Source organism: Dermacentor variabilis, chromosome 1 (assembly GCF_050947875.1).
Source record: "Dermacentor variabilis isolate Ectoservices chromosome 1, ASM5094787v1, whole genome shotgun sequence".
NCBI lineage: Eukaryota > Metazoa > Arthropoda > Arachnida > Ixodida > Ixodidae > Dermacentor > Dermacentor variabilis.
In genome coordinates, this window is record NC_134568.1 from 271,544,229 (window position 1) to 271,795,540 (window position 251,312).

General features: G+C 46.0%; 1 protein-coding gene across 3 annotated transcripts; it reads right to left on the reverse strand.

The window, feature by feature from the left end:
* Positions 1 to 77,914: 77,914 nt before the first annotated feature.
* Positions 77,915 to 235,943, reverse strand: Pcif1 (Phosphorylated CTD-interacting factor 1). Of its 3 annotated transcripts, none has more exons than XM_075675779.1 (15): positions 235,817 to 235,943; positions 234,430 to 234,574; positions 220,555 to 220,763; positions 217,819 to 218,012; positions 211,054 to 211,208; positions 203,325 to 203,556; positions 178,720 to 178,819; positions 167,974 to 168,136; positions 131,572 to 131,747; positions 124,477 to 124,563; positions 114,602 to 114,786; positions 108,367 to 108,460; positions 97,298 to 97,398; positions 80,931 to 81,005; positions 77,915 to 79,080 (listed from the first exon to the last, which is right to left on the reverse strand). In XM_075675779.1, the coding sequence occupies exons 2-15, from the start codon at positions 234,545 to 234,547 to the stop codon at positions 78,846 to 78,848; spliced, it is 2,124 nt and encodes a 707-aa protein (XP_075531894.1). In that variant the 5' UTR covers positions 234,548 to 234,574; positions 235,817 to 235,943; the 3' UTR covers positions 77,915 to 78,845. The 3 variants fall into 3 exon arrangements, with proteins under 3 accessions (XP_075531894.1, XP_075531886.1, XP_075531904.1); XM_075675771.1 differs by having other exon boundaries at positions 235,503 to 235,943; XM_075675789.1 differs by lacking the exons at positions 77,915 to 79,080; positions 80,931 to 81,005 and adding an exon at positions 96,034 to 96,164 and having other exon boundaries at positions 235,503 to 235,943.
* Positions 235,944 to 251,312: the final 15,369 nt, after the last annotated feature.

The window sequence follows — 251,312 nt, forward strand, 5'->3', positions numbered from 1 at the left end:
GATAGCGCCCAACTTCATTCTTTTATCAAGACTTATCGCCACGCAACGTTCATGAAGGTGCACCCCTCCATTAGAACGAGAGCGAACAATTTTCCGAATCAGTCAGTTACGCCGGATGCGCAAGGCAGCCGTCAAGAACCATGTGCGCATTTTCTCCTCGTTTGCCTAGCGTTTTCTCCGTGAGCCTGAGGAGTACTACACATACGCGTGTCGCGCGCTTTATTTTGTAGGTAATCTGCGCCGGGTTCAAGCTTGTAATCCGAGATGACCGGTCCCTTCGCGTGCACTGTCTCCCCGCGCGCCTATAGTGTTATGTTTCCGCTGGTGCTTATACGGTGGAAAACACGTTTCCATCTCAGCACCAGATGGGTTCTGGCGAAGTACCGATAAGTGACGTGCCCACTGCTGCCTTTGTCGTTGGTGCTCATGCTGTGTTTGCAGCCGGTGCAAACTGCGACGTCCGCAGCCGCGGTAGAAGCGAGCTCGACGCATGCTTTCTATTTCTCGTCGCCGCCATGATGTTCCATATAAAGTCCAAAAGCCATATGAATGAGCAACCCATACATCGTGGGCAACAAAAAAAAGCACGTAACAGTGAGCCGAAACGGATGCAGGCTTGATGGGAATTATCTTCCCACGCGCTCAATATTGGGGTTAGTCGGAGGACACACAATCAAATGCGCGCTTAGGAAGGAGAGTTCGCGGATTCTCCACTATCTCTACCGTAGCTGCGAATGACTGTGCGCCGATGACACTTACGCGGCCCGCGTGTCGTATCTAATTGTTGGTAATAATGGGTGGGTGCAATGATCCAGCGCGAGCAGGGATGGCTGCTAACTTCATGCGCGCCGTCTTCCTTCCCGCGGGCTGTCTTTCCGCGTCCCTAGTGTTGCAGATCGCTTAGTCTAAGAGACAGTGGTAATGGGAGATCGCTTACAGAGGCCATCTTGTAGTGGACATAAAGACTGGCAGATGATGATGATGAACTTAATTTGCGCAGTCGCGGTGACTCGCGCGGCTGTACGAATCATTCGTCCCCGCTGCTGGTCATATTCATAATCCCAGCGTTGTGACAGCGACGGCTCGTGGCCATCTAGTCAGATATTTATAGGTTTAAATGGCCCGTGCATTAGACTATCATTATTTCGATTAGTAAGTAAATCTTTACTACAATTTATGTGACCCATACAACTAACGTATAGACTCGTTTAAGGGCCGCACTTTTTTGTCGCGATTTTGACAAGCCTTACATGGGAGAGGGACATTTGACCTAATTTATTCAGCTACGTGTATGAAATCCGCCGTAAACCTCCGCGATCGCCTCCTCTCGCCATACAGTTTCGTGCGCGCGAAACTACGCTGCGCGCGAAATTTAGCTGTTGAGCCCGATCGGAATCAGCGCACCGAACGCGATTGCTTCTTTGTTGGATTTTTTAAATATTGGCTGTCAAGTTGGGATTGCGGCCTTTACATGGGTGCGGCCCTTACACGGATTTATACGGTAAGAATTTTCGTTCGAGTAATTATTTTATACTTCGCTGTCATATTACTTCACCTTTCCGGCGAAACTGTAGCCTTCTTTTTTTTTAAACTGCGATCGCGAGTATAAGCGCTGCTGCGCATGACTGCTATTGATTCTGGTTTCGAGTGAATCCAGCTTGGCCTCAGTTCGGTTACTGAGTGAATTATATATATATATATATATATATATATATATATATATATATATATATATATATATATATATACGCGCGCACACACACACACACAGCGTGTCCCACATAACTTGAGCCAAGAATTTAAAAATGAAAGACGCGTCGGAAGCGAATTGAACCGAACGCATACTATTCGCAATAGCCTATAGTAACTCAGACAAGTTTTTGTTTTCCCCATAACTCGCTAATTATTTAAGTTTAATTACCCACATTTGTAATTATAGGCTGAGGACCCCAATTATGATACGCAGATTTGTAGAGCACCTTCAGAAACCACCGATCGAGTTGTTTCCTTCACGATATGTCTCACGCAGTCCTTTTTCCCGGATTGCAAACGAAAGCCCGCGAAATATGAAAAAAGACACATGACGGAGCGCTTGCGCAGTGGTATCGTGCTGCTATCAAGTGTGGATACTTTCCCCATCACCATTCACCGTGGTGTGCATGTTCGCAGAATAGTCACAATGAGATCAATGAACTCTTCTCGAACATGACCTTGTGATGCTGAACAATGGCTCACCGACTTCTGTTTGTCGGAGAAGGACGCTCTCAGTGACCAACCTTTTATGTTGGCGACACAAAGCGTGCAGCGATGCGGCCATGTGAACCAGACACTTGGGGTTCTGATCACCTCCCTATATAGCTCAGTCCAGTACCGTGACAGGCTCATACGTTCATTCATAATTTATTTCATTACAAACTGTCGTAAATTTTGGTAGCTACTGTAGTCGGTACTGTAGAGTATAGCTTACTTGACCAGCTGCTTCAAGCCCGCCGCAGCTCTGAAATTTGCTCAGAAAGGGCCTATGAATCTTCTGCAACTTCGAGCAGAAACGCGGCGCGCACAACGGGGAATGCAACGTTCACAGCAGCCGTCTGATTTGACTGTTTATAACTGCCTAGGTGCTGCCACTTGTTGACGCACCAAGCAGCTCCGGAGAAATTCTTTGTCAGTGCTCTGCGGCACGATGGGAGTTCATAGCGGCTCAGCGAACAACACTGAGGACCCTCCAGCGTGCGTCGTTCTCTTGAAATATGTCGAAAGTATACAGTCTAGCTTTGCACATTGCCACAAATGTCTGCATGGCTAGCGGAGACATTTGCAGATTATTTTTCACCCATCACTATGACGCAGATGTAGCTCCATGTAGCCTTCTGGAAGAAAGCACAAGGTGCAAATAAAATGCGGATTTTTGCATGAAAGAGCTTCGGCATGCACTCCACCTGCCGAAGCGGCGCAGTGCTTTAACATAGTTGTTAAGAAATTTTTGTGAATCACTCCACCAAGAAACACTGGATAAATACAATTAGATTTTGGGCTAAGGCAAAATTCCACTGCACTGGAAGTCGTCACTTGTCATTTATGTGCTGAAACCAGGTTGTGTGGCAATCCGCCTTAAATCATCGTCCCATTTCTTTTTCATTCCATGCTGGAAAGTCGCAAGAAAGCATACATCTTACTAACCTACTTAGCAGGAATGACTTCTTTCCTGAAGTTATGAGTGGCTATCACGAAAATCGCTCCGATGCATACTCTATATACCCCGCGTCATCGCTGGAGTCTGCAAGACACAATCGTTCGTATGAGTAAATCTACCTGGACGTCCAGCAAGGTTCTTTTCCACATGTGGTCATTCTAGACGCCCTCCCACGCGATATAGAGATGAAAGTCGCACACTTCAATATGCTTTAGACTATCGCATAGAGCATTGAAGGATGACGTGTTGGCCATGCGACAGGCAGAGAAAAAGAGTTTACTTCGGAAGGTGAGATCGACCTGAAATAGCGCGTCATCTACTCTGTGCAGGAGGAGGGGAAACGGTGACTTTCAGGCGTGATACGAAATGATGATAACATAGAAGAGGGAGAGAGAAAGATAATTAGTCGTCCAATAAGCCACCGGGTTCCAGATCTTGGCTGGGGTTACTAAGTCCAATGAAAAAAGAAAAAGAAAGAAACTTAAAAAAAGCGTAAAGAGGAGTATGGTGAGTGTTCTTCTTGTGTGTGAGCAGCACAGGAGCAAAGAAAGTGCTTTTGTAGTTTGTAAAGAGCTGCGATAAGCGGATCCAGCACGGCGAGCACCTGCACGGCTCTTTTAGCAGCCGGAGTCTGCATGGAGACAACAGAGAATCGTGCTTCATTCCAGCAGATGCTTTAGCATTTCCTCAACGCTTTCGCTTTCATTATTTACATCTCGTTTCTCGCTTGTAGTGTAGCCGGCTTCATTGGCCCTATCATTCGCTTCTTGACGTATATAGAGGACGATTACAGGTCCCGGTGCCACGTACGCCCGTAGGCCTAGAGGGAAGCAAATACCATGTCATGTTTGTATCTCCTGAGGTGATGATATTTGCCCTGTGCTCTCACCGATCTCGAATTTGCAGTAGTTGCTGTAACCGTCCTCAACGCAGACGCATGGCAGATTAGTGGCGCCTGCGCCCCATATGCTGTCGTTCTGAAGCGGCTCGGTAAGCTTCTTTTGCGAGGGTCATATTGGCAAACATATTGAGTATAGCCTCTCTACGGGAAGATTTGTCTCCTTGCCAATCTTCGAATAATACTAACTTCCTCTTGCATTTTTGGGCAATTCTTCGACGTCACTCTGTGATAGCCATTATAGTAGGAATATTTAAAAGAAGATGCATGTTTCCCTCCGCGGCACTGACAGGTCACTTCGTTCCTACCCCCACAGCGCTTACGTGGCCTATCTTGAGATACGTGCGGCACTGCAGAGGTCTTGGAACGTATAGTCGGACGGGGGTCTCATGCCCCCTACTTTGCAAGCGCTTGTAAAGTCGGGGAAGCAAATGCTAAATTGTTGCACCAGGACTTTCCTAAGTGATGAATTTCAAGAGTGGGCACCGATGAACTCAAAATACTCTTGAGGTCGGCAGACTTGATTTCAAGGTCAACGGCAGAAACCACAAGAGTAGTTGACTCCTTCCCATCAGTAAAAACGAACGGGCAGGCATTGCGTTTGATGTTGGAGTGAGCTATAACGTCACTGGTATTGCCTTGCGTTTTTTTCTTTTCACTTACCGTTAGGACGTTATTTCGAGCATTGATCCTGATTTCGTTGAGTTCCTCATGGGCTATGCTTTCAAACTATTGTTTTAGAAATCGCCTGCTTAGGGAGTTAAGGTTGTGTGACGCTGCGAGCGGAACGTAAAAAAAAATATCTGCGCCCAAGCACTCCGTACAGATGGTTAACCAGCGAAGCTGAAATGTGCGGCCCCGCTGCTTATCACTGGGTTAATCCCGACGGTTCATTAATTAACGGCTTGGTAGACCTCCGGATCCTCGGTACGCAGCTACTGTCTGCGCTCGGCTGCAAGAGTCCGTTCTTGTGCCCGGACTGCACCATCGGCACGTCGTAGACGAGCTCATTACCGGTTCTGCTCGCGGCGTTGCTGATGGAAAGCTGCCTGCTCATCAGGAGTACATATAACGCGTCGCCTACCCATTTCGGAGCCGGAGAGAAACTTCTGGAGAGCACGACGTCACTACTGGCGCAAGCAATCGCGCGCTTCTCTGTGTATTTTTTTTTTCGCGCATGCGCATGGTGTTGCGCCGAAGGAGTTTTCGGCGTACAGGCGACAAACGGACGGACGAATCGGCTAGCCACATACAGCTTCGCTGTAAAACATAAAGAATTGCTATTAACACTGATTAGCTGAAGTCAGCTCCCTCAACGTCCCGCGCATATTTTTTCTTCATACGGCCGCTCATGCATGGCACGGTGCGCTCGTGCGCACGACTTCCGGAGTTAAGCTCTCCCAGGGTTCGCGCTGGTCCGAGCTTTAAAAAGTACGGCGTCCTAAAATGAGCGATGAAGTAGAACAATAGCTGCAAATGCGTGGACAGCTGGAAACTGCCCTGAATGCAGCAATGGAATGCGATGAAATTGAGGTTCAAATTTATCCATGGAAGCCGAGTGACGCCACTGCCCTGCAGATTTACATCAGCTGACAGAGTCTCTCCTAGAAGACACGTACTAGGATTTTACAAAAGTTTATGTGCAGACTTTTATGTTCACGAAGCCATGTACAACTACAACCACTGCGTTATTGGCGCGAAACGTACGTCTTTAAGATCGGTCACAGGTGGTCGCTTGCTAAAACCGCATGTAACTAAAATCTGTTATAATATTATATTTGCAACCGCAATACCCACGCGCCTTACTTTGGCATCACTGTGCATATCAAAGAAGCCATTACTCGATCATGCATGTGTTGTGTGCACAGATATGGCGCCGTTGTCGTGCCACGCATGACACAATGAGAGCTAAATTTAGTCTCTCGCTCGGCATTCAGATAACCATTGCTCGGCAACACGTTTGTCCAGCCAAGCGGGAGTGTTCGCGTTTGCGAGAGCTCGCGTCAGACATTGTAGGTATAATCCATCAAACTGAAACACGTGTTCATAAGGAGTTACAAGTCCTAGAATGTGCTATTCTTTGCAGAAATTTCACGTTTGCTCGGTTATGGCGCCCCCGAGCGTTCGACACGCAGGGTTCAGAAATGGCCTGAACAAACTCGGGCAGCAAGACAGAGATATACTCAACCTCTTTGGCCATGACGGAACGTGTCCGTCTCCATAGGGAGAGCAAGCGCAGGAGCTTGAGGCTAGCGCAGGAGCTCCAACCATCTTATGAGCACGGCGGGCTTGAGCGGTGCAGGACAGTCTCGGGCGCCACCAGTAGGGGGGTCATTCCTTTACCCCAGTGCCCCCCACTAAAAAAAAAACATCTGCAAAACAAATGGGCCCACTGTGAATAGTGAGCGAGCACGATTGCAAAATTAGACCGCAAGCTTGGCGTTGACCGGTGATGGTTCTCGAAGTGAACAGTGGTGGCAGCGGATGTTGCACAGTGAAGCGCTGGCAGACCAACTCAGGGCTGTCCAGAGGGCCCGTGTGACGGCAGAGGGGCTCGGCCTCTCTGTACCAACGTGGGAGCGGCCCGCATCAGTCCCAGACTGATCCCTCAAGACCTAAATAAAGTTCTTCATACCATACCATACCTCCACTAGCTGTGACATGAGTTAGGCATGTAAGCTTTATAATGCATGAATAAATGTAACTTCTGTATTTGGTTACGTCATTCATGTACCCTAGTGCCCATTTACCCTCTGTAGCATGCACAAGAGGCTTCCCGTACTCCACAGTGGCTGTGTCTCTAATACAACCTACCCAATATTTTTCTTCCCCCAGAGCATGCGGCACAGCATTCTCTTAGAACAAAATACACGGGGTCGTCGACATCTGGGGAACTGTTAAGCATCAGCGTGGTGCTGAAATGTATTTGCCAACTGCGATTGCCAAGGGCTGCTGTTTCGCGTTATACCCCCGAGGCTCTCAACCAGCTGTCCAATGCCGACGTCGACACCTCTTTTGCGTGAAGTATTCAAGGTAGCCCTTGAAATCGAATCTCAGGGAATAACTATTAGACTCCTTTTATCAAACCAGCCTCGACTCGAAGTTCTTCCTCGATTCCACCGAATAGCTGATGCTCATGCGACTTAGAACGCAATCCCGACTTCCCTGACGACGCCTTGTGAAAGTAAAACGACGCCCAGTTGCCTTAAACACCACCGCCTACAACGTCCAGATTTGGGTGACCGTGTCGCCAAGGGATCGTGTATCATGCACCAATATGTGGTCTGCTTTAACGCGCCCCGCAAGAGCGTTTCTGTTCAGGCTACGCCACAGGTGAGTTAACGTATTGCACATCGCCTTTCCCGGCAAGTACATGCGCCGAGTCCTTAGTGCCCAGGGTGTCGATACCGCAGCGAAACGCTTAAGCACTTGCTGCGGAGCAAGTTCGACCAGTTTGGTCTTTTACGATATTCCGTCCCTGACTTGTTATTCTCCAAAATACGAGCTTCAAGTAGAAACGAGGTCCACAAAGCTGTTCTAATACTCTTTTCAGTTGCAGTCCGCCTATCCGTCACGATGCAAACCCGGCACTTCGATGTCGCGAAATGTATTGAATGCGATTTATTTATTCAGAAATGATAGACAGAGCCGGAAACGCGAAATATGCAAAAATGAAACGTTTACAGCCATTCAAGAAATATCTGAAGCGACTTCTCCTCCCTTTAATTTCTAGATTGTTCTTAGAGCACAGTTATTAATTTCATCAGTTCTTGACTAGGGTCATCAACGGCTGACGCGGCAGGAGCGTTCGCTGGTGCATCTTATGTTCGGGCCATGAGACCGATCTCCTCAAGGTAAGCCAAGAATTTATCGAGAATCCACTTCCGTTAATGGTACTCTCTAACAGGTAGCGTCCACTCTCGGAATGTGAATGGTCTATGTTCAGCGGCAGCCTACGTTTCTGAACGGACCAAACTTTTGCAAGGGCTGGACAGAGGCACACTAGGTGTTCCATGTCGACCGGTGCCGGACAGTGGCATCTTGTGCATCGCCCAGCAGGCCGCAGTGGGTCACTCAGCAGGTCGCTTCTGCTGTCATCTGCATAGACTTTAATAACGGTGTTCACACGATAGCGTGCAGCAGTGGCGAATAGAGTCAACCATGTGGGCGTGAGGACGTTGTCGGTGCGCACAATGTAGTCGCCAAACGACTTTACCCGCACGTGTAACGGTCTGGACGCCCAGGGCCGCTTTCCAGTCACTTTAGTTAGAAACCTAGCTTTTTCGCGGTTTCTTCACTTTATGTACACTGTTTCTTTCGTACGTTCCTTCTCCGATGAACCTTGCTCCTAAACAGCATCCACGAAGAAAAAAAAAAGATATTTCTCATATGAGTGAACAGTGGTCAGCCGCTTCTACTGCAGTGCGTGTGCACGGATGTGTGTGAAACGTTATAAATGCTTCTCAGAGCTTCCGGCTAGAAGACCATCGATTGCCTCTTGAAGTTCAAAACAACGGATAATAAAAGAAGCGCGTGCCCATGCACGCCTTACAATAAGAACGACGCGGAAAACCTCAAAAAGCCTTTGAGTAATCACAAGAAATTTCTTAGAGAAGGGACTGAAACTGACTGTACAAATCTCGTGAGAACTTCACGAGCTGAAAGATTCAGGATGAAAAGTTTTCATGTCATCGAGACGAATATTGGGTGATGTGCTGTTACAATTATATCATTGCTTCAGCGCGCCACACTCCTTTAACGCAAGATAATTTTTTTTTCCTCGGAAAGCACGTGAGTGAAGATTCCTGGAACCGAGCATTTGAATCGCATTCTTGAGAGACAAACCACAGGCGCACAATCACACCCGGATGGGTGATGTGAAAATAATGACGCTTTAAACCGTGAAACTGACGATTCAGTTTCCGTTTTTCAGTGTGAAATATATGAGGCCGTGTATACATATTTCTAGGAGTTGTCTTAAAGGGAACATAACCTTCATGAATGCAAGCAAGTGTATGAAAATAACGCGGCCGATGAAAGTGTGCTCTCCTTCAATTCCACACCTTCACAGCTGTCATGTAGGAAAGTGTTCGCGGAGTGAGTTTATTGCATTAAAGTTGCAAATGTTTTGCTGTGAAATGCACACATCACTATAGATACGAGCATAACTAGTGATGTCATGATATATGTTATAATATGTAGTTAGGTGTGCAGTACTCCTTACATAATATTATATTGAGCATCTTGCTCCTACATGACTCATTAACACGGACTGAAATCGCAACATTACAGTCCCGTACCTTCGTGTGCCTTCTCCGAGCGAATAAGCATTAAATAAAATGAAAAAAAAAATTAAAGTCTACGGTGTAAATATGCTTTCTGTATGGTTTAATCAAAAGTGCAACTTGCATTTCTCATCTTTAGAATGTCTCGTTCCGAGCTTTTGCCGAAGCGATGAGTGCGTGCATGCCTGCACGCTGCTCTTGTGCAACTTTTGCTATTCAGGCACGTATTTAGGGCGCATCTTTCAACTGCCTAATCAAAGCCTGTCAGTGCTCGAGGCGTGTCCCTGCAGGGAATCCGGAGACTTTAGCCCCAGTTTCAAGACATTCGTCGTTAACTCACGGCAAGATGAATTGACTTTTCGAAAAGCTTTTCTTGAGCACTGCAGGACAAAATTATGTGAAATGTAAGTGGGTGCTCCACTGCACTTTTCAGGACTAATGTCTTGAAACTGGTGTACATTAGGATACATTATAAATGGGCCTGCCTCGAGCACTGAATGGCTCCAAGTCCGCCGATAAAGCGTGTGCCCTGTACTAATACACGTAACTGAGCATGTGTTGGTGGGCTAGTCGGTTAAGCATGATTACAAAGACGGTGCCGAATAAAACAACACACGAAGAAGGGACACGAGACAGCACGTAGGTGCACTAACGACTGATGTTTTATTTCTTGACATGGTAATATATAGCTGCTGTCAAGGATCAAAACAACAAGAATAAACAGGGCAGTCATCTGCATCGCACAAGGAAGCCAAGATACAGAATAACTTTTAAGTGTCGCTCTCAAGATACGCCAATTTCTTTGTCGAAAGAGAAACTGAGGTTTCACTGATATAAGTGCGCATTGTAAGGCTCACAAGTGCATCCCAGATTTCGATAGAACCAGTGTTCTGTACAGAGCTGATCATCAACTGACAAGGGAGATATTGGAAGCGCTTGAGACCAAAAAGCGTGGTGTTGATTGTATCAGTGAAGCCTCAGTTTCTCTTTCGACAAAGGAACTGGCGTATCTTGAGAGCGACACTTAAAAAGTTATTCTGTATCTTGGCTTCCTTGTGCGATGCAGATGACTGCCCTGTTTATTCTTGTTGTCTTGATCCTTGACAGCAGCTATATATTACTATGTCAAGAAATAAAACATTAGTTGTTAGTGCGCCTACGTGCTGTCTCGTGTCCCTTCTTCGTGTGTTGTTTTATTCGGCGCCGTCTTTGTAATAATACACGTAAGTGAAAAGTAGGGGAATTTTTACCAAGCAGCGAACTGGTACACTGGGGTTTGTCCGGCGCCTAACTTATGTCCGCCTCTTCGAGTATTATCCAGTACGAGTGGTGGCAATGCGTATACCCTGCCGTCTGCGAATGTATAAAATTCTGTAAACGCTGATAAACAAAGTTCGGGCAGAACTCGCCTACGATGACTATCCAAGTATGCGAATAGCCGGAACGCGTTCTGTATACGAGGCGTGTGCACTCCCCTCTGGACACGCTGCGCCTTCTGGCGCACCGCCGCCGTGAAGTATTCGCTCGTACCCAGTGGCGCATCAGTAACCCTTGTTGAACGTGAGGGGCCCCTATTTTTAGACCGCAGTATCTTCGGCATCGGCCCACATTTTTTGGTGTGGTAGCTAGATAGCTAGGTAACCGGAAGAAAAACTGGTCTGACCATGCCAAGAATGCTATTCGCATTAAATGTCGAACAGCATATAGGGCCGGTGTAATGCCACTATTCCTTCGCTCGATTCTATTCCTTCCGTATCATCCACCACTGATGACCAGCCAGTCCTCGTGAAAGTGTATAGGTGGGGGGCCACTCGGACCGCTGACGAAGAGCGAGAAGGAAAAGAATTGGAATAGAAGCGTTACATTATCACAGCCCTTTACATTCATTAATGTAACATCACAGAATGTTACTACGCATTCTAGAGACCTGTGGAACTGTATCATTGACTTCTTACGGTACGTTAAAACACAATTTCGAATTCCATATTAACTTTCTTGAGAATACTAAATGAGGCGGCGACGCGCGAATTTTTAATACTCATTACTGACATTGTTCGATCGGTAATATCATTACATTTTTTTCCTCATAAGAGAGGGGAAAACATGAGTAGAGAAAACGAAGTGTTATAGGTTTACCGCCTATACGGTGACGCGGCAAATCTGACCACCCGCCGCGGTGGCTTAGCGGCTATGGTGTTGCTCCGCTAAGCACGAGATCGCGAGATCGAATCCCTGCCACGGCGGCCGGATTTCGAGGGAGGCGAAATGCAAAAACGCCCGTGTTCCGTGCATTGAGGGCAAGTTAAAGATCCCCTGGTGGTCAAAATTAATCCGGAGTCCCCCGCTAAGGCGTGCCTCAAAATCAAATCGTGGTTTCGGCACCCAAAACGCCAGAATTCAATCTAGTCGACTCTTTGCAAAGCTCTTCGCACTTTCGCGCGCTTTACAGACGACCCTCCCCGCAACTGATGACAACAATAAAACCTTTCTCTTGCGCACGACACGAACCACCGATACACGAAGGAAGGCGCGGGTGTGAAATGCGCTCGCGCGGGGCCCGTACATGAGTCGTGTCACCTTTGACATTAGTCGAAGACAGGGGCGCACTTTCCCAAACTGCGGAAAGTGCACCGGGCAATCGGTGCGCGCGGCAAGAACGCGGCACTCGCTGCACTGGCAACCTGCCAGGACCGTTATTGCTCCGGCTGTGCCCGCGTCGCTCTGACAAGTGAATTCCACTCGTCAACGTGGCTGCTCAGGAGACGCCTCTTCCGACGCCGGAATTCCCTCCGCTCCAGCGACGAGCGCATTTCGGGCTCCGGGAAAAAGCACGGCAGCAGAACGGCCACAAAACAAAGCAACAGCTTCCCGCCAACCAGATTGGGGGTCAACTTCGAGAGCAGGGCGGACAAATACGAGAGAGAGAGCGAGAGAGAAAAGAATTAAAAAAAACGAGAAGCGACACCCCTCCTGACAGCCACCGTGGACTGTCAATGAATGAAACGCAGTGAAAGTGGTGGAAGAACAATAATGGTAAAAGGAGGAGAATAATAACGTAGAAACCGAAGAAAACAACAAAAACCGAGTGAATCAAAGGAACGATGTCAGCAGAAAGACATGGGGGCTGGAAGAAACACACATCCCGACATTCCACGGGTCGCTTGTATTGTCAGTGGCAACGGTGTCGCGAGGAATTCCATTTCTGGCTTATTTTTCTATCTTTTTTCCCCTCCAAGTGATCCTCTCTGTTTTCTTCTGCTGGCCTTTATTTTTGCTGAAGACGCGAGGCCAAGTTTTTGTTGGCTCTGGTTATGCCGGCCGGTTCAGTAGCGTTGCACGGCATTGATGTAATTTGACCTGATCGGGCTGTCCCGTGAGGAATGAGAGGTGCTGGCTGGGTCGGTTGTCGTTTCACTTCTCTTGTTCCGCGCGAACCGTCAGTTGTGCCATCAGAGCGAATTCCGTCTCATTTGCGCACCGCAATGCCAGTGACGCGCCTTCAATAAAAAAAATAATAAGCCACAATAAACAACCCATGCGCACAAAAAACCGAGGTGTCGGTGTCGTGACAACGTTGGACGATGCAATCTAGACACTAACCGGCCGCCCGCAACTCACCAGCGACAGCTCGTCCCGTCCCATTAAGGTGGTAGAAAAAAAGAGGCAAAGAAAAAAATAGCCCCCCCCCCCCACCTCCGCTCTTCCGAAGTTTCCCTCTTGTCCTTCAACATAGTATGCAGCCGCTTCTCGCGGCTTATTTTCTTTATTATATATCATTCGGAAATTTGGAAACCTATAACAAGGCGAAGAACAAGAAAACATCATGGCTCCCCCTCTCTGCACCGTCTGACAATGACACTGGGCATGTAAAGTGTATTAAGGTGTACCCAATAATTGTCAAGGTTCCTGCAACGTTCCAAGTCTCTCGAGTTCTTAATGTACGTATCATCATCATCATCATCAGCCTGGTTACGCCCACTGCAGGGCAAAGGCCTCTCCCATACTTCTCCAACAACCCCGGTCATGTACTAATTGTGGCCATGCCGTCCCTGCAAACTTCTTAATCTCATCCGCCCACCTAACTTTCTGCCGCCCCCTGCTGCGCTTCCCTTCCCTTGGGATCCAGTCCGTAACCCTTAATGACCATCGGTTATCTTTCCTCCTCATTACATGTCCTGCCCATGCCCATTTCTTTTTCTTGATTTCAACTAAGATGTCATTAACTCGCGTTTGTTCCCTCACCCAATCTGCTCTTTTCTTATCTCTTAACGTTACACCTATCATTCTTCTTTCCATAGCTCGTTGTGTCGTCCTCAATTTGAGTAGAACCCTTTTCGTAAGCCTCCAGGTTTCTGCCCCGTAGGTGAGTACTGGTAAGACACAGCTATTATATACTTTTCTCTTGAGGGATAACGGCAACCTGCTGTTCATGATTTGGGACTGCCTGCCAAACGCACTCCAGCCCATTCTTATTCTTCTGATTATTTCCGTCTCATGATCCGGATCCGCCGTCACTACCTGCCCTAAGTAGATGTATTCCCTTACGACTTCCAGTGCCTCGCTGCCTATTGTTGCGTATTGAGGAGTTCTATAGAGATTTATACAGTACCAGTGGCACCCACGACGACAATGGAAGAGAAAATAGTCTAGAGGAATTCGAAATCCCGAAGGTCACGCCGGAAGAAGTAAAGAAAGCCTTAGGAGATATGCAAAGGGGGAAGGCAGCTGGGGAGGATCAGGTAACAGCAGATTTGTTGAAGGATGGTGGACAGATTGTTCTAGAGAAACTGGCCACCCTGTATACGCAATGCCTCATGACCTCGAGCGTACCGGAATCTTGGAAGAACGCTAACATAATCCTAATCCATAAGAAAGGTGACGCCAAAGACTTGAAAAATTATAGACCAATCAGCTTACTGTCCGTTGCCTACAAAGTATTTACTAAGGTAATTGCAAATAGAATCAGGAACACCTTAGACTTCTGTCAACCAAAGGACCAGGCAGGATTCCGTAAAGGCTACTCAACAATAGACCATATTCACACCATCAATCAAGTGATAGAGAAATGTGCAGAATATAACCAACCCTTATATATAGCTTTCATTGATTACGAGAAAGCGTTTGATTCAGTCGAAACCTCAGCAGTCATGGAGGCATTACGGAATCAGGGTGTAGATGAGCCATATGTAAAAATACTGGAAGATATCTATAGCGGCTCCACAGCCACCGTAGTCCTCCATAAAGCAAGCAACAAAATCCCAATAAAGAAAGGCGTCAGGCAGGGAGATACGATATCTCCAATGCTATTCACAGCGTGTTTACAGGAGGTATTCAGAGACCTGGATTGGGAAGAATTGGGGATAAAAGTTAATGGAGAATACCTTAGTAACTTGCGATTCGCTGATGATATTGCCTTGCTTAGCAACTCAGGGGACCAATTGCAATGCATGCTCACTGACCTGGAGAGGCAAAGCAGAAGAGTGGGTCTAAAAATTAATATGCAGAAAACTAAAGTAATGCTTAACAGTCTCGGGAAAGAACAGCAATGTACGTATATTGAAGAATAACTAATTGTTCGGCTAGTTGGTCTTCCATTGCGGAAGACGCCGAGTGCTTTTGTAGATTTTGCGAGACTTTGGTGATTTCAAGCAAACGGTTCTGCTCTGAACGACAGAAAGCTGAGCTAGTTGGTAAGGATTCATTACGCAAATAAAAGTGAGGCGTGCAAGTGTTGTCCACTTCTCTACTCTTGTGTCCTGTCTGCACGCCTTACTTTTATTTGGTTCTGCTTTGCGTACTGGCCGACTTCAATTCTGCGATTGAATTTGATTGATTATGAGGTTTAACGTCCAGGAACTGTACAGTGGCTTATGAGCGACGCGGTATAGTAGAGACCTCCGGAATTTCGCCCGCGTGAGGTTCTTAAGCATGCACCAAAGCGCGGTATATATACACAAGCCGCCGCGGACAAGAATCCTACCCGCAACCTCGTGCTCAACATATAACATGGCGCTGAAGTTACCATGGAAACATTAATTAGTAATATTCGCATACAGCTTGTACACTTTCCCGTTAACTACTGCATAACCTCCTGGAGTAACACGTACACTACTCACCTAAAGCCGATACAAACCATCCAAAACCAGGCAATTAGAATAATCACGTCGAATACACACACCGCCAATGTTAAACAGTTACTACAAGCAAATAACATTCTAGACGTTGTAGCCCTTGTCAAGTACAACCTTGCCACTTTTCAAACTAATAAATGACAAAATATAGTTATCGCTAATTCCTATATCATCTTTAACAAACACTAACTCAACTCGTTTTACGCTGCATAATAACTTCATTCTGCCCAAAGTGCGCACTAATTATGGGGAACAGACAGTTCACTTTGCAGCCATATCATCATGGAATACATTACCATTTGTCGTAAAACTCCTGAAATCCCATCGATTTTGTGATGAACTGAAAAATTTTCTGTTATGTGATATGTAAGTGACACTATGCGCTGTATAATCCGATTTTGGTTTTAGACTTGCTGTTCTTATGTACTCGAACATGTTTTTAATTTTTTCTTTAATTTCTTTCTGTTTCTTCCTGTTTTACTTTAGTTTTATCTAGTTTCGAAATATTGCTTACTGTCGTTATATTGTCTATTAATTATTTCATCTACTTAGATTTGCATCTCATTATTTATCATTACTGCAATTGTACCTATTGAGCTGTTGTTGCTTGCCAAATGAACTTTATGTTAACCTTGAACAGGAGGTCCCAATTCAGTTTTAACTATGGGACCTCCTCCTGTATACCTCTATCTGTATATATTTTATGTAATAATAAAAATTGATTGATTGATTGATTGATTGATTGATTGATTGATTGATTGATTGATTGATTGATTGATTGATTGATTGATTGATTGATTGATTGATTGATTGATTGATTGATTGGTATTCGTATTACAGATTATCGCACAGGTCAGCGCCACTGCTGTGCATATTGGCCAGCAAACATTTTGGCTGAATTGAACACCTTTAATACGGTATGTGCGCGTGTGAGGGGAGTGCGTGTGTGCCTGTGTGCGGTTAACTCATCAATTATGTTGTTGATTAATTAAGTTGTTAACTACCGGCTATAAGGGGAAGCTTTAACTTGGGGCCAACTGCAATTTTCCTGTTCAAATACAGGCAAAATGTAGGAATGGTTTTGACACAGCCGCTCAAACGACTTGAATGAAATTTGTGAAATTTAAGGGAGAAAGTTAATTTCTAGCCACTCTAGGAAGCGAATCAGAATCTTTATATAGGACATGTTATTTCTATTTTTCTTTTGCAAGAATTACCGGAAATCGGCATGTTTCTCAAAAAGTGAAGCACGAACTCTAAAAATCCGTAACTGCACCAAAATCTTTATCTCATATGCTTTTGAATTTTCAATATGCAGTGATCTACTGAGTATACTTTTTGCGTATTATTTAGTATCTGAAATACCTCCATCTTGCATTTCGTCGGTTGCACGACCGATAAGTGAAAAACACCTGTTGAGTTAGTGTCGGCGGAATGAAATTCACAGTGCCCTAAGCATCGCGAGGCGGTTTCCAGGTGTTCCGTCGCACCAGAAGCAATATAGTGACGCGGTGCCGATTTCGCAGATCCGAGCAACGGTCAACGGCGGCAGGTGCCGTTCGGGACCCTAATTGTGGCCCAACACGTAGTTATGACGCTGCAAATATCGTTGAGGACAGAACGAAGCATTTCTCATACCGTGCTCGCGGCCGCACCGCATCTGCCATTGTACCTGAGAAGCGCACCACGCAGAGAAGCGGATGTATACTGCGCAGTGCTTGATGACGCGGCGGGCACTGCCCCGCAAACCATCAATATGACATTTTTTTTTCTTTCTCGCTTAAAAAAATGAAGTTACTCCGATTAAACTCTCAGGAATGTATCTGCTTTCTATTAGCTACCAAATGATGGCACGCCATAAATGGTATGCCACAAACAGCTAATGGTATATATATGCCATAAACAGCTGTGAACAACAAGGTTTTGCACGAGTCTCAGTCGTCCTCCATCCGCCTCCTTGCATCTTAACATCTGCTTGTGCAAGCGTACCGCCTCAGTGAGACTCGTACTAGAAGAGCTCGTCTCCAGAGGCTACGGAGGCGGAATGAATTTCGCGCCTTTGGCACTCAACACACTTGGTGTACATGGCCCTAATTTATTAAAGAACTAGAACGCCCGGAGCCACCACAGCCGTACGAGAATGTGGAATGTCAATTAATCGTTCCCGGCATTCGCACCACACTTGTGGCGGAAGCAAGCTTAGATATGTGGTACTCGAACACGTCGAAAGCATGTACGGCCGCCACCTCCAGTTATACACTGACGGCTGTGTTGGCATAGAGAATATAGAAAAAGAGAGTAGCGAATTAAGTGATCCCGGTTCTCAATGTCTTATGGGCTGCCAGTGTTCAGTGTTGCCATTGAAGCAGCCTTGTGGAAACTGAATTTCTACCAGCCGCTGCATGCAGTTCTCTTTTCAAATAGCAACGCCGCGCTGCAACAATTAAAGCGCGGGTTTTCCCTTGACGAGTACATCCATGCATCGAGTGTACGTCACATGCGGTTAAATAATTACAAAACATCGTTATTTCCATCGTTTTGCACTGGCCACCTTCACATACCCGCGTAGCAGGCAACGTGGTTGCAGAGACTCTTGCGCGAAACGTTGCAGTTCTGGTCAACGAAGGAGGCTTCTCAGGACACAAAATGTCATGAAACAGGCCATCGCCATGCACTTCCGTTCTTTGCGGTACCCACCGCACCAACCTTGTGTGTGTGACAAATACAGGAACTGACTCGCAGTGCTGCGACTTGGACTAGTTGGTTGTACATGCATGTGTCCTGTTCTGTGTTCCAAAACAGCGCAGTAAGGGCTAAGGGACTTCATACAACTGAAGGCGCTCTCCTTTATCACATCCGTACAGGGTCAGCACGAACTCCAGCTTGGCGGTTTAAGCCAGGACTTAGCACATCATTGTCGTGTGTGCACCGTCAAGCTCTTTGTGACATGGACAATTGTTTGTTAGAGTATTTGTCATGAATTTGACGCAGAACGTAAAGCATCAATAGATGTACTGAAGCGCAAGAGGGCCCTAGCTCACCCAAGCGCGAGTGATACTTTGTCCCCGCGACGACTCCTGATATTTAGGAGAGAGGTCATTCGGCTCCTCCTAAAGTTTCTGATTGATAAGGGTTTGGAGTGTGAATGGCGAGTGGTATTGGTCGACGTGGAATGAGTGACGCGCAGCCTGTTGCGCTGTCAAGTTCCCTGTCTTACTGGGTGCTGTTATGCTACCAGGTGCAATATGACGGGCTTCAGACCACATACTACGTTTGATAGGTGGCGTTCTGGCAATTGATCCGCCCGAGCGCCACCTATCAATTGAATAGCATTTAGAGATATTAAGGGAGCTTACGATAACGTGGACAGGCAATTGCTATCGGATATTCTCAAGCACGATCGAGGGCATAGATGACGATTTTGTGAAGCTGCTGAGGAATATATTGACACGTGTGCTGTTTATCTTTTTCGAGTGACCGCTTTTCACCGCCTAACAAATGTCATCGCTCAGCGCGGGACGCGCCCCCATATATCAGAAGTTTCTCGAATGTTATCGATGTTGTTTACCCGTTGTCTGTTGTCACCGAAGCTTGTGTAATCGGATTTCACGTGAGACGCGAATTGTGTACAATTTTCTGGAAGACACGCGGGCACCAGCGATTACTCTTGAACCTTCGATGACCCATGTATAAAAGCAGACGAGCTTGACCACCACATCAGATTTTCGCCGATCGCCGACTGTGTTCGTCGCTATCGTTGTGCTTTAAGTGTGGCCTGTTTTTGTGGGCACAGGTTCGCCGAGTGAAAGTTAGTTTCGTCATTCACAGTACTGCTACTGTTTTCTTTACCGTCACTACTACGTGACACTATATACAGGGACAGCCGAGTACAAATTGTATAGGAAAGCCGGAAGCGCAATGAAGTTGTGGAAATGCACGAGGACTGAAACAAGGATTCCCTATGTTTCAGTTATTGTTGGACATAGAAAGACGACTGGAAAACAGTGAATTAGGTTTTATCTTACATTTGTAATGGGCAAAGGGTGCAACAGAAGGTCCCTGGACTAGTGTATGCGAACAACATAGTGCTGCTAGAGGACAATGCAACAGATTTACAGAGACTTGCGAATATGTGTGGAATGGAGCGACAAATCTAGGTCTTAAGTTTCAACAATTCAACAGCAAGCGCCCCCCCCCCCCCTCTTCCTTACCGATAGCCAAGCAATATAAACACCTTGGTGTATACATAAACGAAAGAAAGACCTACTCAAGCATCCACCAAGATAATCTAGGAATGAAGGTGGAGCGGAATTCAGCAATGTAGTACCAGTGCTAATGTTCGCAAATGCAATTTTGGGTTTTAAATCAGAAATCTTGTCGGGGTTGGAAATTAACCAGAGGTCGGTGGGCCGACTAGCTTTGGAGGGCCACGGTAAAACGACAAACGAGGCAGTGTAGGGTGACATGGGTTAGGCTTCTTTTGAAGTCAGAGAAGCGCAGCACAAAATCAGTTTCTAAGGAAGACTAAGGAACATGGGTGAAAATAAATGGGCGGCTAAAGTGCACAAATATCTGTACCTCAAAAGCGTGGACACACAATGGAGGAAGAGGTCAAGAAAGCTGGCAACTGGGTACAGGGTAATTGAAAACGTGAAAAGACAACCTAGAGTCATCAAAAGGTCACAGTTTTGCCCGACAGGCGAAGCAGTGATTGCGATAGCAAATTTATGATTGATATGTGAAGTAAGGTTAGCTGTTTTCTCAGCTGCGTAAACTGCTGTTAAGATTCGCGAACTAAATTAACAAGCGCGTTGTCCCGCGCGCGCAGGCAAACAGGAGCACATGTCACTCGATGACCGCAGACACTCGCAGCCAGAACGAATGCGTGAAGAGCGGCCAGCAGCGGCGAACGAATTCGTGCCGATTCTCGCTTAAACGCGAACTATAGGCGCTCGAGGGCACAGCGCACACAAAGATATCTGCTATCTCAGGTCTGTTGGCCTTGGAGCCCAACGCAGATTGCATCCAAGATAGAGAGGAGTTGCGCGCTAATCTTCCCATTTACCACCCATCCCCTCCTAGCTTCTCCCTTCCCCCAGCATAGCGTAGCCAGCCAGACTCTTGACTGGTTAACATCCCTGCCTTCCTTATATCCCCCCTCTCTCTCTCCTAGCTAAAACCCCTCTATTGTGAAAAGTAGCGACACTCTTCTTCTCGCGTGCGCTTTCCTCCTCAATTCTCCTCGGATTTCACTGTCCCACAGGCCGGCGCGTTGCGCACGGCACGCTATTCGGGCCAGTGGCCGCCAGGCGACGCGGAATAGCCAATGCGCGCGCTTCTTGTTTCAATCGTTTGAAGCGTTAGTGTAGAATTCATCGCCCAATGGCACTTATACGACTGTGGTAAACTTGCGATAGGTCGTGCTGACGAATACTTTCGAAAATATACTCCGAGGTAAACTAACGGAAGCGCTCGAAAAGATGGCTAAAGTCGAGCGGCTTGCTCTCCATGACCGCACCGCCTTGGCCATCCATGGTGCAGCGGAGTGCGGTATGCGAAGAATTGAAGCAGTGCAGACAATTCATGCGTTAATTTCATATTCGTGGCATTTTTACAAGCACAAGTTTTTATTTAGGCAACGAAAAACATAGTTGTCAATGTGATTGACGAAAAGGCAACTAGTGCCTGAAAAAAAGTCAAAAGCCCTTCTTTAATATAACTTGCAATAAGCAAGAATATACATGATGGGTTTTTACTGTAAATCCACTTTTATCGAGTGCACCAAAAGCACTTGAGCCAATGCCACTACGCCAGACGCATTCTGCACTTGCGTGAAGAGTCAATAAAGAAAACAGCACACGCGCTTGAACTTCGCTTATGGTGCTTCACAATAAACAGCATGCAACATGCACATTTTACGAGAATTAAGGGGCCAAATTCAATACGCGTGGCTCGTATTCTGCGAAAAGCCGCGAATAAAGCCCGTCAGTTACGCGATTTTCTTTCGTGTTGCTGGCTGCTTACTGTACAGCGGATGCTGACATAACCTTTAGCAGCGGTTAAGCGATATTTTGTTTTTCATTTGGAACGACACAAACTGAAGGGTGAGCGCCTACAGTATGCGTTTGAAAAATCAGGCCACATTCTCCAATTCGTGTATACGAATTTGACATCATTTGGCTTAACAGGAAACCTATGCGCATTTTTTTTTTTCGTGGAGTCATTCTCCACCGGTGTTCCAGAGTTTCCGACACTTGACTCGGGACTACCGAGCTTCTAGAGATGCAAGTACTAAATGCGAGTACTAATTAAGTTTGTAGGCGTTATTAAGCTTTCGTGACTGGTATAGGCGATAAGCAAAAAAAAAGAAAAAAAAAGAAAATCCCTTGGACATTAGCCTCGGAGTAGTTATTCTTAGCTAAAATCTTTTTGTTTACTTTTATTGGCGAACATAATTTTATGAGACAAATGCAGCAGGGCACGTCAGTACGATTCTTCGGCTAGAATTGATTATCTGAAAACGGAGCTGAAACGTGATAGCAGTTTCCGTGTATATTGGAGGCGAGAAAACATACGGCGCGTATTTCTATTTAATTACACTCTTACATAAAAACGGCGCACGTATGGAGCAGTTTGTATTGTATACATGTCAAAAGACGTTAGTGATCTACTGCGTAATATCATAGTGGGATTCATGCCTTTCACCGTAAAAAAAAATGCTAGTGTGAAAAAATTATTCACCGCACATAACACACGTAAACGTACAAAGAGCAACAAGTATCACGCTTCCATGACTTCCCAACTGCTACACTCAAAAGTTATGAAGGAAAGCCAGGCAAATAATAATTTGGGCGAATTCCTAGTCACAGGCACAACACATTAAAGGATATATGGTTTAAAAGCAATACGAAAGCGAAAAAAAAAACACGATCATGACGCAAACAGATAGAAAAAAAGTTTGCGACATGTTTTGCACGCGCTAAATGTACAGTGCACTGCTGCACAGTGATGAATTTAACCATGCGTCTGGCTTGAAAATATTATTTAAAAAATTTGTGCAATTTTGCCTACAAGTATTAAGAGAAGCGCTTTCCTCGGAAAGAACGGCGTGTTTGAAGGCGTGAAGTCTTTTCTTCCGATGTTGTGCGGATATTGTTTTCGCCGCACGATGTCCTGTTTTCCTCCGGGGATTGCAAAGAACCCTAGTCCTTTCTCCCGCCTGCTGCTGCAATGAGAATCACAGCAGCCAGGCATTCATCCGGCAAGCGAAGCTCACCTAACTTGCGAAACGCACGTACGCCGTGGCCGCGCGATCAACACGTGGCCCGCGAATGGCGGCCGGAAAAAAAAGTAAAAAATAGCTCAGACAAATTTCATGACGTCTCCTCGATGTGAGGGTCAGCGCCAGCGCGGCGACAGCGAGGAGGAAAAACAAGAGCACAGCGGCGCGGGTGTGGCAGCAAAGATCTATTTTCCAGAAAAGAAGGGCTTTACACCCAGCGCGTGCACGTCTCCACGCTCCCCCGCCTCCCTCCTTGGGCGCGTGAGAAAACATCGCCGCATCAGGCTACCATCCTTCTCAGCTCACCCTCGCAAGCTTTCGCTCACATCTACAGAACACGGCGTGCGGTCGCAACGTTATCGCGCTTGGACTTTATACTGAACATCAGGATGACATCAGCGCTGTAAATTCACCAGGAGTGTTCATATAACTGCTATCGCAATAAAGTTAGAGATACAGGGACATTAAGTTAGATTCAGGGTGGTAACTATAGGGGGGAAGGGTTAGGGGGTCCTGATAAATCCACTTAAACTTCGTAAAGTAGCGACACTCTCCTCCTCCGCCTTCACCCCTCCTCGTTTCTCCTCTCTTTCACGCTCCCTCCTCGACCGTGGCGCCGCCTACACCACTCAAGCGCAGCAGACGACCTTTCGCATACTGAATAAGCTCCGAGTAACTTCGTGCACAGCGTAGAATTTCTATACGGACGGTTATACAAATTCAGTGACGGCAGCTTTTTTTCACTGTTTTGATAATTATTTTTTCAGTATCTGAACGAGCGCTAACGCTGTGCCATGATGACTCCGAATGTATCGCGTGTGCTACAATTAGGTACGCAACATTTGTCAAATCAGTGTCGCAAGATGCTGTTGTGAATGGCTGTAAATAACACATTTACGATCGGATGCCAACATCCTGACCTCCAGCAAGCCCTCAGTTGCCTAAATGATCCGCGCCGTCCTTGCCATGTGAATTCGCGGCGCGTAACAGCTATGACGTACAAAGGCCGACAGAGGGCACGAATGATCACTGCTCTCAAGTTTCGAAAGAGTATCACAAGCTACAGTGCCGCCAATGTGCGTGCTTGCCAATCTTCTAAGCACGCGCAAAGGCTAAGAGGTGGGCGATGATGCTATTATATTTCTCGTGCCTCAAAGTCGACAGAAATACGCGCGGCCGATCATCGAGTCGGGATTCTGCGTATATAAAAAATGAAATCAGCTTTTTAGTATTCGTTCGCGAACGCATAACTCATCACGAATAACATTTCATCGTGCGTTAGCTCGTTCGTTCACGAAGTGACTTACTTGTAGCGAACAGAGTTCACTAAGGAGCATGCAGTGAGGACGGTTGCGCTCACTCCGAAAAAAAAAAAACATTTGCGATATATGATTTCAGTGAAGTGATGACCGCGCAAAGAATTGCCGCGCTGTGACGTGGCCGAAATCACGGTCAGTGATATGATGCAGTCGTTCAATTTAGGCACCATTTGTTGTCTCATTACGTGTGTTTCAAACACATAGTGGTCGAACGAGCTAATAGTTGAACTAACGAGTAAGCGAACGACTAAACGAACGAGCGAACGACGACTAAACTAGGCAGTGAACGAGCGGGCGACCACACGTTTTCTTTGCGAGTGCTCCACCGCCGCATCTTAACCTACACACACTTTAAAGCTGAGCCGAAATAACACGTACGTCTCTTATATGTAGTTTGGCGACGAACGCGGTTTCGGGAGAGCACGCGCAGTTTTCCTTTGTATCGCAAGTTCACCGGGCGAGCGCCAATGACGAACACCAACAAAAGAGGCAAACAAAGCTATTCGCTCTAAAGAAAGCTAGTTAGTAACCACAAAATGCAGAGTTGCTTTCCTAAGATGAGTTGTCACGCTCGAGCCTCAAATTTTGTCAAAAGAAATGCGCTATATCCTAAAGGTTTCATGGTTACGTTTTCGCACGCAGCCTCGCGTGCCCGTGAATTCAAGCCTGTTGACGTACAATATGACTAAGTGCACCAAATACGACCGTACTGCTTATATAAATAAAGTACACGTCGCGTGGGGCTATACTATGAGAGACTCGCAACTACCTCCTATAGTCGTGTGGAGAATGTTGGTCTGAAGTTCTCCCTCCCAATTCGATGAATCCATGTCTTACTTTTCCGTAGCGCTTATCCATAGAGGTTATATACGGGACGGTATCGAGAACAGCTTCTTGTCTTTGTTGAAACTATTTTGGCATACGAAGGCACAGCAGGTTATGGTGATAGAAAATGTTGTGAATCGACGTCGCACTTGCCACAAAAGTTCAAGGCGTTCGCAAACCTAAACAACACAGAAGAGCAACGGCGCCTACATGTGCTCCTTGCCACTTCGTAGACGCTTATTAAGCGAAAATGGCGCTGAAGCGCGACTGTAAACAAGTGAAGCCGGCGCGAGGGGCCACGTATTGCCATTAGGCCAATGGCGACGCGGCGTCGGCCTCGACGAGAGCGCGTGAGGAGAGGGCGGCATACTTCAAAGCGTGGCGCTACTTTACCTGCAGCACAAAGGCGTCTGCGGCTGGAACAGCATTGCAAGCAACGCTGTCATGGACCTGTGGACTGTATGAAGCGCACTAGAGAAAAATCTGGTGCTTGTGTCTACATATGTTACCCATGCATGCGGTTCTTCAGCCTTCGTGGAAATTATGGGCAGTGCATGCTTTAAGTCCCGACTCTCCCTCCCCCCCCCCCCTAAATTTTTTCTTAGTTTAAGTTTTTGGGTGATGCTAAAATATATACATGCTTTCACAGCGACCCCCAGTTGCCAAAATTTTTCACACCAATGTAACTTTCCTGATATTACTTCCCCTTTCTTCCTTTGGTCAAGCCTTCCCTTTTAGAAGGCCACCTCAACGCTCCATTTCCCCCCCGCCCGCTTTCTCGGTCGCAAGACCTTGTTGCGAATGGTTGTACATAACAGGTTTACGATCGAACGCTAACATCCCGGCCTAAAGCAAACCGTCAGTAACCTAAACAATCCGCGCCGTCCTTACCAGGTGAATTCGCGGCGCGCGTCAGCTATGGCGCACAAAGGCTGGCAGAGGGAGGGCACGAGCGATCGCTGCTCTAAAGGTTCGACGGAGTATTACAAGCCACAGTTCCACCTACGATCTACCTTCGTGCGCGCTTGCCAATCTTCTAAGCACGCGGAAAGGCTCGCAGATGGGCGCTGGTGCTATAATGCCTCTCGTGCCTCGAAGTCGACGGAAATACGCGCGGCCGATCATGGAGTCGGGACTCGGCCTAAATAAAAGATGAAATCAGCTTTTTTTAGAATTCGTTCGCGAAGTGGGAACGCGGTAAAAGCGCTTCACTCATGCTAAAACAACAGCATAGAGTGCTTACGTTGGGTAAATTATCTTTAGTCTTTCAGGTTAGTGACTGACCACGAGTAACATTTCATCGTCCCTTAGCTCGTTCGTTCACGGTGTGACGCACTTGTAGTCGCGAACCGAGTTGCACCCATAGGCGTACTTACCGAAGGGGCAAGAGGGGCACTTGCCCCATCACTGTCAAAAGTAGAGTAGGGGGGAGGGAGCATGCCATTTGACCCGCCCTTCTTGAAAACGGGCACTTTCGGCTGCACGCTGGAAAGTCCAGCAAAACTATACAGCTGAAGCTCAATTTCCTTTCTTAATAGAGTGGCCACCAAGGTAATGCTTTACTATTTATCCCCTGCTTGGGAAGGGATGATTGTCTTTTGTGCCTCCTCGGATTGTTATTTGTGCCATACACGTTCGCGTTGCGGAGAAGGCCTGGTTCTGGGCAGTTCCCGCCCTAACAGATGTCAACTTACGCTACTTTCATCACGCCCAGTTTTTGGGGACCGCTATATCCGTATTTAAAAACACAATAAGTTTGCTATATTTAACCTGCGGGCAAGGGGAGGTCCGTATGAAGTATTATGATCAGCCGCTCCCAGCGACTGATGTGCCTTACGGCATGAAATCGTTGGATTATCAAGTGCTGGAGCTATTCAACCTCTGTCCAGAGATAGCCTACATAGCGTTGCAATCTCAGTATCTTATCACCATCAAAAACCCAATCAAACCTCTTACAAATATAACTGTCGAATTTCATTGTGTAATTACGACTTATCGTAGATAATGTTACGTTGCAGAAGCCACATATAAAGATGTATTCACAACATTACACGAGATACATAGATAGATAGAATAAACTTCACTTTCCAACGGATAAGGTGATCTACCCACCCCCCGACACGCAGGTCAGGGGCGGGTGCCGCCGCCTCAGATGCAGGTTGGGAGCTCTCGGGTCCCAGCAGCATCTTCAGCCAGTTGGACGAGCCGGAGCTGGAGCTGCAGAGTCCGAGCTGCGCAGCAGTGTCTCTCAGGTGTCTCTATCAACTATATTGTGCGTCCGCCCGGGAGAGCACGGGCATTCCCATATTATGTGGTCGAGGGTCCCTCTCGCCCCACAAAGGTTACACCTATCGCCCCTGGCCTCGGGGAACATGTGGTTCGCCATAAATGGGTGCGGATACGTATAAGTTTGCAGTGGTCTCCACGCGACTGCTTGTCTGTTGTTTAATTTCGGTTCTGGTGGGGATACCAGTCTACGAGCCAATCTATAAGGTTGCGTGATCTCCCCATATTTTAGCATGCGCTCTCCGTTCCCTCGGTCATCGAGGGGTCCCGTAGCGGCTCGGCGGTAGAGATCTCGAGCCAGCTCATGGGCCACCTCGTTGCCGGGCGCGGCTTCGTGTGCCGAAGTCCAAATTGCGGGTATTTGAATCTTTTTATTTAACTTCCTCTGGCCTAAGATTCTGGCCGCTAAGGGAGAGATCCTTCCCTTGCTAAAATTTTGTATGGCAGTTTTGCTGCCACCGATCACAAATTTCGCATTCGTTCCAGCGCAAGCTAACGGAATCGCAATTTCCTCGGCAACTTCTATGCTCCGCCCGCGCAGAGTGGCAGCTGTAAAACCGTAAAACCGGCGCCACCTCCCGCCGCGTCTACATAGGCCACCTCATGTTCCGAAATTTCGCCGAATCTAATTTGTAATGCTTCGGCTCGTTTTTCCCTCCTGTCTTTGTTATGTTCAGGGTGCATGTTTGGTGGGGATAATCAGATTTTTTTCTGACTTCCCTATCTACCTCCACCTTTTGGGTGGGGCCTCTATCCGGATTTATTCCAACTTTGGTCAATATGGCTCTTCCTGTCCTCGTGGTGCTAAGTCTCTCAATTTGTGAGGTTCGCCCCACTTCTGCCAGTTCTGCCCATGTGTTGTGCACCCCTAGAACCATATCAGTCTCTCTGTGGATGTGCGCATGCACAGTCCCGGCGCTCTTTTTACGCATTTTCTCATTCGAGAATCAATCTTTTCTCTTTCCACCGCTTTCAAATCGAGATATGGCGTTGCGTAGCCCACCCGGCTGAAGATGTACGCTTGCATTAGTTTAATCAATTTTTTTCTCTTTTAACCCTCGGCCTTTGCTGGCCACCCGCTCAATTAGGCTCAGGGTCTGTATCGCGTGATTCTGCAGCCTCTTGACGGTCTCGCCATAATGGCCGTGCAACTGGAGAATCGGGCCAAAGATTTTGATTTGCTCGACAATTGATACCTTCTTACCCGCCACTTTAATTATGATCTCCGCCGGTGTCTTGCACCTTAAGTGCTTCGGATTGTATATAAACAATTCTGATTTCTGCGGCGAGCACGCTAGGCCTCTCTCGGTCGCGTAATCGACTATGATGTCGGTGGCGGCCTGGAGCAGGCTTTCGACGGCCGAATCACTTCCCCGGTTGACCCCCAGAGGGTGATATAATCCGCATATATACCAAATTTTAACCCCTCGAACTTTGCCAGTTGCTCGGGGAGTTCCCTCATAGCCACGTTGAAGAGCTGGGGAGACAGCACTGATCCCTGGGGCATACCCTTACTCCCTAGCTCAATTGTGAAGGATTCCAGCGTTTGGAATTTCATGCGGGCAGTCCTTCCCGTCAGGAACTCCTTCCCGTCAGGAAGTCCCTGATTTACCGATATGTCCTGGTGCCTACATTAATCTTGTTCAGCGCTTCCAGGACCGCCTCATGCTTTACGTTGTCGAAAGCCTTCATGAGGTCCAGTTCCAGAATTGCTTTTGCATATTTAGACCTTGAGTCTATTATATCATGTTTGATTTGGAGCACGACGTCCTGCGTACACAAGTGAGGTCGGAACCCGACCATCTCATGTGGCCGCAGATCGCACTGCTCCATGAAGCCCATCAGTGTGGTATGGACGACGTGCTCCATCAATTTCCCCAGGCATGAAGTTAAAGAAATTGGCCGTAAGTTTGCCAATTGCGGAGGCTTCCCGGGTTTCGGTATTAAAATAATGCTTGCAGCCTTCCACTGTTGTGGCAGCTCGCCTTTATCCCAACATTCCTGCATGTACTTCGTTAGATAACTAATGGGATCATCGCAAGTTCCTGAGCATTTTGTTCGTTACCCCGTCAGGGCCCGGAGCCGATTTCGTTCTGAGTCTTACAATCTCTGTCCTCACTTCCGCTTCTGTGATAGGGGCGTCCAACGCCTCGTTAGGCGCTCCACCATAGTCGGGAAGTGGAGTTCGCGATGTTTCCCCCACGTACGTCTCAATTAATTTGTTCATGAAATAATCATCGTTCCCTTCGAACGCGTGCCTCGCTTTTGCCAATCTTATACTGGATTGAGCCTTCGAGCTTTCGGGGTCCAACAAGTGCCGGATGATACTCCACGTATTGGAGAAGTTCATGCTCCCCTCCATTTCGTCACACTTGTTGCCCCAATTTTGTTCGCATAATTTGAAAGTATAATCTTCGATTTCCTTATTATGCCTCGCAATCCTCCTTCTGAGGTTGCGGTTACATTTATGTTTTTTTGAGACGACGATGCATGCTTTGCTTAGCTTCCCACATATGCAGAAGACGGCTGCCCGCAATCTCCGGGGCGTTATCCCCTTCGAGCGTTTTTGCCGTCTCTCTAACGTCTGATTTGAGCGCCGCCGTCCATTCCTAGATGTTCCTGATGGGCCTCAGTTCCTGCGCCCTCCTGATATCTCTAAGCTTATCCCACTCAGCGACGGCCGGCGCGCGAGCCCTGCGCGTTTTGAGGCCTTCTTTCAGTATGGAAAGAATTATGTAGTGGTCGCTGCCAAAATTTTGATCCGAATTATGCCATTCTAGACCTTTTACGTTTTTCGAGAATGTCAGATCTGGAGAGACAAGAAAACACAACTGGCACTCGTCTCGTGGGCCTGTTAGGATCGGGGGCTCAATCCCATCGCTCGTAACCCGTTGTCAAGATTGGAGTCCGGCATGAATTAGAAGGTAGCTGGCCCATGCCGTCGTCCAACATATCCACGCTGAGGACGTTGATGAAGGGAAGGACTGCTTCTCATCGAGAACGAGGAATAAGGGTTTATTTACAGTATCTACATCAGTCTAGCATGACTGCGAGAGAAAGTACATCAGTCTAACACGACTGCTTGAGAAAGTACATCAGTCTAACATGACTGCTTGAGAAAGAGATTGTCCTGAGCAGCCGCACAACAGCGGTTTATAAACACTCGGTCCTCCCCCGATACCCAGGTGACGGAAACGGTCGTCCAGGCACCGTAGGCGAGTTGACGAGGCACCGTAGGCGAGTTGACGAGGCACCGTAGGGGAAATGACGAGGCACCGTAGGGGAGACGACCACGCACCGTAGGAGCATTTTATTCCCCGAGCTGACCCCCGCAGCGCGCCCGCCGGCTGGCCATTGTCTTGTGTCTTCGTCGGCGCGTGGGAAGGGGTCTCAGTAGACGTTCCCGCGGGCTCAGTAACAATAGTTGGTCCGCCGAGCCCGTTTAGTCACAATGGCGAGGGGGCTAGAGCATAACGGTGGCCTTCCGAGACAAGGTTGCCGCTGCTGTCGCAACTGGCAGGCAAAACTTCCACGTCATCGGGTCGTTCTCAACAGCGCCTCCATGGTCCGGAAAATCTTGACTGTCCAGCGTTGTCGACCGCCGGGCAGGATGAGAACGGCTGGTGGCCAGGGGGTGATGCCTTGGCTCGCAGCGACCACTTGTGTAATGTCACCGCCCCAAAACATCCAACAAGGATAGGCAACTGCAAAACGAACCCCACAACACGGCTCAGCACCGAGATGACGTACCTTGGCTCTCACTTTATACGCGCTAGGCTTCAAAGAAAACATAAGTGCAGAAACAAAAAAATGCTGCATTTCGCTATGCCTGTTTTTGAAGCAATTTCATGCTGACGAATTCAACAATCATGGAGGGAATCCTGCTAAATGAGAGGGGATCTTCTTGACTTAACAGAATTAACAATAATAACCCTAAAATTTAGGCGGGACCCTCAAACTCAGAATTCAAATTAGCCTGCTCAAACCATCCGCATTGCTATGCAACTTTCCCTTTTGATATCTAGCGTAGAAGTTGTACTCTGGGAGAGTGAGGCTCCATCGGAGCAAGCGGCCATTTTTGTGTGACATTTGATTGAGCCACGCCAGAGGACAGTGATCGGTCTCGAAGATTAACTTCGCTCCGTACAAGTAACACGACAACTCTGGGCGGCACAAACTAAACAAGCGCATTCCTTCTCTGAAGCGCTGTAGGCTTCCTCTCTTACATTTAGTTTACGGCTGGCATAGAGGATAGGATGCTCCTCGTTATCGTCGCCGACCTGACTAAGTACCACGCCCATACCTCTGTCGCTTGCGTCGCATTGAACTATGAATTCCTTTGTGTAGTCTGGCGCGTGAAGCACAGGAAGAGAAACCAATAGCGTTTTCAAACTTTGGAAATTGTTCTCTTTGTCCTTATCCCAGTGTACGCTACTCGGTGCTCCCTTTCGGAGGGCGTCCGTTAATGGACTTGCCATTTGCGAGTAATTCGGAATGTACCGTTGATAGTACCCCACAAGTCCCAAAAATGAACGAAGGTCTGTTTTCGTGCGCGGCTGAGAAAATTCTTCAATCGTAGCTATTTTCAGCTCGGCCGGCCATCTCGTGCCCTGGCCGACAACATGGCCCAGATAAGTAACCTGTGAACAACAAAATCTACACTTTTCCGCTTTCATCGTTAAGCCGGCTTCCCTCAACCGTGAGAACACCTGTTTGAGGTGCGATACGTGTTGTTCCCAGCTGTCCGAAAAAATTGCTACATCATCAAGATATGGCAAGGCGAACTCCTGCAAGTCTTTTAGGACAATATCCATTAACTTGGAGAAGCTAAACGGCGCGTTCTTCAGCCCGAAGCTGAGTGCGAGAGGGCGAAAAGTGCCTACAGGTGAGATGAATGCGGCATAGCGGCTGGCACTTTCTGAAAGGGGAACTTGCCAGTACCCCCGCACGAGATCTATAGTTGAGATGTATTTAGCAGCGCTAACTCTTTCAATTGGTTCCTCAATGTTGGGTATCGGGTACAGCTGATCCCTAGTGATGGCATTTAACTTCCTGTAGTCAACACACGGACGAGGGTCCTTGTTAGGGGTTTCGACCAGTATTAGCGGTGACGTGTAGTCACTCTCAGCGGGCTCAATAACTCCCAACTCTAGCATGCGCTGTATCTCTGCCTCCATAATTTCTCTCTGTCTTGGAGACACCCTGTAAGGCTTTGATCTTACGGGTTCGGTTGATGTTATCTCTATTTCATGCGTTATTAGTTCGGTTCTACCCGGCCGATCGCTGAATCTGTCGAGATATTCCCCTAACACCCATTTTAGCTCATCTAGCTGCTCGAATCTAAGAGCGTGCGAGCTTACCGAATATTTTACTACTTCTTCTAGGCCGATTTTAGAGTTGGGGATCGCCCTATACTCCTTAAACTTGGTACTAGTGCCATCCTGCTCTTTGATGGTATAGTTAACGACTCCGCTCCGCTCAATATACGGCTTCATCAAATTGCAGTGACATATCCTCACCTCCTTCCTGCGACCGGGCATTTTCAGAGCATAGTTAGTATCTGAAAGTTTGTGCAACACTTTAACGGGCCCGTCCCAGTGAACTTCAAGCTTGTTCTTTCTTGAAGGTTTGAGGATCATTACCTGGTCTCCGGCGTTAGACGTACGAAGCCTCGCATTCTTGTAGTAATAGAATTTGGCGTTCTTTTGAGCTACTCCCATGTTCTTTCCGACTAGTTCTTGGGTTGCGCTTAGCCGTTCCAGCAGATTTAGCACGTATTCAACCACTGTTGGACTCTCCCCTTTTTCCTCCCACATCTCTCTTAATATTCTCAGTGGAGAACGGAGTGTCCTCCCACACACTAGTTCTGCTGGCGAGAACCCTGTCGCTTCATGTGGAACCGTTCGCAAAGCAAACAAAGTTGCTGGCAGACAGTTCTCCCAGTCCTCTTTGTGCTCGTAACAGAGCGCATGCAAAACTCGCTTAAGCACTGAATGCCACCTCTCTACACTGTTTGACTGAGGGTGATAGACGGAACTGTGTACTAACTTTACCCCGCACTTTTGCAAGAATGTGGAAGTCAGTGCGCTGGTGAATACTGACCCTTGATCCGCCTGAATTTCGGCTGCAAACCCAACTCGTGCAAACACTGTCAAAAGCGCGTCTACTACTTCGGTGGAGCTGAGCTCTTTCAGAGGGATTGCTTCTGGAAACTTTGTAGCCGGACACAGTATGGTAAACAAGTACCTGAAACCCGATTTTGTTTTTGGTAGAGGCTCTACCGTGTCTATCACAAGTCGTCTGAAAGGTTCTGTTATTAAGGGCACTACCTTTAGTGGAGCTTTCCATGTCTCTCCTGGTTTACCCGAGCGCTGGCAGGCGTCGCAGGATCTTACAAAGTTTTCTACGTCTTTGAAACAGCCAGGCTAGTAGTATTCCATAAGCAATCTTTCCTTTGATTTGTTTATGCCTAGGTGACCGGACCACCCATTTCCATGACAGAGACTCAAAAGGTCCTCCCTGTACCTAGTAGGTACGACTAACTGATCTAAAATCCTACCCTTTCGATCTCTGTAGTGCCGATACAACAATCCTCCTCTCTCATGTATCGTTACGTTACGCCTAGCAATGCCTTCTTTAGATGTGTGGTGTAATTTAGCTAAGCTGTCATCATTCTTTTGCTCCGCTGCCAGCGACTCTCTGTCCACACGTAAGATCTGATCAACGTTCTTTGAGGTCGGTGATAAGAACGACCCTGTCTCGCTTGCGATTGCGTCAGCTTGCCCTTCCTACAGGCTTGAACTTTGACACTCTAGTGCTACGCTCTCATGGAGCTGGTCAGCTGGCAGGCTCTCCTCAACTGTTTTCTTGACCCTTGGGCCTAGCTCGGATTCGTGTATTGAAGTGATCCCCCTTTCTGCTTCCGCTGGAGCAGCTTTTGAATTCTCAGCCGAAAGCGACGCGATTTTACGAGCTTGGCCTCGGGTACAATGCCTGTACTACGCCCTCTCCCAATTTAAGCCCCCTTTCACGCAGTAACTGATTCGAACGATCCGAAAAAATGTAAGGGTACTGCAGTGACAAAAATTTGGAAACTGCAGCCTCGGTCGTTAGCTCCCCTATTGGTCCACTGATTTTGACTTTGGCCATGGGCAGACACACGCTATGTTCTTCTACAACCTGTTTGATCCATGCTACTTCTCCGGTGAAGTCATCTTCCGTCACGTAAGACGGATGGATAATGTCCATCGTGGCGGCACTTTCTCTTAGCACCCGGCATGGTTTGCCATTACCTTGCAGGTCGTGAAGATATGGGCTTAAAAGTTCCATATTCTCGTCTTTTTCATCTACGTAGGAAAAAACTAGGCTAGGCTTTCCGCAGTTCACAGCGATATGTCCCAGTTTGTGGCACTTATAGCAGCGGATCGGTCTAAAAGATTCGAATTTTCTTTTCTGCTCTTTTTGTATGGTTTTCCCGTTAGGTCTCTCCTCGCTCTTTTCTGCGGGCTTTTCCGCCATGTCTACAGGCTTCGATCGTCTAGTCTGCGCACCCTTTTTGAACGGAAATGGTTTCCGCGGTCTATTTCGACCATCCCAATTTCCGTACTCGGCGTTCAACTTTCTACGCGCTGCGTACTCTTCGGCTAATCCAGCCGCCCTTTCCACAGTGTTTACATTCCCTCTGTCTTGCACCCAGTTTCACAGCTTGGGGGATGGTTTTGTAAAACTGCTCTAGACACATGCATTCAATGATCATGTCTCTGCTGTCGTATGCTTTCGCGCTTCTCAGCCACTCGACTAGGTTGGCCTTTAAGCCGTATGCAAACACCGGATACCCCTCGCTATCTTTCTTGCCTGTGCTTCTAAACCTTTGCCGAAAAGCTTCAGCTGAAAGGCGGTACTTCTTCAGGAGACTAGCCTTAACTTTCGCATAATCATATGCATCCTGTGCACTCAGTCTGGCGATTACTTCCGCCGCCTCACACGGCAACATAGACAGCAACCGCTGTGGCCATGTACTCGGACCGAAGTTCATCTTCTCGCAAGTCCTTTCAAAATTGCTTAGGAACAAGCCCATGTCAGTCCCGACCTCAAATGGCTTTAATAGCCTGTCCATGCGGTATGATTCTGCCTCACTTGATCGTCCCAGAGCCCCTTCACTTCCATGAGAGAGAGAGTAAAACATCTTCATTATTAATATTTGAACGGTGAGAGCAGTGTGGGAGGAACCCTCAGTCCAGGGTCCCTAAGATGATTCCGGCGATGTCTCGAGCCCATTGTATCACAGCTCGGAGGACCTCGGTAGGTCCGTCGCGGAGGGCATCGTCCCACAGTTCTTTGTTGCGTAGGGGGTAAAGGAGAGTTGGCAAGGGAGGAAAGAGGTTTGTAGTGCAGTCAATCGTGACGTGGAAGATTGTGGGCGAGCTGCCACAGCCAGGGCAACGATCTGCATAACAGTGTGGGTAGAATTTATTGAGAGAGACAAGATATGGAAAAGTTGCGGTTTGTAACTGGCGTAATGCCACTGATTCCTCTCGCGAGAAGGACGGCGGTGGTGCGGCGTGGGTACCACGAATGCGTGTATAATGACGTAGGATGTCTTGGTAACGGAGCAAGGGATCCCCCCCACCCTGAACCAGTGGCCTCACCATGCCGAGCCGCCCGGAGGGAAATTTCTCGGGCAAACGCATGTGCGCGTTCATTACCGGGCAGCGAGTTATGACCAGGGGTCCAGAGTAAGTGGATGCGGGGAGGTGCGGTTGATGCATTTTGCGGGATCTGTTTGAGAATTTGGTGCGCCGCTCTCGGGATGCCATATCCTGATAGGAACGCCCGGCATGCCTGTTGCGAGTCCGTCAACATATACACTTCCTCAGGAACACGGATGGCGTATCGAATTGCAAGAGCAACACCGAGAATTTCTCCGTGAGCGGCATTTGTCCCGCGCATTGCTGCAGAGTCTCTCAGGGATTCGGTGCCATCCAAAACTACCGAGGTATAGCCTTCTTGAGTGCGTGATGTGTCCGTGTATAAAGTATGTTTCCGGGATGTTTGCAAGCATGCGGCCTCTTTCTCTTTCTCTTTTCGCTCTTTACGTTCGCGCTCCTGTCTTTCTCTTTTTGCCGTCTCCCTCTCCTCAATGGTCTCAAGGCATTCCGACAGCTCGTCATCCTCAGCTTCTAACTCAAGAATAGCCCTTAGCAGTTCTGGTTTTCTGAGTTTGTCTGAGACATCCAGACCCAACTCTCTTGCAAGCTCCAGCAATTTCGGTCTGCGCAACGACTTCAAATCCATGGCTGCTCTGAATGCTGCTTTCTCTACTGCCTACTATTGTCTTGCCGCAAACTAACCCGGCAGCAACGACAACCACAATTACCAGCTCTGTTTCTGACACTAACAAAAGCCTGGCAAAACGCCTCTATCGAGGCGTTCCTTCTTGCCCACGACTCCGAGAGTATAAAAGCAGCTGCCCCCGGACGCCAAGGGAGAAGCTTCGATTTATTCAATCGAGTAACGTGGTCTCCCGTTTTTCCACTTCGGTCAACCTGACCGGCCGCTCTTTTGCGATGCTAGAATAAACAAGTTGTTCTGTTAGCAGTGGACCCATCCTTTGCTAGGACCTTCGGATGCTTCCAGCTGTGCCCCAGGCCACCAGGCCAACGCTACCCTTGGGGCTTGCGACCCATTTGCAACAACTGGTTGCCAGCGGTGAGATCGCAGGCTTTGCGCCGTCCTTTGTCATGCTCGGGGTGCATATTACGTGGCAATGGATGAATACTTAGTGCTTGGCGTATCTCTGACAAGATCGTTGGACGGGTTTCAGACTCAAGGGGTGGAATAGAGTATCCTAGCCGTGTGAGAACGTGGCGGCTCTTACGTTTCGCCTCCGACGTGCGGTATAGCCGGCGCGGATGAAACGGACGCCGGGGCTTTGTTTACAGCGGCGGACATTTGGCCAGTTCAGCGCTGCCCAACGCCTCCTACCAAGCGCGTCCGGGCATGTTTCAATGCCACGTGTCTTCGTGTGTGTGCGTGTGTGTGTGTGCATGTTGGTGCCCACGCTTGTCAAAGCGCGGCAGCCGGGGAGAGGAGCTCCCCAACTGTGAAGCGAGGAGGTCTGATCGGCGCCGGCCCGGCGGATACGTCACTTCTTGTCACAACGTGTCCGTGCGCCGCCGTCACGTGCGCCTCTATCGAGGCGTTCCTTCTTGCCCACGACTCCGAGAGTATAAAAGCAGCTGCCCCCGGACGCCAAGGGAGAAGCTTCGATTTATTCAATCGAGTAACGTGGTCTCCCGTTTCTCCACTTCGGTCAACCTGACCGGCCGCTCTTTTGCGATGCTAGAATAGACAAGTTGTTCGTTAGCAGTGGACCCATCCTTTGCTAGGACCTTCGGATGCTTCCAGCTGTGCCCCAGGCCACCAGGCCAACGCTACCCTTGGGGCTTGCGACCCATTTGCAACAACTGGTTGCCAGCGGTGAGATCGCGACAACGGAGGCCAGCAGCGAAGAGATGCAGTTGACTGTATGCTGAGCAGCTCAACAACGATCCGGGAGCAGTGCAACGAGCCCTGTGTGATGACTGGTTGCCTGTAGCGGAACGACTGCGCTGAATTCTTGGCTGCGAGGTTTGGTGAGTGCGGGACTTTCTTCTTCTGAGTTTTGCCAGGCTTTTGTTAGTGTCAGAAACAGAGCTGGTAATTGTGGTTGTCGTTGCTGCCGGGTTAGTTTGCGGCAAGACAATAGTAGGCAGTAGAGAAAGCAGCATTCAGAGCAGCCATGGATTTGAAGTCGTTGCGCAAACCGAAATTGCTGGAGCTTGCAAGAGAGTTGGGTCTGGATGTCTCAGACAAACTCAGAAAACCAGAACTGCTAAGGGCTATTCTTGAGTTAGAAGCTGAGGATGACGAGCTGTCGGAATGCCTTGAGACCACTGAGGAGAGGGAGACGGCAAAAAGAGAAAGACAGGAGCGCGAACGTAAAGAGCGAAAAGAGAAAGAGAAAGAGGAGCGCGACCGTCAACACGCTTCGGAAATGAAGCGTCTCGAGATAGAGATGGAACGCGCTCGTAATGGAAATCAGGCACACGATGCAGGAGAACGAGTATCGTTCAAAATGACTGACCTAATGCGGCCGTTTAAGCTTGGAGAGGACATTGGTTTGTTCCTGGTTAACTTTGAGCGAACGTGCGAGAAGCAGGGGTTCTCTCGGGAAACGTGGCCACAGCGCTTGCTCACTTTGTTACCCGGCGAGGCGGCCGACGTAGACGCTCGCTTGAAGAAAGAGGAGGCAGAGGATTTCGACCAAGTGAAATCGAGTCTGCTAAAAAAGTACAGGTTGTCAGCGGAGGCGTTCCGTCGGAAGTTTCGGGAAAATGAGAAAGGCAGAAGTGAGTCATATACAGAGTTTGCCTACAGGCTTATGTCAAACATGCAGGAGTGGCTCAAAGAAGAGAAAGCGTTTGGTGACCACGAGAAAGTTCTGCAGTGTTTCGGGCTGGAACAGTTTTATAGTCGGTTACCTGAGAACGTGCGGTACTGGGTCTTGGATAGGCCAGACGTTAGTACGGTGGCTAAAGCCGCCGAGCTAGCCGAGGAGTTTGTGACGCGTCGGGCTCGCGGAGCTAAGGACGGTCAAAAGGGTGAATTTGGCTCCAAGTTTGAGAGGCCGAAGTTCACACCCATGAGAGCAAGGGGGGACACACGTAGTGCGGATGCGAGTGAAAGCAGTCCGACCAAACGTAAGGAGACGGCGGCAGCCGAAGCCGAACGCAGAAAGCGGTTCGAGACGAGGCAAGCGCGCGTGTGTTATATGTGCCAGAAGCCGGGTCACTTTTCGGCGCAGTGTCCAGAAACAAAAACAAAAGTCGTGTTTTTGTCATTATGCAGCACTGACGAGAACATGAAGCTTCTCGAGCCTTACATGCGAGACCTCCTCGTGAACGGGAAAGAGTGCCGAGTGCTTCGTGATTCCGCAGCTACAATGGATGTAGTTCACCCCTCTTACGTAGAAACCGATATGTTCACGGGCGAGTGCGCATGGATCAAGCAAGCCGTGGAAGCTCATAGCGTGTGTCTGCCCGTAGCAAAAGTGCTTATTGAAGGACCTTTCGGAGCACTTGAGACGGAGGCCGCAGTGTCATCTATGCTGCCCCCCCCCCAGTACCCGTACCTATTTTCGAACAGGTCCGATCACCTCCTGCGCGAGAAGGGGCTTTTGTTTGGTGAGGCTAGCGTTCAGGCCTTAACCAGATCGAGTTCGGGAGCTCGCTGCAAAGGTGGTAGTTGCGGGGCCGACGTTGTCGAACAATGAGAAAGGGTCGGAGGCGCAGCAAGCTGATATTCAGAGCACGTCCGAACTGAATAAAATTAAGCCTGTAGCGTTGAAGGCACCAGATACTGGAGAGGAAATGCCCGACACGGGAAAGTTAGAAGAGCTATCTGCAGATTTGCTCATCGCGCCTACGTCAGATGGACTTAATAGGTTGCTAAAAGTCAGCCGGTCGGCTTTGATAGCCCCGCAAAAAAAGGATGGCAGCCTAGAAAACATGCGCTGCAATGTCAAGGAAGGTATCGCATAAGAAAAATGCTCGTTTTGTGGAAAGTGGGGTCCTGTACCGGAAGTATCTAGACCGCAGGGGAGTGGAGTTCGATCAGCTGATCGTGCCTCAGTGCTACCGTCAGGATCTGCTGCGCTTGTCGCATGGGGGTATGTGGTCCGGACACCTACGAGTTAAGAAGACTAAGGACAGTTAAGAAGACTAAGGCACCTTGGTCAACAGTCTCTTGCAAGAGTACTGTTGACCAGGGTGTTTTCGTGACGCAGAACACTTTGTGAGGACATGTGACACCTGTCAGCGGGTGGGCAAACCAGGGGACAAATCGAGGGCGCCGTTGAAGTTGGTACCTATCATTACGGAGCCTTTTAGACGGCTCGTTATTGATACAGTGGGACCTCTGCCGGTAACAACCACGGGTTACAGACACATTTTGACTGTGATCTGCCCAGCGACAAAGTTCCCTGAAGCAGTGCCGCTTAAAGAACTGAGCTCAGTTGAGATAGTCAATGCACTACTGTCTATATTTGCGCGAGTTGGTTTTCCTGCGGAAATCCAGTCAGATCAGGGCACAGTGTTTACTAGCGCTTTGACGACAGCCTTTCTCGAAAGGTGTGGGGTAAAGCTGTTACACAGCTCAGTGTACCGCCCACAGTCGAATTTCGTTGAGAAGCTCCACTCCGTCATGAAGCGCGTGTTGAGAGCAGTGTTTTGAACAACAAACTGACTGGGAGCTGTGTCTGCCTGGGGTGATGTTTGCATAAAGGACCGCGCTGCATATGCGGCTACGGGGTTTTCGCCAGCTGAGCTGGTGTACGGTCGCTCGCTGCGGTCTCAGCTTTGCATGCTTCGAGACTCGTGGGAAGGCAGGGGCGACGACCCAGTCGTAGTGGAGTACGTGCTTAGGCTCCTCGAACGCTTAAGAAGGGCACAGGAGTTGTCAAGTGAAGCAATGGCAAAGGCCCAGCAGAGAGCCAAGGTTTATTATGATCGGACAGCCAGGGCCCATCGTTTTGAGGTGGGCGATGAGGTAATGATATTGCGCACATCGCTAAAAAACAAACTCGACGTGCAGTGTGAGGGCCCAGCACGGGTTGTTCAAAAACTGTCAGACGTTAACTACGTGGTGAGTCTGCCAGGAAAACGGAAATCACAGCAAGTTTACCACTGTAATCTGCTCAAACCCTATAGACAACGGGAAGCAGTGGTGTGTACGATGGTAAACGTTCCCGAAGAGCTTCCGGTCGAGCTTCCGGGACTAGGCTCAGTGACGAACAGGGAAGACACTGATCAAGTCATTAGTGACCTAATCAGTAAAGCACCGCTGTCGCCTGAGCAGAAAACCGAACTACACCAGCTCTTACAAGAGTTTCAAGGTCAGTTCTCTGAGAGGCCTGGTAGGACTTCTGTCCTTACTCATGAAATAGAACTTACCTCCCCAGAGCCAGTACGATCCAAGGCGTACCAGGTGTCAACCCGCCAGCGCGATATTATGGAGGCTGAGGTAAAGAAAATGCTACAGCTCGGTGTTATTGAGGCGGGTGAGAGTGATTATACCTCCCCTTTGATTTTAGTTGAGGTACCGGGCAAGGAACCTCGTCCTTGCGTCGACTACCGCAGGCTTAATTCCATCACTAAGGATCAAATTTATCCGATCCCTAACATCGAGGAGCGCCTTGAGAAAGTTAGTAGCGCTCAGTTTATTTCCACCCTAGATCTTGTCAGGGGTTATTGGCAGGTTCCACTTACCGAAGAGGCTAGTAGGTATGCGGCGTTCATTTCACCAATTGGAACATTCCGTCCTAAAGTTTTGAGTTTTGGTTTGAAGAACGCGCCATACTGCTTTTCAAGCCTCATGGACAAAGTGTTGCGGGGACAGGAAGAATTCGCTTTACCGTATTTAGACGACGTAGCGATATTATCCGCATCCTGGTCTAAGCATATGGCACACTTGCGGGCAGTGCTAATCCGCCTGCGCGAAGCGAGCTTGACAGTCAAGGCTCCCAAGTGCCAGTTAGGCCGAGGCTGTCTACCTCGGTCACGTGATTGGACGGGGTCGTCGCCGCCCCTCTGAAATGAAGGTGGCCGCTGTGCGAGACTTCCCGCAACCGCGCACGAAGACCGATATTGGGTCGTTCTTAGGTGTCGCCGGCTACTACCAGAGGTACATCCCCAGGTACTCTGATATCGCGGCTCCCCTGACGGATGCTCTAGGAAAAACAGAGCCCCAAACAGTCGTCTGGGACGAGACAAGGGAAAGAGCTTTTAGCGCCCTAAAGAGCTCCCTAACAAGCCAGCCTGTGCTACGATCGCCAGACTACACAAAAGGGTTCGTTGTTCAGTGCGATGCTAGTGAGCGAGGCATGGGCGTTGTACTGTGCCAACGGGAAAATGGAGAAGTGGAACACCCCGTCCTGTATGCTAGTCGTAAGCTGACCAGTCGTGAGCAGGCGTACAGCGCCACCGAGAAAGAGTGTGCGTGTCTCGTATGGGCCGTTCAGAAATTGTCATGCTACCTAGCCGGCTCGAGGTTTATCATTGAGACGGATCACTGCCCTCTCCAATGGCTGAAGACCATCTCTTCCAAAAATGGCCGCCTCCTGCGCTGGAGCCTCGCTTTGCAACAATATTCCTTTGAGGTGCGTTACAAAAAGGGGAGTCTCAACGGTAACGCCGATGGCTTAAGTCGAGGCCCCAAACGTAGGAATCAGCCTCAAAGTTGTTTGTTACTGATGTTTTCTTCCTGAGGCAGGATATTTAACATATTGCTTTTGTTTAGTGTTTCAAAGTCACGACGTGCTTTCTAGTACAATTTTCCAATTTATGGACGCGTTCTGAGTGCTGCTAGACTAACTACTGTAAGTAACTAGGCAGTAGCACAAAAGGGGAAAGAGCCTGGCGTGGCTTAGTGAGGGTTGTGTCGTGCTTGCTGACTGAGCGGTTGAGTTTCGGCGTAGTTCTAACACTTGCTGGGAACGAGAAAAAAAATGGCAACTCTCCCGAAGTCACTTTGCAGTGTCCTGTGTGAACCTGAACGTGAGAACGAGGCCTTCTCGGTGCGCTGCGCTCAAGAAACGCCGAGGGACGACCGACTTCGGTTATTACCATCATTGAGCGACATCCCTCCGGACAGCGGATGCAGTCCCCTGACCATCGGGATCTCCTTCTCCCGGCGGAGCGGTCTGTTACGTTTCGCCTCCGACGTGCGGTATAGCCGGCGCGGATGCAACGTACGCCGGGGCTTTGTTTACAGCGGCGGACATTTTGGCCAGTTCAGCGCTGCCCCAACGCCTCCTACCAAGTGCGTCTGGGCATGTTTCAATGCCACGTGTCTTCGTGTGTGTGTGTGTGCATGTTGGTGCCCACGCTTGTCAAAGCGCGGCAGCCGGGGAGAGGAGCTCCCCAACTGTGAAGCGAGGAGGTCTGACCGGCGCCGGCCCGGCGGATACGTCACTTCTTGTCACAACGTGTCCGTTCGCCGCCGTCACGTGCGCCTCTATCGAGGCGTTCCTTCTTGCCCTCGACTCCGAGAGTATAAAAGCAGCTGCCCCCGGACGCCAAGGGAGAAGCTTCGATTTATTCAGTCGAGTAACGTGGTCTCCCGTTTTTCCACTTCGGTCGACCTGACCGGCCGCTCTTTTGCGATGCTAGAATAAACAAGTTGTTCTGTTAGCAGTCGACTCATCCTTTGCCAGGACCTTCGGATGCTTCCAGCTGTGCCCCAGGCCACCAGGCCAACGCTACCCTTGGTGCTTGCGACCCATTTGCAACACGGCCAGTAGGAGTGAACAGGAGGAGCTGGCGGTGGCTGACCCAATGTGCCTCTAGCAGCTCGCCTAGTGTGTTATGTGTCCCTAAGTTAAGGAGACGGTGTGTGGAAGTATAGTTCGGGAGGCCATGGGCCAGCTTCGTCGCTTTTCGAATCATTGCGTCTATGCGAAGTTGTTGAGCTTGGGTCAACCGCTGAAATGGGAAATATGTAAGCCGGCTTATCACGCATGCCTCCACCAAGCGTAGCAGGTTCTGTTCTCAAAGGCCCGTGCGCCTGTTGGAGACCCTCCGGATCATGGCCAGAATTTGCTCAATCTATCTGGATAGAAGGGCAACAGTATAGTTAGACCAGCCATCCGCTTGGACGTGTAGGCCGAGGATGCGAGCACGATTAACCTGTGGTATGGGTATGCCATCCACGTGCACAGTGGTAGGGGAAGTAGAGGAACGGCTGCGGGGGCGAATGATTATGAGCTCCGACTTTTCCCGAGCACATCTTAAGCCGCATTTTCTCGCGTACTCGGAAACTGTGTCGACTGCTTGCTGCAGTCGGTTCTGGATGGCTCCGTCGGAACCCCGTGTCGACCAGATAGTAATGTCGTCCGCATAAATAGCGTGGGCGACATCAGGGATCTGGTCGAGCAGCCGAAGGAGCCGTGCGAGAGCGATATTGAATAGAGTAGGAGAAAGAACTGAGCCCTGGGGTGTCCCACGTCCTACAAGGCGAATCGTACCGGATCGATGCGGTCCCATTCCTACGGTGGCTGTGCGATCTCGAAGAAATGCGCGGATATAGTTGTACATACGAATTCCACACTGCGAATTTGCAACATTGCGAAGGCGAGGTCATGTTCAACATTATCGAATGCCCCTTTATGTCTAAGGCGATGAGTGCTCTCGTTTGGGCGCACGACGGAGGTCCTATGACCTCCTCCCGCAATTTCAAAAGCACATCTTTGGCAGACAGATGAGCTCGATATCCGAATTGAGAGTTAGAAAAAAATGATTTTTCTTCGAGGAAGGGCTGCAGACGCCGCAAGAGTACATGCTCCATGAGCTTACCAATGCATGATGTTAGGGAGGTGGGTCGTAAGTTTTCAACCTTAACAGGCTTGCCCGGCTTGGGGATCAGTGTGATGTCGGCGTGTCGCCATGCTTGGGGAAGCATACCCTTGCGCCAACAATCATTGAAGATATGGGTGAGGTGGTTAATATCCGCGTCACTGAGGTTACGAAGGGTGGCGAATCGGATGTGGTCGGCTCCCGGTGCCGTGTTGCGGCGTAGGTCTTGTAGGACCACCCGCACCTCGTCCGATGTGATGTCTGCATCGAGCAATTCATTCGCCTCGCCTACATAAGTATAGTCAGGGTACTGCGGCGGCGGGCCTGTGGGTTTGAAATACTTCTCCAGCTCCCTGAGGAGTGTCGAGACATCGCCCCTGTACTCGTGCAATAGGATGTGCAGCTGTTGAAATGTTTTTCCCTTTGTTCTGGTGGGGTCTGTGAACGAGCGAAGAATCGACCACGTTTTTGCTGTGCTCAATGTGCCTGAGAGGCGATCGCAAAATCCTCGCCAGTTATTCCTCGTAAGGGTCTCTGCATACTCCAGGGATTCCAGTGTAATTTGATCTATACGTTTCCCAAGTTTGCGGTTGAGGCGTTGTCGTTTCCATCGTCGTGTCAACCCTCTGCGGGCGTTCCAAAGATGAAGTAAATGCGGGTCTATGTCTGGTGTCTCGGTTGTGGTGCGCAGTGTGCACGTGGTGGCCTCTAGATCTTGTGCGAGAGTCAAGCCAGCGTTCGTACCCCTGGCCCTCAGGTGGGTCCTGGCGACGTTCCCTGAATTTTGCCCAATCCGTTATACGCACATTCCGCTCGGGCCTGCGCGCACCCCGTAATGACAAGGTGGTCGCCACAATGTAGTGGTAACTACCAAGGTGCTCCTCTAAAGGCCCGTGCGCAACGACTGGGCCAGTATTGCGCACGAAGGTGAGGTCAGGGCAGGTGTCACGAGATACGCTGTTGCCTATCCGAGTGGGGTGCTATGGGTCAGTAAGCAGTGTGTATCTTTTGTTACACATGACATTCCATAAGCGGGTCCCTTTAGCCTGCGATTTAACGTAACCCCATGCAGTATGCGGAGCGTTAAAGTCGCCGGCTAACACACAAACCCGTCCAAACCTACCAAATTCTGTTAGTAGGTGCTGAAAACAGTGCGTACGTGAACGGGGGGAACTGTATACATTGAGTATAAAGAGACTCTCGCTGCGTTTACCTTGCGTAATTATTTCCAATATTTGGTGAGGAATGTCAATGCTAGTCGTATGCATGCGACATGTAACATGTTTTGAAACTAAGGCTCCCACAAGAGGAGAGACACCCGAGAGCGTGCTGTAGCCGGTTAAAGAAGGGGTGCAATTGACTTCCTGTAAGAGGATGACATCGGGAGGGTTCGTGGATGTGGCGATATACTGCTGTAGGGAACCTCGTTTTTGGCGAAATCCCCTACAATTCCACTGCCACACCACTAGTTGCTCCGCGTTACGCGGCGCCATCATCATCGCGAGAGGAAGCAGGCGGTCGTGCATAGGGATGCGGGCGCCGGGTGCCCACATTTGAAGGTTGCGGCTGAAAGCCTTGATCGAAAAGCCCGCTTTCGTCGTAACCGCTAAGCTCAGGAGCTTGCATGCGTGCGAAAGTGCTCTATACATGATTTCACTTGCTCCGTAATCCCTATTCGAAGGTCCTCCATTTGGCGCCCTATCCTGTCCAGAGCCGCCTGCATACTAGTGCTCCTGTCTGCCACCAGCGCGTCCATTTGTTTTTGCAGGCGCTCACAGCGCGCCTTCATGTCACGACGTAGGCAGGTTATTTCTATTAGAGGATCGGGAGTTGATAACGAATTGGTAGGGGAAGGGGTAGGGAGAGATTTACGGGGCGGAGCGAGCTGTGGGGGACTCCACGTCCGACCTACCTCCCGAGGTGCCTCCATTGCTGTTTTCTTCTCATGAGACAACTCAAAACGTTTGCTTTCAAGTTCAAGTTGCATTTTTCTTAACTCGCGTTCCTCTCTCTCTCTGTCCCGTTCTTCTCTTTTTTTCAGAAGTTCCAACCCCACTTCAATTTCTTCCTCAGTGGCCTGTTCGGAAACTAGCTTCAGTAATTCCGACTTTAGCATTTCCCTGCGTACATCTAGGCCCAGTTCCTCGCCAACAATCAACAATTCGTCTCTCAGCAGTGTCCTTAGTTCCATGATTGCTGCTTTCCTGCCTTGGTCCTGCTCGCTAAATCTACCTAGGAAAACACAACCTAGCTAACACTCAACAATCTAGCTTCCCTACTGTTCTAAACAGAACAACCACAAAATGAAGCCTAGAGAGTCAAAGCAAGAACCAAGCACTCACCGCAGACACAGCACCACGTCGCAAAGTCCATCTCACCGCTGTCAGCCAGTTGTTAGGATTGGGGGCTCAATCCCATCGCTCGTAACCCGTTGTCAAGATTGGAGTCCGGCATGAATTAGAAGGTAGCTGGCCCATGCCGTCGTCCAACTTATCCACGCTGAGGACGTTGATGAAGGGAAGGACTGCTTCTCATCGATAACGAGGAATATGGGTTTATTTACAGTATCTACATCAGTCTAGCATGACTGCGAGAGAAAGTACATCAGTCTAACATGACTGCTTGAGAAAGTACATCAGTCTAACATGACTGTTTGAGAGAGAGTGTCCTGAGCAGCCGCACAACAGCGGTTTATAAACACTAGGTCCTCCCCCGATACCCAGGTGACGGAGACGGCCGTCCAGGCACCGTAGGGGCATTTTATTTCCCGAGCTGACCCCCGCAGCGCGCCCGCCGGCTGGCCATTGTCTTGTGTCTTCGTCGGCGCGTGGGAAGGGGTCTCAGCAGACGTTCCCGCGGGCTCAGTAACAATAGTTGGTCCGCCGAGCCCGTTTAGTCACAATGACGACGAGGCTAGAGCGTAACGGTGGCGTTCCCAGACAAGGTTGCCGCTGCTGTCGCAACTGGCAGGCAAAACTTGCACGTCATCGGGCCGTTCTTAACAGGCCCACGACGTCGCCCCCACCTGGAAGCCACACTAGGCCTACCTGCCCTAACTTCCAACCCTGCAGTGGCAAATAAAGTTGTTTCTCTCTCTCGCTATCCTTACTAACGCTATTGCCCAACCTCGTTGAACTTTCGGGGTCGTTGTGCAGAGTGAGCCCTTGGTTGATGCGTATTCTCTCACAGTTGTCTGCCTTTCGGGCTTTGGTGCGGGTACCCCCATTCCTCGGATGCGCATTAAAGTACCCCACTATCAACAGTGGCTGGTTGCTTGAAATTTTGATGGCCTTGCGAAGCAGAGCCCTGAACCTCACCTTCCTTTGCCTGGGTGAGCTGTATAAATTTAGAAGGAATAGACTAGGGTCCTTCTGCTTTCCGGTTAGAATTTCGACAAATACGTTCTCGATCTCTCTTGACTCTAGATCGCGTTCAATGGTCGCGATGTTTCTTTTCACAAGCGTTGTCACCGAGGATTTCTCCCCCCTGCCACTATGAAATGCCTGATAGCCTGAAAGTTTTGCGGGCCCCCCAGTTTCCTGGAGGGCAATCGCCAAAGGAGTCTCATCTAATGGCGGAAGGTACTGTTGCAGAATTGGCTGCCTGCGCCGGAAGCTGCGACAGTTCCACTGCCAGATTTGATTTTCATTTGCGCGCCTGGCCATTTTGCAGTTGCGTGACGATCTGCTCCGTATTCTGTTGCCCCCCGTTTATGGCGACCATCTCATTCCTTAGCCGTTGGCATTCCTCGGCCTGTTTCTGAACTGCCCCGAGGACAACTTGAATTTGGATGTTGATATGGTTCATAAATTCATTAATCTTGGCCTCTAACCTTTCCAAATTATCCACCATTTTCTCTATAGCGTGAAAGGGGCCGGCGTCTTGAATTTTGGTTTCGTCGGTGGCGGCAGGGACGCCTCTGTGACCATGTTAGCCTCTCCTTGCAGCTGTTGACATGCCGAGGGGAGGGGGGGTAGTCTGTCTAATGGGTTGTTGCGGAGGAGGGGTTGCCTGCCTCTGCGGTTTCTTTATTTCGGACCGTTGCGTTTCGACTATCCCCATTAATTTTTTCGACCATTTTCTTTACTTACTCAATTTCCTCGTCCCGTGTATCTCTCAGATTACTTTCCTGGGAGACCTTGCCTGCAAAATTCACAACTTTACGCTCCTTGCTCCTACCTCGTCTCCTTGGGTTGGCGGGGTCCCTTTAGCTCGAGCGCACCCTGGACTGGCTCCTGGTACGGGAACCGGAGCGTCCTCTGGGCGGCGGCGGTGGTCTGCCCTGATTCGTTTCCAGTTTTGGAAAAGAGTCCTCGCGAAACTTGGTCTTTTCCCCCTTTGGGTTCGCGTTGTCGACTCTGATGTCCCCCACGAGCCTTCACTGCTTGTTGCATATTCTCCCACTGTCGCTTGATTTCGTAGGGAATGCGGAAGAGGTCTCATTTGGTATCTCCTAGGGCGTGGCCTTTGCCGCACAGCCGGCATTTCAGCTCACATCTGTGGTCACTTGACGGGCGCTCGAGGTCGCAGCCACCACACTTGACGTTCGTCGGGTCCGGGCACACGTCAGCGCAATGCACGAGTCGGCCACAGGCGACGCACACTTCGTATTTTTTCGGTACAGCTGGCATCTGTGCGGTGCCCTGTTGAGATAAATTCATCTTGGCATTTCTTTCTCCTTGAGGAGAATGAAGATCGACTTTGAATCTTTGCCCAGTCTGCGGACGCCTCGAATCTGGGTGTTATCCTTACGGTCTAGGCGGTACAGAATTTCTTCGATAGAGCATACGAGCGGAACCCCCTGGATGACTACCTTGCCGCAGTGCTCGGGGGTGGCAACGTAGCCGTAAGTCTCCACTTGTTCACCGTCCAACATGGTGTTTCACGCTCGCGTACTTCAGCTTCCTCTCTGCACTCCTAGTGATGACGAGAACGGAATGCTGCTTCCTATTTGGAGTTCTTATATCCTCCTTCTCTTAGCGTGGGTTGATCCCCGCCGACATTTTGATGATGTCAGTCAGATATGCTGTTCCATATTTTGTAAGCTTAATAAGGCCGCCACTTAATAAGGCCAAGAACAATTTTCTCGGCGCCGTCTGGAATGCGCGTCCGCCGACGCTCGACCGACTTGGCCGTCATTTTCCTGCCTGCTTGCCTCTCCTGGGCTCGCTGTTTGGCAGTTTTCTGTCCGCTCTTCTCTGGCGGCACGTACCTTCCTCCTTCGCTCGCGTACCATTGTCCTAGTGCCGAACATTCCTCCCATGTAATCGTTCCTTCCACAATAATCATGATTCACAGCTTTCGCGCCAATACGAGCGGCAAGCGATCCTCCGGTGGGGACGCCGCGGGCCCGAGAGTATACGATGCATACACACGATCACTGTCGAGAGCGATTCCACCTCTACACGTCAAATCATCTTCTGACTAGCGCCACTCTTGGTTGCGCCGTAACATCACCCCCGCGTGTAAAAGCGCAGTTTCGGCACTAAATATAAGGGAGGTGAACTCGTGGTAAAGTAAGGCTTCAGCCGGTACACATGCACAACGTCCGTGGGGACACGGCGAATCCAGCGGAGCGATGTCGTAGTTCACATCGCCCAGCTGACGCAATATTATGTAGGGCCCTGTGTAGCGCGGCAGCAGCTTTTTCAGACAAGCCGAAGCGGCGTCATGGTGTCCATAGGAGGTCAACGGAGCCAGGAGTAAATCGAACGTCCCAATGTCTGCTGTCGTACCGGATCTTCTGCGCGGCCCGACTCTCAATGAGCCGGGAGCCAGCAATCTGGCGTGCCGTGTGAGCCCGGGCGAAGACGTCTTAAGCATATTCAGTGGGAGTGCTCGTCGAGGAAGGAAGAAGTGTCAAAGGGCAATGAAGGGCGGCGGCCGAAAAGAAGGTGAAAGAGTGAAAAGCCAGCGTTCTCGTGGCGGGAAGAATTATAGACGAAGGTCACGAAGGGTAACGTGCTGTCCGAATCACTGCGGTCGTCAGAAACGTACATAGACAGCATTTCTGTCAACGTGCGATTGAGCCGCTCCGTCAGTCCGTTTGTCTGCGGGTGGTAGGCGGTGGAAAGCTTGTGCTCGGCAGAACAGGAGCGGAGTAGGTCTTCAACTACTTGGGACAAGAAGGTGCGGCTGCGATCAGTGAGGAGCTACCAGCGTACGCCGTGATGGAGGACGACGTTATGAAAAAGGAAATCTGCTACCTCAGTTGCACAGCTTGTGTGCAAAGCTCACGTGATCGTGTAATCAGTCGCGACAACGACCCAGTTATTGCCATATTTCGACGTCGGAAAAGGCCCGAGAAGATCGAGACCAACGCGAAAGAATGGTTCTGAAGGCACATCGATGGGGTGAAGGCGCCCAGCGGGCAGCACAGCAGGTTTTTTTGTGGCCCTGACAGAGCGGTACAGGCATGACCAGCAGAAGCGGCGCCGTACGCGGTCGTAAGTACGCGAAACTCCGACGTAGCCTGCAGCAGAGGCGCCATGCAACTACTCAAGAGCGGATGTCCGGAGGTGGCGTGGTACGAGTAAAAATTCTGGTCCTTCAGGGCGTAAGCTGCGATGGTAGAGAACGTCGTCGAGTTGCACGAACAAGCGCAGCGCGGGTTCCGAATGTCCAGAATTGAGACGATCGATGAGAACACGTAAGCAGTCATCACGCCATTAGTGCGGTCGTGTTCAGTGCGGATGTGTTGCAGATCAGAAATGGCCAGGACGCAAGAGTCGGTGTCATGCACATCATATTCAGGGCGGTCGACAGGATGACGGGAGAGCCAGTCGGCGTCCTTGTGCAAACGGCCAGACTTGTATAAAACAGCAAATGAACATTCTTGGAGCCGTAGCGCCCATCTACCCAATCGTCCAGTGGGGTCTTTAAGTGAGGAGAGCCAGCACAATGCATGGTGATCGGTAACCACGGAAAATCTGCGGCCCTACAAGTAGGGGCGGAATTTGGCAACTGCCCAAACTGACGCGAGGCACTCCCGTTCGGTAAGTTAAATATTCCTATCGGTGGCTGGCGTATGCAATTACGCGCTCTGCGTAGTAAACAAGTACAGCCCCAGTTCCATGGCCACTGGCATCCGTGTGAAGTTCGGTGGCGGCAGATGGATCATGAGCCAGCAATGGGGGAGCCGTGAGCCAGCGTACGAGGGCGAAGAAGGCTTTGGTTTGAGCAAGGCCCCATGTGAAAGGAACGTCCTTCTCAAGTCGGTGAGTAGGCGAGCGGTTTCGGCGAAATTCTTGATAAAACGACGGAAACACGAGCATAGCGCAACAAAGCTTCTTACGTCTGCGGCGGAAGACAGAACAGGAAGGTTCTGGACAGCGCGAATCTTGTCAGGGTCGGGTTGAACGCCAGCGGCACTAACGAGATAGCCAAGAACAGTAATTTGACGACGTCCAAAGGGGCACTTGAATGAGTTCGATTGCAGGCCGGTGTGTTGGAAGACAGCAAGAATAGCTGACAGACGCGTTAGGTGGCTCGTGAAAATTGGTGAAAAGACTATGACATCATCTAGATAACACAGACATGTGGACCATATATAGCCGCGAAGTAAGGAGTCCATCATTCACAATCCCACATTTAAATTTTTCATTATAATTTGCTTCCCGTAGCTTTTACAACCGAGAAATGCAGCAGCTGTCGGCTGGGGGTGCCGTTTATCGCGTCTTGTTTGGGCACAAGATCAATGCCGCTATCAATTGATGAATGCAGTTTGCTAAAACATGCAGCTGTCACCGGGCGCCAGTTTCATTTATCCAAAAGCGACTCCAGGTGGAACAATACCATGCATTCCATGACTTACCTAAGCAGCTCGCCAGTGCGGCTGGCTGGCCTGTGTGCGGGAACAGTGGTGGACATCCGGAATGAAATGTACAGGAGCGATCTTATTGCTCTTGCTCGAAGATGGAGAAAAAAAGCCGAGTAGTTGATGCCATCGGGCCCAAGTGCACTTGAGTGTTTCGTGGCAGAGATCACGGCAGTAAACTTATTAAAGGTGAATGACATGTCGAGGTGGTTGTCTCCAATTGATGGCGCACACCATGCTCAGTACTGGAGCTGTAGTCACAGACGCGCATTCTGCAAGATTTCAGCAGCAGCAATAGGCATTGCTGGTGTGCTGGTGATGGACGGGTAAGAAAAAATCGCCAGACGATATTACACATAGCTCTAGTTCTCAAGAAGGAACTCTGCCGAGACATTGGAATTTCAAAATATTAGCCTACACTGGCACAGCGCATGCCAATGCGGCCTGCTCTGCCGAATTGCTGCAGGGCTTGGCCAACGTTGGAGTAATGCCCTTGGTATTCAACTCTGCATTGCCTCCGGGTTTATTGGATGGCATACAGAACAGTATATAAAACGGCTTTACGCGATGAAGCCGGGTGGTCACTTCGATGAACTAAGTGTATTTTTCAACGTCATGACTTAATAACACCAGCATCTATGTGTGCCGATTGAGGTTAGACATGTTTGATTTTTTAGCAGTCCTGGACGTTGCATCATTCGATCCACCACCATCTGGCACGCATGAGGCAAGAGAGATTGCAGCTTGATATGCACGGTCACTCTGGCAACATGACGGTGAGGTCTAACCAATCATGTTACTCATAATCACATTCTAGTGGCATCACAGTTGCAGTCTTTGGCTGATCAGTTTTGACTTTCTGAAAGAAAGCGACCAGGGTTCATTACTCTACAGAAATCAGCACCATCAGCTTCTTGCAAGTCTGTAAGCAGTTACGAACTCTTTGGACAATGGGTTTCCAAGTTTCGCATTGGGTTAAAGCAGCTGACTCGGTTATATTGTTAATTAGTAATTTTTTATAATTGTGTGATTACTACCGCGACTCCTGTTAAAATGTATGTGACTGTGGTAAGAGCAATTCCGAAGAACTCATTTAATTACCTTCCCCATGCTTAAGGATTTCTGAATGCATTTTCCGAAGCACCCTGTATATAAAAACACCACACAAATGTCTGGGCAGATTTTGGAATTTTATTTCCTCGTTGGCTTCTATGTTATAAAATGGAACACAATGTGATCACGATACACCATCACAATGTATACAGAATTGAGAAACCAGATGCTAATTGTCAACAGAACTGCGCAGCAAATACGGCACAAACATACACAAGTGAAACAAAAAAGCCGAGTCGAGGACCATTTAGTATCATGCCACAATGTATCAAAAGGGTGTCCCCACGAGTAATTCTGAAAGCCGTGCAATATTTACAGTATGTACAATTACTACACCATGTGTAAAAACATAGCAGCAGGCATGATAACATGCTGGGAGCTATGGCACAATGAATGAGGTGCCAATCTGAGGACATAAGCAGATGAGTTTTATGGTTTCTGCATTCACTTTTACTATCCTACTGTTCAAATGACCGGTTTCAACATCAATGGTACAGTTTAGTGCATACTGCAACGTGGCAGAACATTTTCACACAAAAAAAAAATGTTTAAGTATGAAATTCTTTGCTTTGCAAAGAAATGAAGTCTTAGTGTTGTACATACAAATGGTTGAAAACTCCTGCATGAATACGATGAAGTAGAATGAGCTACGTCATGAAGGTGGAGGAGGAATGAGACATGAAACTATATATATTACATAAATGTGTGCCTGTTCACAGATTTCAGCTCAGCATGCTAACACCCAACATAGGTGAAAGCAAGCACAGCCAGTCACAACACACACCATTGATTATGGGCTAGCTTCTTGAAATGAAAAGGAACTTAAAAAAAGGATCTTCAATTAAGTTTTTCTATGTACAGTGCAGTCCACTACTAAAGGAAACATTTCGGTGCACAGCACACACCTGGTGCACTCCAGGTGCTGGCACAGCCAGCGTGCATGCGCCACCAATGTGCATAGAAAGAAACCAATGCTGCCTACTGCATTTCGTCTCCTGTGAAGCCAGGTACTTTCAGACTTGGCAGAGAAAATTTAGCTTGTGTGCCATTCTTATGTGTTCACTTTAACAGTGGACCTCACTTTGCAATAAATGTTGCTTGTTGCTGCAGACAGCAAGTTGCGGGCCTCTTTCTGCAGCTGGCTCAAATGTTCAATATTCAGCTGGTCATAGTTCAATATAAATAAAAACAGAGCTCATGCAGCAGCATCAAAATCACTACATTTACAGTTGACATTGCTACTTTCAGCAGCATAACAAAAAGAGCATCTTCTTACACACCAAAAATCAACACAGCATAAATTTAAATGCACAGGGAAACATGTTAATAGATAGGTAATCTCCACATTTTTTGCATTACAAAGCACCAAGTACCACATAATTAGAGAAGCTAGATTTTGACCGAACCCGGTAAGCTGCTATGCCAGTATCAAAACAGATCAGTCCAGTTTTATGTTTCGAAGCAATGCTAATGAAGGATTCTGCAGCAAAGAAAATCTTGATATTTATTTCAAACACTGTAGCTGTTTATTACCATGGAATAAAACCTCAATACACAGGTTTCTTTGCACTTCATATCCATTAAATATGCAGCTAGTGATCCTACATTTAGCTGCATAGCCTTAGAGGCACTAGCCATGCTGGTGAAGTAGAATTACCATATAACTGCTTTAGCCTTCTAGTCAACAAGATTTTATTACATGTGTCAACCCTGATGACTTGGAAAGCATGATCATTTATATACTAAAGGTATAGAAAGCGTGCGATACAACGGTGGTGCCGACACGCTGGGCACAATGAAGGCATCTGTCCTGTATATTTTGTTGCAGCCAATGTACAGTGAAGCACTGTGCAGGCTTAAGCAACAGCTTCATAATGCCCCACATGAGCTGCTGGATTGTGGGTCGCTCCAGTTTTATTTGAATTTTCCACCAGGAACAATTTTTTTTTTTCGTCAACACAACCATTCCTCTGTAAGGAGCTAGAGCGGTAAGTATGAAGTGTGTGTTGCATTAAGAGTACGCTTGTCAACATTATCATGGATGCAAATGCCCTCTTCCAACATGATCACAACTTGTCTCATTGCATTTAATTAGCACACCATTACTTCAACTTTTTTTTTACTATGCTTCCACTGCCTTCAGGCTCACACCATATAACCGATGCTTCACTTGATCATCTTGTTCACTTCCCCATGCAACGTTTATGCTCATTATTTCTATTCTATCTCATTGTAAACAGCTCAAACTATCACTGTGAGGTGCTTGCCCGTTGTACTTTACAAGCAGAAAAGAAAGCGTCCGTAAAAAGGTTGCTGTTTGGCCAAATGCAAAGCAAACAATTCAGTAACCCTGCACATTTATTTTTTTTACGTTTCCAAGTTTTCCATGTAGCCAGCTGGTGTGGTTTATATTTTGTAATGAAATGGCATTTCTTATGCATGCTCACAAGTTTATGTGTGTAGTATAAACATTCACTGAAGCGACATAACTGCATGTAAGGTGCACTACTTGTGCGCTAGTTTTTTCTCGCATGTGTGGATCGAAATCAGTTCAGTTTCTGGGATTGTGAATCCAAATGGCTACGAGAAACATCTTCCAAGCTTCTCTTCAAGTAGACAGAACAAAGTACTTGGAAACCGATATCGTGGCAGCGCAGATTTCCATGTTGACATTCATTTGCTGCAAGCACCTTCCCTGCAGGACACACAACTGCTGGCTCTGATTTCTACTGCACATCAAGAACGTGGCTGGTTCATAGCAGTTTAACCCCTTTGTCATCATTTAACCCTGAAGAATCCTTCACTGCATGTGCACAGAAACCTGGCTTTCCTTAGTATTGCGTGAGATGACGTGGGCAAACACAGGAAATTTATGTGGTGCGCTCGGAACGGCTGCACAATGAGTAACTCTGGCACATTTGATGGCGGCGCTGTCGCCGCGGCTCTTTGAGCCACCTTTAGCCGTTGCAGGCTCCCTACACTATAAGTGCATGAGCATAACTCCTAGTTTCAAAAATTCTGATATTCTAGGTAGGCCGATTTCAGTCTACTAAAATGTGAACCAGCTTATGTATGCAACGATGTGAAAGGGTGGAGGCAACATATAAGCTGTTTGGCTTGTGCTTGTGTAAATAAAGGCATACTGCCTTTAATTATGAAATGCAAACTGGCCAATGAACAATTATCCTGTCCACGAGCATGGCCTGAGATCAAGGAATTCAACAATTAAAAAAGGGAAACAAAAAAGAAAACAGGCACAAAGTGTCACAATGCAGAGCAGTTCTGTTATACGTAAAATTTCAATGGTCTTGAAGCAGTCTAACAACACCTGCTGATTACAACAACATAACTTCTCTATTCTCTTTAGGAAGAAATTAATTCTTGGATTATTTCACAAATTTTAGTTGAATGCAGCTCTTAACATGTTCACAATGATGCTGCATGCACAAAACTTGAAATTCACTTGGGTTATACAATTGGTGGCTTTACAAAATCTCAAGAAGGCGATGTACACCGGCATAATTGTAGCACAGCAAATATTACCAGCAGCCAATGTCTGCAGAGAACTTGCCTGTAGGAACAACTGAAATAAATGTCTTGATGTGGTGAAGCTGATGGAGCAATGTGCCACATATTCAACTGCTGAGCAATAGCATAGGCATTCAGCTTTTTGTCTTCATTTAAATAATGATAAGCGCTGCCATAACATGAACAAAAGTGATACAGTGAGAAGCAAGCTAAAAAATTTGGACAAAACATCTACAGCAAAAAGTCTGAAGCCACGACAAAAGTCACAGTTTTGCCAGAAAGGCGAAGCATTGATTGCGATAGCAAATTAGTAGACAGCTATATGAAGTAAGGATAATAGTTTTATCGACCATATAAACTTGGAAACGTTCGCTTACTAAGTGAATTAACAAGCATGGCGTCAGCGTGCACAAGCAAACATGTACACATACACCCGATGAGCGCGGACACTCGCTGTCAAAACGCTGGTGTGAGCAAGTGCGGTGGCAGCAGCAGCGAGTGAACACAGCGCGCACAAAGGTATGAGCAGTCTGCAGATCTCTTTCAAGATACGGTGCGCGCGACCGTGTAAAGTACGAACTTGCTGGCGTAGTCGAAGCCCCCCCCCCCTCCCTCCCGCGCAGCCTTGCCACTTTTTTCACTGTCGCGTGCAAGATTCAGCCATGATCGTCACTTCCCCTTGCACCCGGTCACGTAATGCCCAGTTGCTGTCGAGCGCAATGCCGCACGCACCCCCCACACCCCCCGCCCCCTCCACTCCCATCTACCCACAGTCTTTCACGCTTCGGAAGACGGCGGGTTTGCTCTCCGTTTTGCTCCTTCACAAGCGCCAGATTGAGCCGCGATCATAAGCTTTCCTCACATGCTTTCACTCACATATGCAGCATACGATGCACGGTGATGGTGTTATTGTACTTGGACTTTATAAGGAACATCACGGCGACGACAATGACAAAAATGCGCCTGGAGTGTCCATATAATTGCTATCGCAATAAAAAGAAGTTTTTTTTTCTCCTTTATTTCTTAAAATTTCGGTGCTGTGCTGTTTCCGTAACTCTTTCGAGTTTCTGTGGTTTTACATCAGGCTAGGGCAATCCCTGCATGTGACAAGAAGCTAAGAGAGAGCAAATTACAAGTTTTAAAATGGAAGGAACAACTAATTGGCGGGGTTTTACGTCCAAAAGCTGCACAGTGTGCTAAGAAGGACGCAGCAGTGGAGTGCTTCAGATTCACTTTGACAGACTGTTTCCTTAAGGCTTCCTCACACTAGGCCGACCTGACATTGGTTTCGGTCTGCCGACTGTCGGCGATAATGTTTTTTCCTTCATGTTGGTGCCTCTGTCACACTGTACCAACACTGACATTCTGCCGACGGTCGGCAGTCAGCAGAAAGCTCGGTGTCGGTAGAGTGTGACAGAGGTGCCGACACGATGGTAAAAAACGCTGTCGCCGACAGTTGGCAGACCGAAATCAGTGTCTGGCCTAGTGTGGATGAGCCTTTAGCAGGTATTTAAATATACGTACAAGAGCATTTGGGAAAATCTGCTTTCATTACAGTGAGGCTGCTGTGCTTAGGAATTGAACTGCCAGCCTCATGATCAGCAGAATGCCACAGCTACTGAGAATTAGAAGTAACTTGCAAAAAACAGTGACCCTATGCAAAAAAGGGCATATTGTTCTCAGGACTAAACCTTAAATCCCATCAATTCCAACAATGTCAACAAGAAAGAATGAGGAAGCAGTCCGATGGGCTGACTGCCTATTTGAACTGGCTTAGCAAGCAAATACATACAAGCACTAAACAAAGGCCAACTAAAAATTAAAATCATATTCTGGGGTTTTAGGTGCTAAAACCACCATCTGACAATGAGGCACACTGTAGTGAGGGACTCCGGATTAATTTTGACCCCCTGGCTTGGTTTATTGTGCACCAAAATCTAAGTACACGAGTATTTTTCCGTTTTGCCTTTACTGTAATGCAGCCGCTGCAGCCAGGATTGAATCTGCAACATTGAGTTTAGCAGTGGAACACTGTAGCTGCTGGATTATTATGGCAGGTATTATGTGAACTGCTAGTACCACCAAATTCGTTCGCACAGCCAAGTTCTCTTGAACATTTTTTGCTCATAGTTATTATTTTTATTAATTCTTTTAATATAAAACCATCTTTTTGTGAGGCGAAATAATTAGTAAACACACTAAAGGATTCATATGCTGTGAATATATGTCATGAAACATTAAAGCGGAAAGAACACTGAATTTGGCACCCACCTATCCACTGTGATCCATGTTGAGAATGTACACGAAGATGGCAAACCTATACAGTCTGCCGATAGGAGTGTCGATGATACAGCTTAAGCACTTAATAAAGACACAAAAGCCACATTTAACACCTAAATAAAAACCCAATGTAATAACAGCGCATGCATAAATTAAAATGAAAATAAGCTAGACATTGCACTAACATACATACCATTGGCCACACACACACACACACACACACACACTAGAAAAATACAATGAGATGCCTTGAATGAGCCTATACACTGCTGTTTCACCAGAACGGTTTGCACAGCATAAAAAATATGAAGCAACCTATACATGTAGTCTGTACAGTTTGCATTTGACCTGATGTGTTTAAACAAAATAAAACACGTAGAAAAAATGTCACATTCACACATTTTCGCAATAATTACCCAAATGGTTAAGTTAATATAGCTGATCCAATGAAAACCATGTATTACTTAAATATAAAGAGGTTATGCTCAATGACATGCACCAAGGAAAACAGTTAAGTATTCGCAATACCTCACAGAGAAGATACCAAATGTAAACAGCTTTTAACACACTACTTGTGGTAAACAAATGGTAACGTTAACATCACCTGCTCTTAATTAAAGCTATGTCACGCAGTCTCCTAAACAAGAAAAATTTCAGCTACAAGGGCCTTGCAATGCCTGTCATAACCACGCAACATTCTACAAAAGATGAATGGCCAATAACGCGGAGCACTACGCTTAGTTCTCTGCAATGTTTGTGATAACACAGTCTGATAGCTACAGTTAGTCTCCAAATTGGCAAAAAATTCATACAGTGTTTTCACAAAACTCAAATGCAGCTTCAAGCTGCTACTTTACACAACTCTAGTACAATCTACTGGGGCCGTACCAAGCTTGCACACTGTAGGTCTGTGTTAAATCTCCATCAGCACTACAGCTTTCCCATTCATTAAATGCTAGCAAAACATGGCTTCTTGTACTTGCGGATAGTGACAAAGAAAATTTTCCTATTTGTACACAGCAGTAAGCTTTACCTTAGGCCACAGGAGCTTTTTAAACTGAACTAGGCAATTTAAAGCAGTAGTGACAAAATTTTAAGTTGTAATACCTGTAAACCTGTCATTTAACTTACCAGTACACATGGATACCTTTAACCAAGTACTATTAATTACAAACAAAAGTTAGAATATATTTTATTTTGATTTTAATATGTGCAGGTAGCTGACTTCAAACTACAGCACCTAAACACATAGACATAACAAGGCTTGAAGGCAGCCTATAAATGCAGGCTAGCTTTAATTATGTTTAGCAAGTGCTAGGAAGTGTTGGAACATGGAAACACGTGGCAGCGGATACCAGCAGGCTAGCTGATCCATCTTAGAACTGTCACAGGACCTTATATGGCTCCCTTGACGCGAGTGTATATCTAGTTTTCAGGCCATCCAGGCTTTACCTAATTTAAAACATATGAGCCTGGACTCAAGGTTGAATAGGCCTGCCCATTATGCGCTTTGCCTTCTTCCTCTGTCGTCCCTTATATGGTTCCTCTTTCTTTCCCTCTTCCCTATACCCCAGCACAGAGCAGCTGGCTGTTGAGGAATGTGCCTCAGACCGAGCCCTTCTGCCTTTCCTAACTTTTCTTTCTCTCTCTCTCTCTCTACTTACCAACTTGGACAAAAAGCCAACTTTTTGCTGAATCCGCAGTCACTTCAAATGTCTTATTGCACATGGAATGAGAAGAAACCAAATGTGAGGCAAAAGGGAATAACTGGTTTGGTGGCACAGGAGATATTCAAGCAACCTTAATAAAATTGATCTCAGCCTTATGCAGCACAATGCAAATGCACTTCGTGCGTGTCAGTGGTTTGTGGCGTAATAACACATAATTGCCACCAGAGGCCAGTGGCAGCATGGCATTCTCAGTGTTCGAAACTGAAACCTGGACTTGTAATAAGGCTGTAATTAATTAATTGTGCGCTGGAGAAAACAAGGTTCTGTACTATGATAACTTGGCCAATACCTACCCATACCAGTAGACAAAAATGAAGCTAACATTTTTTGTGAGAACAGTGCTCTTAACACAGAGTATAATATAGGGCATGGCAAATGACAATGAAAACTCAATGATAAGCTATAGTGCACAGGTGACAAGCATTTTACACAAGCAAAAACCAAAGCAGATGCAAGAAGAGAACATGCACAAGCAATGGAGAGACCTGGACCCACATTCTGATTTTTATCCCTGTGAGGAATGTTGCCCATTTTTTGTGTGCTGAATGGCTGAAGTAGATAGGATGACTTAGTTGTGGCAACGAAAAGAAAGGGGGTTAACTGAGGGGCCCGATCTTTATCAATCATATCATGAGAAGCCAACAAACAAAGACACCAAGGAAAACATAGGGGAAATCACTTGTACTTACTAATCAGCATCGCATGCATAATGCGAAGAGGTTGGATCGTTCCCCGCCTGCGGCAAGTTGTTTTTTCATCAATTTTCATTGGCATTAATTTATCATTTTTTAAATTCAATTGCTAAGTACAAGTGATTTCCCCTATGTTTTCCTCGCTGTTTCTGTTTGTTGGCTTCTCATGGTATGATTAGTTGTGGCAAGACATACCTGATTTATTGGCTGTCCACACCAGTAACCTGGTGATGTGTGCCATGATCGTTTATGGTCAGTCAATAGACAACTGCCTTGGACACTCTACTTCTGAAACTACTGCAGCTGAGCATGATAACAGAAAGAAGACAATACATTGGACATATGGCCACAGACAGGTTTTAAATCTGTTTCACCTGCTTGTATACAGCAGCTACATTTAAAACTAAATCTAATAAGACATTTCATGCATTTATTGATTAGATGGCGACTTGTACTACTTTAAACAGGATGAAAATTTTCATGGTCACATGGCAAGGTAAAAAGAATGTGCTCCGAGAGCCTGCACTTAATGCCATTATTTCATCGACCAAATCACTTCTACTACTTTAACGATAAAGGTGCGCACAGCTGGGCAAACATTCTCGCAAGGATCTTGTCAGAATACAGTCCACTAAATAAGATAGACAGGAGTGCCAACTCGCCTGGTATGACAGTGTTCTAGCATCACAGAGCAATACGTAGGTGGTGCTGAAATTCAGATACAGTTAAGGCCCAGATAAACAAGCGGTAGTGACATTCTTCTCTGTCTGCCCTTGCTACCTCCAGGTCATCTCACATTTCGCACTTTCCCTGATTTCTCACTTTCCATCTATGGTTGAGATGTGTTGTTAAATGAAAATACAGTCGAACCCACTTATAACAATACTGGTCTTAACAATGCATCGGTTATAACAATGAGAAGCTGCTGCACCGTCAATTTTTGTATGTTTTCCATGGTGAAATAACCCACTTACTACAATGACCTGATGCCGCATTATCAGCTATAAGGATGAAGGCTGGCTGCTGGGTGTCCGTGCCGAAAGGTAGTGAAATGTGAAATCTTTAAAAAGAAAACGAGAAATTCGATCCGCTGCACGATGGGCCGCTGCTGCCGCATGCTCATTTTCCAGCCTTCTCCGCGTGACTCTCTCCTGTTGCCCTTCCACCCGTCCGAACACAAATGGGCTACGCCCATAGGTTTACGTCGCCCCACCCTCTGAAACACGAATGGACCACGCCAACTGCGCTGCAAGCAGATTACTTGCATGTTGCTCGCTAGCTCCTCATTCATGCCAGTTCTGTGAACACCTTAATCGCTCACACTTGTCTTTGTTGATTGCGTCGAAATTGTTCCTGGCCACGCGGTTTCTCAGCTTCGCTTGACTCACCGCTGAAACAGAAAATGGCTGATTAGCCCGCTGATCATCGACAACGCACGATGTTGCCGGTGAAAAGAAAGCGCATGGCTATAGATTTGGAAACTAAGTGCTTCTAACCGCTGAGACGATCGTTGCAAACGTGCTTGCATCAGATAGCGACGACGACGACGGCAGCGATGACGCGGTAGGGCAGGCTGCATCAATGTTGTTTTCACAGGAGGTCCGGCAGATGATTTAGTCCCTTCCCGGGGCTTTATTTTCATGAGGAGCCTTTTGCTGCACTACGTAGATCACTTGGATGCCTTGGAGAAGGATGTCTGCAAGCTTCGCATAAAGCATGTATGGCTGACGGACATAGGCTTTTCTCGTGCAAGCCAGTGAGAAGTACGTGGCGAGATGCTTGTGGCGATCTCTCCTCAGTGTTTCTTCTGGATTTCTCAAGCTGACAGGCTGCTGCGGCAGCCTTCTCGCAATTTTTAAAAGGCCCCTTTCGAGGCCACCAAAGCGATGCCTCGGTGGTGCTCACATATCGCTTGCCACCCGTGACATCTCTTTGCAGTTGTTATAGCAGTGCCATTCTTTAACGCCGACAGCCGTGGCTTGTTACACGTGGTCAGGGCGCCCAAGAAGCAGTTAAACGAGTGAACACAATCAGCAGCCGGGCGAAGGAAGATGGTAAGGAGGGGCACTGGCCTCCCCGCCTATATGGCTTTCTCACATCAGCTCTGCCAACCCCCTACTTTGATATTTTCATGCAACCTGGTTATAACAATGATTGGTTATAACAATAGAATTTTCATGGCACTTGAGTATTGTTATAAGTGGGTTTGACTGTATGTCTTCAGCATGAAGCTGCATTCACGTTGCCTCAATCATTGATGAACTCATTATAGATGGCTGTTTTCTACAGCATTTGCTAACAAGACACTGCAGACTTCCATTAATTCAATCTTTCAATTAATTCAATCCTGAGAACCTCACCAGTGCACACCTATTTCTATGTACCAAACCTTCTGTTAGTTTGAGCCTGAAATTGGCAATTACCAGACAATTCGAACTTTACAGGTAAGCACACACACGCCTGACCTCAATGGCAGCAATGTTTGTCTAGGTGAAACTAGGGGACATCAGACACATTTATCGCCAGTCAAAAACAGTGATTTTCTGTCTGCCTTTGGTAGATATCAAAGCAAGGACAGTAACTCACGATGAATGATTGCCGTATTTACCCAATTCTAATGCAAGCTTGCTTTTTCCAAGAAAATTGGTCTGAAAATTTCCTGCGCAATACAACTGGATAAGAAACCAAAACCACACTTGCAATGTTATCAATAGCCTGCAATCAGAGCCAGCATTTTTGCTACTGTTACAAGATGGTGGCAAAAAAAGATTTCACATAAGGCAATTATGATGCACTACTTTCAGGATTTAATTACAAAAGCTCACTCAAAATATAATTTATTTTACATGCTAAGTTAGCAGCAACAGAGTTGTGTCATGTTTTTTGCACTACAGACAATTGGGCCGGTAAAATGGAATGATTCATTTCACTCGAATCCGCAATTATCATCCAACAGGTCGACTATGGTGATAAAGTAGGTGGGGAGGTGCTTAGACCACTGGCGAAGCAGGAACAGGGAAAGAATTGGAATAGAATCGTTAAATTATCCTGGCTTTGTGTGTGCCACAGGATGAATTGGTGAAGTGGTTAGTTTAGGCGAGGCCACCATCCCATTTACGATAGCAGAGGAATGGTTCGACAAATACAGGATGTTAAACACAATTGACCAAAAGGAGGACTACATGTTGTGGTCCATAAACTGCAATAAAATGGTGCCCGAGATTGACGATGATGGAAAAAATTTATAAATAAGTTCCCATTCTGTGAAGGTAAAATCTGCAGTTTTTATCATATTTTTGATTGCCAGAATTAGAGGCGTGCTGCATTCTTTTGTATTATAAAATTGTGTATTCATTACATTTGGGCACTCAATGTTTTATACTATTAAACTGTAAAAATTCGCGTCACGTTACGTTTGGGGCATGTCAGAATTGTGTAAATACTGCCAAATGAAGCTGCAACTTGCTTCAACGTCTTTTTTTATTGCCTCTTCATTTAATTTCACCCACTTTGAGTCACATCATGGTAGAATTAATGTATGTCGATTGTACAACTAAATAAAGAGGAAAGGCTACACAGTATTAATAGATTCCTTGCCTTGAGAGTGTATTCACAAAGCTGGTGTCCCCGAGATATCCAAAGGAAATAAAACCACAGCAAATTAAGATTCCACAATGTATACCATATTTACTCGAATCTAATGCACTTCTTTTCGATAAAACGGGTCCAAAAATTGCATGCATGTTAGAATCGAGTACGACCCTGAATCTGTGTTACCATATCACCATGGGCATTTCAAAATGGCCGCCTCGTACACGCTTCGAGCCTAACTGCCGTAGCTTCCTCCATCTGTTGTATAGTACGTGTGTTGAGGTTAGTCTACCGTACGTCTTCCCGATTTCTGCATTTGCTCTATAAGCATGGAAATGCCGACTGAGAAGGCACGCCAAGTGTTTAACACGATGCCATAATTAAAAGAAAGGTGATCACGTGTGCGGAGACAGGCAGAAATCGGGCCGCATCGTGGGGTTCGGAGTTCCCGAAACTTGCGTGCGGGACTGGTGCAAGCAGGAGAGGCATTCTACTCCGGTGGCGGCTGCATAGACACAGCTGCGCGGCCACTATCTTAAAAGTGACTTGTAATGGAAACGAGTCTACGCACCTAGGTGCACCGTGCTATGTTTTCGCCGCTTAGTTGATGTTGAAGCGAGAGGCCGCACAAAGGTCAATTCGCTCGCTTCTGCTAGTGCACTTTCTCACTCCAGCGTTCTGATGAAAGGTTTCCGTGGTCATTGAGTGAGACGTGTTCTTGTTTGCTTGTGCATGTGTGACACCATGCTTGTTAATCTAGTTAGTACGCGAATGTTTAAAAGCTTATACAGCCAATAAAACTATGATCCTTACTTTTCGTATAGCCGTCTACTAATTTTCTATCGCAATCGATGCTTTGCCTTTCGGGCGAAACTGCCACTTTTTTTTTTATCGCAAATTTAATGCATTGGGAGTAAATCTTTATTTTTCCAAATGAGAGAAAGTTGTATTTCTATATAAAATAATGAGGTGTGCGGTACTGTAAAGGACTTTTTTTTTTCTTTAGGTCACGGCAAATGGGTGCATGTTACAATCGACGGCATTCCCGCCCCCCCCCTTTTTTTTTTGGTTATGGAGAATGGGTGTGGGGGGCATTACAATCGAGGGCACGTTAGAATCGAGTAAATACTGTAAACAAGTCAGTTCGCCTGTGCTGCGTAACTATCATGCCTCACCAACGATTTACAAATTTCAGGTTATGCTACACAAACTCCACAAAAAGCTCAGTGCTTTAAAGGAGTAACAAACCAAAAACAAAATGACTAGTAATGATAAATTTGCCTGTAAAGTATTTCAAACTGTGCTGTGGATGTACAGCAATTTCCTTCATGCTGTGCGTATTTCATGCGTATTTGGATTTCCTAACATTGCACCACATAAGAAACTTCAGTAGCCAGAAAAGCACCCAGAGAGCTTGAGCTAAATATGCTGCTTGTATTACCATACACATGCACGGTATGGTGGCTACAAGCAATTGTCATGGCAATAAAGCAATGGAAAACAACAAGCTAAGAAAAGGCGCACATAGGCCTTTGTTTTTTTTTTTCTAGGAAAACAAAGTGAGCACAACGATGTACAAATATGGAGGTGCAAACCTCCTCTCCTGCATTCTCTCATGGACTCATGCAGCAAGATAAGAGAATGATGCTACCTGCGAGTATTTAGGTGGATCAGTCCTAGCACAAGCAGCAGCCATACGATGCATTGGCTGTGCCTTCCATAATGCCAGCAACATTGAAAGACCAAGTGCAGCAGTAGGCCTACCACACATTTTCCAAGCAGCAAATAATGGGTGAACCAAATACTTCGATGACTCATGTTTCACACGAAGGTCACCCCATATCATGATGTTGGCATGGTCCAACTGCTTAAAAGTACTGTTCTTTCTCATTCAATGGCCCTTATCAGGTACTTTACGCCCAAACTGCATGGTGGCATGCACATTTAGTGTGAACAGCTACTGAAGAAAGAAAAAGGACAGAACATGTTAGAAAGGTGTGAGGAAGAGAGGTGGCAAGGGCAGGAAGAGGGCATAGTGGAAATCTAGGTGCACCAAATCGTTGAGCCCTTAGCGGGAATAGCTAGCTGTGTAGTAAGATGGGCGAGATGGCACTTCTGTATTTTCTGTTTCATCCATGATACAGACTTTGATCAATATTACACAGAGGATAGGCAGCAAATACGGAATACGCGCTGATCAGCATGTTTAAAGTGCATCACCGGTTTTGACATTGCAAAATAAAAAAGAAAAGCATTAGTGCTTCAGGTTAGACCAATGGCTAGCACTCTGCTGCCACATGCAAGTGACTTCTGGGAGTTTAGCCTTTGTGTCAAAACAAAAGTTACAAACTTAACATTTACTTGGGTGGCATGGTATGCTGTGATAAACTCATGCAGTTTTCTGTCCTATTTGTTGTGTGCTGTATAGGTTTATCAAATTACAAAAGCCACAAAATTACTCCATAGAAGCCACGTTAGCTGCTTTACAGCTAAGCTGTTAAGGGAGCTGAACAATGATTTTCGGGCGATGGCATGGTTGGTATCAAATTTCAATCAAGGAACAGTCAGCAACGCAGCTTGCGTCCGAGCCCCAAATTAGCCGTGAAATGTAATTAGGAAGAATTATAAAATAAAAGTTACCTTGCATATACCCCACTTAAGGGGCCCCTCACCAGGACTGGCCATCTTGAGCTGACAAGTGCAGATCATACAATGCATGCTAACGATCGTGTTTGCAAAGAATTACATGGCTACGCGCCTCGGAAAGGTCTGAAATTTCAATACGAACGCCGTTTTCCCTTTCCCCCATGGCGACCGCGCTCAAAGGCGGACAGTGATGTACTCGTGTCCCGGTGCCTACGTACTTGTGTCCACAGTGTGACGTCGCTTGTGGTGACACGCGACTTCGAGAATTATTCAAGGCAACATTTGTTATTTGTGTGATCTGTTGCTTGAATTGACTAATTGAAGTTTAGAGAAATAATAAAAGACCGAAACGGAATGTCTGCGTGTTTGTTTTACTTCACAGCGAAGCAGGAGAGATGTACTTCTGCTTTGTCTGCTTGTTCCCACGGTCATGCAGTCACGTGCACAGGTGCCGAAACTATGGACATTTGCTACCGTGTTCCTGCGCGTGACCATGCTCTGCAATCCGCTTGTTCTGCGTCAGTATTTGTGTAGCACTGAATTATACTGCTAGTGATGTGTCCTTGTGCACAGCACACAAAATCGTGTGCTGCGTGAAATGAGACATCACAATAGCTCATGTGCGACGCTGTCAGCGGAAGTGCGTAGCGCCGCATAAAAAGAAAGAAAAAAAGGGTGAGGAAAAAAAAAATGAAGCCGGGGGCCCGTGACGTATGCGTCACGCAATCCTCTAGGTCTGGTATGGGAGAACGCAGGGAAGGAATTTCGTTTGTGAAGGCTAGATGGGCAAGCGGCGAGAGTGTCTTGCTATGCAGTGGAGCTCACCTTCTGAAATCAGGGGTTTACGGCACTGAAATATTTCTACCTTGGCTATTAATGAGTCAATTTCAAAAATGTTTGCGGCAGAACACTCCATAGAGGACATGTAACAACTTTCAGCTAACAACCAAAATTTGCTATGGGGCCTGGTGAGGGGCCCTTTAAACAGAAAATTTCTTTGTGCAGTTTATTCTCGCCAGTGATCCATACTTTTGTTTCTTGAGTCACGTTTCACTGGCTCCACTTGGAGGTAAGCCCTGTTGGTCTCTGGCTTTTGGCCAAGACCAATTTAGTATCCGTTTTTATAAGTATGTCAATCCTGTATGCTGTACCATTTTCTTTGTGATTTAAAAAAAAAAACGCAGGTCTGTAGAAAGCTTGTATATAGTGAAGCATATGAAAAAGCTCAGGTATGATGAAAGAATTGCACCTGATATAATGAGGTGTTTGCAAAGTCTTGGGTAGATTTTGGGCACTGGAAACACGGATCCCTAGGACGCCCAAAGTAGGCAAGAATTCCCTAATACAGCTTTACTGTCTTTGATAAATGGGTTGCTTAGATTTGCAACCTCTCCAAAGCCTGTCAAGGCTTCTTAAAAGCACTTCTAGAACACAATAAACAGATGTGGCCAGATGTCAAAGCATGTTTGACAAGTTTAGTGGCTACCACAGTGCATGCACGGAGTTGAGGCTAAGACGTCTCTCTGCCTTGATTGCGGCAACTCCCTGCCATGTTCAGAAACTACTACATTCTGAGACGGAAAGCATATGGCCATGCCTGCTGATGTTTAATGGGCCCCTCTCACCAGGCCTCATCAGAAATTTTGGTTATACACTGGGAGTTGTAAAGCGACATCAGGGGAGCATTTTACCTCATGAATTTTAGAAAGATGTTTAAAACTAGAGGAGATCAGAGAAATTAAAATTTCACATCGCCATGCTGCAAGGAGGCGAGCTTCATGGCCAACAGACACAATCTCTCTCTCTTTGCCTTGACTACCATCTGCAGGCCTCATTCCCTTACTAAAGTCAAGGGGCAATGTAACGTTTACATCACGAGCCCCCCCCTCCCCCCCCCCCTTTTCTGTTCTTCTCTTTCTACTTTGTTGCATGGCACATTTTTAGTGGCGGTTTTGTGGATTCTGCACATGATGATTTACTGAAATCCTGTGCCATAATCGGTGACCTACCTAGCAGGCACTGCATCAGACATAGATAGCAATTGATGCGAGTGACCTTCACTCTGCAGCCAGATGCGGGGATTTCTTGAGAAGGATGCACAAGCGTTTGTCTGAAATTTTAGCTGTTTTCGCACCGGGCAGCGTTTGACACTTTGCAGACATAATTCTCAGTATGTGATCTATGTGCTGGGCTTATCTGTTTTTAATTCTATAAGCAGGTGAGGAGCACATTAATTACTGTGCCATTAGCGAATGACTCAGCACAGGAATAAAATGCAGTGCTCATAACAATTTGAGAGAAATGAAGAAAATGGGGTTGAGGTAGAAACTTAATAAGGGAAGTAATAATAAATCAACAGATGGCGGTCAGTGTGTCATGTTCAGCTCCAAGTGTATACCAACGAGAAAGAGTCAGGAGGAAGGAAAAATTTGTACTATTGACACTTAGCTTAATTTTTACTTACTTATTTTATGTTGAATGAGTACACTAATAATAAAGTCACGGTTAAAGGTTTCAGAAGCAACAGGGGCTTAGGGTAAACCAGAGATAGTCTAACATTAATGAACTGCATCAGTAGTGCAAAATTTTGTGGCAGTATTTACTTGTATTGGATCCCTTTGAGCATCAAGAGCATTTTATTGTGATGAAATAGTGCTTGCATCAACTTCCAAGCAATATAGATAAATTATATGTTTCCTCAAGATAACATTCCCTGCTAAGCAAAATACCATTTCCAAGTCATTCTGAAGATTTGATGCATGTCTGTGCTTCCCTGCCAAACCATAAAAACAAGAACAAAAATGATAAATTCAGTTTTCACTGTTCTCACTGCTATTAAAGACTTGGTAAAACAAATAACGGCACCATTTTTACTGCAAACAGCAGTATATGGCTCATCCAACACTTTTCGTCTGCCTGTCCTACCTGTAGCATGGCCACTATCACCTCTCCTCTTTCATGGGCGCACACACCTTGGAACCGATGACCACTCTTCCTTCTTTTGGATCTCTGGCCTTCCACTACTGCTGTTTAAGATACCTCGTTTTGCGGCAGTCTTTGCGAACACTGTGCTTGACCACATTATGTGCAGTGAACCTTATTCTCACTGCTTGTAACTTGCCAACACACTTCATCAGTGTCGCCACCACCACATTGTCTAATTGTGATAACGAGATGTGCCAAAATGCCACCAGAAACTGTGCTTAATTGATATGATGCCATCAGCTCACTCTATCTGCACCTTGTAAAGACTGCCAATGGAAGATTTGTCTGTCAAACCAACTTAGTTGAGAAATAGACTCACATAATGAGTGAGCAGAGAGCCACATACTGCTCTAGCAGCCAGTGCCATTATGCAAGAGCATTGGAACAGGGCAGTTGCAGAGGACTGAAATTTTTCTTTGCATTGAGTAGGAAAAGATAAAAAAAGGAAAAAGGAAACTGAATAAAAATAATTTACCAGCAAAAAATTTCACACACCATTTCTACTATTTCACTGTAGCTTTTAGATACCAAGCAAAAATACACAAATATAAAAAGTTATAAAAGTGGATGAGCTAAAAGTACTGGCCACGAAATGCTGATAGACTGCGACATGGAGCAGAGCATTTGTGAGGCCTATACAACAGAAGTTTCACTATAAGACCAAAAGCTTTAATTATTAACAAAGACAGAAAAAGTAGACACACTGGACACAAGGCGTACATGGAGCCTGTGTACACTGTGTCTACTTTTTCTGCCTTTGCTTACGTTCTGTAGGGCCATTACACCAAAAATTAACCCATACTAATTAACCTAACTTTCAGTACTTCTGAAATTGATGCAATCAGAATTTACAGCACAAATGCATGAAACAGCCCTGCACTTCAGTGCTGCCTTTAGCACAGTGTTACAACACAGAGCTAAGCTGTGGGCACTCTAAAGAGAAATACGGTAAGTTCTCGTGTAAGGGCAACACTTTTCTGCCTTAAATTTGCATGAGAGTATCTTGTATAAACAAACAGTATATAAACAAATGCGCATTCAAAGAACAAATGTGAATGCGGTCAAATAGGACAACCTGAATATTCTCTTACTTTTAGCTTCAATCGCTGACTCAATTACCACCACTGGCACTGTCTTAACATTTCAGCCGGTGAATCTCTGCTCACTGAGAGCAAATTCTTCAAAAATGATTCCATCCTCAGAAGCAAGGCCAGAGTTCACATGCCATGCACAAAATAGTACAGGTCTGTGTTGGCAGCAGAATGATGAGAAACGGCCAGCTCAGCAGCACAGAAATCATGTGAGACATCACAGCAGTTACCACGCGAAACGTGAACAAAATATTACAGGAAATAGCTGCATATATTTCAAGAGGCACCGGTCCAAAGAGAGTGCACTGCACAAACACACACATTAAATGCAAATGTCTGCCCTGACTCAAGCTGTTCACACACTTCCTGGGCTGTGCAGTAGCAGCCGCTGCATGGAGAATGTGGCATGAGCTTTGGAATGTTAGTGCACAGCACAGAGGTGCATGCATATGGGGAAAGTGTGACGGAGAGCAGGTGTATAAATTAAATGATGTCAGCACTAGAAGGCAATAACTCCCCGCTAAGATGTTACAGACAGTAAAAGCAGCAAAAAGATGCCAGAAGAACCTATATCTGATATCCTCATATACGATGTGGAATCACACAGAGATGGTGCAGCATGCACCCTATCATGGGCTGTCGTACATCTCATAGTGGTGTGATGCTGGTTGGTGAGGTGTCCTTTGGAAAGGGGAGTGTGACCCTTACATGGATAATATCAAAAATATTTTCGCATATTTTGTCCCAGGCATAGGTGTGGAGCCCTTACATTGGTGCAGCCCTTACACAAGAAAATACGCTAACTTCATCTAGCGACGCAGTCTGCCACAAGTTTGGCAGTCTGACTGCCACAGAACAATAATGGATTAAAAAAGAAAGTGTTCACAATCAATACAAAGACCTTCTATCCAATATCAATGTTGAGCTTTCAGCTACGGCTTTCAGTAGATGTTCAATAACCATAAGGAATTAAAAATCAAAATTACGGAAGAAGGCTGTTACACAGTGCATAATGACTCAGGCAAAGTGGCATAGCTTGCGAAGTTTACAATATGCATTCTCTATGTCATTGTGCTCTACAGCAGAGCTTGCTTGCAGTTTTCCTTTACATTATCCAAAAGTAGAAAAGCTCAAGGTAAGTTACAGTGTTTAGGCTTATAGCCATAAATTTGTATGTAAAAAGGTCTAAAATTTCACAATAAATACATTTAAGGCAATAGCATAGCAAAAGCCATAATTAAGGTATGTTCCTGAAGTCCAATTGCTGCTTATTTCAGCACAGCTCTCATCTGAGACACTTCAATCGCTGCTCCTGCAGCAGCAAACAGTGCCATTGTCTGAAGGTATGCAATATTCTGTGGCAATGAATTCGAGAAATGTTAAAGGCAGGCAAACTCAGCCTTACAATTTAAAAGAAGTGATATGGGTATCTAGTTGCAATCTTATTCATAGTGTTTACTTGAACTCCAATTCTTCTCGGCACAGCAACAAAAATTGTAACAGCAAGATGCTCAAGAGCATAAAGTGAAATACTTAATCTTAATGAGTCACTAAAGCAGTCCAAGCAAGAAAAGTTTGCACTACATTGACCAGCAGAACTTGTTCTCACGGGTTTCAGCTACATACTAGAATTGCAAATTTAAGGGAAAAAAGGTTGCAAACATTGTTTTTCCTTTGTAGCAGCTTACCCATGCACCTCAGGCACACACTCATTCACGTAATATCTGCAGCAGAGGCACCACAGTAAAATAAGCCTACACAGGTTTTCCCCAACATTTCCTATGGAACTCCTGTAATGTGTTGCTTTGAGCAACGAAAGCAACACATAGCAAAAAAGAACAAAGAGCCCACACGAAGTCCTTCACAGCATTTAAGATCTGACAGATATTGTTCCATGACAATGTTTGATTGGAGGCATGATAACCGCAATCAACTGTGGTGCTGCATAAGTACAGTACACTGAAGCCAATTTATATAGAAGACTGCCCCCCCCCCCCCATTTCAAGTTATTCCTTTACACTAAGCACTGAAAGTTGAAAATATTCTCCTGAAAATTCCATGCATAGAGAATTCCCAGTATAGAAGCAATGCTGTGTGCCTATATTATGCGTAAGGGCCACACTTTATTATTTTTTTTTTCTTGCGAGGGGTAGGAGTGGGGGGAGGGGTGATTTGGGATGTGGCCCGTGCACAAGCAAAAATATTGCGTAGAAACCATCAATAATGATTGTCAATGTAAGCAAATAGCCGACCGCATTTAGAAAGCTATTCACTTTTATTAAAGGGGCCCTGAACCACTTTTTATCGAAGTGGAGAAAGGCATTTGAAGTGAAAATAGGCTGTTTTAGAAGTAGTTTGCTGCAAAAAAAGTACTTCAATGCGTTCAGCAGAAGTAGAATTATTAGCAATCAAACATGGCCTATATATTGTGCTCCAGTTCCTTCTTCAATGCCTTGCACTACGAAGGCTGCGGCGCAGTGGGGCCTGCCCACACTTCGCCTTCTAAATGTCACTTCAATGTCACTGCAAATTTCATTTTGCATGTTAACATAGACACCAAGACTTCCGCCTTTGGTGCCTGTGACGTGCTAAACATAAGCCAAACATGGTTGTCCTCAGCGAGCCGTAGTGCGCTTAGCCAGTGGACTCGTGGTGCCATCTCGTGGCGGATGCTGTACCTACACTATGTAGCCGACCGCAGCTTGATGTCAGCTATCGGCCAACAGCAGCCGTTTAAGGGAACGACGAAATAAAGTGTCCAGAAGAGAGTGAGGAGAGGGCCTTCTGCTGAAAAGAGGGCGTTTGAGCGAAAGGCGACTTCGTGATCTGCTTGCGATCTCCACGCACCGTGTACAACAGCAAAACTTGGCTGCGATCTTCACAGCAGCGTATGCTACCCGCAGACTATGTTATTTCACCAAGCCCGATGGGTGGTTCAGGGCCCTTTTAAAGAAATGATGTGCTTGAAGACATATATTTGTTGCAGCAAGAAGATTAAGGTAGCGTTTGTTGTTTCATTGGGAGAAATTCCGTAGCAAACAGAGCCGAATCAGCACATCTGTAGTGGTGCTAGAGCCCTTTCCTGCAGCTGCCACAGGAGGAAATGGCAGTGGGAGAAGAGCAGGGCTGTCTGTCGCGAGCGCTCCGCTGCAGCATCTAAACCTTTGGACACCCCATAACTCTCACGCGACAGTACATGCTTGCAGGCCTGGCTTCAACGAAGCAGAGTTTTCCCTTTGAATTGTCACCCATTGCCTATTTTCACAACCTCCAAAATAGCCCCGGATGTTTATTAAATTTGATTAAACATTTATTTTACAGTTGAAGATGATGTATGTAGAACTCATAAGTTTGTGAGAACTACCTTTGCACAGAAAGTTTTGTAATCTGATATATTTACTACTGGCGCTCAGCGAAAAATGCACGCACAACTCAGTTGAACAACAGCATGCGGCCTTTGTATTTGCAGAGAACGTCCGACAGCCACAGACCACCAACCATTACCAACAACTGACCATGAAAATGGACAAAAGAGCCAAAGAAAACTATTTGCTTTAAAAAATAACTAAATGTGTAAGGTTTCAAAAACAGATGTGCTTGTTGCCATATGTGACGAGCATGGGGGATCCTTTATTTTAGCCTTGATTTTTGTCTCATTCATCATTGCTAACGTTAAGTGAGAGGCTGTAGCAGCAAAGTCCGGTTCACTGCAGAAGCACACTGATTTCGGATGATGTGCTGCACATAAGCTTGCGCGGTGAAAAAAAGTTTTCGCAGGAAATGTGAACAGAATGGTACTACTAAGAAGACCATACTACCTTTCAGTTGGTATAGGCACGACAAAAGCTTCATGCAAAAAATCTTGGTGCGTGCGCACGCTCAGGAAGGTGTGCAGCAGCAGCAGGTGCTGTCTACGGAAAGTGGTACAGGCTATCATGCTGGACACATATGCGTAGGTGAATGGCCAATGGGACAAGCCATGTGGTGTCGGAATGGATATTTTGTGACGATGTCAATGCTTTATTTAGATTAAAGAGCTTACCTCTAATAACTGTAAAAGCAACAAACACACCAAAGAGGAGCGTAATATGCCACACAGTATGTCTCTGCGTACTATTAAGATAGCACAGCATGTGCTGCTTCGCAGCAGCTGATGAGGTACCGTACTTACACGATTGTAAGTCTACCTATATTTTTAAATTTGAAAATATGAAGTGGGGGGGGGGGGAGGGGAGGGGGTCGACTTACAATCGAAACCAAAACATGGCACCGCCAAAAAAGCGAGACCAACGAGATATCAGGGGAGCTACAACGTACTTACAATTTTATGTTTGCTCTATGGCCCTACCCGTAGTTTTCGCTATCCCGGGTGTTTGTTCACTTTTCGAAAGGGTTTTTCAACATTTCTTTTAGAGTTCTACAGCCCGCACAACACTCATGGGAGGTGTCGATAGTCGATGAAGTGCCGCTGTTCCATTCGCGGCGGCACCCCCAGAATGGCGGCGTTTGCAGGGAGTATCAATAGTTCATGGAAGAGCAGACGCCGCTCACGCGTTTCTATTTCGCTGTAGCTCTTAGTCTGACGCATTTGACTCAACTGCCAGATACGTGCTGCTTCCATGCTTCCTCAGTCGTCATGAGTGCTCCAGGCCCACTAAACATTCGGCCCTCGTTCACAGCAGCGCTCAAGAGGGCTGCCATCCTCTATGCCGAAGAAACAAATCACTGCACAGCGGGCAGCAAGTTCGATGTTTCTGAACGGGTGGTGCGAGAGTGGCGACTGCAGTGAGGCAAAATTTTCACCTGTGACGGCAAGCGAAGAATGTCCCACGGGCAGAAGTCGGGACGCTTTGCGGAGCTGTAGGCCAAGCTTGTGGGGTACGTCACTGAAATGCGTGATCGGTCCCTGCCAATGAAGTGCGACATGGTCATGAAAAAAGCCTGGATTTTCGCCTTTTAAGGACCTGCTCCGTTGTGAGTACGAGTGGCTGGCGGCAGAAGACCGCGAACTTACGCCAACCAGACCTGTCAAAAGAGTCTCCCTGATGGCTGCGTGTGGTTGAGTGCATTCGGCGTGGGCTGCTGTTCCACAAGATGTCGTGGTGCGGTCGCTTGCCAAATGTGGAATTTCGCTGGACAACGACGCGCTGTAGTGCCATAGCAGCGACGATGATGGCACAAGTGAACACAAGAAGTCCAGTGACCATGCCAGTTACTAATAAATTTTCGTTATGGGATGCGCCCTCGGGTATGCTCTTTTTTTTCCCCCTGTCATGCAATATGGGGGGGTCGGCTTACGTTCTAGTCGACTTACACTCGTGTAAATACGGTATGTGCTTCGGAGGGCATGTGCAGCCTATGCATGAATAATTTCTGAAATACCTTTTTCAAAAATATTTAAATCTAAATTTAAGGGCGTGGCCCTTACACAAGAACATACGGTATTCTAGTAATCAAATGAAATGCTGCACCATGGCTTTATGGCCATTTTCCCTCAATGCTTCCATCCAAAAGGTGGTGCTTGATGGAGTGAGATAAACCTTTGTGTACAAAGACTTGCTGTAGAGGCACTTTGTGGCTGATGTAAATGAGCATTTAGGCTTAGCACTGCGACAGGTTGTCAATTTTGACATACAGTGGAATCTCGATCAACGGAAATCGCTTAAATGGAACTGCCTCTTAAACGGAACACCATCCTCATGGTTGGCTGGTTTTGTATTCATGCAATTGTATTCAGCTTTGTCTCTCAGTAAATAGAACTGCAGATAAATGGAACCAATTTTCCTGGTCCTTTAAGGTTCCGTTTAAAGAGAGTCCACTGTAAATGTATTTTATGCACAAAATAAATTTCTTTCATGCCTATAACACTCTGTTTCTGCCTAGGTGCCATCATTGTTGAGCGGAAACCAGAGGGAACTGTGGAGGCACCCAGTGCCCACAATAATATGTCTCCCTGCACCATGTAAAGACAGCGTACATGGTGCACATTACGCAAAGAAAACATGCTATGCAGCCAATAGCCACCAGGCTATGATGGATTGGTACATGCCATTTCACACCATGCACCACAAATTACACTCTCTCTCATGATATCAGGAAAGTGTTGCAGACTGGCAGAGGTTTAAATTAGTGCTAAGATAAACATTATTCGGACATCTTTTATCAATATGAACTATTCATGACCCCCTTAGCATTCAATATATCTGATTTTGGCTACATTGGCCCACTTAAGAGTGCTGTTACATAAAATTTCGATCAACGCAACATAACTGGTATAGGTATAAAATCAATCTTTAAAGTATAAAACAAATTACAGGAAGAATTAACAATGCATCCACACCACTCCTTCCATAAAGTCTGGCTTTTTTGTATGTGCCATGATGCTTTATCATAAACAATAAATTTTATAGCCAGTGAATAATGTGGTAAATACTCGCCCAACAAATAATGCTCTACAAGTTCTCACTTTACATTAGCTATGTTAGGAATCGACAATAGACAGCAAGTGATGTTGCATATAGCCAAAACAGTGGCATAACAAGATACTAGCAGAGATGTAAAGTGCTTGGCAAGTTATCTGGATACTGTGGAACCAGAGCAGGGAGACAAAACTGCACTGTGCTGAGTCGTGCAAATGTAGTAGCTGCAGCTGGGTATCCTTAACTGGCTTACATTTCAAATTTTTATCAGCAAACACCTGGCTAAGTGTCTACTATTGTAATTCTCCTTTGACGAGAAGTAAGGAAAGCCACGTTTACCAGTGTTTAGAGCAACTTAGGGGCACCAAGAGGAGACTCTTTTGGAGGTGCATCTTTTGAAGGTAATGAGGGCACAGGGACTACCTCCGCAGCAACATCTCGCTCACGGTCCAGGCCTGGTCGGTAGCTTTCGCGCAGCGCATCCAGCCGCTCAGGAGTGGGACCCCACCGGGCATAGCCAGCATCATTTTGCAGAAAGATGATGTGCGTCCCATGTGCTGAGCGCACACTTACTTCATTCCTATAAGAAGAAAAAAGTTCGAAGAGCTGTATTAAGCGCGTAAACATAACTAAACAAAACACCTAGCAACAAAACAGAAGCACTTTAGGCAGGGACCCATGGGATCATCTGCAAAACAAAAGTTCAGTCAAACCTCACTATAACAAAATGGGTTTTTAACAAACTAATGAATATCATGTAGTCATTTTAATTCCCCTTGAAATTCCCATAAAAAGTGTAGTGATCTGTAATACTAAAAAGAGTAGCAACCCCCGGGGTTTGTGCTCAGCAAGCTGCAGGGCCGGATCAGCCATGATCATACATAATTCAGTATGCAGCCATGCATACATGCTAGCCTCTATGGGTCACCTAAATGTACCGTTTGTTCTGACATGGCAAGTTATATTTTGCGGGCTTCTTTACAACACTGCAAAAATTACAACACAAAGTGCACTAACCAAAATTGGACCCCTCGGTATCCTCCCACTCTTTTTTTTTTTTTATTGCATAGTGAGGGTCTCAACTGCAGCAGGTTCGATGCTTTCAGGTAGAATACGAGGGTTTATTGGCCAGCTGCCTGCTCCTAAAGTTCATGTACAATGTGACACCGTCTATCAAAAGGATGTTCCACATCCACTGCCATGGGTGGCGCCGGCTAAAGGCTAAACCCCATGAAAGCAATTTTGTGTGCGACGGTGACGAGTAACGGCTTCGAGCGATGAAACGAACCGTCGCGTGAACAGATCGCTCAGTCTTGTCGCTCGGTTGCTCGGTTATGGAAATCTAGAATTCGTCGCTTGTCGCCCAGAAGTGCTATGAGCGAATAGCCAATAGCGCAAAGGTGGAGCTGGATGCACATTACTCAACTACCACCGAGTGCTGCACGGAAAGATCAAACGACTGAATTTTTATACTTGCAAGGATAAGAACCTACTGCAAGACCTCCAGAAATATTTTATGCTGCTGTTTACAGTAAAACACAACTTAATTAATAAAGCACGCGTCACGCCAGTTACGACATGTATTTGCTTCCCTCATACAGGCCACACCAGGGAGACGTCGTTCGAAGTCATCGCTTGCACAGGCTACGAATTGTAGGTGACGAGCGAATGCGACTGCCATCTCCATTGCGTCGCTTGTTGCTGTCGCGTGACCGAACTCGGTGACCCTTGCATGGGGTTTATACTTAACATTCCCAGGGCTAGATCTGGTAACATTACATAAATAGTTAAATACCCAAGAAAGTGTATATGGGAACAGCCACCACAGTAGCACAATTTGCAGTGCAATGCATGCGTAATGCGGAGGTTGTGGGATTAGGCTTCTATTGGCCGCAAGTTGTTTTTTCGTCCAAAACTACAAATATTTTCCCCAATGCTATCCTTTGCTTCATTATCTGTTGGCTTCATATGGTTGTGACTAACAAAATTTTGCCCCTCAGTTCCTTCCTGTTGATTACATAGGAAGAGTTACAAGCTGCTCAATGATATTTCCTAGAATACTCTACAACTTTCTCATGGGAAGTGTTGTGCTAAAGTAAGTTAATTAATCTTGACTAATTATGCAATTAGACAGATTACAAAAAATAGTGACTTGCACCACACAACAGCCAACAACATGCATTTGGTCGCATCCTCCTACATTGCTTCAGCATATTTTTAACCTTGGCCAAAGTTAACTGCCAAAGTTCTATATCTGTGTCGATGCTATTACACCTACTTGTGAAAGATTTAACTTTCTTTTATTTTTGATGCCTTGCCTTTTATTTTTGATGCCTTTGAATGAAAAAAAAAAGTACCTAAGCGCCTAATACAGCTGAAGTTAATAAAGACACATAAACAGCTACAACAATTATCAGCACAAAAAGTTACCTTGGCATGATGTGCTGAAATCCATGTCTGTACTCATGATCATAGGCAGGAATTAATAGCTGCTCTCTTTTATACCTGAAAAAAGAAAAATGTTGATGTTCCTTTATGTCAGAAACCTATATCCCATGTCACTGTAACTTGGCGAAGCTGCAAAAGTTATGGAAGCAAGTGGCTAATAGGATTATAATGGTTGGCCACGAGATGCACACAAGGCACTATTCATGCGCTCTGCCAGACAAAATGAGAATTGCACAGCAACAAAAAGCCACATATTGCTGATGCCGCTAGAGTACAGCGTCAATATAACTCAGTGACCACTTAAGCACTTGAGAACGGCGCCACACGTTTTCTGTGGGGTGCTTGAAGTACTGGGTGGCAACAACATTGAAACGCCTTGATATACGCAGCAGGTGACCAACCACGCAGGGTGTACTGGATGCTATCAAGCACTGAATTTATTACAGCACAGAGACAGCATCAGAAGGGCCCAAAGCATCCCTTCACCACCAAAAGTGGCAGACAAGCTGTCAGTACCCCACAACCATGAAACAAAGGCTTCACAACATATCCATGCTATCATACACTTACAAGTACACACCGATGGCTAGCAGATAGATGATAAGTAATCCACACTAGTAGTGCTTTTGATGGCCCAGAAGGCTGCAACTCTGCCTAAAAGGCTTAGTGTTGCGATCAGTATTTCAAAGACCATTCTACAGTATGAGTGACTTGCTACATTTGTGAGTAAAAAAAAGTCACAGTTTTGCCCGAAAGGAAAAGCATCGATTGCGATAGCAAATTAGTGGACAGCTATATGAAGCAAGGATAGTAGATTTACAGGCCAAAGACATGTAAACAGACATAGCTATAGAACCTGTAAACACAGACATACTATAATCATGGACAACTAGGTGGGGTGATGAAATTTTTAAATTCGCAGGTGCAAGTTGGAATCAGCTGGCGTAGGGCAGGGGTAATTGGAGATTGCAGGGAGAGGCCTTCGTCCTGCAGTGGACATAAAATAGGCTGATGATGATGATACGAAGTAAGGATAGTAGTTTTATTGGTCGTATAAACTTGTAAACATAGGTCCACTAACTAAATGAGCAAGCATAGTGTCGAGTGCGCACAAGCAAACACGAACACATCTGAATCAACGACCGCGGATATGCTCTGTCAAAACGCTGGCATGAGGAAATGTGGCAGCAGCAGCGAACGAAGTAATATTCGTGCTGTCTATTGCTTGAATGAAAAATGAGCGCCGAGAACACACAGCAAGCATAAAGCTATGAGCCGCCAGCGTACCTAGACTGTGCCCCCAACACAGATAGCTCTGAAGATATGGCCACGCAACCACGCACAGCCACCACATGCGCAGTTGCAGGCGACTGTTAGACAATGTTAGGTGCCTCGCACACGACTGGAAACGGCACGCTTCCTCTTCACTTTCGTCTCTTTCATGTGGGCGAGATTGAGTCGTGATTGTCGGCTCCCCTCGCATGCCTTCAGTCGCACATACAGCCTAGAGCACATGGAGATGATGCTATCGCTCTTGGACTTTATACAGAAGCTCACTGCAATGGCGACGCAGACAGCAGAAATGCGCTTGGAGTGTCCATATAATTGCTATCACAATAATAAATTAACTTCTGTGTGTCCGATACGTCATCTGTGTCATGACGCTGCTCATGGCATGTGGTGCTTTGAGCATAGCCGTATGGTCGGTGCATGCTGCACTATGATGCATGAAGTGGCGAGGAAAAGAAAAAAATGTCTTATGTATTTATGTATTATCGTGACTTCCTCAGTGAAGAATGATGGCCTTAAATATTAATGACACGCCACACCATAAACATTGGAAGCCTCAAGATCATATGACGGCAGTGGTTCTTTGGTTATTCTTGTCTTATGCAGCAATCACGTTTGCAGAAATGATGCTCCAATTTCTGGTGATAGCTTATTTAAACATGTACATGCACAACATAAACAGCCAACAAGATGGTTATCAGGGCACATATAATTATTTTCACTTTTAAAGCACAGAAACCTGAATTTCAAAAATAGTTTTCAAAATAACAATGCAGGCTTGTTTTAGCCTAACTGTAAATAATTTTTGTATTCGATGTACAAGACACTTATTGTCCGATAAGAATTTACAATTATTTATTTGGTTTCTTGTCAATCTGCAAATGAATGCAAATCAAGTCCAGAAAAAATATTTCAGCAGATTAAACTAACCTAGTGTTGCTCTTTATTTTAGTAATGCCAGTGACGAAATGAGATTTGGCACAATTTTTGAAGAAGTCAAATCGAAATTTTGGAGCAGTTTGGAGCGCCTAAATACAGATTTCAGATAACTTTGGAGCAAATAAATGGAACTGCTGGACACATCCTATGCACTTTAGAACATTTAAAATTTATAAGCTGCATTCCATAAAGTATTTGCTCGCTGTAAAACAATGTTACTCTGCCTCTTAATACAAAAAAAGAGAAACATAAATTTAAATAAAGAAAACAAACCAGTTTGCACGGCCTGCTGTAATTTGTTTATTTCAAACTGGGTGAAGCTGCTCAAGCATTGCTTAGCCATGTTTTCAGCAAGGCCAGAAATAGCATCAGACAGAAACTTCTAGCCAGACTCAATGCCATCAATGCTCTACTGAGCCAGGCAGCCTTGATGAGCTCCTGATAACACTCAAGCATTGCTTGATTTAGATGAAGCCAAGTGCTTTTCTATGTTGTTCTTTTCCTGATAAAGTTGGAGCCTCTGCTTAGCAATTGGCTGGTTCACAACTGATGCTGACTGATTATTTATACATTGATGATTTGACATGCCTGATTATTTACACTGCTTCGCAGCCCTCACTGGCCCACACATAAATTTATAAGGACAACTGAAATTTCACATTTCGGGCTCAAAAATTCAGACTCCACCTGCATGACTGTGTGCTAACCTGACTGCTGAGTTAAGCAAAAACAGTGATATTTTGACTTTCATATGTCGCTGGCATTGCTGCGGCATAATCATAGGCCATGTTGCCGACACCTTCTCAAAATTGAAGCTAGTGACGCCTAGTTGATCGAGAACTAACCACGTTTGAACCGTAGGAAAAGCGAACAACTCCAGCGAGACATCCTAAAGCTGCATTCTCGTGCGATACCCGCAGCATTGGTTCCATACATCCAGCATTTGTTCAGTCACATGGTAAATAGCAACACGGTCCACGCGCGACTTCAAGTTGTTTAAACGGCACCGACTCCACCCTTGATGTCTGTGCCGGCAAGGCACATGCATAGAGACATACAGACATACTTTCACTTTCGTGACATTTGGCATGACTAGAACCGGACATGTCAACGGACGATAGCGTTCTTGGCACAGTGCCAAAAATGCAGCTGCTCCTAGATGCCGAGGCATCTGACGTTAGTTACGCGAAATCCCGCGTAAGTAAAAGAAGCCTCAAAAGTGGTCGCTCAAGAATACGACACACTTTTTTTTAGCTACTTGTGGAATAAAGTCACTTATTTTCTGGCAAATTTGGATATTTTGGACTCTCGATTATTGGGACCTTTAGGTAATCCCTGTCAAGCCTGAATTATTGGTTGGTGAAATATAGATAAAGAAAAGTTCAACTTATTAAACCGTTCAGTTATGCACGCTATGCACATCTGCGGACCCCTGCAGCCACACACGCTTTGCCAGTTGTTACTTTTGGCGCACTTCAGCGCAAGATCGTGTTTTTAATCAGGATGGTGAAGAAATCTCGTTTGGTGCAATTTGGCACATTTGGCGCAGAAGTAGGAGCACTGATTTAACATGGCTGCATAAGTCTTGGAAAATGCAAGAAAATTTGTTTGAATTAAAAGAATTGGCATATCATTATCATAAAAAAGCAGGCTCTTTCTGAATGCACAAAAAATTAAAAACTCATTAATTAAAATTACACAGTACAGTAAAAACTCATTAATTCAAAGTCATCAGGACTGCAAAAAATCTTCTAATTAAGTGGGTTTTTGAATTAACCAAACACACAAAAAAATGCAACCCAGGCAAAAAATTTTCCTGCAGGAATTCGCTACCTTTATTCGACGATCTTTGGATTGCTTAAAGTAATCAGAGATGCTGGTTTGCTGCGTCCTGTAGTTCGAGGCTCCAAGGGTCATGTTTTCTAGTTGGCCAACTACATGCAGCATTTGAAAATTTCCACCGTGGCACTCAACAAAACTGCGGGTAATGTTCAGCGATACGATAAATTCCCCGAGAGCGGGTGCTCGGGAGCGCTCGTTAGCGTCATCGTCGTCATCATCGCACATGATTGTATCAGCGGTAGCTTCACTCTCCAAGTCTGAGTTGCACATTTGTTGATCATTTTCAAAGTTCAGATACTCGGCAAAGCCGACTGCACCGGCTTCTCTATCCCCTGAGCAGAGTGCATCGACGCGGTCGCAATACTAGGCTCCTTCTTCATCAAGTGCACATGAATAGTCAGCATCATCATTCGACGGTGCTTTCCTTCGAGAAGCCAGCGCGTTTTAAACACCGCATGATCAAAGTAGGTTCCACTTGCTTCCATGCATACACAACGAGACATAGGGCCCCGAGGAGGTCGACTGAGTACTCCTTGGCGTTGTCATAGCAAAGGAGCACGCGCTTGAGCAGGTGGTGGCGGTAAATCTTCCTCGTGTGGTGAATGACACCTTGGTCCATTGGCTGTGAGATTGATATGATGTGTGGAGGAATAAATACCATCCTGATAGCTTTCAGGTGTGGGATGTCACTATGTGCCGGGCAATTATCAACAACGAAGAGTACATTCCTGCCTGTGGCCGCGAACGTGCGGTCAAGCTGCCGAACGTAATCTTCAAATATTGTGCCTGTGACCCAGGCTTTTCTTGTGCCGGTAGGTAAGCTCGTCCCTTGGTGGCAGCCGTGCATGCTTAAAACAGTGAGGCTTCCCCCTCTTTCCAACTACGAGTAGCGGCAGCTTGTGTTTACCGCACATGTTCGCGCTGAACAGAACGGTAATTCTTTCCTTGCCCTGCTTTCGACCCTCAACGGCAGTGTCCTTCACTGTGAACGTTTTTGTGGGCAGCATCTTGTAAAAAAAGGCTGCCTCATCAAGGTTGTACACATCATCTGCACCGTACTCGCTAAGCAACGGAGCCAACATGTGTTTCTTCCAGTAGTTGACTATGCTCTCGTTTGTGCTGCCACTCTCGCCACAGACGGCTATGAAGGTCAAATTACTGCGCTCTTTGAAACGGCTGAACCATCCATTACTACACTTGATCACTTCATGCCCAAGTTGTAGAGCCAAGTCGTTGGCCTTCTCCCGCAATACTGTTCTATTGACGGGAAGGTGGGCTGCGTTTACCTTCTGCAGCCAGCGAAGTAAAGCTGATTCCACATCTTGGTACGTGGGAGCCCGTACTCGAAGCGGCCGTTTCAAAGATTATTTCTTGCTAGAATACGTAGGCCTTCAGTACCTTTGGCTTGTTCTTCAATATTGCGGACAACGTCGAGAGGGGCACGCTGTGCCTTTCAGCCAACTCGGTCTTGGAACACGTGTTCTTACCCGCTTCTTGACTCAAGCAGAACTTCTGCTGCAGCGTTAAAGTCATACACTTTGGCATCTTCGCTCACTCGCACTTCTGCACAGCTCAAAAAAGAAAAAAAAAAACACTACGCTAGCTGCAACACCCCTAACCACCGCACACAAAGAAACGTCGCAGGCCGGCGTTGTACGCGCACACGTCGTCGCAGGCGCGGAGAGAGAAAGGGCAAATGGCATCCAGTGGCAGCGGCACGGAACACGCGCTGACACTGTGACCGCTGTGACTGCGAGGAGTGTGCGGAGTGGGGGACAAGAGCATGTGACAAAAACCGGTATGCCCGCTGCAGTGCAGTGAAGCAGGCGCACATTTCGGCGGTGTGCGGGGTGTATCGTGGACCGATTTTTGTGCAAGCAGTACTACGGGTCAGGCGCTTTGTCTATAAATAATCGCAATTGCTATGTGGCGTCACCTTGCGGCTCCGAATGGCCGTCGTTTCGTCGGGTTTGCAGTGAAATGGGGATCGGGAATTGCTGCATAGTACCCCAAATCTTAGAATTAACCAATTTGGCCTAGGCTGCCAGTTCAAATTATTATCCGGTCAAATTTACATTAGAAAATACAGGGCTGTAGAAAACCTTCGAATTATACGGGATTTTGAATTAACCGAGTTTGAATTAACGAGGTTTTACTGTATTGCTGAAAGTTATATTTAAACAAACTTTGAAGTAAGAAAGCAAACAGTATTTGGGTCAGAAACCAGTGAGAGAGGGAATAAACTTTATCGGAAACTGGTCTGGCAGTTTTCCTTTGGGGCGAGACACCATGAACCTTCATTTACCAAGAAAACTCCCTAATCAGCAGCTTCCTTTCTCGGAATGCAACAGTGGTGACCCACTGTTTCAGGGCACAGATACAAAACATGACTCTTTCGATGGCTGATCCAGAAATAAGTGACACAGCAATTCCAGTTCTGCAGTTGCGCTTGTGCAGTAGAGAAAAAGTGCGCTGCATACAGCGCATAAGCTGGCAGGCGAGTGAACTTAGAATGAATAGAGCCATGTCGCTATTTGTTCTGATGAAACAATTTTAACCAGAGGTTCTAGAGCCCTCCAAGTGGGCGAACAGCTGAACCCTGACGCTTGATCCCCTACCATATAATTTCCCACCAGCCAAAAATATCGGCAGTGCGACGTAATGTGCTAGACACAGAAGGGTGAGATCATGTGCAACATGGCCTCAGAGGTTATGCTCATGCTCCCAAGTTTTATGATGGCCATGTACACTGCACCTCGTTATGAGGCAATAGGTGCTTTTGATTCACTTGCAACTTTGTGCACTAGTTCTGGCAGTGCTGCACTTTACTGTTCACTTTAGTGGTGGAAGCATGGCCACCTATGCACGGTGCCATTAGTTTCAAGAAGTGCAGGAAAAGTTCAGGCTCAGTTCCTGGATTTTTTGCACCACTGCGATTGTCAGTGATGTCGTGCAGTGACAAAGCAGCAGACGATGCTACGAGAAAAATGTTTGTGGTGCTGACAGAAATTCTGCTGTTAATCGGCAATGATGGTGTCTATGTCCCCTTTGCTCTCAAGCGTGTTTCAAGACAGGTGGAAAACGCGCTTGAAATTTAATTCAAAATAGGCATACAAATTTTTTACAGAATTCTCACTAGCTTATGTTCCAGTACTGCAACTATACACTGTTATACTGCTGATTTTTGTTGTCGGAGTGCTGGCAAAGAGCCAGTGTCAATTTTCCTCACAGCATAGCAGCCGTGAATCTGACAAAGATGGGCATTCCCAATACAATCATGGCACATGCTGAAAACACCAGTAACGAAAGGTGTGCATGACCTGCACCACATCAACACTTTTGCGTTAATTTCAGGAAAGCCCTAGTGTCGCGTTGTGGCTGAATGAATGAGCTGAATGAGCTTGGAACTGCGCAGTGTGCAAGAAGTGCAGGAGATTTGAACAGACCTTATGAAAAGGGGGGTCATATGACTGTCGAGTACAGATCTGAGGACATACCCCAACACAGCCTCCTTTAGATGTCTGTCATGTGGCAGCACATGCAACGAATCATACTGAGCGTTTACCAAAATGCATTCGAAATTCCTTAATGATAGGAAAAATGAGATTAATTGCCTGTGGATTGCTTTTAACGCAGTCATGCATTTGAAAATCCCTCCATGTAGTAAATAAACAAGAAATCATTTACCATATTTACCCAAATCTAACGTACACCTTTCTGAGAAAATAGGTCCAAAAATTGCGTGTGCGTCACAATCGGATACGAAACCAAAACTGTGTTCGTGGCGTTGGTAACAGCCTACCATCAGAGCTGTTAGACGCAGCGTCATCACAATTACAAAATGGCAAAAGAGCACATTTTTGTGATGGTATGGTCATTATGGCTTAATTTTGTGCTCGACTACAATTTGGAGTGGTACTCTCGGTAAATCACTTTTGGAGATGCCAGTATCACTTTCACAAGATTTTGCGCGACGTGGCACTGGATGTGTTGGCGTATAAGGTCACCAGCATGTCTGGCCTTGTGCCAAGCTGCGCAGAGTGCCAGGAACACCGTAGGCTGCATACTTTGACAGGTCCAATACAGAGTCATGTAAAATCTCGCGAAAGAGACTGTAATAAAACTTGGTGCTGGGCTAGTTGGTGATGCATTCTTTAAAACTGATGGTAGCGCTAAAAAGGACACACGATGAAAAGACGACACGACGACGAGGAAACGTTTCCTCGTCGTCGTGTCGTCTTTTCATCGTGTGTCCGTCCTTTTTAGCGTTTCCTTGTCGTTGTGTTGTCTTTTCATCGTGTGTCCGTCGTTTTTAGCGCTACCATCAGTTTTAAAGAAGAGACTGTAGCATGGCAGTATCTCTAGAAGCGATTGCTCGTGAATACCGCCCCTTTGTGCTTGGTATCTTGGCCGATGAAGCGCAAATGGCAATGATGACGCACTGCTTTCATTATAAAAGCTACTTAAAAAAATACCCCTTCTGTGAAGGTAAATTCTGCATGTCTCCTTTTTTTTTCTGATCGCAAATTTGGGCACATGCTATATTTTTCTTTAAATCTGGGGCATGTTACATTCAGGTACACTTCTGCTTTCTTACTTTAAATCCAAAAAAAATTGGATGCGCATTAGATTCGGGGGCATGTTAGAATTGGGTAGAATGGTAAGTAAATTTGACTTTTTAACCAAAAGAGCTATACGACTGATCCTAATGGAAAATTTGAAGGACACCATTCGAGGAGCTCACGATCATTCCCGGAAATTGATGCACATAGTAGACACCCATGAGTGACGCGACTGCTTGCACCTCACCGTCAGACAACCATAAAGCGACTGAAATGATGGCTTGACAAGGATACTTGCTTGATGCTAGCCCAATGATGTCACTCATAGACGTCTACTAAGGCTGTCACAGTTGCACTCTGACTGTTCAATTTCACTTTTTTTTAAATGAAATTGGCCAGAATACATCAAGCTATAAAAATCAACGTCATTTTTTTGCATTCTGGAAACAGTTACAAGCTCCTAAGATGGCGCGCTTCAAGTCTTCTATTGGAATCAATTGAACGGCTCTTCTTGTTAAAAAGTTAGTCTAATTTGCACAATCAGTTGTCCAACTGCATTTTCACCGATTACTTAAGTAAAAAATTTGGAACAATACACCTAGTTTGATTAAATGTCTGCCAAATATTGCACTGTCGCTCAAGAAACTAATTTCTTCAGGGACCTACCAGTCACCATATTGATGTTGTATTCGCAAATTACTGCTGATATTGTATACATGCTACATTAATGCTGTAATTTTCATATTAACATTGTACTCACTAATTTATGTTGTATATACTCAACCATTTTGTAATGGCTACTCAAATAGCTATATTGGCTATGGATCCAGATGCTGTCACAGTCATCTCGTATACCATTTAGTGCAATAAACATTCTTCTAATTCTTCTTCAAATGTATAACTCTGCCGTAAAAGCAAATCAGAGGAAATCCTTTCATTATCTCATCTTTCCTGTCTTTAAAGAATTTCAAAGGCCATTTTAAAAAACACTCGGTACAGTTGGACATGTCAGGCGAAAGAAACGAGTCACATGTTCACACCACTGCAAGGCAAAGTTTGCAGAGTGATATCAATCTAGAAACACAGATTTTAATGGGGTTTTAACTGGACAGAGTTGGTTATGCCCTCTCACTCAAGGCTACAAGAGCTGATTATGGCCTCCAAGACCAGGCGACGAGGAGCTCAGTCATGCTGCTCAATTTCAGAGGGCCAACTGAAACGACTGAAACAGTTTGGCCTGGAACTGCTCTAAATGAGCTCCATGGGATTCAGTGCAAGAAGCTGTGCAGCTGCTTGCAATTGCCAGGAGTGGCGACGAGCAGTTTAATTACTTGTGGTGGAACGAATCCGAGCATGAGCTAACAAGCATGATGTTTTTTCTTAGACTATACAGTTTCTTAATAAAATGGCTATGAGCATAGTGAATGTGGAATTTTTGCAGAGGAGTTGCAAGGCAAAGTTGATATACTTTGTTGCTAATAATCTGCTTTGGAAGACTAATTAAAAAAGTTGTTAATCAACTTCTTTTATTAGAACTTTGAGAGCAATTGCTTACACTGGAAATTTGGGCAGTGAGATTTTAATGCACCTCCATTGCTTACAAATTTGGATATCACACCTACTATGAGATGTTGACAATAAATTTTTAACACTCCATACAGGCTGTTGCTCATGTACTGCAAGTCATAGGGAATGCGTTAGTAACACTGAGTACAGTATACATTCATTACAACAGACCTTTATAGTGGAGAAGATTTTGGTGTGATGTAAAAGAAGTACACTGAATCAAAATAGTGTTACAGCAGACTTCGATGTAAACACTAAATAGGTCTGCTATACCTAGAGTGAATCGTAAGCAGCGCATAAGCTCAAAGAACTGATTTATTGATATTTAAAAATTATGAAAAAAGTTTGTCAGGTTTGATTGTGCTTTACGATTAACAGCTTTTGACATTATGCGGGCCTCCATCATCACAAGGCTGTTAACATCATCTGCTGCCATATTTTGCTCACTAGCTCTTTAGGCCTTGGATGTAGTTCAAAGCTTGAGCAGTTGTCACCTTCTGGGCTGCTACAACAATCACTCTGTTGCCTTCTTCCTCTTCCTCATCTACCTCTTGGTCTGCAGTAAACCCTCCGTGGACTTGAGCAACAATGTCTTCACCTGTCAGCTGTTCTGATTTGCCAAGAGCATTATCCAAACTATCATATTCTGACAACTCTTGGCTCCCAAAGGCGTCCTTGACAGCTGCCCAGAACTCTGGATCTGACTGGTCTTGATCATCCAGTGGCAACACGGGCTCCTCACAATCACTGTCACTGACTGCAAAGCCAGCTTTTTGAAAGCAATTTTTCATGATGCTTGGCTCAGTCTGCACCCAAACATCAGAAAGAACTTGGAAGAGCAAATCTCAGATCAATTGCAGAGTCTTGCTTCTGCTGCATATCAACCAGCAAATGCTCAGAGAGGTGTGTGTGGTAGCTCGACTTCACCGAGTGTACAATGCCCTGGTCAATATGCTGCGCCTTTGATGTTATGCCATCTTTACGGCATGAAGCACCGGAAGCTGCACGTGGCTCGAACGACTGCCGAGGAAGAGCAGCACATTTCTCTTCTGCTTTTGCATTCTGCTTGTCGAAGCTCAGTGGCCACTTGTTAAAAATGTACTTTATCATCCATGCACTTTTGTTGGGCTCCCAGTCCACGGGAATGTGCAGGTTGTGCAGGCAGAGTGGTCTTCTGGACTTGCGCATGACTAGCAGCCTTGTTCTCTCCGTGCCGTCCATGTTGCAGCAGAAAGGAACACTTCTGTGCTCCTTGGACTTTTTTTCTGCCATGGCAAAAGTCCTCGGAAAAACAGGTCTTTCCTGGCCTCATTTCGTAGAAGATGGCGCTTTCGTCAGCACTGAAATTGTCATGCAGTTCATAACCTGCAAGGTGCACAGGGAGAACCTCGGTTTTCCAATCATCTACAACAGTGTCGTCAACACAGGCCAATTTGCCAGAAAGGCATTTGAAGGAGATCCCGTGTCTCGATTTGAACCGGTTGTGCCATAACGTTTCCTACAATAATTACTAGAAGGTACTCTGGTGCTGCGATCGTTCAGTCACCATGAGAATGATAGGAAGTACACGGATCGTGCTTGTGGCTTCAGACGTTCTTGCAACTTTGTTTATTATACTTTATCTATCTTCATTGTCCTAAATTTCAGAACAATCAACACTTTTCTAAGTGCAAAGCAAAAAATTACTGTGAACACACACAATAACTACTAATTACAGCAGTTCAGTCTGTTGAGGTGGCCAAATTGAAACGCATCAAGCGTCCCAACACGTTGACTTACCCGCGAGAAACTCATAAGGGCATCCTATGGCTCTGGTCGGTGCATGCGTCCATGGTGTAATGGTTTTAATATCGGGCTTCTGTGCTAGAGATCCTGTGTTCAAATCCTGCCGTCAGCCAATTTTAATAATGTTTCTGTAATTATTTATTACACAATACTTTGTTGTAAATTATGAATTTACGAAGTCCCTGAGACGTTTGAAGCCAGAAGGACGAAGTTTAGGCAAATCCATGTACATTCATCTACAAAACTTCACGGACCACGGGGTCTGAGAAAAAGCTGAACATATCTGCGGCCTCGCAGCGGAGTCTGGTGTTTGCATTTCCAGCCACTGCTAGTACACGCAAACAACATAGCGATGTACGGTTTTGCTGGCTACTTTTATAGGCTGCTCAGAAATTCAACGTTTTACGAAACCCCGTGGTCCGTAAACATTTGTGGTTGACTGTATTTCTTGTAATTCCCATGCTAGCTGAAGCACCCCGAATGCAGCTCCTGTAGACACTAGCACTAGAGTTCCCTCTAGTAATTATTGTACGAAACTCTATGGGTTAAGTCAACCTTCATTGCACTTGAAGTCATCTTGCTTCAAAACAACGACAAGTTGATCTGCATATTTCCATAGCAGCAGGCCATTGATGGGGATGTTTCGTCAATGGATATCACGAAGCCAAACGAGTAGCACCTCTTCAACATCAGGAAACAACGCCTTGCGAAGTCTGAACCCCTTCGGCTGCAACTTAGCTGATACTTTCTTGGCCATGATTGCCTCCTTATTTCTGATGATTGAATTCACAGTTTGCTTTGATAAGCCTGCGCAAAGTCCGTCTCTGCTTCTTTTCCTTTTTGACTTGACTGATGATCTCAAGCTTGTCTTCTAGCTAAATTTGCTTCCGCTTTGTCACTTCAGGATGCTTGGCACATAGAGTTTCCTACAAAAATTACTAGGGGAGATTCTGGCGCTGCAGTCGTTGTCCTACCATGGGAATGATGAGAAGTACATGGATTTATCTGATCTTCGTGCTTGTGGATTCAGAAGACGCCGCGAACAAGCACAATCGCTACTAATTGCAACAACTGAGCTTGTCGAGGTGGTCAAATCGAAACGCGCCAAGCGTCTCAAGGCGTTTCATGCCCGAGATAAATTCATAAGGGCATTTCACATCACTTGTCGATACATGCGCCCGTGGCTTTATTGTTTCAATATCCGGCTTCTGTGCTAAAGGTCCTATGTTCAAATCCTGCCGTCGGAAAAATTTAGTAATGTTTAAATAATTACTTATTACACAGTACATCATTGAAAATGAGGAAGTTACAAAAGCCACTTGAAGCCAGAAGGACGAAATTGAGGTAAATCCATGTACTTCCCATAATTCCTATTGGTACAACCACTCCCACTAAAGCTCCCGTAGACACCAGTGCCAGAGTTCCCTCTAGTAATTATTGTATGAAACTCTATGGTTTTGCACACCCACATGGCTCCATCACGTCCTCCAACACTCCTAGCCACATTGATCTAGTCGAAGCCGGTCGTACCTAGCCAAAGCCAGCTGGCATAATCCAAGCCAAGCACGGGCACATACAAATTGCCGCTGCCTTTAATTCCTGCAGTTCTTGTCATGAAAGTATGCGCTGAGTGACATTTAAGTTGTAAGCTATTAAAATCGCAATGTCTGCCCTACGGAAGTCTGCTGTAAAGGTGTGCCAAGCACCTTGTTGTCCTTAGAATTTAGTCAATTATATCAAAATGTATGTTTTAATAGAATCCATTGTATACGAAGCTCAATCAACGGAAGCGATGGGAAGATCAGCCTACTACTACAAATTGTTATGCTATATCCAGATGGATGTCCTTTGTAAGCAGATCTGTTATAACGAGGCTATACTGTACTTCAGTCCTTCAGGTGCATTTTATGATGGCAGGTCAAGCACAATTCTCTGGGCTTGGCTGGCTTTCTGCATACAGCTGTGATAAAAACCACTAGTACAACCCCTGGACAGCTTTATACAGGAATTGGCGACACACCTTGGCTATTTATTTCAAAGTACTCCAATGAAAGCAGGTCATTACTGTTGTGGTGAAAGGCTTGCTACTCATTCAAAAGAATTGCAGCACCTTTGCTAAATTTTCTTTCAAAAGCAGCTTTCAAGAGAGGATTACCGAAGCATACTTGAGATCTCCATTCAAGTTCTTATTAACATATGCATTGCCAAGTACCATCCAACCATTCGAATGAATTTCACGAAGATTAAACAGAAAAGAGTGCTGATCCATAAGGTGAGACCAGCAAGGATAGCACTCGACTTCTGTAGAGCTACAGCACTTTGCTTAGCTACCGTCATGAATAAATGAAAAAAAAAAGCTAACTTTCCGACTGACTTATTTCACCCACAAATATTCTGCGCCTGCTCAACAACCACAAAAAAATATATATATATATAATACACAAATTAACATAACATATTACTACAGAAGTGCTGCTTGCTGGGCCAGTTAGTTTACACTGAAACTTCAGAAAACCAGTGGCAAAAGAATTGAGAAGCAAACATGACAGAAAGAAGAGACACCACAAACATATTTATACAGCAATTTTCTAGTGAGCAATGATGCTGTCAATGGTGCTGTCAGGCAGAGGGTTATCAAGCATCAAGCTCTGAGACAACTTATCAGCCTGAATGGTGGAGTGGCAGTAACTCGGAAAACCAGAACTGTTGGCTAAGTGATGAGATGCCGTGAATTGCCACATAATCCTTAGAAACCATTATTAGTGATGAGAACAGCAAGATATGAAAATCTGATACTACTTTCCTTGGGCACAGTGGTTCCACTTTGAAGGGCATAAACATACTTCGTCAGTGCGAATGTAGGGGGCACCATGCTGTGTGGCATCATGAATATGTGGCCGTATGATGTAATAAAATAATGTGGTTTCACCTATAATGCAAGGCAGTGAAACGATAGCTGGCACTACATTATGTGCAATAAGTCTTACACTGCTCTGTCTGGTATTGGTTAGAGTAAGCATTTGCAGATGCTTGTGAGCAATCTGTTTCTGACAAAAAAAAGAAAGAAAAAGAAAAGAACTTTCTTTAATGTTAACTCTAATTTTGTGATGGCAGTGCCCCCTGGCGGTGAATAGGAGGGCCACAGCTTCTTCCTTCTCTTCTCTATCCTGCCTTTTTCTCCATACTGTTGGCTTCGCTTCAATTGTTTCAGCTCGGTGCTGGGGCAGATCAGCTGCAGAGTGTGGCATCGAAAAGTTTCCACGTGAATCATTATTATTTTCTGTTGTAGCATTGGCATAAGTGCAATATTATGCGCAATAAATCTTGCGCAGTTTCATGCTGTTGTTAGTGGACGAGCGCAGAGATGTACAGTAGAGAAGAAAACTTCATTGTGGAGGCCTGGTGAAGTGCAAAGATGTGACTGCTCCTTGCTTCTCTTTCTTATCCTGTTTTTGTATTTCATTGCTGGCTTCATTTCAGCTTTTTCACCTCATTCCTGGTTTATAGTCAAGTTGCAGAGTTCAGTGTTAACCAACCACAGCTGCTAGCGGCATGACTGTACTCTCCAAGTGCAGTATTTTTCTCTGCTGTAGCTTCAATGGGGTACTAGCTGTGAGGTAAAATCTCCTAATGCCACTCTGAATCCACTTAGGGCACTCCTCACTTTTATTGATTTTTTAATAAGCTTTTCACAAGGCACTTTGGGATTCTGGCAACAAACACTGGTGGACTAAGGGAGGGAGCCCATAACATTTATCGCAGTAACGCCAGTGCAACGCCATAGCCACTGGGCTACTGCAGCGCTGTGAAGCTACTTTCATTCCCAAACAAATACTTAGAAAAAATATTCAATGCAAGTTTTACCTTTGAAACATGGTGTCACAGAAAAGTAGAAAGGTACTAACGTGTGGGATGGCACAATTAAACCTGCAATTCCATGCCTGAAGAAGGCTAACAAAGAGTTTGACAGGTGTACCAGTGCTGAATTAATTTATTCAGTGTTTTACTTCAGATAACAACTTGTCTCTTCCATTGCAACAATCCTTAAGAGACCGCTATGAGACGAGTTTCTTTTAGGTCCTTGGCCTAATGCAAACAGCGCAGCACTGGTAACAAGTGCCGCTATAACTTTTCTACAAGCCACTGGGCTGGACGCACCGCTTTAGAGGTGCCACAACTTTGTGAATTTGTACATACGCATCTCTTCTTTATACCATCATCATTCATCAGCCCTTTCCCTCCCCGCCCCTTTTCCCCAATGGAGAGTAGCAGGCCAGAGCATGTTGTAGCTCAGGCCGACCTCTCTGCCTTTCTGTAAAGAAACTTCTCTCTCTCTCTCTCTACTTCAGATAATGTAATGCTCACCTGCTGGCTTCAAGCTTGGTCAAGGCCACTGGAACAGGATCTCGAAAGTCTGGGAAAAAGACTATGAAGGACAGCGATTCCTGCGATTCTGTAAGCAGCCGCTGGAAGAAAACACACAAATGTTGTACTAAGCAATTCTTTGAATAGAATAAAGAGGACAACAATAACTCTTTCCTTACCATGAACAAAATTGCAATTTTTTGAAAGCTTTAGTAATGATATTTTATTTAATATATTGTCACGTGGTGGTGACGTTGAAGAACACAGTAGCAATACTGTGAATGACAAAACTAACTTTTATTGGGCTAACCTGTGCCCACAAAACAGGCTACACTTATAGCACAACGATAGCGGTGAACACGGTCAGCGATCAGCGGGACAAGCGCGTTGGCTTTTATACGGCAGTCGTCGAATGTTCCGGTCTAATCGTTGGGACCCGCATGCCTTTCACAAAGTTGTACACCATTCGCGTCACGCGATGAAATCAGATAACACAAGGTTCGGCGACAACGGACAGCGGATAGAAGCATCGATAACTTTCCAGAAACTTCGGATACATGCAGGTGCGTACCGCGCTGTGCGATAACATTCGTTAGGCCGCGAAACATGGTTGCCAGATAAAGATAAGTACACGTGTCAATACCCCCCTCTTAAAAAGCATCGACTCAATGCTGCAAACAAACTAAAGTAATAAAGAAAAGCGCTCGTAGCAAAGAAAACAACAAAATAAGGAAGTTCGTCTGCATCCGTAGAAGGGTTTAAGGCGCACCACGTGGACCACTTCAGATTGTGCGCAGCGCCGCTGTGAATGCGAAATGCCGTCTGGCACGACCTCATAGTCCAGTGCGCCAATACATCAGATGACCTTGTAGGGCCCGAAATAGCGTCGCAGTAGTTTCTCACTGTGTTGTCATCGGCGTATTGGGGTCCATAGCCAAACACGGTTGCCGGGCTGGTACTCGACGAAGCATCGTCAGAGGTTGTAGTGTCGGCTGTCGGTCCTCTGCTGGTTCTTGATCAGCAGGTGGGCGAGCTGTCGGGCTTCTTCGGCGCGCTGGAGATAGGTAGCGACGTCAAGATTCTCCTCGTCAGTGACGTGCGGCAGCATGGCATCGAGCGTCGTCGTCGGGTTCCTGCCGTAAACCAACTTGAATGGCGTGATCTGTGTTGTTTCCTGCACCGCCGTGTTGTAAGCGAATGTTACGTACGGCAGGACCGCATCCCACGTCTTGTGCTCAACGTCGACGTACAATGCTAGCATGTCGGCGAGGTTCTTGTTCAGGCGGTCCATGAGACCATTCAACTGCGGATGGTAGGCAGTTGTCCTCCTGTGACTTGTCTGGCTGTATTGCAGAATGGCTTGCGTGAGCTCTGCTGTAAAAGCTGTTCCTCTGTCGGTGATGTGGACTTCTGAGCACAATGTCGCAGCAGGATGTTCTTGACGAAAAATTTCGCCACTTTGGCTGCGCTGCCTTTCGGTAGAGCTTTAGTTTCAGCGAAGCGGGTGAGATAGTCCGTCGCCACGACGATCCACTTATTTCCGGATGTTGACGTCGGAAACGGCCTCAACAAATCCATCACAATCTGCTGGAATAGTCGACAAGGAGGTTCGATCGGCTGTAGTAATCCTGCTGGCCTTGTCGGTGGTGTCTTGCGTCGCTGACAGTCTCAGCATGTCTTGACGTAATGGGCGACGTCGGCGGTCAGACGCGGCCAGTAATACCTTTTCTGTATCCTCGACAGCGTCCGGGAGAATCCGAGGTGCCCAGCGGTTGGATCGTCGTGTAGGGCGTGCAGTACTTCTGGACGCAGCGCTGACGGTACAACTAGAAGGTAGCTGGCACGGACTGGGGAGAAGTTCTTTTTCACGAGCAGGTTGTTTTGTAGCGTGAACGAAGACAACCCGCACTTAAATGCCCTAGGGACAACGTCGGTGTTCCCTTCCAAATACTCGACGAGGCCTTTTAGCTCCGGGTCTGGTCGCTGCTGTTTAGTGAAGTCTTTCGCGCTTATTATTCCAAGGAAGCCATCGTTGTCCTCGTCGTCTTGCGGCGGGGGATCAATGGGGGTGCGTGATAAGCAGTTGGCGTCAGAGTGTTTTCTTCCGGACTTGTATATTACGGTGACGTCATATTCTTGCAGTCTGAGGCTCCACCGTGCCAGCCGTCCTGAAAGGTCCTTTAAGTTAGCTAGCCAACACAACGCATGATGGTCGCTGACGACTTTGAATGGCCTGCCACAGAGGTAAGGGCGGAATTTCGCTGTAGCCCAAATGATGGCAAGGCATTCCTTTTCAGTTGTACAATAATTGCCTTCCGCTTTTGACAGCAACCGGCTAGCATAAGATATTACCCATTCAAGTCCGTCTTTCCTCTGGACTAGGACGGCACAGAGACCTAGGCTACTGGCGTCAGTGTGGATTTCAGTATCGGTGTCCTCGTCGAAGTGTGCAAGTACCAGTGGCGACTGCATGCGTCGTTTGAGTTCTTGAAATGCGTCGGCCTGCGGCGTTTCCCACTTGAACTCGACATCACATTTCGTTAGATGTGTTAGCGGCTCCGCGATGCGTGAAAAATTCTTGACAAACCGCCTATAGTAGGCACACATGCCAAGGAATCTGCGCACTGCCTTCTTGTCGATTGGCTGCAGGAACTTTGCGATGGCAGCTGTCTTCTGCAGGTCAGGGCGTACTCCAGATTTGCCGATGACGTGGCCTAGGAATAGAAGCTCATCGCAAGCGAAGCAACACTTTTCCGGCTTCAGAGTGAGCCCTGATGACTTGATGGCCTCTAATACTGTCGCAAGCCGCTTAAGGTGATCGTCGAAATTTCCAACGAAGACGATGACATCATCCAAGTAAACAAGACAGGTCTGCCACTTCAATCCTGCTAAAACCGTGTCCATCACGCGCTGGAATGTTGCAGGCGCCTAGCACAGTCCAAATGGCATAACCTTGAACTTATAGAGGCTGGCTGGTGTGATAAAGGCGGTCTTTTCGCGATCCCTTCCATCGACTTCTATTTGCCAGTAGCCAGACTTGAAGTCCATCGATGAGAAGTATTTAACATTGCAGAGCCGATCCAATGCGTTGTCTATCCGTGGGAGGGGCGTATACATCTTTCTTCGTGATTTTGTTCAGTCGATGATAATCGACGCAGAAACGTAGGGTTCCGTCCTTTTTCTTCACTAAAACAACTGAAGACGCCCACGGGATTTTCGATGGCTGGATGATGTCGTTGCGGAGCATTTCGTCGACTTGTTGCCAAATAGCGTCACATTCTCGCGTCGAAACTCGGTAAGGGCTCTGGAGGAGTGGGCGAGCGCACTCTTCGATTATTATTTATTTATTTATTTATTTATTTGTACATACTGCAGCCCCATAGGAGGGCTATTGCAGGAGTGGGTAAAAACAGTGTTGAACAAAAATAAAGTAAAATCAACAATGACTCTTACAACATCGTTACAATCGTTTACAAAATCTTACAAATGGTTTTCATCGATTCATAAAAAGCAACGACACAGCAACACGCACACATAAAGTATAAACTAAACCTGATTTAAGTAGTTACCTATACTGGTTTTCATAGACAGCACTTTCGAATTCGCTTATCGGGAGTGAACGAAGGCAGCCAGGCAAGGAATTCCATACTTCTATTGTGCGGGGAAAGAAGCTGTACTTGAAGGTATTTGTACGGGCATAGAGAGGGTTAAGATTAAGCTCGTGGAAATTACGCGTGCAAGAAGGCTTGGTGAAAGATATGCAAGCTGTGTTTGAAGTGTGGTATGACTTGTTAATTATGTTGTGCAAAAATTTTAATGATTCCACATCACGACGTACTGAAAGTAATGTTAGATTCAGTGTAGAAAGGGCAGACGAGGGTGAAAAATAGCGGTCATACCGATGTAAAATGAAACGGACGGCTTTTTTCTGCACTGCTTCTAGTTTGATTATGTTGTTTTGGTTATGTGGTGACCAGACTGTTGCGGCATAATCGATAATGGGGCGAACAAGCGTTTTATACATTAAAAGTTTTGTTGCCTTCGGAGCCTTTTGCATAGTACGACGTAGGTATCCAAGCTGTTTTAGGGCCTTTGAACATGTTTGGTCAATGTGTGTAGTCCATGAGAGATTATGCGATGCTTTGCGACTGGCGTTTGTCGAATCCTCGATGACGTCGAAAAGCAGTCTTCGTATCATCGAAGCAGACTTCTGAGCTGTTGCTGCTTAATCACGGGGAGACTTGGATTTATGTCGAAGTCTGGCACGGGAAATACGGTCGTCGGGGTAGATGCGACAGAATCCAAGAGGCCAAACGCATTGCTGCTTTCCAGAATTTCTTCTATGTATGCGATCGTCGTGCCCTTGTTGATGTGCTTGAACTCCTGGCTGAAGTTTGTCAGCAACACTTTCGCGTTTCCTCCGTGCAGTCGAGCGATCCCTCTTGCGACGCAAATTTCACGGTCAAGCAGTAGACGTTGGTCGCCTTCAATGACGCCTTCTACGTCAGCGGGCGTTTCGGTGCCGACTGAAATAACAATGCTGGAGCGAGGCGGGATGCTCACTTGATCTTCGAGCACACTCAAAGCGTGGCGACTACAAGGGCTCTCTGGCGGTATCGCTTGATCTTCCGACAGCGTTATCGACTTCGACTTCAGGTCGATGATTGCGCCGTGTTGGTTGAGGAAGTCCATGCCGAGAATGACGTCTCGTGAACACTGTTGCAGGATAACGCAGTGGCAGGGTAAATCCGGTCGTGAATGGTAATTCTTGCCGTGCACATTCCAGTCGGCGTTATGAGGTGTCCTCCAGCGATACGAATTTGAGGGCCTTCCCATGTAGTCTTAACTTTCTTCAACTGGGCGGCGGTGTCCACTCATAACGGAGTAATCAGCCCCTGTGTCCACTAAGGTGGTAACTACGCGGCCGTCGAGAAGCACGTCGAAGTCGGTGGTTCTTTGTCTTGCGTTGCAGTTAGGTCTTGGCGTCGGATCATGGCTGCGTCGCGTTGACCTGTCGCTGGTATGGGACGTCGTCAGGTCGTCTTTCGTCGTCGTATTCTTTGCTTCCACACTTCGCCGGGACGACGGCGTGTCATTATGTCATCGAGGTAGTTTTTTCGGCGTCTTCGTTGGTGGCGGAAGATCTTTGTCAGTTCAACGAAGAGCAACCGCACCTCCATCGGTTGCTGCTTTTAGTTTTCCGGATAGGTGCTCGCAGACTGGCCCCGAGCTGGGCCAGTGTATGGACAGCGCTGCGGCGACAGGTAGTGGCCTGGTGATGGAGAACGGGACGGTCATCGAGAGTTCCACTGAGTGGCGGCTAGGTAATCGGCGATGTCACGTGGGCGCTCCCAAAGCTGTGGACGCGGCGCGTTGACGGCGAACCCTCTCAGTCCCAAGTCACGGTATGGGCATCGGCGGTACACATGGCCGGCTTCTCCGCAGTGATAGCAGAGCGGGCGGTGGTCGGGGGCTCACCAAATGTCCTCGCGTAGGTGCGCTGGGCAACGGGTGGGCGTTCTGGTGGCGGCAGCGGCGGAATTGTGGCCTTACAGGGCCCTGGTGCGGTCGCGGAGGGGTGCGGCGGTGGCGCAGGTCATCACTTCCGGCTGGGGCTGCGGTGATTTTGGTTGCGCCTCAGGAACTCCAAGCGATCGGTGCACCTCTTCTTTCATGATGTTGGCGATCGAGGCCACTTGAGGCTGCGACGAAGGCAAGACCTTGCGCAGTTCTTCGTGCATAATGGCCCTGATGGTCTCGCGCAGATCGTCCGTGGCCAGTGATTGAATTCCTGCATAGTGGGTAGAGCTTGTACGGCGGTTGAATTGCCAGTTCCGCATTTCGAGTGTCTTCTCGATGCTGGTGGCCTCGCGGAGGAACTCTTCTACGGTCTTCGGTGGGCTTTGTATCATTGCGCCGAAAATTTTTTCCTTCACACCACGCATGAGAAGGTGGACTTTCTTCTCCTCGGGCATACCTGGGTCGGCGTGTCAGAACAGACGTTTCATTTCTTCCGTGAACATGACAACATTTTCGTTAGGTAGCTGCACTCGGGCATCCAGCATGGCTTTGGCTCTTTCCTCGCGCACGACGCTCGTAAAGGTGTGCAGGAAACCGCTAAGGAAGAGGTCCCATGTTGTCAAGGTCGACTCCCTGTTATCAAACCACGTTCTGGCGGTATCTTCTAAGGCAAAGTATACATGCCACAGCTTGTCGTCGGAGTCCCAGTTGTTAAATGTCACGATTCATTCGTAGGTCTCCAGCCAGGATTCTGGGTCTTCAGTCGCTGCTCCATGGAAGGTCGGTGGGTCCCGAGGTTGTTGTAGGATAACGGGGGACGCTGGGGCAGCCATTGGGGTTGTTTTGACCATGATCTTCTTTGTCGACTCAGGTAGAAGTCCGTGCTCTGGGGGCACTCCTTGCAGTCTGCGGCTAGCACGCTGGTCTTGGGCGATGTTGGTTTTGTCCTCGGGCTTCAGGCTTGGATCGCGGCTTTGCGGGGGCGTTCGGTACATGAACCCACTAGCACCTCCACCAGATGTCACGTGGTGGTGACGTTGAAGAACACAGTAGCAATACTGTGAACGACAAAACTAACTTTTATTGGGCTAACCTGTGCCCACAAAACAGGTTACACTTATAGCACAAGGATAGCGGTGAACACGGTCGGCGATCGCCGAAAATCTGATCAGCGGGTCAAGTGCGTCGGCTTTTATACAGCAGTCGTCGAATGTTCCAGACTAATCGTTGGGACCCGCGTGCCTTCCACAAAGTCCTACACCATTCGCGTCAGGCGATGAAATCAGATAACACAAGGTTCGGCGGCAACAGACAGCGGATAGAAGCATCGATAACTTTCCAGAAACATCGGATACATGCAGGCGCGTCCCGCGCTGTGCGATAACATTTGTTAGGCCGCGAAACGTGGTCGCCCGATAAAGATAAGTACACGTACGAATATCATTAACAACATGCTTACATTAAGCACCCATTAACGTAAAGCTGTAAAAACTGGAAAAAATTTAGAGATAAGCAGTTTCGAGATTAGCAATATCATGAAGATAGAAGCCCGCTAGCCATACAGAAACCACAGGAAACCTTTTCGAAATTCCGCCAATAATATTCCCAGTCACTGAGATGTGGATCGGCACCGGACACGGTGTTTACGTGCAAAGGAGTTACTGGCACTGTGCCAAGAGAATGTGCCTGACACCCAGTCAAAACTATTGATTCTAATGCAATATTTGAAGCCAGCCATACGAGCATAACTGCTTCCAGGCATGTAAAAAGCTGACACTGCTACTTTCTGCATTGTACTAAATTCTGGACAAGTTCACTTCAAAAACTGAAACTGAACTGTGGAAGAGCACAATTGTCCTGCCTTCACTGATGCTCACGAATCACATGGCATTTATGTCGCACAGTCACGCGAGCATGAAGCAAGTGTCCTTATCAAGTCGCTATCTCGCTGGAATGCCATGGGCTCGCATGTTGGCTTCTTTTGGGCACAGCGCATAGGCTGATCATGCCTGCTCAAAAGTGCCGTTCATCTTGCTCAAGCTAATTCACGATTAATACACCAATTAATACACCGTGAAGGGACCACATTTGTGTGTCAGAGCAGCATCCTAAATGAGAAGGCAAAATAAATACATAAATAAAGACATCAGCTAACTACTACTGCGTGAAGCCACAACAAAGTGGCAGCAAGCAGCCAAGCAAAAGCATGTGAACGATGACAGACAGAAAGAAAGGGGAAGAAGTGGGGTAAACATGTCTTCAGAATCAATTACTGGTAGCATGCAAATAATCCCTGCAGAATCGTGAGCCCAACGTTGTTTACATAAGAGCTGAACTATCAGAGTGCCTGCCATCTTCACAACCACTGGGTGTGCATCTCTGCATGCTTGTTAAATATCGCCTCTACAAAGCAAAACAAAAGTCTACTCCTTAAACTGCGTTTTAGATGGCACAGCAAGTCCATAATGGTGCCAGGAGCTATGAAATCAAGTGCAGCACTCGTGGGTCACCTGTGATCCCCGTTAAATGGCCGTGGTAAAGAAACTTCATTCAAAATTGTACACGTGAAGCAAGCAAGCAAGCATAGTATAATTAAGTAGATGGTGCTGATAGCAATGTGTGCGATATCTATTTCTATTGAAAAGGAAAGCTGACATCCACCTTTCTCCACTTGGCAGATTTTCAGAAAAACCCTTTCGTTATTTTTGCTCAATGTTGTCATGTGTGTGAAGCACATAATAAATGTCTACTTTTGCACGAGAAATTTTTTGATGCCATTTCCAGCATGCTATGCCATGTCATCCACTAGAATCACTGGCAATTTCGAGTTGACAAAGTTGGAGCAGTTGACAGCACATAGTTGTTGACAGGTGCTCTCATGAGGGCTCATGCATTCGTATGATCAGATTCCACAATACTGGCCCATTTATTTTCTGTTTATTGTCTATTTTTTAACAGCAGATATTCATTTGGTTACTTTTTACCAATGAGTTGGCCACCTCCAAAAGATTTGGACCCATAGTTGGCAAAAAAAAAAAAAAAAACTGCAGCCATTACACGAGGATAATGATACTATGTCAGTCACGTGACATCGTGACACCACTTCGTTTTCTGAAGTGGTGAGCAAAAAGGAGCCGAAAAGCACCACAGTGATGCATACAATATTTCTAAAGGGACCTTCTCAGACAGAAACTGAACAGTATGGTGCAGTATGGCATGGCGCACGGCTCTGTGCTTCTGCTTGTTAGCGCCTGTACATTCACTGTATTAATAAGCAAACGGAAGAGAACATTTGTCTCTCTGCAAGTTTTCCAAATGTCCCCCCTCACACCTTTACCATTACAGAGACTATGTGCCTGTTGCATGGCACCCCCCAGATGGATAGAGATTATGAGCATCACCTTTGACACAGGGTACAGCTGATACTATCAAGCTCGTCATTTTCAACTTTGGCAAACAGTGCCACCTGCCCATGCCCAAAATGCACGATTCACGCTTGAAATATTGTTTAGCATCTAAAATTTCTGTTACTGCCGTTATAAATTTGTGCTACGTGCAGTTGGCGGTGCCGCATGAATCGTTCAGGTTCGAAAAATCAGGCACCTGAAAAATCGGTGAGTGACTACACTTGATATTGATACACGCATATTGCGTGTTTCGTGTGGCCGATGCATGCGGGCACCCCGACGAAGATGATGAACGCTCACTGGTTGTCGTGCTGTTGGTTGAACTGGCCAGCACAGCAGTTACCCTTACCCTTTCTAAATATACTTTGAAAATAGTCCCCAGTCTTAATCCTTTGTTCGCATAACATTTTGGTGGAGGGTGCTGTTCCCCGTCCTTGCCACGGAGCTTTGCAGTGGCCGCACCGTCCTGCTTTCCGCCATGGCTGCTGGTGACGACATCTCGTCTCCTTCTACTCCTGCTATATATTTTTGCTACCAGAACATATATTTTTGAGGCACATGCAAATAAAAATTTGCCTCACTATAAACAATATCATGTTGGAGCTTGCAGTTTTGATTTCGCTATAGCAGGAGAATACTCAGGAGAATAGCAGGAGAATTGAAGTAAAGCATGAACAACCAAACTTAATATTTACTTTGTTTTATAGTAGACTTCTGTTAAGTGGATTCCAGTTAATTCGATACTATAGTTAATTCTGTCTGACGGTCCCAGCCGGAGCCCATGCACTTCTATGGGCCCAAAGTTTCGCTATTTTGATTCTAAAATTGGCCTTCACTGGATGGCTTCAATTTGACCAGTCAACATGCATGTGTCTGACCCCAGCAGCGACCCCTTTAGTGGCAGAGTCTGTCGCAGCGGAGCTTGGGGCACAGCGAATGTGGTGAACATAAGTCATCTCCCGTCAAAAACAGCCATTTTCAACCTGTCCTGGGAGGGTTTTCAAGCAATAACCGTAGCTCACAATGTCTGATTATGGTTATTACGTAATTCTAACGCGTGAGTTTTTTTGTTTTTTCAAAGAAGTTGGGCCGGAAGATGCCTGCGTGGGGCACTCGGACACGATACCAAAACCGCAATCGAGCGTTCGTTTGTGCACTGAGGCGAAGCTAACTCTCGGAAATCGGCCACTATTGTGCAACACACATTAAAACCTTGCCCATTTTTCTTGCTAAAAAATAGGGTGCACATTAGATTTCTACTTTGAACACATGGAAAGTGGGCGTGCATTTGATTTGGGGGCATGTCAGACTTGAGCAAAAGCTGCCAAATGAATCGGTAGTGTGCTTTTGTCATTTTTTCTGCACCTTGTTTAATTCGTCCTCGTCTCTTTAGCGCTGTTTTCATCATGTATGTTACACCAACTCGCCCACATCAAGCTCCGGCTGTTTAATTCAACACGCCGGATAATTCGATCAATTTCGTCGGTCCCGGTAAAGTCGAATTAACGGAAGTTCACTGTATCAAATTCGAGTGCAGTACAAAGAAGCATAAACTGGCAGTGTGTCATTGAGACATTTTGTGGTGTATGTATAAAAATAGGCACAATTCTAACAGCATATAACATACTGGATGATGCTAACAATTATCAGCACCGCCTCATAGAAGCTGACACTATGAAATGTGCGACTGAAATGCAGTTGATTAAGCAGCATAATGCACCAGGCCAATTAAGTCGATACTTATCAAGAGCATGCAATGAAGTGCAGACTTTCTGTGCACACTGAAAACAGGTTAGAAGTGATAATCTGTGAAAGCAGAAAACGTATGCAGAATAGCTCTTAAAGAAACTAAACATTATTCTTGTGCTGGTACACTTGCCACCGGTATGGAAAAGCACCTGATGGAACATGCTACAAAACACTCATAAAGCCCAAATCTACAACATATCCAGTGGCCAACATTTCGCAGGGATTTTTCTCTTTATATTCATTTATGAAGTGTCACAAGAAAAGAGGGGGCAAAAAGAATAGAAAATGAAAACAATAAAACATGGCCCCAGACCTTTATTCAGCAAAGAAAGTGCCCTTTTTAGAGCTTTTAGAGCTGTTGAAGATAAGCATCATACAGCCTATGCCACAAACCTCCAGGTGGTTCACAGTGGCCTCCATCAGTTCTTCTGAAAAAGGTGGGTTGACCTCAAAAGAGCCAGCAACAGGAAAAAACTTCAGAATGGACCTGTAAACAGACCAGCATACAAGAATAACATAAAGCCTATACTACATTAACAAGGTACTTTCAATCAAACAAAAATTATGATTTAGGAAAATCCGTAACACCAAGCCTTAGAACCTTATAAACCAAGACTTTGAACCTGCTTTCTATGATACACCAAATAGCATGCAGAGTTTATGAATTATCTTAATTACTGCACTTTCTTGTGTAAAATGGTAGAGTTCTTAATTCAAAATTACCACTGCTGCAAATTTTTTTTTTCCAAATAGCTTCCAAAACAGTGCACAACATTCAGCGTTTGTGGAGGTGGATGTCATCTTGTAGAGTTAACTTAGAACGAGAACAGAGTTACAGCCCTTCTAGGGGGAAAAAGAATTTACGACACTGTCACCTGAAGTGGCTCTACTTTGACACAATGTGCTGAAAAACAATTCCTTCAGTGCAGTGACTTTTGACTAAAAGATAATGTTTCTCTCTGCACTTGCGTGGTGTGCTCCCCCCAACCCTTCCCGTAGAAATGGTGCACACAAAAGTGGGTCTAGAAGCACAATGCCCACCAGCAAGGTTCATGCTCAGCTTTGTCAAGAAATGTGCATACTAGTACATCATCTGGGCTTATCCATGATGGCAGTGCACTGTACACAGCACAAAAAGAGAAGGACGGGACAAGCACTGCACTAAGAAAATGGTATTTAGTGAATGGAATAAAAACATTCATAGCTGCACTTCATCGTGCCAACTGAGTAAAAAGGTGCATTTTATACACGGGTGCAGCTTGTGCACTAACATTTTCTTTGGAAGTCTTCGTTTATTCTGAAATGCACAAGCAATTTACACATCATCACTAAGGTGAAGTCACCACTCAAGATGAGGCATAAATTAATTGCTTGTTTCAGATTAAACCTTGGTTTGAAGTCAGCACTCGCCACATTATTTCTTCTTGAAGTCCACATCCTCATGTTGTTAATTAGTCACCATGGAATTCTACCAGCCCGCCCAACTTGCCATACTTATACACAACTTATACAGAGGAAAATACAATAAAACAGGTACTCTTAAATCATGTTTGCTTTCATTCTATAGGGTGCTCTGGCGATACTGATGCACCAAGTACCGGCAAGAGTAATTTACCTTTCATTAATTTGTGGCTTAAACTTTTTCTTTTTTACAGCGAAGCTGTCTATGGCTAGGGTTCCGCGAAATTTTCGTGTGTGAGCAAAAACTATCATCATCAGCAATGGCTTGTGCCCCTGCTTGTGCGTTCATCGTCTTCTACAGCTGGCTCGCAGGGGCCTGTCAGTGTAACTGCGCAAACGCACTCGTGCCACTGCTTGTGCATTCGTCGTCGTCTTCTTCCACAGCTGGCTCTAATGGCGCTCATCATGCCAGTATTCCCATACTGTCCCTTCCTCTGCAAAGGCACTGATGGCACTGTACCACTGCCAATTGGCACGGTGATTTTGACTGCAAATTCTTTGCCTCATTATACTGCTCGCGCCTTCGTCATCGTTTTATTCCACAGATGTCTCTGATGCCGCTCATCATGCTAGTGTTCCCATACAGACCCTTCGTCTGCGAAGGCGCTGATGGCACTGGCCTATTGCCAGTCAGTGCAGTGATTTCGGTCTCAAATTATTTGTCTCAATAAATAGTCGAAACCCGCGATAACGAAATTCTCGTGACAGTGAAGCGCTTTCATATTCCTAGCGAACGCCCATAGGATTCAATGCATTTCGTACCTCTCGGCAATGAAATGTCGCTGTACTGCAATCCCGCATCAACGAAATTTGCTGGAACGTAACTCCGCATATTACCTGCTCGCGTAGGGCTAGCAGGCTCCAAAATGTGCTAAATTGCGATTGTTTTGCACTAAAATTGCATAAAATACCACCAAATTACATTTTTGTTCACAAAAACAACCAAGCGCAGGAAGCAGTCAGTGCACTGGAAACACGTCATGGCCACCATCTTGTTTGTTTATCACCCATTTAAAGCGGCACGTATGTTGCTACCGACGTGTGATGAAGGTTTTTGCACACCTACTATAGGCGAGATCGTAGACCGTTGTTCGAAATGCGCGCTAGGCTGGCGTTCCCCACAGCTGCCGATTCAGTGAGGCCTAGGCCAATCGCGTGACGCGAAACTGAACACAAACTGAATGTGCGTTTCGAAGAACAATCGTCGATAGCGGCAGTGCACTGCGTAATGTGCGCCTTGGTGGGAAAAATGCAGCAAAAGCAAGGAAATCTACATCCCACCGACATAGAATTGTTAATGGTGCTTGAGATGGAGGTAGCAGCATATGGAGTGTCGCGCATCGGGCCATCATGATTGAGCGATTGTCCGAGAATACGCATCTCTTGCTGCAAGAACGCTGGTTTTGGTGTCACCCGACAGGCATCGTGCGGATTCAGCACCGGCTGTAGATTTGCATGAAAAGGCCATTATCTCGATTGTTTGCCTTTGGGTACATGAGATACGATCACTTTTGCGCTCAGCACCGGATGGGTCAGCGCCTATGTGCAACAGCGTGCACTGGATAAATGCTGCTGCATGCGCTGTTGCTCTGCGTCCCATGCCGAGTTAAGCAAAATCTCGCAAAAGTGATCGCATCTCTGAAAGCAATTGACCGAGAATACTGCGCTACGGCAGTGCTGCCACTGCTGGTCGATGCATGCGGCGCACTTTGTACTGTCGGCAATGCAGTTCTTTATTCTCGAGCAAAGCCTGCAAAGCAGGTTAACGGAATTTTGAGAGTAAAGTTTGGTTCTGCGATGCATTACCTATCTGTGCTGTTTCTTTTCACAACTACGAAATTCTCACAAAAGCGAATTTTTTCGCGTTCCTCGCAGATTTCGTTATTGCGAGGTTCAACTGTATTGCGAAATGAAAACACAAATGTATATAATGAATGTGCATAACAAACGTATACAGTAGCCAACCGATTTTCTGGACCTGGAGGGGACCGAAAAATAGTCCGAATAAAAGAACAGGACAAAAAATCTATGAGTCGCAAAAATGAACTTTATTCCAGCTAAACTGGACTGAAAAAGTCACAGATGGTCCCTTGTTTTAAATTTCTGCTTTTTGTAACGACGTCTGCTTGCATCTGTGCAAGTGTCATGTTCTCGTCATACACACCAGACTACAATATTAGAGCACTGACAACATCTCGCATTGATGGTTGCGGGCGGCCAGAGATGTTGTTGTTGGAGTCCGAGTCACTTCGCGGCGGTGCGGTCACCTGGCGCACAATCTCATCGTCCATAAGCTCCGTGCACAACTCTATGTTGCTGTCGATCGCAGCAAACTCGTCAAAAGTAACAGCAGCGGGAAGGTCCATCCCACTGCTTGCGCAAATCGGCAATCAGCTGCTCGCCGGTGTCGATATGTTCAGCAGTGCTGTTAGCCTCTTCGGTCACGGGCTCTTCAGAGTTGCAAAATCCAGTATGCCTAAAACAATTGCAATCGTCGAAGGCTGAACGGCCTTACAAGCATCCACTAGCATGTTGAGTGCCAAGAACAGCCTAATGAAGTATGTCTTCCCGCTGTCAAAGCACATGAGTGTGTGGCCAAGTAAACGGGCCCTGCAGTGCAGCTTAAGGTTTTTAATGACCCTTTGGTCCATCGGCTGAAGCACACTCGTATTCGGTGGCAAGAATTAAAGACGAATAGCTTGCAGGTTGCTTATGGTGCCATGCGCCCCACAGTTGTCTACGACTATTACCACATTCCTCTTCTGGCACTCAAACATCCGGTCCAGACGGCGGACGTAAACTTTGAACAAGCTTTAAGTAATCCAGGCCTTCTATTGCTGCTGTACCACACAGGCAGCTTCTTCGCACCCTTAAAGCAACGGTGGTTTTTCGCCTTCCCTATCACTAGAAGGGGGAAGCTTCTCGGTGCCAACCGCGTTTGCCCCGACCATGACAGTTACCCTCTCCGACTATGCTTCCCACCAGCGCAGGCCTCATTCGTAAAGGAAATCGAACGGCCCGGCAGCATTTTGAAGAACAGGCCTGTCTCGTCACAATTAAAAATATCTGGAGGAGCATATTCTTGTAGCAGAGCCTTCAACTTATTCGTCCGGTAATCTGTGACAGTAGATTGATCCACGTCACCACTCTCCCCGCAAACTTTCTTGAAAAAGACTCCGTGCCTTTTCTTAAACCCGTGAATCCACCTATCGGTGAACTTGAAGTCCTGAATGCCCATTTTTAAGGCAAGCATTTTGGCTTGCTGCTTGAGCATGTTGCCCAAAACGGGGAGGTTCTTTGCTAGGACTCCTTTCAACCACAGCTGCAGCACTCTTCAAGCTTCAGGTGTTGTCCTTTCCAGTCATTTTTTTGTAGTTTTGCAGTGCGACTGGTCGACTGCAGACATATTTTCTTTTTTTTTCGCGTAATTAGACAAGGTCTGTTTGGAGATATTAAACTCCTTTGCCACATCGACTTGGGTTTATCCTTGCTCGATAAGCTTGATGATGGCAGCGTTTTTGTCCAGCGTCATGGTCAAATATTTTCCATGATTCTTTGACACATTCGGTGGAGGCAGGTGAAGAGCAGGGGCAATGGCGTGGAAACCACGTCATCACTGCGCTGAATGAACGGCCGCAACACACTGAAACAGCGATGATATGTTGTACGGTGGTTAGTGATGTGAGGCAATGATTTCAATTGCACTGTACTGGATAAAGGCCGGCAGATCACTGCTGGACAAAAACGTGCGCGACACCACCTATGACACCGAGGCAAAAGTGATGATGATGATGGTTATCGTAAGCATCACCTGGCGTTCATAGGTGGTGTCCAAAACTGGCTGAGCATGACCAGTTTACGACTTTGAAATCACTTCCGCGGCAGGTTACAGGCAAAAACATGGCCTTTAAGATCGGCGTTTCTTACAAAAGGTGCCACCGTTGCAGCATAGATTTGGACGCCTCCTATACTTGCTAATCAAATTACTATACCGATCCAAGCCACTTTACGTCTAATCCGAAGCTAGTCTGGCGGCTCAAGATTAAAAATGGTGTTCTCCCTGACTCATAGCGCTGGTCCGTCGCGGCAAATTTTGTCCACAAAAGCAAACTTCTAGCTTTATGTTGTCCGAAAAATCGGTCGTGAAAATCCATTAACTCTATGGGAACCCTGAGGTGCATTTATGAAGTCTGGAATATCCATCAAGTCTGTATTTTTGGAGTCTGAAAAATTGGTCGGCTATTGTAACACATATGAACGTGAATGTATAAAAGTAAATATGTGTGCATACCTTTTGCCACAATGACCACCAATCAAGACAATAAATGTGTTCATACCTTCATTAAAAATTCTGCGTCACCTCTTTGTTGTGTGCTGAACAGCTTTGCTGATCATACACCTTCACAGAGTGGAATGGCGCATGATTTTTTTGCAAATCTGCTTCCCTTTCCTTTACTCTGTTAAGCACAACTTTACCATGAAGCATAAAATTCCCGGACATTTCAGCCTGTACAGCTCTCATGAGTAAATAAACAGAAGGCTTAATGCTGAAACAGCAAAGTATGTTTAGAATAAAACAAAAGTATGGTCATTATGGCTCATGGCAGCAGACGTGAATCTCAAATGTGACTCCATCCACTCCATCAGTACCTTCAGCAAAGGGCTACTTTCCATCAATGAATGACATTCAAGCAGCACATGAGAACTAGCAAGTCCCTTGTACTCTCTCCTAGTTATGAATGCTAGTGAAAGGGTATAGCAATGTTTATCTGAGAGTACTTCCTTTTCATAGGCAGCCAATCAAAGAAGCATGTTTTACATCAGAAAATGTAAAGCCCGGAGAGGGTACTAACAACATACTACAGCAGCTGCTGACATGTAAAGTGAAACAAAACCTTGCACTTAAAAAAGTCTTATACCTAAATTTTCAAACGTTCCATTCAACTTATTCTCATGTAATCTAGAAAACAAAAAGTTTTAACATGCCAAAGCAACACAAGAGGCTAGGAGAGAGAGGCTGCAGTGAAGCCTGTTGGATTTATTTGGTCCATCGGTTCATCAATTTAGAACCAAAGCTTGGCACACTAGCAGTTGTGTAATTCTGGTTTGTCATTCAGAAAATGTGAGTGGATCAACTGTAAAAGAGCAAAAGGCCTGCACCACATACCCTCGTGATCCAAAAAAGCTGTCAGTGTCGGGAAATGCTGAGCAGTACTGCCTGAAGTAGCAGTTCAAAGGAGATGCAAAGCACTCAAAAGTCACCCCAAAATGCTTGTGCAAGCTCTCCATGACCAGCACAGGCAGTGAATTTTGAGTCCCATGACCTTCATTAGATGACAAGCCCAGATACGTCTGAAAGGAGAAACGTAATACACATTAGGATTCATTCTGAAATGAAGACCTGAAACAGTAGCACTGTTCTGATTTGCAAAAAAGTGGAGGGAAGCATTCAGTATTAAAGAATAAATTTGCACCATACATGGACCTAACCTAAAGACACAGTTGCACCTTACAGTCCAGAAACAACTATTTCAATCGTGCAGCTTGACTAACTCACAGTGCAAATATGCACCTTGGCTATTATATTGACCCTTTTCGTGGAGCAGTTTGCTTTCGAGGGACAAGATGGCACTTTCGGCAACGCACTGCATATTGCCTCAGCAAAAGCGCACGAATATGAAACCGTCACCACTTCTGTTCTGCTTCTGTGCAAGCAGCTGTCGGAAATGCAACTGGGTGTTCGCTGATGCACTGTGCTCCATTTATGCTGCAAAATGTTCAGTGGCAGAGGAAACACACATGCTGTAATTCGCTGCAAAAATATTGACTGCCGTATTAAGTAATGAAACAGATCTGCGTGACAAAGTCTACAGACCACTGCTACATAAGAACTGCCTGTGTTGCCGGCCGCCTTTCGCAATGCACAGATTTTCTCGAGGATAAAAATAAACTCACTCATTCACCAACGTTGTATCACTAACCTCCAAAGAAAGGACTTCAACCTCGGCATGTAGGCAAGAGTGAGTACCGCTCATTACAGAGCGACAAAGTGAGTAGCGCTGCTTCCCGGCATAGCAAATTTCTCCCACATCATCTACACATATCAACCCCAACTAACTAGCAAACTTAAGCCCACTCTATCGTCACTTAAACTTTTGCCCACTTTATCACCCATTTATCACAAGTAAGTGAATGGACCCACACTTGAATGAATGCACTGAAGCATGAGTGACGGAGACTTCACCGACAACACAAAGGTTTGAAGCTAAACATTTCATAATGGTTCACAGAGTAAGCAAATGACTAGTGATAATACGTCTTTGCTACAACATATTAGAAAGTATAGAGCATCTACGTTCCAAGCCTTGTGTGCAACAAGGTCAAATCTATTGCAACTGAGCACTTCCGCGAGTGATTATGCAGAAAATAAGCAATCAGATGGCGACCTCACCGAGGAACTTCACTGAGTTGGAAACATGACAAGCCACAGATTCAAAGTACTTGCCAAATAAAGAATGAAGAGCAAAGCACATTGATCCTGATTTATTTCACAAGCAGAAAATTTGGACAGCTTGGAATACATTTCTAGCTCCACATATAGTACACATACTGTATATGCTGCTCGCACCGTTTGGACAAGGCATAATGAGCTCCAAAAGCACTTATATGTCCTTTTAATCTGTGGGCAAAGCTTCATGTCATCCACCCAGTCCCTGTTGACTATATCCACGAAAACAGGTTTGCTGAGCCACACCAGGGTGCCATGCAATCCATTGTTAACACATAGGCAAAGGAGGCAGCTAAGGCAAGCAATGGACTTGTCACCACATTATCAAACATGGCAGCGCCCACGGGATCACCGTGAAAAAGGTCTATAAGTGGTGCTAAACTGTATGCTGCCATCAGAATACTGTGATTTGCATTACAGCTGTATTAACCGCTCCATCTTCACGCCCAATAAAGTCATGCTGGTAGATATGAATCTTTGTACGATAAAATTCACAAAACACATACACATATACAAAAAGAAAGACTGATAGCAGACCAAACTTGAAAACACACGAACAAAGGTTTTATTTCAAATATCAGCACTAAATTTTTCTCACACTTTTTTTTCTAACGCCAATAAGTTCATTACATGAAATATGTAAAACAGGAGCGACAAAAGCGGTTGCACACTCCATACATATAATAAAGTACAATAGAATTTTATTTACATCAAAAAGAGGAAGGAGGTTGTGGGTAAAAGTTGCCCCTAAAAGCATCTTGACAGGATCCCACAGCCCCCTCCACACAATGCAATCGACGATAGCAGCATGCATGAGAGACTCTACTAAATGTGAAAACACATATCAACCAGACAGCAAGAAAAAAAGAAAAGAAAAAGAAAAAAAGGGCTTCAAATGCAGACTGATACAAAAGCTCACCTACATCAAAAGAAGTAAAAGTAAGGTGGCAATTTGTTTCTACTCAAATGGAAATGAGTTATTTACATAAAGAAAAATAAATTCTAAGGTTTCATTATGTAGCCGTTAAAATATCAATTCCAGTTCCATTGTGTTCATTTAAAAGTGTAGGCACTGTATTTGACAATATTTCCTTGGATAATTCATTTTTGCAGTTACCACCTGCCAAATGTCTTCATGTAGATTGGCAACCGGCACCATGTTGTGTTGAAGCCCTGCAAGGTTACGCAGGAATCCGCGATTTTCTATTAATTCTTTTGAAAGACATACTTGGTTTGTACTAGCACAATAAAATATGGCTAGTAAATATTCCTGTGGGAATAGGTCAGATGTATGACAGTTGTTTGAAACATTAAACGGTGTTCTCATGAACTTTTCCTGAATAAATATTTTTGCATGTTAGTTAATGCTGTAGCACCCCATACTAAGAGGCAGTAATAAAGGTATGAGTAGAATAGAGAATTATCTATTAAGTTTTTTTACTCTCAATATTAGTAATGGTTTAACTGATGTTTCATGCAAACGACTCGAGCCAATTGTTTAGAAATATTATCAATATGGTCATTCCAAGTCATATTTGGCGAAAAAGTTACTTCCAAAATTTTAATGGTACTAATCAACTCCATAGCTGTCTCTTCATTTAAGAGGCTTATGGTAAGAATGACATGAACTTTTTTTTTCTGGTCTGTATACTATGCCTTTTGTTTTGTGTTTATCCCTAAATGATTTACGTCACACCATTTCTGCAGCAGAGGTAGAAGCAAGCATTTCTTATTTTCAAGTTGATGCAGTCTTTTACTAAACAGAACATATTTCACTTCTGTGTGGGTGGTTACTAAATCCTTAACATATACATTAAAAAGAGGTCCGAGAATACTACCATGTGGAACACTTTTTGTAATAAGCTTCAAGTTAGACTGGCAACTTTGAACTTGTACAAAGTGTTTTTGGTTGTTTAAGTACGGCGCCATCAACTTTATTGAGTGCCCTTCAATACCGTAACTTTTCAGTTCCTTAAGCAGTATATTGTAGTGAAGGTTATCAAAAGTCTTGGTAAAATTCCGTGAAAATACTTAGCATTAATTGTTTTTTTCTTTTGAAATGTGACAACATAACTTTTTTTTTTTTTAGGAATGCAAGTTACTCTAGACCTAAACTTTCTAAAGTTGTATTGCACTGATGGAATTATATGTTCTTTGATAAAGGTATTTATTTGGCAATGCATAAGTTTTTCGAGTCTTCTGAAAAAATATAGGCAAGGCTGAAATTGGCCTGTATTTCCTTAGATCCTTTCTTAGCCCCTTTTTCAAAAGGATAAGGCAAATGCACATCCTGTACCATCATTTTTGTGAAAAATGATCCGTAAGTGCCTAGGTTAATAAACAAAGTATATGGATTTCTCTAGCCTTCACGCTTGTGGCTCCAGAACTTCAGATATTCGTGTGACATTTTTTAAACACGATAGCATTAAGGGCCCTGTATCACAGAAAATCCAATGTCGGTGTTGTCATAGAAAAATCGTCCCGTACCACACAGGCCCTCCGTATGGCGCATAGATGTTACTGAACTGAATCTCTCAAAATAAGAAGTGTCGGAAAATTCATAAAGTATGACTTACACACAACCTACAGGCACGATAGCGTCGAATTGTAATTTGAATATACGAGAAAACATAATTCTGTTATGCATAACCTAAAACACAATTCCCTTTTGCAGCTGCCGTTTGAGGCCTGTCTTGTGGCCACAGACACTAGCTGTGGATACTAGGGGGACCTAGTGAGTAGATTGGTGTCTTTAACTTAATGAAGTGTGTTAGAGATATGTACTCATGCACACTTCACTCAATTCTGAATATCCTAATTATGAATGAGGTAATTATGTAAAATTAATACCAATTGTGATAGTTCATTGTACTTCAACAAACGGATGCATTTGTATCACATAAAAATTCGATTTTGGAGGGAAAGAAAGGCGAAGTAACTGTATTGCATTGCTGTGGACACTTCAACCGTGCCGTGAGGCAAGGAATGCCTGTGCATTTGACACTGCGACAGGAGCGGAATGCTTCCACTGCTCGCGGAGGCCACCAGGAGGAGCAATGACGTCAGCGCTAGGGAACAAAGAGCCCGTCCTTGTATAGTTATTATATAGTTATGTGACTCAACACCATTGCAAGCGAATGAGAAGGTGATGTAAACGGGGACCGATAATGCTATCACATTCCACTCTTAAAGGCAAAGCTTAAGCATCTTCCAAGTTATTTTTTTTACCTTTCTGCATTTTCAAGCAATCAGTTTTTTAAACAAAGCAAAGAATTAAGTCTCTGTGCACATACATAATCATTGCGAGTTGTTGCACCAATAAATGTTTTGTTAAAAATAATCAAATTATAATGTTCCAAAGCTGTTTGAAGCAAAAAAAAAAAAAGTTAGGGCAAGTTCATCTGCTGCCCATCAATCTCATGCTGCCTGAACCACCATTTTTGCAGCTCCTGCAGACACTGGCTCCACAATTCCCTTAATACTTTTTTGTAGGAAATTGAATGCCTTGTCCCATGAGCACCATGGTGCCAGCCTAAATATCAGGTTGCGCAGCAAAAAAGCGAGGGAATTTGAATCACGTACTCCAAAAACCTTCGCAGCTGGCTGTACGAATTCATGGCTAGATTTTTACACTTTCAATAGTGAATGGTGCCAGAAAAGCCTGTCTTTTCAAATGCTCTTAAAGGGCCCCGAAACGGTTTGGACAAATTTTGTAGACGCGTAGGGTACAGCTAAAGTTAATCACTCGCACCACAATTTGTGTGAAACGTCTCATATTAAGAGAGCTACGGGCGATTGCAAGTTACCCTCCTCCAAAGTCATGCATTTTCTGCTAAACTCATTCGCCGAGTGATCGGGGCTAAGCTCTGCCTTCACTGGCTCTGTGTCATGATGGCACGTCGTGCCGTTGACTTCCGATTCTCTAGGAGCGAGCGTGCGAAGCCTCTCCAAACTCTTCACCAGCTGCTTGGCAGTTGACCCCAAGCTAAGCTATCAAAGCAGCGTGCACTGCGAGCAGTCTGTCGAAGCACCGAATGTGTCTGGTATTCTGGCAACCACAGGCAAGCTGGGCATTTCGGCAGATGGCTGGAAGCGTAAACTCAAGCTGATGAAGGAACTTTAGTGTAGACGTACACTAATGCAGTGCAGTTCTACAGCCTCGAGCAAGGCTTGCCAAGTGGGCTAACAGAATTTTGAAAGCAAAGTTTCATTATGAGAAACATTCCCTGTCTGTGCCGTCTCATTTCGCAACAATGAAATTCTTGTGAAAACAAATTTTTTTCGCTCTCCCCCACAGTTTTGTTATTGCGGTGTTCAACTGTAAGTCATTCTATTTCTTCCAAGTTTTGAAATGACTTGTGCTCAATATGCACATGGTGGTGAAGGTAATACAGCAAGATTGCTGATAATGGCACTCAAGTTAGTATTGGATCACACTCAGAAGTCCACTGTACCCCTTTGAAGAAATGCTTCAAAAAGGTGGTACACTCGACAATTATAACAAAACAGGATACAGTTAAACCTTGTGATAACGAACTTCAATATAACAAAATTCTCAATATAATGAAGTACTGAACTTTTCATAACCTCTTGTCCATAGAACCCCATGCATTTAGAACCTCAATATAATGAAGTGCGTTTGTATGCTGTTTCAATACAATGAAATTTCACTGCCCCCGCAAAGGAAGGCCAAGACAATAAATCCACAGATGCAGATGGTAAAATGATTGAATTACGAGTGGCTGTTTGCAAATGCACCTCTCAAATCACATGACAAGAGCAACCACTGAAGTGGAGCCGCATCATGTTCGGTATATAAAGTCCAAGTGCAATAAGATCCTATTGCGTCTTGTGCACTGTGTGCTTTAGGTGCAAGTGACAGTGTGTGAGGGTGAGAGAAGAAAGATGGCGGCTTCTTGAGTGCCACCTTCCTTACGAGCAAAGGCAAAGAGGTGGAGGGGAGTGAGCTCACAGTAACGCGATCAAGTGCGCGCGAGGGGGCGAGTGGGTGGGGGTGCAGAGCGAGGGGTAAGCTGACATGCCTCTGGGTCTTGGCTGTGCATGGCTGTAAGAGCGGCTAAGCGCATATGCAGCCAAGCACCCTGCTTTAGAGGTAATCTGCCACGCATGCAAAGTGGGCGTGCGGAGACGGCATAGCACCATGTAAGCTGTCTTACCACGCGTTTAGTATTGGAGGTTGCGTAATCTTGAGTTTTAGTGACCCATTGGAGCGAGAGGCAGACGAAGCATTCATTTCTCACTGTTGGCGCTTTTCCTGATAGCGCCATCCCAGTGCGGGCGACGTTATCAGCCGCGGGAGTGGAAAGTGTGGCTGGCTTCGTTTAATCCGTACCACCAAAAAGATATTGCTGACGTACCGTATCATTCGCCACCGACTCCAACATTTAGTAAAATGAATTGTTTTCTCCTTCGAATTTGCTTTTTTCGATTGCCCGATAATTCGAAAAATTCTGCGGCCTCTTCCCCTGTAAGAAAAATCGATCGGCAACTCTACTTATTTGCATAAAAGATCAAATTTCAACAGAACAAAATTTTCATATAATGAAGCAAATTGCTGATTTTACAGACTTCATTATATCAAGGTTTAACTGTATAATGAAATAATGGATATACAGTCCCCGACCGATTTTCCGGACTCCAAAAATTTGGACATGCTCGATCATTCGGCATGCTTCGCGGCACCGCCATTCTCCCCATAGGCCATAATGTATAACAACTGCCGAAAGTTCGGACACCTTGCAACCTCTCGTCTGATTTTTCGGACACTCCGTGAGCCAACTCGATCGAGAGCACCATGCACCGACTCTGACCGGCGCATGGTTCGACTTGCAGAATGCCATTTTTGTTTTGAACGGAGCCTCCTTGCTGCCCCACAAAGTGTCGCTACTGCAAATCCCCACTCATCATCATCGTTTCTGCCTGGTTCGATAGAATGGCTCTACAGCAGTTCCGGTTTCAGCTTAGTAAGCCATGACAAGACAATCCAGCAGCTGATTTGTTTCTTCGCGCACGACGCTGCGAGTAGGCCACATTTTTCGTTTGTGCGACTGGTGTCTGCATGGTGGTGTTTGCTTTGTGTGCTGTGTCGAGGTTCTGGTGATCCAACGCGGCATACGGAAACATAGCGTCACAGTGCCCGCGCAGACTGCGCTGGGGAATGCCGGCAGGCGGGTGCCGGGAGGCCCAAGATTTGTCGCCTTCCTATGTGCTCCTTACTGACGCGAAAAATGTTCTGCCGAGACCTGCGCAGTGGTTGCACTGCGATTGCGGACACCGTCCCATTTGACAGTTTCACAGGTACACTGCTGTACTGACATGCGCAGAACTCGACGGCGGCGAGATCATTCGTCAGGTTTCTGCTGCACCGCCGGACAATGACTCTCGAGTCGGAAGATGACGCACCATGTGCTACGCTGCCATCGCATGTGGAGCGTGTACAAGCAGTGATTGTGCTTTCAGCCGCCTATAGTGACCATACGACTCTCTCCGAGATTCAGGCTTATCTGATTGCAGCGTGCAATGGCGCATTCACCATTTCTTCAAGCCTACTGCCAAGCCCGAATAAGGGCGTGGAAATAAAGGGTTTCATTGTTTCTTTTTTTCTTAATCTGCTTTTTCGGACACCTGTTTATTCGGACATTTCCACAGTCCCTGTGAGGTCTGAATAAATGGTCGGCGACTGTAACAAAGTAAATAAAATTCTTGAAATCAACATAGAGATCCATGTATTAAATACCTCGTCTTAACGAAGTGAGAAATCATCCTGCCAATCAATATAACGAACTAGATTCGTCTCCAAAACCAAAAAATACCCGACCGTTACAAGCCGATAACGTCGCTTTCCCCGGGGTTCAGCACTCGTTCGCCGCAGCAGTTCTAAACTCCTGCATCCCCATGTTGAATAGGTCGTTGAGCAACAGTGGCCTTTTTCACCGCTGCACATAGCTGCACACCTGCACATGAGCATCAGCTTACTATCGCACTTCTCCATTGACCTCTCTGTCTTGCGTGAACCATGCCACACAGCACAGCTATGTGTGGTGGTGCGAACGATTAGTGCATTCACTTTCTATGCACGGCGCAGGCAGGCGCAGTGGCGCGTGGCCTCTGAGATCTACTCAGCGCAACCTCAAGGGTCATGGCAAGCAGTGGCATGCTGCGCAGCTACATGAGCGGTGAGAAAAATTAGTGCATTCACTTCTTTCTCTACAGCGCAACGTGCAGGCAGCCGCAGCTGGGCCTGGCCTCAGAGACCTCCGGGCACAATCTCACGGTCACACCCAGGCCGTGAATTCACTTCTCCCTCTCCCTGTGATGTGCTGAGCGGGCTAGCAGCTGGGCATGGCCTCAGAAATCGCACTGGCATCAGTGCAATCTTGGAGGCCACAAAATAGCCGAGCAAAGCAAGCACATCAAAGTTCGCTTGCCTCCCTGATCACACAGCGGTGCGCTGTGTTGCGTGCCACATGTTGCTTGACCGCGACGAGCCAAGTGGAAAGCGGGGCGAAAGACCATCACAAGGGAGGCAGCTATCTAAAGGCTGTTTCATCAGATGCTAAGGCGCATGCTGTACACACCATAGATTCTTGTGCTCTTTTATTCAAATTTCATCGCATGCGTGGCCGTGTAGCGGTTTCTGTGGGCTGCTCAGCCGTCTTCTTATTTCCATGTTTACAATTGTGCACCCCAGTAGGCATATATTGCAATAAACGGTAGTAATGGATATAACAAAGCAACAGATATAACGAAGTAATTTTGGCTACCCTTTCAACTTCATTATACCGAGGTTCGAGTGTAAATTGTAATGTTGTAGCAGGTGGGTGTAGGTGAGCGGAATGGGCCCTGTACCACTCGCCTGCACCAATCTGCTACAACATTATCGCTAGCCCATCTGGTGAAGCAATGGCAGAGCTTTGGTTCTTAGCCAACAGTGACACATTGCCATTGGAGAAGTTTTGGCACATCACATATGCAGTAGAAATTTGGGCCTGTGATGTATGAGGCAATTGTTGCCAGAGTGACTGGCAGGGCATGTGACAACAATAACAAAAGCAACGACACACAAGAAGAGCCTGCGCAAGCAATATCATCTGAGGAAGCCCTGCTCGCAACTAAGCCCCTCTGGAACTTTGTATTGGCAAAGACATTCTGCTTCACTACATGGAACAGTCAGATGTGCTTTAGAAGGACACGTACTGACTGTATGTGAAGCATGCAAATTTGACTGACCATGGATCTTCTGCTGTGAGGCAATTTGTACTCTGCCTTGCTCTGGATGAGGTGATCAATTAAAGGCTGAAAATAGCTTTGTTGCTCTCTCTTTCCTGCATAACCCAACTACAACAATCCATTATAGCATTATAGGAATGACATTTCTGTGCCACCTCAATATTTTGCTAAGTGGGTTTGACTGAACTTGTTTTGCACAAAAAAAAAAAAAAACATATCAATGCCAATGACAATCAAAGTGCCTTAAAGCATTAACTCACGCTGAAATGAGCTCACCATCTCACCTGGTATCTCTTCAGCATGCACCAAACCCGTGGAAGGAAGTTCTCAAACTTCCTGTCATCTGTGCAGTTCCACCGGTAAAGTTGCTCCTAAGAAAAAAGAATGGAGAGAAAAACGGACAAAGGTGTGAAATGGAAGTACAGAATACAATAATGACTACATCATACATAGTGTTCATCCTTTTATAAGATAAAGATTACAAATGTGACTGTCGTAAATAGAAAGGTTAATCTGTTCACAGACTATCCATTAGCTTTTTCCCGATTGCTAGAAATATGCTCGTTATTGGTGTTTTCATGTTTTATTTCAGGATGCAACAGTCGCAAGTATGCCTTGGTGTTTTCAATGGATGTAAAGCAGAAATAATTGCTCGGAGTTTTTGAGGATTCTTATGTTAAACTTCAATGAAGCACCTCAAGAAGCATGAATGAAAGAAATAATTTGCTATTTTTAGTATGGGTACTCAGCGTAAAAAAATAAAACTGAAATATGGAAGATATCCACCTTGCTCCTAGTTTGACCACAAGAAAAAAAAAAAGCTAATGGAACCCCGATTATAGAGCTTTCTCAGGACCATGAAAAAGCGTCGTAAAATTGGAACAACAAAAATTGTGCCTATAAAAATACTACAGTCAAACCCACTTATGACGATATCGGTTTTAATTATATATCTGCTGTAACAATGAGAAGCTGCTGCACTGTCAACTTTTGTATGTTTTCCATGGTGAAATACTCCACTCACTACAATGCTTCAATGTCGCATTATCGGTTATAACAAAGTGTGGTTGCTGGGTGTCCGTGCCGAAAGGTATTGAAATGCGAAATTTCTGAAAAGAAAAAAGAAAACGAGAAATTCGAACCGCTGCACGATGGCCCGCTGCCTCAACAATCACCATGCACTCATTTTACAGCCTCGTCTGTGCACCTCTCTCCTGTCGCCCTTCCACACCTCCGAACACAAATGGACCGTGCCAACTGCGCTGCTCCCAAATTGCTCGCTGGCTCCTCATTCAGCACAGTTGTGCAGGCAGCATAATCGCTCATCTTCATCTTTGTTGGTTGCGTCAAAATCGTTCCTAGCCACGTGGTTTCTCAGCCTTGTTTGACTCACCGCCGAAACGGAAGATGGCTGATCCGCCCGCTGATCATCGGCAATGCATGACGTTGCGGTGAAAAGAAAGCGCACTGCTATAGATTTGAAAACTAAGTGCTTCTGTGTTTTTTGTTTTACTTCGCACCGAAGGAAGAGAGATCTACTTCCGCTTTGTCTCCTTGTTCCCATGGTCATGCAGTCATATGCACAGGTACCGGAACTATGCCATTTTCTACCATGTTCCAGCGCGTGATCATGTTCTGCGATCCAGCTGTTCTGCCACAGTATTCGTGTAGCACTGAATTATACCGCTAGTCATGTTTCCTTGTGCACAGCGCGCAAAATTGTGTGCTGCGCGAACAAGACAACAGCTCGCCCGCGGCGCGGTCAGCAGAAATGCGTAGCGCAGGGAAAAAAAAGCGAGGAGAAAAAAAAATGAAGGCACGGCCTGTGACGTATGCATCACGCGATCCTCAAGATCGGGTATGGGAGAACGCAGGGAAGGAATTTCGCTTGCAAAGGCTAAACTGGCCAGTGCAGAGAGCGTCTTGCTTGGCAGTGGAGCCCGCCTGTTGAAATCATGGGTTCGCGGCACTGAAATATTTCTATCTCGGCTATTAATGCGCCGATTTGGAAAATTTTTGCGGCAGAATGCTCCCTAGAGGACACATAACAACTTCCAGCATATAACCAAAATTTGCTATGGGACTTGGTGAGGGGCCCTTTAAAGGGACACTAAAGGGACATACTAAGCCTACATGGACTGTTTAAATATGACCCTAGAAACTTCGCAGTGGTTGTTTTATGTCAAGAAAATACCTAGTTTATTAGAAAATTGTGTCAAAAGGGTCCGAACACCTTTATATCAATTTAAATCTCCCGCCACCCAACTGGGGAGTGGTGACATTGTGTAAGCCATCAACGCCCTTTGCTGCCGTCGGTGAGTAAAACGGTCCGACAGAGGTTTTTGGCACAAAATGCAAACGCGCAGCCTTGGAGAAACCGAGTCAAGACAAAGCTGAGTAGACCATAATTATGATCGCTTTGGCGCAAACAAGGACAGAAGGGAACAAAGGGAGCGCCAACTTTCAACCAAACAGTCGAAAGTTGGCGTTCCCCTTGTTCTCTTCCATCTTTCCTTGTTTGCACTAAAGCAATCATATTTATGGTCTACTCAGCAGTGTGAACCGACTAGCCCAGCAACATGTACTTCCGGTTGGATTCACCACTGCAGTTGGGTTTTGGTCAAGTGGCGTGGACCATTTGGGCATCTCGCGACATCCCATAGTCATGGAATTCTCTGCTATTTGCATTTTGTGCGCATATTGTGAACCAGCAAAACCAGTGCAACACTATGCGATAATGAAACTACTGAAACACGAAAGCGCCAGTGGCGCAGAGTCGAGCGAACACGAAACCTTTCGACTGCCTGTGTCATCAGCTGTGTCAGCTGTGTGTGTGATCCCTGCATTGGGCCAACGTTGGGGTGTGCTCACAGTGATAAAGCCCGTTACTGTGTCAGCTGGAGCAACCCGTATGTGCAGTGCTCGGTGCTTCTTTTGAACAAAAAACCAAGTGAAATGCTTGTTTGGGCAGCATCGAGCACAAGGGGAACTGCAGCACATGCGACACGTGGCACTGCATTGGTCTCCACACCAAATATATAAAATGTTTGAAAAATCGAATAGTTCATATCTGATTTGTGAATTGAATTATTCGAATGTTCACTATTCGATTCAACCCAGTGATACAGTATAAGCTCAGTAATTCACAACTCGTTAATTCTAAATTTTAGATAATTCAAAGTAGCCGCCACGGTCCGTGCAACAATGTCTTGAAAGCAATATGTAACACATCCCGCTAATTCACACTGAAATCCGCATCACCACCGATAATTCGAACTCAAACCCATTGTGGATAGGGAGAGTGCTAGTTTGCAGGAGCACGTTGGCGACACTGGCGTCACCGCAGTTTTGCTCTTTCCATCTGCGGCCCTTTGTTTAGGTCTGAGTGGAGAGAGACGCGTTTGTGCCTGGCCAGGCATGGCCAACACCTCTGTTGCAGGTTAGTTCTGTCCCTCCCTCAAGACCTTCAAGATAAAAGGCGCTGCGCGTCCTTTTTTTTTTTTCACTTTTTTTCCTTTAGCATGTTAGATCTTGCAGGCTATGCTCTTTCTCTATGCGGTGTTCTGCCTAGAAGTGGCACCAGGTAATGTCTAAAAAATGGTGGCCATGACATTTATAGGCACTCGCAGAACCCAAAAACCATAGCCTTTTAGATTCGTGGCTATTACTCAAAGGAAAGCACCACTGGAATATGTGTTTAGATGCCACCTATATGTACAGTAATACGTCGTTAAATCGTACCTACTTATAGAGTAGTTTCATTTTAAAAGTAGTAAAATCAGATCCCCGACTCAGCGGCCATTGAACATAATGCATTTTGTAACCACATAAACCGTACCAGCTTACTGTGTATGTATCAGTTAACATACATGTAGTGTTCCCACTTTTCGCCATGCAATCAAGGTGGTGCATCGTCCCAATCAGGCAGCCCAGCAGAACAACAAGCCTCAGAGATCAGAACAACGGCCTCCAGGCACCCAGTGTATTTGTGCTTGAAGCCACATCAATATAAACATCATTTGGGCACTGTGCCTGAAAGAGTTGTGGTGCCGGGCAAGCTAGGACTTGCGTCATGCCGAAGCTCGGATAAAAAAACACTGGGTGTTCAGCATAGAAGAAAAATTGGACTTCGTTCGTGCTATCGAACGTGGCATGAAGAAGTTGGCAATGGCATGCAACAGGGATCTACTGTTAACTACGGTGTGTGGCATTTGGAATGCGAAGAAGTTGCTCGGCAGTGTTCCTGCAACCGCGAAGTGATGTCGGCTATGAGGTTCAACTTTTCGCCACCGTTCTCTCTGTTGTTGCCGAAGTGTTGCCTAACGACAGTGATAAGGACGACACGAAAAAGTGACAGCACGGGTGACTGAGGCCTGACAGTGGCAGAAGCTGTGCCTTACGTCAGCCTCATGGATGTAATCGTTGCAACAAGAACAACACCCTGCAATGAAAAAGGCGCAGTGCTTCTGCAGTCCTACCGCGCCCGTGCACGAAGAATATGCAATGCCAATGAGGAATCTGCCATGCAAGTGTTTGTCGAGAAGAGGGGCTGGCTGAAAAGCTGGCTCACAGCTACAGTAAGTATGGGGCCACTGTTGATGCTCCTAGGCCTCCGCGGCATCAAACGAAAATAACACTTTTGTCGCGTGGGGTGAATAAATATTGCATGTTTTTGGCCTTTCATCGCACTCTCTCTGAGTTATGTTTCTGACAGGTAAGTGGGTGATCTCATGCTATTTCGTTTCAGCTGTACTTCTGTTTAGTACATACCGTATTTACACGATTGTAAGTCGACCCCTTTTTTAAAATTTGAAAGTCTGAAGTTGGGGGGTCGACTTACAATCGAAACCAAAACATGGCCCGCCAAAAAAAAAGCGATACCAACGAGAGCTACAACGTAGTTACAATTTTATGTTTGCTCTATGGCCCTACCCGTATCTTTTCGCTATCCCACGTGTTTGTTCGCTTTTCGGAAGGGTTTTTCAACATTTTTGAGAGTCTTACAGTGCATGCAACACTCATGGGGGGGTGTCGATAGTTGATGGAAGCGCCGCTGTTCCCATTTGCGGCGGCACCCTCAGAACGGCGGCGCTTGCGGGGAGTATCGGTAGTTCATGGAATAGCAGACGCCGCTCGCGGGTTTCTCTTTCTCTGTTTAAAGGCATTGGTATTGGTTTGACCAACTTTTTGACGCGCTCCACTTGACTGCCGGCTGCGTGCTACTTCTATGCTTCCCCAGTCGTCATGAGGGCTGCAGGCCCACTAATCTTTCGGCACTCGTTCACAGCAGCGTTCAAGAGAGCTGCCATCCTTTACGCCGAAGAAACAAATCACTGCGCAGCGGGCCGCAACTTCGATGTTTCTAAACGGGTGGTGCGAGAGTGGCGACTGCAGCGAAGCGAAATTTTCACCCTGTGGCGGCAAGTGAGAAATTTCCCACGTGCCGAAGTCTGGACGCTTTCCGGAGCTGTAGGCTAAGCTTGCGGCGTACGTCGCTGAAATGCGTGATCAGTCCCTGCCATTGAAGTGCGACGTGGTCATGAAACAAGCCCGGACCTTCGCCTTAATTTTAAGGTTCTGCTCCGCCGTGAGTACAACGAGTGGCTGGCGGCAGAAGACTGCGAAATTGCGCCAACCGGACCTGTCAAAAGAGCCTCCCTGACGGCTGCGTGTGGTTGGGTGCATTTGGCGTGGGCTGCTGTTCTGCAAGATGTCCTGGTGCGGTCGTTTGCCAAATTTGAAATTTCGCTGGACCACGACGCGCTGTGGGACCGCAGCAACGATGACGATGGCAGCACTAGTGAAGACGAGTAGTCCAGTGACCATGTCGGCTACTAATAAATTTTTGTTATTAAATGCGCCCTCGTTTTTTTTTTTTTTTTTTTTTCCGGTCAAGCGATATGGGGGGGTCGACTTACATTCGAGTTGACTTACAATCGTGTAAATACGGTACTTTTTCCGAGCTACAGCCAACTACGGTATAACGAGGTTTTACTGTAAAGTGGAACTCAGCAGCGTTCAGCTGGTGCAGCTGCAAGAGTACAATGGTGACCAATGTCACAGCATGTTGTGGTGCGTTTCGCAAGTGCATTTTAGAGCGCAGCTCTTGTTCCTGCGGCAAGCATCAGCAGCGTAAAGGCGCGTTTATAGTCCAATGTTTTCGGTGCACATCGTGTGCAGCCAGTCACGCTACGCCCCTTGCGGTGTAGCGTAACTGGCTGTAGCGGAATATGCATGGCGTGACTGTGGCATAGTGTGACTGGATTTATTGAATAATTCAGCAAATCCTGTTTCTATTTTGCACAAAAGCAGCGCGGAAGCTGCAATTTTCATCAGCTCGTGACTGACTAGCACTCACAGCAACGAAGGCCTCGCGACTTCCTTCACAGTGCTGCTGCGGCTCGCGTCACATCCGATCAACCGCACGCACATCCCGATCATTTTTCCGCCAGGTCGCCACCCATCACAATATAGATGGTGCTCTTCATCCCCGACAGGTTTGCGCTGCATAAAAACGGAACTACTGTCTGCCGCAACCGCTGCAGACAAAACCGCTGCCGCTGTTGACACAATCAGAGATGGCGACTTCGCGGTTCTGAAGGCACACAGCCGATGCACGCAGAGTGAAAATGAAACTGTTGTTTGCCAAAACCACTGCCGACGAAACTGCGGCCGCTATCAGCGTAATCAGCGACTACGTAGTCATGAAGGTACGCGGAAAACGCGGTGCTATGAGCGGTGATACTAAACGCAAGAATAAAGGCTAGAAAGGCACAAATAGGCATCAAGCCTTCTGGCGTTGCCTGTCATTCGCGTACATTTCGGCGCACATTTCCGGTGCTCCGCGGTAGCCGAGCTCTGAGAGTTGTCCGAATTAACAGATGTGCGGCCAAATACATCTGAATTAGCAATCGCATTACATAATGCATACACCTGCCAGAACCAAAGGACATGTCCAAATTAACAGATTTTCCGAATTAACAAGGTTTTACTACGCACCTTATTCAAGCGAATTCAAATTTTCGTAGCATCCCCGCAGAATTTTAATTAACAAGGTTTTACTGTATACAAGTATCCGCACAGCCCTACTTCTGAGTGCTTATGCATGTAGCGCTGCACAAGTGCCAAATTACTATCATACATTTTTTTCAAAAGTTAAAATTGTTGAAAAAAAGAACATTGGCTGGAACAACGAGGTCACCTCTATGCAGCAAATGCCGGCCACAAGCATGTATGGTTTTTCATAAACTTCGCATTCCAAAGCCTTATGGGTGCAGATGTACCGTCATAATTCAACCTGGCTACCAATAATTCTGTACGTATCAAACAAATAAAAAGCAGGAAGTCAGCTTAGAGTACGTATAACAATGAAAACTCACAAGTTTCTGAAAGTACAATGTGTTGATGCGCACAACTTCTCCTTTGTAACGCAGGAGGGTGCTGTCCTTGTCTGTGAGCACATCCACTGCTGGTAGCCGAGGTGATGAGATGGCAAACTGGACCGGATAGCAGAACACTTTTTTGGGGTTCGCCACGTGCAATGGGCTTGTGATTTCTGCATGAGACACAAATTCAATACAGAAATGCAGTTTGGCCCATTTACAATGCTAACACTCGCAAGTACAGTCGAAACCCACGATAATATAGCCACGAAATGTATAATATACCAACGATAATATAACCCACGAAATGTATTGAATCCTATGGGCGTTCGCCGGGGATACGAAAATATTTCGTTGTCACGAGAATTCCATTGTTGCGGGATTTCGTTAACCTACTTGCGCGAGGCTAGCAGGCTCCAAAATGTGTTCAAATGGAATTGCTTCGATCTAAAATTTTATAAAATACCCCTACATTAGACTTGCGTGGGTGCTGCCATTTTTTTTCACAAAAGCAACTAAGCACCGAAGGCGATCGTGCCGGAAACACATCATGGTCACTGTCTTGTTTGTTGATCGCCCATTTTAAGTGGCAGCATGTTGCTATGACATGTGACAACGGCTTTTGAACACCTAGTGCAGTGTGTAATGTGCGCCTCAATGAGAAAAATGCACAAAAAACAAGGAAATCCACGTCTCACCAACATGGAATTGTCTATGGCGCTTGAGATGGCGATCGTAGCATGGAGTGCCCTGCATCAGGCTGTAATTGAGTGATCACCTGGTAATACGCATTCGTTCCTTCAAGAAAACTGTATTTCGTGCCACCCTACAGGCATTGCGTGCAGATTTGGTGCCGGACGTAGATTTGCGCAAAGGAGCCGTAATCTCGATCGAATGCTTTCAGGTATACGAGATACGATCACTTTTGCGCTCGGCACCGGGCACGTCGGCGCCTACAGGTGACGGCATGCACTGAAGAAATGCTGCTGCATGCGTGGAGCACTGTTGCTCTGCGTCCTGTGCCGAATTACACAAAAGTGATTGTATCTCCAAAAGCAATTGACCGAGAATACTGCTCCACCGCAGACGCATGCAGCGCACTTTGTACTGTTGGCAATGCTGTTCCATATCCTCGCAAGCTTGCCCAAGTAGGCTAACGTAATTTTTACAGTAAAGTTTGTTCTGCGATGCATTACCTATCTGTACTGTCTCATTTCACAACAACAAAATTCTCGCGAAAGAGAACTTTTTCATGTTTCCCGCCAATTTCATTGTTACGAGGATCAACTGTACCACCACCTTCAAATCCCTACACAGTCGAACCCACTTACAACAATATTCAAATGCCACAAAAATTCCATTGTTATAACCGATAATTGTTATAACTGGCCTGCATGAAAAATATAATCAAAATGGGGGATGACGCAGCTGTTCCGAGAAATGTATAATGGCGGGAGTCCAGTTCTCCGCACCACCTTCCTCCATCCGACTTCTGATTGTGTTGACTCATTTAACTGTAACTCTGCTTCCTGCGTGCTCCGATAGCGTGTTGTTAACAAGCCGCAGCTGTATGCGTTCAAGAATGGCACTGCTGTAACAACTGAACAGAAGTGTCACGGGCAGAGAGTGATATGTGAGCTCCACCGAGGCATCGCTTTGGTGGCCCCAAAAGGCGCCTTTCAAAGAATGCGGGAAAGTCGCCGCAGCAGCATCTCAGCTTGAGAAATCCAGAAGAAACGCTGGAGCGAGATCGCCACAAGTATATCACCACATACTTCCCACTGGCTTGCACGAGAAAACCGCATGTCCATCAGCCTTGCTTGCTTTACACGAAGCTGGCCGACATCCTTCTTCAAGGCATCCAGGTGCTCTATGTAGTGAAGCGGAAGATTCCTCGCGAAAATAAGCCCATGAGGGACTGAATCATCTACATGACCTCCCGCTAGGCAATGTTGAGAAGCCTAGTCTGCCCAACCGCGTCAGCGCTGCCATCGCGGCCGTCACTGTCGCTATCCGATGGCAAGTACATTCGCGACAATCACCTCATCGATTAGAAGCACTTCGTTTCGAAATCTATAGCAGTGCGCTTTCTTTTGCACCAGCAACGTCATGCATTGCCGATGATCAGCGGGCTGATCAGCCATTTTCCGTTTCGGCGGCAAGTCAAGCAAGGCTGAGAAACAAAGTGGCCAGGAACGATTTCGATGCAACAAACAAAGAAAAGCGCGAGTGACTTAATCTGTTAGCAGAATTGCGCAGAATGAGGGCCATAGGAAAAAGAACCAACTGTGAGGGCCGTGCGCGCAATAGTAGCAGCGCCGCAGAAGTGGTCCATTCATGTTTTGGAGGGTGGAGCAGCGCAGAGCTATGGGGTGCAGCCCATTAGTGTTTGGAGGGGTGAAAGAGCGACGGGAGAGATATACGCAAGGCTTGCGTGCATCTCTCATGGAGAGACAGATGTGACGGCAGTTGGGGTGGCGGGTGCTCGTGCAGCAGCTCGCGTTTCACTTTTTTTTTCTCTTTTCAAGGATTTTGCACTTCATTACCCTTCGCCATGGACACCCAGCAGCGAGACTTAATCGTTATAACCAATAATACGGCATGGGGACATTGTAGTAAGCGGGTTATTTACCCATAGAAAACATACAAAATTTGAAAGTGCAGCAGCTTTTCATTGTTATAACCGATATAGTGTTAAAACCGGTAACATCATAAGTGGGTTCGACTGTATACTAGTTGTGACCTTCCATTTCTTAACAATTGTACTGCTTAAATAAGAGCTTTGCTGCCCTAGATGGTGAGTCATTACCTGAACTCTGTGGTTCTTCGCTGAGTCAACCACTATTTCCTTTTAGTTAGCCATGTTAGTTGAAAAATTACCTCGACGATGAAAGCAGAGGTATGGGCAATAAGCACTTAAACACTAAATAGCAGCAACTCCATTCAAAGTTGCAATAGGTGCAACATTGCTCATGTAAATCATGTCCAAAATTTTAACTACTTTGGATGTTAGCCATAACAACATACACATACACATATTTCAACCTACCGTATGAACTCCTATAAGGGCCGCATCTCCAACTTGGCAGCCCAAAGTTTGTAAAAAAAAAAAGAAAGAAAATCCAACAGAGAAGCAAGCGTATTCAGAGCACCGATGCCATGCGCTGCGTACTTCTGCGTGCAGCCACTAAATGGCGAGAGCTGAGAGCTACATGCTGACCTCTGATGCAATGGTACATCCGGTGTGTGCATAAGTTGCCAGCACCACTTTCACCAAAAGCTTCAGTCCCATGCAAAGGCTGCACCACGTCAAAATTGTGGGAAAAAAAAGTACTGCCCTCAAACGAGTCTATACGGTACTATATGCCAAGAGGACACTCAGATAAATATCAGCAGGGACACGGACTGATCTTGAAATTGCAGCCAAGCCTTATTATATTGAAACGGGTTACAACAAAACAATGGATGTAATGAAGTAATGGTAATAATTTCACTAATGTCCCTTAAAATTACAATGTAAACCACTGTATTTAAATTCAATTTCAACAAAGCAAAAATTTTCTAGGAATGGATACAACGAACTAGATATTAGCTTAGAATGAAGATTTATTGATAGCTGCATGACGATTAGGCCAGAATACGATATGCAGTGTAAAACACTAGTAGTAACTCGCCTGATGAGCCAGGTATAAAAACTCCCACAAGCTTTTGACCACCTGACAATACACGAAACAAGACATAGAGCAAGCCTGGACACCTTTACCCCTAAAAAAATATGTGTTTGCAAATATTCAGAAATTTAGAATATTATCGAATATTATATTTCTAATATTCGTATTCGATTCAAAAACTAGGTATGCGAAAATTTTCGAATATATTACTGGCTGTGCGGGAGAAAACATGGTTATTAGTGTTTACTTTTATCTAGTCTAAGAAAGTGTGTCTCAGTGCGGCGGAGTATGTGAGCGCGACATAACTCTTTCTTCACTTGTGTAGGAACCGCCACACCCAAGGGACCTGACTGTCGCTTCCCTGGCTTCGGATGCTTCCATCTTCGGCACCCTTATTGACGTGATACACCGGAGAAGATTCTGTGCGAGTGCCTATGGCTACACAGTCCATGCTGCGGGTGCGTCATCGTGTGAGCAGCCAATCCAGGAAGGGAACACCTGGCAACAACGCTTAAAAAGCCAACACCGATTGTCAATGAGCGCAGTCCAGCGGAGTACGTGAGCGTGGCATGATGATGATGATGATGACTGAAGTTTAATGGCGCAAGGGCATCGAAGGCCAAATAGTGCCATGACATGTGTTTTGGTTTAGTAAAATTGTGAGTTTAGGGCTATGATGTGGAGGCTGTATAGAGGCCTACACGTAAGACAAATCTATAAATACTAGTGACTGCATTCTAAAATACCTACAAAGATAAATATAAAGCCTAAAATGCACTGGTTATGGGCACACATAGTAAATTATAGCAGATTGCCCGAGTCCCTTGCTCTACAATCCTTGCCTACGCAAGAAGTGCAAGAGCTCAGACATACTTTTGTGCATCAGATTGTACCTCACCTGTGAGGCACAATCTGAAGGTTAGGATGGTATGAGATGATGTCGAGAAAGTTAACTTCTGCAAGATAATTAAGCACTCTTTTAAAGTTAAAAAGTGCGTCCTCCGATAAGAACATCGAGGGATGGGGGGGTATATGGTGTGAGTAGAGTTCTCTAAAATGAGCCAATCGGTGTCGGTGAAGTTCAGGACATTGAATGAGGACATGTAGGATGCTTAGGTTCTCACCGCAGTGTGTGCACGTCGGTGGGTCAGTTGCTGTCAAGAGGTAATTGTGTGTGCCATAAGTGTGTCCTATTCTGAGTCGTGCCAGGGTGACTTCGGTGTGTCTATTAAGCTTCAGTGGAAAGGATATGGTTAACTGTGGTTTAAGCAGGTGCAGCTTATTTTCAATTTCCTTGTCCCATTCAGTTTGCCAATGATTACAGAGCGCCTTTCGTACCACAGGTTTCATATCCACACCAGGTACCCAGCTTACATCAATTGTATCCCCCGATGAGCCGCTTGTCCAGCATTTTTGTCGGCCAGTTCATTGCCTGTGATCCCAGAGTGGCCTGGCACCCAGCATACAACAATAGCAAGGTTTTGTTTATACGCTGAGTGAATGTGTTTGAGGAGCTGGTTGATTACAGGGTTTCGGCTTGCTTTGCTGCAGGACAGGGATTTGACAACGCTTAGGGAATCTGTGTATATTATGGACTTTTGTATCTTGTGCTGTACTATGTACTCAACGGTGATCAGGATACCGTACGCTTCGGCTGTAAAAATGCTGCTATGGGTGTGCAAGGTTTTAGTGTTGGAGAAGTTTGGGCCATGGGCTGCACATGATACCGAAGTTGCAGACTTCGAAGCATCAGTGAAAAATGCCATTGATCTATACTTGTCTTCAAGGGCCAAGAAATGTTGCTGGATGAGAGCACTTGGATAACTCTTTTTGTTCAGTTCTGTAAAGGACAAGTCACAGGTAACTGTACATTGCTCCCAAGGTGGGATGGGTTCAGCATTGTCGCTTTCATGTAGATCTGTGAAAAGTACTGCGAGTTTTTCCGCAACAGATTTTACTGCCAACGGGAACGGCGGGGCTTGTGAAGGCCTGTTTAAGTACAACTGATTAGTGGACTGATCACTTATGAGTGCTTTGCATGGATGTTGTTTTAGTGAGATGGTTCTTATTGCATAGGTGACTCCCAGATATGTACGTTGATAATCCAGCGGCCACTGATCTGATTCTGCATATAGACTTTGGACAGGGCTCGTACGAAAGGCACCAAGTGCTAGGCGGTTACCTAAGTGATAGACAGGATCGAGTAGCTTAAGTGTTGTCTTTGAAGCGGACTGGTAAACAGTACATCCATAGTCTATGCGTGACAACACGAGGCTATTAAAAAGAGACAGGAGACAATACCTATCTGTTCCCCACGACTGGTGAGATAAAATCTTTAAAAGGTTCATGGTTTCAAGACATTCCAGTTTCAACTGTTTTATATGCTGCATGAAGGTTAGCTTACTATCGAAGATTACACCCAGAAATTTTTGTTCTTTTCTATTTATCAGGTTTCTCCCATGCATCGTAATGCTTGGGTCAGGACATATCCCTCTTCGTCTGGAAAACAGCACACAGGTAGTCTTCTCTGCACTGAATCGGCACCCGTTTTCGTCGGCCCATTTCGCAAGACAATTAACACTTAAATTGTATCTGGCGTTCACATATGGACAGATTGCAAGATTTAAAACTGACTTGAATGTCGTCCACATAGACAGAATAGGACACCATGGGTGGCATAGCAGAGCGGAGTGAGTTCATTTTAATTAGGAAAAGTGTGCAACTTAGCACTCCTCCCTGTGGTACGCCGTTTTCTTGAACAAAAGTGCGCGATAGAACATTGCCAATTCTTACACGGAACTTCCTTTCAGATAGGTAATTTTGCAAGATGTTCAGCATATAACCACAAATTCCATAGGACGACAGGTCTTGCAGAATACCGTATCGCCAGGCAGTGTCATATGCCTTCTCAAAATCAAAGAATACAGATAGGCAGTATTGGCTGTGTACAAATGCATCACTTATATATGACTCAAGGAGAACAAGATTATCGGTTGTAGACCTTGCTCTTCGGTAGCCAGATTGGTGAGGGTCCAAGATACTATTATATTCTAAAAAGAACACAAGACGATGGTTAATCATTTTTTTAAATACTTTAAGTAAACAGCTAGTGAGTGCAATTGGTCTGTAATTGTTAACTAAGGTAGGGTCTTTGCCGTGTTTCAGTATTGGCAGGACTATTGCCTCCTTCCAAGATGAAGGTATATGACCAGTTGCAAAAATCTTATTGTATAGACCTAAGATGCAGGTTAGGGTCTCTCCAGGCAGATTGTTGATTATTTCATAAGTTATTGTGTCAGAGCCTGGAGCCGAGCTGCCACAAGAGCCTAGGGCAAGCTTTAGTTCATGTAATGTTAGTGGTTTGTTGTATCCTTCTGATAACGACTTCTTTGGACGCAGAGGAACATTTTCAGCTATTTTTTTGTGGTGTAAGAACTTCTCGGTATAATTTTCGAAGCTTGATACCCTCTGAAAGTGCTCACCAAGAATGTTTGCTTGATCTTCTATTGTATCGCCAGAGCCAGGGATGAGAGGAAAAGGATTTGGACGTAGTCCTTTTAGTTTACGTACCCTGCTGTATACTTTGGTAACATCTGTGTATGAGTTTATTAATGATACGTAGCGCGTCCAGCTTTCCTTTTTGGATATTCGGCGGATACGGCGGCCATTTGCTTTGCACCGCTTAAATTCTATGATATTTTCTGCAGTTGGGTAGCGTGAAAATCTACTCCATGCTCTGTTCTGACATTTCTTTGCGGATTCACAGTCTTTGTTCCACCACGGTTTCAGATTGACTTTATCTGTGCAGGACTGAGGTATGCAGTTTTTAGCAGAACAGAGGATATGCTCTGTGATGTAGGTGGCCAGTTTCTCTACACTTAGGTGCTCCACATCTTCCAGGGACAGCTTACTTATGTTTCTAAATTTTGACCAGTCTGCACTATGAAGTTTCCACTTTTTGGGGTAAGCTGGCCCATCGTGCCACTTTGTTGTTTCTAGGAGCGTTGGGAAATGATCGCTCCCATATGGATTACTGATAACTCTCCATTCCAGGTATGGAAGAAGTGATGCTGACCCTATGGCTAAATCTATACATGAATACGTGTTGTGTGTAGAACTGTAAAAGGCTGGTTCTGCCATGTTAAATAGACAGGCTCCAGAAGAAAGAAGGAAGTTTTCTATTGCCCGTTCTCTCACATCACATCTTGAGTCACCCCAGAATATGCTGTGAGCATTGAAGTCTCCGATTACTATATAGGGTTCGGGAAGCTGGTCAGTCAGCTTTTCAAATTCTGCTGTGTCAAACCGTTCATGAGGCGGTATGTATATGAAGCAAATAGTTATGAGTTGGTTGAACAATATAGCCCGAACAGCCACTGCTTCAAATGAAATCTGGAGTGATACATGCTGGCATGCTACTGCCTTTTGGGCTATGATTGCCACACCACCTGAAGAAGAATTACCATCATTTCTATCTTTACAAAAAATTACGTACTGTCTTAAGAAGTTCTTGTGAGTACACTTTAAATGTGTTTCTTGAACACAGAACAGTCGTGGCTGATATTCCTCTAGTAGATCTTTGACATCATCTAGATTGCGAAATCAGCCCCTGGCATTCCACTGAATTATTTGTGTAGCCATACCGAGGAAGATTTTTGTTGTCTGTGTTCAAGAGCATGTGGTAAAGATACTTGGATATGTATTTGGCGGTAACCGTTTAGGTTACCGGTCCCTTTCTTTGAGCAGTTGCAGGAATTTTCTCTCTCCTAGCGCGCTCCTGAGAGCGCTGATCTTTCGGCGTCGATGACGCCGGGGATTTTTGATCGACCTCCATAACCTTCTCGGAGGCGCTGGAGGATCGTGAACTAGGCGCTGAGACTTGCGTCCCAGGCCGTGGAGTTTCGGTTTAGCTTTGGAGCCTGCGGAACCGAAGTCTGCAGGCCCACCTTCGATGTTGATGGAGCAGCATCTGCTGCTGCCACCAGAGGGGCAGGCGGAGTGATTACCGGACCACTATCAGTGACCGCGGTAGACTCCCGAGGTATTTGTGACGCTGCCCCTCGTTGCGCCACCTCGGAAAAGCTGGTGTGATCTAAGTACGAAAGGCGTTTCATTCTTCGTGAAATGTTATATTTTCTTTTACTTCTAATGCAATGATCTCTTTTTCTTTTTTCCATTTAGGGAAGTCCTGGAATAAGCTGGATGGCTTTTATCACAGTTCACGCAATGTGGAGATGAGTCGCAAGTGTCTGATAAATGATCGTTTGAGCTGCATTTCGCGCAAGTCTGCTTTCCTCGGCATGTCTGAGATCCATGTCCATACCTCTGGCACTTCAAGCACCATCGAGGATTTGGTATCTACGGCCTAACACGTACTTTGATGTAGCCTGCATCCAATGTACTAGGCAGCATGCTAGTACCAAAGGTTAGCACAATGTGCTTTGTTGGAAGTTGTTCATTGTTCCTGCAGATTAGGATTCTTTCTACCTTGATCACATTTTGGTCCTGGAAACCTTCAAGTAACTCTTCATTACTAAGGTCCAAGAAGTCGTCTTCAGAAATTACTCCACGGCTCGTGTTCATGGTTCGATGTGCCGACACAGTGACTGCTACATCGCCAATGCATTTCAAGTCATTAATTTTACCGTGTTGAGTTTTATCCTTCAATTCAAGGAGCAGGTCTCCATTGGACATCTTTGTGGCTTTGTAGCCAGGTCCTATAGTGTTTGCGAGGCATTTCGCCACCAAGAAGGGGGAGAATTTATGCACGCTCTTGTTGCCTTCGCCGTGGATTACTTGGTACTTAGGAAAGTGTTCTTGATTGTTTTTCAAACAGAATTGGAATGTTGCATCGGTGCGCCCCCTTTTTAGAGGGTGATCAAGGAAAAGTGGTTTGCTAAAAGCCATATAGGAGTCTTGAGTTCGGCAGCAGCGCCAACCGCCCACCACCGAGCCCAACATGGGGACGGAGCAAGTCTTACGAGTAAGACCGGCCCTCGCCAGTTGTACGGTGCTACTACAACCCAATCTGGAGTACCCAAGGTTGGCCACCCACACAAGGTTAACCCTCGCTGCCAGAAAAGTCGGAAGTAAATATAAGAGAGGAGAAGACAGGAAAGATTGAAAAGAAGAGAGAAAGATGCAGAATGGAGAGGGGGACAGGAAAAGGCAACTACCGATTTCCCCCGGATGGGTCAGTCCGGGGGTGCCGTCTACGTGAAGCCGAGGTCAAAGAGGTGTGTTGCCTCCGCCGGGGGGCCTTAAAGGTCCGAACACCTGGCATCGGCTCAACCTCCAGGATCCCCTTTCCCCGGACACAGCTAAGCCGCGCACGGTTAAATGCGGGAGGGTCCAACCCTCGTGTGCTCGGGTACGTGGTGTCGCAATACACCAAACGCCTGATGACGCAGACGCCCCTGCGGGGGTGAGCTTGGCATAACGCTCTTTCTTCGCTTGTGTAGGTAAGAGCAGCGTTTCATGACTACTTCTGTGTTTGAATTTAAATTCTGCTCTGCCGGACTGCACAAAGTTTGACTGCACAAAGTTGTGTTCACAATGTCTAACAATGATTGCCTCGCGTGCCTGAAAGCTACTGCACCTGATAGCCAGTGCCTTCGTTGCAGCGATTGTGATAACCGTTACCACGCTGACAATTAGTCTGGCGTCACAAAGACTAACCTAAAAAGCATGTCAGTAGAAACGATCCGTATTTGGTTGTGTCCCACAGGTGCAAACCACAAAATGTGATTTATAAATGCTGAAGACGGGGCTGGCTCTCAGTGTAAGAACTTAATGGCAGACAGTGAGCAACCTTCTTTGGTTGACGCCATGTCGAAGCTAGACACTCTGCTACGCCATGTTGATGAGCTCAAAAGAAAACAGGAGGAGCAGCCGGCTAAACATGATGCCACCAATGGAAAACTTGAGGAGCAAGTATTAACGATACAGAGCATAGAATTGCTCGATCTGCTCTTTTCTAAATATGATGAAGTGCTTGAAGCTCTTGAAACCCAGAATCAAGAAGTAAAAGAGCTAAAGAAAAAAACTACAGATCAGGAAGCTCAACTGCTAACAAAGGACACTAGACTTTCTCAACTGGAAATGGAGGTGAATAGGATGGAATCCTATTCAAGACGTAATAATTTGGAGGTACATGGGGTCAAGTGCAACAAGAGCGAAGACTGAGAGCAGTTATAAATTAAACTGCAGGGAGACTCGAACTCTCCATTCCCAGCAATGGGGTAGTCGAAGCAGTGCACAGGATTAAAGGCAAAGCAGATGCTGAGGCTCCCATACTAGTCCGTTTCATCAAGAAAGAAACAAAAGAAAAGTGGCTTGCAAAATGAAAAACGCTGAAACACGAGAACATTTACATAAATGAAACTCTGACACCTCTAGCCAAGAAGCTTTGGTGGATGGCAAAGCACCTAGCAACTGAAAAACACTACTGAGAAAAGGTTTATTGGTGGCTCCTAATGCAAAGGCACAGCAACCGGGAACGGCGAGGCAGCTCGAAGCACTGTCCAAACGGACACCAGCAATCAACAGCGCGAGCCGAGACGAGCCGCGCGTTGGCGATGCGGCTGTGCCGCGAGGCCGCATCTTCTTCTTCACAATCTCCCCCCGGACAAAAATAGCCATCCTGGAGCCTTAAGAATCAGGAGGCAGAGGGTCGTGGTAGGGCTTGAGACGCGAGACGTGGACAATGTCACGTCCACGCCGGCGCAAGTCTTCAGGTGGTGACAGGGGCTCAATGAGAAAATTCACCAGGGATGTTTGCTCCAAGACTCGTTAAGGTCCTTCGAATTTTGGGACGAGTTTCGAGGAAAGCCCCGGCGTTTGGAAAGGGACCAACAACCACACAAGAACGCCTGGAGCGTAGGTAGTGTTTGGAAGCGTGTCGATGCGGTTTTCTTTCTGGCGCTGCTGTTGCTCTGCCGTAAAGGAGCGCGCTAGCTGGCGGCATTCTGCGGCTTGTCGGGCGACGTCGGACACAAGTAGACACTCGGAGGCGTCAGGACTGTATGGAAGGAGCGTGTCAATGGTATGCGTAGGCTCGCGGCCATACAGGAGGAAGAAAGGTGAAAATCCCGTAGTGGCCTGGATTGCGGTGTTGTACGCGAACGTGATGAATGGAAGGATACGATCCAAGTTACCATGATCAGATGCCACGTACATAGAGAGCATATCACCAAGTGTGCGGTTAAATCGCTCTGTGAGCCCATTAGTCTGTGGATGGTATGCCGTGCTTGTCCGATGAATAATATGGCATTCCAAAAGCAAACTTTCGACGACTTCGCAGAGGAAGGCGTGACCTCGATTGCTGAGGAGTTCTCGAGGTGCGCCGTGTCGAAGCACGTAGCAATGTAGGACGAAAGAGGCTACATCCCGAGCTGTAGCACTTGGTAAAGCAGCATATTTGAAGAGGTAGCTTAGCGCAAATAAACCCACGGACACAAGGAAGACAGACAAGGACAAGCGCTTGTCCTTGTCTGTCTTCCTTGTGTCCGTGGGTTTATTTGCGCTAAGCTACCTCTTCAAATATGGACGACCAACTAGCCCAACAGTCAACTCTTCTAGGTAAAGCAGCAGTTTCGTCATAGCGTGTCAGATGGTCCACAGTAACTATGATCCACAGATTGCCGCCTGACGTCATAGGAAGCGGGCCGTATAGGTCGATTCCAACGACATCGAAGGGTGTGGCAGGGCACGGGAGCGGCTGCAAGGCACCAGACGGGCGTAAAAGCAGCGATTTGCGGCGTTGACAGTCAAGACAGCACCGAACAAACTTGAGTACAAAATTGTACATGCCGTGCCAGTAGTAGAGGTGGCGAATTCGTTCGTACGTCTTGAAGACTCCGGCGTGGCCACACTGGGCATCGTTGTGGAAAGCGGCACATATTTGAGACCTTAAGCTGCGGGGAACCACCAGAAGCCACCGACGACCTTCAGGAGTGTAATTGCGTTGGTGCACCAGCTGGTCACGAATGGCAAAATGAACTGCTTGGCGTCGGAGGGTTCGGGATACAGGGATGGTCGATGATCCAGAAAGATAGTAGAAAAGAGAAGCGATTCACGGGTCACGACGTTGTGCGGTGGCAAAGGAGTCCATGTCGAGAGATGACACGGAATGTGCGGAAGTTGTTCCGCAGGCAGAGTCTGGAGGTAAAGGTGAACGATACAAGGCGTCTGCGTCGGAGTGTGTGCGTTCGCTGCGGTATACGACGCGAATATCGTACTCCTGGATGCGTAGTGCCCAACAGGCTAGGCGGCCAGTGGGATCTTTCAAGTTGGCAAGCCAACAAAGCGCATGGTGATCTGTGACCAAGTCGAATGGGCACCCGTACAGATATGGTCGGAACTTGCGAAGTGCCCATACTAAAGCCAAGCACTCTTTTTCAGACACGCTATAATTGGCCTCAGGCTTCGTCAGCCTGCGACTCGCATAGGCGACTACGTATTTGGGGTAGCCCGGCTTTCGTTGGGCGAGGACGGTGCCGAGACCGACCCCACTGGCATCTGTATGTACTTCAGTTGCAGCTGACGGGTCGAAATGGGGAAGAATAGGTGGGGAGATGAGAAGACGACGCAGCGTAGCAAAGGCGGAGTCACATGCAGGGGACCAGCAGGAGAGGGCGGCATCACCGCGTAAAAGCATTGTCAATGGCGCCATGATCGATGCGAAATTTCAAACAAAGCGCCGGAAATATGAGCATAGGCCCACGAAGCTTCGGAAACTCAGCGACTGCTCGAAGTTTTGCAGGATCGGGTAAAACGACATGCTTGGACACAATGTGGCCTAAAATGGTAAGCTCTCACGCGGCGAAGCGGCACTTCTTGAGGTTGAGTTGTAGGCCAGCGTTTGTTAGACAGGTCAAAACTTGTCTGAGGTGGAGCAGGTGAGTAGGAAAATCAGGCGAGAAAACCACAACATTGTCGAGGTAACACAGACATATAGACCATTTGAGGCCATGCAGCATGTGGTCCATGATTCGTTCAAAGGTGGCAGGGGCGTTACAAAGCCCGAAAGGCATCACCTTAAATTCGTATAAGCCGTCAGGCGTAATGAATGCGGTTTTCTGGCGATCGGCCGCAGCTATCGGGACCTGCCAGTACCCTGAATGCAAGTCAAGGGAAGAGAACAATTCCGCTCCCTGAAGACTGTCGATGCGCGGCAAAGGATAGACGTCTTTGCGCGTTACCTTATTTAACCGACGGTCGTCGATGCAAAAGCGAATAGACCCGTCCTTCTTGCGAACGAGAACGACAGGAGATGCCCAGGGACTGTGCAAAGGTTGAATAACATCACGGCGCAGCATATCTTCGACTTGGGTGGTAATGACACGACGCTCTTCGGCAGAGACGCGGTACGGTCGTTGACGTAACGGCTGATGTGAACCGGTGTCAATGTAGTGCTGCACTTCCGACGTGCAGCCCAGGTGAGGTTGTGAAACGTTGAATGAACTTCTAAATTTGTGCAGGAGATCAAGAAGGTCGGCGCATTCGGCAAGTGTGAGGATATCGGCGATGGCATTCGAGAACGCATCCCTGGACGTTTCCTCAAGCGCGGACATCAAAGACGATTGGCCGGAGTCGACATCAAAAGAGTCTCCGGAGACGTCAACCACAGAGGAAGAGTCGAGGAGTTCCACGAAGCCAAAGCATTCACCAACGAGCAATGTAATAGGCGCACAGAGGGGATTGTAAAAGTATATATTGCTGCAGCCGCCAGCCATGTCAAGCCTCGCGAAGGGTAGTGGGAGAGATTTACGGCTCATGAAGACGTCGGACAGTGTGAAGAGGACCGTTGCATCAGCAATGGCATCGCAAGAGACAAGTACGAGGGCGAAGGAGCCAGGTGGATTATCTGTGTCCTCGCGCATGGCAAGTTTAGAAGGGCGGTCACAATCTTCGTCCAAGGGTGCGTCACAAAAGGAAAATTCAACTTCGGCGCGTGTGCAGTCAATCACGGCTTTATGACTGGATAAGAAGTCCCATCCGAGGATGACGTCATGCGAGCAGGTGGGAAGAACAATACACTTGACGATGTAAATAATGCCGTGAATAAGCACACGTACAGTACAGGCTGCGTGCGGAGTGACGTGCTGCACGCTTGCCGTACGAAGCGACAGTCCAGAAAGCGGCGTGGTCACCTTGCGCAGCGAACGGCACAGTTTGGCGGCTATCACAGAAACGGCTGCACTGGTATCCACAAGAGCGAATGCAGGAACACCTTCTACTGAAATTTCGACCACGTTAGCAGGAGAGGCGCGAAGACTTAGACAGTTCGAATGGGGCGCAGTTCTTGCCTCTTGAACTGCGCCGTTCAGTTTTCCTGGTCAGGTGGTGCGGGTCGCCGACGCATTGGGGAGAGCGAGCATCCGGCGAGGGGATGGCGAGCGATGCGAAGGAAATTCTGGGATGTCAGCACGAGCGTATGGTTGGGGGGAAGGAGCGGCGTATTGGCGAAATGGCTGGCTGCCGTACTGGAAGGGCCGCGAGGCATCGCCGAACGCTTGAGGGCGACGGCGGCAATATCGGGCGACGTGTCCAGGAGTGCAGCAAGAATAAGATGGGTCGGTTGTCAGGTGTCCTCCAAGAATTAGCTCGCGGTGCGGTCCAAGATGCAGCATGGGCTTCCGGTGGCAGCGGTTGGGACTGGGTTGTGAAAGACGCTTGTGGAGGCCCACGTACTGCCTGCGCATATACGTAAGAGGCGCAGCCACAGGCAGGACTGGCTGCGCATAGGTGAGAGGCGTGGTGACATGCTGCACTGCCAGCGCAGAGTTGAGATTCGCGGCTGCAGGCGGCTGATGGTGTGCGGAAGGGAAAACTTGGGCGACCTCTTCGGAAATGAGGGTGCGGAGCGTGTTGGGAAGACGGGAGGTGGGCTCCTGAGTGAAGGGAACTAAAGAAAGTTGGCGGGCAACTTCCTCACGCACGAAGTCCTTGACCCGCTGAAAGAATGAGGATGGGTCGTACATGTTGTCAAGGCTCGCCAACAAGTCATCGCTTCCTAGAGGACGCTGAGTCGAAGCGCATTGCTTCCTTAACTCATCGTAACTTTGGCATAGGCTGACAACTTCAGACACAGTGCGCGGATTCCTGGCTAGGAGCATCTGGAATGCGCCGTCATCGATGCCTTTCAGTATATGGCGAATTCGCTCAGCTTTGGGCACTGCGGCGTTGACTCGTTTACAAAGGTCCACGACGTCTTCTATGTAGCTTGTGAACGTTTCTGCCGTCTGCTGTGCTCGGGCGCGCAAGCATTGTTTGGCACACAGCTTGCGAACAGCGGGTCGGCCAAACACTTCCGTAAAGGTTGTTTTGAAGACTGACCATGTGGGGTATGTCACTTTCGTGGTTGTGAAACCACAGTTGGGCAACACCAGCCAGATAAAAGATGACGTGGGTTAACTTGGCTGGATCATCCCACTTGTTCTGTGCGCTCACCCGTTCATATGACGCCAACCAGTCTTCTACGTCTTCGTCGTCTGCACCGCTGAAGATCTTGGGGTCCCGTTGTCGTGGAACTCCGGTGCAGGTGACGGACTGTGGCGTCGGTGCCGTTTGGGATGAGCTGTCGGTCATGGCGGGCGGTAGCGTTCTTGATCTCAGCTCCAGGGTTTCAAGCGACGGGGTTTGAGTCCCAGCACCTCCACCAATTGAGAAAAGGTTTATTGGCGGCTCCTAATGCAAAGGCACAGCAACCGGGAACGGCGAGGCAGCCCGAAGCACTGTCCAAACGGACGCCAGCAATCAACAGCGCGAGCCGAGACGAGCTGCGCGTTGGCGATGCGGCTGTGCTGCGAGGCGAGTCTTCTTCACACTACAAATACACTTGGGTGCAAAACGGTCGTATATTTGTTAAGAAAATTGAAGGTGCCCTTGTTATTCTTGTTGAGAACGAAGAGGACCTGCACAAGATATCGTGATGACTGAGAGTGTACATTCGTTTTCTCAATGAATGAAGATATGCCGGGAATTTGTGTCAGTTGACTCTAGTATAAGTTTTCATCTTATCCATGTGAATGTGAGAAGCCTTCACAAGAATTGGAACATGTTACTGTAGAGGTCGCCACAGTTCAGCCCTGTTTGTTAGGCTGCCATCAGAGTGTCGCACCCCCTGTGACCTGTGTGTGTGTCTCTATATACCGTATTTACACGATTGTAAGTCGACCCCTTTTTTAAAATTTGAAAGTCTGAAGTTGGGTGGTCGACTTACAATCGAAACCAAAACATGGCCCCGCCAAAAAAAGCCATATTAACGAGAGCTACAACGTAGTTACAATTTTATGTTTGCTCTATGGCCCTACCCATATCTTTTCGCTATCCCGCGTGTTTGTTCGCTTTTCGGAAGGGTTTTTCAACATTTTTGAGAGTCTTATTACCGTGCATGCAACCAATGCCTTTGATGCAACACTCATGGGGGGGTGTCGATAGTTGATAAAAGCGCCGCTGTTCCCATTTGCGGCGGCACCCTCAGAGCGGCGGCGCTTGCGGGGAGTATCGGTAGTTCATGGAAGAGCAGACACCGCTCGCGGGTTTCTCTTTCTCTGTTTAAAGGCATTGGTTTGACCAATTTGTTTGACTAACTTCTTGACGTGCTCCACTTCGGCTACTTCTACGCTTCCCCAGTCGTCATGAGTGCTGCAGGCCCACTAATCTTTCGGCACTCGTTCACAGCAGCGTTCAAGAGGGCTGCCACCCTTTACGCCGAAGAAACAAATCACTGCGCAGCGGGCCGCAACTTCGATGTTTCTAAACGGGTGGTGCGAGAGTGGCGACTGCAGCCAAGCGAAATTTTCACCCTGTGGCGGCAAGTGAGAAATTTCCCATGTGCCGAAGTCTAGACGCTTTCCGGAGCTGTAGGCTAAGCTTGCGGCGTACGTCACTGAAATGCATGATCGGTCCCTGGCAGTGAAGTGCGACGTGGTCATGAAACAAGCCCGGACCTCCGCCTGAATTTTAAGGTTCTGCTCCGCCGTGAGTACAACGAGTGGCTGGCGGCAGAAGACTGCGAAATTACGCCAACCGGACCTGTCAAAAGAGCCTCCCTGACGGCTGCGTGTGGTTGGGTGCATTTGGCGTGGGCTGCTGTTCTGCACGATGACCTGGTGCGCTCGTTTGCCAAATTTGAAATTTCGCTGGACCACGACGCGCTGTGGGACCGCAGCAACGATGACGATGGCAGCACTAGTGAAGACGAGTAGTCCAATGACCAAGTCAGCTACTAATAAATTTTCGTTATCGAATGCGCTCTCGGGGTTTTTTCTTTTTTTTTTCGTTCTAGCGATATGGGGGGGTCGACATACATTCGAGTCGACTTACAATCATGTAAATACGGTATGTTCGGGCCCAATAAAGGAGGGTCATTCCCTTTTTGTCTAAGCAAGTGGCCGTACGTATCGGTCCGTCCCTGGGTGCCTGTGCCCCGTGACACTAACCACGCGACATGGTGTCAGAAGTGGCCGGATAACGCCCCCCTGCCTTAGCCCTCACCTCATAGGAAGGCACCAAGATGTCCCTCGAGACCGGCGAGCCGCCGAAACTGTACGGCGTCAACTTCCAGCCATCGGCACTGTTCGAATTCGCAAACCTGCCAACGTGGGCGACATGGCTCAGCCGCTACGAAGACTATGCAGAGGTTTCAGGGCTGAGGCAAGCGCCGGAAGACATGCAGGTACGCTCGCTCCTGTACAGCATGGGCCCGGAGGCCCGCTCACTTCTCGAGACCTTTTCGCTCGATGCCCAGTCGCTCGCTTCATACCAAGCCGTTGCCTCCTGCTTCACTGAGCACTTCGTGCACCCAGCAAACGAGCTTTACGAGTCGTCACGGTTCCACAGACGTGTTCAGCTACGCGACGAAAGCGTCGACACGTACTATGCAGAACTGCGCAGGATGGTTAAGCGCTGTAACTATCCGTCAACTGCTGTCGAGGAAAGGCTCGTACGCGACCGGTTCGTCGTCGGCCTCCACGACTCCCGTCTCTCGAACCAGCTGTGCCGGAACGCGAAGTTGACACTCCAGGACGCTTGGACACAAGCCCGTCAATCCGAAGACGCCGACAGGGAAAAGGCGTTGCCCCAGAACCGCACCGAGCACTCCCGCGAGCTCAACCTCGACGCCACAAAAGCTAACAAGTTCCCCTCTCGCCGTCGCTCCGGCGCTAAGCCTCGTTCGCCGCAGCCGCAAGCAGAGCACTCACGCGAGCCGTCCACATGTGAATTCTGCGGCCGCGCGCCTCAAACAACGTTCAGACTGCCCAGCCCAACGCTCCACCTGCAACTTCTGCAAAAAGAAAGGCCTTTGCCGAAGTATGCCGCTCGCGGAAGTTCAAGCAGTACAAGCTCAGCTCCGTTCACCTGCACACCGTCGCGACGCCCGCCTCAGCAAAGTTTGTCGACGGCACCGCTGACGTCTACACAGCGCAGTTCAAGGTTGAGTCCGGAGCCGAAGTATCTGCCGTTCCCAGCGACTTTCCTACGTTGCCCGACAAACTCAACCAAGTCGACACTCTGCTAACTGGCCCGGGAGGACAGCCACTGCGCGTGCCGGGCTCCTATATCTGGCACAAATTCGGTGGCAAGGGAAAACATGCTGTCAGCGCCTCTATGTGATCTAGTCTCTCACTGTGCCTCTTCTGGGACTGCCAGCGCTCCAAGCCCTCCAAGTAGTTCGATTTCTTGATCAACTCAAGACTTCAAAAGCGACGCTGCACGCCGAGCTCTTCAATGGATTGGGCACTCTCAAGGACGAATACAACATCCGGTTGAAACCTGATGCTGTACCTTTCTCGCTAAGCGTACCTCGCAGGATCCCTATCCCGCTGCTCGTGATCGTCCGCCGCAAGCTGGACAAATTGGAAAGCGCAGGCGTCATCTGTAGGGTCGACAAGCCAACACCATGGTGCTCGGGGTCTCGTCATCGTCCGGAAAGGCGATGGTTCCTACCGCCTCTGCGTCAACTTGACACAACTGAACAAGGTCGTCCTCCGGGAACGACATATTCTACCATCGAGCAAGTCTTTGGGCTCCTTGGTGATGCAACAGTTTTTTCGAAGCTGGACGCGACCGCAAGCTTCCACCAGGTGAAGCTCTCTAACGACTCCCAAGAGCTTACGACATTCATCACCCCATATGGCCGATACTGCTTCTGCCGGCTCCCCTTTGGCATCACCTCCGCACCAGAGTACCTCCAAAAGCAGATGGCAAGAATCCTGGAGGGCCAAGAAGGAGTCGCCAATATGATAGATGGTATTTTGGTTTTTGGACGCACCCGCCAGGAACATGACGCCAGACTGAGCCAGGTGCTATCTAGCCTTGCAAAAGCAGGTTATCACATTGAACCAGGACAAGTGTCGTTTTTGGGTACCCGAGGTCTCCTTTCTCGGAGTCATCGTCTCAGCACAGGGCAACAGGCCAGATCCGGGCAAGGTCGAAGCCGTCAAAGCCATGGAAGCTCCAACGGACGTCGCCGGCGTTAGAAGACTGCTCGGAATGGTGAATCAACTAGCCAGATTCTTGCCACACATCTCGAACGTCACAGCAGCCATCAGAGCCTTACTGAACAAGTCTGCGAGTTGGGTGTGGCAGCACGAGCAAAAGGCAGCAATCGAGAAAATCAAGGGACTCAATCAAGTACTACCCATCGTACACCATTACGGTGTCTGCAGACACAAGCTCATTCGGACTCGGCGCAGTTTTGCTACAGACGCAACCCTGAGGAGAGCGCCGCCCAGTCGCGTTCGCTTCGAGGTCAATGACCGAGACCGAGCAGCGTTACAGCCAGACTGAAGAAGAAGCATTGGCAACGATGTGGGCTATCCAAAGGTTCGACGAGTTCGTCCGTGGCATCCCCTTCAACGTCGAGACTGACCAACTGCCACTCGTTTCACGTCTGGGCAAGATGGAACTGGACCTGTTGCCGCCTCGTATTCAGAGACTACGGCTGAAGACCATGCGATATTAGTTCCGTATGCTGCATGTGCCAGGAAAGCTGCTAGCCACAGCCGATACGTTGTCACGCATCACCTACAAGCCACCCACTCCTCTAGACACTATCGAACTTTTTGCAGCACAGGTAGTCTGCTGCACGTCGGAAGTCTTGCCACTCAGCCCTAAAGACGTGCGACAGGTACAAGAGTCCGATGGCGAGTGCAAGGCCCTCGCCTACTACTGCCTGCATGGTTGGCCACGAAAGACCAAGATACCGCTGCACCTCTCAAAGTACGCCTCTGTGGCAAACGAGCTCTCTGTCTGCGATGGTGTTCTGCTGAAAGGCGCCCGGAGAGTCATCCCATCGTCCCTTCGACCAGCGGTCTTGACGCTGTTGCACGAAGGTCATCAGGGCATCAACAGGACCAAAGCCCTAGCTCGGGAGTCAGTTTGGTGGCCCGGCATCTCGGCAGACATCGCCTTTCTCGTTGCCAACTGTGAACAGTGTGCTTGCACCCGCGTGAACTTTGACGAGCCCCTACTCTCCACGGCCCTACCTGGACATCCCTGGGAATTCCTTGGAATGGACTTGTTCCACCTCAACCGCCAGACGTTCATGCTGGTGGTGGACTATTACTCAAGGTTCCCTGAGGTGGTGACCGTGAGGAGCACGATAGCTCAGGCAGTCATTGACTCTCTCAAATCCATCTTTCCCGCCATGGAATCCCGCAAGAAGTCGGGTCAGACAACGGCCCACCGTTCTCGTCACAAGATTTTGCGGCGTTTGCAGCATCATACGGCTTTAACCACGGGACCAGCAGTCCGCACTACGCTCAATCGAACGGAGAGGCGGAGAGGAGGGTGCGTACTATCAAGGACCTGTTTCCCAAGTCAAAGGATCCTTATCTGGCTCTGCTCAGCTATCGGGATACTCCAGGAGTCGACGGCTTTAGTCCAGCCCAGCTGTTGAAGGGACGTCAACTCAGAACCAGAGTCCCAAAGCAAGACTCCCAGCTACGTCCCAACTGGACGCCAACGAAAGACGTCGTCGCCAAGGATATGGCTTACAAGCAGAAGCAGGCCGACAACTACAACAGGCATCATGGAGCTCGTGACTTACCGCCACTCCAAACAGGTCAGCGTGTCTGGGTGCGACCCGATCAAGTGCAGGCCATGGTCCTCAGTCCGGGGCAAAGACCAAGAAGCTACGTGGTTGAAACGGAGCGAGGTGGCACCCTACAGCGCAACCGGCGTCACCTAGTGCCTTTTGGGCCTACTGCCTCGGGAGAGGAGCTACCACCACAGCAGCAAGTTCGCTGTCAGGAACCTGAGCCTGCCAACATCGTGGAATCAACGGTCCCCCTCGGACATACTATGCAACAGTCCCCTGCAGCCAGGGACCGCAGTGACGGTGTGACATGAACACGTTACGGCCGGCCTGTTGTTCCGCCGTGCCGTTTAACTTGTGAAACTTTTGACGCGTCTGGCTTCCTGAGTCCCTCCCGTCTAACCTTCAATGCTTCAAGGGGGGAGATGTAGAGGTCGCCACAGTTCAGCCCTGTTTGTTAGGCTACCACCACAGTGTGGCACCCCCTGTGACCTGTGTATGTGTGTCTCTATATATGCTCGGGCCCAATAAAGGAGGGTCATTCCCTTTTCGTCTAAACAAGTGGCCGTATGTATCGGTCCGTCCCTGCGTGCCTATGCCCCGCGGCACTAACCACGCGACAGTTACAAATGTACTTGGAGGAAGTTTTAACTTTTCTGGAGGTCATAATATTTACTGAGATCAACGTCAGTGAGTTTGATTGCTCTCTTTATAATATAAAGAACTATCAATCGTATGCCATGTGCAGAGAGGGCAAAAGTAGTGGAGGAGTGTTAATATTTGTGAAAAATTGCTGGTTTTGTGAATGCTTGAAAGTTTAATTTGATGAAGTAGAAGTTATAGCACTTTATCTTTTAAACAATGAAGAGGAATTGTTAGTTTGTGCAATTTACAGATCTCCTAGCAAGAATATTGCAGTTTTTTTAGAGGAGCTCGCTAGATTCCTTAAAAGGTATGGAGTAAATAAACGTGATTCTCGCAGGAGATTTAAATATTGACATCCCGGTAACTAATAAGGTAAGTATAAGTAAGTATTTAACATTGTTGGCCAGTTTTGGCTTGGAGAAAAACATTCAGGGCTATACGCGAGAAGAATATCTAGGAAGTAAATTTACACATACATGCATTGACCATATCAGTACAACCGTAAAGCAACAGGAAACTTTCGGCTTTTTAATAAAGAAAAAGCTGCTGATCATTATTTCATTTCACTTATGTTGTTAAAAGATAGTAAAATGGCGGCACAGGAGAGACCTGCAGAAAGGCTTGTAATTAACAATGAAAAGTAGATAAACTAATTAAGTTGTACGACTGGAATTCCCTGTTGTAACACAATCACCTATATGCTTACGAAATGCTTGTAGAGCAACTAAAACCAATTTACAATAACTCGAAAACTAAGGTGAGGATGAAACCGTGAAAACAGGCAAGTACTTGGATAAACAAGGAAATCATTGAGCTATCCTACATCAAGAGTAAACTTTTAAGAAGGCGCAACGAGAACCCTCATGACTTTGTACTAAGCAAAGAATTAAGGAAACTGCAAAATAAAATTACAGCAAAAATACGACTGGCAAAAAACAGTACCAACTAAATCAATTCTCGGCATGCAGTAGGGATGTAAAAAAAAAAAAAAACATGGAAATAAGTGTAAACTACCACAGGAAAACCATCTAAGAAAAACATTGATGATACTTTAGAACAGGCCTTTCCAGATAACAAGGTATAATTGGCCACTGAGTTCAATAAGCGCTTTGTAGGAAATGTTACTTGTGTAGACAGGGAAGGAAAATGGCGAACGCTACTGCAGTTACTTCGAGCATTCATTCAGCGTACATGCCTACTGTCCCTGAGCCGGAATTATGGGATGTGTTGAAGACAATGTCAATAACAAAATCACCAGGCTATGATAGTGTTAGGATAAGGGATCTCATAGTGCATTTTGACAAACTTAAGACTATATTACTTTTCATTATCAACGAAACTTCAATAACTGGGCAAATTCACACGTACATGAAATAAGCGTAATACGACCATTGCACAAAAAAGGCTCCCAAAAGGATCATAATAATTATAGGCCAATCGCAATTTTGTCCTCCCTTGTTTGTATCATGAAGAAAATTATACATGTTAGCATGACATCATTTCCTGATAAGTACCATCTACTAAATGCAGCCCAGTATGGTTTCTGCAAAGGCAAAAGTACAGTAAGCCTACGAGACGATTTTTATGACCTAGTCTGCAAAGAAATAGATAACAATAACATTGTCCTTCCACTTTTTATTGATTTCAAAAAGCCTTTGATACTATTAATCACAATCTATTATTAGATAAACTCGACAATATTGGTTTTAGAGGTCCCTACATGTCGTTCTTTATAAGTTATTTCACTGATCGAGCCCAATGTGTCCAACTTGGTGGATTATACAGCTCAATTTTGAACGTTTCGACAGGTGTTTCTCAGGGCTCAATTTTAGGACTCTTGTTATTTAATATTTACGGCAATGATATGACTTGTCTTTCATTGAACTGACAACTGTTTTCACATGCGGATGATACTGCCCTGGCAATACCAAGCAAAATGTATGAAGAAGCCTCCGACAGGATGCACCAGGATGTGCATCTTTTGATAGGATTGTTAAACGTTAATCAGATTTTTACTAATACTACAAAAATCTGCCTACTTTGTTTTCATAGCCCATATAAAGTGTTTAGAACATGATCAAATATATATCATCATGAGAGGAACTACACGTGCTGTTCATGCCCGCCTTTGGAACTTAAATCCAATTTTAAATACCTTGGTATCACATTTGACGAAACACTGTCATGGAACTTACATATTGCAGAGTTAGCCAAACGTTTACGCCTAGTGTGTGTTTATATATATATTGTCACGTGGTCGTGACGTCAAAGAACACAGTAGCAAAACTGTGAAAGGCAAAAACTAGCTTTTATTGGGCGAACCTGTGCCCACAAAACAGGCTACACTTAAAGCGCAACGAGAGCGGCGAACACAGTCGGCGATCGTCGTAAAATCTGATCAGCGAGTCAAGCGCGTCGGCTTTTATACAGCAGTCGTCGAATGTTCCAGACTAATCGTTCGGACCCGCGTACCTTCCACAAAGTTCTACACCATTCGCGTCACACGATGAAATCAGATAACACAACGTTCGGCGACAACAGATAGCCGGGTAGAAGTATCTATAACTTTCCAGAAACTTCGGATACATGCAGGCGCGTCCCGCGCTGTGCGATTACATTTGTTAGGTGGCGAAACGTGGTCGCCTGATAAAGATAAGTACACGTGTCAATACCCCCCCTCTAAAAAAGCATCGACCCGATGCTGCATACAAACGAAATAAGAAAAACACCCGTAGCAAAGAAAACAACAAAATAAGGCAGTTCGTCAGCGTCCGTAAAAGGGTTTCAGACGCACCACGTGGACCACTTCAGATCATGCGCGGCGCCGCTGTGAATGCGAAATTCCGTCTGGCACGACCTCATAGTCCAGTGCGCCAATACGTCGAATGACCTTGTAGGGTCCGAAATAGCGGCGCAATAGTTTCTCACTCAGTCCTCGTCGGCGTATCGGTGTCCAAACCCAAACTCGGTCGCCGGGCTGGTACTTGACGAAGCGTCGTCGGAGGTTGTAGTGTCGGCTATCGGTCCTCTGTTGGTTCAGGCGGGCGAGCTGTCGGGCTTCTTCGGCGCGCTGGAGATAGCTAGCGACGTCAACATTCTCTTCGTCAGTGACGTGGGGCAGCATGGCGTCGAGCGTCGTCGTCGGGTTCCTGCCGTAAACCAGCTTAAACGGCGTGATCTGTGTTGTTTCTTGCACCGCCGTGTTGTAAGCGAAGGTTACATACGGCAGGACAGCGTCCCACGTCTTGTGCTCCACGTCGACATACATTGCTAGCATGTCGGCGAGGGTCTTGTTCAGGCGCTCCGTGAGACCATTCGTCTGCGGATGGTAGGCAGTTGTCCTCCTGTGGCTTGTCTGGCTGTACTGCAGAATGGCCTGGGTGAGCTCTGCTGTAAAAGCCGTTCCTCTGTCGGTGATGAGGACTTCTGGAGCACCATGTCGCAGCAGGATGCTCTTGACGAAAAATTTCGCCACTTTGGCTGCGCTGCCTTTCGGCAGAGCTTTAGTTTCAGCGAAGCGGGTGAGATAGTCCGTCGCCACGACGATCCACTTATTTCCGGATGTTGACGTCGGAAACGGCCTCAACAAATCCATCACAATCTGCTGGAATAGTCGACAAGGAGGTTCGATCGGCTGTAGTAATCCTGCTGGCCTTGTCGGTGGTGTCTTGCGTCGCTGACAGTCTCAGCATGTCTTGACGTAACGGGCGACGTCGGCGGTCAGACGCGGCCAGTAATACCTTTCCTGTATTCGTGACAGCGTCCGGGAGAACCCGAGGTGCCCAGCGGTTGGATCGTCGTGTAGGGCGTGCAGTATTTCTGGACGCAGCGCTGACGGTACAACAAGAAGGTAGCTGGCGCGGACTGGTGAGAAGTTCTTCTTCACGAGCAGGTTGTTTTGTAGCGTGAACGAAGACAACCCGCGCTTAAATGCCCTAGGGACAACGTCGGTGTTCCCTTCCAAATACTCGACGAGGCCTTTTAGCTCCGGGTTTGCTCGTTGCTGTTTAGTGAAGTCTTCCGCGCTTATTATCCCAAGGAAGGCGTCGTCGTCCTCGTCGTCTTGCGGCGGGGGATCGATGGGGGCGCGTGATAAGCAGTCGGCGTCGGAGTGTTTTCTTCCGGACTTGTATATTACCGTGACGTCATATTCTTGTAGTCTGAGGCTCCACCGCGCCAGCCGTCCTGAAGGGTCCTTTAAGTTAGCTAGCCAACACAGCGCATGGTGGTCGCTGACGACTTTGAATGGCCTGCCATAGAGGTAAGGGCGGAATTTAGCTGTAGCCCAAATGATGGCGAGGCATTCCTTTTCAGTCGTAGAATAATTGCTTTCCGCTTTTGACAGCGACCGGCTAGCATACGATATCACCCGTTCAAGTCCTTCTTTCCTCTGGACTAGGACGGCACCGAGGCCTAGGCTATTGGCGTCAGTGTGGATTTCGGTATCGGCGTCCTCGTCGAAGTGTGCAAGTACCGGTGGCGACTGCATCCGTCGTTTGAGTTCTTGAAATGCCTTGGCCTGCGGCGTTTCCCACTTGAACTCGACATCACATTTGGTTAGATGTGTTAGCGGCTCCGCGATGCGTGAAAAGTCCTTGACAAAGCGCCTATAGTAGGCACACATGCCAAGGAATCTGCGCACTGCCTTCTTGTCGGTTGGCTGCGGGAATTTTGCAATGGCAGCTGTCTTCTGTGGGTCGGGGCGTACTCCTGATTTGCTGATGACGTGGCCTAGGAACAAAAGCTCATCGTAAGCGAATCGACACTTTTCCGGCTTCAGAGTGAGCCCTGATGACTTGATGGCCTCTAGTACTGTCGCAAGCCGCCTCAGGTGATCGTCGAAATTTCCGGCGAAGACGACGACGTCATCCAAGTAAACGAGACAGGTCTGCCACTTCAATCCTGCTAAAACTGTGTCCATCACGCGCTGGAACGTTGCAGGCGCCGAGCACAGTCCGAATGGCATAACCTTGAACTCGTAGAGGCTGTCTGGGGTGACGAAGGCCGTCTTTTCGCGATCTCTTTCGTCGACTTTTATTTGCCAATAGCCAGACTTGAGGTCCATTGACGAGAAGTATTTAGCGTTGCAGAGCCGATCCAGTGCGTCGTCTATCCGTGGGAGGGTGTAGACGTCCCTCTTCGAGATCTTGTTCAGACGACGATAATCGACGCAGAAACGCAGGGTTCCGTCCTTTTTTTTCACCAAGACTACAGGAGGTGCCCACGGGCTTTTGGACGGCTGGATGATGTCGTCGCGCAGCATTTCGTCGACTTGGTGCTTTATAGCTTCACGTTCTCGCTTCGAAACTCGGTATGGGCTCTGGCGGAGAGGTCGAGCGCCCTCTTCGGTTATTATGCGATGCTTTGCGACTGGGGTTCGTGGAATCCTTGATGACGTTGAAAAGCACTCTTTGTATTGTCGAAGTAGACTTCTGAGCTGTTGTTGCTTAATCGTGGGGAGACTTGGATTTATGTCGAAGTCTGGCTTGGGAACTACGGTCGTCGGGGTAGATGCGGCAGAATCAGAGAGGACAAACACATTGCTGTTTTCCAGAATTTCCTCGATGTATGCGATCGTCGTGCCCTTGTTGATGTGCTTGAACTCCTGCCTGAAGTTTGTCAGCAACACTTTCGTGTGTCCTCCGTGCAGTCGAGCGATCCCTCTTGCGACGCAAATTTCACGGTCTAGCAGTAGACGTTGGTCGCCTTCGATGACGCCTTCTACGTCAGCGGGTGTTTCGGTGCCGACCGAAATAAAAATGCTGGAGCGAGGCGGGATGCTCACGTGATGTTCGAGCACACTCAAGGCGTGGTGACTACGAGGGCTCTCCGGCGGTATCGCATGATCTTCTGACAGCGTTATCGACTTCGACTTCAGGTCGATGACTGCGCCGTGTTGGTTGAGGAAGTCCATGCCGAGAATGACGTCTCGTGAACACTGTTGGAGGATAACGAAGGTGACAGGGTAAGTCCGGTCGTGGATGGTAATTCTTGCCGTGCACATTCCTGTCGGCGTAATCAGGTGTCCTCCAGCGGTCCGAATTTGAGGGCCTTCCCATGCAGTCTTAACCTTCTTCAACTGGACGGCGATGTGTCCACTCATGACTGAGTAATCGGCGCCTGTGTCGACTAAGGCGGTGACTGCGTGGTCGTCTAGAAGCACGTCGAGGTCGGTGGTTCTTTGTCTTGCGTTGCAGTTGGGTCTTGGCGTCGGATCACGGCTGCGTCGTGTTGAACTGAAGCTGGTACGTCGCGACGTCAAGTCTTTTTTTTGTCGGTGCAGTCTTGGCTTCCTGACTTCGTCGGGACGGCGGCGTGTCATTATTATGTCGTCGAGATGGTCTCTTCGTCGTCTTCGGCGGCGGCGGAGGATCTTCGTCAGTTCGACGAACAGCAACCGCACCTCCATCAGTTGCTGCTTTTAGTTTTCCGGATATGGGCTCGCTGACCGGCCTCGGACTGGGCCAGTGTATGGTCGGCGCTGCGGCGACAGGTAGCGGCCTGGTGATGGCGAACGGGACGGCCGTCGAGGGCTCCACTGAGTAGCGGCGAGGTAGTCGGCGATGTCACGTGGGCGCTCTCCAAGCTGTGGACGCGGCGCGTTGACGGCGAACCCTCTCAGTCCCAAGTCGCGGTATGGGCATCGGCGGTAGATGTGCCCCGCTTCTCCGCAGTGGTAGCAGAGCGGGCGGTGGTCAGGAGCGCGCCAAATGTCCGTCTTCCTCGCGTAGGTGCGCTGGGCGACGGGTGGTCGTGCTGGCGCTGGCGGCGGCGGACGACGGAACTGCGGCGTGACAGGGCCCTGGCGCGGTCGCGGAGGGGGACCTTGACGGCGTGCGACGGCGGCGTAGGTCATCGCTTGCGGCTCAGGCTGGGGCGATACAGGGGCTACTCCAAGTTGTTGTTGGAGCTCCTCACGCACGGCGTCGGCAATCGAAGCCACTTGAGGCTGTGATGGTGGGAACAGCTTTTGTAGCTCCTCCCGCACGACCGCTCGGATAGTCTCGCGCAAGTCGTCGGTGGCCAGTGATTGAACTCCGGCGTAGTTTGTCGAGTTTGTGCGGCGGTCGAATTGCCGGTTTCACATCTCGAGTGTCTTCTCGATGCTGGTGGCCTCGCGAAGAAACTCGTCGACGGTCTTCGGTGGGCTTCGTACCATTCCGGCAAAAAGTTCCTCCTTCACACCACGCATCAGCAGGCGGACTTTCTTCTCCTCGGGCATTTCAGGGTCGGCGTGGCGGAAGAGACGGCTCATTTCTTCCGTGTAGATCGCGGTCGTCTCATTAGGGAGCTGCACCCGGGTTTCTAATAGCGCTTGGGCTCGTTCTCGGCGTACGACGCTTGCGAATGTCTGCAGAAAGCCGCTTCGGAAAAGTTCCCAGGTCGTTAAGGTGGCTTCTCGGTTCTCAAACCACGTCCTGGCCGCGTCTTCCAAAGAGAAGAAGACATATCGCAGTTTGTCGTCGCTGTTCCAGTTGTTAAAGGTAGCGCCTCTCTCGTACATCTCAAGCCAGCTTTCCGGGTCCTCGAAAGTTGAACCGCGGAACGTCGGAGGCTCCCTGGGCTGCTGCAGCACGACGGTTGACGCTGGGGCTGCCATTGGGGTGGACTTGGTGGCCATCTTCCTAGTTGTATCAGGCAAAAGTCCATGCTCCGGGGCCAGTCCTTGCAGCCTGCGGCTACCTCGCTGGTTCTTGGCGACGTTGGTGTCTTCCGAGTGCGGGCTTGGGTCACGGCTTTGTGGGGGCGTCCGGTACATGAACGCAAAGCACCTCCACCAGATGTCACGTGGTCGTGACGTCAAAGAACACAGTAGCAAAACTGTGAAAGGCAAAAACTAGCTTTTATTGGGCGAACCTGTGCCCACAAAACAGGCTACACTTAAAGCGCAACGAGAGCGGCGAACACAGTCGGCGATCGTCGTTAAATCTGATCAGCGAGTCAAGCACGTCGGCTTTTATACAGCAGTCGTCGAATGTTCCAGACTAATCGTTCGGACCCGCGTACCTTCCACAAAGTTCTACACCATTCGCGTCACACGATGAAATCAGATAACACAACGTTTGGCGACAACAGATAGCCGGGTAGAAGTATCTATAACTTTCCAGAAACTTCGGATACATGCAGGCGCGTCCCGCGCTGTGCGATTACATTTGTTAGGTGGCGAAACGTGGTCGCCTGATAAAGATAAGTACACGTGTCAATATGCTTCACAATCTATTTATGATGTATCAGTTAGAAAAATCGCATATAAGAGATTGGGACAGTCCATATTATGATACAGAATAACAATTTACGAACCCGCATCTTTATATAAATTAAACGCACTAAGTCGCATAGTGCACAGAATTGCAACCACCCTCGTCTACGGAACCAACTATCACGATAAGTCAGCCAGAGACAGTATGGAATATTATATAGACAGTATAGACAGTATGCTACCTGTACACAAGCAATTATCTTTGACATATTATACAAGCATTTCTTTCACAGCTCCTTTAAAATCTGCAACATTAAAGTACGGCCTCTCCGTCATTCGGAAAAGTATGTCATACCCCGCATCTTCACCACTTATGGCAAAAGAACCCGCACCTACTATGTTCCTTATTACTTCAATAAAATATGAACCCTGCCGAGCATTACCGGATTAAAAGACCTTAAGAAGTTCTTTCGACCTTGGTTGAACGATAATATAGGCTGAGGTAATTTACTGTTTGCCATGTTCTTAACGCTTTCATTTCGTGTACGAAAGTGTGCACGATGGAAAATCTGCTATCATTTGTTCTTTTGGTTCTTCTGTGTTCGGTTGTTATGACGTTGCACACGCAATTGCTGCATATTTGGTTGATTTTATTTCTCTTCTTTTTCTACTATGATTTACTCACTGTTGTTTCATGTGCTTAACCTGGCTGCCCAGCTCCGCACACAAGCGGTAACGCTTATGCAGGCTGGAACACATACGAATTGAAGTGAATAAAATATATTATTATTATTACTGTTATTATTATCATCTTGCGCTGAATTTTGCAATTATTTTATGCTGATGGAGAAATTTAGCCTGAAAGATATGCTTAGCCACTAGACGTCTAAGCTTTGCGGGAAAGCAGCCTCTCTGTAGCAAGGGGCAGGGGTTTGTGAACAGTGAGGGTGCACTCTTTTGCAGGTTCCCATCCACTCCTACATTTATTGCTTGACAGCAAATGCGATGAGTGACGAGTAGTACAGGCTCAAATGTCTCTCAGTTAACAGGAAATTGATGCATTATAATAAGGCACAGGTTGGCGAGAACAGACAACTAGCGGAAATTATTCAATTTTCCAAAGCTAACATGAGGCACCTACACACTCTTTTAGTATAAAAGCTTACTGGTTTAATTTTTTTTACCAATGACAATGTAATTGCAATGTTCCAATATGTTAAAATAAACCAACTTGCTAATAAATGCATGTACATATAATTATTCGACATTCAATTCGATATTCGATGCTAAGTATTCATATTAGATTATTATTAGAAAATATTGATATTCGCACACCCCTAATAAGAAAGCAAAAATTGTCACTCAGGAGCTACTTTTACGAGTCATGAAGCTAAAGGTGCAGATGTAGTGCGGTGCCTCCAGTGTGTCAGAATATTGAAAATTTGCCCCTAAATAGTTCAGCGTCTTGAACGTGGCCCACAACAATGCAACAATCAGCTATTGCTGCAACACAGGTGCAGAACTGCATGGCGAACAAGCCCTTTTGTGTTTGGTGAAAGTGCGAACTCGGCAGCTCTGTTCAATGCATTCGAACTGTAAGGCCAGCATGCTGCTGGCCAGCCAAGCTAGAGCACGATGAACTCTTGGTCTAGCAAGTCTAGCGTGAGATAAGACAAATTCTATCCCCGTGCCAGTCATGCCATAGCGTGCCAAACGTCATTGGCCACGATGACTGTGCCAGATGCTAAACCGTAGAGCGTTCAATTTTCAATGGTGTAGCGTAACTGTGCCGCACAGGGCACATTTCACGTTACGCCGGACTATATCTGCACCTAAAGAAAATGCCGACAAATGAATGCTAATATCCACTATCTATGAACGACCCCATAATTACCGTTAGCAAAAGTCATGCAACAGCCAAATGTCAGATACAGCATAATTGCCATTGTCCATCCCAATATGGCAACAGAGCAAGCTTTTGCATAGTTTGGAATGATAACGTGCTGCTTTCATTACAAAAGCTAATTCAAAAGATACACTTTTACCTGCTAAGCTAGTAACAACAGCTTATGAGAGTTTTTGTTTCAGAGAGATTTCTGCTTTAAAATGTTGTGGTATTCATTGGTACGTGCTCGCTGTACCAGCAACCCTGTGACTGAGGCCGACTATCACATCATCATTAGCAAAGAAATTAGCAATGAAGAAATCACCAGGAGTGCTCACGACCATTATTTCCATCAGACAGTGAAGATGCCACCACAGAGCTAACGCCCACTCTAGTGGCACCTTGTGTTGTAGCCATATCATTTGATATAATGTGGTGTTTCGTCGCAAGCTCATGCAGATGTCACGTTGGCTCACACGACAGATCACTACTTACAGGAAGCGCAACCAAGCCAAAGCTTAGAATTAAAGCTAAAGAATTCAAGCTTATTTTTTCTCCCCCATGCCATGTTAATGGTTATGAAATTTCATGTCTATGAAGTTTTGTCTATGAAGTTATGAAGTTATGTCTATGAAGGTGCAGCGGTGGCGTAGAGGTAGAACACCCGCCTCGCGTGCAAGAGGTCCGTGGTTCGAATCCCGGTGCTGGCAATTTTCCACCGGATTAAATAAAAAAAAAAAAATCCGCGTGTTGATAAAATTGCACAAACAGGCCTGGAGTGTGGCCTGATCCCGGTGACCAGAACCGGTAACGCACTCCCTCACCAGAGCAGGATTGGCCACCCTGGTGCAGTACTTGGCCACAACCTCCTATGAACACAACAATCAAACCCCGGCCCTCAGTCCCCAGCAGCTGCGAAGCAACTGACCACGGCGGCGGTCAGACCTGCGACGCAGCAGAGGGTGCTAAGAATCACTGGCTCCGGACAGGCCGCCATTGGAATATGAACCTGGCAATGTTTAACGCTAGAACGTTATCTAGTGAGGCGAGTCTAGCAGTGCTATTGGAGGAATTAGAGGGCAGTAAATGGGATATAATAGGGCTCAATGAAGTTAGAAGGCCGAAAGAAGCATATACAGTGCTAAATAGCGGGCACGTACTGTGCTACCGGGGCTTAGCGGATAGAAGAGAACTAGGAGTCGGATTCCTGATTAATAAGAATATAGCTCGTAACATACAGGAATTCTATAGCATTAACGAGAGGGTGGCAGGTCTTGTTGTGAAACTTAATAAGAGGTACAAAATGAAGATTGTACAGGCCTACGCCCCTATATCCAGTCATGATGACCAGGAAGTCGAAAGCTTCCATGAAGACGTGGAATCGGCGGTGGGGAGAGTGAAAACTAAATACACTATACTAATGGGCGACTTTAATGCCAAGATAGGCAAGAAGCAGGCTGGAGACAAGGCAGTGGGGGAATATGGCATAGGCACTAGGAATAGCAGGGGAGAGTTATTAGTAGAGTTTGCGGAACAGAATAATATGAGGATAATGAATACCTTCTTCCGCAAGCGGGATAGCCGAAAGTGGACGTGGAGGAGCCCGAACGGCGAGACTAGAAATGAAATAGACTTCATACTCTGCGCTAACCCTGGCATCATACAAGATCTGGACGTGCTCGGCAAGGTGCGCTGCAGTGACCACAGGATGGTAAGAACTCGAATTAGCCTAGACCTGAGGAGGGAACGGAAGAAACTGGTACATAAGAAGCCGATCAATGAGTTAGCGGTAAGAGGGAAAATAGAGGAATTCCAGATCAAGCTACAGAACAGGTATCCAGCTTTAACTCAGGAAGAGGACCTTAGTGTTGAAGCAATGAACGACAATTTTGTGGGCATCATTAAGGAGTGTGCAATGGAAGTCGGTGGTAACTCCGTTAGGCAGGATACCAGCTAACTATCGCAGGAGACGAAAGATCTGATCAAGAAACGCCAATGTATGAAAGCATCTAACCCTACAGCTAGAATAGAACTGGCAGAACTTTCGAAGTTAATCAACAAGCGTAAGACAGCTGACATAAGGAAGTATAATATGGATAGAATTGAACATGCTCTCAGGAGCGGAGGAAGCCTAAAAACAGTGAAGAAGAAACTAGGAATTGGCAAGAATCAGATGTATGCGTTAAGAGACAAAGCCGGCAATATCATTACTAATATGGATGAGATAGTTCAAGTGGCTGAGGAGTTCTATAGAGATTTATACAGTACCAGTGGCACCCACGACGATAATGAAAGAGAAAATAGCCTAGAGGAATTCGAAATCCCGAAGGTAACGCCGGAAGAAGTAAAGAAAGCCTTAGGAGATATGCAAAGGGGGAAGGCAGCTGGGGAGGATCAGGTAACAGCAGATTTGTTGAAGGATGGTGGACAGATTGTTCTAGAGAAACTGGCCACCCTGTATACGCAATGCCTCATGACCTCGAGCGTACCGGAATCTTGGAAGAACGCTAACATAATCCTAATCCATAAGAAAGGGGACGCCAAAGACTTGAAAAATTATAGACCGATCAGCTTACTGTCCGTTGCCTACAAAGTATTTACTAAGGTAATTGCAAATAGAATCAGGAACACCTTAGACTTCTGTCAACCAAAGGACCAGGCAGGATTCCGTAAAGGCTACTCAACAACAGACCATATTCACACTATCAATCAAGTGATAGAGAAATGTGCAGAATATAAGCAACCGTTGTATATAGCTTTCACTGATTACGAGAAAGCGTTTGATTCAGTCGAAACCTCAGCAGTCATGGAGGCATTACGGAATCAGGGTGTAGATGAGCCATATGTAAAAATACTGGAAGATATCTATAGCGGCTCCACAGCCACCGTAGTCCTCCATAAAGCAAGCAACAAAATCCCAATAAAGAAAGGCGTCAGGCAGGGAGATACGATATCTCCAATGCTATTCACAGCTTGTTTACAGGAGGTATTCAGAGACCTGGATTGGGAAGAATTGGGGATAAAAGTTAATGGAGAATACCTTAGTAATTTGCGATTCGCTGATGATATTGCCTTGCTTAGTAACTCAGGGGACCAATTGCAATGCATGCTCACTGACCTGGAGAGGCAAAGCAGAAGAGTGGGTCTAAAAATTAATATGCAGAAAACTAAAGTAATGCTTAACAGTCTCGGAAGAGAACAGCAATTTACAATAGGCAGCGAGGCACTGGAAGTCGTAAGGGAATACATCTAATTAGGGCAGGTAGTGACGGCGGATCCGGATCATGAGACGGAAATAATCAGAAGAATAAGAATGGGCTGGAGTGCGTTTGGCAGGCATTCCCAAATCATGAACAGCAGGTTGCCGTTATCCCTCAAGAGAAAAGTATATAATAGCTGTGTCTTACCAGTACTCACCTACGGGGCAGAAACCTGGAGGCTTACGAAAAGCGTTCTACTCAAATTGAGGACGACACAACGAGCTATGGAAAGAAGAATGATAGGTTTAACGTTAAGGGATAAGAAAAGAGCAGATTGGGTGAAGGAACAAACGCGAGTTAATGACATCTTAGTTGAAATCAAGAAAAAGAAATGGGCATGGGCAGGACATGTAATGAGGAGGGAAGATAACCGATGGTCATTAAGGGTTACGGACTGGATCCCAAGAGAAGGGAAGCGTAGCAGGGGGCGGCAGAAAGTCAGGTGGGCGGATGAGGTTAAGAAGTTTGCAGGGACGGCATGGCCACAATTAGTACATGACCGGGGTTGTTGGAGAAGTATGGGAGAGGCCTTTGCCCTGCAGTGGGCGTAACCAGGCTGATGATGATGATGATGATGAAGTTTTGTAACAACAATTTTTTTTTTAATGAGACCCATGAATTTTTTTGTAGTATGATTAAATCTTATTTAGTACACTAGCAATGATCAGTGACAAATGCTGTTTCTTGCTTACCTTCAATGCCATGCTGGTTGAGAATGGTCCAATGCTTTTCCCGTATCTTCTTCACATTTTCGACAGACATATGATATATTTTGGCACATATCCCTTCTACTGAAGAACGGGCTGCCTGGACTAAATGTGGCTGACACTGTTTTTTCAGATGGGCCAGGCGTTCCTGCAGAATAATTCAAGGCAGAGTACAATCCCACTAAAGAATCGCCTGTGAAAGCTTCCATTGTGACTGCTATATTGTAGCTGTAAACCTCTACACGCTTTTCCATAATTAGTTAGTGGCAAACGTAATAATGTGCCATAAGTGAACAATTATGCACTGCTGTCAGTTCATAGAGAACTTTAACTCTGTATTTTTTTCGCCCAGCTTGAAGCATAAAAATCAAGCACTATGTTTAAGCTGTTAATTGAAAAGAAATAAATCTTCATAACATTATGACAACTGACTGTTTTTTTTTCTGACTATTTACAGTAAACTCTCACTATAGTAAAGTAATCATTATATGAAATTATATTCTTTAAAACCAGAACTTAATTAAAAGTGTAGGAGCAGTAAGAGAGCCATAACATAGCACGATGTACTCTAACAGCAGAGAAACTTAATGAACTTTTATCGAAACAAAGCTGCACTCGATAGTGGCAGTATGACCATGGCGAAACTCTTGACACCTATGAATGTTAGTACTAAGGAGCTGCTGCCAAGTGGCGAAGTGACGTTTGCAGCGCTTTTCGTCTCGGCAGGTTGGTCAGGAGAAATGCAAAGGGCCATTGTTTATGCTGAACTGACTGGTCATGTGAACATTTCCCACTTGGGCATTTTGTATTAAGCAAAATCAGATTGCTCCTGCACTCTGAATAATCCGGCCCAAAATGCATGCACTGAGGTAGGAGTAATGAAAAACTTCAAATGAATCAATATTTTGAATAAAGTGATTTCGTTATAACGATAGTTTACTGTGCATAATCACCAGTATGCATGACTAGTTCTTGGTCGTAAGCTTCATTATTCTACATGAAGAATGTCATTAACACAGCAGTGAACATCACAGAAGCAGTGCGTGTGCACCTCCTACCCATCAATTTCCAGGTAGTTCAATATAATGACACGTACATTACCACCAGCCTTCCCTCGGTGACATTTTCACCCTTCACTGCCTTTTTCATTGTCAGCTCCACTGATGGTTTCTCGCTGAGATGCTGAGCAGCAGCAACCACTTGCACTGGCACATTTCCACCACAAATGTCAAAAGCCCTACCAAAGCATGCGAAAATGTGTACCACTTATATTTACTTTAAATCATTATATATATCTATATATATATATATATATAAACACTAGGTGGCAGTAATGATGTTGGAATGAAAAGTTTCATATTGTTGCAAGGTGCAGACAAGCATGAATATTGTTTATGCAAGGCGAATGCTGAAGACACCAGCTGACACTAGAACATGGCGGCTGAAGCCCCCAGCAACAACAACACATCTTCGTCATCGTCTCTTGTCCGCACATCCTGTTCTGCATCATGACGCTGCGCCGCCAAGGTTGGAGCACTGACCCGGCACAAGCAAGTATGGCCCGGCAAAGGCACACACGTAGGGCTTCAAACGGGAGACATGAACACCACCAGTTCTTGGCTGTAGGGACGATGGGCCTGGCTCTTCGGGAGCAATCTCGTATGTGACATCCGAAAGCTGCCGCACGATTCGGTAGGGAAATGAATATCACGGGAGAAGTTTTTCCGATAAGCTCGCACGAGGAGATGGTGACCAGAGGAGCACGAGGGAGCCAGGTAAATACTGCACGTCCCTATGGTTCGTATCATAACGGGACTTCTGGGAAGCCTGGGAATCAGTGAGGTGAGCCCAGGCAATCTGACGGGCCTGTGCTGCCATAGAAATCGCATCATGGGCATAAGCAGCGTGCGACTGTGTGACTTGTGGAAGTACAGTGTCCAGGGGCAAAACGGGATCATGGCCAAACAGTAGATAACAACACAGTGAGTAACCTGCAGTGTCATGGCGGGACAAATTGTATGCCAAGGAGACATACGGCAGAGCGACGCCCCAGTCCTGGTGGTCTGGAGAAATATACATAGCTAGCACGTCGGTAAACGTTTTGTTCAGTCGCTCTGGGAGACCGTTAGTCTGTGGATGGTAAGCAGTGGCTATTTGACGCTCAGTACAGCATAGGCTGAGGATATCATGAATGACCTTAAACAAGAAGTACCGTATAGTGCGGAATATAGGTCGAGGTTTTTTCCAAAAAATATTGCTAAAAGGTCACCCCTCGACTTATATACCGGCCCTTGGCACAACATGAATAGTCGTCTGGCAACATGTAAGTGTGCAGACCTTTCGGAATCCGCATCGTTAGACAGTTTTAGTATAGCGTACGCTATACCATTGCGTACGCTAAAAAATAGCGTATCGTCACTGCGCATGCGCTGAATGCTAAACGAAATAGCGGGTATAGTGGGCGTACGCAACGCAAACGAGTTAGCCTTAGCGTTTTTGCGGGGTTTGCGGAGCTTGCGGGAAACATGGCGGCGGTCCCGGCTGCCCACTTCAAATTGAATTTGGCGTTGCTTTCGTAAAATGCACTTCGTCCGTAGCAAATGACTTTGTAAACGGCTTTCGCTTAGTCTCAGGCCGCTTCGACGACAGAGTATTATGGATAACCTCGTGGTGTTTTCGAGATCGCTTCTCGTTTCGAACGAGTCGAAGCCTAACGAAAGAAACATTCGAGATGTCAGCGCCACCTGTCGCTAAAGGCGCGGAATAGCCGCAACGACGGCATATGGCCTCTGAAATCCGAGGATATAGCCGGCCAACTAAAATTGTAGAAAACGTGCGCTGCTTAGCGTACACTATATTATAGCGTATAGCGTACGCTATAGTTGCGGACGCTAAACTAAAACTGTCTGTTATCGCCTCCTTGGTGACCGACGCGGCCCAACGATAACGTGGCCTACGCAGTTGGACCGACACTATCTTCCCTTTTTGTGCAGCGATCGTTCCTGGCGTTGCTAATTTCCCGACAACCCGCAAAATGAGCACGAGTACTTGACATCAGTTCACCGCGGCGTTTAAAAGGAAAGTCATCGAATATGCTGAAATGCATGGGAACATGTCTGCCCAGCGGCAAGTTGGTGTCTCGGAAAAAAGCGTCCGGTACTGGCGAACGCAGAAAGTCAAGCTGTCTGCCTGCAACGCGTGGAAAACGTCCTTTCGCGGGTGCCGCGCGGTGCACCCGGAGCTCGAAGACAAGGTGGCGGATTTCGTCCGCGAGCATCATGCCAGATCTTTGCCAGTGACAGCGGAACTCATCCGCATCAAAGCTATTGAGATCGCCCGATAATCCGGACTGCCCAAGGAACAATTCAAGGGCTCCATTTATTGGGTTCGTCGCTTCATGCGACGCAAGGGATTCGCACTTCGACGGCGCACATCAATCTGCCAGAAGCTGCCAGAGGCATACGAGGACAAGCTGGTCCGATTCCAGCGCTATGTTATCCGTCTCCGGCAGCAGCATGGCTACATGTTGGGACAGATCGGCAACGCGGATGAAACGCCAGTGTGGTTTGACATGCCGTCGCCCACCCCAGTGTGCGAATGCGGCGCAAAGAAGTCAAGCTTCTTTCTATGGGGAACGAGCATTCGCGCTTCACGGTGATGCTCGCGTGTACTGCAGACGGCAGAAAGCTGCCCCCATACATAATCTTCAAGAGGAAGACGCTGCCGAAAGAGGCTTTCACGCGGGATGTTGTCATTTGCGTGAATGAAAAGGGCTGGCTATATGGACGAGGCCCTCATGCTTAATTGGATTAAGACCGTCTGGAATCGGCGACCCGGCGCACTCCTGCGGTGTTCGAGCATGCTCGTTTTGGATGCCTTTCGCGGGCACTTGACCGCAGGTGTGAAGCAGGCACTCCGTGACGGCAGGACGGAACTCGTTGTCGTTGCGGGAGGCATGACCTCAACACTTCAGCCACTGGACGTCATGCTCAACAAGCCCTTTAAAGACTGTGTCCGTGAACAATATCAGTGGATGGCCGGCGACAACCCGACGACCCCAACCGGCCGGCTGCACAGGCCACCTCTCACCACTGTGGCCAAATGGGTGTCGCGGGCTTGGCGTTCGCTGCCCGACGATATGTTGATGCGGGCATTCAAGAAGTGTTGCATTAGCAACTCCTTGGATGGCACCGAGGATGACATGTTGTGGGACGCAGCCAGCGAAAAGCAGTCGTCTTCGGACGAGAGTTCAGACAGCTCAGACGAATGAGCACGTGACGATTCTGGCAGCACCACTAAATAAAACAAAGTTTTGTGCCTTATAATTTTTATGTTGACTTCTTTGTTTCAATGTAAGGGGGTCGACCTATATTCCACCTCGACCTATATTCCGCATTATACGGTAACGTCCGCAATCCGTGAGGAGCTGACGTGGAGCACCATGATGCAGGATGACACTGTTAGGAGAAAATCCACGACGTCAGTGGCACAACTTGTAGGCAGAGCCCCTGTAATGGCGAAGCGCATAGCATAATCGGTTGCAACTGCAACCCATCTGTTGGCCTTAGTTGAGAAAGGGAAATGGCCAAGTAGGTAGAGTCCCACGCAAAAGAAAGGTTCTGTGGGAATATTGATGGGTTGCAAAAGCCCAGTTGGAGCCATGGGAATGGGCTTCCGGCATTGGCACAGGTAGCAAGCAGTCACATACCGGCCCACAGAGCGGTAGAGATCAGGCCAGAAGAAACGGCGCCAGACTCGGTCAAAGGTGCGAGTGACACCAAGATGCCCAGCAGTGGGCGTGTCGTGGAGGTGTTGAAGCACAGTGCATTGAAGGTGCCCTGGTACGGCCAGCAGTAGGTCAGCACCATGAGGGCACAAGTTGCGTTTGTACAGGACTCCGTCGGAAATACAGAAGAGACGCAGAGAAGGGTCAGGAGTTGGAGAGCTTAACCGATCTATGATAGGTCGCATAAGGGATCATGGCGCTGTTCATTGCCAATGTTGAGGAAGCCTGAGATGGACATAATACTGGTGTCGGATTTGAGGTCTGCGGCTTTCGGTGGTTCAAAAGGATGGCGGGACAAGCAGTCGGCGTCCTGATGCAAACGGCCGGATTTGTACACTACATAGAAAGTGTACTCTTGCAAGCGCAATGCCCAGAGACAAAGATGCTCATAGGATTCTTCAACGAGGAGAGCCAGCAGAGCGCGTGGTGGTCGGTAATTACGTGGAAATGGCGACCAAATAGGTATGGGCGAAACTTCACTATCACCCAAACCAGTGCTAGGCACTCTCGCTCCGTGATAGAATAGTTGCACTCGGCTGTGGACAGAAGACTGCTTGCGTAAGCGATAACGCACTCTTGACAGCGCTGAATCTGGGCAAGAACATTACCAATGCTGTGACCACTAGCATCTATACGGATTTCAGTGGGTGCTGAAGGGTCAAAATGGTGGGAGCTCATCAAGAGTCTGATGAGAACTCTGAAGGCTTCGGCCTGCCACAGTCCCTACACGAAAGTGACGTCATTCTTTTAAAACTCGGTGAGAGGACGCGTGCAATGTCAGCAAAATTTTTAACAAAGTGACAAAAATAAGAGCATAAGCCTAGGAAGCTGCAAACATCCTTAACTGAGCATGGCATAGGAAAGTCTTGCACGGCTCGTACGTTGGCCGGGTCAGGTTAAATTCATTGGTGTTTACAAGGTGCCCGAGAACAGCTATTTCACGATGACCGAAGTAACACTTTGATGAGTCGAGTTGAAGCTTCACAGCGCAAGGACAGCAAGGACAGTCACAAGACGCTCAATGTAGGTTTCAAAGGTTAAAGCAAAAATTATTACGTCGTCAAGATAACACAGACAGATGGTTCACTTCAAGCCTCAAAGAAGGGTGTCCATCATTCTCTCGAACGTCGCTGAGGCATTGCAAAGTCCGAAGGGCATGACTCTGAATTGAAAAAATCCATCAGGCGTAATAAAGGCTGTCTTCTCGCAATCCTTGTCATCAACAGTGATTTGCCAGTAGCCCGACCGGAAGTCAATCGAGGAAAAATTTTTCGCCCCATGTACACAGCCAAGTGCATCATCGATAAGAAGCAATGGATACACATCCTTCTTGGTGATCGTGTTCAGATGGTGATTTCAAGGTGTTATCCGTTTTCTTGACCAGGACAACTGGTAAGGTCCATGGGCTAGCGGAAGGCTCGATAATGTTCTTCAGCATCTTCGCGACTTCGCTTTGCAGCAGATACCCGGCAGAGGCGGTGATGGATGGGACTTGCGTCGCCGGTGTGAATCCATAGGTGACTACGGTTGTCTGGCCGAACGAACGTGACTGAAATAAAAAATATTGCGGTAACTAAACAGAGTGCACCTACGGTCTGCAGTTTGAGCTGGAGAGAGGTCGGTAGCAATTATTTTATCAATGTCGTGGTAGGGTGACGAAGCCGAATGGGAACATGCGACGATAGGGCTGACAGAGGCAGAAATGGTGGGTGCAAACGGAGATATCTGGTACTCGTGCACAGGTGTCAGGACGGGCCACTGTCATGTTACCAGGAAGAACATGTGCAACAGACCCAAAGTTGAGAAAGGGAAGCCAAGTAGAATTATCGACAATGGTAACAACGGTACTTGGGAGTGCGATGCTATGCTGTGGAATAACGTCGACAAGCGGGGAGACGATGTAGTCGCCATCGGGAACATGTGGTCGAGCATTAAAAGGTACAGTAGTAGCAGCTTGAGACGGCAACCAGGTGAATTCGGCAGAACACAGGGAGGGATGATGTGCATCAGAAACAAAGTAGCTGTAGAAGGAAGGTCCAAATGCACACCTGTAGCGCAGTCTATTAGGGCAGAATGGGTCGAAAGAAAGCCCAGCCCCAAAATCACGTCATGCGGACAACGCTCTAACACAATAAATAAGACGATGGTTTGGTGGCTGGCAATCGCTACTCATGCGGTACACATACCAACAACCGGTGGCGTACTGCCGTCAGCAACACATACTGTGCATGGTACAGCATGCGTGAAGACCTTTCTCAGTCTTTTGCGAAGGGCGGCACTCATTACAGACATCTGCACACCGGTGTCGACGAGGGACTTGACTGGAATTCCATCCACCTCAACGTCTAATATACTTGCCTAATGTAGCTTGCCATTGCCTAATGGTAGGCAATGTGATCAGAGGATTTGCAAGCCGGGTCGTTGATGCAGCGTCACCTCCGAGAGCTGCATCAACAAGTTTTCTAGTGGCATGAACGTAGGGGAAGAAGAGCGGCGGGCATGCGGCGAACGAGACCGACAACTTAGGGGCGATGGTGACCAGCTGGTTCCGAAGGTCGCAGGTATGTTGTCGGTATTTGTAGATGAAGGACGCACAGAGAAACGGGGAGCGACGGTGAGTTGGAGCCACTTGGAACGGGGAAGCAATGGTTGGGTGGGGCCGGTCCTGATCGACAGCGGCATTACGAATGGGGCAGAGACAGGAGGCCTAAATTTGCTATATCTTGTCTGACAACAGCCTGTACAAGTGATACAAAACATGAGTTGTCTGGGCAATGCTGACGTGGAACGGCAAGAGACATGGCTTCGAGCTCGCGATAAATTAACCGTGTCAAATTTTCTTGTCCAGACAGAGGAGGTCCACATGGCTGTTCCTCACACGAAGACATCGACGCTGATTTGGTAGCCTGTTGAACTGCTGCATAATGCAGCGACTCTTCATCAGTTCGAAATTGCGGCATTTCTTTATTATCGTGTCCACTGAGTCATAGCTCTTGCAGATACCGTATTTACACGATTGTAAGTCGACCACTTTTTTAAAATTTGAGAATCTGAAGTGGGGGGGGGGGGGTCGACTTACAATCGAAACCAAAACATGGCACCGCCAAAAAAGCGAGACCAACGGGAGCTACAATGTAGTTACAATTTTATGTTTGCTCTATGGCCCTACCCATAGCTTTTCGCTATCCCGCGTGTTTGTTCGCTTTTCGGAAGGGTTTTTCAACATTTTTGAGAGTTTTATAGTGGCCGCATGAGTGCACGCAACACTTATGGGGGGGGGGGGGGTCGATAGTTGATGGAAGCGCCGCTGTTCCCTTTCGCGGCGGCACCTTCAAAACGGCGGCGCTGACGGGGTGTATCGCGGGTTCATTTCCCTGTTGCGCGTAGCTTTTTCTATAGTTTGACGAAAGGCATTGGTTTGATGCATTCCACTTGACTGCCGGCTATGTGCTACTTCTATGCTTCCTCAGTCATCATGAGTGCTCCAGGCCCACCAATCATTCGGCACTCATTCACAGCAGCGTTCAAGAGGGCCGCCATCCTTTATGCCGAAGAAGCAAATCACTGCGCAGTAGACCGCAAGTTCAATGTTTCTGAATGGGTGGTGCGAGAGCGGCGACTGCAGCGAAGCGAAATTTTCACCTGTGACGGCAAGTGAAAAATTTCCCATGTGTCGAAGTCTGGACGCTTTCCGGAGCTGTAGGCTAAACTTGCGGCGTACGTCGCTGAAATGAGTGATCGGTCCCTGTCAGTGCAGTGCGACATGGTCATGAAATAGGCCCGGACCTTCGCCTGCTCCACTGTGAGTACGAGTGGCTGGCGGCAGAAGACTGCGAACTTACGCCAATCAGACCTGTCAAAAGAGTCTCCCCGACTGCTGCGTGTGGTTGAGTGCATTCGGCATGGGCTGCTGTTCCACAAGATGTCGTAGTGCGGTCGTTTGCCAAATGTGGAATTTCGCTGGACGACGACACGCTGTGGGACCGTAACAGCGATGACGATGGCAGCACTAGTGAAGACGAGTAGTCCAGTGACCATGTCAGCTACTAATAAATTTTCGTTATGGAATGCACCCTCGGGTATATACTCATTTTTTTTTCCTGTCACGCTATATGGGGGGGGGGGGGGGGTCGACTTACATTCAAGTCGACTTACAATCGTGTAAATACGGTAAGCAGGTTGAATGCGCCATATGCTATGCCCTTCGGGATGTGGCCAATTTTGTCGGTCTCGTTCACATCTTTCTCAACTTTACGACAGAGTGCGAAGACATCTTGAATATATGCCACGTAAGATTCTGTTGGCGTTTGGGCACGGGTCAATAGCTCCTTCTTTACTGCCAGCTGACGGACAAAGGGCTTTCCAAAGAGGTGTAGAAGCTTCTGCTTGCAGACGTCCCAACTTGTTATGTCGTGTTCGTAGGTCTTGTACCATGCTGGCGCTGTGTCTTGGAAGTAGAATATCACATTCACTAGCATTAGCGTTGGGTCCCACCGATTATTTTCACTTACACTAGGAAATCAAGTCTTCAACGTCACCAGGAAATCCAGGCTTCAACGTCCATACGATCGATACCATTGAAGGTCCCTGGGTCTTGCGGCTGGGACCACACAACAGAGGTCAGCGTTTGCGGCACCGGAGGTGGGTCATGGTGGTGCTTTGGCTGTCGATCACTGTGTCAGATCATTGTGTCAATGTGTCAATCATTGTGTTTTTTTTTTTTGGCTTCCCGACCTCTTGATGTGTAACTGATGTCTTTAGACCTTGTCATGTTCATATGCGGCAGTATTTGCAATCACCTATATATATATATTGTTAGTTTCAATCAAAATTTAGTTGAGTTAGTGCTCGTCCTGTCTGCTTCTAGTATGTGTCCGTCTCACTTCACGCTACAATCCAAGATCATGTCAAAGCTCATGCGGCAACCGCTGCGGAGCTCCGTGTTGGTACCCCACATCTCCAACAAAATGTTGCAAGACGGAGACAAGCAAGAATGTTGTTTATGCAAGGAGAATACTGAAGGCACCAGCTGACACTAGGACATGGTGGCCGAAGCCCTCAGCAACAACAACACTTCTTCGTCATCGTTTTTTATCTGCCCGTCCTGTTCTGCATCGCGACAATATCTACAATAGTTGTTTTCTGTTGGGTAATGACCACTGTGATATGCAGGTTCACTGCACAAGTGGGCTTTTCATCAATACTGTGCCAGCATCGGCAGGTAGGACGTAGGACAAATGCATGCAAAATTTTTTTGAGAGAGCAGCAGAAACGCTTTGGAGCTTAACATCGTTATGGCTAGTGTCAAAAAAGATGGTTGTGCAAAAACATGCCATCCTGCATAACGCCAAAGCTTACGGATTGTGTGCAGAAACACATTGTGTGCTTTTGTTAGCCATTTAGTTGGCTTGTCTGTCACTGCCAGCTCAGAGAAGCTTACACCCATTCCTGCTTAAACAGAAACACTGATCACCATCAAGAAATGGTGCCAACAATGTGACAGATACATTTTGTTACTTATACATTGGTTCTGCTCACGGAGTTTGGGGACATGTATACATGGCATGATAAGCATCCATTAAATTGAAACTTGAATGCAGGGTAACTTCACTAGACAGAAAAAACACAGAGACTTTATGGGAGCAACAGAGGAGAATTACAAAATTTATTATCTTACAGACTTATTCACATTGAGCAACTACACTACAATTAAATGAAAGCACAACAATCTGTTTAATGCAGATTTCATTATATCGGTTCATTTCCTGCTTCCATAAACATCAGGTTACCGTCACTATTTACCCTCTGTGGACTTTCAAAGGACAAGGTAATTCAACTATATGCGAAGTGCAACAACACATTCACAAAGTCTGTATTAATGAGATTATTTTATGCTACATAAAGGTATTAAAGAAAGGAAGCAGTGGTTCCACAGGTATGCTTACCAAATGGTCATCGTAAGTGGCATTCAACGTTTTTCTCAACCAGTGAAATGCATCTTCAACATTCCATTTCACAATCTTGCGACTTTCTGGACTTGCATTGCTAGCAAAAAAAAAAAAAGCATTTCAAGCTTTGCCATTGAAGCAGAAGCATTCACTGAAAGAAAACGTGCAAAATTTGGGATTATATGGCCAAATCTATGACGCGGTCATAAGAAAATTCGGGAACTTCATTATTGCATACCAATCCCCCAAAAGTCAAACTGAAAAAAGGAGTTTTTTTTTATTAAATGCAACATGTCTGTACCACTTATTCACTTGCTTTTATTTGTGAAGAATACTCTTTTTGAGTAGCCAATTATCACAAGTAAATGCCTAAAAGGACATTAAAGAGAAAAATTATTTGCACTGTATTAGTAGATTACCATTTTACAATACTAAAAAAGCAAATCTGTAGATGAGGCTTGGCAAGCCAGAAAAGAAGCAAGAGCGAAAGACTGCTGGCGGCACCATGTTGAAGTTCCCGCACCAGCTCCCCGTGAAGTCATGGACTTTGACAGCGTCTGGTCGGGTCTAGTGAATTATTTATTGGTAAAGATGACTAAACTGTGTTCTAAAAAGCCAAAGACCAAATTAGTTCAGTCTTTGGCCATAACATCACACTGACGTACTAGCACTGGGATTTTGTCCCACAATTCAAATACTGGAACCTCGACTTTTAATTTCTCATCTAACAATTAACCTATTACTATGCGTAATTGATGAAAACAGTTTTAAAGTAATAATTTATCAGCATAAACTGATGTAATGTTTATCTTTAGTGTTCCTTTAAAGCTGGACTACACAGAGCAAACAACCAGCATCCAAGTGACATACTTTGCCCGGAGGTGAATGCCGGGCGCCCAGCTTAAAAAACCTTCACAACCACCGCCAATTTAGCCTGACCGTAAAAGTTTACTTGGAGAATGACGTCACTGGAAACATCCAAAGGGAGGCAGTGGTCACGAGCCAATCAACAAATAGCGTTATGCCCAAGCTTCTGCTTCATCTGCTTGCAATGACAGACGGCCTATAGGCTATGGCAGTACCCCATAACGAGCAAAACTCCATCGTTATCACCTAAATACATGCTTTGTATGGCACCAAATGCAACGTTTTTAAGAAAGTGTGGCCTCATCTTGGATCAGTGAAATGACTACCGTATAATCTCAAGTAAGGGCCGCACATGTGTATGGGCTGCACCTACTTGAAAGCCAGAAATACTGAAAATTTTAAAAAATTTCGACCGACAAGCAATGGGTGCATATGCAGCATCAGCGTGCACTGACGCTGTGAATTTTCACATGCCACGAATTTTTGCAAATTTTTGTGAGCCGCTACTAAATGGCAAGAACTGCCCTTTGAGCTCTAACGTCCAGGTCACAACCACGATAGGCTTTTCCAAGGTCTTCTATGATGGTGCACCAGTTTCGGTGCCATCTTTGTGCACTTACGTTGCGCAGCCAGCTCATGTGTGAGCTGCCGAAAGACAGCAATGCAGAGGAAGCGTTTCATGGCATACGATGCTCCATTTTAGCTCAAGGCGGTTGCGCATGCCGAAGAGCACGGTAAGCAAGCAGCTGGCCACAACTTTCGCGTCAACAAAAAGTGCATAGGTCAGTGGCTGAAGCAGAAAGATTTTGCCACAGCGAACAGATTAAGAAATGCATGCCATGGGAAAGCAGGCATGTTCCCGGAATTAGTAGTAGCAAAAATTAGACTAGAAATGGACCAGTCATATGCAAGGGAATCGCCTCGTCAAGATCGAAACAAAAAAGTGTGGCCCTTACACAAGACTATATGATACGGTACAGTCCACTTATAACGGTACCACATATAACAATATATCGGTTACAACAATGAGTCGACTTTATAGTATCAATTTATGCATTAGGGCTGTGAGAAAAAAACACACATATATAACAATGTTATTTACCACATATTGGATATAATGATCAAAATTCTGCCTTCTGGGCGGCATTTTCCATGCAAAATGATCTAAAAATTAGCGTTGCTAAGTTCCCCTGAACCGACCCAAGGCAAAAAGTTTGCGTACGTGAGTTTGTATCTGCCGCCATTACCGTGCGAAAGCCATGGAGAGTATCGCAAGTTGGCGCAGCATGCCCCAAGATGGCTCCAGCTGCTTTGCATCCGCATCGCCGGTGAGCGTTCAGACACAGGAAAAAAAAAAGAAAGCAAGAAGCGAACCGCATCTGCACTCCCTCCCTCTCTCCCTCTCTGCCTCGGCAAGCATGGAAATGCACCACGGAAGCAGCAGTGGGTGCACGGCAAGGTGCAAAGCTGTCTCGCTTGAGACGAAGGAGCAACTTTTGCAAGACTCAAAGCACGAGTTCGTACAGTCGATGACATCGACAATTCTGAAAACCGGGAGCGCCACGATTATGAAGGCTAGAACCAGTGACCATGCCAATCAACAAAAATGGCAGGCTTTGTGCGCCAGGGCGAAAACCCCCCCGTGTAAAAACAACACAGTCGCAGCCGCTGACATTACTGAATTCTGGAAGCATGTCGCTACTAACAATAAAATAGTGGTGCATTGATTGAGAAGTTTCTGAGTGCAGATAGCGCTGCCTCGTTCTGCGAAGAATCTCTGGCAGGGCAATCACTGTCATGACAGACGGCAGCGTTGTGCAACGGAGGCAACGACAGCAGCGGCAGTGACGACGAGATTGACAGTGGCCCGTCTTTGACACTGACCCCAATGTTCACGTAAAGTGCACTCGGTAGAGTCACTCATTGAGTTCCTGCACAATAAATTATCACCGCCAGTGTTCGCGCAGCCGCTGGACGCGATGCTTACCACGGTTGTGAACCTGAAACTTACGCGAAAGCAAGCACAGATATCCGGCTATTTCAGCGCGCCCAACACTTGACACGCTGTTTAGAGGTATGAATAAACATTTCATTTTTACACCCAATTTTCTAGAACGTCAATTCTTTATCGTAAGTGGCAAATTTGGTTTCGGAGCTACGAGGGTATGTTCGGCAGCTTTTTTTTTTTTTGCAGCAGTCCAGATATAGCGATGATCGGTTACAACGATCGGAGTTTTCATTCTTCTTGATATTGTTATAAGTGGACTGCACTGTATATTTGAATGCACCGCCAGGAATAAAGAATGTGATAATGCAATAACGTGCATGTACAATTTTCAAGGTACAGTAAAACCTCGTTAATTTGGAACATCGCATAATTCAGATTTACCCTCTGGTCTTGACAGCCGTATGCATGATTTAATGGCATTAAGCTCTTGTTTCACTGATTTGGATACCACTTGAAGCGCAAGTGTGACATATGTGCGATGCAAAAGAGAAAAAGCGGCATTCGTCCCACTGAATTGAAACAGCAGAGTCTGCATTGCTTAGTATTCAGCAGAAACAGTCCGCAATCACCGGAACGTTTCATACTTATTTGTGCCTTTAAGTCTTTATTCTTGCATTTATTGCTGTACATGAGAGTGCATTGGCCACGTGGTCCCAAACTGCATCATCGCCATATATGTTTGCGTCGATAGCTGCCATGGTTTTGCCAGAGGCAGCTGCGAAAAGCACTCTGTTTCAGTAGTTCTGCGCAGGAGCAAGGCTATGCGACCCGCAAGCGCAGATTCTTGCGCAGCCAGATGTAGTGCCACAGTTCGAAAGCTGTTGGACGACTAAATGGCCTTGACAAGTGGTCTTGTCGGCGGGTGTTCACTTCGAAGCTGCTCTGTAGGTTGTAGGGCAGTTTATTGTGCGATTCTGCTTCATTTTTAATAAAATGGTTATTGAGGCTCTATGATACCTAAAATAAAGTTTATTCACTTGTTCAAATGAAAAGCTGTAGAGAACAAAAAGATTAAGGCAAACGCTGCCACACAGACATCATTTCACATTTAAGAAGTACAGTGCAGTCCACTTATAGCAATACCAGGTATAACGATATAACGGTTATAACGATGGGTCAAGGTCACTGTCATTTTATGCATTAGGTCTACGGGAAAAAAAAAAGAACATATATAACGATATGATATTCACCACATATCGGACATAACGATCAAAATTTTGCCGTCAGGATAGCGTTTGCCATGCAGAATAATCGTGACATTTGCGTTGCTTGGTTTCCGTGAAACAAACGCTGCCGAGACGGGCTGATGTTCACCTACGCGAGTTTGCATCTGCCACCATTGCCGCACAGCACGTCCCGCAGCGGCCGTACCGCCCACGCACCCTAGAGCATTGTGAGTTGGCGCACCACGCCACAATATGGCACCAGCTGCTTCACGTTTTCACATTGCGTCACCCACAATCGCACTGAAAGAGAGAGAGACAGAAAACCGAGAAAAAAAGGTGAAAAGCAAAGCAGTGTGGTGGCGCCCATCCCCCCCTCCCCTCAGTCCCTCTTGCAGCGAGCGCAATAGTAGCTTCACAGCTGAAGCCACCAAAGCAGCAGACAGCCCAGTTTGAAGATGGCGCCGACAAAGTGCAAAGCTCTATCGCTTGACACGAAGATGCAAATTTTGCAGGATTTTCGATGCGGCTTCAAGGTGAGCGCCCTCGTGAAGAAATATGAGTTCACTCGGTCGACAATATCTACAATTCTGAAAACCGGGAGAACCACGATAGTGAAGGCAGGAAGTATTAGTGGCCATACCGATCAGCGGAAAAGGGTTAGGGACCCTTTGTAGGCAGATGTGGAGGAGTCGCTTGACCAGTGGTTTATCACAACCCACACACATAATGTGCCAATCCGTGGGATAATACTTGCTGCCAAAGCAAAAAACTTCGCTTTTCTTCTGGGACGGTCAAATTTTGAGCCTGGAGGAGGCTGGATTCAGCGTTTTAAAGAGCGGCATGGCATTGTTTATAAATATGTGGCAGGGGAAACAGCGTCCTTGGATACGCAGGCGAAGCAGCAGTGGCTAATGACAAAGCTGCTTGTGTGCTGGAGCATTACACAGACAAGAATATTTACAACGGTGACGAAACTGCTCTTTTTTCACATCTTGCCAGCGAAGACACATGCTTTTAAAGGAGATACATGCCCCAGCGGGAAGCACTGTAAACTTAGGGTGACTGTGTTGCTGTGCGTTAGCAGGAACGGGAGCCATCGCCTCAAGCTTTAGATTATCGGGCGATCTAAGAAGCCAGCATGCTCCAAGAATCAGCACATCCCCGTCCACTATCGCAGCAATAGAAGACATGGATGACCCGCGACTTGTTCGAGGAGTGGCTGCTCGAGTTGGACAGCATAATTTAAAGTCAAGGAAGAAGAGTAGTGTTGCTACTGGACAACTGTAGCGCATACAATGTTAACCCGAAAATGACATCGGTCAAATTGATGTTTCTGCCTCCCAACACGACAGCAGGCCTGGAGCCATTGTACGCCTACATGATCGCAAACATTAAGGCTTTATATCGGCGGCGCATGCTGGAGCGACTAATCTGGAGTGGTCATTGACCGCACAGCTCCTGGCACGTCGGGCCATGCAGACAACCCCGTGACCTGAAAATCAGCCTTTTGAAGGTTGTGCACTTCGTCTATGGTGCAAGGTATGAGGTGAAGCAGTCCACCCTACAAAACTGCTTCAAAAAGGCAGGCTTTGTGCGCTAGGACAAACCTACCCTCCCTACTCATAGTGAGACCAACACGGTGGATGCCGCCAACTTAACCGAGCTCTACTGTCACTACTGGTGACACAGGTGGTGCGTCGATGGAGGAGTTCTTGACTGCAGACAGTGCTGCCTCGTTCTGCGGTGAGATCACCAACTAGGCGATCGCCGAAGGTGTGCTGTCACGACAGACAGCAATGTTGTGCGAATGTGGCAACAGCAGCAGCGACAGTGACAACGAGATTGGCAGTAGCTCCTTGACCCCAACCTCGATGTCCACGCAAAGTCCACAGTCGTCGATTGACTCCTTAATCAATTTTATGCATTCCAAAGGATTGCCACCAGTGTTCGCGCAGCAGCTGGAAGCTATGCATACTGCGGTTGTGAAGCTGAAAGTGCCACGAAACCAAGTGCAGATTTCAGATTATTTCAGCGCGCCTAACGCTTGACAGAATATTTGGTGCTAGAAATAAAGTTTTGTTTTTCACAGCCTACTTTCTACATCTATTCTTTAGAACAAGTGGCGAATTCGGCTTCGGAGCTACAAAGGTACGTTTGGCAGCTTTTTTTTTTTTTATGGCAGATCAGAGGCCTTTGATCGTGTCTGCCATGCTAAATTCCTTCTAAAGCTTAAACATATACTAGGAGATGGGCCAATTTTTCGTTGGATTAGCAATTACTTATCTGACCGCCGCAAGTTCGTTCAGTTAGGCTCCCATGCTTCTGAAACTGTGCCAGTACTTTCTGGTGTACCCAAGTGTTCCGTTTTGGCCTCTATCCTGTTCCTTTTGTTCATAAAAGACATAACTAATCAGGTTGAAACCAAGATTAGGTTATCTGCAGATGACTGCATCCTGTATAGAGAAGTACTAAACTGGCAAGATCAAATTAGTCTTAATAAGGATTTTTCTTTGATAGCCCAATGGTGTGAAAACTGGCAAATGGCCATCGACTCTGATAATACAGTTTCAATGTCAGTAACAAAAAAGAAATCCAAGCTTACTTTTACATATGGCTGTGATAATACTATACTTAACACTGTTACTCAGTATAAGTACTTGGGCGTTTTGATGTCACCAGACTTAGGATGGTCGGCTCATGTAGAGCACATAGCAAGCAAAGTGATGCAAAAGCTTATGTTCTTAAACCGGGCCCTGCGACACTCTACGAAGGAAGCCAAGCTCTTGGCCTATGTGACAATCATACGTCCTGTCTTAGAATATGCGAACGTGGCGTGACTTCCCTTTGCCCAAAATCAAATAGCTACTCTTGAGGCTGTCCAGTAAAAAGCCGCGAGTTTTATCTGCAACAGACATAGGCGTACTGACTCGCCTGCTCAGATGCTATCCGAGATCGGCCTTCATTCACTAAGCAGTCGTGCAATGCTGTAACGACTCAAATTTTTGCATCTCATCCTGCATAATAAGGTTCGTGTGGATTCTAACACCTATATTTCCTATAACACATTCAGAGAAACCCATCATAAGCATCACCTTACACTCCAAGAATATTCTTGCGCTAACAATACATTTAGTTTTCCGTTTTTTACGTGAGCTGTTCGCGACTGGAATGCTTTAGCCCGGACAGTAGTCGCACAGCCCACTGTTAACAAATTTGTTGAACTTGCTGGCCAAACAGTACTGTCAGAAACGACTAAGTGATGTTATCATCATTGTGTTTAACATTGTTTTATTACTAAGTGTTTTTGGAAATCTGTGATATGAAATTATGGATGATGCTATCATCAATTGTATATCTCATATGCTTGTCCTTCTTTTCTTCCTCTTTTTGCAAAACATCCTATGTAACTGAAATAAGTTGATTATGCATTATGTTTTTGCCATACTCATTGCTGTTAACATAGGTCCATTATCCTTTACACTTACTAAGTACCTTTTTGTATTCTTATGTAAATTCCTGTAATACAATGTTTACAGACCCTTCTAACACATTCCTGTATAAGTCGCTGATGGGATTGACAGTATCACAAAATAAATAAATAAATAAATAAATATATATAGCGATCATCGGTTATAACAATCATAGTTTTCTTATTTCTTGATATCGTTATAAGTGGACTGCACTGTACTAGCAATTAACTGATTTGGCAGTGGCTAAATTTCTATGTGTTGTCAGCACAGCCACAACACCGCAGAGGACCTCCACCTGGGTAGTGCTTCGTCCTTCACAAAAATGGCATCCGCAGACTTGCTTGCGTGGTATCGTTCCAAGCTGCTCTTTTATGCAAAAGGAACAAATAAATTGGCATTGAACATGCTTGCAACAGTGCAAGAGGAGTGCGGTAAACATGCACGAATTCAAATTAAGAAAATGGCAGCACATACGAATGTCAGCGAGCGCACCATGTACAAGTGAATGTTACAAGAGAGATCAAGAGATGGTGTCGCCATCCCGTGCGACATGCTAGCCAAGTGCTCCTTTTGAACCCTCCGCTTACAGTCTCTTTCACCCTCCTTCACCCCTGTATCTAGAAATATCTTGAAGATGCACGCCTTTTTGATATCGGAGCAAATGTGGAACGAATTTTCTACCAGGCTACCACAACAGCCGATTTCACTGCATAGTTGCAGCCTTTACATGCAGCACTCGCCACTAGCAGACGACAGGCTGCGGAAGGGCGTCTTTAAAATGTGTTCGGAACTACTGAAACAGAGTATGGGTTCGTTTTGGCTCGGTGCACATGTTGAGTGCATACCTTCACAACTGCGCGGTGGCTATTCATGATTGCGTTATGCTGGCCACAGTCTCATCTGCAGTGGTTGCAGCGAGCAGTGCACTCAGCATCCGCTTTTTTGAACTCCCTAGCGTCCGCGAAAACGTTAGTAAAAACGAATACATGACATTTACTGCCCTCAAAGGCTCAAATTGCCACAGCCATGTCGGAAATAGTGCTGCCACTATTTCCTGCCAGTATACCTGTGAGGTGTCTCGGTACTCAAAGTGTGTCAGGGGGTGGCAGGTGCATGTGTGTATAATTAAGAAACAAATACAGTCTAACCTCGATATATGATGAATTTCTGCTTGCAGCGAAAAAAACTTCGCTACATTGCAAATTTCATCTGCAAAAATAATTTTACAAATTCCCAGAACATTCCTGGGGGACAGTATCTTGTCAGTAATCACTTATAAACAAATCGCAAGAAAGTCAGGCCATAATAGTGTGGTTATGAGCACCAGCGCACGTGGTGCAGATCGCACCAATAGCAATGCATCGGCGTGGCTCATGGTTCCTGAGATTAGCATTTTGCATTGCGTGATGCCGTTAATCTTGGATGTCATGGCTAACTAGCTTAGTGCCTCCAATTAAAAACAAAAGGTAAAAACAATATGGACATTCATTCTGAGAAGAAAAACATCTGCGAACTTATAAGCACTTCTTATGAGTTGTGAATGCGGAAGCATTATTGTCCTATTCAATGCCACTGAGCGGTCCTTCTAAAGTTTTGTGGTGCGAGTAATATTTGCGTTAATGCTCACTCCGCCCACCACGTATTGGGAGAGTTGACGACGATGGCAGATTTCACTGCCTGCTTCTTTGTTCATTCTGCTGCATTCTTCCGCTCCCTTACTTCGTCTGCGGTGTAATGGTATTTGCGGTGTAGTGGTGTAATGGTGTGCGGTGTTTCACTGCTGCTGAGGTTGCAGCCACTGACAATGAAGTTGCTTCAGGCTACATAGCAGTACATGCTACCCGAGCAAGAAAGCAGTGGCAGCCTGCGGTACCAACACCAAGCATTTCACTGCTGCTGAGGTTGCGGCTGCTGACGATGTGGAGGCTTCAGAATCCATAGTGGTACGTGCTGCCCAAGCCAGCAAGCATGAGCCAGCGTCAAGCGCAAACAAGGCACTCTCGTGACGTGGGGTTGTAGCCTACAGGAAGTTAGGTGCCATCTCGCTGCTACAGACGCCACTGGCTTTTTCGCTGAATGAGCCATCTGACGCTTTTACATCAAAGAAGAAAGTCACAGTTTCGCCAGGAAAGGGGAGCATTGATGGAGATTACAAAGAGACAACTACACAAAGTAACTTTCACAGTTTTATCGGCATCACGCATGCTCAGACAAAGATCACTCGATGGCCAAGAACACTCACTGTTGCAATGCAAGCAAATGATTTGCACTGTGCATTGGAAACTTGAGATTACATGACAGTGAAAACTATAGACGTGCAGGAACAAAATGCACATGAAGGCACTAATGGCTTGACCTTTTCACTTGCCGAAGGTTACCTCCAAGATATGGCGCGTGGCCTGCATATGGACAGCCATGCACAGCTACAGCAAGAGTAGAGGAGAGGAGACGCACATGGTAGGGGAAGCGGGTAGATAAGTGTGCGTCCCCTGCCCCCCTCACCTCTCTAGCGCATGCTTAGTCATGTTAAAGTGCGCTCGTCCCTTCGCCACCTCCCTTGCACTGAAGGAACCATCAGCTCTCGTGTTTCTCTGAGTGCTCCGAGCTGCCACGCACCCGCTGGCCTCTGCAAATTGTCATGCAACAAAGCGCGCAATGCCATTTTCTGTATACTGCATCCCAGCCCGTGCGCTTCAACAGTGTTTTTGCCACTCTCGAACTTTTCATGCGAAAGGAAACCTGCGAATAACTTTTCCTCAGCCGACATTTACATAGCTGTTGCTAGATCAGGGTGTCTACCAAGTTGACATTTCCAAATTCCCTGAGTTTTCCAGGTTTTCCCTGGGTGCCATTGCAAATTTCCCTGAGTGATGCAGAACTATGTTTTATGTCAAGACGGGCTGAAACCATATCGCCTGATGCTGAATCCAATTTGAATACTAAGGAGTAGTGTTTGTGCTATTCAAAAAGAGAATAGAAGGCAGGGGTTAGTAAAATGCACAGCATATAAAGTGTCTTCGAAAAAAATTGCAAATGGAGTCGGACATTCTCAAATACGAATAAAAAGGAGATGGATATAGAAGCAAATATTTTCGAATATGAGCTATTTCTATCAACTGATAGCAAGCTCAGTAGTATGAGGCCCGAACTCTGTCACAATTGAGATTCTCTCTAAACAGCTCGTAAGTCAACCTCAACTCTCCTGACATACTCTCAGCTCGCGCACGACTCCTGAGTGTTGTGTTTCACTGCTTTAAAGAGTTTATTTTGGTTTGGATGAGGGACACTTGCATCTCGGCATTAGCCAAAACTTTATTTTTTGAGCTCAAGCTCCTTCAAAATGGTGGCAGCAAGCTTCCTTTCCTGTTTATTCCTCAAGGCGTAGGTCATTTCTGTTCTTATTTTCCTTCCGCCACTCGTTCGTACCAAAGACCATTTGAAGCATCTTGGTCAGTTGCACAGTCTACGGCCGATTTTTCGAACTCCCTAGGGGCCGCAAAAATGTCCGAAAAACCGGCCAGTTGGAAAAAAAATAAATGCATGTCATTTAGTGCCTTTAGGGGCTCAAACCGCCCCAGGCACGTTCGAAAATGCTCTGAAGGCCTGTCGGTACACATATTAGGCATATCAGTGCTCATACTGTGACAGGAAATACCGGGTGCACGCGTGTATAATTAAGGAATACATACTGTGTTCTGTGGCAATAGCCCCTTCCCACGCTTGTTATGCTTCACTGCAATACTTTTACATATGCTTCACCAAGTAACATTTCTGTACAGAGGCGAAGCTGACTTTCAGGAACCGGCATTATGCAACGCACCGTGTTTTCTAAGTTTCTAAGCCAATCGCGAGGACCACAAAGGCGGAGTCCATGCCATTGCTGACAGCAGCTAATTCTTTCAATAAAAAACTCGGCATCCAATGGCAAGAAGCTTCATAGCGAACATCGAAGCAGCTAGGTCTAGCGTTGCCGCAGTGGCGCCAACGGCTGCCAGTGGATCTGCGTGCGAGAGTGCCGGTTCAAGGTGGCGAAGTAATCAAAATGGCAGCGGTGGTGCCTTTGAATATTGCCGTTTCGGACCTGCGGTCATGGCAAAACGTCCGGAAAATCGGACGGCGAAGAGTTCTTGCATCGGAAATGTCACACATTCTGATACGTTGACCCTATGGGATACGTGGCGGTGTCGCGAAGCCGTGCAAATTATCGGGAATCCGGAAAGTCGGTCGTTGACGGTACACTGGCAACTCCTCCAGCCGACGAAAGTGCGTCAAAGACAATTCATTACGATTTCTGCCTGTTACTCGAGCCAGCATTACCGCGACTTTCGACCCTTTCAATAAAATTGCCGTTAATTTTCCCTGATAGAGGCCCAAATTCCCTGAGTATTCCCCGACTTTTTCCAGACTACTCAAAATCCCTGAAAATTCCCAGTTTTCCCAGTTGGTAGACACCCTGTAGATTTATCTGCCATACAGGCCCCAAGCACACGCTTGAATTGCCCAAAAACATAGCAAATCGGAAAAAAAATGCCCAGTTTTCAATGGAACTAAGATCAGGAATCAAAATAGTTCATTACATCGCAAATTTCATTAAATCTAGGTACGTTATATAAATGTTTGACTGTACCACGTCCCGTGAAACGTAGCTCGTTCTTCAATCTCCATGTCAAACTCTATTGGTGGAGATCGCCAACGCGGTGATGCTCTCGTCAACTGCACACGGAGATGACGTTACTCTTGCACAAATCCAAGCAAGTCTGATCGCCTCTAAAGGCAGGGCATAATTAGAGATTTTATTGCGACAGCAATTATATGGATACTTCAGACGCATTTCTGCCGTCACCGTGAAGTTCCGCATAAATTCCAAGGGCGATAAAATCGTCACTGTGTGCTGTGTGTGCAAATGAAAGTGTGTGTGGGTGAGCTGGCAATCGCGGCTCAATCTCACACATGCAAGCGAAGAAGGTGGGGAGGAAGTGTGCCATCTTCTATCACGCCACTCGTTCGTACCAAAGACCATTTGAAGCATCTTGGTCAGTTGCACAGTCTACGGCCGATTTTTCGTGGTCAACGAGTGACGTGTTCATGTTTGCTTGTGTGTGCAACACCATGCTTGTTTATTCAGTTAGCATAGCTATGTTACACGTTTATAGGGTCGATAAAGCTACTATCCTTACTTCGTATAGCTAGAATCAGGGGGGAGGGTAGTGAGGAGGGGGCGCATTCTACACCGGACTGTATCTTGAAAGCAATCTATGACAGGGACATGGTCCACAGCGTGCTGCGTTTCCACAGCTTAGTTCCCGTTGATGCAAAACTCAGCACGAAGGTCCATTTGCTAACTGCTGTCCACACTCCAGCGTTTTGACAAAGCGTTTACGTGGTCAACGAGTGAGATGTGTTCATGTTTGCTTGTGTGCGCAGCACCATGCTTGTTTATTTAGTTAGTATAGCTATGTTACACGTTTATACGGTCGATAAAGCTACTATCCTTACTTCGTATAGCTAGCTGTCCAATAATTTGCTATCGCAATCGGTACTTCGCCTTTTGGGCGAAATTGCAACTTTAAGCCGCTCTAAGCCTAATAAATTTTATTTTTTTATGGCTGAATGAGTTTTTTAGACTGCGATTTTTGGGACTACGGTGAAACCTCGTTAAACCGTAGTTGGCTAGAGCTCAGAAAAAGTATGTACTAAATGGTAGCAAGCACTGCTTAACCGAAACATCATGAGATTGCCCTCTTACCTGTCAAAAATGGAACTCAGAGAGAGTGCGATGAAAGGGCAAAAACATGCAGTACTTATTCACTCCGCGCGACAAAAGTATGTTATTTTCGTTTGATGCCACAGCGGTCTAGCAGCGATGACAGCGGACCCAAACTTACTGAAGCTGTAAGCCAGCGTTCCAGCCAGCCTCCTCTTCTTGGCAAGCACTCGTATGGCAGATTCCTCGTTGGCGTTGCATATTCATCATGCATGGGCGCGGTGGCGCTGCACAAGTCAAAGGGTGCCTTTTTCATTGCGGGGTGCTGTTCTCGTCAGGACGCTTAAATTTATGAGGCTGACGTAACATGCAGCTTCGGCCACTTTTGGGCCTGAACCACCTGTGCTGTCGCTTTCCCCGTCATCCTCATCACTGTCATTAGGCGACAATTCGGCAACAGAGGCAACGATGGTGAACCTTGTAGCCGACATCTTTTCACGGTTGCAGCAGAGCTGCTGAGCAACTTCTTCGCATTCCAAATGCCACCCACTGTAGTCAACGGTAGATCCCTATCGCATCCGGTGTTTTTTATCCGATCTTCGGCATGATGCGAGTCCTTGCTTGCACGACACCGAAATGATGTTGCTGTTGATGTGACTTCATGCGTAAACGCACAAGACGCTTGCAGGCTGATGTTCCGATCTCTGAGGCTTGTTGTTTCGATGGGCCGCCCGATGGGGATGTGGCACCGCCGTGATTGCGCGACGAAGTGGAAACACTACGTGTTAACCGATATGTACGCAATAAGCTGGTACGGTTTATCCAGATACAAAATGCATTATGGTCAATGGCCGCTGAGTTAGGGATTTGACCTTACTACTTTTAAATTGAAACTACTGTTTAAGCAGGTACGGTTTAATGAAGTTTTATTTTATTTTTTGGTCCCCGCAAGGTCCAGAAAAATAGGTCGGCGACTGTATTGCAGAGAACATGACTTTTCGGAACCTGCATTATGCAACGCATTAGACCCTTGCTGCACTTTCTATTCTTCAAAGCCCTTGGCGAGGATGATGAAGGCGGTCTCGGTGCCGACAGCGGCGAATCCTTTAACACTTTGGTGACTGCCCCTATCCCCATCGATAGCAAGTTATCAATGGTGACAAATTCAAACTTTGACCCTCTCTGATCGCTTCTGCACAGCTAGTACCATCTAATGGGCTAAAGAGAAACTATTTTATCTGGTTCATCTTTTATTCTCTTTCCTATCACGCGAGGTTTTTAAAGCACTGTGCGTGACACCATGCCTGTTAATTTAGTTAGTAAGCGAATGTTCAAAAAAAGTTTATACGCCCGATAAAACTACTATTCTTACTTTTCGTACAGCTGTCGACTAACTTGTTATTGCAATCGATGCTTCTCCTTTCGGGCAAAACTGCGACTTTTATTTAATGCAACTTTAGTGCAGTGGGCGTAAATCTTTTGTTTTTTACAAATGAGAGAAAGTTGTATTTCAGTATGAAAGAATGAGGTGCGCTGTACTGTAAAGGACTTTTTTTTTAGGTCAGGGGAAATGGGCGCCTGTTACAATTGGGGGCGGCTTTTTTTCGTTCCTTTTTCTTTTTTTTGTCACGGAATACGGGTGCGCGTTACAATTAAGGGCACGTTAGAATCGAGTAAATACGGTACTCATGATGGGAAACATAAGCATACCATGAAGTGCTGTCGCTAACTACAGCTGGATCTCAAGTACTATCAACCATGACTGCGGCAGTCACCAGAGCTGTCAGTAGACAGTTCACCATTGTGAAGTGTTTGTCACTCACAGAGACATGCCATTACAGTAAAAGCTCGAATTCCGGGGGGTGGTACTAAAATTCAAATTATACAAAATTCAAACAAATGAAAGCCCAAAAAATAGCTCGGTTAAGGGGGGGGGACACGGCTCTTTGGGACTAAAAAAAAACGCGAAAAGGTCGACTTTTGGAAAATGAAATTTTTGAAATCTGCAGCTATTGTTCCGCAACTACACAAAGTTTCTAGATTTCTAGACTCTTGAATCAATATTTTAGCCACAATATCACTTTATTTTGTCGATACCTGCACAATTTCAACGGAAGTTACTGTATTTACTCGCATAATGATCGCACTTTCTTGTCAAAAAAACATTGATGCAAATTCAGGGGTGCGATTATTACGAGGGTTAAATTTCCCGCAAAAATATATTTTTTTCATCCCGCGTTTGCTGCGGGATAAGGATAACAACAGGCTAACAAGCAGGCGGCTGCCGCTGTGACAGTGCGGGACACCAAAACAAATATGGCAGCCAGCGGAGCAAGCCGAACGCGAATTTCTTCTCGTGAGTACATTACGCGCATTGAAACAGTTTCTTCCATATCAGTAATGAATAATATCATTAATATAGGCAAGTTTGCGACAATACCGTAGCCATGACCACTTTCAGGGGACAGAAACAGAGATGGGTGCGTGTAGCTGACAGTGACATAGAAACACATGGCAGGCATGGTGCGGAAACTGCGGCATTTGTCTTCACTACTATCCTGATATGGCATGTTTCTGCTAAGGGTGGGTGAATATCTTAGCTGTGTTACAAGCGTCGGCACATGAATGTGGGGAAACTTCTAACGTATTAGTGTAAACGTGGCCACTATAGTTGCCGCTCGCGATTTGTTGCGTGCTCATGAGTGCAGACGAGAAGAATCGAAAGGTGCTTTTTTTGCTGTTGTTGGCCAAAACCATTATGAAGCCTACAAGTAATAAAGCGTGGGCAAGTTTGGTTGTAGCTTTTTTTTTTTCATGGGAGGGCGCAAAGTGATGAAACGAATTAAATTGGGCATCTGTTTAAGAATTTTTGGTGCTGCAGACCTCTTGGTATTGTAAGAGTTCTAGGTCGTAGGGAGGAACTTGGGAGGAACTAGGCGTGCAGGAATTTATTTACATATTTACATTAAAACAAGAGATACATACAACAGTCTAGCGTGACTCCCAAATGGAGCACGCAAGACGAAGCATACAGCACACTCTAGCAGCCGACAACAGCTGCTTATAAACACTCTGTCCTCCCTAGATCCCTAGGTGAGGGGAAAAAGGCACTTCACAGCGGCGTCACACGTCATCGTAATCGATCCGACTTTGAGGAGGAGGGCTCACACACACACACACGCACTTTGGATTCCCAGAACCCGAGTTGAGCGGGTCCTCGCAGCCAGGTGGTCACGTCTGACCCCAGCCGGTGCCTCTGAATTCCAGAGCTGACTATCTCAGGTAGTCACCACGAAGGTCAGCAGACTGACGAATCCTGGGGCCCGAGGAAAAACGTACCGCAAAGCACCCTTTTGTTAGAGAAGCTCTTCTTGCTGCAAAGAGACCATGAAGCCCTCAACAAATCAACCAAAAATACACGGGCCGCCAGATGTGGCCAGCCCTGCTGCCGTTGCAGATTCTCCAAAAGAGGCGCATGATGGATTCACGCTGCCGTGGTCTCCAATTCTCCGAAGGAAGTTCATGGTCGATCGAAGCACGTGCAGCGGGCTGAGATAGCTCTGCAGAGCAGTACCCCTGCAGGCCGATCGTAACAGTATGTCTTCAAGAGTCGTTCGCGTAGCATTTGACAGCATTCGACAGATGGTAAGCATGATCATCATTAGCTATACTTGGCACACAACATATCGCTGCGACATGTTCAGGGTGCGATCATTACATGGAAAAGAAAAAAAAATCGAATTTTGACGACAAAATTCAGGGGTGCGACTATTATGCGAGTAAATACGGTATTGCAAACACGGTACTTTTTTCGCGAAGCACAGCTGCCGTTTCACGCATCATTGCACGGACATCTTGGTGTCATTTGAATGAGCAATCTTTCTTCTTAAAATTCGCACCAACTCCGGCACCATGCTGCAATTGGCTTCCGGAAATTTCCGTGCCAAAAGAGAGTCCCAGCGCGGCCCCTTACTGGTTGTTTAGCGCATGTGACCTGTTCTCGGCATATGATTGGCAGGATTCGTTTCTCGTTGTCCGCATCGCACTCATCCGCGCGGTCGGCTGTGCGCCATATTGTCCGAGCACCGAGTCATTGTGAGTGAAGTGACACCGTACTACGCGATGGCCCGTAAGAAGTTTCATACAAGAAATAAGTTTGGTGCAAAAAAGGTGCGACGTGCGCTTATCGACAACTTCCAAGAAGCGTAGCATGACAGATCCGGACGTCGAAGTCGGCGCGGCCCCCTTCGCACCCGCAACTGCTGACGCCGCTGCCGTAGGCCTTGACCTAACAAGCCCGTCGCTGTGTGAAGGTGCTGTACGTCGCATTTGTCGCGATACGAAGTTCCTGAAGCCCACAGAATTGGAAGAGGGCAAAAAGAAGAACCCAAGAAAAGCTCCAGTGGCTGTCGTCTACTCCCGTGATGGAAAGGAAGCAAGATCTTCCGATTGATAACACTGATGCCACAGCTGAACCCGCTGAACCACTTGATGGGACCGTGTTTACTTAGTAAGTTTAGATGCGGTGAACATTCTGCTTGCGCAAATGAAGTGCAAGGTATGCAATGGCGGGGATATGAAAATCGCCAGAGGTGAGCACGAATACGGACTCTCTGACAAGTTGATTCTTATGTGCGGGAACTGTGGTGATGTGACATCGACATGGAGCTCGTTGCGCATCCGCAGTGAACAGAAACGAAACCCGTTCGCTGTGAACGTTCTCACTGCTCACGCAATGCAAGCAACGGGAAACCCGCTAACAGCCCCCAATGATGTGTTTTCCACAATGAACATTAGCCATCGCGGACTTTACATGAAGACGTAGCAACCCTACAGGAAGGAAAAGCTGGTTCCCGCCACCAATCGTGCTGCTCGAAACGTGACGAGTGAGCGTGTGCGTTCGGTTCAAAAACTTTACAACAAATTGTGTCTCGACAACCCCGGGAGCATCACGGTGTTGTATGATGGGTCGTGGATGACCCGCGGACACACCACTCACATCGGCGTCAGCGCCGTGATTGAACGGTTTACAGGTCTTTGTTTAGGTTACATTGTATTGAGTAATTTCTGCGCGGGATGAGAGACGGGCCCAAATGAAGATGACCCTGGTTTTGGAAACTCTAAGAAGAATCACCAATGCCAGAAGAACACCGAGAAAAAATCGGGAGAAATGGAAGTGGAGGCTGCCCTCATTCTGTTCAAGAGGTCCCTAGAACAGCACAACCTCCGTTATACCACTATATTGAGTGATGGGGATAGCCGTACTTATCTTGCACTGCAAGAGGAAAATGTTTACAGTTATTTGAATATGGACAAGGAGGACTGTGTACACCACATCCAGAAACGCATGGGTACGGCATTGCGCAACCTTGTTTCAAGAAACAAAGCTTCCAGCCTTCAGAGCCTCGGTGGAAAGGGTTGGCTCACAGCAGACGTTTTTTTTATTTATTTAAGATAACCTCAGGGTCAACAGACATTATAGAGGGGAGTGGTATAAAATACAAAAAAGCAACAAAATTTTAACTACAAGAAGCAGCACAATGTTTCTAATTATGTGATAATAGCTATGAAGAGGCAGAATACATGTTACAAAATATATTGTATATACAAAGAAGCAGTCAAGTGTTTCTAATTATACAATAATAGCTATAACGAGGCAGAATACAAGGTGTTACAAAGCATTGGTTAATGAAGTCACAAATTTTTCATGATCTGAAATTGTTACTACCAATTTTGGGAAGGCAATTCCAATCATTTAATGTGCGTGGTGTGTAAGACTGTCGGAATGATTCTGTTTTACACAACGGAATGCCAACTTAATGAGCTTGATCCAGATGGTGCGAAACATAATGGGGAGGAAGTATTAGTAAATCGCGCAGGTAGGGATGATGATACAGTTTGTGAAAAAGGCTTAAGCGAAGCATCGTATGTGGAGAAGCAAGCATAGGTAGTTTAAAGTTAGCTTTCATTACCGTGATGTTCGCAATTTGATTGCAATTAGAGAGTATAAAACGGACTGAATTATTTCGCACCATTTCAAGCGAACGTACCAAATTATTATACTGCAGATCCCAAACCAAAGCAGCATATTCTAACTTAGGGTGAATGAGTGTTTTATATAGCATTAGTTGGAAGACGAAGGCGATTTTGCAAGCTACGATGAAGATATCCGAGATATTACAAGACTAAGCTCATATTACGGATGGGCGCTAAAAACGCACAAGGGAGACGAGACACCATGCACAAGGCAGTGATGGTGACTTACTATCATATCACCTCCAATGACTCTGAATCAAACGACACATTTTGCCTAACAGGCCCCCAACTCGTGGTGCCGTCAAAATGCCACAGAGGCTAGGGGTGAGCCAGCACCAAAACATCCTCACAACCTGCCCCCTCATGTTTGCCAGGCCTTGCTGCCCATTTACGAGCATTTGAGTGACAAGAAGTTGCTTGAGAGGTGCCAGAGGGGAAAGACCCAAAACAGCAATGAGAGCCTCCATTCGGTTATTTGGTCTCTTGAACCGAAATAACGCCATGCCTCGCTGTTCACCATACAGGCAGCCGTGGCAGAGGCAGTGCTGAAGTTTAAAGCAGGGAATATCAAAACGTCTGCATCTATAATACAAGAGCTGAGCCTCAACTCCAGCTCATTATGCAGTGATCGCATGGCTGAAAAAGATCAGCGGCGATTGAAAGCTTCAGCTCGAAAGCGTGCATCTGCTGAAAACATGCATCAAGCCCTCAACAAATGCCACATAGGCAACAATTCTCAAACTATGTGCCAGGGGGATACTAACCCAGTTACAGCTGATAACATGTAAAGATTTTACAATATTTTTGAATAAATTGAGCTGTTTTCATTTTTCTTGATTTTTTCAGAACAAGCTCTTTACTCACCCTGCCTGTTCAGAGCAACGATATCTCAATCTGTAGGTCAGTTACAGCTGTAATTTTTTTTGCTACACGCAGCTAAATGAATAAAGCTTGAAGTGCTGCAAGCATATTCTTATTTGTCTACATTCGTAATTTTTTATTTGCTTTCTTTTTTTATTAGTAGCTGTGCTGTAAACACTGAACTTCAATGAGCTGCTAAATTGCTATTTGTTGTTGGATTGGAAACCTGCTTGCAGCACTGCAATCCTTATACGTTCTGGTTACTACTCGTACAAAAAATATAGCTGTCTGGCCAGTACATCTTTATTTATTGTTTCACCAGATAATGCTAATTAACATTTAATTATCTCATTAATTATACAGCCACAAAAAAGCAATTTCATTTTTAAAATCAGCACAAGAAAATACATATATCTGTGCATTTAGGTTGCATTTGCTTAATAAATAAATGAATAAACCTCCAGATGAAATGTCCCCCCCTTTAAGGCGCGTACATAGTGTGATGTAGCATAGGCGTGCACGCGCACATGCTATTTCACATTGGCAAGAACAACAACTCTATAGTTCTAAGCATTGGCGCAGCCAACGTAGCTAGACGCGGCCAACGCGGTGCGACATGCCCGAGGTCGAGATGGCTCTTGCTCCATCCGTGCGTTCGTCGCGCCAACTACGCTGACTCGCAATGCATGGTATAGAGAAAGAAAGGCACCCACGCCGCTTCCCCAATGGTCGCAGACAGCCATTTAAAGCGGCGCACAGGTTGGTGACGGTTCTGCACATGCTCCAAGGAGAGCAGCTGATGGCACGAGCGTCAAAGTGTAGAGGGGACTGCATTTCAGCTGGCGCAGAGCAAGCAGCATGACTGGTCACAAGCAATGCACACCGGAAACGTCTGACTATAAACGCGCCTTTGCGCTGCCGAGAGAGAAGTGGTTCGTGTTGAGAAAAGAAAGGTTAGCGCTATCTTCTGCAGCCCTTGAGGGAGCATGGCTCAGCGCCAACAAGGAGGGGAAAGCAAAAGAAAAGGAGGTAGGAGAGAAGCGCCCCCAACGCTCGCCGCAGAAACTAGAGCTGCACATGTTTGTCTCCGTTGTACTCTCATAGCTGCCCTGGCTACACGCAAATGAATACCACTATACATATAGGTGGTGTCCAAACACGTATCTGAGCAATGCTTTCCTTTGATTAACAGCCACGAATCTCAAAGGTTATGCTTTTTGAATTGAATTTTTATTCTCCTTGAACAAATACACAAGGAAGGAGTAGCCACAAAAAGCTACTGAGATTAGTAGCTTGATGAGGTGGTACTGCGAGCACCGATAAACATCACCACCGCCATGTTTTAGACATTACCTGGTGCCGCTTCTCGGCAGAATACTTCGTAGAGAAAGCGCATAGACTCTATATGTAACATGAAAAACTAAAGAACCTTGAACATTGAACCTTTAGCTTTGAACGTCTTGAGAGAGGGAGAGAACCGATCTGAACAGAGGTGTTAGCCATGCCTGGCCAGGCAAAAACGCGCCTCCTCCAGTGAGGCCTAAACATAGGGCCGCAGATGGAAAGAGCAAAGCTGTGCAGTCCTCGCGGCGACACCAGCATTGCCAACATGCTCTCGCGCACTAGCACTCTCCCCAGCCACGATGACGCGTAGTTCGAATGATCGGTTGTGGTGCAGATTTTAGTGTGAATTACCGGGATGCGTTACACACTGCTTTCTATATATTGTTGGCCGGACCTCGATGGATACTTTGAATTACTTGAAATTTCAAAATAACGAGTTGTGAATTAACAAGCTTTTACTGTAGTATTGACAATGAGTTGTGAATTAACAAGCTTTTACTGTAGTATTGACAATGTTTGTGTAAAATGAAGGAGCATCATGCAAAGATGTTTGTCGCATACTTCATAACGAGGATACGAAGTAGTCAGAATGTACATAGAAAGGAAAGGGGGACGGAGGCTGTCTTCCCAAGTGTCCCAAATTGTAATACAGTCCACGCTCGTTACAACGGACCCACATACAGCAGGCTTTCAGATATAACAGACCGTATTTCAGCCTTAATTTGTTCTACCTATTTTATTAATGCAACGAAGTTCACATTTAACCACGCTACAACGAACTATCAGCTACAGCGAACGAAATTAGTGGAAATTTTTTTAAAGATTGAGTGTATAAAACATACTTTTGCCATATCGACATGGGCTGACAACCGACTTGCGAGGGTCAGCCAATGATCGCCGCTCAACATTGCAGGGGGGAGGCAAGAGAGAGGGGGCTATAGTCCGGCAGCTGCTGCTGAAGCGATCTGCAATGTGGACAAAGTGCACGCCAACACAGGCGCCGTATCTCGAAAGCAATTTGCGATGTGAACAAAGTGTACCCAGTGCCGGTAGCTTCGTATGCACTGTGCTTTCGACATTTAGTTTACGTTAAAGCAAAAAACAGCACAAAAGTTGATTCGCTCACTGCAGCTGCCGTGTTTATCTTGCTTAAACCGCTATCGCAATTAATGCTTCACCTTTCAGGCGAAACTGCAACTTTTTTGGTTTGTTTTTTACTTTGGACGTTCATCATTCACTCTTAGAAATAAAGTTGTTAGGCATCGCAACGAAAGTTTCGAAAGTGAGGTGTTTCACACAGTACGGACTTCGGATAAAACGGACATTTTTTGTCAGATTATTAGGGTCCGTTGTAACGAGAGCCAACTGTATACAGCAAGTTGAACTGGTATGCTCATACAACAGATTGTATGTGAAATCGTATCCCGTATTTCCTGATGCAATTCCCAAGCTAAACATCTAACATAAGAACTTCACTCCGTCACTGTGATCAGACCTCGCACACAACCTCGACATCAGTGCAACACCACGGTAGATACTGTGACACAATAGTGACTGCAGCACCATCAGCTTGGTAGGTCTCAATCATTTGAAAATTATTGTTTCAAATGACGTTCACATCATCAGGAACCACACCGTACTATGTTAATTTAATTTTGGGGTTTACATGCCAAAACAATCATATGTTTATGAGGCACGCTGCAGGGGAAACTCGAGATTAATTTTGACCACCTGAGGCGGCTCAATGTGCACCAGAATCTAAGTACATATACAGTAGAACCTCGTCCATACATTTTGGAAAAAAAAATGCTAGAAAACCGTACCAATGGGGAAACGTACGACCCGAACTAACTAAAGAAAGTTTGACAGACTTAACTATTGTTGACATCTACATAATGCGTACCGTAGCGCAGATCGTTGTGGCACGAGACACCGACACGCATCGATCTGGTGGTGCTCCAACGGCCCAAGTCTTTTTGTTTTCCTACTGCGTGGTATTATAAAAGGGTGACAGGAAACTGAAAAGAAATCGAGCCGGTTGGCGACGTCGGATGCCGCCGAAGCGAAGTGTGATGCCTACATCACGCCGTTTGTAGCAGGGAACAGCGGCGCATTTCGATTATCGCCTACTAAAAGCGTGCAGTACGCTACTAATGGCGCTACGCACCACACGCTGTAAAACAGACAGATGCAGATGCTTATCGCAATAGGTTTGGCGGCGATAACTGTGAATGCGGCATGCGACAACCCAAGTAGAGATTTGCTGGTACCGGAATAAGAAACTACTGCACGCTGTCGCTTTGACCTGAGACGGGCAGCTATAAACTGTTTGCGATCGCGCATGACTCGCACCTTTTTTTGTTCATGTGGGATCTAGTGGCCGGAAAATGTATACGATCGCAGTCTGCAGCACGGAACGGCAGAAAATTTCAGTTATCGCCTATTAAAAGTGTACGTTATGCTTCCGACGGCACCGTGCGCTGTGAAACAGAAAGGTGAAGATGCTTACCGCAGTAGGATTGGTAGTGATAGCTGTGAATGCTGCGTGCGACCCCAGACAGACAAAATTTGCTGATACCAAAATGAGAAACTGAGTGCACAGCGGCATTTTCACGTGAGGTGGGTGGGCGAGTATTGTGGTGAAGCTGCCACGCAGGCAGCTATATACTGTTTTCGACCGCGCATGCCTTGCGCATTTTCTTGTACACATGGGATCTAGCAGCCAGAAAACTTACCATACAATCGCAATTTGACGACGCACTGAACAGTGCTGCCGAAAAATCGTGTTTTCTGAGAACGTATGAATTGGTAAAAATTACCATAACTCTGTTGGTAATTTTGTGTTCTCAATTGCGAACGTGGTCACCAGAAAAACGCACGTAACGGGAACATATGAACGAGGTTCTACTGTAGGAATATTTTTGTATTTCGCCCCCATCGAACGCCCCACCTCATGCTTAGCAGCGTGATGTCATAGCAGCTCAGCAACTGTGGCAGGTGACACAACTCTTCAAACAAGTGCCCTGGCCTGGCCACTTCTATGCTAGCTAGTAATAAGACAGCCAAAGGTGTTAAAAGTGTATCGCTGAAAATGGCTAGCCACTGATGCTTGCTCATAATACCTGAAGCAAGTACAATAGCCATACCGTGACTCAATCATCTTCTTGGCTGCCTCGGCATACTTGGAGAGCTGCTTGCGAGCGTCCCCAGCAAACTTTGGTCGTACAAGCTTGATGGGGATGTCGTTCATAATTTCCCGGTACATGCACTGCGAGACCTCTGGATGGCACGCACTTGGCAGCAATGGATCGTGACCCTTGTCCACAACTTTTCGCTCCATCAGCCATCGTATGAAAGATTCTTTTGGGCACTCAATTCCTGGAGAAGAAAAGAGAACCATGTTCAACATCCACGAATCCCTTCAGGACAAATTTGATGATACACGATGATATACTATATTATTATTTGAAAAAGCCCTGGATAAGAAAGGCCATAATGAGGAGCTGCAGTTTACATCAGCCAGCCAGGGTTCTTTATGACCCCTTAAACATTTATTATAAAAAGAAAATACAGCTGAATCTTGATTCGAGCACCCTTAATACAAACTTTCGGTTTATTCGAACTGCCGCTGTGGTCCCATCAAAGTTATGTGTATTCCAATGGGTGAGAACACCCAGTAATTCGAACACGCAAGCATTTCCACTGGTTAGTTCGGACATACTGCGCTCCGACAATGCTCTCAGCAGCGCACCAAATCATGTGGCAGCACTTCCAACCAGCATTCCTCTGACCCAGCCACAGAGGAAGAGCTCAGGAGAGACCCCTCAATGCTGCAAGTGAAGAGAAAAAAAGAACCGTGGCAGAAATTTGAATGCAAGCATGTGCAGGCACATATCACCGATTACTTCTGTTAGTGACGGGTGTCCTGTACAGTCAACGACCCAATATCCGGACACCCAATTTTTTCGGACTGGTCCGATAATTCAGAAGCCTTCACGGCACCGCCACATACCCTAAAGTCAATATACAAGAACGTCTGAAATTAAGAACACAAAAAGCCTTCACCGTCCGATTTTCTGGGCTCTTTGCCAAGACCGCAGGTCCGAAACGACATTAATCGAAGCCACCACAACTGCTATTTTGACTATCGCACCACCTTGAGTTGGTGCTCTCGCACGCAGATCCGCTAGCAGCCGTAGCCACACCACCACAAAGCTAGGCTCAGCTACTTCGACGTTTGCTACCAAGCGTCTTGTTATTTGGTACTGTGTTTTTCATTGAAACAATTCGCTGCTGTTAGCAATGGTGCCGATTCCACCTTTGCAATCCTAGCCAATGGCTTCGGAGCGCAGAAAGCATGATGCGTTGCATAATGCCGGTGCCCGAAAGTTCACTTCGCCCCAATACATCAAAAGTTACGCGGTGAAGCATATAAAAAATTTGAAGGGGCAATTGTCACGGGACATGGTATGTCTCCGTTAATTATACATACGTGCACCCAGCATCTCTTATCACAGCACAAGCGCCGATAAGCCTAAGAATTGACTATAATTTGTAAATACATGTGAATAAATCTTCTGGAACTTCCCACTCATGTGTTAGCTCTGTACACATGCCACAGCTGGTAAGTCCTCTATACAATTAGCTTCCTTTAATTTGAACTTCTTTTAATTCAAACAAGTTTTCCGGCCCCTTCGAGTTCAAATTACTGAGATTAGACTATACAGTGAAACTTAAAGTTAATACATACTTGGTGGAAATGTAGCATTAACTATACACTAAATGGTGTGGGATCTCACACGTGCTCTTGGTATAAAGGAACAACAAAGTAGTGCAGACAATCACAAGAGAATTTATTGCCCTTTTTGTACACCAATCTATAGCAACTGGAATTGTTATCGATAGAACATGCCGATGGGCGCGCAACAAATCGAGGAAGTCCAACTCATCGCAACAAGTTAGCGAGCAAATGTGCTTGCCTCCATTCTAAACACTAATGCCTAATTATTCACGTGTACAGTCATGCGAACGGTGGCATGTTCCAACGATTGTGTTCGTCCATTCCAATGTCATGCTCTTAAGCCATTCTGGGGACAGTTCCACGAAGCGTGGATCGGCGCACGCGCGGAAGGCCGGTGCCTCTTGCAGACCCCAAGCCAGAGAGGAACAGATTACTACCTTTTGCGCCCGAGTAACCCAGTCGTTAGGTGGCGTTAGCAGGGCAACACTCGCGTCATTTTTCATGCTAGTCTGCAACCACACCGACTGCCGCCAACACAAAGCCGGGTTACAGGAGACGCTCGCCATGGGGGAAAACAACATCAGGGGAGGCGTGAGAGTCGAGCGACCTCGCAACGGCCGTACAATCAATCGGCTGCCATTAATTTGACCCTGAAGGAACTGACGAATAGATTGAATTATCCGGCAGATCTAATTAAACAGGATGCACGAAAAATGCCAAAACAAACCGCTGATTCATTTGGCAGCATTTACACAATTCTAACACGTCCCCGAATCAAACGCACACCAGCTTTAAATGCACCAAAGTAGTTAACTAATGTCGAAATGACATTAATGTTCCAAAACAAAGTAGAAATGTAATGTGCACCCTATCTTTTAGCAAGAAAAATTATTGCACAATGGTGGCAGCTTTCCTAGCTAACTTTGCCGCAATACACCTCTGTTATGTGGCAAAATACACAAAAGCAGTTGCAAAACTGCAAAAGCAGTTTTGGCTTCAGTTTCATATCCTTGTGCATTGTCCAGACTATTTTCGGACAAGTTTTCTTTTTTAAAAAAGCTGTAAGTTATAATTGGGTAAATACAACAATCAAACATTGTGAGCTACAGTTATTGCTTGAAAATTTTCCCAGGGTGGGCCGAAAATAGGTGTTTTCGACAAGAGATGATGATTGCTCAATGGATACTCTGTGCCCTAAGCTGCGCTGAGACAGACACTGCAACTAAAGGGGTCGCTATTGGGGTCACCGCAGGAGTCAGGCACATGCGTAATGACTTGTCAAGTTCTAATTGTCCATCAACAGCGAATTTCAGGATAGAATTTTGCCCCATAGAAATTCATGTGCGCCACAGCCGGGCCCTTAGCCGGGATTGAATTAAATGAAAAATCGAATTCACCGGAGTTGAACTAATGGAAGTATACTGTACGGACTAACTGCCAAGTATAAATTTACATATTTTGACGTGCACTGCCACTACCAAAGAAGAAATAAATGTGATGCCACCATAAAGGTCAATTACCTAAAATACGCACAAGGTTCTTTTCTTTCCTTTCTCTCTATTTATAAAGCCGAAAAAAAATCCACCTCTTTCGCACTACCATGTTACCATGTAATAGCGTAAAAGCAATACCAAGCAGCATTTCTAAACTTTGTCAGGGAACACAGTGACAGAGTAGACAACTTGTCTGGGTTTCCCTGATGTACCACCGTATTTGCACGATTGTAAGTCGACTCGAATGTAAGTCAAACCCCCCCCCCTCATATCGCGTGTGACAGGGGAAAAAAAAAGAGCGTGCCCGATATAGCGTGACAGGAAAAAAAAAATGAATATATACCCGAGGGTGCATTCTATAACAAAAATTTATTAGTAGCTGCCATGGTCACTGGACTAATCGTCTTCACTTGTGCCATCGTCCTCACTAGTGCTGCCATCGTTATCGCTCCTATGGTCCCACAGCACGTCGTCGTCCAGCGACATTCCACATTTGGCAAACGGCCGCACCACATCTTGTGGGATAGCAACCCACGCCGAATGCACCCAGCCACACGCAGCCGTCAGGGAGGCTCTTTTGAGAGGTCCGGTTCGCAGAAGTTTGTGGTCTTCTGTTGCCAGCTACTTGTACTCACGGCTGAGCAGGTCCTTAGAAGGTGAAGATCCGGGCTTGTTTCATGACCATGTCGCACTTCACTGGCAGGGACCGATTACACATTTCAGCGACGTATGCCGCAAGCTTGGCCTCCAGTCCCAAAAGTGTCCCGACTTCGGCCAGTGGGAAATTCTTCGCTTGCCGTCACAGGTGAAAATTTTGCTTCACTGCAGTCGCCACTCTCGCACCACCCGTTCAGAAACATCGAACTTGCGGCCCACTGTGCAGTAATTTGTTTCTTTGACGTAAAAGACACCAGCCCTCTTGAACGCTGCTGTGAACTAGGGCCGAATGTTTAGTGGGCCTAGAGCACTCATGACGACTGAGGAAGCATGGAAGTAGCACTTAGCCAGCAGTCGAGTCGAATGCGTCTAATTAGAGCTACAGGGAAAGGGAAACATGTGAGCGGTGTCTGCTCTTCCATGAACTATCGATACTCCCTGCAAGTTCCGCTGTTCGGGGGGTGCCGCCGCGAATGGAACAGCGGCACTTCCACAAACTATCGACACCACCCCATGAGTGTTGTGTGCACTGTAAAACTCTAAATAATGTTGAAAAACCCTTCCGAAAAGCAAACAAACGCGCGGGATAACGAAAACTACGGGTAGGGCCCTAGAGCAATCATAAAATTGTAACAACGTTGTAGCTCCCCTGATATCTCGTCGGTCTCGCTTTTTTGGCAGTGCCATGTTTTTGGTTTCGATTGCAAGTTGACCCCCCCACTTCAGATTTTTCAAATAAAAAAAAAAAAAAGGTCGACCTACAATCGTGTAAATACGGTATGTATGTGCATTTGTACAACAATCTGCGACTGAAGGAGAGCAGTAGTAGATTCGGCACGACATCCGAGCTTCGGCATGATGCGAGTCCTAGCTTGCACAACGCCACAATGCTCTTTGGCACGGCACCGAAATGATGTTGCTGTTGATGTGGTCAAGTAAAGCTCTTGCTTGGGATAGTTGGGTCATGCTTGAATGAGTAAAGGCAAGGCACAAAAGACAAGGACTGAAGAAGGACAAACGACAGGACCGGCGCCGCTCTTCCAAGCGCCCTCTGCATTTGCACTTCGAGGCCGTTGTTTTGATCTCTGAGGCTTGTTGTTCTGCCGGGCCGCCCGATGGGGACGACTTACAGCCGTGATTGCGCAACGAAAAGTAGAAAAAAACTTGTTAATCGATACGTACGTAATAACCTGGTATGGTTTATGTGGACACAAAATGCTTTATGTTTTATGTTTGCCGAGTCGGAGATTAGCCTTTACATTTAAAACGAAACTACTCTTCAAGGGGGTACAGTTTAACACGGTTTTACTGTAGTCACTTGTTGCAACATATTGGTAGCTTGTTGCAACATGCGAGAGCCAATATCTTCCTGCACCACTATATTTACGTGGTGGCCACTTCCAAGCGCAACATAAGATGCGGGAACATTACAAAATAGCGCTGTATCAAATGGGAACATAATACACAGGAGTCAATGGGATTTAGGTCGGGACCACGAAAATGCAACGTAGCAGCCGGGAAAATTTAACAGCGAGGAAGATATCACCAGGGTTCCACTGTGCACAGTCAGCAAGGGATTCTAGGTTACTGAAACAAACATTTTACCGTTAACCGTTAGTCTTAGTCCACAAGTCTTAGTCCACAAGTTGCGCTGTTTAAATGTGAATGAGAAGGTTGTTGAATGGATTAGGGAATATATAAGTTTAAGGTGTCAGTATGTCACAATAAACGGAGCCAAATCAAATGTAACTTCCATGTGACCCCTGTGGGATGTCGGGCGTCCCACAGGGGTCAGTTTTGGGACCGTTGCTTTTTCTTGTGTTAATTAATGACATATCAGAGAATATTACTTCCCACATGCGACTCTTCGCTGATGACTGTGTAGTCTACAGAGAAGTGAAAAATTCCCAGGATTCACTTGCTTTACAGGAAGACCTAAATACCGTATTTACATGATTGTAAGTCGACCACTTTTTTAAAATTTGAAAGTCTGAAGTTGGGGGGTCGACTTACAATCGAAACCAAAACATGGCCCCGCCAAAAACAGTGATACCAACGAGAGCTACAACGTAGTTACAATTTTATGTTTGCTCTATAGCCCTACCCATATCTTTTCGCTATCCCGCGTGTTTGTTCGCTTTTCGGAAGGGTTTTTCAACATTTTTGAGAGTCTTACAGTGGATGCAACAGTCATGGGGGGTGTCAATAGTTGATGGAAGCGCCGCTGTTCCCATTTGCGGCGACACCCTCAGAACAGCGGCGCTTGCGGGGAGTATCGGCAGTTCATGGAAGAGCAGACACCACTCGCGGGTTTCTCTTTCTCTGTTTAAAGGCACTGGTATTGGTTTGACCAACTTTTTGACGCGCTCCACTTGACTGCTGGCTACGTGCTACTTCTATGCTTCCCCAGTCGTCATGAGTGCTGCAGGCTCACTAATCGTTCGGCACTCGTTCACTGCAGCGTTCAAGAGGGCTGCCATCCTTTCGCCAAAGAAACAAATCACTGCGCAGCGGGCCGCAATTTCGATGTTTCTAAACGGGTGGTGCGAGAGTGGCGACTGCAGCGAAGCGAAATTTTCACCCTGTGGCGGCAAGTGAGAAATTTCCCACGTGCCTAAGTCTGGACGCTTTCCGGAGCTGTAGGCTAAGCTTGCGGCGTACGTCGCTGAAATGCGTGATCGGTCCCTGCCATTGAAGTGTGACGTGGTCATGAAACAAGCCCGGACCTTCGCCTTAATTTTAAGGTTCTGCTCCGCCGTGAGTACAACGAGTGGCTGGCGGCAGAGACTGCGAAATTACGCCAACCGGACCTGTCAAAAGAGCCTCCCTGACGGCTGCGTGTGGTTGGGTGCATTTGGCGTGGACTGCTGTTCTGCAAGATGTCCTGGTGCGGTCGTTTGCCAAATTTGAAATTTCGCTGGACCATGACGCGCTGTGGGACCGCAGCAACGATGACGATGGCAGCACTAGTGAAGACGAGTAGTCCAGTGACCATGTCAGCTACTATTAAATTTTCGTTATCGAATGCGCCCTCGTTCTTTTTTTTTTTTTTCGGTCAAGCGATATGGGGGGTCGACTCACATTCGAGTCGACTTACAATCGTGTAAATACGGTACATTGCACCGGTGGTGCGAACAGTGGCACATGAATATAAATTCGCAAAAAACAGTGCACATGTGTTTCACGAGAAAAAAGAATGTACCTAATTACGTCTATAACATAAACGGCCACTTATTGGAAACTGTTCTCGAATATAAGTATTTAGGTGTGTACATCACCTCAAAACTATGTTGGCATCGACATGTTGATTATGTTGCTGGGAAAGCATGCAAAATGTTGGGTTTTTTGCGCCGTAACACGAGAATGTTTCCGCAAGACTCTAGGGATTTACTATTTAAAACGTATATTAGGTCCTCGTTGGAATATGCTTGTACTGTATGGGACCCAGCGACAAAAACCGACAGACAAAAATTAGAAAGGATCCAGAACTTAGCGGCCCGCTATGTTTCTGGGAATTATAGTAGATACATTAGTGTGTCTGGCACAAAACAGGAATTCGAATGGGAACCCCTTGAAGTAAGAAGAAGAAAGCTAAGGCTTAAATTTTTTCATAACATATATTACAATAAGATTGCTATTCCTAAGGAGAAGTACATTTTTCATCCACACTATAGATCCGAGCGGGTTGATCATAATCATAAAGTGCGTGAATTCAGGTCAAGAACCGAAATGTTCAAGATGTCGTTTTTTTCCTCACACTGTTCGAGAATGGAATGCTTTATCTTCATTTCTTGTTAATATTACTGACAATGAAGTGTTTGCATTGTCATTGTGACTGCCCTTGTAATATTATTTTTTCTTTTGTACAACCCCACACTGTAATGCCACTGTGGCGCTGTGGGTAAATAAATAAATAAATAAATAAACCGTTCATTTATATTGCAAGCACGATTTAGCTCTAATATATGAATATTTTTAACTTGCCTTCTCTTGAGTGGCACATTTCATGATAGTTGTTTCGCAGACGGGTGGTGAGAGTAGAGCGCAAGTTTTCCACATCAGGGTGTGGCGGAGGCATTAGTGTTGGAGATCGTTCCCAGATGACAACATTCGTTGGCACTTCCAGATCAAATGGCCCACTACAGAAATAAAAATAAAATGAGCACTCAGGTGACTTCTCACAATGATCCTGAAGACGAGTAACAAACAATTCTGAGTAGTTTACCTTCATATCATACAATGTGTATGAAACACAGCACCTAGCGTACATAGATATAAGACTGCAGCAATGCTCAAGACTTACCAAACAATTCCTCTGGCGGTATTTTCGAGCAATCACTTTTGAGAGTAGTAGTACAAAATTCGCCAGATTTTAAGTGACTTGGCACTGAACATGTCGGCATATGTGGCAGATAGTATTTTTGGCACTACACCAAGCTCACTATCTTCACACAGCACAAGGTGTGCTTTTAGCTGTACACTATGCACAGCAAACCCTCCTTATAATAAAGCCACTTTACTTAAACTATCGCTTTATTCAAAATTTCCCTCATTCCCGACCCAAATGCATGCATTTAAAACTGGATTACTCGAAGCATATCACTAAGCTGCTCCACATAGAGACACTGTAAAGGGACGTGCGCACTCACGGCGGCGCTCAGCACCTTCCGCGCCGAGTGAAGTGTTCTGTGCCGGGCGAGCGAGCCTCTCCATCACCAGCTACGCCATCGCGCATTCTGCGCACTCTTTTCCTCCACGCTGCGCCCACATGTTATGAGCGGCAAGCGGGTGCACACTCACATCGGCGCTCAGTGCCTTTCGTGCCTAAGCCCCTTGAATTAACTAAAGGTAGCGACATTCCTCCTCTCGTGGCTTCCCGCCACACGTGCCTTCCCTCGCCACTCACCCTCTCAGCTTGTTCTTTTTGATCGTGCCAATCGCGCTGTGCAGCACGCCAATCATCATGATTGCTGGATCCACGATCACCGCAACTGCACACCGTGATCAAGAGCAACTGTCATGGCAACGACGCAAATGGAAACAAAAACACAAAGAAAACAAAAGGTGCGGCTGGCAGCGCACAGAAGCTGGTGCACTTGTTTCCGCAGAAACAGCACGAGTGCAACCACGTGAGTCCACTCCACCAACAGGAAGATGCGGACAGGCGCCGTACCTCCTCACCTGCCCTCCCTCACTGGCTCAGGCAGCAAGATAAAGGAATGTTGCTACCTTTAGTTTTATTCATAAGGCTTGTTCGCACCGAGTGAGAGAGCGACCCCCTCCGTTGGTGCACCCTTTTCCTCAACGCTGGGGCCGCATGTTATCAGCAGCACTGTCGAAGTAGTGTGCAATGAAACAGACAAGCGTTACTTCACGCCGCCTTGCACGTGCCCAGCATGCCCAAAGTCATCCAAACCAAGACTCTACTGGTTACCTGCGGCAGCTTGTGCAAAGGAACCAATCACAATTTAGAAATTCAATCGCGATCTGGCTCGATCGTGATCGAAAATGCACCGCATGATACCCGCATTAAGCTTTCAAGGAGTTGTGCTGTTACAGCTCTATTTTTTTAGCTTTTATGGAGTAGTCACTTTTATCGAATTACCACTTATATCAAATTTTATTGCCATCCCATTCACTTTGTTATAACGATGGCTTACTGTATTTTACGGACAAGAAAATATAAAAAGTTCAATAGTTTGTTATATTGAAGTTCATTATGTCGAAGTTTAACTGTTCATGTAATGCTATATTCAACAGGATGTCCCGTCCACTGACAAGCTTGTAAATGAGAAGCCATTGAAAAGTTGTCACATGTAGTGCACCATGACAAAGGCAGAAAATACAAAGGAACGGCACTTCATCAGATGCATGCAGTGTGTGTTCATTGAAGGAGCAAAGTGTAATACTTAAGCATTGCACACGTGGCTAAATAATGAACTGCATTACCAAAATCCAGACAACAAATTTGTAGGCTGTCTAGAGGCAAGGCGTCGTTACTGACTAGAAATTATTGAGCAGAAGTTAGCTGCTCCACGCATTCACTCAGGAACTGATTTCTTTGCATAAAAAACGTGGCTCGCCAGTTGCAAGATCATCTGGAACAGTCATCACTTTTTTCCTACAGACTCCAATAAGTTATGAATTATATTTGAACAAAAACGAACATTTAACAATTACAAATAGTGAATATTCTAATCAGACAACAAAGACTATTAAATTCATATATGAAATTTCTACTACAGTCGAACCTGGATATATTGAACCCGCATATTTCGAATTATTGGCTCTATCGAACACACAGATTACCCCCTTGAAAATACTATGTAAAAGTATAGGACAATTGCGTAGTATATCGAATTCCATTTTCGTCGGACATTCGATATATCAAACGCCGTGCCCCTGGAAGGTGCGCTTTTCCCAAAGACATTCGTGTCTAGTCCTCAGGGGAAAACATTTCTGCAGAGTCAGTCAGTAGGCTCCTCCTCTGCGCATGCGCGGCCATTGCCTAGCGACGGAGATGCAGAGCCTTTCCCCCGTTCTTGCGCCCCACCGGCGCGAGAGAGCTCACTCCTCCTCTACCGCCGGCGTGTGCATTGGGCAAGGGCATTGGAGCTCAGCGAAGAGAGTGCGCGGCATGGAGACGCGCCGACGTTTCCAAGCCACGCTTCCTGGGAAAAGGGAGAGAGAGATAGAGTGAGGAGTCGGCACGGTCGCTTGTGGGCCAGGGGAGAGAAGAGAGCCAGAGAGGGCTCAAAAAACGAACACAGTGCCTTCAACGGCATATTCCGCCGATCTTTTTCCCCGCTCTCTTCTTTCTTTTCCCTTTGTCGTTCCTTCGCAGCCCTGTTGACTGCCACTCGAACAGGCTTTGCTCGGACTGCTCCATCTGCGCATCGCGCGTTTTGTTGTGCGTACCTCTGTTTCAACGTGCCGTGTGTAGCGTGTGTGATTGCGGTCATCTGGTGAGCTATGGCATCAGCGGACATAAAAAAGAGGAAGAATCTGGACTTTGCAAGAAAGCTTGAAGTAATCCGGCATGTCAAGAATGGAGAAAAGAAGTCCTCTGTGGCAGACGCATTTGGCATTCCGCGGAGTACTTTAAGTATGTTGTTAAAAAACAAGCAGGATATCAAGCTTAAAGCAGGTGAGGAAAGTCGCTCGGGAGCGTGTCGTGTGCGCCCTGCTGCTTTTGACAAAGTGGAGAAGGCACTCTATATGTGGTTTCTTGAAATCCGAGCGAAAAATATTCCCATGGATGGCCCGATGTTAATCGAAAAGGCCAAATGGTTTGCTACGGCTCTTGGCGAAGAGAACTTTTGCGGTGGCACTGGATGGTTGCAACGGTTTAAAAACCACCACGGCATTGTAGGAAAGGCCATTTCAGGCGAAAGTGGTGCTGTCAGCAGCCAGTAGATGCAGCAGTGGCTTTCTGAGGAGTGGCCGAAGATCACTGAGAAATTTTCGCCTGCAGAAATCTTCAATGCAGACGAAACTGGTCTCTTTTGGCAAATGTTGCCGAATAAGACACTCGCTCTTCGTGGAACCTCATGCCACGGCGGTAAAATGAGCAAAGTGCGTGTGTCGGTGCTGCTTGCAGCCAACATGGACGGCTCGTGCAAGCTATGGCCATTCGTGATCGGGAAGAGCAAGTCACCGCGCTGTTTCAAGAACTATAAACAGCTTCCCGTCCGCTACGGCTGTAATAGGAAGGTCTGGATGACACGTCAACTTTTTGTTGAATGGCTGCAGGCTTGGGACGCTGAGTTGGGCAAGTCGGTCTGCCGAGTTTGCCTTCTGGTAGACAATTGTTCGGCCCATCAAACGACTTGCAAGCTGCAGCACATCGAATTGAAGTTTCTCCCGCCGAACACCACAGCGAGACTGCAGCCCCTCAACCAGGGTATCATAAAGGCATTCAAGGTAGGCTATCGGAAGCAACTTATTCAACGGCTCCTCATAAACCTCTGCATGGGAACCGATCTCAAGATTGACCTGCTCGGCGCGATCCAGATGATTACCGGTGCTTGGGGCGACGTGAAGCAGGCCACAGTAGCCAACTGTTTCGGCAAGGCAGGCCTTGAAGTGGCCGGAGATGAATGTCCGGAAGCTTTAGATGACGACGAGTGCTTGGAGGACGCATTCCGCGACTTGTCCTATCTCCTGGCGCCGTCCCGTCCGAAGTTACTGTTGATGACTTTATTAACGCTGACAGCGAAGTTCAAGCAGTAGCCGACCTCGTTGATGAGGACATTGTGGCCGGAATAGCTGGTGTTCAAGACGGCGATTCCAGCGACGACGAGGGCAACTGTGTTTTCGAAGAAACGCGTCCGTGCACAGCCACTGAACTGGCGTCAGCGTTCAGCCTGATTCGGTGCTGTTGCAGCGAAATGGAAGGCACTGGGCTCTCGCACCTGGACAGTCTCGAGAAGATTGAGACTAGTGTTTTAAACTTCATTTCCCAGAGGAAAAAGCAGCCCAAAATTAGTGATTTTTTTTTCCAGTGAAATAAGTGCTTTCAATTTGGTGCACATGCTATGTGATTCGCGGCTGTTCCAATCGGTAAGTCACAATTCTTTATGATCGCGAGTGCTTTTTTGGCCTATATCTGTATATCGAATTTTCGCTATATCGAACTATTATCCGATCTCCGTTGAATTCGATATTATCCGGGTTCGACTGTATTCCTAAATCCCAAGTTTATAGTTTTCATGGTCTAAAGGCCATTTCTGTGAGCTGAGGAACCGATCATGACCATTTATCAATTAAAACTTTGTTCATCGCACCAGACACATCAGCAAGTTCCAGATATATATAAGCATGTGTCCTCAAACACTATTTTCTACTAAAAACATGCAAAATTTATGGCTGGTTGTCAACACTGAAAAGTGCAGCACACATTCAACTTGCCTGAATTGATTCCTGGCCTTTTGTACCTTGTCACTATATGGAGTTCCAAACAGCACTTCTTCAAAAGCTTTATACTACACACCATTCTTGATCACACCGAGAGATGTCACATGAGATGCCCTTGATGGTTTTTATGCATATTACACGCAGAGCATTAGCTGCATCACCCCAATTAGCTGGGCCACCTACTACCTTGCTATTAGAGCAACCTCTGCACACGTCCACCTGGCATTGCTATGACTTCAAAGGTACAGAATAGGTGTATATTCGGTGTTGAGAGGAACAATAGCAATACTGTAGAACTATGTCATGAGTCAATAAAGAAAGAAGTAGAAGAAAGAGCAGAAGATAAGAAGAGGACATGAAAGCATGAAGAGTCGGTGGAAAAAATAAAGAAAAAAAAATAGGTTAGAAAATAAGAGCGTCTGAATAGAAAGAATACAATATACGAAAGAAGAAGTGCAAAAGTGCTTGCAGAGCTACGTGGCCAACGGGAAAAGAGACACGTAGCCGAAGAGAGCTGCCCAGCTACGTTCTGGAATGACGAGGGGCAGAAGCAGCTGGAGGCCGGACAGGGCGGGTAGAGCGCGGAGACAGCCGCAACCCATTGGAAGGTGCTCTTCAGCTGCCGCGGCCGCGACTCGCGAGCTGAGTGGGCGCGCCACCAGAGACCGCACAGCTACAGGCTGATGGAGCCATTTCCTGGCCTACCTGCGGCTACGATCCGCAGGCTAAGAGGAGTCGACCGGCGATCCAGGCGCCTCAGTCACTCCACTGCCCTGACTTCCTGACCCGGTCAACCATGGACCGAACGTCGGACGCAGCGACAAATAGGCGACGCGGCTATCTTGAACTATATTTTGAACTTCATAACACGTCGTGTGTAAGGATTTTAGATAACCTTCTCAATTAACTCACTTTGTGGATAGCTTGTCGTGTGTTAGGTTTTCTGCTATTGGGTTTGTAATGCGTGCTTTCTTGATATATGTATCTTTTTTATGCTCAGGACCCATAAAGGCTTTTCCTAACTCAAACGTTCGTTGCGTCGTGTTTACCACCACGAGACTTAACAAACTAACAACTTATAAGTACCTTGGGCTGCACCTTCAGTGCGACTTAAAATGGCTTCACCATATCGACCTCAATCTTGCGTCTTGCTAACCGCTCACTTCGCCTTCTTAAACGTAACCTCAAACATGCCCCTATCCACGTAAAAAAGCTTGCTTATGCTACTCTAATACGCCCTAAAATTGAATATGCTGTGTCAATTTGGGACCCCGCTCAGGCCTACATTATCCCTAACATCAAGTCCTTGCAAAGCCATGCTGTTAGTTTAATTTTTTCAGACTACTCATCCTATACAAGCGTCCCAGAACTAAAAAATGTTCCGAACTGGAACACCTATCGTATCCCTGTAAACTTGCTTGTTTAAAACTTTTCTATAAGCTTTATCACCATCGATCCTTTCACAATAATCTCTTTCAGTCACCCCATGTCATCTTTTCAAGACGTGATCATTCTTTTGAAAGTTAAACGCGTAAAATGCCATTCATCCTCTCATGCCAACTCATTCGTCCCTCGCACCATCATTCAGTGGAATAATTTGCCATCACACATCACCACAGAAACCAACACAAAAAAATTTCAAGGTTTACTTCGCTGTGATGGAAATGTGTAATAATATATTTTTTTTTTGTTCATCCTTTCCTCTCGTATTATGCTTTATGTTTTTATTGCTGTTTTTTATTATTGCTCTATATCCCCCCCATCTAATACCCTCCCTGTAAGGGCCTTTAGGGGTAGCATGAATAATAGCTGCCTCGAACAGCTAAGCATTACCTAAGCACAAATTTCTTGGCTGCTGCTGGATTAGCATCATCAGATGCTCGTCGTTTGTCAGCTCGAGGCAGAAGCACTGGGCTGGACGCTGGTGGTGGAGATGGGAGAAGAATGTGCGACGGTCCAGGCGGGGTTCCTGGATCCACAGGGGTTGGAGGTCCCTGGATTCCCAGTGGGTCAGTAAGGGGGTCATACTGTAACCAGTTTAAAGAAACCATATTTTACTCGTTGACATATATTGAGAAGTTGCATGGACAAGAAATTTTCTACTCGAAGAAAATATATGCCCAGCCTAACAACTTAAATGGTAGCTTATGTTACATGAAACATCCTGCGACAGACCATGTTTGGTGTTAGTGCATATGGTGAAAAATACGAGGGACATTCCAAAAGTAAGTTTCATCATTTATTTTCGCACACAAACTTTATTGCCAAAAAAAAATATACACTATGGCATCATGAACTATACGACTTGCACTATTTTTCCACATATTCGCCACCGACACTGAGACATTTGTTGTAGCGTGGAATCAGTTTGAAGAAACCACTCTGGTAAAACTCGGTGCCCTGCAATGCAAGGCCTGAGATATGACCTCTTCACCATGCCCTCTGTAGGCGTTCATGGATGACAGACACACTAGTCCCATGTGCCCATTCATATTGGATAACAGCATGCACTTCCATTAGCAACCATGTTGTCAGCACAAGTCTGTCTGCCATCGTGATTTGTACTCGAATAACCTTGGGCATGCCGGTCTGCTGCTCTCTGGCACTCTGCATATATGACTTTCCTTCCGTTGTTGAACCAGCAACGGGTATGGATTCTTATGGCGATTGTTTGCTTCAGCTGGTGTACCATCTTCTTTTTCAAAAACATGACGACACTTACTTTCGGAATGTTCCTCATATATGCCAGCGTAGGTACCTTTCACAGAGGATCTTGCACTTATGAAAGGCAATCCAAAAGTTCCTGGAAATATGCTACCCTGCCTTAATGAATAGTGGCACACTGCTCCAACTACCTAAGCTTCGGTTGGTAAGCTAACTGCATTCATTCACATCCTCCGCAATTGTTTTGCTCTTGTGATTATGTTTTGCATTAGTCTTGATGGTGACTTTAAAGAACAAAGAATCCATAACAAGCTTTGTTTCCAACTGGGAAATATGTAGCCAAGACGCACCGAACACTAAAGCAAGCAGTTATAGAAGTTCTGGGTCACAGCCAAGCTTACAAGTGGTTTAATTGATTAATGTCTGGCAGATCATCCAGGGAGGATAATAAATACTTTGAACACACTTCAAGTGGCATAACCAACACAAATGTGACATAGTTTGTGCAAAGATAAATAAAGATCCTCACAAACCAAGTTTTCTGAAGCCCCTGATTTGTCATATAAGGGCTGCCTCCAAACTTTGACAGATGAATTGGAAATGTGCTGTATCACAATGAATCAAAATTTGTGCCCCCTCTCCTTGTGACACAGCATATACACATGCGTAAGGATGAAATAAACAAAAACAAAGTAGTATGTGCACATACACACATAAACAGACATGTATGCAACTCACTACGGCCAATAAGAAGCAACATCAACACACGACAACTACGGCAAATCAGATGTGAATGAATGACGTTATTTTCACTAGCCAAAACATTCAGACAAGCTCTTTGCTTAATAAATTAGAGGGCAATCTAGCAGGCGAGCAGCATCCCCCTCCATTAAGGTAGGACACACTTTCCCAAGAACTGCGGATAACCTCTTGCACACTGCCTGTTGGGAAGGGCAAGGGCGGCTGAAGGTTCTAATGCACTAAAAAAAAATTCATTTTCTATGAGCACTAGTCACTTATTTTCTTTTTTTTTATATACAGTCAACACCAAATCACATGAACTGAATCAGTGGCAGTCGGAAATAAGCAGCTGGCATGGTTACAGAACAAATGACATGTTTTATGCATTTAGATAATAGAATGCAAGCTAATTTGTGGTTCTGGTGGTTGAATGTCACCAGAGGAAGTTGCTGCTACAATGTAGGGCATTTTATGACAGCTCATAATGATACATAGATGTGATAGTCTGTTATTACAATAAATGCGACTTATTCTCAATCTTATACCGCACAGACTCGTATAAGGGCCGCACCGGTGTAAGGGGCGCACCCATAACTTGGTAGCCCAAAATTTTGAGAAAAAAATTTAAACAGAGAAGCAATCCTAACAGTACACCAATGCCGTGTACGTGCATCGATGAATTTTCGCTCAGTGCATACTTCCACATGCCGCTACTAGATGGCGAGAGCTGCATGTTGACCTCCGAGGCAATGGTACATCCAGGGATCCGGGGTGTGCACAAGACTGCACCAGCACCATTTTTACTAGAAGGTTTGGTCTGAGTGTAAATCACCAAAATTGTGAGAAAAAGAAAGTGTGGCCCTTAAAAGAGTCTATGGGGTATTTTCCTTTTCAGGTTAATGATTTTCAACTAATAGTAGCATATTCATCACTAAACGAGGTTGACATGCCGAATGCACATACTAAAGCTTGACAGCAGCACGTCAAATTGTAGGAATGATGCAGATGTCTACCAGATCTTGTAACAGACGCTGAACTCAGTGCAAGCATCCACTGCATTGATATGGTACGCTTAACAATTCACAAAATTACCTTTCAGAATGATACAGTGCTCAACAGTCAGCAGTGTCAGGTTTTTGATGATTAGCAAAGCTCAACATTCACCTGGGCTGGTGTGCTGAGCCGTGGCATTTCCCACAGAGACTCATTTGTGAGCTTGTTGAAGAAGTAAGGCCGACCTTCACGCTTGCTCCAGAAGCGCCGCCATCCCACTTGCAGCAACTCAGCCGGCAAGTCATGCACAGGATCTGGACCAACAGTCTGTGGTGGTGACAGGAATGGCGTCGTCTGCCCTACTGGGACATTTTCCACACCTGAATCCACGGTGTCAGATCAGTCAAGATACACTTTTCCACTACTGTGAAATAAATGGATACCGATACTCTGAATCTACAAGTCAATTGTGACTGCGTAATATGCTCAGGTGACAAAACATTTTTTATTGACTTTTAGGCCACTTCAAAAACAAGGCTGTGTCCCCAAGCATTTTCAGTATGAGCTTGTGCGCGCAAACCGAATTTGAATAGACGACCCTCGATATAACAAAAATAAAATTTAGTTGGTCATGTTTCATTTCAATGAAGTATTCTCCTGTCCTGGTATAATGAAATCAAAATGCAGTTACAGCAAAGCAAATTTTTTTTTGCATTTGCCTCAAAATATATATTCTGGTAGAAAAAATGATGTCTACCAATTTTGTGGACAACCAATTTTCTTTTTTTTAACCTGCATGATACCTGCAACACCATCAATCTAACCCAAGCACAAATGTACACAGACAATAACCGAAATTTCAGACATCAACCACACGTGTATTGCCGCAAACATGACATGGCAGGAATAATTTGACCGCCATGGGCTTAATCAAGTATGGATCCATGCGCAATTCCCTCCATGTACAAAAACTATGTTGGCGACGTGCATGTTTTATTGTGATAGCAATTATGACACTCTACGCGAATTTTCACAGTCCTCGTCAGCATCACCGTGATGTTCTGTATAAATCCCAAGAGCAATAACATTGCGGCTGCAAGCTGCGGGTGTGAATGAAAGCATTGGATGGTGAGCCGAGAAGGATGGTGACTCAATCTTGTGCATGCAAGGGAGGAAGCACAAAGTCTTCAATCGCACTCAAGGCAGCAGGTTGGGGTGGGGGGGGGGGGGGGAGGTTCTACTCCCGTGGCAGCTGCATATGGCGCACAGACATGAGGGCTCTATCTTGAAAGCAATCTGCAGTGGGTACAGAGCCTATGTGCACCGAGTGCTGATGGCTTCGTGTGCACTGCATTCCCTCTGCCTGGCTCGCATTGAAGCGAGAGAGCTTCGTGTGCACTGTGTTCTCTCCGCTTAGTTCGCGTTGAAGCGAGACCGAGGGGGAGGTAGGGGAAAGAAATTTCAAAAAAAAGAAAAAATTTAGCCTTCTTTTTTTGGATTACAGCAATGTCAGAAAAAACTCCGTGAATGGCTGCCAGTAAAGTTATTGGTCATAAGTTATTCGCTCGGCGATTGTACTGTGATGGAAGATGGTATGTAGGCACGCGTATAATTAACGAACATGTACCACATGTCCGGCAACAGTGGCCCATTTGCACTTTTATTATCCTTCACCACATAACACTGCTGTACTACGGCAAAGCTGACTTAAAGGAACCAGTCATTAGGCAACGTATATTTGACCTATGCTACACGTTTACTCCTCAACGCATGCTTTGATGTGAACAGAGCTACTGCTACACTGGCTGCGCACAAGACTTGGATTTAAATCTGACTTCGGCTAGCTACCTGGCACACAAGGCCAACGACGCGGTTGTGGCTGCATGGCGTGTTTTTAACATGAAAGTGTTTCACACTGGGGTCCACTCAGGGGTGAATCCAGGTGCCTACGTTGTGGGGGCGCGGTTGTTTAATGTGGTTTGGATGGGGGGGGGGGGGGCATTGCGCAACTAACCAAATGCTCATGTGACCAAATGTTCATGATTTGTTCTCAGTTGCATCCTTAGTGCATTTTGCATCAACAACATTTTCCAGACAACTACGTGGTCAGTCTGAAAACGATTTATTGACACCGGTAGGCATGTTCAAGCCTTGTAACAGAACTAAAAACTAACTACTGTAAAGGGACAGAACAGGGAAGCACAAATCACACTTAACCTGTTCACTACTGAAAAAAAAATGCAGACTAGAAAAAAAACATTTTCAACATTTCATTTGAAATGGTTTAGCAAGTGCAGACAAAAAAAATTGTGAAAAGATTTTCATATTCAAATGGTACAAATGAGCGTCCACAAATACGGACATTAGTTGGGAGCATTGTAAAAATAAAATAAAATGTTACCCTTGCAGGCGCAAGAAAACATTGAATTTCATGCACCAAACTCTTGACTTTGCTTTGCAATGTTTGTTCCTGCAACGCATTTTCAATTTTATTAAATTCTGGGAAGTGGTCAAAACCATTTTCTCATGTGACCGTGAGGGAAGCTAGGCTGGTCTGGTCACTGGAGCTGCTGGTCTACTTTCGTACCTTTATTACGTGGTACCATTTCAATTTGGGTTAGATCTGGTTAATGTTTTGGCTATATCCTGCTTAAAAGACAAGAGAACCACCCTTCTTTTTATTATAGGTGCAAAGCTGTTGTGTCACGACAGCACTCGACCCATGCATTGCAGACAGAAATGTAGAGAAAATGTGTGAGCATTCTAACGACCCATTTCCAAAATTCGACCTTCGTCCTAGCATATTAAATGCACCTGTCGTTGAGGTCCACTCCCCTCATCAATTGGTTATATTCTGATACACTTCCCAGGTGCAGTAGTAATATTTTTTTCGTTTCATCCTTCGACCAACACTTGCATGAAGACATGAGGTTTATTCCAACAGCACTGGAAAACGAATTTACGCCTTTGTTATCTTTCCATTTGACCAGACACACATTTCTGTTCCCACATACGAGGGACGTTGATTCTCCGCGGCTTACTTTGCTGTCATTGGGATGGTTTATAGCAACATCCTCAGTGCGGTTTAGATTTACTCTTCCAAGCATGAACTTTTGCTCTTGAAGTAAGCAATCAAAAATATTCAATGCAATAAAATATCTAATCGTAAAAATATGCGACTGCTGCACAGTTATCTCCACAAGCTGTATTAAGACTGCACCACCTAGGCCATTTTCTTTCATGTTATCAGAGAAGTCTGTACCTTTCCCAGTGTATATAAAAAAATCAAGCACAAACCTATCTGGAGAGGTTAAAACAAAATCCGCGAGATAACATGCTGTGAAACACAAAAAAAGGCACTAAATCTCCACACCGACAATTTCTGTCCACAAGTGGGGCACCGAGTGCTTCTACATTCACAACTTCTTTCCATAAATGTGGACGTGCTTTCAACATGTCTGATAAATGTGAATTTTGGCTTTCATGCATTGAAACTTTGTTACGTGATTTACAAAGGACAGTGCCATAAATTTTACCCACTGTATTCCATATACAAGAAATATTAATTACACCTTGCAACTTGCAAGGTGCAACTTGCACCTTGGTCGCTGTGTGCTGCGCGAGTTGGTTGCCGTCAATTTGTTTTATACCAGCCACTGAAGGTGACTTGTGCTGCCCTCTTTTGGAGCATGAGTAAAGCACACTCTGTGCGATGAACAGCACGAGTTTGAATGCCACTGAATGGTTTCCAAATTTATTAATACTGAAAGGTGGCTCGTACCAGTACAGACTCCTAGCATAGCAGTGCAGAGTAAGGGAGCACGTGTCTCTGAGTAAAGGGGGGAGAAGGGAAGGCTTCCTCCTTACTGCTGCGCTGATGGCCCCGCTTATTTAAACGACCTTCTACTCTCTGAAGGGGCAAAATTGGAGATGGAGAGGAAGCGATTAGCTCACTTCCAGAGAGACAGCGGTTGCGTTAGCCAGTTTCGCGCCTAACTGGTAAAAGTGAGGGGTGCTTTGCTCACCACAGACAGCAATGGTAGCGACAGCGGCCTAAAAAATTCCACATGCCAAAAAATTGCTGTCAAGAGAGGTGGAAGGGGATTAGTTAGTGACATGGGGCGGGGAGGAGAGAGGGAGATCGCCACCCCCCCTGGATACATCACTGGGTCCCCCATTAACTTTCTGTAATGGATGTGACATCGGCGCGAATGCATAAAATATGCTCTCTCTTGACAGGGATGGCACTATCATCTAGGAATGGTGAAGCAAAGTACTGCATCGTGACACCAACAAATGCCAACAGTGAGCACTTCGGTAGTTTCAGCGCCACGGACACCCCAACGCGGGGTAGCCTGGTGTAGGCCTCATGCTGAGGTGACGACACAGTTTCCGCACATGGTATGTCTTTCAAGTCTGATTAGCCTGTTACACGTCATCACCTATGGTGTGTAGCTCCAACATGCATCAGCAGCACTTGCAAGCCGCCTACTGCTTCACTTACGATGGCACCAACTAAGTAAACTGCTGAGTAAGGCGGCGCAGAAAGGCAATGATGTCGAGAGGCGAATTTTGCTTTGGTCGGACAAGAGACAAGCCAGCACGAAGCAGAACGCAGAACTTAAGTGACTCGCCAAGACACTACGGACCAAAATGCTCGTACCTTTGCCATAGCAACTCGCCAAGAGGACGGCGTGCGCCAAGCAAACTTGCAGCATGGTCACCGACCCACAAGTTGTGCAACTCAGCAACTCTCTTTCAGTGCAGCGAACCACGAGTTCACGAAGCAAACATGCAACAGCTTCTGTGAAAACATGTTTCACTTTCATGCTATATCAATTCCTATGAAAGAGGGATCAACCATGATTTTATGATTATTATTATTTTATGAATATTTTATTTCTTTTTATTTGCAGTCGGTCAGGGGCAGTTTTTCGGGAGATTTATGGCCATGTGCATACAATCAGAAGAATTGGTCAGAGTTCAGGAGTGTCCCGAACAAATCGGGAGAGTTGGCCAGTATGCAGGTGGGTTGTAATGTCAAAGAATAGGCAGAGTGGTCAACAAATTATGCAACTGCACAGAGTCTTCATCACATTTAGATGACCAGGCGGACATGACCTGGCTGACTGCGAGCAGATTTGTCAAAAGTGCAATGATGGTCACAAAATTGTGCACAAGTTAAATGATGAAAATAGGAACACAGGCATATGAAACTTTGGAGGGCCTTGATATATGCTGGCTTGGGATATGCTGCTACTGCGTGAAGCTCGTCGGGATCAAGAAAGATGCCGTCTATTGAAATAATGTGACCCAAGATGGCTAACTTTCAAGCAGCAAAACGGCACTTGTTGAGGTTGAGCTATAGGTAGGCAGAAGTGACACAGGTCAGAATGTTGTGCAGACGAACAAGGTGTGTCAAAAAATCAGGAGAACACAACTATATCATACAAGTAATATAAGCATGTCTTCCATTTGTAGCCGCGAAGTATAGTAACGATCATAAGCTCAAAAGTAGCGGGTGCATTGCAGAGTCCAAATGGCAGGACCTTAAACTCGTACAGGCCATCGGGAGTGATAAACGCTGTTTTTAGGTAGTCAGATTCAGCCATTGGAACCTGCCATATAGAAAGTGCAGGTCCAAGGAAGTGAAGTATTCTGCATGTTGCAAGCAGTCAAGGGCGTCATTGATCCGACGTAGTGCGCAAACATCCTTCCTTGTAATCTTGTTTAGACAGCAATAACCAACAAAAACTAACCGAGCCATCTTTTTTCTGCACAAGGACCACAGATGATGACCAAGGACTTTGGGAAGGCTGAATGACTCCGTGAAGCACCATGTCGTACCATTGCTTTCTAATAATTCAGCGCTCTCCCATAGTAATGTGATAAGGGCGATGTCACAAGGGGGCATGTAAACCAGTGTCTATGTTATGAGACGCAGTTGCCGTGCGATCCAACGATGTCCGATGACAGTCAAAGGAAGAGACAAACTTTTGTAGGAGATCTAGAAGTTGGGCATGGTGAGCCGGAGAAAGATCAGCGTTGATGGTGGAGTCGAACATGGTTGGAGGCAATGGGCTAGGGACAGAAGTGTTGGCACCAACGTGACTACGCGCAGAGTCATCAGGACATCAATATCTTCAACCCAGCCGACCTCATGAACATGTCTTGAGGTCTCGTCACTCAGTAAAATGATTGAATATGAGTAGTGGTAGGAAACCAGCATCATTGTGGCCCCGGAGGCAACAGTGAGGAGGGCAAACAGGAGAAAAATGCCTTTGCATTAAGCAAACACATCAGGTGGTGTCAATATTACAGTGGCACCTAGTTTCGCAGCACATGACAGGGCAACAAGCACTGACATTTACGGGGGTATGTTTGTGTTGGCACAAATGAAGAGTTTGCTTGTACTGAGACAAGCGCCGACCGATGGTAAGCCACAGAGTGACAAAAGCGCCACTTCCACACAAGAACAATAGATGACAGTCTTGTGAAACAACAGACAATTTCATCTGAAGATGAGGTCACGAGAGCAGGAGGGCAACATAAAAAACTCAATGTCAATGTGCAGAACATCTTGGATGATGGCACAGACTGTGCACAAGGCTGATGGATGAAAATGCTGCGGGCTACCAGTGGAGAGTACCATGCCACAAAGTGACATAACTTTTTTGAGCTTGCGAAAATTATTTTCGTCGATGAAAGAAACAGCGGCCACGGTATCAACAAGTGCTAGTGCAGTGGCTCCCTCAACATATACACTACATTAATGACACGTTGCAGTGAAAACAGAAGTCTTGTAGAGATTTAAACACTTGCAGTTCTTGCCTCCAGAACTGCACTTATCAGTTTCCCTCGACAGTAAGGGGACGACAATGCATAGGCAAAAGCGACCGTCAATGAGGAGGAGGAGAACAAAGAGTGTTCTGGCGGCGATCAGAGTCGAAAGCTCTTGGTGAAGATTGAGAAGTGGTGGTGTGTTGCAGCACGTAGCTAGGCGGATCGAAGGGGCCATGGGTAGCCGGAATGCGGTGGCGACAGAAGAGCACAAAATGACCGGCAATTCCACAGGTGAAGCAGATGGGTCAGTTGTCTTGTGTGTGCCATGTGTCTGCAGGACGATAAAAAGCTACAGTGACTGCCTCAGAATAGGAACTAGAGCTGGACGCATGGGGCGCTAAGAAGGAAAATGCCGGAGGGGGTTGTGCTATCACTGCGGTCCATTTAAGCAGCGGAGGTGGGAGACGGGGAGGGTAGTCGGCATAGGATAGCGGCGCAATCACAGTAGTTGCTGGGTGAATGGTAGGAACGGCAGGAGTTGCCTCAGAAATTTGGGTTTGGATGGCTTGCTATAGGGCCGAACTCGAAAGTTGCGGCAGGCTCCTGTCTGTGAGGCAGCAGTGAGAACTAGCAAGCCAGCTCCTCTCTAAGGAAATCTTTTATGTGACGAAAGAGCAAGGAGGGGTCGGGGTGGCAGGTCCGCTCAAGATCCGCTTGCAGTACGTTTTGGCGGGCGACGGTGCATTGGCGGCACAGCTCATCAAAGCTCTAACATAGGCTGATTTCCTTCGAGAATGTGCTTGATCTTCTCATCCTCTGTCATGATGGGATTCATGCAGTTGCAGAAGTCGAGCACATCCTCAGTGTAGCCGGGAAATGTCTCACCCAGCTGATGTGCTTGCTGGCATAGACGCTGTTCGGTGCAAAGGTTACGTACTGTGGGCCATCCAGTCACTTCACTAAAAAGAGTCTTAAACGTGGACCTGCTCATAATATCAGATTCATAATTTTTAAACCAAAGGGTGGCAACGTCAATGAGGTAAAATATGTTGTTCAGCTACATCTGGTTGTCCAATTTGTTATGGATTCTCAAGTGTTCATACGATAATAGCCAGTCTTCCAGTCTTCCACGTCGTGTTCTCCGGTAGCGCTGAAAATGGCCGGATCCCACTGGCGAAGTACAGCAGCACAAATGATAGGGGCTGCTGCTGTCAGCTCAGTCTGCACGATGGCTGCATTGGGCATGGTGTTGGAAAACCTGGTGGGCAATATCCAAGTGCGTAGCTCCAGGACAAGGCAGGGGATCCCGGCACTTCCACCAAAAGTAATAAGGTTTACTATAAAAACGATAACTGCTCGAAGGTACAGCATAGTGAACAATATGTGTGAGCAACCCGGGCTCTCACACAATCTCGTGGCACGGGTATTCTTCTTTCTCAACACACCAGTGACAACACAGCTAGGGGCACGTCTGCATCATTACACAAAGAAAGTAACTAAAAAAAACAGAAACACCACATCGAGCACGCGATTCCAACTACAGACCTCCCAATCGCAAGTGCAGAACTGTGACCGTTACACCATAAAATATAGACAGACAGCATGTTTCTTCCAGAGTATTTATGCGCTGTCATGTAGTGCAGCTCAGCTATATAGGGACAGATGGAGCAGAGTGTGTTCTCTGTCGTACTGTAGTACTTAGGGAAAGGCAGATTCCAAGATACGAGATGTCTTTCTCACATCTCACGTATGCACACGACACTCGGGCAAATACAACAAATGTCTTCAGTTGGACTTGCGACACAAAGGCGCCATAGGAAAGGGCACGAGCTCTGGCACAACCGAGTTGCAGGGAGGGAGGGGAGGCTGCCTCCTGCTAGTTCAGGCTATTCGCTTACATTGACTATCGTCGTCGATGGTTTCTGCACACTTTCTTCATGTTTTCAATCATACACCTTATCAGCAATCAACTGTGAGATCTGACGCATGGGTTAGGTTGACAGCTCGGTCGGTCGTTCGGGCTATTTGCTTACATTGACAAACAGTGATAGTCGATGGTTTCCACATGCTTTTTATGTTCGCATTCATAGACCTTGTCGGCTATTGACTGTGGGATCGGATGCACAGGCTAGACTGACAGCCATAGCAGCTAAGTTCAGAACCACATGTGGTCCTCTCCATGCTTGAGAGAAGCCTGTCAGCAGCACGCATGTTTTGGCCAGCGGCTTGACTTGGTTGGACCACAGTCAGCAAGCCAATGCGGTGATCCCACATGATAACACAGATTGCATGGTTTTTTATTTATGGCAGTGCAGAGACTGTGTGTGTAATTTACTGTCCTTCCCGTGCCTCACAGCATCACAGCAAGATGTCCAAGGGTCATCAAAATCCACAAGAGATCCTTTGCTGGCCCATTGGGGAAACCCTGCTGGCATTTCTTTTGCATAGACTTGACTGCGATTTTTTTTCCCACCGATATCTACGTGCATGCTTATAATGAATATGGGATATAACGAAGGTTTTTTTTTTCGTGGTTAATGCGACTATGTTATTACAATGTTCGACTGTATACTCAGAACTGCTTCTAAACAAGTTTTTCTGTTTGAAAAACAATTTACTGCAATGAGGAAACCTTTGCATCATGACAATCATTTTAGCCCCTGGATCTTTGCCAGATTTCACATCAACTGTACAACACAAAAAATGGACACAATGGCAAACAAGGCAATGCTAACCAGCAAATCAAAGTGTTCCTGCTGAGAAAAGCATGTACAATTCCGTGTGAAAAAAGTAAATACCAGCTAGCTGGCATTAACTCTTTTTGCAATGGGGTGCACATACAAACAGTATGCCAGCACTGAATAATAGCCTTTTTGACACTCAAAAAGCTTTGATATTGACACTGGTACCCTTATCTTCTGCCATTACATCTGGATATTTGCAATAATCAGTAAGTACATCTGTCAGGTGGACTCTTGCTGCAGACACTTCACACCTTCCAAATCAGTTAAGTTCACAAACAATACTAGTATCGCAGCCTGAAAGCAGAAGAATGCGATACAAGAGCTATGCTTAAGCTGTATGTGCTGCTATTTGCTGATCTACATTTATTTATTTATTTACTTATTTATTTTTACAAGTACTGCCAGCCTTGTTACCAGGCCTTAGGCAGGAGTAGGCATTTGGAACAAAAAAAAACAAGTATGAAATAAGATCAAACAAGATAACAGACACTGAACAACAATCTGTATAACAAACAACATAAGAGAAACTTTTTCACAATCATGATTTGACTGGCAAAAACGAGGGATGAACGCTATGGTTTATTCACAAAGTGCAGAAAGAAAGGATGAAACCATTGGAAAGTCAACAGCTGTGGCAGGTAATGTGTTCCATTCGAAAATCGTGCGCGGGGAAAAAAGAATTTTTAAATGAGTTGGTCCTGCAGGAAAAATCTCTAACCTTTTTGTTGTGATAAGAGCGCGTGAGCGGTGGCTAGCCGGTAGAATATATAATATTTTATCTATTCCTAATTGACTGTTATAGAGTAAGAAGAAAAATTTCATTGTGTTCCAGTAACACCTTATTGCAAGGTTTTCCAGTTCTGCAGCTTCTAGAAGAGATGATGGAGATGTGCGCCAGCTGTACGAATTGAAAATAAACCTGGCTTGGACTTTCTCAATTTTAGTGATGTTGGTTTGTGTGTGTGGATCCCAAACAATCGCAGCGTATTTTAGAATGGGTCAGATGAACATTTTATATGCTAAAAGTCTTTATTTCGGGTGAAGCGTTTCCTATTGATCACCTTAAAAAGCCTAGTTTCTTCATTGCTTTATTATAAATGTATGTTACATGTTCATTCCACCTAAGATCTGATGTTATTACTACTCCCAAGTATTTGTACGTAGACACGACTGATAAAGACTGGTTGTTAATGCTATAAGTAGGGGTTAAGGAATTCTTCTTGTGAGTAATGGTCATTGCAACAGTCTTTTTGAGGTTAATACTAATCTGCCATTTCGAGCACCATGTTTGTATTGTAGACAGCGGTGTTTAAAGCTTCTTGATCATTTGAATTGCGTATTTCGTTGTACAAAATGCAGCCATCTGCAAAAAGCTTTATCTTGACACGTATGTCACTGATGACATCGTTAATAGAGAGTTTTAGAATAGGGGCCCCAAAGAAATAGCGTCGAAGCCACTGCGCATGCGCAAGACGCAAACTCCGTTTGGGTTTTGCGTTGGGAACGCTATTTCACCGATTTAGCGGGAGCCCAAATAGCGGCCCCAAAAGCTTTGCGTCGGAAAACATGGCGGCACCCATCGAAGCGACGGCTCTAACCTAGCACAAAACTGGGTTCGATTCACGGTAACGCGTGAAGTTCGCAAGCTAGGAGAAGTGAGTGCGGTTATCGCTTTCTCTCAACTAGCATGTGTTATCAAGATTTACTCATTAGACGCCGCTGATTTTGAATTCGATTGTGGATTTTATGGCTCATAGGCCTAAGACGGCTAAGCTTGGCTGGTGAAGGCTAGTAAAGTTTGTTTGCTCAAAACTAAGCGCAACTAATTGTTTGCTGCTTACATAGAATAACCTCTAAATTGTAATTAAATGCAAATACACGCAAGTAAAAATTATTATTCCTATCATAAAATGGTATATTTTATTTCATTATTTCTAATAGTTTTTCTTTGACGCCGTAGTGGCGCTGTCAGCGCAAGACGCTATCCGCAAATGTCAAACCCTATTCTAAAACTCTTCACTCCTACGTGCCCCAACGCTAACACCCACAAAGCTCTTTGGGGCCCCAAACTATTGGGGCCCCTATTCTAAAACTCCCTAATAAACATTTAGAACACATAATGAGACGGAAAAGATTTTAATACTTTTTTGACATGTTACATGGTTACTGACCCATAAAAATGCTTAGTTTTCATTTTATTTGTGGAAATCTAAAAAAATGCTGACATAATTTGTGCCCCCAACAATGGGTATTGAAAAAAATACTCCTGACCAAATAACTTTTCAACTTCGAACAGAAAGCTTTTTAACCCACATTCTTATAAAGAAAATAATGTAATGACTATATTACATGATGCATTCAATAAATCTTGCTATTTAAAAAATTATTGGTGTCTAGATTCTAAAGTTTTCAACCATGCAGCGTGAGCAGCTGTGTGGCTACTGTGACATGGTATAACGATTAGCGCAGTTCTAGAGAATAGCACAAAATCCCTCATTTTCTTATTTGCAAATATTCACCATACACGTCTAACAAACATACATCCATCAAAATGTTTATTCTAAAGGATAATTTAGCTATATCATTAGCAGTATATAACAGCCAAGATTGATTGTTCATCTGTATGTTCCCTTATGAAAGACATATGAACAAAAATGTTCATTCAGAAGCCCTGCACTGTTTTAAGTCTGCCACTGCAGTTTTCTGCATTAAAACTACACACATACAGCCAACAAATGAGCAGGCAGCACACGCACTAGGATTCTGCATCTACCAGATATTACTTTAGGCACCAGTAGTCAAAACCTCAATATAACGAACTTCAATATAACGAATTTATCGATATAGCAAAGTATTTAACTTTTCATAACCTCTTGTCATAGGACACCATGTATTTAGAACCTCAATATAACGAAGTGTGTTTGTGTGCGATTTCAATATGAAATTTCGCTTTCGCCGCAAAGGAATGCCCAGAATAAATAGGAACTTCCGCGGACGCCGATGGTCAAATGACAATTACAAGCGGCTGCTTGCAAACACCTCTCAAATCGCGTGCGGCGGGACAAAAGCGACCGCCGAAGTGGAGCCGCATCATGTTCAGTATAAGTCCATGTGCGATAAGATCCTATCGCGAAGCGCGCACTTCGCGCTTTAGGCGCGAGTGAAAGCGTACGAAGGTGAGGCAAGAAAGTTAGCGGCTTCACGAGTGCCGCCTTTCCGCGTGAGCAACGGGAAAGAGGGGGAGGGGAGCGAGCTCGCGGTAACGCGATCAAGCGCGCGCGAGGGGCAGGGTTACCCCCTGCCCCTGTTGGCGGCGCCCCGATTTCTGGCGCGAGTCTCGGACGTGGCTGCGCATGGCTGTAAGCGAGGCTGCGGACATACGCAGCCGCGCACCCTGCTTTAGAGGTAATCTGCCGCGTTTGCAAAGAGTGGGCGTGCCGAGGCGGCGTGGCATCATGTAAGCTATATTCCCGCACGTTTAGTATTGGAGGTTGCGTAATCTCGAGTTTCAGTTACTCGTTGGAACGAGAGGCAGACGATGCGATGCATTCGCTCCCCGCTGCCGACGCTTTTCATGATAGCGTAGTCCCAGTGCGGGTAACGCTATCAGCCGCGGGGACGGAATGCACGCGAAAGCGTGGTTGGCTTCGCTTAAAACCGTGCGACCGCGCGACAAGACCGAGCGATCTGTTCAAGCGACGGCCTGATCCGTCGCGCAAACCCGTCGCTCGTCGCTGTCGCGCACAAAATCGCGCTAATGGGGTTTAGCCTTAATTCGTACCGGCCATGTGAAGATGTCGACGCGGCATGAAACCGTATCATTCGTCGCAATTCATCAAAACGAATTTATTTTTTGCTTTATTCGATTGCCCGACAACTTCGAAAATTCTGCGGCCCCTTTCCGTGTAAGAAAAATTTATCGGCGACTGTACTTATAAAAAAAGGTGAAATTTCAATACAACGAAATTTCGATATAACGAAGCAAATTGTCGATTTTATCTACTTCGTTATTCGAGGTTTAACTGCATAACAAATTCACACTGAACTCGACCACCAGTGCAAAACCCCTCTAAAGCTTTGTACATTACTCATTCTCTACAATCCACACACATGGCCACAAGGCATAACTTGTGTATTTGCTTGCAAACACAACCTGATTTGAACAAACATACCAAAATATAAAGAACTTGCTAGTCAATATGAAGGCACCCGCCTCTAATTCTGATAATGGATGTAAGAAACTTCTGAAGTCGCCCAGCACTGCTTGCAAATTTTAACACTAAGCACAGGTGACAACAATCACATATTCTGCAGTACTACCCAACTTTCTGATAAAGAAAAACACAACCTGTACGTGTTTTGTGTCTCACTTCATCCTCGTCTGCTTAGCAATGTAATCTTTATTTTTACTTTCAAACAGCCTTAGCAATGTTTTGATTGTTTACAAAGCATTCAAAAGTTCAATTCCCAATATTAGAATCAAATGAATGCACACAATTATGTGATTCAGGCTACTTACCGAACTTCTGTTCCTCCCAGGATGCAGCTGGTTTGCTGAGCATCTCGCTCACTGTGTGGTTTTTGTCCAAAAGTGTCTCATCACGTGACAGGAGGTTTTGGAAGCGAGCATCAGACATGTCAGGCCTTCAAGTCATTCCTTCACCCTAAAATATTTGTGGTAGTTCAAAAGTGCATCAAAATAGATGTGAACGGCACACAAAGGACTGCAAAATTTGCATGTACAGGAGCTACTAATGGCTTAAACAACGAGCTCTCTCTGCACAATACTACTGATATCATGCACACCACCCAAAACTAAAAATTCGCTTTACTACTGCAAAGATGGGAAAAGAGAAAATCCCCCAAGGAAACATGCACATCAGAAATATTCCAATTTGCTGCCAAAGGGGTGACACTTTCAATAACCCCATAATATACTAAATGTTATCGTCTACTTAGAGTGCACTGAAGTCCAAAGTTACTGCAAACAAGCAACATGGTTTTGTTTCGGTCAGACACTGCATTTCACATGTCACTGCTTGCTTATATATCTGCTTAGTTCGTCATCGCTTTTCTATAACAACATATTTATGAACGACTAAGAGCCTGCAGCAGACATCGTATGCTGAAAACTTTTAGTCGCATGCAGCTATCGTCAACAGAAGTCGACGACCTTGTCTATAAAAAGAATAGAAGCAAAGCGCATGTTAATCATGACATCAGAACCGAAATCGACATATTACAAACAGGAATGTCCTTTTAGTCACTGATAACACAGCTTAATGACGACAGGAGTGCCATACGCACAGTCTCATTGCCCCGGAAATTACTTAGCAAGGCGCGCGTCACTATTTTATTGATGTTCATATTTACGCACATGTCAGCTATAATAACAAAAGCAACATGCTTATGTTTACCAATAGAGTATAACGATTTACCAACAGCGTACGCAGAGAAACTTATCCCGCCAAATCCATTGCTATAACATATGCGTCAATTTCTGTACATATCAAGTACATAAGTCACGGACCTTCACAACTAAGCATAAGTAAAATAAACTGAACTTTAACAGTAGCCGCTGCAGGAACTTACTTGCATGAACGGCTGTTAGAAACAACGTTCTCCAGTCTCGGCTGAAGCGTCAACTTGGTAAACAGGACATTTACATTGCACTTTTTAGCTAATCGAAACGCCCCTTTCATGCGAGCAGCTGCAATATTAACTACCATCGCTATTACTCAACTACTTAAAACACTACGATGCCTGACAGAGAGCCAGAAATGCTCCTGGCAAGTACTTTAAGAGCGGACTTGAATGAAGATGAGAATGTACACAAATCCACGTGTGTTTAGCTCAATCATTTAGCGGCTAAATTCGGGCGAGGACACAAAAACACACGGACGCACTATAAACTTGCAGCTAGAACATTTGTGCACTTGTTGTAACAACCGTACGGCAACTTTCAGCTGTGAAAAATTGGCAAATTGTCATTTCCTTGAAGGAGACGAATAGCACAGCTCCACAACAACGCCATTTGCCTCTCTGGACAAAGATGGCGTCACGTGACCACAATAAAGCGCCACCACAGCCACCACCTACAGTCCAAAGGTGTATATAGGAACAACTTAAAATAAGCATAATTAAAGCATAAACGTTTTATTAAATAACTGAACATTCATACAGTAACTAAGTCTAAAATTTATAATTTGGTATTATTAGCATAGTAGCTGAAGAAATGTTTTTTGCTTGGCCGCCGTTCCTGCGACGCGGTCGCAGGAGTGGAAAGGGGAGGTAAGCGTTATAGTGCCCTGGTCGTTCGAACGCTTAGGGCCCGAAAGCGTTAGGTTCACCCAAATAGACGCTAAATAATGGTTTGGCTTGGCTCCGTATATTATATTTAAATAGGTGGCGCTGAAGCGATGAACGCGATGATCGAGCCCTGAATCGGTGCGTCCGTTCTGTCCGTGCGGTCTTCGCCTGTGTCCGTGGCTGTGGAGGAGTGATCGTAGCTGTTTGATGTCGTTAAATGTGAGAGCTTGTGGCGAAGTGATTGAGTATGGCCGTAGTAGTTCTGCCCATGTAGTGTTTTGCGGACTTCACCTGTGCCTGTGACTGATCGTGTTGCCCAATAGCTTTGTGGAAAGTGACGTGGTTTGTGTGGATGTCATCGCAGCGTTTGCCAGCTCCTGGGTGGCCCGTGTGCCAGTTATTGATGGCGTTGCCCAGTAGCTTTGTGGAAGTTGATGTACCTTGTGTGGATTTCGTTGCCGCTTATGACTGCCTTAATTATAGGTGGTCACGCTGCCTTTTGAAGCGCGTCCGAGCGCGAGAAACTTCACCGATTTTTTTGTAAACAACTTGGACGTCTCGAAATGTTAGCTAGAAATCAACCAGCAGCAAGCCAAGTCTTTATTTTGTGGTTTTTCGAGCTTATGCTCATGCGAGCAGCAGAAGGACAAAAGGTCCGTTACATAATGTCAGTTCCATAAAATCAGCTTTGCCGCAATACAGTCATGTTATGCGGTGAAGCATACGTAATGTATTGCGGTAAAGTATATAAAAAAGTAGGCAGGGACCACTGCGTTACTGGGGCGATTTTCTTGTATTATGGTCATGGCCGTGCGCGAACAAGGAAAAATCATGGTCGAAGCGCATGGCACAAACCTTGCCAATGCTTCAATTGGAAAAAGAAAGAAAACGAATTGGAGTGGGTGATGCCAAAAACAAAGCCTTGACTTTTGTATTATCAAAGCAGTTCCGAGAACAGCCAATCATATTCCAAGCTCCTGCATTATTTATGATTGTTTAAAGTATATGCATATATTGTGCACCAGCCTTAGCACCAATTCTAATGTACTTTAATTATGTAAGTTTAAAAACATGTGGCAAATATATAATTTATGCTGTATGGTGTTGTGCTGTTTATGAGCGGCTGCTTTCATGTGGTAATGTGTACATTGGCTGGAAGAGTCGATGCATCCTCCTTATAGAACTCATTGAAAGGTGAACCACCTGTCAAGCCATCATTGTTCTTGCAGTTGTACACCAGATATCACAAACATGGGGATAGTTATGATATAGAAAGAGTAGCTGAGGCTTAACATATCCACATGCATGCACAGGAGTGCGGGAGTCGACCATCTATCTCTCTAACTCAGGTTGAATGTGCATACTTGAGTAACATGTAACACTTGCTGGGTGTCAGGTTTCTTTTATTGTTAGCCTAGTTTGTGTTTTTTCTCCCATTTGTAGGTTTTAGTGTGTGTTGCTGTGTATGTATATAATTGCTTCCAGAGTGGCTTTCTTGTTGCTAATAAATTTAGAGAAGGCAGCGTTCTTCATTTTGTTGCATCAGACAGCAAGTGAGCATGTTTCAAAGGATGTTGGATTTTCTTGCCATAAGCAACAAAAAGGCATAAGCATATAGACTGCTTGCTGGAGGTACTCTCTATAGCATTAAGGACATTATCATGCTGATAACTCTGTGCACAATAATTAGAAAGATCACATCAGGTCTGACATGTCTTCTTGCCACCATGAAATCTTGTCAGATGCATAAGACGGGACATACACCACAGATCTTGGCCAGCCATTCTCATTTGTGGTCTGGACCTCCTACCACTGAGCAGACTGGTCCAAGAGACAAAACATGCAACTTTTATCTGATTAAATGTAGTGCATGTTGCACAAAATTAGATGTCAGGTGTTATTGTTGACACAGATACATATCTGTGAGCCTCATAAACTAATGTCAAAAGAAAGAGAGTAGTACCCATGAAATGCACTCTTGGTAGGATGGCAGGACCATTCTCTTGCAGAGTTAAATAACAACCATGCAGCAGCATCATGATATCAAGCTGAACAATAATTCACTCCAAGAATAGGTTTCTTCATGCAACATTGCACTGATAGTCTTGAAATACAATACCAATTGCTAACAGAAGGCCTTCCAAATTATGCATGACAGGAGGGCATATTTTAGGAAGCAAGAATGAAAATGGAGCCGGTTAACTATGAAAGTTGTGAATGCAACTCTGCAGAAGTTAGAAAAATGAACCAAACGGAATAGTTTAAAAGTAAGTGGTTTAGAGACAAAAGGCCGTTTTATTTCATGCCAGAAAAGCAAGCAGAGGTTGAAATGCTTTCCACATACATACCTTCAAGGTGCATGTACAGGGTCTGTCCTGAGAGTAATGTCAGTAAGGCGATTAAAAATCATTTATTGAATTTGTTGTTACAAAAAGTTTTAAAATCTTCAAAATACTCTCCTTTTGCATCAATACATCGGCTCCAGCGAGACTTCCAGCTCTCGAATGCGTTGCGGTAGTCCTCCTCCGGAATGGCCTTTAATGCTGTGGTGCTAGCTGCTTTAATCACGTCCGCTGTCCCAAAATGATTGCCTTTCAGGGGTGTTTTGAGGCATGGAAACAGAAAAAAGTCGGCGGGGAGCCAAGCCCGGGCAGTACGTAGGCTGGGGGATCGTTGGCCCCACTGCATTAACCAGATAGTCGGTGACAATGAAGGCACTGTGGGCCAGCACATTATCGTGGTGCAACTTCCAGTTGTGTGCAATGTCCGGCAGGATATGTTGAACCCTGCGTTTCAGTCTTTCAGGGACATCCACATAAAATTTGGAGCTCACAGTGGTTCCAGGTTCTTCAAACTCATGATGAACCAGTCCTTAGATGTCCAAAAAAAAAAAAACAATGAGCATGATCTTGACCTTTGATTTGCTCATCCTGGCTTTCTTCTGGGGAGGGAACGAGTGTGTGTGCCACTCAGATGATTGCCTTTTGGTCTCCAGGTCATATTCAAATACCCAAGTCTCGTCTTCTGTAATGACGTTGTCCAAAAATTTTCGCTCACATTTGCACATGTTGAGATTTTCTTGGCATGTTTCAACGCGGCGTGACTTTTCGTTGTCAGTGAGCACATTTAGAACCATTTTTGTGCACGCCTTCCGCATGCCGATATCGTTTGTAACAATTTCATGAACTTGAGTTTTCGAAACGTTTAACATGTCGGCCATTAAACTAACACTTAATCGTTGGTCTGAGTTCAACAGTTCTCTCGCTCGTGTCACATTGTCGGTCGTAGTGGTCGTGGATGGCCATCCAGCGCAGTCCTTGTCGTCGCCCTCTTCCCGGCCTTCCAAAAGGCCTTGTGCCACCGAAACACTTGCCGATCTGACCAGGCATGTTCTTTATAAGCAGTCTTGAGCATAGTAACAGTTTCCGCAGCGGTATTGCCAAGTTTCACACAAAACTTGATCGCAAATCTTTGTTCTACTGAGCGCTGCAGTTTCACTTGCAAAGGAATAAAAAACAGCTCTCACGGACGGGCCCGTCCGACACTCTCCCATGTTCGGAGCACACTGACTGACGGACCGCTGCTTAGCTGGATTCCGTCACTACTAGTTTCAACCAGTTAGACCGCTCTGACATACAGTCACATCACAATAAATTTACTGACATTACTTTCAGGACAGACCCTGTATGTGGTGATAGACAAGCTTTTTAGATATAAATGTTGGGAACCTGGATGGAGGTGAGGGACATGTACAGTAAAAACAAGATGTATAAGGTCAAAAATTAATTCTTTTAGTCAGAAATTGGTCAGTGGTGTCTGGCTTCTCTTGTTCCCTGGCCCTGAATGGTGCATACAAAGTTATATATATATATATATATATATATATATATATATATATATATATAATTTTGTACAATCAAGCATAGAATCATTGCCTTCTACCTGAGCTAACGTATGGGGCAGAAACTTGGAGGTTTCTTGGAGACAAAAAAGGTGCATTGGGTTGTCATGTTGAAAAGCACTTTTCCGGAGGAGGGTGTGTCAGCCACTGACATAAATTTTAATGAAATTTATACCAATATAGCTGACATAAAATGTTGAGCTGTCACGAAGTTGAATCAGTTTGGTTTGACAACAGTCTCAAATGATGTTAAGGTGGAAAAAGGTTTTCTTTTATGTGCCTTCTTCAGTGCAAAACACACAAGCTTAGGGAATCCACTTCAGAACCATTGTGTCGGAATATAAATCATGGCTTCATGTTTCAGAATTTCTGCAGATACACCTTGACAGGCTGGGAATCAACGACCAATTCCTTGCTTCCAGCTCTCAGACTTTTGTACACTTCCTGCAGGAGCATAATCTGGGAAAATGGGCAGGCTTTAGTATAGATGCAGAAGATTTAAACAATTCTTTGCCGCAGGTGCGTCTCTTGCAGTTTGTTAAGGACTGCATACACAAGCAAACAGGTTAGCTGGAATTTGCTGAAAGGTGTAAAATTCTTGTTGCAAACTTTCTGGAGCTTCTTGATTTCTATTTAAGGTCAATTTTGGTCTGGTGGGAAAGTAAAATATGTGTCCAGAATGCTGGCATCTGCATAGGTTCCGGTGTTGCACCAGTGCTCAGTAATATTTTAAGTTATGTTGACCAGAAAATAATCAAAACCTGAGTGGGCTTGCTCTTAAAATTTTCAGATACGTGAATGATTTGTTTTTCATGAGCAAATTATAACTTTCGCAAAGCTGTCATCGAAGTACTGAAGCTATTTAGAGAACAATACCAAGGTTTCAACTTCACTTTAGAAGTTCCAGAAAAAAAATGTGCTGCAACTTCTTATGTCAGGCTTACTTTTATGTGGGATCACGTATGCTGGGGATATCAGTCGAGAACTTCTAAGCTCCTTCTTAATTATAGGTCTAGCCATTCAAAACTTATTAAGTACAGTATTGCCACTCACGCAATTAGAGATGCCCCAACCAAGAGCTATCCTCGCCTTATCCTTGAAAGTGTAAGGAATCTGGTGACAAGGCTTAATGAGGCAGGTTATTCAATTTCAGTGGTTTTTTTATCTTGAAGCACGTTAATTAAGGAACTTAAGGAGCGACCAGGGTGGAAGAAGCTTAAGGAGCAAGAGCGGAACAAAGTTGCCATTATCCCCTCTATTAATTGTCGCACAGGCAGAAAAAAGTGGCTTCTAAGTTCCAGGAGAGGATTGGGTTTTCATTTAAAGATAAGCTGAAGGGAATATGTGAAGCAATAAACAAGCACATTCTTCACAATGCGTGTCTAAGCAGGGAGGACTGCAAAGTGAAATATAGCATACAGTTTGTCTCTTGCACACGAAATGTTGTTTATTCGATTCCTTTTTCTTAAAGCCTTCAAAATATATATCAGTCAGACTGGAAGGTGCTTAAACATTCGACTAAGTACCATAGTTTTTTTAAGGGTTTTTGCGCATCCACACCTTTCTGTGCATTGTTGCAGCATTGGGCGTCATCCAGTTTTTGAAAGTACTATTCTGCTGTTCACACACTGTGAAAAGCTCTCACATGAATTAATGGAGGCTTATCACATTAGAAAGAAAGGCTCACTATGTGTTAGCCAGCCATCCATCTCGCTGCAAGATAGCGAGGTTGCCGTGTTAGATCTTAAGTAAAGCCACTGAGTTGCATTGTGCCTTAGTAAATTTTTTTTACATTGATTAATCAGCCGTGACATGTGTGTTGCCGTCAAAACATGTGCATTCGGTGATGTGAAGGTTGTTTTGGTATGTATCTGCATATGCTAGGGGGCCGGGTGTTGGTCACGTGATGTGTGTTATATATTGGTTGTTTTCTTTCAATAAACCTCATTTGATAGTGCTGTATCCTGTCCCATTCTATTACTTTTGTCGGCATCTGCAATGCAGTAGCTGCCATGAAGCTTCAACAACTTGCCCAATTTTCTATCGTATTTTCTATCGTATGGAGCATTAGAGTTACGAAATGGGTGCCATGGTGTGTGTGTGTGTGTGTGTGCGTGTGCGTGTGCGTGTGCGTGTGTGTGTGTGTGTGTGTGAAGGTAAAATGATATATATGTGTGTGCGTGTGTGTTGTGAGGCTGCCTTTTACAGGAATAGTAAAGATTGGTTTGGCAAGTTGGCACCTGTACCTTGAGGTTGTAGTTCATTCTCAATGAGATACAAGGAGGTAATAACATATATGTTTCAATTGAGAATTTGTGAAATAAATGGGTAAGTTTTCTTGTTGCCTAGCCAATCAAGGCAACTTTTAGTTGTTGATATGCTTGCGGCATGGGAAGAAGCAGCTACAATAAAATGTACAGGTTGGTTTTGTATGGCTTCAACTAAATATGAGAGTTGTGTTTTTTGTCGGTGTATCCCGGATTGATGAAGCATACTCCAGTTTTGATCTTGCAAGCACATTATATAGTATGAGTTTAAGGGAAGCAGGAGTCCAAGAAAACTTGCAGCAAAAAAAGCCATGTGTTCAGTTATTAGCATTAGTCAAAAAGTTGATATGCATTTACACTGAAAGATCACTAGCAAAAAATCTGATAGGGCAACCTAATAAGAATTATATCAGTTTTTTTCTATTGCATTATGAAATGATACAACTGATACACTGATAAAATTACTTTTAGTTCTATTCTGGACATATCTGTGCTATTCTGCTTGTACAATTCTACTAGTGTATTCTTTTTATTAGTGTAATAGTGTATTCATATTCGTTTGCCAGATCTATAGTCTATCAGTATCTATGTGTGTTGTATAGGTGTAATGTGCTTCAAGGAGAAGCAAGCTTCCTCTTTTGCCCAAAAAATGAGTCAGAAATAATGCATTTATATTATCAGAAAAGACAATACATATAAATCAAATATGAAGCCCAGGATTCAGAAAGGAAAGATTGTTGGAACAAATATACACCATACAACAGCTTAAAAAGAATAAAAATGTGATCACATTTAAAAGAGAAAAGATGTTTGGATTGGTTCACAACAAAGTTTAGCCTCTTTAAACAGGAGGTTATTGGCAATCAAGCCACCGAATTGGTTCACACGTACACCACAAAGATTATTAGACTTCACAATCTGGAAAGCTAGTGAATGGAAGTGGTGGGTTCTTCATTATTCATTACCATGCCTTCATGGCTTTTTGCCAGATAAGTATGTCAGACATTCCAGTTTGCTTACGGAGGGTGTCTATATACTTCTACTAGATACCGTCACTTCAGATGACCATAATGAGATCATCTGATCTTCTCTCGGAGTTTGTTGTGAGAGCAGTCTTTGTTTGGATTGGGTGCAATGACATACAATGTACACCAAATCCTGCATCTTCCTAAAAGTGCGGCTAAACTAGGACCGCATTGGTCACATTCTTCATTTGTATTTGAAGGCAGAAATGAACTTCTTGTGAAATTGGTCAGCGGAGCTAATGATGTTCCTTTACAAATATTGGAATGTTATGTACTTGCTCGAAAGTTACAGGCAGCTAAAGCTAGTTTAAATCTTTCACCAGAAGCAGTGAGTTTTTTTGGTGAACAGGAGAGGAGAGCTGGTCAGCAGACAGTTTTGTTAGGCACTGGAAAGCTGTGCCTGAACTTGGATGAAAGTGAAAAACAGGCTGTAGTCCACAACCGTGGCTGTGACTCAACAAGTGTCACTGAATATTAGCGAATGGTCATCAACCAACAAACATTCCACTCTCTCTAGTACACTTGAACTATAAAGACTAAAAACAGTGCATTTGTCAGCTTCTCAGGTGCGTTTTCTCTCATTTGTAGAATTCTTACTGAAGCGAATTCTTGTATAATTCTGAAATGCAAGAAACTATTTCCTGTTGAAATTCCCCATGCAAAGCACCTTTCAGTCTGCATCAGAAGAGAGGAGCCCCTAGTTTACGTAACACCCAGCGAAGTTATGCGCCTTTATGTGTTTGTAGAAATAGACAACAATATTTTTGAATGGACAATACGAAACCTTTATGAAAGAGACTAATTCCCATGCTCAAGACATGGCAACGATGAACAGTATGTCTTCAGCCATGGTACATGAATGTCTGGTAATAACACGTTATAGCTTTAAAAAAATCAGTTGGTAACAGTGCACCACACTTTATGGCGTTCTGTAATAATCAGCTTTTTGATGTTTGAATATATTAACCAAGCCAGAGCCATCAAAATTCTAGAGTGTTTATTTTTTCTTGCGTTAGCTTCTTGTTTTCCTAATGAACCAGCTAGCCCAATTTGCCACTCTTCATTATTGTACTCTTGTTGATTAAGTGCTTGGGGAATTGCATGGTCCGCATGTTGGCAGTAGTGATGCAGCTGCTGATGAACAGCTGCAGTAGCCAAAAAATGACAATATTTCACAGGACTTGTGCACAGTTTCGGGTTGGTGTCCTTACATGTAGCGAAGGGCCCTACTTAACCACGTGACTGCCTTGAGTGGGTGATCACAGTGAACAAACAGTGCTTCACTAGCAGATGGTGAAGAGGTAAAGCTTCTCAGTCTGTATGCAGAGGCATGGAAAGCAGCTGAATGTTAAGTGAGCAGTTATGCTACTTGATACAACAGCATCATTTTCACACCATGCATTTGTCCGCCTCACTTTATTTACTCCTTTGACTCAATGTAGCTGGTGCAAGTTTATCCGTTAACTGTGGCAGCATGACTAAGACACTATCTTTTTTCTGAATGAAACAAGCAAACTCTGAAATTTTATTTTAACAGTGTATTACGGTTTGAATCAAAGGCTCCAAACACTATATATGAAGCCTGATCTGATAGTCTTCTTTGCTTTCGCATGCTGAAGGCTACACAGGTTAAACTACTTTTACACATTTCGACGTGCGGTGGTTGAACTAGCACCCAGTGAAGAATTGTGTCTTCTGATTTTGCAATATGTGCACTGATGTTTAGCTGTTTTTGTTCATGATTATGTGGTTTTAAAAATGGTAAATCCATGTTCTTACTTGAATAAGTTCTCAGATCTGTACTCACTTTTGCTTAAATAATATTGCTGTATTGTCATGTTCTGATATATTGCTGTAGATCTTGTACCAATAGCGATGCTTGTCCTGTTTCCTTGCTTCCTGTCAGTGTGCCATGCCAGTTTGTTCTTTTTGCACAAGCTCACTTGTGTTCTGTCACATATCACAACACTTTTAGGATAAATGCAAAAATGCATAGTCTAGAGAAAATAGCTTCATATGAAGTTGTAATAATATAAAAGCATATGCCAATTAGACCTGGTGTTCTATACAGCATCTGTGAGCACAAATGGGCATGGTGAAGTTGGTACTTCAGTCTGTGTTCTTCCTCTTATGTGTTTGTTTAAATGTGGCTAAAGTTGCTTGCTTATTCTTTAGATAGTGTAGTGTAAAATAAACCCTAGTCATGTTTGTAGTCATGTTGCTTGTGTCTTGTCCTTGTTCCTTTGTGGATGGATGCATTAGCGTTGTTATAATTTTCAAATCAAGTATGCACAAACTAGCCCAGAAAGTAGCTTTAATGAAATCACGTTGGTAGTGTCTAATTTATGGCATTCACAAACTCAGCCGGACATGTTAGAGCTACAGTTAGTATCCACAGTCTTGAAAGCGCTTTGTTTTGCTTTTGTAAATAAACTTTATTAGAACAGTAGGAAGATACCTATGAAGAAAGGAGTCAGCTAGACAAGTAGACACAATCTCCGCAGTGCTATTCACTGCGTGCTTGGAAGAAGTATTCAAGCTATTAAACTGGGAAGGTTTAGGAGTAGGGATCGACGGCGAACACCTCAGCAACATTCGGTTTGCCGATGACATTGTTCTATTCAGGAACACTGCGGACAAGTTACAATAAATTATTGAGGACCTTAACAGGGAGAGTGTAAGAGTGGGGCTGAAGATTAATATGCAAAAGACAAAGATAATGATAAATAACCGGGCAAAGGAACAAGAGTTCAAGATCGCTAGTCAGCCTCTAGAGTTTGTGAAGGTGTACGTCTGCCCAGGTCAACTAATCACAGGAAACCCTGACCATGAGAAGGAAATTCACAGAAGAATAAAAATAGGCTGGATCGCATACGGCAGACATTGTGAGCTCCTGACTGGGAGCTTACCATTATCATTGAAAAGGAAAGTATACAATCAGTGCATTTTATGGGTGCTGACATATGGCGCAGAGATTTGGAGACTGACAAAGAATCTTGAGAACAAGTTAAGAGCCGTGCAAAGAGGGATGGAATGAAGAATGCTAAGTATAACTTTAAGACACAGAAAGAGAGCAGTTTGGACAAGAGAGCAAACGGGTATAGATGATATTCTAATAGACATTAAGAGAAAAAAATGGCGCTGGGCAGGTCATGTAATGCGCAGATTAGATAACCGTTAGACCATTAAGGTGACAGAATGGGTACCAAGAGAAGGGAAGTGCAGTAGAGGATGGCAGAAGACTAGGTGGTGCGCCAAAATTAGGAAATTTGCGGGTGCTAGTTGGAATTGATTGGCGCAGGACAGGGGTAATTAGAGATTGCAGGGAGAGGCTTTCGTCCTGCAGTGGACATAAATATAATGATGATGATGATGATAATGACAGTAATCCTGTTTTGGATATGCATTAAATGTTGCACATCCGTCTCGCAAAATTTGTAAATGTAATTTTGTATTAAAAGAACTGGAGCACACCTGCTACAAAGATGGACTGATACTTTTCTCATGCAACTTCCCCCATGTAGTTTCAAAGGCTAAGTAACGCTGCTGTGCTTTGAAAACGTATGCGCTTTAATTTGTGTTTAAACATGTTTAGGATAATTATTTGCATACAGGCTGTAAAAAGTTTTGATAATTGCACAGTTTACACACTTCATTTTTATTTGATACTCCAATATCCCAACTGTGTTTGTTAATCTGTTCACGTGGCAGGCAATGCATTCAGGGTTGTATATTCAGTTCATATTAAAAACGTCTCTTCAGGCATGTGGGCACTGGCATGTGCGCTATTTCTAACATGCTTTATCAGTGCCTCAATCAGATTTCTGTATGTCATATGATGATCTCTATCTGGGTTTAAAAGACTGATACGTACATCATGCTATTTGGGCTTGTAGGCAGCACAGTGAGATCTATCTGCTGCCTTCCAGTCTGGTAAAGAGTTCTATGGGTCAGGTAGGAATATATATCACTCTTAGAAGGACCCGTACAACCTATACATATTCCTAAGAGACTATAGAAATTTCTATAAGTTTTTTTTGCTAGGGTACTGATGTTAGGTTTTTAACTAGTGATGGCACTCCGGAGAAACATTAGTGGAGACATTGCCCCACTGGGCACGTGCAGCAGCTAAGCCCAGTGGGGGGGGGGGGGCATATAGACTTTGCGTTCGCTTGCGAGAGCAAGGATGACGTGGCATTGCAGCGGCGCCCTCTCCCCTCACGCAACACGTGGCGCGCTAGAGCGACGGTAGATGTACCCTTTCACCCGCTCTGCTCCGTAGAGGCACGCTCGCAATGTGGTCGCAACCAATGGGATTTGAGGTTCCATTTCGCTGAGACGACAGACGCTGCCTTTTTTACTCAGTGGGCCATTTGTTTAGTCTGTTTGAACAGAAACGGACCTGCCAGAGTTTGGTTGTTTCACAACAAAACACACAGTCATTAACAAAAAGTTTAGTTTTCTACGTTAAGTTCTTTGCGAGATCTAAAATGAGAAAAATCAAGGGCCTAAACACTCAGCATTGTGGCATGCCAGAAGTGACAAAAGACAGATTTGTGAATTGGAGTTGTTAACATAAAAATTGTGTTTAGTCATGAAGAAAGCATTCAGTGAATTTTAGTAATTGCATGTGGATCAATATTAAGTTAGCTTATTCAGGAGAAGGAGACAGTGGCACAAAGTAGCAGAATTTAAAACGCTAAAAGCATCTATTCAACACAAGAACTAAGTTCAATGGAGGAGATCAAGTTAGTGAACATGACAATATAGTTGTGTTTTTCATGAGAGACAAGGTCTTATGGAAACCATGTTGACATTTGTTGTAGAAGTTTTGTGACACAATTTAGGATTATTATGGAGATTGAAATAAATGATGTTACAGGGAGGCTTGGCAATTGAGGCCAGCAATTGTTCCGCCCAAGTGTCTCTCATAATATTACTGCGGTAGATCACCACGTGCATACTGTTCTAGAAGCTGAAAAGGTAATGCTAATCTGTGTAATGCATCTGTCGAATGCCGACAACAGTATGATGCTGATGCGGTGACAACGATGGCATGATCGACGATGGGATGACAATTATAGAGTCATCACGATTGAGGCATAATGACTTTGGGATGATGAGTGCATGCATGGCAACGACTGCGTATTTACTACACAGCGTGAAGGCGGCAGCATCCGACGGCGTGATATTACGACTAATTTGAAATGACAATGCAATGATCACGACAGATTGAAGACTGTGAATGGTCAACAATGATGCGTCCACTTGGCAACTAAAGAAAAACATATGAGGACAGCTAAGCATGTCTTATCTGAGTTGTGATTGCGAAAGCATTAATGCCCAATTGAACGCCGCTGAGCAGTCCTTCGAGTTTTACGCTGCAAGTGATGCACCCTAGAGCTACATTGGGCCCAGGCTAGCAAGCAGCAGCAGCCTGCGGTGCCAACACCGCATGCCACCGACGTGCTGCATGACCAGAGACCAGGAAACAGCAGTGGCCACCAAGGCCGGCAGGCACCCGCAGCAGTTAAGCCCAGTGGAGGGGGGAGATACGGACCAGGCAGCGGCTTGCGAGAGCAAGGACGACGTGGCGTCGCGGCGACGCCCTCTTCCCTCACGCAACACCTGGTGCACTATAGCGACAGCAGGTGTACCCTTTCACCCGCTCTATTTCGTCGAGGTGCGCTCGTGACATGGTCGCAGCCAATGGGATATGAGGTGCTGTTTCGCTAAGACGACAGACGCCGGCTTTTTTGCTCAATGGGTCATTTGACGCTTTCGCATAAATAATCACTACAGAATAATGACGACGTGGTTATGTTGAGCTCGTGTTCACGCTTCATCTACACGGACCACCCTACCTGTGTACTTTTGGTACTGGGGCCAATTCTGTACCATGCAATACACTCAGCCATGGAGCACCCGCAACGATCACACGATAGGCAAAAAACGCTGTGCTTTAAACATGCACCCATAGAGTGCCCCAATATTGCAACCAGCCGATCCGTGCATAGTGAAGCGTCCGCATGGCTGCGTTTGCCACGTGGCCGTGCTATGCGAGTGTGTGGCTGATATATCAATTGAGTAATCGAAAGACTGGTTCCGAATGTACATATTTATTAACCAATTTGAGTCCGCGGCACTTTTATGTGCTGCTTGGAATAACTGTGTGTGGTACTGTGGTTCCCGCAGCCGCCCAATGCATGTGGCGCATACTTTAGCAGCAGCGCTCGGCGTGTTTCGACTAAAGCAATTTCATTTCAATTCTGCTCGCCACTCATGGTGGCTGTAGCTGCTTATATTTATACAGTACTTTGGTTATAAAGTACAGTAAGTCTAGTTAATAAATTTTATTGGGATGTGAGGTTTTATTTTGTTAAATCGAGAACTTCGTCAAATTGAGACCACTTGATTAGATCACGCAACATGCCATAAAATTGATACAAGAGCCAAAGATGTCGTTTTTGCCTACGTTCACACTTATTGTAGCAGTTGAGCATGTACTCTGCCTTAACAGAAGAAACGATTAAACATTCTTAAAAGCTATATGTCAGTGATACTAAAATCACCAGAACTCAATTAGACCTACTATACCCACATTTTTCTTTTTAATTATGGCAAATCAGGCAAGATATTAGTTGATTCTAGGTTTTCAGTGCTCATGAATGTGACAGTGAAAGTATTGAATGTCATGTAGTGTAATGCAACGAAAACAAGGACACAAGAAAAAGCAAAACACAGACATAATTAGGCGCTTGTGTCTGTATTTCATTTCTTCTTGTGTTCTTGTTTTTGCTTCGCTACACTATATGCTGTTCCATGATGATCAACGAACAAGCCCACATTGCCGGCCCCGTGTAGAGAACAGGGAATTTCGTTATACACTTAAACTTTGATATAACAAAGTAGGTAAAATCGGCAATTCGCTTCGTTATATAGAAATTTCCTTGTATTGAAATTCGATCTGTTATGCAAATGAGTACAGTCGCCGATCGATTTTTGTTGCATGGAAAGGGGCCATGCAATTTTCCGAATTATTGGGCAATAAAAAAAGCAAGTTTGAATGAGAAAACATTTTATTTTGACGAATATAGGAGTCAGCGATGAATGATATGGTTTCAAATATATGCCACGTTGATATCTTCACATCAGCGGTACATACGAATTAAGTGACGCCATATGCTTTCGCGTGCACTCCGCCCCCAAAGCGTCGCCCGGTCGCACTGCGACGACGCTATCATAAATAGCGCCGGCAGCTGGGAGCGAATGCTTCGTCTGCTTCTCGTTCCAACGGGTCATCAAAACTCGAGATTGCGCAACCTTCAATACTAAACGTGCGGGAAAACAGCTTACATGATGCCACGCCGTCTTGGCATGCCCGCTCTTTCCACACGCAGCAGATTACCTCTAGAGCAGGGTGCGCGGCTGCATATGCGCTCAGCCGGGTTTACAGCCACGCGCAGTCATGGCCGAGACGCGCGCCAACTTACCCCCCCCCCCCACTCCGCCCCCTCGCGCGCGCTTGATCGCGTTACCGCGAGCTCGCTTTCCTTCCCCACTTTGCCATTGCTCGCGTGGGAAGGCCGCACTTACGAAGCCATCTTTCTTGTCTCACCCTCGCACTCTTTCACTCGCACCTAAAGCACAAGTGCGCGGGGCGCGATAGGTTCTGATCGCACTTAGACTTAATTTATACGGAACATGATGCGGCTCCAAGCTGTTGTTCTTATCGTGCTGCACGCAGTTTGAGAGGTGCGTTTGCAAGCAGCCGCTTGTAATTCAATCATTTGACTATCTGCGTCCGCGGAAGTTACCATTGATTGTCTTGGCACTCTTCTGCGGCAGGAGCGAAATTTCGTTATATTGAAATTGCACACAAACACACTTCTTTATATTG

Coding starts and splice junctions, on each gene's coding strand:
- Pcif1 (XM_075675779.1), bottom strand. CDS start 234,547: ATGTCTGATGCTCGCTTCCAAAACCTCCTGTCACGTGATGAGACACTT. Junction 131,748..167,973: donor CAACCAGCATGGCATTGAAG/GTAAGCAAGAAA, acceptor TGTCTCATGCAG/AAATCACAAGCCCATTGCAC. Junction 79,081..80,930: donor TTTCAGCACATCATGCCAAG/GTAACTTTTTGT, acceptor TTCTTCTTATAG/GAATGAAGTAAGTGTGCGCT.